This window comes from Sus scrofa, chromosome 3 (genome assembly GCF_000003025.6).
Source record: "Sus scrofa isolate TJ Tabasco breed Duroc chromosome 3, Sscrofa11.1, whole genome shotgun sequence".
NCBI lineage: Eukaryota > Metazoa > Chordata > Mammalia > Artiodactyla > Suidae > Sus > Sus scrofa.
In genome coordinates, this window is record NC_010445.4 from 108,204,376 (window position 1) to 108,492,055 (window position 287,680).

The 287,680-nt window shown below is 47.8% G+C and overlaps 1 protein-coding gene and 1 long non-coding RNA gene across 3 annotated transcripts; both read left to right on the forward strand.

The window, feature by feature from the left end:
* On the forward strand, nucleotides 3,955-7,501 carry LOC106509859. Its single transcript, XR_001307804.2, has 3 exons — nucleotides 3,955-4,347; nucleotides 6,382-6,465; nucleotides 6,582-7,501. It is a non-coding gene; the product is annotated as an uncharacterized LOC106509859 (long non-coding RNA).
* GALNT14 (polypeptide N-acetylgalactosaminyltransferase 14) lies at nucleotides 18,940-235,227 on the forward strand. Of its 2 annotated transcripts, none has more exons than XM_003481255.4 (15): nucleotides 18,940-19,771; nucleotides 154,017-154,186; nucleotides 183,395-183,493; nucleotides 191,914-191,981; nucleotides 194,258-194,323; nucleotides 194,434-194,555; nucleotides 201,488-201,575; nucleotides 202,277-202,361; nucleotides 205,090-205,193; nucleotides 216,920-217,046; nucleotides 219,242-219,334; nucleotides 223,686-223,769; nucleotides 224,716-224,860; nucleotides 233,368-233,487; nucleotides 234,655-235,227. In XM_003481255.4, the coding sequence occupies exons 1-15, from the start codon at nucleotides 19,643-19,645 to the stop codon at nucleotides 234,811-234,813; spliced, it is 1,659 nt and encodes a 552-aa protein (XP_003481303.1). In that variant the 5' UTR covers nucleotides 18,940-19,642; the 3' UTR covers nucleotides 234,814-235,227. The 2 variants fall into 2 exon arrangements, with proteins under 2 accessions (XP_003481303.1, XP_020943318.1); XM_021087659.1 differs by lacking the exons at nucleotides 233,368-233,487; nucleotides 234,655-235,227 and adding exons at nucleotides 228,384-228,531; nucleotides 229,471-231,127 and having other exon boundaries at nucleotides 19,540-19,771.

Consider the following 287,680-nt stretch of genomic DNA (forward strand, 5'->3'; position numbering starts at 1 on the left):
GGGTGAGATATTTTTGCTTTGTTTGCCATTTCTTCATCTCTGCAGGGTCTGTACCTCTGGGCCATGAATTCCAGCTGAGGTCACTGCTAGGGAGGCAGTTTATCTGCAAATCTATGACTTCACTAAATGGTAGCATGTGAATTCCTCTAGTGGCCCTTCTGGTGATTTTCGGTTCCACCTGACTCAGTTTTCCAATTTGCAAGTCAATTTTCTTCTCTCCCTGACTGCTCCCCCTGTCCTGGAGGTACCCATAGGAACGATTCCTGCTTATCTCCATTGGGAAAATCATAGTCGATCTTCATGGGGGACTTGCATCAAATGGACCAATGTCATATGGGTAGTGAGCTAATAAGAGGTGGCAGTCTGCCTCAATTTTTGACTATTATACTGAACTTAAAAAAATTATTTTGTGGAAAAGGAGATCTCATCTTTGGAACCTCTGTTTTATAACATGTGAGTTGTATCATTAGGTAAAAACTTAACACCTCCCCATCTTGGTTCCTTTATCTGTAAAATGGACATAATAATAGAAACACAGTAGTGGCGTTGGGAGGATTAAGTGGATTACTAGGAAAAATGCTTATCATATATGGGATTCCCTCCTCTGTGCCCTCACCCCATTCTCACACTTGAGAGGCACGCACACTCCTTGGTGAATCTGCTTTAAAGGAGAAGTCTGGGATCTTAGCCCAGAGAGTCAGATTCAGTTAATCTTGGGAGGAGCCTGGAGATCTGCACGTGGAGTGAGCTGCCCAGGTGACCTTGACTCAAGTGGTCTTTCGACTCTATTTGTAGAGATGTTCCGCTGGGCTGTAAAGATGGTGAGCTTGGACCATGAGTATCTTGAAGGCAGTGCCGGTGTGGTATCAGTTTGTGCATAATCGCAGTGCCTGTTGCAGAGGAGATCCCTATACACATGGTCCAATGTTAAATGTGTACTTCTGCGCTCTTTCAATATTACCTGATTTATTTTTCAGGTTTTACTCCTCACTAGGCAATTAGAATACTCTGTAAGGTGTTCCTGCTGTGGCACAGTGGGTTAATTATCCAATTGCAGCAGCTCCGGTCTCTGTGGGTCAATTCCTGGCCAGGCACAGTGGATTAAAGGGTTCGGCATTGCCACAACTGTGGCATAGGTTGCAGCTGTGGCTTGGATTCAAGCCCTGGTCCAGAAACTGCCATGTGTCGTGGGTATGGCCATGAAATTGAAAAAAAAAAAGGCTATGTAAGTTCTCTATGATGCCTTCCCTGGTTCAGGGTAACATTACCTTCCTCTTCTCTTCGTTTCATAAAATAGGTTAATTTATACAGTTATTGCATTGGCTTGCTCAGCAAATTGCATGCTCTTGAGGGTTTTCCCCCTAATAGCTCTCAAATCCATTCCCTTCTGCCATCTGGGCCACAGTTGGCCCAGTCCCAGCTCCACCATCTTGCTTGTATTTACATTAGCCTCTTCTTTGGTCTGTCCACATCTTCCTGCCCCCTTCTAAATTGTTTTCATCTTTGTAGCCACAGGGATTCTTTGAACACAGGAGTCTGATAACATCATCCCTCTGCAACCCTTACTCACCTGCCTGCCACTTAAAATCCTTTCGTGGTACTGACAAAAGCTTTGAACCTGACCTCAAAGCCTCTGGGGGGTCTAGCTGCTCCCCTTGCTTCTCCAGTTTCACTGTACATTACCATCCCCTCACCTGGGTTTTCTTGCAGTTCCTTAAATACAACATGTGGCCTCTGGCCACTGGGCCTTTGCACATGCAGTTCCCCCTTGCCTGGAGTTCTCATCTTTGCCTCTTGGTTTAAACAATTTTATTTGCAGCTCTGTTTGCAGATCTTACATCCTCAGGAAAGCCTTCAGTTGAGCCCCTCACCCCAGTTCAAATAAAATTCCTGTTATATGATCTCCTCAAACTGTTCCTTTCCCACATTGTTCTAAACTCTATTTATTTATTTATTTATTTGTCTTTTTAGGGCCACACCCATGGCATAGGGAGGTTCCCAGGCTAGGAGTCCAGTCGGAGCTGTAGTTGCCAAACTACACCATAGCCAAAGCAATACAGGATCCAAGCAGTGCCTGTGGGCTTCACCACAGCTCAAGACAATGCCGGATCCTTAACCCATTGAGTGAGGCCAGAGAGCGAACCCTCGTCCTCATGGATGGTAGTTGTGTTCGTTAACTGCTAAGCCACGATGAGAACTCCTCAACTCCTTTTATAGCCGCAAGTCAGTAGTACAGATACTTGATTGTTTGTCTCCATGAGATCACGGATGTGTCTGCATTTGTTCACCTGAGTCTCCTTCCCTTTAGGATATAAGGCTTAATACACAACGGGTGCTCGGTATATATTTGGTGAATGGACAAAGGCATTAACACATGGATGAGGAGTATGTAGGTTTTACTTTAAATGGGGCTATTGTTTTGAACTCATCCGAAAAGCATTCTTTAAGTCCTAGGAATCAGAATTAGGCATTTGGTTTCTAGAAAAGTAGTCAGAATTGAAAAAAAAAAATGTAAAAAGTGGTTTGTGACTTAGACTCAGGAACTAGGCTGATTGATTGTGTTACAACTATCTTCCTTAAGTTTTGGCTCTCAAATTCTCGAAGAAAGCGGATTTTGCTGACTAAATGACTTATGAATCAGACTGGTTAGACAGATGCCTATAGAGTACTATGTCGAGGTGAGTTTGGGAGACACGTGTTTTCAATGAAGAGAAGGTGACTGAGTAGGGAAGTGGAGCATGTGTGGGTGACAGTGGAGGTGATGATGTGGAATTTCTGGGTTGTGACCATCATATCCCGCAGACTGAATGCCATGTGGTGGTGTACCACACATGCCCTCCATCCAAACCTAGTCTAGAAGTAGCATGCAAGAGGAAATGTGGCTGTGGGTGGACAATGGGAAAGTAAAGGTCCTGGTCAGGATAAGGATGCTCCAAAGGTATAAAGAAAATGTGGAAGAACAAAAAAAAAAACAATGCTGATTGAAGGGCAGCAGTGCCCTGAAACCCAGGGAAGTAAAAAGGCTCAGAGGATTCTGATCACAGAAGCTGCGGTTGATGCAACCTGGGGTTTCTATTCCCCCCCCCAAATCGTCCTTTCTAGACAGTTGCTTCCAGCTCACATTGAGGAGGTTGGCCAAGACAGTCATGACTGTAGCATGCAAACTGCTCTCACCTCTTACTTCTCATGCAGTCGCTTGGACTAGAGCAGTTTCCTGAGCCAATCAAATCTCTCTCTTGAAATCTGGATGTGGAAGAGGGAGGGACTAAGAGAGTTATCTATCAGAACCTGAGCCCAAATTTCACACAGAGATGGGGTCAGAGCCAACTCCAAGGCAAGCCAAAGCTGAAATTGTGAGAGCAGAAACCACGAGTGAGGAAGCAGGTGTGCAGAGAGGAGAAACTAGCACACTCTGGAGAGAGGCTGAAGTGCAAGAGTATTTGTGTCAGAAGAACATAGAGAAGAGCTGCTTGGTTCCTGTGCTTTCTCATTTCTTAGAGCTTCTTTCTCAGAGGCTCAGCTGGGTCAGGTGACTGTGTGTTCTTTCCAATAGACTCTCCTTTGAGTAGGCTAGCTTGAGTGGGTCGCTCTCCATTCTTGAGCTTCAAAAAAATGTGAGAAGCAATCAGTGATTGAACGTGCAATGGAGCCAACAATTTCAACTTGAACTTGAGAGGTGCCCGGGAGGTCTTACCTTTCTTAAAGACTGGAGCCACCAGCAGAGCCTCAGAAGAAGCAAGCTGGACATAGCATGCTTGTCTGTGACTAAGCTGAAAGCTGGTTCTTGCATTTATGTAGATGGTCAGCGTTCCCAGTTACTCACACTGGGCTGAGGAAGGCTCTCCTGATTGACACTTGACCTGGCATGAGTTAGACTTATGGCCTGCTAGGATGCGAGCTCCGGGGTGGGGGTTCAATGTGGAAGGCGCTCTTTGCTATCTCAGAAGAAGGTAGTGGAAATGACAGGCACAGAAGGAACCAATCTAACTCTTCCCTCTTCCTTTTCAGTGGCAGCCTGGCCTGGCAAAGGCTTATAGTCTTTCCCCCGCTCTTCCAGATTATTTCTGAGCATTAGCACCACGTTGATGCTCTCAAAAATCACACTGGCTGCTATTCCCCTTGGACAGTGTCTCAGCCACCAACTCTAAATGCCTTCAGATGTTCAAGTCAGCAGATCAAGCACCCTCCTCATTGGCCATGGTGTTGTCAGCTCGTCAGCAAGTGTTTACGGCATGTCCCCTGGGTGCCATCTCTGCGCCAGGTGCTCTGTGCTCCTGGCTTATATGTGTGAAGAAAACAGTTAATTGACTGCTGGACGTGCTGTTCTGGAAGGGTTCTGATGCTTTGGTAAGCATTGCCAGGGTAACCAGACCAAGAGTCTGTTAATTAATTAATACTGCAGTGATCGCACCCCCTCCCCTGTAGCTAAAGAAAAAGGGAACTGCCTGGGGTGCTTTCTCCTTTGTGAGGGGCAGGTGAAGGAGAAATGCAGAGGTTCAAGTGGAGTAGAGGCTCTGTCCCAATCCAGAGCTAACTGGGACAAGACATGGAGACAGCTGATGTTGGGGGGGTTACGGATGAAAAAAGTTCAGCCCGTGACCAAGTGGGTGAGCAGAAGAAAAATAGTTTGAGGCTTTCTTAGGAGAGAAGGAAACCACAGCATAGAGGGTCTATCAGAGGAGAAGCTTAATTGCTGAGGTGGGGTTCAGGTTTCCTGCAGAGGTTAGCCTTTGATCAGGGCGCCTGAGAAGATCTACCTACAAGGGCTTTCGATTCATGAAGAAAGACACATCCATGTGGGCTTTGTTTAATTTTGCATGTGTATATGTAATCACAAAAAACAATTAGAGATTGTCCAAATTCCCCCAATAATCCATGGGGAACTTGGAAATCACTAATTGGTTTTTATGATTACATGCACACATGCTAAATTAAACAAAACAGAGACTGTGCTTGTGATTTTTATTTTTTATTTTTTTTGGCTGTGCCCATGGCCCATGGACGTTCCCAGGCCAGAAATCAATCCCAGGACACAGCAGAGACAACACTGGGTCCTTAACCCATGGAACCACCAGGGAACTCCATGTGCCTGTAATGGTTTTTGGCATAGGGATGCCAATCCTTTCTTTCCACAGCCCTGGCTGCCTTTTGGTGCTTTGAGCCCCATCTGTAACTGAAGGTCTTTGGAATTAGGGTGGATTCCAAAGGAACTCATTTGTAGGTTAGAGAGAGCCAATCAGATCCTTTCTATCTTTGAGAATTTCACTAAGAAACTAAATTAATTGATAATTAGGTGCTTGAATGAGGGGGAGTGTTCAAAGAGACCTGTGCTAGGCTGCCATGTCTTCCCTGAGCACCCAGAAGCAGAAAACAGCCCCCGAGGGGGCCAAGGAGAATTCATTCATTCATTCACTCATTCATTCATTCATTCCTCGTTCAGAGAGATTCACTGAGCATCTCCTATGCACCATAACCTCTTCTGGACATAGGTGATGCAACAGCGACTAAAACACAGTTCCTTTCCTCATGGAGTCCACATTCTAGTGAAGTAAGGGAGAGACATAGACATAAACATACACTGTATGCTCAGACCATAATGAGCACGACGAAGGAAAAAAAGGCCACTAGGGCCATAGAGATTGATGGGATTGGGAGCCGCTATTTTAGGTAAGGAGGACAGGAAAGGTGAAACGAGGGAACAATCTGTGTAGCTGTCTGTATGAGTGAAAGGGGTGGCTGAGAGGATTAGGGACAAGGCTTCAGGTGATCATAGAGAAATGGAGAGAGAGGTTCTTTTGAGCTCTGGCTGTCCTACTCTCCTTGGGATCTGTGAGACAGTCCGCTATAGAGCTAATGAATTACCCCTTTTGGCTTGAGACAGTTTGAGTAGCTTTCCTTTTCTTGCAGTTAACAGGTTTCAAAGTCATCTACAAATCTACAAGGTGAGTCTAAAGCAGTTGAAAGCTATCTGGAATTTCTGTCAAGGCTCCCTAGTCTGAGTAACTTGCAGCTCTTTATCACCACCTGCTGCCAATATCCTTAAGGTGCAGGTGCCCTAACAAGGGCAAAAACCAGTCTGTGAGCAAAAGAGAGATTATGAATGCAACTGTTTCTTATTCCAGTTTTAGCAAATTTTGAAAACGGAAGAAATAATATTTTGGAAGTATTACAATAGTATTTATTCCTACCATTTTATCATTCCAATGTATCTAGAGGACTCTGGGAAACTTGGAGATATTAGCTGTGATTTCTTTGAGCTGAGGGCCAGAGCTGGTTCCCAGCTTGGATTTGGGTCAGACAGATAACTCTAGATGGCTCTGAGTGATTCTACTTGTCACCCTGGGCTGTGGTTTTATCCCTGGCTTTCTGTTCTCCCTCTAGCTAGAGAACCAGCCAGTAAGATGGGGTCTCTCTAGAACGGTGTGGATCCCCAGACACACAAGTACTCGGATGTCCAAAAGGAATGTAAGTAATACTGAGGCTTCAGGCTATGGCGCGGCTGGACTTGTGTTTAAGGGAAATAGTATTTATTGGGCACTCTGATGTCAGATACTGAACATACGTTATCTTCTATCCCTAAGGAATTAACCTTATTCTGAAGATGGGAAAACTGAACAGCAGAGATTAAATACCTTTCTGGATCAGTCAAATTCTGGTTTGCAAGCTCAGAAGATTACTTTGGCTGATAAAGCAGAAACAGAATACTGGAAGGCTTTGGGGAAGCTCACCGAGAACCATGGCTAGGCCTCCAGAGTATGCCTGCATGTCTGCAGAACTGGTCCGAGGAGCAAAGCACCGCCACTCTTACAGAGCACTAGCTGCCAGGATCAGGACCACTGCCATTTTTGCGCAGGTACTCTTCAACTGCTCCTGCTGTTGCTGTAAGCACCACGCCTCTTTTGTGCCTGACATTCCACTTTTCAGCTGTCATGACTCCCACTACCCTCTGCCACTTCTTTCTTGTCTCATCAGCTCCCATGTAAAAATTTGGCCAAGCGGTCTGATCAGGAGAACACAAATCTGGGCGGTAGCAGCAAGGGAGGCTAAGGAAGGAAGAATTGGAATTTTCAGCTTCTCTGAGAGGCTGTTTAGCTTCCTTCTCAGGGAGGAAATTCCCCCTAAATAGGAAGGGGTTCAGATGCAGGCAGCCAAGCAAAAGTCACATGCCCTTCAGAGCTGCCAATTTGACACGGCCAGTGAAGGCTGGAGTTGGCACTCTCTTTCCAGAGCCCACTACTTCATAGCCTTTCTTTCTATCCATCAAGTGAAAGGAGATGCTTGCTTCTAAAAATTCATTGAACAAAGTATTGAATATTTTTGTCATGTCACTAAGTGATGGGGTGCCAAGGTCAAAAGACACTGTCCTTTCCCTCAAGGTGATAGCTTATCAAGCCCTCATCCTATGGTCACGGGCAGCAATGATTGATGACTAGTACATTCATTACCTTCTGTACCAGGTGCGTCGTATCTGTTTTCTCTAGTCCCTGACAACAACCCTGCAAGGAAGTATTTTTTTTTTTTGTCTTTTTTCGATTTCTTGGGCCACTCCCGCGGCATATGGAGCTTCCCAGGCTAGGGGTCGAATCGGAGCTGTAGCCACCGACCTACACCAAAGCCACAGCAACGCAGGATTCGAGCCGCGTCTGCAACCTACACCACAGCTCACGGCAACGCCGGATCGTTAGCCCACTGAGCAAGGGCAGGGACCAAACCTGCAACCTCATGGTTCCTAGTCAGATTCGTTAACCACTGCGCCACGACGGGAACTCCCGGAAGTATTCTTAATGTCATTTTTTTTTTCAGATGATGATGCTGACACTCAGAAAGGCTATAGAACATGCCCACATGACACAGTTAAGTAGCAGCAAATCCCAGATTCTAAAACCGGAGGTCTATCTGACCAATTCCAACCTGGGAACACTGGAGAACAGGATTCAGTAGCTTGTTAGAAGTCTGCTACTGATGGCAGGGGCGGGATTAGAACACAGGCCTCTGACTCTGGTACTTTTGAGCTTTGTGCTGTGCCCAACTGACTTGACCCTGGCTGGGCTCATGTTCTGCTATGTGTAGGCTGGCCTGTTCCTCTTCGCCTTCATTGTTCTGCGTGTCCTTTACACAGTCTTGAGGGGTTTTGTTGTTGTTGTTCATTTGTTTGTTTTGTCTTTTTAGGGCCACTCCTGCGGCATATGGAGGTTCCCAGGCTAGGGGTCACATCAGAGCTATAGCTGCCAACCTTCACCACAGCCACAGCAACGCCGGATCCTTAACCCACTGCATGAGGCCAGGGATTGAACCTGCATCCTCATGGATGCTAGTTGGGTTCATTAACCACGAGCCATGATGGGAACTCCAGTCTTGAGGTTTTAAAATGTGCCCTTTCCAGTTCCATCTTTTTGAGGGATGGTGACCACCTCAGTTGATTCCAGAAGAAAGAGGGTGTATCACTCAAACCAGATCACCCAGAGACCCTCTGAAGGCAGGCTGGTGAGAAACAGGGCATCGATCATCTGAGCTGGAAGGTCACCTCCCCATCTACTTTGCCTGAGGAGGGCTCATTCCTAGAGTGTGTGACTCCTTTGGGAGAGAAGCTCTAGAAGTTCACTCCCCGCCCGTGGGACTGCTGGGCTGCACGATCTCTGGACAGTCACCTGACCAATGGTGAGTTCCTTCCTGAAAGGACAAGGACAGACTGCTTTTTTAAAAGCAAAGAATTGCTGTATTAATACAAAGCATTAATATGTACGCACAAACAGTAAAGCTTAAATATCTAAGTCAGAGCAAACAGATGACATTCAACATGCGCTGCGGGCAGAACACTCAAGGGAAAAGCGCCAGACTGGACTCCCACGGTGGAGAGGCGTCTGCAGAGGTGAGGAGCCCAGGACAGCCTTCTGGTGGTGATTAACTTCCTAATGAGGCAGAGGCTTCTGGAGGAAGGAACGTGCTCAGAGCCTTGGTGGAAAAGTCGTGAGTGACGTTATGAGGACATGCCTCTCTATTGGACAGGTCTGGCAGCACCGAGGGCGAGGAGGAGAGGATATTCTTAGAGAGGTCATGGGGGCCGAGAGAAAGAGCGAGACAGAACTAGAGGAACTGGTTCTTTAAGGCTCTCTCTCTCACCTCCTACCACTGGTCCAGCTTCCATCATGGTTATGAAGCCTTGGTTTTTCTTTTGCCCCTTAAAGTGCTCATGATCTGTATATAAGTGCTTAAACATTATCGTTGTTGTTTGAGCATGACTAGACCATTTCTATTCAGTTCCTGTAAATGCGAGCCCAAACCACCTCCACCCATTCCAGCTCTCACTCTCTGTCTCTCTCTGTCTCTCTCTCTCTCTCCACACACACACACACACACACACACACACACGCACGCGCGCGCACACACACACACACGCATGCACAGACACACACATGCCAGTGAAAACCTCAAGGCCATTTGCTGCACCCTGGGGATTGCTTTGTCTTTGAGAGACCAAAAAGAACAACCCATCAGCCGTCAAGGATTTTAATTATTTATTTTTAATTACACAAGCAATGCATGAATATGTTCTGGTTGTAAAAAATTCACACAATACATATAAAATTAAAGTCTTCTCCAAGTGAAGAATTTTAAATAGCTCTGGTCCTCACTTGTCAGACCACAGCTCTGCCGTGGACCAGTTTTGGGGGAATGTTGATGAACCGAGCAGGGGCTTAAGGCAACGCGGTTCTTTGTTATACAGGGAAGGATGGTGAAGCTGGAATGACTTGTGAATAAATGGGGGGGGGTCTCTAGCTGAACCTATCCTTTCTGTTTAGAAGCAGTGGACTTTGCCAGGAGTGTGCTCTTTGATTTTTGCAGTTTCCCTTTCAAGGAGTAAGGAGGAGGAGGCCTGGCTCCTGCACCTCCATAGAGATTTGCCTTTTCTCTAGCACTTGATGCTTTAAGGCAGCCAGTGTCAGAGGCAGATGCTCAGCATCCTGGCTCACCAGCTTCTCTCCAGAGGGCCGACTCCTAATCTCAGGCAGAAGAAAGAGAAGCTTCCTCACACATCCTCTGCCCATTGCGACTTGCCCACGGAGTTTCTCAATGTTGGTTCATGCCCACCTTGAGCTTGAGGTCCTGGCAATGTTTGGCCACAGCAAGCAGGACCTGTGTCAAATATATCCCTCTCAACAACATTTTATTAGTGGGTGTTTACCTAGGACTCAATAAACCCCTGTATTCATTTGCTGCAGAACCAAAAGGAGGTGAGCAAAGGGTTTTGGAGAAGGAGTCAGAAATGCACTGAATCAAAGAGAGGAGGGATTGAAGTGAAAGGATCTTAGGGATTCAATTTAGCACTTCACCTCACCTTATAGGTAAAGACATTGATGACCAGAGAAGTTTAGTCCAATGCTCCAAGCCCCATGGGCAGGATGAGAAGCAGCGGGAGAACCAGGATTCCCGATTCTAGACTCCCAGGTCTGTGCTCTGTCCATTACCCCAGTGCTGGAATCCAAACTGTCACTGAGATCTACCTGCAGGACCTGGGCAGGTCGCAACAATTCTTGATCCCAATTGCCTCACAGCTCACATCTACCTTAGAGGAACATGGCTAAGAGCATCAGATGAAATAGTGACTTTTAAGTGCCAGGCAAATCGCCAAGCAATTTTCAAGTACAAAAGTGAACTGTCTTTCATTTTATTGGCAAGACAGGAATTCTTAATTAGTCAGCACCCATCACCTACCTGAATAAACATTTTTGGGAATCTGGTTGGGAACTTTTGCTTTTTAGTTCTGTTTTGCCCACGTTCCCTAGAAACTTGGCTATGGACTGAGTGTTGTATAATCCTAGGAAATTATTTTCAATTCAGTTAGGTGTGATCATGGTGTTATGGGTATGCCCAGGATGTCATTAATTCAGGGGACTATATTAATGTATCGTGATGTCTGTAATTTATTTTGAATGGGTTAGCAATTACAGACTCATGCTTTTGTATGCATATATGCATAGGACAAAATGTGAGTTTTTGGATCTTGATGGTCGGTTAGATGGGTGGTTGTCATATAGACTCTCATTCTATCTTTATGTTTGAAAATATTTATAATAAAATGACTGGTAACACACATTTTTCAGTTGATCCTGATTTTCTCTGATGGTCTGAGCCCATTGATGTGGAGCCCATGAGCCACTGACCAATGACAATGTGTGAGTGGAAAAGCCTTTTTAATTCCCTGCTTAGTGTCTTGTTAGAATCAGAACCATTTTTCCTCAGCAGTACTGGTGAAGTCCTACTTCCAGTTGCTTGTTTTGCATGTCTGAATCATCTCTAAGACACAAGCACTGAAGTAATAGGCCATTTCCAGGCAGACCTAGAGGTGATACTGATTCAACTTGAAGATACTGATGAGATCAGTTGTTCCCAAACTTAGGTGCCTAGAAACATCACCCAGAGAATTTCAGCAGGTTTAGGATGAGACAAAGGCATCTGATTTAACAGTCATCAGAATTAACACTAATATATATCTAGGTTTGGGACCCATCATTTGAACCATGATGACCATAAAGCCAAGTTCATAGGTTTGATTCCCAGCTGAAGCTATTTAACTTTGCATGAAGAAAAGTTCTGTTCCCTAATGAGGTCCTGCACACCTTACCTTGTTCTACGATTTTTAATAGGGGTCCTGGAGGGGAAAAAATGAGGAAAAAATAAACCAGGACAAAGAAGGTGAATGGATCAGAGTGATTTACTATTGCAAACACAGACGTGATTTTTTTCCCTCCTTCTTATGAGACTCTGCTACATTCTAGTGTAGAGGTGCTTCATTTTACTGGTGGGTGAGAAGAGGCCTTTATTCGTTGTTCTCTTCATTACCAAGTGTATCAACTATTTCAGGAATTGGGGATGAAAAGTTAAAAATATCTTGTAGTATCAGTGAATTATAATCCAAATGAACCATACCTTTAATGAAAAACACATACCTGGCAAGCCTGAAAGAAGAAATTGAACCTGAGGCAACAGGAAAATTAACACCCTGCCCTTGCCTAACTGCCTTAACTATGAACACTTTCTGGGACTTCTTATACCACCACAAAGGAAGCTGGGAGCCGGCCTTCGGTGTAGCCCTGGTTTCTGCAGAAGGAAGCAGCCGGGTCCTTCACCAGCTCGGCACAAAACAGTTCCCTGTGTTCTTATGTAATACGTCTTTGCAGCTTAAACCTTTAATTAACCAGAGATGTCATCAAGAAAAGTTTGCCAAGGAAGAGGATGCCTGGTTTAATTAAAAAGATCTTTAATAGTTATTAAGGAAATCAATTTGGAATTCAGGCCTGAGAGCAGTGACGGGGGAAGAAATCACTGGGAGGAACTCAGCCATCTCTCTGGTAATGGATTTTAACCCTTTGATCGGCATCCCTTCCAAATCCCGAGGCCGGTGGTGCAGGGGATGGAGGGGAATGCTTATTTATCACTCATCACTTTTGAATCTACCTTCCAGATCCAAGAGGCACATCCGCCTAACACACAGAGAGCCTCACCTTTCTGGAATGCAATTATCCTGGCAATTGATGGAAAGAGGAAACCATTATAAATTGAAAATCTCCTACCTCATAAGTATAAGCTATTTTTTTTTCCAGGAGATGCATTATTTTTCCCCGAGGATTTTTGCTTGGACTGTACATCAAGCGTCTTTCTATTACCGTGCAAACCCACCTTCTTCGGATCAAGCCAGAAAAAGGGATTTGGCTCTTTGGAGCACAAGAGAAATATTATTTTCACTTGTCTCATGAAAATGATGACACAAAAGGTGAAATAGCCAGAGGATGGGCAAAATAAATTGTGTGGGGGAAAGTGGCAAAAGGGAAGGAGTTTTTATTTTAAAAAACAGCATTCTGCTAAAGGGGGATGATATTAATATCCTCTGCATCAGAATGCAGCCCAGTTGAGTTCAAATGCTAAGAGCACTTTTCAAATAATCTGTGTTTAATTAATATTTGTATAGCACTTAGCAAGGGAAACTGAAGACAGGTGCAGAGTGTGGCTACAAAGATGACTTTCCCATTGCTGTGCAGCTCTTTCTCAGGTGGACCGAAATGCCTCTGCCTGGAACTCTTATCAAGACTCAGTGGAAACGCACCAGAGGGGACAGACCTTTTTTGTTGTTGTTTGTTTGTTTGTTTTACTTTTTAAGGTCACACCTGTGGCTTATGGAGGTTTCCAGGCTAGGGGTTGAATCGGAGCTGCAGCTGCCAGTCTATGCCACAGCCACAGCAATTCGGGATCTGAGCCTCATCTGAGACCTACACCACAGCTCATGGCAACACCGGATCCTTAACTCACTGAGAGAGGCCAGAGATTGAACCTGCAACCTCATGGATACTAGTGGAGTTCATAACCCACTGAGCCACAACGGGAACTCCCAGACCAGATCTTTTGATGCTCAAGCCTGCATCCTAACCACCAGCTTCTACTTTCTTGAAGAGCTGGGGTCAGTCTTATATTTACTTGTATTCCTCACAGAAAATTGTCCAGAATCTGTGCTCACAATGTCTTTGTTGATTGCTTGGCTGATTACCTTGGAAACTCCTGGCTTAGTAGCCCTCAGAACGTCTCAACTCCCTGTTTCATTGGTCTGTTGGACTTAGGGAGAGCTGTCACTTGGGAGAATTGGGGGTTCAGAGTAGATATTGTAATGCAAGCTCTACTTACTCATGATGAACTTGTTGTCTTGCTGGAAATAGCTCATGTAGCTTCTCTGAGCTCCACTTTCCTTAATTACAAAAGAAGAAGCATTGAACTAGATGGTCTCCCCTTCTGACTCTAATAGAGGCTGATTCTCCATTTTCCCTTTGTCTTGTCTGGATCTCTCTGTTCTAAGTTAGCAGACTGACGGTACACAGGAAACATTTGTGGCTGAAGTACAGGTTGTAAACTGGCAAGCAGCACACTGGATCCAGTTTGCAGACCTGTTTAGTCCACCTAAATTTTGGGGTGGGGGTGGGAATTGAATTAGTTAACAGCAGTTAAAATCTAGGATATATCACATAGTTGACTTCTGCTTCTGTTGAGAGGTTGGAAAACGCTGGTACCACTTCCTCTTCATTGGCAAGGCTCAGTTAGAACTGCGTGGGCCCCACCCTTCACACTGCAGCCTCAACAAGAAAGTTGAATGTCAGTGCCATTGTTTTCATTGTGTTTACGCTGTTGTTTCCCTGACCTCCTCCCATTTCACTCATTTATGGCCCATGGAGGTGTGTGGGTAGAGGGAGAGATGATTGGAGGAATAATCAGAGCCTGATATCAGGAACTCCTGCCCTTTGAAGCGACATCTGTGCCAGGAACCTGGCTCCTTCCTGAGATGTGTGAGCTGCCAGCAGGATAAAATGCCTTCAGTTGAGTGGAGAGGATCAGATAGCCATCAACTGATATGGGCAACACAATTATTTCCCATTTAAAGCTCGCTTGATTTGTTCACACTGTCTCTCCCTTGAACAAATGTTTTGAATATCATTCACTCAGAACAGTGCCCCACGGGAACAGTCAGGCTATCCCAAACTCGGTGCAGACACAAAAGTCCTTCAACAGCAAAGACCTTGCAGTCACCTAAGAAAATCAGTCTTCCTTTTAGCAACATCGTGGGAAGTCTTCCTGTTCATTAGAGGGGCCATCTAATCTATTGTCTAAAAGAGGAATTTCTCAAGAGTGGAAAGGGGGCACTATTAACAATTATGCCAGAAAAATAGGAATAAACCAGGATGGCCCTGAGCAAACTGGGGCGTGTGGTCGCCCTGCACAATGTGCGACATCCTCTAATGACTCGATTACAAAGTCTGCCATTGGCCGCAGCAGGTTGTCCCAGGAACCAGATCTGTCCGATTTCTGGTGCTGGGGCACGTGTGGCTCTTCTCATAGTTGAAATTCCTGCCACTGGAGAGGACTGCCCCCGCCCCCACACTCTGTTTCTGTTTCTTCCAGGATCTGAGCCGTCTTGCCCCCTCCTACTTTTCACTGATGCCTCTAAACTTGAGCTTACCAAGAAGGACTGTTTCTGATTATCAGAGACAAGGCAGGTGGCTATCAGACTTGGCCGTGTGAAATTTGGGTCCTGGGGAATAAATGACATTTGTCTTTGGATCATTCCATTTCTTCTTCTGCTCCTGCTCCCCTCTTTCAGAGACTCTGCTAGGTAATTTAGGTTAAAGAATTTTCCTCTTCTTTCCCTCAAGCTAATTGGGTCACCCCCTCATGCTGCTAGAACTTTACATTTTCTATGGGGAGAGGGGTGGTCCATGGCTCAGGTCACTGCAGGACACCACCATTGAAGATCAAACCACTTTCACAACCAGCAAGAGCATATCACTGAAGCAATAGTGAGTTTTATACTTGGCATTTGGGTGAGGAACAAAGAAAGTTTGAGGGCATTTCAAATAATGAAAGAAAGGAGCAGGCTTTTGAAATGCAAAGATATAAATCCCTTTCCAGGAAGCAAATTATACAGTGGTACATAGGGAAAAAAAAAAAAAAAAGGAGGGGTGAGGGTGGCAGGATAGTGAAAGGAGATGTTTAATGGATAGAGAAAGATCCAGAAGGTGACTCAGATCCCTTAGATAAAGCCACCCATCTACTCGGCAAAGATAAGAGGAAAAGCCAGCTGGCTTTATTCTTTTGACAAAGATGCGCCAATGTGGCAGTGAGAGGGGGTAAGAAGGTTGGTGATAGCTCATTGTCATTTACCACACAGCCTAAACTCTTCTATCACTTACTCTATGAAAAGCCTTTGCAGGAGACCTGGAACATGCAGCCTGACAGAATCTACAGTGGCGAGGAAACGAGAGAGGAACACAGAGAAAAAGGAGCTGATGTATTATTTACAGGTGGAGAACTTGAACAAAGCAGACTGTGGGAATGGGCCAAAGACATGTGTCTGTACAGCTGTGGAATAAAGACACACATCTGAATTCTTGCTGCTGCTCCTTTGCTGCTGGGGACCCCTGCCAGTGCCGGGCCAGCGTGCATGCATCTCAGCGCATCGCTGTGCTCCAATCTGCCCTGCCACCGTTAGCCTTCCCTATGGCCTGGAAGGGAGAAAGCCCTCAGAGAGAGTCGTGGGCCTCTGTGGGTGCGATCTCATTAGGCTGGACACAGAGGACATCTCACTGTGGCAGCAGGTCTAATAAGCACGCAGATGGAAGACACAGAGGCACATACACCCTCTCACTGAAGTCACGCAGTGGGCAGAGGGATGCGGGGAACAGGATCCGAAAGGAACAAAAGGCTGCAGCCTCTGCAGTGAGCTGAGTGAGAGTGACAGGAGGAGAGCTGAAGGCAACCAGAAGCAAAGTGTGAAAATCCACAGCCAAAGCCGCCAGAGAGCATATGCACTGGACTTCACAGCTTCCCCCCGTTTCCAGCTTACATTGGCTCCATATGCTGCTTTACACAGCTTTCCGGGGCCATAATGGGCTTTATTCCATAGTTTTTATACTCACACGAATGACTCACATCTGCTCCAATACCCAATTCGCTCTCTAATGTCTAAGGCTGCTGGGAGAGAACAGCTTACACAGAACTTGTCAACGACAGGAGTGGCAAAAAGGGGTCCAAATTTGGGGACGAGGAAGATTGCCGCCCTATACGTGAGAGCTGGAAGGGTCTTTGAGAGGACAGGACGCTAAGGATGGGGAGACAGACCCTGAGAAAAGACGAATTTGCTCCAGATGATCAAGACCAGAGGTAGATCCATTTTAGGCACCAGGATAGTCCTAATTCAGAATGTACTTATTTTGCTTATTTTCCCACCATGTTAAATCTTTTGCTGGGAGCCTTGCTTCCCTGTATAGGCTGTGATGAGAACAAAACTAACTTGGATGAATCACCAATGATAGCTAATCCCCCCCACTGGGATCAACTTGCTCTGCATTACCTAAGCTGGTTATTAAAATTTTTAAACATTCTTCAGAGCACGGGAGACCCCTGGATAGGCTGGAAGAGACTTAAAGGCCTGGGCCCTGCATGGAGACTCACCTGGCTTCCAGATGTTTGAAGTCCCATCTGAAAATCTATTTCAACCCTCATGGCAGCGTCTAGCGTGACAACCCAGACCAATACGCCTTTTGGCTGGATCAGGGAATGACATTTGGCAAAACTGGATTCCCTTGACAGCTCTCCTAGGCCCAGGGAATCTTCTCTACTGGACCGGAGGACAAAATAGTAATTCAAGAAGCAAGTACTTTGGAAGGTGATCCGTGCTCTCCCAGGCCACCTGGGCCCCGTATGGAGCTGCCATGGGTTATCCAGGGCCTCGGTTTCCCCAGATGCCAAACAGCACGAAGCACCTCAACAGCCTCAGCAGCAGGCAGCGTGGTGCTGCACCATCTCTAAAGCTTGGCGGTGGTGTTGTGTAACTGTCTGCCATCTGTTACTCAGAAGCAGCATCACAAAGAGCTGAGCAATGGACTACGGTGCCGCAGCTCCTGCCTGGAGCTGACAACATCTCAGCGGCTTGCCCGGGGGTTCCCTGCAGAGTGTGCCGCAGAATACTTTGCAGGCCCCAGCCTGCAGGTCCAGAGTAAGGCTCTTGGAAGAGATCCAGGAAGCTCAAGATGCTGCAGGGAGGGGTTCTCTTGCTGCTGCCCCTTCCCTCCCATAACCGTGATCTCCTGGACCTTTGCCCAGCTAAAGTGGTGGCCAGGGAGCCTACCTCAATCTTTCAGTGTATAAAGTTCCACCAGAGGCAAATCCTGGACCATCCATCCCCAGGGTTCTGTGTGTTGATCTGAGAGCTCAGTGAATCCTGAGGTGGGCTGGCAAGAGTGCTCAGCTCTTTGGGGCTGTATGATTTCCACCTTTGTTCCCAACCCCAAACTTCCTATCTACAGCCTGGCCAGGAACACTGTGGGGTCGTGAGAAAGGACTGCCCTGTGGCTGAAAGACAAGGTACCAAACACAGGGGCTTTCAGTAGATTCTTCCATTTCTGACTCCACTTCTTATTGGCTCCATCTTCCTGGAGAGTGAATTCTGGAGCCCTTTACACCTGCCTACCTTTCTTTGGGTCAGGGGCTCCTCTATGTGGAACTCTGTAGGGAGAGGCAGGGAGGATGATGACTATAATAGTAGATGCATAACTTTAACCTCCCCAAGCAACTTGATGAGATAAGCATCTCTCAACTCAGGCTACACACATAAGATGGCACTGTTCCCCAGGGAGAGCCAGGGTTCTCTCTTCCCCTCTTCGAGGGATCAGACGATCAGGTGACACCAGCCCCTTGCATTTAGCTTTCCCAACTATTCATTCACTTGTCCAAGGAGGTAGTATCTATCGTTCCCATTTTACAGATGAGGAATCTAAGGCTCAGGGAAGGTAAAGGACTTGCCCAGGATTCACACAGCTAGTGCGGCTGATGGGGGCCAGGAGCCCCTAGTCCAGTGATATCACCGTTATTGCAGCCTAGCTGAGACCCCAATGGGACTCCAATTCAGCCTGCTCTAACCTCTAGACCCAAGTAGCTTTAATTTGCAAGAGGAAGGAGGCTGCACTTCCAAAAGGCATTTGGGGAAAGGGGCTTTTGAAAGGTAACCCAGTGCCCTCCTGCCTCCTGATGGCTTTCCAAGAACCCCATGTGGTTGACCCAACTCTGGACCATCCCCACTCCCACCCCATCTTCTGCAAGCACAAAGCCCTGATCTTTACAAAGAGAGAAAACCTTTAAGAGAGATAATTGCACCTTAATTTTTAAAAGGATTTCTTTAAAGTTAAATTTAGATCAACTCAGCGTTCCATTAAGCAAAAAAAGTTGCCAGGCACCTGCAGGCAGGCAGAGAAACACCCTGGGGAGTTGGCTGAACTGGGCCTTGGCCCTGAAATTCCAGGAGCATGACTCGCGGGTGGGGCAGCAGCGCGGCCAGCATCCCAAGGTTCCAGCGCCAGCTCCCTTAGGGAGGGTGCACAGAGGGCGGGACCGGCTTTGGACGCCACGTGCAGCCCCCAGCAGTGAGCGGGAAAGTCCTCCCAGGCACAGCTCCGCCTGGCGCCGGTTGGCCGTTGGGTCCCAGCTTGCAGCTGCGGGTGGCGGGCCTCGCGGACCCACCGTTCCCGCCCCACCCCACCCCATCCCAGGTTAGCCCCGGGGCTGCGCCCGGGGCTCGGCAAGGGGGGCCTCAGAACTGCACCCGGCGCCTCGGTGTGGGGGGGACGATAGCGCCCCCCCTCCTAGCTCCGCTTGCTCCTGCCTGGGCTCCGGGTCGGTCAGTCTGTTGGTCCTCCCTCCCCTTTCGCTCCTTCCCCTCCCTCCTCCCTCGTGCTCCTCCTGGGGTGCCGGGCACAGCCTCGGATTCCTCCCTCCCCGCAGCTCGAGTCAGTTTCCCTCGCGGCGGCGGCCAAGGCGGCGGCGGCGGCGCGGGGAGCATCTCCGTGGCCACCGCGCTTTTCCGGCTGGAGCGGGCGTCCAGCTCGGCTGCTCCTCGGCCCTCCCTGCCGTGCCTCGGGGCTGTGCCCCTCGGCCCTGCCTGCTTCTCTCCAAGCAGGTGGGGCGCTTGGCAGGATCCCCCCCCCCCCCCCGCACCCCCCGGCCAGCGCTCCCCTGAGCAGGGCACTCTCGGGGACTCCTGCCCCGCCGACCCTGGCCGCCAGGGGGTGCCCCAGGGGCGTAGCGCCGAGAGGAGAAGGCAAGGGGGACCATGCGGCGCCTGCCTCGCCGCCTGGTGCTGCCGATCTTCGGAGTGCTGTGGATCACCGTGCTGCTGTTCTTCTGGGTAACCAAGAAGAAGTTGGAGGTGCCGACGGGACCTGAAGTGCAGACCCCCAAGGTACGGGGTTTGGCGGCGCAGGCGGGCGCGGGGCAGTGGTTGGCAGGAGGGCGCGCAGCTCGCGCGCGGGGTTTGCGGGCTCCCGGGAAGCCAGGGCGGGGGTCTGGGTGCTGCGAGCAGGTAACCCGGCGCCGGATATGGCTACAGTATGATATTTCTGGATTCAAAAAAAGCTTAGGGGCACCCTAGTCCTCGCGCTGTGTGTAAGTGGGAGTGGGTGTGGGTGGTGGGCGAGCGCTGGCAGGCGGATCAGGGCTCTCAACTTGGACAGCGCGCCGGGATCCGGGGTCCCGGGGTCCCGGGGCGGCGGAGGCGCTGCAGTCGAGCCGCTCAGGGGGTGGCGGTCTGTGGGCGCGGCGAGAGAGTCGCCAGTGGTGGGGTCGGGTGGCAGGGCCGGCCGGTGCACCCGCGAGAAGTCTGGCGGCTGCGCTGACCTCCTTCCTTCCCGCACTGCCAGGCCCGACTAGAGGAGGCCGGGGGTGCGCCGCGCGCGCGTGTGCTGCGCGGGCGAGCGCCCTGCAGCCTCTCGGGCGGTTGGGCGGTTGCTGCTGCCCGGGCCCACCTGGCCTGTCGCCACCCCTGCTTTATAATTGTTCTCGACCCCTTCAACTGCATTGGAAGTTGAATTGAATGTGCCCTAAACATCACTAAAGAGCCTGTAAAGAGCCTCGGTATTGGTGGGGAGTTGGGGAAATGAGAATCCAAGTGGCTTTTCCAACTCCTGCCCAGTCGACTCTTGTGAGCGAGCTCTAAGGCTCTCCCTGCAGGCTCGGGCTCACCTTTAATTCAGAGCCCCCATTCCTCAGTCTCCTCTTCCACAGACCTGGCCGTGGGACACAGAAGGAGGCCAGAAGGGGGTTTCCTGACCAGCCAGGCAACATTTATGAACCCGGCCCAGAGAGGTCCTCCAGGGAATGAGAAAACACCCTTAAGAGAAGCTTCGGGTCCCAAAGGAGAAACTGGAAAAAAAAAAAAAAAAAAAGTGGAGGAAGGGAGAGAGAAGGGAGGCTCCCAGTAAGTACCCTGCAGAGGACCTACTAGGTGCCAGGTACACAGTGGGTGTTTCTTCATAAGTAGTTGTGTGAATTGGGTGGAATTCTCCTTATTGCATAGATTAGGAAGCAGGTTCTGTCTTCAAGTACCTTGCCTCAGGACACTACTGATTTGAACTCTGACCTTTGATATTCAGCATCTTTCCACTCTGTCAAGTTGCCTCTGAGATCGCCTTTTAACTAAGTCTGGGCATTTATGTTTTGGAATCTTGCCAGCGCTCGATTGAATTCCATAAGCATTTATTGCCGGTCTGCCATGTGCCAGGCAGTGTGCTAGGTGCTGTGGGTACAGAGATGAAGAGCTTACTTATCCTCTGAGGGCAGAGGATTTGCTTAGGAATGAACCAGGACCATCCAGTGTGCTGAGGGCTAAGAGGACTCAGTGCATTGGGTGTCGTGGGAGCCTGGGGACTTCCTGGAGGAGGAGGAGGACATAATCAAACTACATTGAAAAGGATGAACAGTAGGTTTGCCAGTAGGTGTGGAGGGCATTTCAGGTAGAGGTTAACTGCACCACAAACAGTCTGAGAGGAATGACACAGCATGCTCTGTGAGTTTGGCACAGTCTGAGCGTCAAAGCGTGTGGCTGATGACAGGGGTGAGGCTGGGGAGATGTAGAAGGGTCCTGGTGGAAGGGCCTCATGGGTACGAGGGGACCTTGGAGGTGTACTAAGCCGGGGAGTGACGAGGCCAGACTGGTGACTTCCGACAGCCTTCATCATGCTGGATCAATTTTCTCCCTCATCTCAGACCTGCCGGTAGATCTGGAGAGCTTTTCTTCTTTTCCCTGGGTGGTTCTGCTCCTTGTGATGCAGATAATGATGCCTGCAGGGACAGGAACCCTCTCTGTGTGGCGTTGAACCTCATTACCTTAAGCTTACTTATTCCCAGTGTACACCAGGGAGCTGGGGCTGGAGATCTCCTCCTCCTTTGTGCACTTTGTCCTTCTTCCTTACCTGCCCCTTCTCATCCTGGCGTGCGCTGAGCACACATTTACCGAGTGCAACCCTAGGCCAGGCTCTGCGCGAGATGTGCGGGCGGCTGTGAGCAGTAGCGGAGTCCCGCCGTTTGGAGGGCTCTTCCAGTTCCCGGGTGAGGCAGAGTTACAAGCAAATGAGAAGTCGATGGCATGGGAGCGGTGGTCTAAGGTCAGAAGGACGGGCATCGTGCTGTGCAGTCGAGGAAGAGGGTATCTTCTACTTTTGAGCACTGGCTCTTTGTCTGAACATCTTATTCCTTTCCCCCCATTTTTCTGTATCCTTTATAACCATACATTCTTTAGACTTTACAAATCTTGGTACTTAGTATTGGTCACCCTTCTTTTTGTTAGTATATTTCTTCTTCCTGTTTTTCACCTGTAGTATGGCTTGTGTGTCTACCTAAATGTGTTGTGTGTATTTGTGGATGTATTTTGTGGCTGATGGGTGAGGACCTGTCTGTGTCTTAGTGTATATGTATCTGAGGGGAGGGGTGGAGAGATAAAGAGCACGGTTTTATTCCTGTGACCGATCTATACAGGAAATTTGCATGTCAGGTCCCCAAGGAGTGCAGTTGCTTTCCAAACCTGAACTACCTGGAAAGCTGGTTTAATATCCACATTTTGGAGTTTACTGCAGAGATTACGATTCTTTGGGTTTGGTAGAAGGTCCTGAACCAGTATGTCTACAAGGGCTCCCTGTGAGTCTGAAGCAGCCTATTGATGGATGGTATTTGGAGCTAGATGAAGAATACCAAGTCTGTTGATTTTTTTGTAGTTCATTTGGCCCTGTGTAAATATGGCCAATGATTTCATTCTTTCTGAGTTCCTCGTGGACCAGGCATGTGTGAGCATGTGCATTCATGTGAAATAGCAATAGCTAGCATGTGCATAGTGCTCTACAAATTCACAAACTCCACTTTCACATATATTAGTTCATATAATCTCCACAACCACCGCAAACCATAAGGCAGATCATACTTTTATGCAGATGAGATTGAGTAATGAGGTTCAACAATTGGCCCAACAATTGGCCATGATTATGTGGCAGCATCAGGACCAGAATGATATGGGATCATTCTGGGAACTGGCCACACAAGTGCTCCTTCCATGCCGCCAAGCCAGGTGGATGCCTAAGTCTTCACTATTGGGTGATGGGGGAGGTTAGGGATGTTTACAGCTGCATGATGTCCATCTATTTTCCAAGCCCTTCCATGGATCCTCCCTAAGTGCTGGCCTTTGGAGAGCCCCAGGGAAGTTGGTGTAATTTGTGGGGAACCCGTCTCAGAGTGCCATCCTGCCCTGTCCTTGGGGAAAGCCATGTGGGGCAGAGAAGGCTCCTCTGGCTAGACAGAGTGCCCCCTGGTGGATGGGTCCAATGGGAGGCTGCAGTGTCACTGTGGTGGTGGCACCAAATGGTTGCAGGTGGTTGCAGCCCCATTGATTTAGGAATCATTTGCCAGGGCAGAGTTTGTTTCCTCAACAATAGAGATTCAGGTTGGACCTTTGTCTATTGTAGGGAAAAGATTTTGGTTTTTCAGGAGAGTTCAGTATCCTAGGTTTTCTCGGCATTGCTCATGCATTGACATGGGGAGAGCTCTTGCCTTGGACAGGTTGAAGCCATGGGGAAATTTTCATCCTGCCTAGGGCTCCTCCCAGTGTGGCAAAGGGAGTCAGTGATTTTCCAAAGCAAGAGGAACAGGCTCCCTTCCTTTAAAATTATTTAGAAAAGGTGGAATGGTGGAGGGATTGGACAGCAGAGGGAAGTGGCGAGGGCTCCTGGGCTGGGACCTCCCAGTTTGTAGATTCCATGCAGCCAGTTGTCTTCACTGGAGATGGCTACAGGTTCTAACTCTGGGCTCCCAAGCCCTTTCCTCAGTGTTAGGACGCTCCCATTCACCTGGCAATGGCATCTCCAAAGGGGCCCTGATCACAAAATAAAACCTATGCCCAGTCACAACACAGGTGGTATAGAGAAGCCAGGCTGCACTCTTGATTTAAGAAAATTAATTGGATTTTCCCCCCCTTAGTTGCAAGAAGGGCTGGTTCTATTAATAGCTCAAATAAAGATTTCTTTGATTTTTTGATGTTGATTCCATTTTTATGGGGTTTCCCACCCTCGAATTCAGCCAAGCTCTAATTCCTAATTGAAAATCATGTAACAAGCTTGATGCCTTAATTTAAACCGTATTTTAGCGATAAGTATTGTACTGCTAAAAAGGACCTGAAAACGTTACCATTTCTTCTCTCCTCTATCATTTGTTTGCCATGTGGAGAATTCTGCAGTAACTGACAGAACTGAGAAACCAAACCAAACAACAACCCAGCAAATTTGTCTCTGATTTCCAAGAAACTAAATTTAGTCCGGGGGCTTAGGGCTTAGTAAAAAGCAGAAGAGTTTGAGGCCTGAGGGTACTTTTGGAGGAAGGTGTTGGCAATGTAAAGGCTTTGAAAAAAGTGCCTCAGGCCCATGTAAATGTATTTGTGCTGTACTGGAAGCATCGCAAACACCATTAGGAAAGAGCTTGTTTTCTGTAACATTTGCATATTGCAAGTGCCTTAAGTATATGACACTGTTATTTTACTCCCCATTTATTAGATACTTTCTCCCACTAAAAAGAAAATCATTAGTTTCAGAGAGAGACCCTAATAGTCTGCTGATGCTCCGTGGACACATTCTAGACTCTGTCCAGGGAATTTTGACTCAGGAACGGCCAGAAACAGCCCATTATCACATGGATGTTCATCCTTCCATTCACGCCTCTGTGTGTTGGGGCCTGGGCTGTGCTGTGTTGCCATCTAAGGCCGTTCCTGGAGCAGGTGGGGGTGGGGGTGAGCTGGTGTTGCCTCGTGGCCCAGATGTAGCTGCTGTAAGGAGCTGGGAAATAGGAGAGCAGGAGGTTGGAACCTCAGGTCTTTAAGAAACAGCGTGCCTTTGGTTTCTAGATAAAAATGAAAACAAGCCCCCTGAGCTCCCTTGTATGTCCTCTCTTGCCCTGTTCAGTCCCATCAGGCTGGTGGGAATTTCTACTTCCTGGATCGTTTTTGGCCTGCCCTGGGTTGCACCCTTGTCCCAGCTCGATTTCCCAGATGGCATTTTTTCCCTGTGCCAGGGACCCACGGATCTGTTCTAAGGGAATCTCTTTGAGTCAGCCTGGGATGCTCTCTCATTCTCTCTCCCTAAATCCTTATTCCCCTAAGTGGCCTGGTGCTTTGGGAAACAAGGACCAGGAGCTCCTTCCTGTCTCAAAATTTCCCAGAGACACAAAATGATACTTGCTCAAATCGATGAAGACAAAAGGGCAAAACCAGAAAGGAAGGGGAAATTAATGTCCCTGTCACAAGCCTCCCCAGCCTGTCTACAGACTACCCTTTTCCAAGGTTGCTCATCTGTTTGTATCATTTAAACGTGTTAATTTCCACTCATCAGAGATCATTTATTAACTGAACAGGGACAGAATGAGGCTGCTGTTGGCTGATGCCTAAGGTCCGGGGTTTCCACATGGCCAAGTTCACATGCCATCTCGTCTGCCACCTTTGCCTGCATCCTTTCTCACACCTCTCCCATCCCAATTTTCCAGACTAGTCTTACGCATTATCAGGCACCCAGGAACACATTTTGAAGTTGAAGAAGTGTGTTTCTGTGCCCTCATTTAGTTTCTAACGTTTACAGTTTTGTCACTCTTCCAGAGCACTTCAAAGTCCCCGAAGCATTTTTTTGGAAGAGAATTTGAACTAGAAAGCAGGGACGAATCCCCAGCTCCTGTCTCTGGGGGAGCCTATGAACCCTGCTGTGACTTTTGCACATTCCACCTGAGACCAGCATTATAGACCCGCCATCTGTTTGGGGAAGTGAATCTGACATGCCCTGTGCCCTCTGCAGCTGACTGCTGCCTCTTCCCACTTGCCCGCTGTGACCCTGAGCCTTCCTTCTCAGCCTCAGAGACTCTCACTGTTCACCAGGGTCCAGGGCTGGAGAGAGAGCCTGGCGCCCTCCTGGCAGCTCTGATCATGTCAGAATCAGTTTTTCTTTATCCATGTGGCAGCCTGGGAGTCTCTTTTGGCTGCTGGCCGTGCCAAGGATAACTCAGAAGGTCTCTTCCAGGCTCAGTCTCCTCAACTGTGCAATGGGAGCAGCATGCTCCAGCGCTGCCCATCTCCCACTCGCCTCGCCAGCAGTCTGAGTCGTTTGGGGTTACCAGTGAATAACTCCCGAAGTGAGCCCTCATGGCTTTAAATAATTACACCACAGATACTCTGCGTCTATTACTTATCTTTTAATTATTTTACCAGAAACGCTAGATTAACCAAGAACATAAATCAGTTTCCAAGTCCTCAGATGTTGAGCTGATTAAGAGAGAACCCCTTTGGGATACAGAGGAACACAGGCACGTACCCTGGTACCCTGGGGAATTCTGCAGAAGCTCCTGAAATTTGCTGGCTCTGATATTTTGGTATTTCAGAATAAATGGCCTGAGATGACCTTCTGCGGCCACCACCTTTGCCTTTGGCAGCAGCTGCTGCCCTCACAGGACCTAATGAACACCAGGAAGCTGATGGGGAGAGAGGAAGAGAATGCTATGGCAAGAGGAACGTACTTGCTATCCAGGGAGTCCCTTGCCTCCTGTTTTCCTTTCCAGAGCTTCCTTCCCTCTCTTCATCCCATTCTTCCTCCTTCTCTTATTCACAATCTGGAAGGCAAGGGGAGCCCAGAGTGGAGCAGCACAGGACACTTGGTCAGGAGCCCCAGGAAGAAGTCTGGCGGTGCAGGAGCCCAGCACTTCCCTGAAGGCTCCGGCCAAGGTCACGAGCTGCTTGCCTCGCTGCTGTTCTGGATGCAAAGGCAGTTCTTCCCGAAGGAGGAAAGTAGCCAGTCTGGGCCACCCTGAGCCCTTCCAGTCGGATGCCCTTGTAGTAGCATGAGGCCTCAGGACAGGAACGAAGGAGCCCAGACCACTGCCTCTGACTTGACTTCAAGTACAAAATCTCTTCTGCCTACCATTTCCCAGAGACGGGATCGGACACTTAAAAAAAAAAAAAATTCTCCTCATGTTCCTTGTCTTCTTAACTGTGAGCCCTACAGAGAGCTTTCAGGGAAATGCAGGGCGAGCAGCACCCTGCATCCAAGTGCCCAGGTGACAAGAACCGCCACCCAGCTGCCTTTTTCCCCTAATGGTCCTGTTGTTTCAACTCCATCTGCTTCTTGTTCCTGGCAGGCGGGTGTGGCTAACGTCTATGGAGGGGGTAGGACCTTCCCATCTTGACAAGCTCTCTCCAAGAGGCGATCCATCCTTTTCCTCTATCTGCACTAGGGTTGGGAAATTAGGATTTTTTTCCCCCCTAATCGTCCAGGCTGAGGATTTATGTAGCTTCTGTTGTTCCTCTGAGAACACGCTAATCGTTAATTTCCCCCGCAGCCACAGAGAGACTAAGCCAATCAATATTTATGCTCCCATCACTGGCAGCTGCAACATGCAGGCATACCAGCCTCCTTGATGGTCATTGAAAAATTAGCTGGCACCTGGGTTTCAGGCTCCTTGTTTTCTAGGATCTCCGGGAGATCGGACCATGTGGTCCATGGATTAATTAAGCCACCCAGATAATTGGCTCTTAATAGACAGGCAGTTGATAGCCGCCAGCTGAGGGCTGAATTGACTGAGGGCCTTATTGCGGTGGGCTGGTGTCTTCACCTGGAGAGGCACGGGTCCAAAGACCTGACTAATTAAGGATGAATCAGGAGCTGGGAGAAGTAGCTTCCTTCCTCCACCTCTTCCTGCGATCGGTTACAGTTTACAAAGCGTTTTTATTCCGAAATGCCTCCTTTGATTCTTCCTACCACCTGGTGAGGTAGGTGTTATGGTTATCCTTGCTTTCTAAAGTATGATGAAATTGGGATTATAAGGAGGAGACGGGCAAGCTTTCCCAAGCTGGAAGTGGCCTTGAACTTTCTCTTTTGACTGTAAAGCACACGCTGTTTGTATCATGGCTGTGCTCAACTTCTGGCTGGCGTCCTTTTCCAGGGGGAAATGACATCTATTTTCTCTATGTCTATGCTATGTATATCCTTTCATACAGACAAAAAGCTTGTGCTCTTGCTGAGAAATGACTCGTTACCTCGAATAAAACACCGTGTTGTGTTTCTGCATCCAGAAGGGAACGGAGGATTGGATTAAAGGAATTGTAGAGTCTGACTTTGGTGGGGGGGGCTCCAGGACCTTGGTTTTCCTCCAGGACAGGCCAAGATGAACTCATCCAGAGGCCGTACAGAAATGTTCCACCGGACACTACTGCTGTGGGAAATTGTTGGCCTGGAGCGGCAGACTCCTGGCCCCGGGAGAAGCAGAGAGAGGCTTTCCTACCCCTTCAGTCCTGTGGTTGGTACTGGCTCTGTCCTTGTGCCCGTGAGCCCCCAGGGCTGGCAGGGTGTGCTGGCAGGGTGTGCCGGCAGGAAGTGAGCCTCTGCTGTCATTCCAGAGGTTCCTCAATTCAGAAGTCAGCAGGATTGTGCAATTAAGACAGAAATTGTTGATTTGAATCCCTTTCATGATGAATGTGGTTCTTAAACAATCAGAACCAATTCCCCTCTGAGAGGATAATGTCATTTGAAAGAACCCAAGAAGTACTTCCTATCTGAAATGCGAGGCAGGTGTAAGGGGCTGTGACTCCAGGCAAGTGTCTTTGGAAAGTGCCGGCCATTACTCGAGAGCCTTCTGGCTCGAAGACAGAGGATGCCCTTTAGCCTTGAAAGCCCATTGATGACAGTGATGGCTTAGTTCGGCTGTGTAGACAGATTGTCAGATCTATCCGGTACATGCACGGTTCAGCCTCTTGGTGGCTGCTTTGGAGGTTGCATGTGAGTAATGTAGTTGCTGCCTATGTGTATGCTGAAAATGACGACAGCATAAAATCAGGAGGTTGCTAGTGTCTTTCTGGTATTTTGTCTGCAATTCAGGTAAGCTTAGGGAGGGCTCATGGTGATGCTTTTGTGATGTGGCCTGAGTGACAAAGTCATTCGCTATTGCGGGATCCTGAGCAGAAACATGACTTTTCCGCTGTTGTCCATTTCTGCAGAGCATGGCAGCATTAAAGGGAACTATATTTTTGAGCAGTGTGCATGGAGATAGAATGAAAAGAAGTGCAAACCTAGATAACTGATATTTTCTCTCTCCACTCAAAGGTCCTGATGGTTTTGTAATCGTTTGTTTAATTCTGGATCAGATAAACTCCCTGTAATTCTCCCTGCCCCTCTTAACACTGAGATTATGCTTCTGCTCCAGGTTTTAGCTTTTCTCTTAAAACTGAGTGTATATTTTGGAAAACGTCTCGACTGTGTCTGCCAATGCTGAACACATGTATATACCTACGACCCTGCAATTTCACTCCTAGCGGTAAACCCCGAAGAAATGCACTCTTATTTCAATGAATGCTTTGCACTCAAATTGAAGTCAGCAAACTTTTTCCGTAAAGGATCAGATATTCAGGATTTTTTTTTTTTTTAAGGTGATAAGGTTTCTGTAAGTATTCCACTCTGCTGCTATGACGTAAAAGACGACCTGTAAATGAAATGAGCCTGGTCTTGTCCCAATAAAACCTTATTTTTTATTTTAAATGATTTTTATTTTTTCCCATTATAACTGGCTTACAGTGTTCTGTCAATTTTGTACTGTACTACAAGGTGACCCAGTTGCACATACATATATACATTCTTTTTTCTCTCATTATCAAGCTCCGTTATAATTGACTAGGTATAGTTCCCAATGCTCTAAAAACTTATTTGTGGACCCTGAAATTTGAATCTCATGTAGTTTTCCCATCTTATGAAATATTATTCTTTTGGCATGATTTTCAAAGATTTATAAATGCAAAATCTAGTCCTAGTTTGTCCTAAGATGGGGCAGGCCAGATTTACCTGTGAGTTGTGGAATTCCACCATAAAATACAAGAACAGACTGAACTAATCTACAGTGTTTGAAGTCAGTTTCCTGGTGACCCTTGGTTGGCGTTGTTAGTGACTGCAGGAAGCGTAGTTAGAGAGCATTTGGAGAACTGGTACTCTGTCAGTTTCTTGATCTTGTAACTTGGGTGTGTTCATTTTGTAAAAATGCATTGAGTACCTGCTCTTTCCTGTTTGTATATTCCACCTCAATAAGACGTTCAAAAAGATGAAGTCGGTGCTGAGTGGTGACTCCCAGCTCCAGGCTTCAGTGCCTCCTTTGGGCTCAGAGCATCGCAATTTTCATTCCTTTTAGTAGCCATTGGTTTCTGTTTCTGAATAAGAGTCTGTACAGAAAGGCCTTGATAGGACTTTGTAATTTCCCAACTATGACTCCCTTTCACACACTGGGAGAATTTCACAAGTAGTATAGTACAGATACCAGCCACCCCACATACAACACCTGCTGAGAATTAACTCTTTAATTGTTGACTCATAGGAACATAAGGGGAGTGGACGGACCCTAGGGGAGAGCAGGGCAGTGGGAGGACCTTCAGAACAGTGGGAACCACCAGTGGGAATGTGGCTGGTATAGCTGCCCGTAGTGAATCCGGGCTGAAATCTACCTATGTTTATAGTGAAGAGGTGGAGGCTTAGTTACAACGAATGGAATTACATGGCACAAGCTACTGGCTTATAGGAAAGCAGCTTCTATTTTTTTTTTTTTTTTGCATCCAAGAAAAAAGCAGAGAACTAACAACCTGAGCCCCTGTAAATGCTAGGAGCTTCCTGTGTCAGACATCTACTCTTTTTTAAAAAAATTTTCATGATGATTTTTATATTTTACATTATAGTTGGATACATCTATTCTTAACAACCCTGTGTAATAGGCATTAACAGCTTTGTTTTTCAGGTGGGGACCATCAGGCTTAGAAACATTCAGTGGCAGTGGAGGAACTGTATTCCAAATCTCGATCTGTCTGGCTCCAGAGCCCATCCTCCTCCCACTTCACCACCCTCACCCCAGGTTTCTTTCTCACCTCACCCAGTCGCAGGGAATCTGGTCTCCTGAAAGTGATGATTGAATATATTTTTCCCTTAGCAACCTGCCTTTATAGCCCGCCTTTGTTCTGCTTTCTGGAATTACCCACATCTTGTTGAGACCAGAAGCTGTTGAATGAAATAGTTTTATATCAGAAACTATCTCTTCCAGAACAAGTCATTTTAAACCAATAGTCAAAGAAAACTTTACAACACGTTCAAAGAGAAATATATTGTGCTTTCAGCACTGTTTGATAGCCCTTATGAACACGTCCCCCCTACAGAAACTGGGCATGTTTCTGGTCCCAGGCTTAAACTCTCCAAGCCATCGCGTTCTTGAGGGCTTTCGGCATGCCTTAAGACTGGTGAAAGAGGGGATGGTGAGGAATTAAGAGATGCTGAAAATGCAAAGGCTGCAGTGAATAGCAAATGCCCCCCACATCACCCCTCAGAAAGGAAGAGTCCTGTATCCAGCATAATAGCACCAATTATTTGGTTGTTTGTGCTGAGGAGTTGAAAGCTATCATGTGCCGGGAAAATACTCAGCATGGAGCAGTAATTATGGATCAGCTGATAATAGAGGATGCACTGGATTGACTACTAATTAGATTATTAGCACCCCAAACAAATACCTGCTATTATCCATAAGTAAGCCACATTTATGATATTTTCTACTTCTTAACGGGTATTCCTTTTTATAATGTGCAATTTCCTTTCTCCTCTTTCTGTGCCAAGACTTCCCATTTGCCCCAGTCATAGTAAGGATAGTTGTTTGTTGAACAAGTTGCTTTTTTAAATATGATTTTTATTTTTTCCATTATAGTTGATTTACAGTGTTCTGTCAATTTCTGCTGTACAGCAAAGTGACCCAGTCATATATATATATTTTATATATATATATATATTCTTTTTTTTTTTTTTTTTTTGCTATTTCTTGGGCCGCTCCCGTGGCATATGGAGGTTCCCAGGCTAGGGGTCGAATCGGAGCTGTAGCCGCCAGCCTACGCCAGAGCCACAGCAACATGGGATCGGAGCCGCGTCTGCAACCTACACCACAGCTCACGGCAACGCCGGATCCTTAACCCACTGAGCAAGGGAAGGGACCGAACCCGCAACCTCATGGTTCCTAGTCGGATTCGTTAACCACTGCGCCACGACGGGAACTCCTATATATATATTCTTTTTCTCACATTATCCTCCATCATGTTCTATCACAAGTGACTAGATATAGTTCCCTGTGCTATGCAGCAGGATTTCATTGCTTATCCACTCCAAATGCAATAGTTTGAGCAAGTCGTTTTCTTGTTTCCTTCCAGTCTCAATAGGGCTTGAGAGTACTGACATGTATTGAATGTCACATGTCAGGTCCTATGGGAGATGTGCTATGTCTTTTCAGGGAAGCAGCCAGGGTTCCTCCAGAGCAGCAGCCAGGTCTTTTCCCCACGGGCATGGAGTCTTAATGATGGTCAGGGTTTGTAGGGTTTTCCCTGTGAAATCTGTGCTGGAGTTATTTGCCAATGAAATGACCCAGTTGCTTTTTTTTTTTTTTTTGTGGCATTTGAGGTTTGGTCCCTATTATCCTGATTTGAGGAGGGTGGGGTGGGCATTTGGGTGCTTTGGGTGTCTTTCCCCCTACTCCCCACCAAGTAGGCTATCTTCCTACAAGCGGGTTGACTGTGTGTACCCAGGAGTACCAGGTTCCCGTTGTCTTCCTGCCCAGGGTGACTACGAGTTTTCTGTGTGTAGGACCTTCTGGAAGAGGCCCTGGGGGCTCCCTGAGTTGTCTGCAGGAGAAGCTGGCTCTAGTAGGAGTCAGCGGCAACCCTGGCCATGACCTAAATAAATGGTACAGTGACTGTCAGGTGTCCTGCGGTAGTGTTGGCCATGGAACTTGTTCGTGGCTACTACTGTAGGCTTGGAGTCTAGGAAGGAGAGGACAGAGGGTAGGGAGAGGGGTGTATGGATGTCTTCCAGTAGAAACCCCAGGGGCTTTATCTGTGTTAAGTTAGTCATTCTTTACAAAGCCCACCATGAGGTAGGCGAGCTGAGCCAGTACAGTCATACCAGGTGTTTAAGGCTGACACCTTTCTGATTTTTTTTTTTTTGTCTTTTTTGTCTTTCTAGGGCTGCTCCCTCGGCATATGGAGGTTCCCAGGCTAGGGGTCTAATCGGAGCTGTGGCCCCCGGCCTATACCACAGCCACAGCAATGCCAGATCCGAGCCGCATCTGCAACCTATACCACAACTCATGGCAACACCGGATCCTTAACCCACTGAGCAAGGCCAGGGATCAAACCTGCAACTTCATGGTTCCTAGTCAGATTCATTAACCACTGCACCAAGACTGGAACTCCCACCTTTCTGATTAAACAGTGCCTGAGCCATATGGGTGGTTAAAGTGTTTTCTTATGAATATTTTCTCTGGATAATATGTTGATTACCCTTATTTTTACCAATGAAGAACCTGAAGTTCATAAACTTCCATTGAAACTTTCCTATGTCAACGGAGCTAAGAATTGGTGGAGCCTAGACAGGTCTGGGGGATGCTGGGTTGCCAGCAGGATAGTTGGCAAGTGAGAAAGGCAGTGAGCTCCTTGAAGGAATTTCTTCCTTTGAGCGCTTCCCAGTGCGGGGAGATAGGCTTAGCAAACAGGGAGGGAGTTCCCGTTGTGGTGCTGCGGAAATGAATCCAACTAATATCCATGAGGATGCACGTTTGATCCCTGGCCTCACTCAGTGGGGTAAGGATCCAGCATTGGCACAGCTGCAGATGTGGCTCAGATCCCACGTTACTGTGGCTGTGGCTGGTAGCTGTAACTCCAATTCAACCCCTAGCCTGGAAACTTCCATATGCCATAGGGGGCAGCCCTAAAAAGCAACAAAACAAAACAAAATAAAAAAAACAGAGAGCGACAATGGACCACTTCCCCTGCACCAGGCTCCTGGGTCAAGCTCATCGGTTCATCCAGCAAACCTCTACAGGCATTTCTAGGTGTGAATGGCTGTGTGGGGTGCAGGTGATGGCTGAGCCTGCTTCTGCTCTCCTTGTCCAGGTGAATTCTTAGGGAGTAGTCAAGTATGGAGGAGTGGTCCCCGCCTGGGGCCCAGCCACTTTTGTCTCTAGAACCTGTCTCCCTCTTGGACTTTAAAGTGTGTTGCTTTATTCCTGGAGAGATAGAACTGTGTCACTGGGATGGTGGCTGATTAATGGTGAAAGGGGCTTGCAAGATGGATAAGGAATCTTTTCTGTCTTTTGAGTCAGAATGGAATGTGAGGTCAAGGGCATGGAGAGAATTTTACATGGGTTCGTGGGATAAAGTTCTGAGACAATTGCTTTGGAATTTACTGGCAGTTGTTCTGCAAGGGTGAATTTCTTCCCCGGATCATGTCACTCTTCCGTTTGCTCAGAAAACTGTGGTTGAAGTTTAATCTCATCCTTAAAGCTCTTTCACTAAAACAGGAACCTGTTATTCCACAGGGCCTCTTATTAGAAGAAGAAGGATTTAGGGCTGTCTTTTTCAAGTCATTTCAGTGAGTTTTGAAGGAGTACATTTGCCAGGACCCACTTGTCCCCAAAGTGTCTGCTGTTTGAAAAGCAAAGCACCGGCAGAAGGATCACGGGGAAGAAAATCAACTTCAGGATAGAAAAGTAGGCTATCTGAGCAGCCCCTTGAATTTAATTAGTCAGGAATGCCTACTGTGGGTTCTCTCCTGTTTTAGACTGGGGTATCGGTCAAATTCAGACCACCTCCATCCTCTGTTTAGCCTGTAAGCTAAGAATTTTTTAAAAACATTTTTTAAGGGTTGGGGAAAAAAAAGAACTAGAAAGAAAATATTGTGGGACACATGAAAGTTATATGAAATTCAAATTTCAGTATCCATAAATAATATTTTACGGGGACAGTCCCACTTATTCCTTTACATATTGTCTGTCGCTGCGTTCGCACTTGCCATGGCAGAGTTGAATAGATGGAGACTAGGAGGCCCACAGACCTGAAATTTTTACTATCCTTTTAGAAAAAGTTTGCTAAGCCCCGCCTTAGACCTTTGCTTTTCAGAGGTGTGGTTCAGGGGCCAGAGATGGATGTTTGTTAGAAATGCAGATTCTCAGGCCACTCCACAGCTACTGATTTAAAATCAGCATCTTAATTAACAAGACCCGTAGGTGGTGTCTGGGCAATCAGTGTTTGAGAAGCACTGCATCAGAGCACAAGTAACTCTCGCCCACAGAAAGCTCACATGAATCGTGCTTCCCAAACTAGAGTTGGTGTCACATTTCCCTATGTATTGAATTCACTTTGATTCTGAGCTCCCATTCTCCTGGGTTGGAGTGGGGAATCCTCTTTTGCTTTCAGTGTCACAAAGATCCAGAAGGCTTCCTTCCCCATTTCCCAGTGATGCGGGATGAACCTCCAAACCTTCTGGGCATCACCGTCCTGTCTGTAATGTCATTGACTAAGCCCCCATCATTCTGCTGCTCTCAGGCTGGTGGATTTCCTGTGATGCGCTGGGAGCCCCAAGCCCAGGTTCCAGCCTCCCTAGAGCCATTCCTCTCGGACCCACCTGCCTCTTGCCCACTTTCAAGATTGGCTTTTTTAGTTGTCTTTCCAAACTGGAGGAATTTTCTTTTTCTTCTCCCTCTGGTCTACTTATTCTTTCACCCCGCCACTTATGTACCATTTTCCTTGGAGCAAGAGAGCATTGGGTATGGGTTACATGCTGAGGGTAGGGGTTGGAGCAGGGCTGGGGTGAGAGTGAGTGGGTAGAATGCAGTGAGAACCAATAAAAATGAATATTCCAATACATTATCCTACCTGCCTGGAGTGTGTTAGTCTTTTTTTGTTTTCTTCTCTTTTTTTTGCCTTTTAGGGCCACACCCAAAGCATATGGAGGTTCCCAGGCTTAGGGGTCTAACTGGAGCTCCAGTTGCCGGCCTGTGACACAGCTACAGCAATGACAGATCTGAGCTGCATCTGCAACCTACACCACAGCTTACAGCAACGGCTGATCTCCAACCCACTGAGCGAGGCCAGGGATTGAACCTGCAACCTCATGGTTACTAGTTGGATTCATTTCCACTGCGCCACAACAGGAACTCCCTAGAGTGTTGGGATGCAGTAAGGGGACGTGACCAGCACAACACAGCAGCAAATCTAGGATATCTTCCTGTAGGCAGGAAATAAGTTCTGAAGGAATTTAGAGACAGGCTGATTCTGTGGGTGGCAGGGGTGAAGAAGGTCTTCCAGAGGTAGTGGGACGCAGCCAGAGCAGCCAGAGGTCCACGCAGATCAGGAGCAACCCAGATTGTGGAAGAGTCTGAACATAAAGCTGTTTGCTTTTTTTGTCTTCAGATGTGAATGCATCTGAAAGCGAATGGATCTCTTCACTTGAGAATATTATAGTCTACTCACTGGAGACTTTGTTCAGGAAATGTTTTTGGTTTAAGGATTTTAACTGCTCATAGTATGCTAATTGCTCTTAAAGGGACAATTCTGTGAAATTTGAACATGGCACTCCCTTTCTCTTATTCCCTGGCCTAAATGAGAATTGCTGTATATGTTCTAGATCTCTTGCCAAGGCCGATTCTGGCTTTTCTTGACCACCTTTATTCTATTTTCGTCTTTAATTCATGTGGCTATTCCCAGAGAAATGCCCCTTGGAGAAGTACTCTTGTCCGTCTGCATTCTCTTGAATGAGGTCTTGGCAAGGCCGAGACCCAAAGTCACCTAGAAGAGTCTGTGTGTATTTGGTGGCAGAATCAAGAAGTGAAGATACCCTGGCTGGTGTTACCAGGAGGAGGGATTGGAATCAGGACCTGGGAGAGTTCCTTCTTCTTATGTATATGCAGTGGTCAAAGGAAGGTGGCCAGCTGATGTTCACAGAGATGTGTGGCTAATCCACCATACCTCACTCCAAGTTATTCTCTTGGGGAGCTACACTAGGAAATGACCTAACATAGTGGGCATGGAAATATATGTACCAAGTTTAAAAAAAAAAAAAAAAAAAAAAGGAGGATTCAGACTTGTGTCCCTAGTAAGATCCTATTTTGTTTAAAACAAGTTATCTATTAAACAAACTTAGAACAACAAAGTGGGTGTTTAGCATAAATGAGGATTGTCTGTGCTGTAGTTCTCTCTGCTGTCTGTTAGTTGATTGATTTATTTAGGCTTATCTTTGCCACTAACCTCACCCGCCAACTTTTAAATAAGCAACATAACACCCTGGATGTGTAAACTCTGTCTTTCTCTGTGCATCCTCTAGTCAGTATGTAAACATATATAAATATTTTCTGAGCTGTTTTGGTCATTATTTAGGAGAGAAAGAGGAGTTCCCATGGCTCAGTGGTAATAAACCTAACTAGCATCCATGAGGATGTGGATTTGATCCTTGGCCTTGCTCAGTGGATTACGGATTCGGCGTTGCTGTGAGCTGTGGTGTAGGTTGCAGATGCAGCTCAGATCTGGCATTGCCATGGCTGTGGCGTAGGCTGGCAGCTGTAGCTCCAGCTAGACCCCTAGCCTGGGAACCTCCATATGCCATGAGTATGGCCCTAAAAAGACAGAAAGAGGAGAGAGAGATTGATCATATTACATATACTTCGTGGTATATTACTTTTCATTAATCATACATCCTAGAAATCCTCAGGTCAGCAAGTACACTATTTTTAATAACTGCATAATATTCTATGGCATTGCTGCAGCTGATATTATTCAGTGACTTCCATATGACAGGTGTTTACCTTGTCTCTTATTGCTTATCACTACCCACAGTGCTGCAGTAAATACCTTTATACACATATTCTTTTTTTTTTTTTTTTTTTTTTTTGCTTTATGTACACATATTCTTTCGTATTGGTTGGTGCTTTTACTTCTATGGGATAGATTTTCAGGAGCAGGACTTCAGAGTCAAAGGGAGTCTAATCTTTATATTCATGGACATATTCAGATTGCTTTTAAAAACAGTGAAATTATCCACATTTCCCCTAGCAAAGTGAATATTCTTTCCTCAGCAGCCCCTTTAGCGTAAATGTTGTCATTTTCATTTTGCCAATCTAATGGGTATAAAATGGAATCCTGTTGTAATTTTGAATTCCTTTGACTACCAGAGAGGCTGAGTGTGTTCTCATATGTTTATGGCCCTTTAGGATCTCTTCTTCTATGACGTGTCTATTCATATCCTCTGCCTGTTTTCCACTGGGCTGTTTCGTTGTCAATAATAAGAGCTCTTGGTAAATTATAGATAGCTCTTTATTGGTCTTATGCATTACAGATTTTTTTTTTCTAGGCAGTTGTTACACTTTTAACTTTGTTTATGACGTATAACACCATGTAACTTTTTGCTTATTTTTATGTAAATGTCTTTTTAAAAGTTAATCAGTGTCCCATCTTATTAAAAAGATCTTCCTAACTACTAAATTGTATATAGAACATCCCAAATTTTCTATATTGACGTCAAAAAAACTTTATTTATTTATTTATTTTTTTGTCTTTTTGCTATTTCTTGGGCTGCTCCCGCGGCATATGGAGGTTCCCAGGCTAGGGGTCCAATCGGAGCTGTAGTCACCGGCCTACGCCAGAGCCACAGCAACGTGGGATCCGAGCCGCGTCTGCAACCTTCACCACAGCTCACGGCAACGCCGGATCGTCAACCCACTGATCAAAGCCGCAACCTCATGGTTCCTAGTCGGATTCATTAACCACTGCGCCACGACGGGAACTCCGGGAACTCCCCAAAAAAACTTTAAAATCTCAAGTCCATCTGGATTTTATTTTTATTACTAGTTTGAGGTAGGAGTTTAACTCTGTTTTCTTCCAAATGGATAGTTATTTGTGTCAGTATCATTAATTAAACAAATCATCATTTCCTCCACTGGTTGAAATACTACCTTTGACATGTATTTATTTCCTCTAAACATTGGGTTTTAGTTCTGGGAACTCCATTCTGCTCTATTGATCCATTTATCTCATACTATACCAATATTATATGTTTTACTAGAATTTTCTTATTAAACCCAGGGATTACTTCTTAATTAGTCCGTCTGGTTTTCCAGGTATAAAATCATACCATTATCAGGAGTTCCCTGGTGGCCTACTGCTGTGGCTCAGGTTCGATCCCTGACCTAGGAACTTCTGCATACTGTGGGTGCGACAAAAAAAAAAAAAAAAAAAATTGTATCATTATCAAAATGAGTTAAATTTATCTCTTCTTTTTGAATATTGATGTTGGTTTTTTTCATTATTTTGTTTTGCCACTTTCAAAATGAAATGCCAGAGTTCCTGTTGTGGCTCAGCAGTTTAGAACTCAACATAGAGTCCATGAGGATGTGGGTTCTAGCCCAGGAACTTCCACATGCCACAGATGTGGCCCTAAAAAAAAAAAAAGAAAAAAAGAAATACCATGGCAATATAGGACTCATTATTGACTTTGTTGCAAATGGCTGTAGGATTATACTATTTTTTCACATTTATGAAATATTCTATATCATATTTTAGTAGTTTCCTGTTTTACGTCAGGTTTTTTTTTTATTTAGAAATGACTTTGGATTTTCCTCATATTTCAGTTGAATCATACATTTTTTCTCTTTTATTGAGGCAGTGAATTATTTTGACTTCCTTATTTTGAACCATCCCTGCTTTCCTGGAATAAATGCTTTATAGTTATACTTTTTATGCTGCTGGATTTTATTTGTTGGCTTTTATTTGGAATTTTAACAGCCATATTCATGAATTATATTGATATATAGGGTTTTTTTTTTTTGGTACTCTATCAGGGTTTAGATTTAAGAGCACACTTCCATAAAATGAATTAGGGATATTTGTTTTTTTTAACATAAAATAGTTAAAATAATAGTTTAAATAATTTTGACGTCTCTCTCCTTTAATGGGCACATAAAAACTGAGCTCTGAAACTATTGACTTCTTCAAGTCCATAGCCCTTGACTTCCTTGAATACCTATTTTTCAATCTAATCTTAAAATGTTGGTTTTTTAATAGGAATATTCAACCTATCGTAATTAGTGACATAACTGATATATTGAATATTTACTGTTTGTTTTTCTTTCTGCTTTTTATTATTTTCACCATTTTGGCGAGTCATTATTTCAACTTCTTTTTTTTTTATTTTTTATTTTCTCACTGTACAGCAAGGGGGTCAGGTTATCCTTACATGTATACATTACAATTACAGTTTTTCCCCCCACCATTTCTTCTGTTGCAACATGAGTATCTAGACATAGTTCTCAATGCTATTCAGCGGGATCTCCTTGTAAATCTATTCTAGGTTGTGTCTGATAAGCCCAAGCTCCCGATCCCTCCCACTCCCTCCCCCTCCCATCAGGCAACCACAAGTCTCTTCTCCAAGTCCATGATTTTCTCTTCTGAGGAGATGTTCATTTGTGCTGGATATTAGATTCCAGTCATAAGTGATATCATATGGTATTTGTCCTTGTCTTTCTGGCTCATTTCACTCAGTATGAGATTCTCTAGTTCCATCCATGTTGCTGCAAATGGCATGATGTCATCCTTTTTTATGGCTGAGTAGTATTCCATTGTGTATATATACCACCTCTTCCGAATCCAATCATCTGTCGATGGACATTTGGATTGTTTCCATGTCCTGGCTATTGTGAATAGGGCTGCAATGAACATGCGGGTGCATGTGTCTCTTTTAAGTAGAGCTTTGTCCGGATAGATGCCCAAGAGTGGGATTGCAGGGTCATATGGAAGTTGTATGTATAGATTTCTAAGGTATCTCCAAACTGTTCTCCATAGTGGCTGTACCAGTTTACATTCCCACCAGCAGTGCAGGAGGGTTCCCTTTTCTCCACAGCCCCTCCAGCACTTGTTATTTGTGGATTTATTAATGATGGCCATTCTGACTGGTGTGAGGTGGTATCTCATGGTAGTTTTGATTTGCATTTCTCTTATAATCAGGGATGTTGAGCATTTTTTCATGTGTTTGCTGGCCATCTGTGTATCTTCTTTGGAGAACAGTCTATTCAGGTCTTTTGCCCATTTTTCCATTGATTGATTGGTTTTTTTGCTGTTGAGTTGTATAAGTTGCTTATATATTCTAGAGATTAAGCCCTTGTCCGTTGCATCATTTGAAACTATTTTCTCCCATTCTGTAAGTTGTCTTTTTGTTTTCTTTTGGGTTTCCTTTGCTGTGCAAAAGCTTTTCAGTTTGATGAGGTCCCATGGGTTTATTTTTGCTCTAGTTTCTATTGCTTTGGGAGACTGACCTGAGAAAATATTCATGATGTTGATGTCAGAGAGTGTTTTGCCTATGTTTTCTTCTAGGAGTTTGATGGTGTCCTGTCGTATATTTAAGTCTTTCAGCCATTTGGAGTTTATTTTTGTGCATGGTGTGAGGGTGTGTTCTAGTTTCATTGCTTTGCATGCAGCTGTCCAGGTTTCCCAGCAATGCTTGCTGAATAGACTTTCCTTTTCCCATTTTATGTTCTTGCCTCCCTTGTCAAAGATTAATTGACCATAGGTGTCAGGGTTAATTTCCGGATTCTCTATTCTGTTCCATTGGTCTGTCTGTCTGTTTTGATACCAGTACCACACTGTTTTGATGGCTGTGGCTTTGTAGTATTTCTTGAGGTCTGGGAGAGTTATGCCTCCTGCTTGGTTTTTGTTTCTCAGGATTGCTTTGGCGATTCTGGGTCTTTTGTTGTTCCATATAAATGTTTGGATTGTTTGTTCTAGTTCTGTGAAAAATGTCATGGGTAATTTGATAGGGATTGCATTGAATCTGAAGAAGTATTGAATTGAAGAAGTATTTCAACTTCTGTTTCTTTTCTTTCTTTCCCTCCCTTCTTTCCTTCCTTCCTCCCTCCCTCCCTTCCTTCCTTCCTTCCTTGCTGCACCTGCACCATATGGAAATTCCCAGGCCTGGGACTGAATCTGGACTTCAGCTGCAGCAATGCCAGATCCTTTAACCCATTGCACTGGGCCAAGGATTGAACCTGTGTCTCTGAAGTGACTCGAGCTGCTGCAGTTGAATTCTTAACCCACTGAGCCACAGTGAGAACTCCTCTGTTCTCTTTTTAAACTTAGACATCTTACTATACCATCAACACTGACCGTTACTTTCCTTTTCAGGACATTCAAATGGATACTTCTATAAAAACAAAATATGGATGAGTTTTCCCCACAGAGATGTTTTACTCACTCATTGTCAATCTAATACATTGAGCCTTTTAAGAGTACTTTTACTTCCTTACTCTTTCTTACACTGAAATCTGGCAGATCTTTAGAAGACTTTAACTCATCCCCCTTCTCCACTAATTTCCAGGTTTTGCTAAGACAATTTAACACTTCTAGATCTAAATGTCAAGTTTTTCTTTGTAGAGTGCCTCTTCTTTTTCAAGTGTTCTTGTTTGTCACTTTTGTTACATGCTTTCAGCATTTTATACTATCTGTTTAGATTCAACCGTGCAAATTGCATGGTTTATCATCACTCGCCACTGTTTTCTCTTCATCTCACTCATCTCAAGATTTCTGTTTGAATTCATTCAGTTTTTGACCTGAGTATTTTTATGATATGGGGTATGTAGGTTACATTTTCTATGAGCTGTTGCATATCTGCAAGTATTTTATAAATCAGACAGGTAGATAACTTCTGGTGTGGATGTTCATCAGTCTCTGGATGGTTTCCCATTGTCTTCTAGAATCTCGTTTTGCAGATGGCAGGTCAACTTCACGGCTAATGACTTTTCCTGTTCTTTTTTCTGGGGACCCATGTGACTTCCTCCTTACCTTTGAAACTTAGGAACACACATTGGTGTATATGTCCTTTCCTGTGACTCCTGTGAGGAGCTCAGTTCCATTTGTAGACTCAGGTTTCAAAGGGAAACCTTCTACTTTCATTTGTTTAATTCTCGTCTGATCTTTATTTGTTCCTTTTTCTCCTCGGAGATTACTCTTATTCCCAAATTAGATCTTCAGAATAAATCTGTTCTCCAAATATCTTTTTTGCCCCTGGTTTTTATTTCTTTGTATTTTTGCTCTTTTTGTGATAGTCTTTTTTCCATTTGATCTTCTGAACCACCAGTTGAGGTTGGTACTTACTCAACTCATTTGATGAGCTTTTTAGTTTGAAAATCATGATTTTTAGTTCCAGAAAGTCTTCTCTCTCTCTCTCTTTTTTGGTATTATAATTATTGAACATCATTAAAGTGCTGTTATTCTTTGTTTGTACTGCCATTTGCCTCCCCCAGCAGCTTTGTTTCATCAGCAGTCTCCCCCTTCTAAGTATTTCGCTCATCCATCTGTCCCTGCTTTGAGTCCTCTCTGTAGGCAGCTCTTTTAACTTGTCTCCTGGATGAGCTCGGGACTAGCTGTCTTAGCTCTCTGTGTGTTTTGGTAAATGCAGGAGAGAGTGGCTCCTGTATTTTGGAATGATTCCGCCTGGCAGGTAGTCAGTTCCCTGAGGTACCAGAAGAGCTGCCCTGGTTCCAGGCTAGAGGGGACTCTGCAAGGCCTGTTCAGCTTCCAGCCCTTCCTCTGGGTCACGGAGACAGGAAGTCCTCTCTGAACACTCATGCCAGCTGAGTTGCCTTCCTTCTGGGGTCCATCCCACACTGGGCCAAACTGTCCACAGGTTTTGGGAGCTCTGAGCTTGCTCTGGCCTTCTTGCCACTGTTTTCCAGGTTCTCTTTCAACCTTGTATCAGCTTATTCCATCCAACTCTACAGAACCTGAGGTCTCTCTCATCACAGACTCAGGACCACACCCGTGTGCTGGCCTCACTGGCTGCCGGGCTCAGAATAGTAGCCTGCCGTGAGTAGGATTGGCATTTGAGAGAGACAGCTCCTACTGTCAACAGGACACTGTCCAAAATTGCTTCATCAATTCCTGAATTTTCAACAATGAATTTTTGGAAACTTCTCAGCGAATTGTTTTGAAATTTAGGTTTCTTTGTAATGCAATAAATTCTAGGAAGAAAATGAGACAATAGTCTTTACATTATCTTTTTTTTAATAAGATTTTTAATTTTATATTACAGTTGCTTTATAATGTTCTGTCAATTTCTGTTGTACAGCAAAGTGACCCAGTCACACATACGTATATACATTCTTTTTCTCACATTATCCTCCATCAGGTTCCGTCACAAGTGACTAGATATAGTTCCCAGTGCTGTACAGCAGGATCTCATTGCTTATCCATTCCAAATGCAATAGTTTTCATCTCTAACCCCAAATTCCCAGTCCATCCTATTCCCTCCTCCTCCCCCTTGGCAACCACAAGTCTGCTCTCTAAGTCCATGAGTTCATTTCTTTTCTGTCGATAGGTTCATTTTTGCTGTATATTAGATTCCGGATATGTGACATCATATGGTATTTGTCTTTCTCTTTCTGACTTAATTCACTTTGTATGAGAGTCTCTAGTTTCATCCATGTTGGTGCAAATGCCATTATTTTGTTCTTTTTTTATAGCTGATAGTATTCCATTGTGTATGTATACCGCATATTAATCCATTTATCTGTCGATGGATGTTTAGGTTGTTTGCATTGGCTTTTATACCTTGCCACTGTCTAGGAGAGGGATTCTGCTTTAGTTTTGAAAGAATTTCTATGTATTGGGAAGTGTTACTATGATTTTTATAGTAGCTGCATATAATAATGCTGCCGGATAGGCCTAATTTATCTAGACTGAAGTGACTTCTTTATGGGGCGATTTAGGGGATTTTGTGTTTAATTCACTACAAAGTGAGAGTTCCAGGAGCATGTGGCACTCCAACCAGAGTAAGGAGGACTTGATGTAGCATGAGGATCAAAGGGGAGAACTTGGGGATGGCAGGAAGGAGAAAATTTGAAGTAGATTCAGGGATAGACTCAGCAGTGTCATGGACATATGAGAATGGTATGGATCTTGTGCCATAAAGTGGACAGAATGCCAAATGTACCCTGAGTCACTGCACTGGGAAATTCACCAGCCAAGATGTTCACAGATGTCCTTTCAAATGTGGAGGATTGGGATATGACCTAGGTTGTGAACTCTGCCATTTTGCCTTGAAGACTGTGACATGTCACAGAGACTAGCTCATGAAGAATTCAAGAGATCCTCATGTTTTCAGAATTTATTAACCGTCAGTTCCATACAAAAAAAATTGTGCCTGGTACTGTCCCACACATCTTGTTTGCTCTCCACCCAACTCTGTGTTAGGCGTCTTTTCTCAGTTTACATGAAGAGCAAGAATGAGAAGCTATGGGACTTGTTTGAGGTCACAGGTCAGTAAATGCCCACCATGATTTTTTTGCTGAGCAGGAGATCTCACTCCCATGTGATAGTGTGGTTGCAAAGCGAAGGTTGTTGCCCAGAATTTTCTCAGTGGTCAGAGTAAGAAAGCAACCACTGTATGTTTGCTTCCCTGTGCCCTGGGGCTGGCTCTCTGGGAGGAATGTTTTAAGGACCTTCTGCCAAATGGACAGGAGGATGACCACTGGCTGTCTCTAAGGACAGTCTTTTACAGAATTGGACTGAAGTGGGAGCTCAGCTTCCTCTGTGGAACAGGAGGGATACAAAGAAGAAAAGAGAAGAAGCAAGTACACAGAGTTATAGGGAGAGAGGGTGCCCTGCCCCATCGGTGGGGGCAGCAGCTATGTGTGGGGCTGTCCTGTTGGTAACAGTGCTTCTGGTGACCTATTTAAAAATTTTTAAAGTAAATAAGATAGGAGTTCCCACTGCGGCACAGTGGGTTAAGAATCCGAACGCAGCGGCTTGGGTTGCTGTGGAGGCATGAGATTGGTTCCCAGTCCTATGTAGTGGGTTAAAGGATCTGTTGTTGTTGCAGCTGTGGCATAGATCACAGCTGCAGCTTGGGCTCAATCCCTGGCCCAGGAACTTCCTTATGCTGTGGGTAAAGCTATACAAAATTTTTTAGAAAAAAGTAAGATATGAGAAAGAAGCAAAATAAATATGGTCAAAGGAGGGGAGGATCAAATTGAAACTCATCTTGCATAGAAAAAAATGGCAAAAGCTCAATAAGGACATTTGTCTGAAAAAAAGTTTTAAGCAAACATCTATTTCTGCATCATCTCAAGTTCAATTTTTAAAAGGAAACAAGTTCTTAAGGTGCATCTCAGGAGTCTCCAGAGTGGGAGGTTCAGGGGTGAGTTTTTTATAGTCTGTGATAGTTTGTTAGAGTTTATTTTCAGTTTGATGGGTTGTAGGTTGAAGTCCTGCATGAAAGCCACACAGAGGGTGGACAGGAATGCTGTCCTCAGTCAAACCAGCCTGGGAATCAGCAGTGAGGGGCTCTCCTGCTGTCGATTTAGTGAACAGATTAAATTCTACAAACGTTTCGGATGAATATCTGCTGTGTGTTCAGAGATGAAGCCAGCCTTGTGAGAATAAAAGCCTAAGTGAGCCCTGGTCCTTTGCCCTGGATACTTGGGAAGTCTTGGAGGGTGGCCCCCCTGGCAGGCCCCCATCCTACTGTCCCAGGGGCTCGTTATTGCAGAATTTCAGGGTCTGTATGCTAGGGAGCTCAGTGAGGGCATTTCCCCACCTGCAGCCTGAGCAGTTTCCCGGGGCTTCAGAGGGGAAGTGTGGGGAAGACATGGGTTTTCTACCTCACCCCAGCTTGCATCTTTGAGGCTCTGGAGTGCCCACTGGTTTAAATTCTCTACCTCTGCTGGGAGACCATAGGGCGAGGGACGTCTTGTCTAGCTCTGTCTTACAAATTGGCTGTGAACTCGAGGCAGGACTAAAGTTCTTGACCCCAAGTCATTCAGGGGTTTGGAGTTACAGTCTAAGTCCCCTCCTTTTTCCTTAACCCACACGAATCAGCGTGAGTCATATCTTGGAAAATCTGACTTAACAGATTTTTTTCCCCCTCATGAATCTAATACCTTTGTGTGAGTTGTAAGTCTCAGAGTCCGTTTTGGCCATTCAGAGAAAAAGACCAATCACCATTTGGCTTGAAATGAATTCCCCCCAATTTTAGAACAGACGGTTTTCTGAGTACTTAGGAAAAAAAGGTGGTGGTCGCCAGGGCTAACATATCTCCCCTAAGAACCAAGCATGTCTTCTTTCCTGTGGTCATTGTACTGGGAGGTCAGCAGAAGGACACAGCAAGGGATGGCTAACATTGAGCCCATGTGCAGTCATTCCTTCCCCAACATTCAGCCCAAGGGAGACAGCGCTGATTATCCCCTGTGTCAGCATATGGCCTGAGTTTTCATGGAATCCACACCATGCTTGGTATCTCCTATTCTGCTTTATTTTGCTCATTAAAGATTGCCTTCTGGGGAAGAGACGGGCTTCTCTTTTTATGACTTTTAAAATCTTTGGTTTGTTCAGCTTCCAAGATGCCTAGTGTTTCCTTCACTATAACTAGGCAACCTTTGACTTGATTAGCCAGTGAATCGGAGTGTCTAGAAATGGGGGCCAGGAGGAATCTGTGTGCTCCTTGCATTTGTAAGGAATAAAGGGATTGAGGAAGTAAGAAAGGGAGAAAGAAGGACTGAGTTTGGCTATTCAGGTACCTGGAATATTGTTTCAAAGAAAGGCAATGCAGAAATTAATTTTTTTAAAGAGATGGGGCTCAAAGACAAGGAAATAATGGATTTGTTTTTAACGATTTCAACTAGAATTGAGGCTGTTCCTGTGATTGTTGAAAATAAAATTGGTTAGAAAATGATGTCAGCAGAGAGTGGGACTGTGAACCAGGAAAATAAATGAGCTCTGAAATCACCTTCTATTTTATAAATATTGTTTCTGGAGCTGAGAAAATTGAGACAGATTATTCCTTTTTCTCTCTCCCAAGCTATGGGTGGAAGAAGCCCTGAGTATCCCATTTGGACCTTGTGAGGAGCATCCTGTCTTGTCCTGGCACGCTAAGTAGCTTTGTCTGCATTTAGACACACTCCATTTCCCTCTCAAGGACCACTATCAGCAGTAGCCAATTACAAACACACCTCATAACACATTATTGAGACACACTGCACGCAAATAAGCTGGAGAGATGTTTAATGATTGGACTGGACGCGACATGGTACAATCTGTCCGCACCGCCATAGGACGGAGGGGCGGTGCCTGCGTGCGAGCATCTCTTTGTGTGTGCGCTTGCGTGTATTTCATTTTCAATGTGTCCTAATTGGACATCATTCAAGCCAAACTGGTTTACACTTTCATGGAGGAAGAAAGGGCCTCATTTCATATTCTGACAGGCTCCTTTTAAGCCTGAGATTCCTAGTCTTTGGTTTTTGAAAAGTATCAACGCTATTAGCAGCCTGAATTCATCTGAGAACAAGGGATGGTGCATTTTCCAACTCCATGGGTGGCTTTCTTGTGTTATCTGTTTCTCACGGAGAAGCAAAAGGTGGGCAATTTAGAGAGATGTTACTTAGGCAGTCACTTCCTCCGCTCTTTCATCCGCGGGGTTGGTTTTGCAATAAGAGTTTGCTGAATTTTATTTCCTCTGCCATTTGCCATTGCTGTTGGTTTTGAAGTAATGACTGCGTTTTGCCACAGTAACAGCTGCATTCTGGGCCTGGGTGAAGTGGCGGCTGATTCACAAAGCATAAGGCCTTCCCTTAGGGTGCCGTGTTAGCAGTAGCAGATCTGGGAATGAGATGACAGCCAGGCTTAGGGGTGTAAGCCAGAATTCTCACTCTTTGAAACATGGAGACTTTGAGTTTATCAGCCCCACTTTCTCTTCCTACATCTGAGGATGCTGAGACGAGGGAGGGGGTACCCTCTCAAGAGAACTCAGCTGGTTGATGGTGGAACTTATCTGGAACCTGGCCTCTTATTGCCTGGTCCAAGCTCATTACATTCCTGTTGGCTGTGTTGCCCTCTGTCAAGTGCAGAGCTCAGGAGGGATATGTGAGGTGCTGACAGGAATGCTGGGGGCCTGCTGGACACTCCAGCCATCAATACCATCACATAGCATGCAATTGCAAAGGATTTTTTAAATCAAAGGATTGTTTTTAGCCTCCTTCTTTGGAAAAACGGGTTGCCCAGTGCCCAGTGCTTCTACACATATTGCCTTGCTTGAGTTCATTCCTGTAGTTCTGGACCCTCTTTGAAGGGGTAGCAGAAGGAAGAGAGAACAGACCTTTGTGTTTGCCTTTAAATCAGCCAGGAAGCTTTTCAGCTGGATAGAAAACTAGGTCGGGTCTTCTAGAGCCTGTTTGTATAGCTGAGTGGGTGACGTGTCCAGCCTCCTGAACTTGGAAAAATTTACTGTTCACACTTCATTCATATGTTCCTTAGTCCTTGGCAAGCGAATTGCTTTTGAAGAATTTATGTTTCCATCTGCCACTTCTATTAGTAAGGGGATATTTGTGGCTGATATGATGATGGCAGTGTCCTGGGGCCTCAGTGGTTTGACATTGCCCATCTGTAGCCTAAAACTTTGGGGTTCAGAGACAGGAGTCTGAGTTTGGTATTTCCCAAATCACACCACCTGGCTGAGGGAGCCTGTGTTTGCTCACAGCCAGGCTTATGGTGCCAAGTAGTGGCACATTCTACTGCTACTTTTGCAGCCAGCAAGAGAAATGAGACAGGGCAGCCAGCAAACTGGTATTTTGAAGAATCTGCTGTGTCTGTGGGTGTGAGTATGGATGGTGTTGGGGAGGTTCTGAGTGTCTACAGTCTAGTTCTAAATAACCAGCTGTTTCCTGGCTGGTAGTCTACAGAAGAGCAGGTGTTAAAGGAGAAATAGGATGAGAGGTAAAGTGATCAGCACCATGGAAAGCACCCTTCCTAATAGCTGTGATACTTGCCTTGTCTGCTTCTCCCATACTCTGCTTTGATCATCTTCAGAAGGAGCTGGGAGAAGGACAGCAGTTCCTTCCGCCCATTCTGCTAATGGGGAGACTGAGGCTCATAGAGTGACTGTTTTGAAATGTTGTGGTGACCCAGTAGAACAGGTAAACAGAACTTCCAGCATGATATGGTTGCTTCTTGCTTCCTGCTCTTAGATATTATACAAAACCACAAGGAGAATCATAATGCAAAATGTCATTTTCAGTGAAATTAGAGGATAGATATAATCTCTGGACTCTGAAGTGTGGGCATGGGCTATCCAAGCAGCTGAATTTGGGGGAGGCCACTGGCGGATGTGAAGAGGTTTAGGAGAGGGGCCTGAGGGCCTCAGGGCAGCAGATGGCAGAGAGTTGTCAGCAAGATAGGTGTCCTGGTGGTACAGGGGCATTCTATTTGCAAACAATGGGCTGAGACTGGCAGGAGAAAAAATGAAGGAAGGTGCCTCCTGGGCCTGTTTTGCTTCAGAGAAGCAGAGGAGGTGGGTTGATACAAAGAATCTTCCAGAGAGACATATTTGCAGGAACTAATGTCTGTTGTAGCAGAAAAAAGTCATTCCTTTCTTCTTATCTCCCTCCCCCACTTCCTTCCTTAACATCTTTCTTGAGGTCTAACATTAATGCAGTAAAGTGTATTAACTACTTTTTAGCTTGACAAAAATTTAAATATGTGTACACTTGTATAACTACCACCCAGGTCAAGGTCTAGAGCATTTTCAGAACCCAAGAAATCTCCTTGTGCCTCCTCCCATCCCTCGCTACAAGGTCTTTTTTTTTTTTTTTTTTTTCCTGGATAGTGAATGGCTACCCTGGGTCTTCCTTCTGTTCTGCAGGAACTTCCTGCAAAGTGTTGATCCAAGAAAGTCCACCCTATAAGGATAATAAGAGAAATGAGAAGTTGAGAGTATTGATAAAATAAAAGCAAAGATATTACAGTGGCAAGTGTCAACAGTAGCCACAAAATGTATCCCAAATAAGGAACATTCTCAGGGGATGTTCATCAGGGAGGAGATGAAAATTGCAATCAAATATTGAACAATGAATTTAAAGAACCCAACAAAGCAATCATTTCTATGAAGAAAAACTACGAAGCAGAAGCAAGGATTCTAGAAAGGATGACAAGATGGCAAGAGGTGGTGAAATGTGAGCTGTCGGTACTCAAGAAGGAAATAGGAGAAAAAAGGCAAATCTAAGAAATGAAGATTAAGTTGTAAGGATCTTGAGGGAAAATAGACACTGGAAAATTCAGTGTAGAACATAGATAATAGCAATGAACACCGTGAATAAATGCAATTGAAATAAGGGAAGTGTTCATAAAGATTAGACAGAAAATGATAGATGTAGAAGACATGGAAATGCAACATAAGCATAACTTTAGTTCCTGAAGGAAAACACACAATATTTGAATAGAACAAATATTTAAAATGTAAATTAGAAAAAACTTCATGATCTAAAAGTTAATATCTAAATGTTGAAAGAACACAAATTTGGGCTTTGGGGAAAATTACCCTATACAATGAACACCAAGATAGAGCCTTGGAAAGTTTTAGGCGTTCAAGAAAGGGAATAATCCTTTATCTTCTCCTCCTTCCTTCCCTTTCCTCTCCTTCCAGCAGGGTAGCAGGTAGGTGTGGAGGTGGCAGGCACAGGAGGTGAATGATTGGGAGATTATATATGGGGCAAATAAGTTAATCTCTTGAGCAAGTAAATTATAGAGGATTATGGGACCCCTCTTTTTCACCATTTGAGAAGAGATTTATAAACATGTAAAAACAGAAGGCTAGAAACAATCCAAGTTGCCAGATTGGAATTAGAAGTATCAATATGTGTGGGTACATACATGTATTTCCTAACTCATTCTGCTGAAACAGTCTGGAGGCAGTGGAACTGCAGGAGCAATGAGTGTGCACCAAATACTCAGATCCTGGTTTCTAACTTTTATCCTCCACTAGAAGTTACTGGAGCTTCTCAGAGAAATGGCTGATTTCAGGGATGGGCAGAGAAGTGTAAAATGAACGTGACATATTTTATTTTGCAGTAAGTCAGGAAAAGATTAGACTGTGTCAAAAGGACAGAGAAGTCAGCTTGGAGTTTTTGTAGGCCATATGGGGACAATACGAGCATCAAAGTAAATAATGAATATCAGATTACAACCTATTGCTTAAATAGGAATCCATGTTCTAAATGAATGAATGCATGAATATATATCTCTATAGATATAGACAGATAGATATAAATAGATAAATAAGTGGAAGAGAAGGAGAAACTTTCCCTTATAGTAGAATGTCAACTGAGTAATGTAAAGGGAATGATGGAAATAGATATTCATTGCTCAGCAACCATCGTAATCGTACTTGATACAGGCAAGAGTTGGCAATGGATGCTAAGTCTTGTGGGTGGAAGTTTCATAAGGATCAGTGTTATTGGCACAATATTGGAATAGCTTCCCACAAAATTATAATGAGATACAGTGGAAACATGGTGAATTGTCAGTGATGAAACCTGACAGGTGATCAAACTTGGCCAGATAATCAAAGTTAACATTCTAGTGGTGGGATGGGTTGACCTAGGATGCCCTGGATCTGGTGCACTGAGATCACAGCAGTATTTCTATTGTATTCCTACCATGAGTGCATGGCTTTTGTCTGGTCATGGGGAAGCATTGAGACATCTAAGGACTTGAGAAATAGAGAATGACTGAGGAACTGCTCCAGATTGGAGGAAACTGATAAAATGTGATGACAACTAAATGGAACACATGTTGGTGGATAGGATCCTGGACCAGGAAGGGAAAATAGACTTTGTTAAGACAGGTAGAGATATTTGAGTGGGCCTGTGGATCAGGCTATGCTGTATCAGGGTTGGTTTTTTGACAAGGAGTGTTTTATAGTGTTTATGCTTGGAAGAAGGGTCCTTGTCTTTTGGAGGCTTCTATTGGGATATTTAGTGATGATACACATCATGTCAAAAGAAAAATCTCTCTCTCTCCACAAATGGGAAAAATACAGTAAAACGTTCCCATCTAGGGAATTTGTGTAGAGAGAGTGTAAGGGTTTGTATTGTTTTTGCAACTTTTTTTAAGGTTTGAAATTGCTTAAAAATAATAAAAGAATCATGAGAAAGGCAGTTGAAAGCAAGAACAGAGGGAAGGAAGAAAGGAAAGAAAGGCAGAAAGACAGGAAAAAAGAAAGGAAAAATAATTCATTGGGAATCTGGGCCAAGAAATCAAGTTGCTTAGGAGAAAAATATCATATTGGCCCCAGTTTCCACTGTAGCAACATTAAATGCCTAGAAGGCAGTACAATATCTACAAGATAAGCAAGGGAAAAAACATGTGAGCCCAGATATGCCATGGAATGGCCAAAGAAAGACCAAAAAGAAAAAAGAAAGGAAAAAAAAAAACTGCGAACCAAAATCTACATCCATCTTAGCCATCTTTTAAGTATGAAGACAGTTTTGAACATGTAGTAACCTGGAATATTGTTCCATGATAGCTCTTCCTCATGTGTGGAGGATGGACGTCAGCCAACAAATAGAAGACTGAGGGTGAATACTGAGTAGTTCCAACTATCTTTTCTACCCTAAAACTAAGACAAATAGAAGGATTAGAGCAACAGAGGGGAATGTCCATGTTCTGTGCCCTGATGATACAGACATAACACAACCAACAAATATTGGAAGGGGAAGGAAGAAAGAGTGAGTTGTCTGAAAGCCTCATTTGATTGTAATGGGGAGTCAAAGGATGTAATTTAGAGCTGATAAATGAAGTAATATAAGCATAATTACATTTAATGATAAATGGTAAACATTAAGAAAGAGACTATTATTTGACTAAAATGAGGCGATGAAAGGGAGTGGAGGAGAGACGCAACCTAGCCTGAGTGAATGGTGCCCAGGGCCTCCAAAATGTGTTTGTCATCTCGCTCCTTGGATGCAGCTGCCACTGTGTTAAATCTCTGCATTTTTATAACTGGCATCCAGGGATGTGTGTCTCTTTCTCTCCCCACCATGCCTTTGCTGTGCCTCTCTGGAAAGGGAAGTGAAGGGGAAGAGGAGGAAATATACCAATTTTATCTTGGCTTGTTGTATAGGATTCATAAATCATGTCTAAAGACATAGATTAAGATTATTATATAATGTTGAGGTTATGAAATGTAACCACTGGAATGAAAACATGAACCTTCCCAGAAGAATCCTAGAGGAAAAACAATCACAGAAAGACTAAAAATAATGCCAAGAAACCAGGAAACATGATATAAAATGAGAAGAGGAACAAAACCATTTGTCTTATTGCTAAATATAAATGTGTTTAACTCACCTTTAAAAAAGATTTTCAGATTGGATTACAAATCACAACCCAATTCTGTATTGTTTAGAGAGACACCCCTAAAGGAAAGTTATAGAGAAAGGTTGAAACTACATGAAAAATTAGTAAAGGAACACCAGGAAATTTAAATATAGAGTAGGATAGACTGGGAGTTTGGGGATAGTAGATCCAAACTATTACATTTAGAATGGATAAACAATAAGGTCCTACTCTGTAGCACAGTGAGCTATATCCAATCTCCTGGGATAGACCATGGTGGAAAATAATATTTTAAAAAATATTTATATATGTATGACTGAGTGATTTTGTTGTACAGCAGAAATTGGCACAACATTGTAAATCAACTATACTTAAATAAAAATTAAACAAGTATAGAAATAAAAAGTAATAATCACAGGCTTGCTTCAGAAAAAGTAGAATTAATATTAAAATGCATCAGATGAGGTAAGGGAACTTCATTATGCTAAAGTGTATATTTTACAATGAAAAAAACAGCAGCAATATTGAAAAAACAGAAATTTCAAAGAGAAAGAGACCAAAGCATACTAATAACAGATCACTTTAATTTACATGTTTCAGTCTCCAGATAACTGGACGAGAATAAAAATCAATACTGAAGACCTAATTAATATAGTAATAAAGAAGATCTGATTGATAAATAGCAAACCCTATAGATTAAATGAAGAGAACGTGTCTTTCAAGGGCCCATGAAACATTCACAAGTATTGATCATCTATTAGAGGGCAAAGATGACCTCAATAAATCCCCCAAATTAGAAAAATATATAATTAGTATTCTCTGATTACAATGCAATTAAGCTAGAAAGTAATACTAAATCAGAAAATCAAAAGGCCATTCCACTAAAAGTAAAATCAAATCAAAACAAAAGCAAAAGACCCCCTCAAAGTATGATCCAAAGAGGAAAATAGAAACTGAAATTTCAGGAGTTCCCGTCATGGCTCAGTGGTTAATGAATCCGACTAGGAACCATGAGGTTGCAGGTTTGATCCCTGGCCTTGCTCAGGGAGTTAAGTATCCAATGTTGACATGAGCTGTGGTGTAGGTTGCAGACGTGGCTCGGATCCTGCATTGCTATGGCTGTGGCATAGGCTGGTGGCTACAGCTCCAATTTGACCCCTAACCTGGGAACCTCCATATGCCATGGGTGCAGCCCTAGAAAAGACAAAAAAAAAAAAAAAAAAAAAAGAAGAAGAAGAAACGGAAATTTCAGATTTTCTAGAAAACATTAATTGATAAAAGCAGTAAATATAAGAACAGAATTGCTGAAGCTAAAGGAGTATTCAGAGGAAAAATGATGCCATTAAATATTTACACAAAAGAATGATACATTAATTAATCATCTAAGTCAAGGAGTTATGACAGAATTGTAAAGATGGTAAATAAAAAGATTTTAGCAGAGGGAAAACAGAGGAAGAAATAAAATGAAAATTATTGAGTTATAAAACAAAGCAGTTGAAATAAATTTCAAAGCTGGTTTTAGAGAAAAACAACAATGAAATAGATAAACTACTATTAACCTAATCTAGAGAGTATGGGAGAAAGTGCAAACACATAAAATAAGAAATGATATGTGGGAAATAATGACATACACAGGAAATTAAAAGAATAACAAGAGACTGCTTTGCTCAGATACAGTGGATGTATGCAGATAGATTTGAAAACCTGAATGAGCTAGTTTATTTTCCAGGAAAATAAAATTTACTAAACTGAGGAATTAATCTAAAATTTCCAAGGCAGAAAAAAAAGGAAACAAAGAAAATTTTTCAAACAAGTATATTCTGGAAAAATGTCCAGATGATTTTACAGAGAAAATTTTGTCAAACTTCCAAGGAACAGACAATTCTAATATGTTTCAGAACATAGATGGACAAAAGAAATAGTACCAAAATCTGACAAAGAAGGCACAATAGATAATCAAAGACTAATTCCACTTATGCTATCAATTTAAAAACTCCTAAAAAGTTTAGCAAAATAATTTCAAAAATATATTTGAAGACTAATCACAATCAAGAGAGTCTTATTTTTAGAATGCAGATAAAGTTTTACACTAGAGAACATTAGCAGACAAATGATATGGTTATCTTCATAGATGTTGAATAGGCCTTTGAGAAAGTTTAAGGTTCATGTTTTGTTAGAAAAATACAAGAAAACGGGATTAGCTAGGTACTTTTCTCATATGCTAAAAATACATCTATCTCAGACTAAAAGTAACATTAGGGCTTCATAGTGAAATGCTAAAGGAATTCTCACTAAAGTAAAGAATAGGAATCTACACTATTATTACTATTATTCATCACTGTGCTAGTGATACTTACCAATGCAACTAGACAAGAGAAAACAATTAGAAGAGATAAATGGGGAGAAGGCAATAGTCACTATGTGAGATATTGTGGTTTCATGGCTGGAGAACATAAGAGAAATCACTGGAAAACTATTTCAGACAATAAAATAATCCCATAAAGTAACAATGTATAAAAATTAGTAAACAGAAATTAATACCAATCATATATACAAAGATCAAACAGAGTATACATCAGAAAAACCCTCAGTTACAATAACGATAGAAACTGTAGAACAATAATAAACTTAGCAAGAAGATATATAGGATGTATAGGAGGATCGAAAAACACTGCTGAAGAATACAAAAGGAGCCTTGAGCAAATGGAGAGCCATATTACATTCATCAATAGAAAAACAATAGATGTCATTCTCTTTATAAATTTAATACAATCTGAATAAAAGTACCAGTAGTTCCTTTTTTTTTAAGTTAGGTAATTTTATAAACTTAAGAATAGTCAGAAAAATTCTAAAAAAGGAAAACAATGTGTGAAGACTGATCCTAAGAGATATTAGAACTTATTATGGTGCTTCATTTATTGAAACAGTGTCAGGAGCACATGCACTAATAGTTAAAGGGAACAGAATGAATAGTTAAGAAATAGACCCAAATGCATGTGATCATTTAGTATTTGATCTCAAGTCACTGGAGGAAAAGTTTAAAAGTTTAAATAAATCTCCGTGGAAGAAAAATAAAATTGGACCTATACCTCACACTATATACATATACACATATATATGTGAAATGATAACATATAATATATATAAAATTAAATTCAAAACAAAAATAAGGTTTAAATGTAATGGCAAAACTATATAAGTGCCAGAAGAAAACACAGAGAAGGTTTTTCTAACCAAGATTTAAATCCAGAAGCATGAAACAAAAATATGATATATTTGGAGTTCCCATAGTGGCTCAGCAGAAACAAATCTGACTAGTATCCATGAGGATGCAGGTTCAATCCCTGGCATTGCTCAGTGGGTTAAGGATCCAGCATTGCCGTGAGCTGTGGTATAGGTTGCAGATGTGGCTCAGATCTGGCATGGCTGTGGCTATGGCATAGGCCAGCAGCTGCAGCTCCAATTTGATCCTAGCCTGGGAACCTTCATGTGCCGTGGGTGTGGCCCTAAAAAGAAAGAAAAAGAAAAAAATATATATATATGATATATTTGACTAGTTAAAAATTAAAAGAAAAAAAACCCAACAAAATTGCCTGGCAGTAAAAAATACTCTGCATAAAGTAAATTGAAAAGACTAATGACAAAGGGCTAATTACCTTAATAAAAATAAAGAGCTCCAAATAATAAGATAAAGAATTTCAGGGAGTTCCCGTAGTGGCGCAGTGGTTAACGAATCCGACTAGGAACCATGAGGTTGCGGGTTTAGTCCCTGCCCTTGCTCAGTGGGTTAAGGATCCGCCGTTGCCGTGAGCTGTGATGTAGGTTGCAGACGCAGCTCGTATCCCTCGTTGCTGTGGGTCTGGCGTAGGCTGGTGGCTACAGCTCCGATTGGACCCCTAGCCTGGGAACCTCCATATGCCACGGAAGCGGCCCAAGAAATAGCGAAAAAAAAAAAGAATTTCAGGGAGTTCCTGTTGTGGCTCAGCGGGTCACACACCCAACTAATATCTGTGAGGATTTGTGTTCAATCTTTAGCCTCGCCCAGTTGGGGATCTGGCATTGCTGTGATCTGTGGTGTGGGTTGCAGATGCGACTCTGGCAGATGTGTCTTGGATCCCAAGTTGCTGTGGCTGTGTCAAAGGCCAGCAGCTGCAGCTACAATTTGATCCCTAGCCTGGGAACTTCCATATGCCACAGGTACAGTCCTAAAAAGCACCCCCCCCAAAAAAAATTTCAATTCCCTAGGAAAAAATAGGTAAAGGATATAATCAGAATAGTCATAGCAAAAGAAATATGTTAAAAGATACGCTTAACCTTACTTTGAAAAAAGTCAAATTTAAAACTACATATAAACACTATATTTCACTGATCAGATTGCTAAATGAAAAAAATCAGAAGAGTGTGTATGTAGTAATAACTTTAGAATAAAAGATGATGGAGTGGGAGTGGGGCAGAATTAGAATGTGTATTTACATTTGCTTTTATATGCATGGAAATTCTGGAAGATACATAACTAACAGTGGTTTGCCTTTAGGGGTACTGATGTGAACTAGGATAGAGGTGGAAGGGGAACTTTTCATTACGTGCCCTCTTTTTCAATGATGTAAATGTGTTCATTTTAAAGGGATTTTTTCTGCTAACAAGAGTCTCACATATTCATTGATATATTTATGTCATAGGGTAATGCACACCCCCTACCTCCTACCTACAGAACAGGGTACAAATCCTTCTACTCCAACTAAATGTGATTTGTCCAAACCTTTCCCCACCTTAATAAGCCGTGAAGGATAGAGGCAGAGCTTCTCAAAGTCCACTGTGAGTTTTTCAGGTAAAATCAGCATCATCTCGAATCACTGACTTTTATTAGGCACTGGAGTGCTTGTTTGCAGAATGCAGTGCATTTGCTGAGTGTGCGGTTTGCATCTCCCCTGACGATTTGGTATGGATCTGGATCAAGTGTTAGCTGCTTGTTTTGCAACTTTTTAATGGAGATGTACGATGGTGAGTGATAGCAGCTCGAGATGACTCAGCTCCCAGCTACAATGTAAGTCTGAACAGTTCTGACCATAGAAAGCACAGGACATAAAACAGTGGGCGTGGGAGTTCCCATAGTGGCTCAGTGGTTAACGAATCCGACTAGGAACCATGAGGTTGCAGGTTCGATCCCTGGCCTTGCTCCGTGGGTTAAGGATCCGGCATTGCCCTGAGCTGTGGTGTAGGTTGCAGACGCGGCTGGGATCCTGAGTTGCTGTGGCTCTGGCATAGGCCGGCAGCTACAGCTCTGATTCAATCCCTAGCCTGGGAACCTCCATGTGCTGAGGGAGCGGCCCAAGAAATGGCAAAAAGACAAAAAAAAAAAAAAAAAATAGTGGGCGTGGAATGGACCATTGAGATTGACTCCTGAACCCCTGCCCTCCTCCCATTTCATTGGTGAGGAAACACTCTGGTCCAGGTGAAAGGTACTTGGCTAGTCAGTGCTGAGCTGGAATAAGAGCCCTGTAGTACTAAGCTGGAACCTACTAGTTCTGGGTTCTTTCCCATCCACCCATTTCCCATGATCACCAAGGTCTTGGCCTGGTCAGTATAGTGTGACTCCCTGAACAGTTTGAAGGAGGCTTAGTATTAGGGGGTGAATGCCACCCATGGTAGGACGCTTGCATGTGGACAACAGGAAACAAAAGAAGAATTAAGTTAATGTAACTGGAGAGTCCAGATACTACCCTTGGATCTCTCTTGGTAACAAAAACTCTGTTTTATTTCTCATAGCTGGTAACACTTGCAAAAAGATCTTGTTGGAGTTTTTTGCTCATGTATTTATTTTTTAGCTCCATGACGAAAGAGGCCTCATCTGGCTTGTCTATTCTTGTATCTCTGATGCCTAGAGCATGTATTAGATGCTCAATAAATATTTGTGGGAGGAATCAATTCTCCACCCTTGGTGTGGAGGATGGAGCAAAGACACAGTCTTAGACTGGGGAGAGGAATTGTCCCCAAGAAATAATGAGATGGGACAACGGATGCATAAGACCAAAAGATAGCAAATGTCTGCTGCACCTCAGAGGCTTGCAGATAATCTTCTTTAGCTCTCTCCTCCTTCCTTGTTTCCTAGAAAATGTCTTCATGTTGCTGTTTTCCCTTCTCCTGGATTTGACTCAGGAGGATGGGAAGAAGCTTCCATAACTATGATTAGTTATCCATCTCTCACAACACCTGATACTGCACAGAATCCTTGAGGCTCTCCCCCAGTCCTTCCCCAGCTAGAGGCTCCTGTCTACTTCCTCTTGATTTAGAACCAGAACCGTGCTGAATGTGTGTAGTCTCACAGCAAGATGGGAGGAGTATGGTTTTCGAAGGATACTTTGAATAGGACACAACCAGACAGAAGACAGAAATCCAAAGTGAGAGACCCACGGTCCTGAGTCATCTTTAGAGGGCAGTGTCTACGACTGCCCCAGCTCTCCGCTTAGGTCTGGTTGTGCTTTGGAAGAGCGGTGGTGCCGATGGTGGTTACCTTCTTCCCTGTGTGTATATTTCTATGGGATTCAGAACAGATTCTCACCCAGGGCATGTGTTATTAGGAGCCTCTAATTTGAAACCACAATTGCTGTCATTTGTTAGTTGTGTGACCTTGGGCAAATCCTTGAACTTCTCACACTCAGATTACACTTCTACAAACTGGGGATAACGACATTATTTTCCATATATATTTCCCAGGACTGGTGAGAGGATTAAATGAGACAGAGCACAGACAGGTGCTTTGGAAACTCATGTACAGGACAGAAGTCGTTCTTTTAATGACCTTATTTTATCTCCAGAAAGTTATATGTCTTAAAGATCTGAGACTGAAGTCCTTGATTTTAGAGGGGGAAGCCAAAGTGACATGAGGTTGGGCCAGGGTCACAGGCTTAGTTAGTTGAGGAAACCACTTCCCATCCAATCTGAGATAGGTACTGTGGTAGGTAAGATAATGTCCCCACTCCCCCCAGTGTGTCCTTGTCCTAATCCTAGAAACTGTGCATATATTAGGTTACATGTCACATTGTTTATCAGTTGACCTTAAAATAAGGAGATTATCCTGGAGTATCCAGGTGAGCCCAGAGTAAACACAAGAGTCCTTAAAAGGGAAGAAGGAGGCAGAAGGGGTCCAAGTGATTGATGTGAGAAGGACTTCACCACCCTTGCTGGCTTTGAAGGTGGAGATGGAGGAAAGCAGACAGAGCCAAGGACCATGGGTGGTCTCTAGAAGCTGGAGCAGGGAAGGAAACCCATTCTCCCCTAGAACCTCTGGAAGGACCTCGCCCGTGCTGACACCTTGATTAGCATCCTGAGACTCATGTTGAATTTCTAACCTATGGAACTGTAGGATAATACATTTACATTGTTTTATTTTTTATTTTTTATTTTTTTGCCTTTTTGTCTTTTTAGGGCCATACCCACAGCATATGGAGGTTCCCAGGCTAGGGGTCCAATCGAAGTGGTAGCTGCTGTGCTACGGCCACAGCCATGGCAATGTGGGATCTGAGCCACGTCTGTGACCTATTCCACAGCTCATAGCAATGCCAGAGCCTTAACCCGCTGAGCAAGGCCAGGGATCAAACCCATATCCTCATGGATGCTAGTCAGGTTAGCTAACCTCTGAGCCACAAAGGGAACACCATTTACATTGTTTTAAGCCACTAGTTTATGGTAATTTGTTACAGCAGCCATAGGAAAGGATTGCAGGTACCTTTCCTCACGTTTAACTAGGCACAGAAAGGTAAAGAGACTTATTTCTAAGTCATAAATGTCAGCTACTTTGGAGACTTTTTCTAGAGAAAGGAGTTGCTGTGTTGAAAATACTCAATAACTATGATGGGAAATGACTTGGAAAAGATTAGGATATTAAAGAGTTGGTTTTGGAAATAAATTTTTCTCTCTTTTTAGCTAGCCTGCATTCACTCTGTAGAGGGTCAATATATTTTTTGTTTGTTTGTTTGTTTGTTTGTTGCTTTTTAGGGCTGCACCTGTGGCATGCAGAGGTTCCCAGGCTAGGGGTAGAATCAGAACTATAGCTGCTGGTCTACACCACAGCCACAGAAACACCAGATCTGAGCCATGTCTGTGACCTACACCACAGCTCACAGCAACGCCAGATCCTTAACCCATTGAGCAAAGCCAGGCATTGAACCTGTGTACTCATGGATGCTAGTCAAATTCGTTTCTGCTGAGCCATGACAGGAACTCCAGGACAAGAGCTTTAAAATTTTTTGGTGACCTGGTGTCATCATCACTTTTCTTGACGAGCAGGCAGACTGACTTTCTCAGGACCAAAGAACATCTTAGTGCAAAGTAAAAAGTAGGAGGTTGAGACAGAGACCATTTTTGTCCAAAGGGAAGTGAAGACTTTGGCATATGCACTCTTTTTAGGATAATTTCCCCTGTGTCCAGTTCACTTCATGTAGGACCCAGGTTGTGTCAGATACTCAGCTGGCAATTGTTCTGTTGCGGGGGCTGGTGCACATTTCTTAGCACATCTGGAACAAGGTTGAAATTCCTAGATACCAAGTGCTTGCTGGGATCCTAGTAGTTTTGTTTTTTGTTTTGTGTGGGTCACATTAGGCTATGAAGGTGGCCACTCTACCAAGATTAAGTCAACTCTGGTTGTCTTCTCTGTGTTTTGCCACCTCTCTTGCTTTTTCTACTCCCACTGTTGTTTCCATGACGCTCTTCTGCTGACCATTCCTCTTAAACTCAGCACCTTGTTTGCACCCTCAGTGACTTGGCCAGAACATACTCATCTATTCCACCCAAGATTTGACCTTTGCCTGCTGGTTGTTTTATATCAGCTCCTGGCCTCTTTCTCATCTTGATCTTGATGTTCCTCCCTTGTGACTCTGATCTGGCTTCTGGTCACTGGACAGATGAGCTACTAAGAGGAGCAATGAACTGCATGGGGTCCAGTATCCCTGGGGCAGCACCAGGGCCAGAGTCCAGTTTCCTTTACTCCATTCGTTGCCCCTCATCCAGCACACTCCCTACATTGAGTCTCTGTGGGGGCATCATTACTGGACCAGATGCAGCTCGTGTCTTCCCATCTCAAGACCAGCCTCAGATTCTTTGGGAAAATTACTTAATCATGAATTTTTGTTCCCTAGATGCAAAATGGAGAGAGCAGAGAAGAGTCTGAGAGACACCTGGGGAGTAGTAAAGTTTGGCACGTGCAATAAAGAAGGATCAAGGGAGGACCAAAGACATCCCATTGCTGGAGCAAAAACTGATCAAGGGCATCTGGCCCCATGTTGCCCATGGATGCCTTCTAGGCTCTCTGATCACACAAGCAGCTTTGGCCTCCAGATGAGTCAGGTCAAAGCCTACAGCTGGAGTAGATCTTAATGCACTGAAACAAATATAAATAACTTGGATTCAGTGGTTATGTTTCCAGCCAGTCAACATAATTGGGAGGGGCTTCTCAAGTCCTGATCTGCATGGTTCAGCCCAGATCTTAGAATAACCTGGCAGGCAGCCTTACTGGTCTGCTGTTTTTCTTTATCGGAAGCTGCAAGTTTGCAAAAGTGTTTTGCATTCAACACCTGCTGGATGCTACAGAAATAAAGTGATGTATACATGATAGATAATAATAAGAAATATAACACTTGTCATTTGTTACGGTGCTATTCATTATTCTTTGCAGCAGCGTGGTATGATAGATTCATATTATCTTCTTCCTAAAGAGAAGAGATGGAGGCCTGGTGTGTGGGAATCAACATACCATGTCTGTGGTCCCTGCTCAGGACATGCAGTCTCAGACTCCCTAGGAACTGCTTCTAGAGGTAGCATGGCCTCTCCCATTGTATAGACATGCCATCCAGGAACATCCTACACTGTGGATGCTTGTGGTGGTGTTAGGAAGGTTTTTTTGCGAGATGAGTAGTCTTCTAAAAGCTGAACAGATGCTGGTCACTGATCACTGCATTTTATCCACAGTATTGTGTATTCCCTCCTTGAGAGTGAGTAGTGATGGGGGATCATTGCTGGAGGCAAGCAGGCAGCCAGCATGCTTCTTTATGTTGAGCTGAAATGGGTCTTTGGTCCTAAGTTTACTCCTCACAGCCACAGAGAAGGATCCTTATTTTTCTTCTTCATGACCGCTCTTCGGATAATTGAAGACACCTCTTAATTATCTCCCAAACCATTCTTCCTGTGACTCGTGTCTGAGTCCCAGAACATCCCTGGTTGCCTCCCTGAATGTGATCCACTTTGTCTATATCTCTATGAAAGCAGGATTCCCAGACTCAAACCCTGACTCATTCTAGATCTTTTTCTGGGAGTCACTTTGGGACAAATAGAGAGGTGGTCTATATCAGGAATTGCCAAACTTTTCTGTTGAAGAACTGATTAGTAATTAATTTGGCTTCACAGGCCATAGGGTCTCTGTTGCAGACACTTAGCTCTGCTGGTGTAGCATGAAAGAAAGTAGCCACAGGCGATATGTAAACAAGGGAGCATGGCTATGTTTCAACAAATATTTTATGGACACTGTAATTTGACTTTCGCTTAACTTTCATGTGTCACAAAATACTTTTCTTTTGACTTGTTTTCCTAAGTATTTAAAAATGCTAAAACTGTTCTTAGCTCATCTGCCATACAAAAACAGATGGTGGGTCAGTTGTGGGCAGCAGGCCATCGCTTGCTGACCTCTGGTCTGTATTCTGCACTTAAAGGCCCTGAGTACCTACCTTTCTTGGTCAAAACAAATCCAGTTCCTTTGCCCAGGCCTGAAATACCACCACTGCCAAAGGAGGGAAACACTGCCCTCCATGCGAGAGGGAAGAGAGATCAGAGCATCTGTTTAAGAGTGAAAATATTTTGGAGCGAGGGAATGCAGCCTTTACAACTTTAGTATAAATCATATTAATGACTTACCTTTGTAAAACATTTGCCATTTAAAAAATATGCATTATTTAGTTCTGTCCTCACAGAACCTGTGAGGTAGGTATTGAAATATCTTCCTACATAGAAGAGGAGAAAATCCCTTAAAGATGAGGTGACTGTCTTGGCTCTACCGTTTAGGCAGAACTGAGGCTTATCTGGGCAGCCGAGTTCCCTGCCATCTCAGTTGGCAGAATATGTCAAAGCATGTGGTAGGAAGCTACTCATGCTTGGTACATGGCTAGAGAAGGACATCCAGGTGGATAAGACACAGCCCCAGCCCCAGAGAGCTCAGAACCTCATGGAGGAGCTTCCTCATGTGTCACTGTCATTGCTTGGCTAGAAGGTAAGGTTAGGATGCTCCTGGAAGTTCAGAAGAGGGCACCCTCACCCAGCCTGGCCACAGACTGGAGGGCCTTTGGAGGGACCCTTTGCTCAGCAGAGGAGGAGAGCTGGGCTGGCCTGATGCTTCTGGCATCTGGAAGTAGTGGGAACTTGGATAGGCGGATCTGAGCCTTCTGGGGGATGGAAGGTGAGTGGCCTCACCTACTTCATGAGTTTGCCTGGGGCATCCCTGTGGCCAAGCAAGCATTCTTTGGACCAGTTGTTTTCTCCATACTTAACTGGTGGGTGTTGAAGATGGTGGTGCAGGACCTTCTGAAACGGTCAGGTTCCTTGAACAGAGACTTGAAGGTACACTATGCCACCCTGGGGCCAGCTGGGAAGGCCCAGTAGGGCGAACTCCCTCTGATCTCTTTCTGGTATATAAGTAAGATCTGCATAGTTGGGATGGACAGAGCATGCCAGCTGCTTGTTATTTCTGGGACCCCTTGCATGAAATATAGACTCCCTGACATCACCTGTCAGATCTGCTGCCTTTTGTTTCATTAAAAATAAAACAGAAAGCCCTCTAAGCAATGGCATTAAAGAACATCTGGAAAATAACCCTTCTGCTTTCCCAGGGAAGGTGTCATTATGTCTGAGGCAGGATTGATAAAGGAATTTTTAAAGCAGTCAAGAAAAACAACAACAACAGAAAAGATCAGGCTTCAGGGAAGTTGGCATAAGAAATGAGAAAAAAAATAATCCCAAACCAGAAAAACGTGTCTGTGTCCAACAACAATAGTTCTGGTGGCTAACTCTTAACAGCTGGTCTTGCTTGATTTGTTTTGGTCCGAGTCAACTATTCTAAAAGATGAAACAGTGACAGACAAAATACTTTTTCTTCTTAAGCCAGTTAACAAGTAATGATTAAGCCTTCTCAGCATGACCATCACTATGTCCCTGGTATTGTGGGGACTCCAAAGAAGCAGACAGAAGCCCACATGTCTTGTCAAGCTCAAGTTCAGCAGAAGGAAGGGGAGGCGTTGGTCTTGCCTCAGACAATGAGAAGGCTGATCAGTGTTGGACTGAGGCTGAGATCACAGATGCGGTCACACAGGGGAAGGGTCATGGTAGCCTAGGGTCCTTAGCAAAGGCTTTCAAAGAGAGAGTAGGGCTCATTAGAATTTAAATCTGTGGAGAAAATTAGACATTTAAGGAAAGGCAAATAGCAACAACAAAGCCCCCCCGCTGCCGCCCCCGCCACAAGGAAACTTCTTACAAATGACCTTACCTCATTGTTCCTTGTGAAGTTCTAGTCCATTCAATCTGAGCTCCACATCTTTCCTCGATCAGATATTTATTTATTTATTTACTTATTTATTTTTGTCTTTTTAGGGCCACACCCGCAGCATTTGGAGGTTCCCAGGCTAGGGATTGAATTGGAGCTATAGCCACTGTCCTATAGCACAGCCACAGCCATACCAGATCTGAGCTGCATCTGTGACCTACACCACAGCTCATGGCAGCACCAGATCCTTAACCCACTAAGGGAGGCCAGGGATCGAACCTGCGTCCTCATGGATGCTAGTCAGATTCGTTTCTGCTGAGCCATGACAGGAACTTCTCAACCAGATTTTTAAACCTTCTGGCATCTGCACTCACCTTTCCCCTCTAATTAAAGTGGAGGTTGGCCCACCCTCCTCTTATCTAAGGCCAACCCCCTCACCTGTCCTTCGATCTCATCCCCCCTTCCTCTTCTCATAGGTGTCACCCTTCCAAAGAGATCTCACCTCTCCCAGGCATCAAAACTCTCTTGTGTCAGTAGATCATTTTCCACGAGAATACAAACATACCCTAGATTAAAAAGAACCCTATCTGACTACATGTTCCCCCTTGTATCAGTCAGCCATATCCATAATAATGCTGCCTAACGAATAACCACAGCATCTCAGGGGCATACATAAAACAAACATTTGGTTTTTCCTTGTAGGCCTCTGATCTAAGCTGGGCTCCAAGCTGTGGGTTGTGTCCTAGTCTCTTCCACATGTCATTCATCCTCCTTCATCCAAAGCCTACCCAAGGTGTATTCTTCTCATCAAGAATGGCAGGAGCCGAAGAAGGCCAGCCCAATTAGGCAAGCACATTTCAGGCCCTTGCTTAGGGCATAGGTGCACATCTCATTGACCAGATCAGGTCCAGGTGTCTAAGCCCAACATCAGTGCGGTGGGAAAACACACTCCTCCTGCGGATGGAGGGAGAGGGAGCAAATGCTTACTGAGCTATAATCTGTTATGTTCTTTGATCTTCAGCACCATTGTTCTGTTTCTCTTGGTAGCTGGACCTCTGGAAGAGGTTGCCTCCCCATGATGTCCCCAGCTCCTCACCTCCTGTTTTGTCTCCATCTCCTCCAGAGGCGTCTGCCACAACCACCCCACTTAGGCCCCTCTGGTCAAGGTCGTAAACATCATTCACATTGTCAAGGCGAGCAGATGTGTTTCCATCCTCATCTTACTTTCTCCATCTCTCAGTGGCATTCCACATGGGAGGCCTCTCCTTCCTTCTGGAATTCCTTTCTCTTTGGGATTTCATGGCTTCACCAGGTCCTGGTTTGTCTCACCCTCCCCTGACTGCCCTCCTTATCTTTTTTTTCCTCCTCCCTCTCATCTTAGTGGTGTTTCTCAGGACTTGGTCTGGAGCCCTTCTTTTCTCTTTCTCTAAATTCCGTCACTGTTCACAGAGTTCCAGGTACCTTCTCTGTGCTGTGGCTCTTGAATGCGTGTGTCCAGCTCAGGGATCTGAGTGTTAGCCTCTTCTCTATCTTGATCTGTCTTGGTGTTTTCCTTTGGATGCCAGGCATAACCCTGGGAGTCAGTGTATCCAAATGGAATTGTTTTCCTCTATGATTTGCCCCTTCAATGAGCCCACTCTCAGCCATAAAGATGCTAAACAGACCACACTGGCATCTGCTTCAGAGCCTTTGGAAAGCCTGTTTCTTCTTTCTGGAATGCCTTTGCCCTCTTTCTCCCCACCCTACCCCTTCCCATGGCTGGCATCTTTTCATTGCCCAGGTCATCTGGGCAAATGTGACTACCCCGGAGAAGCCTTCCCTAGCAGTCCTCTCTAAAGGAGGCCTGTGCTACCTCATTTTTAATGTCAATCCTATGTCCCCCCCCCCCAGTTACCATCATTAGTCATTCTTTCATTTATTCTCTCGGATTTTTCTGTCTCCCTAAGTAGAATGTACACTTCCCGGCAAGCACTCAGTAAATATGTGTTGAACTAATGACGTTGAAAGGCCCTTGGAGACTGTCTAGTCCACTGTTTGCCACTTGCAGACTGTGGACCCCTGGGCGGGGTGGGGGTGGACTGCGGAATTATTACCCTGGGTTCGAGAGGCCATAGTGTAGCAGTAATAATAGATCTCGCTCAGCTGTGGACTACTGTTTTTCAGATAATAGTGTTGTAGTGAATAAAATACAAATTCGTTTGAAACTATTACTACATTCATAGGGTCTTTTTATCTCACCTTCTAACGTAATTGATATAACTCTGTCCTTATTGCTGTAAACACAGCTCCAGAGAGACGAAGTTACTCGCTCAAGGTCACATTCTTCAGCAGTAGAAAGGTCTGGAGGAGGTGGGAAGCAAAGATCAGGGGCCTGGGGAGCCATACAGCCTGGTGATGAAGAGCACGGCTATAAGCAGTCATGCTGAAGGTACCCATTTCAGCAGGGTGGGCCTGTGTCTGTCAGCCTGAGCTTCTGTGGGGCTAAAAGGCAGTGACTTGGAGGGCAGCAGCAGGTGTAAGGGTTGAAGAGCCCACAACTCTGTATGCCTGAAAATCAAGGTTTAGCCTGGAACAGGGTGGCCCCAGTCCAGAGATCTTGGTATGTAGTGAAGGCCTAGTGGCCAGGGTGGGAGGTGGCAGAACAAGTGTCACACATGGATAGGCACCCAGTATTGTGATTAGAGAAGCAATAAGAAGGCACAAGTGAGCTGAGGGGTCATGGCGATGCATAGGACAGAAGTGGAATGGCTTCTGATGTGCCTGTTAGAAGGTGCAGGGGAGGGATGACAGGGAGATAGAGAAAGTGTGACAGAGGGGGCAGAAGTCAGGTGGGTCTTGGGTTTTCCCGGTGAGTACATGAGTGCCCAGGCCAGGGCTGCGGAACCTGAATTCCCTGCCTCAGCAGGTGCACCTCGCACCCCATCTCCTCATCCCTTTCCTGTGGTTAAAGCTCCCTTGTTAATTCTGCTCTCTGAGTTGAACTCCTCTGCGGCTGTTCTTGGGAGCATCTTTTTCAGTCTCTGAAGGTAATATTGAGCACTGGCTCCTCCCTCTTTCTGGAAGCCCTTCTCGTTGTCGTGATCCTAGCCTACCTTTCTGGATGCCTGGAAGACCAGGAGTGAGGAATAGACTTCAGGTTCCTAGCTGGACAGGTCAGCCTGGTCTGGTTAAACGCCGCTGATGGGGGAGTACCATGGCTTCTGTTTGGCCTGTGGGCCTGGCACTCTGGCAGGTTAACAGACGTTTGCTCAGAATAATGTTCCCCCGGAATGGAGGGCTATACTCTACCCCATGCAAAGCTGAGCATGTCGCACATGCTGGGTTTTTTTTTTTTTTCTTTCTTTTTAGGGATGCACCCATGGCATATGGAGGTTCCCAGGCTAGGGGTTGAATTGGAGCTGTAGCCACTGGCCTGAGGCACAGCCACAGCTACAGCAATGCCAGATCTGAGCTGCGTCTGTGACCTATACCACAGCTCACAGCAATGCCGGATCCTTAACCCACTGAGCAAGGCCAGGGATCGAACCCGCATCCTCATGGATACGAGTAGGGTACATTACCACTGAGCCACACTGGCAACTCCTCACACATGCTGTTTTTAATGGTCACACCAGCTGTGGGTGAGCCAGATTACAGACGAGGAGACTGAGGTTCAGGGAGTTGCTTAAGATTGCTTAGTTATCAAGGAGCAGAACCATTATTCCAGTCCTAACATGTGGGGTGTATGACCCCATGCTTCTCCCTCACTGGACACCTTTGCAGTGTTTGCAAGGAAGACACTGCCCCACCCTTGGCCATCTCACCCCTAAGACCCAGACAAGCCGAGCATCATCATTTCAGGGCATCAGAACCCTGAATAAAGGTAAAGGAGCTGGTCACATCAGCCTTGGGGCTTCGGATACCATATGGGACATCTGGCCCAGAGAAGACTCTTCCTCTGGTGCCAGGTTTGCATCAGCCACCATCAGCTTGGTGCATGTTCTTAATTTCCATCCCGACCCCCATCTTCAAGTTTCCAGAGTCAACTGCTTCTTTAGCCAACATGCTGAACTCCTAAGAAAAGCTTCATTGTGTGAGCAGCTCACCTCTCTTTAGGCTCACATTCTGCCTCTCTGGGATTGTTTCTGCATCAAAAAGAAAAAAAAATGGGGGCACAGTAATGCTTATTTTGGAGTTTTTTGCTGATGATTAAACGAGGACACAATTTGAGAAAGTGCCTTGTGCGTTGGCTGCTCCCAGTGCCTGTTCAGCATGTGTTCGCTGAGGCTGAATTTGGAGGGTGATAAACATCCATGTTCTGACTGTCAATCCAGGGCACTTTCTCCCCCACTTGCTATGTATCAGCCACCTCTAGAAATCGTGTTCCTAAGGCCATCCCCCAAGCCCTCAGGGAATCAAGGGTCCCTGGCCGTTTCCATGCCCACAACAGTCTCTCATCAAACGTCCTCCAGGCGCTCCTTACTTCCACCGTTTTAAGATGCACCAGCAGCAGACGGAGTAGGGACTCAAGGTTGTGTAACGGCACTTCCCTCGGGTCACACAGGGGGTCTGATGTCAGGCTGTGGGGCAGGCCTTGGGCCTCGGCCCCTGACCCAGGAGACCAGGCCTACCCACGGACCAGGGCCTCCTGATAGTGATCCTGGGACTATCTGAAGATATGCAGCCAAGGAGGCAGCAGGTTAGAGCCCCAGCTCCACTGCTGTGCCTATTCAGATGCTGTGCTGAGTGGCCGCCACCTGCCAGGCTCCTGCAGTGATAAGGCTCTGGGGAGGCACCCACTGAAGAGTGGGGAGACCAGCTGAAACCGAGTGAGCCCAGGAGTGGCCAGAACCCGCTTCCAGCCATTCCCTTTCCACCCCCTCATTCTGTTTTCTTTAACTGGAACCGACAGGAGGAAATGATGAAACCGGGCAGCTTGTTAACGATCATCGATTCACTCTGTTCCCCTCACTAGGTGCTGTGACAGAAAATGCCAGACCATGATCCTCAAACAAAAAAAACCCCAGCTTTTCCCCCAAGAAGATGTGGTACCCAGCTCCCTGACTCTACTGGTCTCTGATGCCCAGAGCTAAAGGCACATAAGCCCACGTGCAGCTTCTGTCTGGGCACAATGCAGGGAGAGAGGACCAGCCACCCCCATTTGCCTGGTCCTTGTAGTTTTAGCACTGGATGAACCACATCTTGGGTCAGTCATCAGTCCTGGGCAAACTGGACATTTGGTTTCATTAGCAGGAAACCTTTCATCTTCTACCTCCTACTTATCAGTATAACTAATATTGGGTACTTCCCCTGTGCCAAGTTGGCCTGTGCCACACATTCTAAATCTTTAGGGAGTAGATAACCCCCTTCAGAAAACTGAGACAGTGGTCACCGTTAGTTCAGCTGGTCAACTCCTGTGTGGGTCTTTCCCCAAACCCCTAAGCCATGTTCTCAGCAGCAGGTCAGCCTCATGTGGGGGCTTCTCTAATTCTCTGGTTCCCCCAAGTTCCTGCCTTGTCCTATGGCTGAGACCCACTGAGTACTGCACTGTCCCAGGGCCCATGGTCAGCCTTGTTCTTGACTTCTGTCTTAGGATTCTACAAGAGCCTGGAGTGTTGCACTTGAACTTCTATTGCTGAGGCTTGGCCTTTACACCTGCACTTGGATCCTGCGTGGCTGCCTTGACCCATGCTTGCCTGCTCAGTCACTTAATAATTATGGTTGGTGCTTGGTTGGCCTTCCTGAAATTATCTGCACTGGTCTGGGTTTGCAGAAGGCTCTGCTCTTGCCCTGTTGGCCCGGCCTATGGAGAGCAGCCCTTTTCATTATCAGCCTGAACATCCGATAACTAGAGAGACAAATAGACCACTGGAAATAACATCATGCACTCCAAAGGCATGTACAAATGACTTTTGGAAAGGGTGGGCACGATTAAAATCAAATTGATTCAAATCATGGTTTGAATCACTAGTCAGGAAGAGTCGATTAAATCAATATTTTCCCTTCAAAAATGCATTCATTTTAGATATAATTTTAATGCACAGCCTTCACAACTCTGACAGAGATAGATGTGCTTTTCATTTTTAGAAGTTACATACCATGCATTTTTAAGCTGTGATTTATTTTGACATTTTGTTGAATCAATTTTGCAGCCACGTCTGAGTCTTGAGTGATGACTTGGTTATTTTATTTACCAAAGCTAATCAAACAAATGTGTATAATTTTCCCCACAAAATAAGCATGTGCACTTTTGAATGTTTAACTCTTTTTCTGTAAATGTAAAAATGTGTCTTTGCAGAGATGAAATTGGACTGTTTCAGGCAGATCCAACCCAAAACACTTTATTATGTTTTGGAGTTAACTCAGTTTCAACCTTCCCTTTCTGCTTACTTACATATTAGGAAAGAAAGGGTAAGCTTTTCTACTTTTTTAGTTCCCAACTGGTTTTAGAGTTCAGAGTGAGTTTGTCTTCTTTGGGAACCACTCTTGTATATGCAGAGAAGAAATAGCTGTGATCGTATAAACTTGATATTCCTCCTAACCTTTTGTTGGGAATCTGATGCTTGACTTCTGCCAGGCTTTGGTGCAATCTTCATGCAGCTTTGTCAGCATCTTTCCTGATTAATTGAGCTTTACCTTATCAGAGACAAATTCTCCTCATGGGATCAGTGGATTTTATTTTAGGAAAGGATTTTGACAACAACAAAACAGGTTAAGAATCACATTTGGCATCAGTCTTAACAGGGATGTTTATGGAAGGACTATTTTCCTCCCTTCTGTCACCCTGAGAAGGTCTGGAATGGACCCCCATACAGCATTAGAGGCCTAAATAATGTACTTGAGTTTATCTTTTTGATCCTGTTTTTGGCTTCAGCCTGTGACATCCTCTCTCAGAACATGGCCATGTGAATGCTCTGCCTGCTGGGAAGTCAACTGTCTGCTTACAGGTGACAGGATAAAGACAAGGTGACTTATATAGGCAATGGAATGTTATTTAGTCATAAAAAAGATGGAAAACCTGTCATTGGTGACAACATGGATGAACCTTGAGGACATTATGCTAAGTGAAATTAGCCAGACACAGAAAGAGAAATACTAACGATCTCATTTATAGGTGGAACCTAGAAGAGTCCCATTCATGGAAGCCAAGTGTAGAAGTAGTAGGTGGTTGTCAGGGGCTGGGGGGAACGGGAAGTGGGGAGATGTTGACAAAGGATCCAGAGTTTTAGTTATGAAGGACTGAAGACATTTGGGAGATCCCATGTACAGCATGGTGACTCTAGTTAACAGTATTGTATCACATACTTGAAATTTGCTGAGAGAGTAAACTTAATGGTTCTCTCACATACACACAAAAGGTAATTATGTATAAGGTCATGGGTTTGTTTAAAAAGAAATAAAAAACCTACAAATAAAGAAAGGATGTGCATCTTTCAAGCTGGAACAGGTGCCCTCTAGTTTTGTTTTTCTAGGACTTGGAACATGAACACATTTGTTTTCACTCTGTTCGTATAGTTCTAATTGCACAGAATCATAACATTTTAGGATTGGGAAGAAAATAGCGATTTCTTAGTCTCATCCTCAAACTAACTCTTTAATGTTAAAATGAAGTGACTTGTGCAGGTCGCAAGCCTCACAAGCCACACCTAACTCTTGTTCATTTACAACTGTCCTTTGCTGAACTTTCATAGAACTAGACTTAGAGGCCAGTTATAGAATGGACACCATATAGTTTTCTGGTAGATATTTTATTTAACATAAAAATAGAGGATACCCAGTTAAATTTGAAGTTCAGATAAACAATGAACACTTTTTAAATGTTAAGTATGTCCCAGATATCGCATAGGGCATACTTATACTAAAAATTTAACTGAGTCTCTTGTATTTTTCTGACAATCCTATTTTACCAATTCAGGGTAATGTGTTTTAGTCGGCTTCTCATGCTCTTTCGAAGGTGTCAAGTAATATACATAATCCATCTTACAGGTGGCCAGGCCAGACAGGCTTCAGTTGTATTTTCACTGCATAATCCGCTCTTCGGTATTTTGTTTCATTAAAAAAAAAAATCACTTTGCGTATAGAAAAGTAACATTTCTTTAAAAAAATTTTATTTTGGAGTATAGTTGACTTACAAAGTTGTGTTAGTTTCAGGTCTACAGCAAAGTAAATCAGTTCTACGTATACACATAGCCATTCCTTTTCACATTCTTTTCCCGTGTAGGTTATAACACAGTATTGGTTACTTTGTGCTATGCAGTAGGTCCTTGTTACCTATCCATTTTATATATAATAGTTAGTGTGCATTTGTCAATCCCAACCTCCTGTTTTATCCCTCCCCCCCCCCCATGTTTCCCCTTTGGTAACCATAAATTTGGTTTCAGTGTCTTTGAGTCTGTTTCTGTTTTGTAAGTTATTTTGTACCATTTTTCAATAGAGTCCACATGTTAGAGATATCATATGATAATCTTTCTGTCTGACTTACTTAGTAAATAATTTCTAGGTCCATCCATGCTGTATATGAATCTTGTATCCTAAGTTTACTGAATTCATTTATTCCTTTTTTAAAAATTTTTGGTGGAGACTTTAGGGTTTTTTATACATAGTATCATGTCATCTGGAAATAGTGACTGTTTTACTTCTTCCAATTTGCATGCCTTTTGTTTCTTTTTCTTGTCTGATTGCTATGGCTAGAGCTCCTAATAAATACTATGTTAAGTAGAAATGGAAAGAGTGGGCATCCTTGTCTTATTCCTGATTTTGGAGGAAAAGCTTTCAGCTTTTCACCATTGAGTGTGATGTTAGCTGTGGGTTTGTCATAAATGGGCTTTATGATATTGAGAAATATTCCCTTAATACTAATGTGGAGAGTTTTTTTTTTTATCATGAATGTGTGTTGAATTTCATCAAATGCTCTAATAGTGAGCTATCAGAAAGAGAAAGCATGAAAATAACCCTATTTACAGTCACTTCAAGTGAATAAAATACCTTGGAATAAATTTAGCCAAGGAGGTGAAAGATTTAGACTCTGAAAACTGTAAGACATTGATGAAGGATATTAAAAAAAAATCATTTGATCAGCTCTGATTTTGCCCCTTATGCTGTTTTTATTACATGCACCACTGCATCCCTTTGAGAAGGGATCCTGATGCTTGCAGAGCTCATGCTTGCCTAAGCCAACCTGTGGGGCACCAGGTTGCAGGGGGCTAGTAAAATCCAGCAGCTGGAGGCTGCAGCAATGCCCTGAGTACCCAGCCAGGTCTTCCAGGGAAAGTGTCAGGAGGGCCTGCACTCAGGGTGACCACCAGAGGGAATCAGTCACTGTGATGGACACTGAGTAATACCAACCTCACTGTGCCTAGAATGGGAGCTCTAGACCCTGCCTGATTAAGGAAGCCCGTGGAAAGCTCCTGCTCACACAGCCAATTTGCTGGTTGATGGGAACCTTACCCAGATGCCAGTTGTCCTCAAATGTGTGGCTTTCTGATTGCAGGAGCAGCTCTTCCTGGCCGTTATCTTCCCTCTGGACATGGAACCTGGGCTGTGGCTCTTGATTCAGACAAGCTGGTTTCCTATAAGGGTGGTCACCTAAGCCAAATATCATGGCATGCATTTCCACTTCTCTATGTTTTTGTGAATTAAATATCATGGCATGCATTTCCATTTCTGTATATTTTTGCAAATTAAAAATGATCGGCAGCTGAGGTCTGGGCCTATCCATCTCCGAGCCTAGCTGCAGCACCCCAGTGTAGCTCCCCTGCTGTCCCTCTAGGGCCCCGAGATGGGCTTGCACAGCATCAGACCTGCCTATGCAGCTTCCTGCTCGGTGGACCTGAAGTGTCTAAGTTTGCAGCCCTCTACTCTTCTGATCTATGAACCAACCCTACTTTGCTCTGCTCTCCAGCACCCAGGTTCTCCCAGGCCTGTATCTTGTCCCGTGCCTTGATCTAACATGCCTGTGCCTTCCCTCTTACTTATTTTGGTGGCCTCACCATGCTGTCCAGCTTCTGAACCTTCACCATCAGTGAACACTGTCCTGAGTGGGTAGTGTGGGCCCCAGGAGCCAGTATCTGAGAGCTTCTTGGTTGGCCAGCGCTGCAGGGCTGGACCCAAGAGAGCCCCCATCAGTCAAGCTCAGTGCAGGGTGAGTGGGCTGATTTGATGCAGGTCCAGGGGTTGAGAAGAGAAAACCTTGGTTGGCCACATCCTTCCTGGATTGTTGTGATGAGAAATTCTGAATTAGGCCCTTTCTTCTAGAGTCATTTAGTTGGCTTTAACTCTGGAGGCAGTTTTCTAGTAACCTTTAAAACAATAGTGTTTTCTTGGAGTTCCCATTGTGGTGCAGCAGAAACGAATCTGTTTAGCATCCGTGGAGACACAGGTTCAATCCCTGGCCTCGCTCAGTGGGGTAAGGACCTGGCATTGCCGTGAGCTGTGGTATAGGTTGCAGATGCAGCTTGTGTCTGGTGTTGCTGTGGCTGTGGTGTAGGCGTAGGCTGGCAGCTACGGCTCCTATTTGACCCCTAGCCTGGGAACTTCCATATGCCATGGGTACAACCCTAAAACAAACAAAACAAAATAAAACAAAAAAACCCCCAAACAACAACAATAAAAAAACCCCAAACAAACAAAAATGTGGCCATCGTGTTTTCTTATCAGTTTATCAATCTGTGTCATTTAATAAGGGAAGGGCTGGTTAAGACAGGAATGGGGGGCAAACTTGGTGAACTTAGGGTTGTGTAATGTTTTCATACCTAATAATTACCATGTTCAGAGACTTGCTGAAACTCGAAAGTTGGTGAGTTGTTCGTCACCATTCAAGTTTTGTCCCTCTAATGAGTCTGAACTTTCTCTGCAGTAGCTTAGCCTCATACTTTTTGATGGTTGTCCCTGTTGACTAAAGAACATAATCAGTCTTGGCATTTTTTCCAGTCTCTTTATTTTAGTCCCAGCACAGTCTCTGCTGGAGCCAGTCTTTTCTCAAGATGACCCCAGTCCCTTGACTCTTGCTCCTTTGTTGTCACCTCCGGCATGATGTAGCAATGTCCTCATCTCTGGACTTGAGCCTCTTAGCCTGCTCTGGTCTCTCCTGTACCCAGGGTGGTGCTGGACATCTCTGTTTGTGACCTGGTAACCATTTCCCCATGGATACAACATGGCAAATCTTGGGCAGGTTCCTTGGCCCGTCCACCACAGCCCTCCTGCATTAGACTAGAACTGAGATGCAGTGCCTGTGAGTGGAAAATGGGCAGTGCTGGGGGATGCCCTGCTCATAATGGGATGGAACCGAAGGTGATGAAATTGAGTGAGAAATGTGTGTATTTTGCTGGTACTCAGGGGACAGTTGGTTTAATTAAAGACAGATGAAGAGGTAAATAAAGATTTCCGGGGATGGCTCAAGGGGACTTCTGGGCATTTTCAGTGTAATTATTGGATGATATAACTGTTTATTATTTTAAATTTTATTTTACTACTTAGGCTTTCATTTGCCTTCATAAAGGAACTCTTAGACTTATCAAATAAGATTAGCAAGCGTCTTTGGAGATTTGTAACAGGAATGGAAATGGGGAAAGCAATATTTAGAGAGAAAGGAAAAGTATTTCCTGAGATAATTGAAGGGAAAAGAAGGACAGATGTTAAGTTGGGAAACAGATGTTAAAATAGAGGAAAACTGCCTGAGATGGCAGGAACTGCGCTGTGGGTGGTGAGAGAAGGCATGTATATTGGATTTCATAGCCTCCTGGAGGAATACAGGTCAGAACATACAGCTAGTAATTAAGGTAAGGCCCTTTGTATTCGGACAGAGCTGGGGTGCTCCCTTTTCTGACCATTGGGCAAACTAAAACTCCTTGTGCTCTGTTTTACTATCTGTAAGATGGCTCTAATAATGACCATCTCTTATCTTTGCTTTCTTTCTTTCTCTCTTTCTTTTTTTTTTTTTTTTTTTTTTTTGTCTTTTTAGGGCCATACCAGTGGCATATGGAGGTTCCCAGGAGGTTCCCAGGCTAGGGGTTCAACCAGTGCTGTAGCCACCGGCCTATGCCACAGCAATGCCAGATCCGAGCCATGTCTGTGACCTATACCACAGCTCATGGCAACGCCGGATCCATAACCCTCTGAGCAAGACCAGGAATTGAACCCATGTCCTCATGGATGCTAGTCAGGTTCATTAACCACGGAGCCATGATGGGAACTCCTGACCACCTTTTATCTTTGTGAGAATGAAACGAACTGATGTCTGTAATTGCTTAGCATAGTATGTGGCATCTCCAATCAATTGAAGCTGCAGTTATTCTAAGGATTGTTACTATAATAATACAAATAACCACAGAAAATCCAGTGCTGATGTCCCAAGGGATAGAGTGGCACTGTGCAGAATTCAGCACTTGTATAGGACACCTGAAAGCAGAGTCTGTGTAAGTCTGGCTGGGGGCCTGTGACCATCTAGCTACCTTAGGTGACCTTACAGCCCGGCTCACTTTGGCCAGTTCCATTTATATCTTTTGTCCCAGTGTAATTATTAGCAGTGCCTCCTCTCATCCTTTAGAGTGTTCCAGTGTGGATGACAAATCATAGCGTTATCCTCCACGTGGTTCTTACTGTCTAAATCAGTAAGACAGTATTAGTGCATTATTCATTGTTTCCTATTTTCTCAAGTAGATTATGAGTTTCTCGAGGCTGCTCTGTATATGTGTATGTGTAAATCTGTGTATATGTATACACACACACACCTAGTGCTTCTTTTATATTTGCATCAGTGCTTCAACAGTGCTCATCAGAGATGCAGAGACCTCCTCCTAAGTGGTCATCTCTCCAGGACCCTCCTCTCCCACTCTTGCTGCTCCATGGGCCCTTCCCTCGCTGTTCAAGGGGGTCATCCAAGGACGGTGAGCGAAGAGGAGAAGTGGAGATGAAATTGACTGCACTTATGACTTGAACCTAGCCAGAACCCAGTTTGGGACTTGAACCCATGTGCCAGGACTCGAACCTAGCCGAAACCCAGATTGGAACTCGAACCCACGGTTTTAAAATTAGCATCACTCACCTAGTGCCTGGACTTAGTGAAGTTTAGGTTCTTTGTGTCTCAGCATAGAAGGAATTCAGCGAGAGACAAAGGAATAGGCATAGAATAGATTTATTTAGATAAGATGCTTGTGAGAGATGCAAGGAGGCTCTGCCCGGAGGCTTAGGTAGCCTACATTTTTATAATCCAAGGGGAGTGGCGAGTGGGAAAAGACCACCTCTTCCTCTTTCTTGGAGTAGTAGCTCCTTGGTATCTAGTAAGAGAGTACTTGATCCTATAAGGTCAAACTTACAACTGTCAAGATGCTTACTCAAACCAGCAGAAGGGCCCCTTAAATTCCTGCCCTTGGTCTGAACCTGAATGCAGGCCTCACCTCATCCCCCACCCAAGGACCTGAGGCATATCTCACGCCTCCACTAGTCAAGCCAACCTTGTTCTGATGGCCATCTTGAGCAGTTATTAACTTACAGTGATCTCCCAAAGTTCCCTAGGTTTCCCTCTCTCTCTATGGTCCCTTATTGGGACTTCTGCAACGACCTGTGTAACTGTCCTACTCCATCCCTATCAGAGATGGAGGGTTCACAGGGGCAGAGCTGATTCTCAGGTTGAACTGGGGGCCGACTGTGAGTTTGCATCCTCAATATCTCCTGCGCCAGACATTGAGCCTCTTGAGTCTCCGTTTGCTCATATAAAAGAGGGTGTAACAGAATAGACCTGGAAGGCTTGTTAGAAGGATTGCATTGCCTGCTGCCTGGCCGTAGCAGGTACTCCGTAAATGGGAGACTTGGGAGGACAGCTGTGGGCAGCATCATGTCCCTGCCTGTCCCTGCCCACTCTTCCCTCCAGTTCTTCCAGCTGTTTTTCATACCCGGTGGTTTTCTGGTCCTGTGGTGACCTGGAGATGCTTGAGTGAGGACAGCTTCTGGCCAGGTCAGTGGATAGGTCCGTTCATGTGGCTGTTGGAGTTCTCTGCAGGGTGCTTTAGAAAGACTTCTCTCCCTGACTCAGGAATGCGTGCATGGAACCTGCCTGAGTTGCAGAGCCCAGGGTGGGGGAGAGGTCTTCCTATCATGGGCTTTGTACTCTGAAGTTAAATCATGTTATTCAAATGGGATATTTGTTCTTCAATAATCAATTCAACAGTGAAAGGCAAAGGAGCAGCCTGCCAGTCCTGGCAGAGTAAATCACCCGTAAGCATATGAGGAGCAGCAGCCCCTAATAGCTCTTGTAAACATGCTGTCACTCTCAGGGTTGGGCCCGGTCCAGCCAAACCTCTCTCTGATGTTCATCTCTTTTTCTCAGAAGTGCTGCGAGAGCCAGCTGTGACACACATTCTGTATCAGTCAAGAAACACTTTTCCAACCCATTTCTCCATGACCCAGAGATGGTTTCTGATTGTTTGCAGATCAATCAACAGGCCTTTTTGAAGCAGCTTCTGGGTTGGGGGGAGGGTGGAGGCTCAAAGATGCTTGAGCCAGATTTGCATGTGAAAGATGCGTGGAGACTGCGGAACCCCCTTCTGAGCCCAGTGCCTCATAGCAGAGATGCTCTATCTGTGATGCCTCTCTCCTCCACCAGCATGTAGACTCCAAGAGAGCAAAGTTTTGTTGGGTTTCTTGAGTACTATATCCCTTGTGCCTAGATCAATGCCTGCACACAATCAGCATGCCACAGATAGAGCAAGTCCCGTTTTTATAACTGACCTGTTTGGAGCGCAAGGTAATATGCCAGGCACAGGGCAAAGTTGTTTGTGTTATCTAGACCTTGTAAAAACTCCATGGAGTGAGTGCCATTAATATTCCCATTTGGCAGATGAGGAATCTGAAGCCTAGAGTGGCTAAATATTTTGTCCCAGGTCCTGTAGCTGCTTAGTGTCGGATCCAGGGCTGTTTGACTCCAGATTATTGGAGTGACCCTATTCAGGCCACCATTGGCAGCCATCACTAAGCCATTGGGAGTGGAGCTTTCAGCAGAGACTGCTTGGCCCCTGAGGTTCCTAGTGTTTCCTCTGAACCTGGCTGCTTTCCTCACCTACATCTTCCTCCATGTACCCAACACTCAGATGATTAAGTACAAAAGCCAGCTTATCTTCATCTGTCTAGAATATAAGGCTCAAAGAAGACACATAGACAATTAGCCAGACCAGAGCAGGGCAGAGGCCATGTGTGGTCATGACAGGAGCACAGGGCTGGGAGCCTGGTGGCCCGGGCCACCCCCTCATGGCACATCTCTGCCTAGGCCCCTCGTGTGCATAGCTTCCCTCACCCTCTGGCCCCGTCCCCAGAGCGGAGGGCAGGTCCCTTGGTCCATGCACTGCATGAGGGGTCCTCTTGGGGGGACGGTGTCTGTCGTGGAACTGGATGTCCTCCAGGACTCCTTCAGTTGCAGGAGTCTGAGTCTGTGGGTCTGTGAGTCCACGAAGGGAGACGCCAAGGAAGGCAGAGTTTTCCGAGCAAACCGAGAGCGGGAGCTGTGAAGCAGAATGGAGAGGAGAGGAGGAGAGAGGCCCCGGGCAGAGAGAGGACAAAGGGATGCCAGCCCCGGGGGTCAGAGGAGTGAGGGTGGGAGAGACGAAAACAATGGATGAACAACAAAATAAAGGAATGGGAACGGTAAGAGGAAAAGTATGTATTTGATGTGTGTGTGTGTGTGTGTGTGTGTGTGTGTGTGAGATAAAGTAGGTGGAGAAGGCTGTGGGCAGTGGGGGAGGGAAGGACCCCCAAGGAGGCTGTGCTTTGATTTGCACTGGGCCCTAAGCTGCAGAGCCAGTCCTGCCTCAGAGCCCAGAAGCCCACTGTCAGGGCTGAAGGAAGGGAGTGATGCTGGGATTCAGAGGAGGGTAGAGGCGAGAGCAAGGGAGGCCCCAACACACCAGGGCAGGTGAGGGGAAGAGGGGTCGGGAGTGGCTCGGAAGCTCTGGGGCAAGTTCCTGAGACCAGGTCAGCCAGGTGATTCTGTGAGGCAGGTGAGGCTGCTGGCGGCACACAGGGTCAGAAGCGGCAGGACTTCTACCCTCCACGGGGTGGGCAGGGACAGGAGCTGGAACGGCCGCAGTGAGGAAGAAGATGTCACCATGCCGGTTTCTGAATGAAGCTTCTCTGTCCACACTTGGTTTTAGATACAAGTGCTGTCCTTGAAGCCACTCGCTGTCCATTATGCACTGCCGTGCTCTGGACTTTGTTCAGGAAATAGCTGCAGAAGCCCAAGTCCAGGGAGGGTTGAGACTCACAACAGGCATCCCTGGCTGACCCCAGTTCCAGTTCCAAAAAAGGCCCTGCATCTCTCTGTCAACCAAAACGGCCCTTACTGCTCTTGCAAAGATACATTCAGCCCCTGAGTAGGGTCTGCCACTCACCATCCCTCAGACATCAAGCCCACACGTGCAAGTCTGCGTTTCTGCAATTGGGAAAGGATCTTGGATGCCTCCTCCAACTCGATGACTGGGGCATTTGCTATACACTGGAATTTGGATGCACCTGAAATAAAAATTCAGACTCCAGGATGCAGGATTTTAAATTAAAATTAGAAGCGCAGTTCATAGCATCGCTTGTTTCTGCTGCACTGGCTCATGGCTGTCAGCCGCCTCCCCTCGGGTGCTCTGATAAACTGCTGCTGAGCGTTTTTTCAGGCTTGTAGAAAATGCATGAATCACAGGGCTTTGGGAGCCTACCTGCAAGCTTGTGGGAGTTCAGTGTGAAATGGCAGGTGGAAGAAGATGGCCTTTGTGTCAGGGCTCGGCCTGGGGTACAGAAGCACCTGCTTCTGGGCAAAGGCTTGTGTGGTGCTGCCATTTCTAGGTTCCTTCTGTTTTAGGAGGGACAGAAGGACCTAAATGGTCCCCTTAACAGCCCTCAAACGGGTGTCCTAGCTTTGTTTCCGGCACCTTTCTGGACACTGGACGAGTGCTGGCTGAATTTCTGACTGGTATGTGGTGAGCCAGTGGGCGTGGGGGCAGCCCCTGGGTAACATGGGAGGGGGCTTGGATGTGGGTTGCATCCAATGTCATGGGGCTTCACTCCCGTGGTTCTTTCCTTCCCTCCCGGAGCTTCCCGGAGGATGCCTCGCGGAACTCAGCGGAGAGGGAGGTCGGGGGAGGGAGGAGTGTGGCTTGGCTGTTGGTTGGCAGATGAAGCCTCTCTCCTTTCCTTCACCTTGGTCTGGGACAGTGTTGATGGCGCTCTCTCCTGCCTGTCACAGTGCTGGCTTCTCACCGAGCAAGGCCGTTCATCACCCCATTGGATGGGGGAGACAAATGACAGCAGTAACATGAACTGAGCAGGATTTGATAAAACCTAAGAGCTATTGCACACAACAGTGGACAGTCGTTTAAAAGGAAATCCATCTCGCTGTTGCCCGAGGCCTCTCAGGAAGAAAAAGACATCTTCCTATCTTGAGGTTTTTTTTCTTTTTTTTTTTTTTGCTTTTTAGGACCTCACCTGTGGCATATGGAAGTTTCCAAGATAGGGGTCAAGTTGGAGCTACAGCTGCCAGCCTACACCACAGCCACAGCTACATAGGATCCGAGCTGCGACCTATACCACAGCTCGCGGCAATGCCAGATCCTTAACCCACTGAGCGAGGCCAGGGATTGAACCTGCAACCTTGTGGTTCCTAGTCGGATTTGTTTCTGCTGCACCACCATGGGAACTCCTAGAGTTTGGCTTTCATTGCCGGGGCTGAGCTTCCAGCAGCCCGGGTCCTGCTCCTGCAATGAGCTCTCCCAGGGTCAGGGGAAGCGGGACAGCTCAGAGACACCCTGCCTGGGTTCACACGCAGGGTCTGCTTGTCCTCAGGCAAGACAGCCTGTTTAACTTCTAAGAGAGTCTGCAGCCTCCTGTGTAGAGGACGGATAATAAGGTCATCCCTTTATAGGGCAGTTGTGAGGGATGAAGGAGAGGATACAAGGCAAGTGCTTAGGACACAACTAGGGTGCCATCAGTGATAAGTGTGATGATTGCAGTGGCTGCCGGCTGTCTAACCTGTCCAAAGACAAATACATGCTAATAAACATGGACCTTCTCATCTTCCTGAGGTGGCCTGAGGGTTAATAACCATGAGAAGGTTTAATGCTCTTCTGAGATACTGATCTTCTCCCTGATCAGGGCCCACTGACTCGATTTCTCGTATCTGTATCTGGAGAGGGGCCAGGTGTGGGGGCGCTGGCGTGGAGAAGCACCGACTGTGCAGAGGCGGCTGCCTGCCCACCTGCCACCCAGCCTCGCAGGCTGCCCTGCCTTCCGGCTCTTCACACAAACCAGTATTTGCAGCCCACCTTATCTTTCCACTGGGATTGTTGGGATGCCGATGTTTTGGCGGAGATGGAGTTCCTGTGCAGCCTGCGTCAGCGTTGCTCAGGGGCAGAGTCCTCTGAAAAAGCCTTCCCGCACTGCTTCCTCCCTGCTCGCTCAACCTGAGTGACATAAATAAGTCCCTTGTTTCTCTTGCACCAGCAAATCTAGACCTTTCAAGGTGGCTGGACGCCGCCTTCCCCAGCCCCAACCCCTTGTGGCCACTGGGCATCCAGAGCTGGGGAACAGCGGGCACTGTCCAAGCCCCAGCCTCACTCCTCTACCTTCTGACAGGCTCCTGGATGCTTTACAGCAAGGGAGGGGGTTCTGAACTCCTCCTCCATCTCCTCCCTCCAATGCTGCTGCTGCTGCTGCGGCCACCAGGATGGCCTAAAAATGGCTCAGCTGAGGTGTCAGTTGATGAGAAGCATCGTACAGTCGGCACACCCAGAGCAGAACCTCCAGGTGGATGAAAAGGAGGAAAAGGGATCCTGGGAAGGAGTCATCTGCTTGTGGTGTCCTGCTCTGGCGGAGGCATCTTGCAGCCAGGATCTCATCTCTGTCACCTAGCAACCCTGGGAAGAAGCTAAGGAAAGGTAGACTCAGAGAAGCTGAGCCACTTATCCTAAGTCACACAGCTAGGGAGAGGCTGGAGCAGGGATTTGAACTCAAAGCCAGGTCTGCCTCATGCCCTCTTCTACTACCCCTGAGCACTTGAGGCAGACTTGCTGGACCCCCTGGATTTGTTGGGCACCTAGAGAGGACGTGTAGGCAGGTTGGTTGTCATCTTTCTCAAAGCAGGAGGTCCCCAGTGCAATTGGAATGTGATTCCTTTGACACGCTTCAATTTCTACAGTGCTTTAAATCCAGTGTGGTGAGTAGGATCTGTAAATCCAAGACTCAGGAGAGGCTGTTATCAAGCTGACGGGGCTGGAAGGTGTGTTAGCAGCATTGACCCATCCATCCCAGGCCTTCCTTCTGGCCCCTTCTGGGTTCTGGCTCATCCGACCCAGCATCCTGCCGATTGTGCCAGATCCTGTCCACTGCAGTTTACCAGGCACTGAGCTGTGTGTTTTATCATGAAGATTGACTTTACCTTAATTCTTCCCACTCTTGAAAATTATTTTCCCCATTTTTCCTTTGCAGAAAATGGAGCCAGAGAGAGACAGTGGACTTGCCCAAGTTCACACAGTTTTGAAATGGCAGGGAGGGACCTGGCTTGACTCATAGCGATGCTTTCCCTATGGTCCACAGCCTTCCGTGGAGAGGGGAAGAGGGAGGCGTGAAGGCAAGAGTATAAAACATCACGTGTCATCTTTGCCCTTGAGGCCCTGGGACTTCAAGCATCCATGTAATAGTTAAAATAATAAAACAAAAGGGTGGATAATGAAGGACCAGGAGGGATGGGATGATGAGCAGACTGCTAATTCCGTGGGAGCCCAGAGCGGGGAGCATTTCGGGGCTGGTCTGGGAAGGAGGGGTTGATTCGGGGCTTGCTTCCAGCTGCTCCTCCGTCGCCCCCACTTTTCATCCCAAGGAGGAGTGTGGCCAGCCTGAGAGTGTGAGCGCTTCATCTGCCGGCAGTGAAGGGGGTGACGAATGTCTTTAACCGTGCTAACAGTTTTTCACCGCTCTCTCCCCTCTCATCTCTGTTTATTCTGGAGATCAATACAGACAAAGGAAAAGTTATTCCCCGGAGAGGACCTGGCTCTGTAGTTTTCAAAAATATCTGTGGTCCTGCCTCCCCAGTCCTGCTTGCCTTTCCCCATAGAGTTTATTCCCACAGAGCCGTTTCTGAGAATCGACACCGGATAGCCGTGTTGACCTGGCGAGCTCTAACTGCTGCAGCCTGGTCCTTGGCAGGGCCAGCAGAGCACCTGGGTGCCAGGTTCAATGAACAACGAGTACAGCTCTTTCATTATACAGGAGTGTTTACTTGCTGAGCTGGAGCCTTTGCAAGAGAGGCTGTGAAGGCAGGGAGGGGCGAGGACAAAGACCTACGTGTCCTCCTGGCTTCAGATCTTAAGGGGAGGGGTGTCTGGCAAGTTCAGCTAGGATGGTCTAAAGCCAGTAAATCCGATAGGAATCGATGTCCCCTGTGGCATATATTCTGACATGTAAACATACCATCTTGGCTATTCTATAAGCTAGTCGAATGTTGTAGGGCATTAGAATAGATGTTAACTTTCATTCGTTTCCCCCAGGGGACTCCTTTTCACTGGAATGAAATCTGTGCCAGGTCACAGAATCAACCAGATGAAGGTGGAACTCTGATTTTAGGGGAGCAGGGCTTGGGCGGACACTTGCCCCAGTCTCCTGTCTGTGCTCCTGTCGAGTCTGGGGCTCTGAGGGAGGTGGAGGCAGCACTGGAGGTTGTCTCTAGCTCCGATGATCCAGCATTTTACTCTCTTACTTTGTTCCCCTCTGTGTTGCTCGTGTGTCTAGACTCTGCAGGGAGCCAGTGAAAGCTGTGGGGGCAGAGACATTGCCTCCCATGTGATGTGTGCCTTTGCGCACAGTAGGAGCATAAAAGCAGAGGGATACTGGGTGAGTTTCAGTCTCTGTTCCCACTGAAATCAAGGGTTTACCAAAGGCTTTTTGGAGGAGCGAGCCCCTCTCCACCCGTCTGGATGTGACATTGGTTCTGTGTTCTAGTGGGGCTGGCCATCAACCCTGCCGTCTCTCCCGTCTTGCCATCTGTAAAAGAGGATTCCTTGCCCAAGAGGGATGAAAGAATGAAATCCTCATGTGGGAAGTCTCCTCCTGCAGAATTGTCTTTGCAAATCTTTTCTATCCAGGCGAGAGGATGCTCAAGTACCACCAAGGAGGAATTCGGCTCCTTTTCAAGATTTTACTGAAACCATTTGGTTCAGGCACTGCCTGAAATGCTAGAGGGAGGAATAAACTGTGATCTTGTCTTCAAGGACCCTCCGATGTGGGTGGGGGACCATAGGCACATGGGGCAGATGACAGGGTAATACGATATGGTGATGAGTACTCAGAAAAGAGACAGGATTAGAGTAGTTGCAAGACTTTTTTCTTTGTGAAAGGATGAGGGATAAAAGAAAGAACATTCCAGGTGGGGGAGTGACATGTGAGAATCCTTGCAGGCATCAATGCTGGTATTCCTAAGCTGGCACGCTCGTCTGAGGTAAATGGGGAAAGTGGTTGGAGGTGAGACTGGCCAGGAGTTTGGGTCCCAGTGGGAAAGATGGAAGGGTCTGTTCCCAGGAAATTTATGGTCATTGCTCATTTTTGGGAAAACTCTCGATGATATTTTAGCAGATGCATATTGGAGTGAGGAGGAATGATGGGAGCCCAGCGCCCGAGAGGGGAGCATTTCATTTAAAGTGGGAGAGAGCAAGGAGGCGGCTGCTGGACATGCTGGGAAGTAGAATTCATAAAGCCCTCCGTGGCTATGAGGGTGGAGGAAGAAGAATCAAGGAAGAGGCCAAATGTTGGGTTTAAGAAACTAGATAGAGAAAGGAACTTGCTGCAGAGTTTGGAGCTGGACAAAGAAAGAACACCTGGGGTGAGGGCAGTGGGGCTAAGCCGGAGCCACCAAGACTGTGAGGGTCTAGGCGAGGAAGACATGCGATGCCAGGTGATGCCAGGTAGTGAGCTGGCAGCTCAGGAGAGAGGTCTGGCGGGTTGGTGCCCTTGATGTCTGGTGATGGCTGGCGCCCGGATGTGGATGGCCATCGGGGATTGCTTGAAGCCTGCGAAGAAGAGAAGGACCAACACTTAAGAATGAACAAGAAAGGAGGAGAGAAGGGCAGGAGGAAGAGGCAGAGGAAGTCCTGCCTTCTCTGAAAAGCCCGTGATCCCTGCAGCCTGCTCCTCGGCCCTCCGTCCCGTGGCAGCAGAAGCACATGGTCGTGCTGTGCCCTGGGCCCTCCCTACCAAGGTCCCGGCTCGGAGAGCGCAGTCAAGTCACCCGCCGAGCTGGGCCAGGTGCATCTGAGCCTCGCCGCTTCCCTTGGAGAGAGGCGACCCACTGGGCCCAAACACCGAGACTAATTGGGGAGCTCTTTAAGGTAAATGTCTCCCCGGCAGTGGGCCATGTGGTGGCTAGGCCCCGGGTGTCATGCCCGCAGCTGCTGGCCCATGAAAGGTGCAGCTAGTGTGGGGAGGCACCGTTCTGAGGAGCTGCTGCTACAAATGAGCATTTCATAGCAGGACTGTCGTTAACGGTGAGCAAGCGTTTTTTGAATGGGTTCTGTGAAGGTGGATTCCATTTATTCAGAATGGATTTGCTTTCCCCTATTAAGCTCAGGAGTGTATAATCAGCTCCTTCCCTCCACTGAAGGGCTTTCTCCCTGGCAGGATGGGGCCTGTTGAACACTGGCCCTATTCAAGTTCAATAGGAGCCCCTGGCGGTAGGCGTGTGTGTCTGGGGGTCTCGTGTGGATTGTTGGCAAAGCGGAGCCTCAAGTGACTGGTGTGTGGTGGGCGGAGACAGGCAGTCTGCAACGGCTTCGTGCTCATAATCGCATCTTCCCAGCTTGATAGGAAAAACCCCAACTCTCCCCCTGCTCTGTTTCCCCTCCCAGCCACGACACTGGTTTCCTTGTCACTCTTGGGCAGGCCATTTAGCCTTTTGTGTGTGTGCTCTCCTCGTCTACAGCTAAGGACCTCTCTTGTCCCCTGGGGTGTGTTGTGGGGATTAAGGACCGTGAAGCATCTCAAGGGCTGGGGAGGGGTGAGGGCCGGGGGTGGTGTCCATGCTCAGGATTCAAGGAGAGTGTGGAATTCGCGTCGAGAGGGAGGGGGAAATACACTTTGGCGTTGCCCATGTATCATACACTCAATCGAATTTCTGATCAGATGTATTCAGGCCAAATCCCCTTTTAGCAGAGGCACAGAAAGCACTAGACAGTTTCTGTTCTGACAAGAAGGGGGCTGTGATGTCTGTTTTTAACCCAAGAAAACTACCACTGTTTTTTCCTTTGTGCCGGACAGGTGAGGAGGAGGGCTAGGCCACCAGGCAGGCTCACCTGTCCTTCATGCGAAAGTTAAGAAGATTTCGTCCCTTGGGAAATAAAGAGGTTAAGATTTTCAACTTGGGGTTCCCATTGTGGCTCAGTAGTAATGAACCCAACCAGGATCCATGAGGATGTCAGTTCGATCCCTGGCCTTGCTTAATGGCTTAAGGATCTGGCATTGCTGTGGCTGTGGCATAGGCCAGCAGCTTCAGCTCTGATTTGACCCGTAGCCTGGGAACTTCCATATGCTGTGGGTGCTGCCCTATAAAGCAAAAAAAAAGTTTCAACTCTCCAACTTTGACTTAAATGTAAGATGCTTCTTTTAACTGTACGCTTTTTTTTTTTCTGACATTATTTTCACTAAATTGCACAATTAAACCACAGCCCCTTGATGGCTAGGAGATGGATGACTGAACCTCTTCAGTGCATTTCAGGTTCTCACCGAGAGCGCCTGTCTTTCCAGCCCAAAGACTGCAGAAGGGCAGGAGTTTGGTTGAGTCATTTATGTCTGCCCTCTTAGGTCTTTCGCTTGGGAAGATTTTGAGATGAATAAAAACTTGAGAACTGGCTCTGTTTTTGGTCCTCAGTAGATGCGTGACTGTGGACAAGCCTCTTAATATTCATCAACTTTGTCTCATCCAAAAAAACAAGTGGGAGAGTTCCCATTGTGGCTCAGTGGAAATGAACACGACTGGTATCCATGAGGATGTGAGTTCGATCCCTGGCCTCGCTCAGTGGGTTAAGGATCCAGTGTTTCTGTGAGCTGTGGTGTAGGTTGCAGATGCGGCTCAGATTCCACATTGCTGTGGCTGTGGCGTAGGCCACCAGCTGTGGCTCCGACTTGACCCCTAGCCTGGGTACCTCCATATGCCTCAGTGTGGCCCTAAAAAGCTATTTTAAAAAAAATAAGTAGGATAGTGATGTCCACTTCATAATAATGTGATGCTCAAGTGGATGTTATCCATGAAAGCTCTGTGCACCTGTCAGGTGTGGGGATTTATTGCTGAAGTGGGACAGGAGAGGAAAAGTGAAGCAGAAGAGGAAAACTGTCGCCCCTAAGCCAGATGACCTCCCTTGGGCCCAGGCTGACCCACTCCTTCTCCTCAGGGGATGGCCCTCTGGTTGCTGAGTGCTTCTGTGGGGCAAGAGGCCTCTGAGCCCTTTGTGTCACCCAAAGACCTCCCCCAGAATGATTCTGGCCATTCTGGCCAAGAGATAAGCCAGGTCTGTTTACCAAGAACAAATTTCAGAGTATCCCATCCTTGGAGCTCCTTGCTGGCTCTAAAATGAAGATGACTCGCCAAAGCTGCCGTGGCCACAGCCTGCTAAACCCTCTGCAGCCCATCCCACTTCATCCTCACTGCCGCCCGTGAGGCTGGGTGTTGCAGTGCCCCCCCACCCCACCCCCGCTACATGGATTACGAGGCTCTGATTGGTGGGGTATGTTGCTCAAGGTCATGTAAGAGGACAGGGTTGTATGGGGGGCTGTCTGGCAAGACACAGCTGGCACACCGTGTGACTCAGAGGACCTTAGCGAAGAGGCTTTTTAAAGATTTGTGGGCAGGGTCCAGGGGCTGGCAGGGGGCAGAGAACACCTCAGGGACCAGCACAGGCAGGGCACAGTTGCTCCCTAGGAGAAGGCTGGTATTACTGGAGCAGGGGCCACCTTGGTGCCCAGGCAGAGGATGGCTTTGCAGCGGTCAGCGCAGCAGGGCGGGGAAGCTCAGAGGCAGGATGTCTGGGGCAAGTGCAGCATGAGGATGCAACCCTGATTCTCTGCCTCAGAAACGGGGACTTGCTAATCATCACTAAGCTGAGTGGGGGTTACATGTGCTCGCAGGTGGCATGTAGTTGTCATGTGATGACACAAAAGTGAAGTACCCTGGTGATTATTCTTGCCGGTGATTGTAAAGAGAGCTGCTGGAGCCAGACCCAGTGTCGCAGGCCTAAGCTGGCTTCTTAGCCTGGCCCTAGCTTTACACTTAGGCAGTGCAGCTGCTGCAGGTGTTTTGAAATTTGTCTTTTCCAACTTGTTACCACCTCAAGATTGCAGTTGTTCTTAGACCACTGGTAGATCTTGTTGAACGCATTAATTAAAAAAACACATATATGCTACATCAAGTTAAAAATTTTTTAAAATCATATTCGGATATAATTTATTTCCTTTGTCACACTCTGCATTGAATTTTATGCATTTATAAGCATTACTCTGAGAAGGGGTTCCCCATGGCAATACCCCCACAAAAGGTTCAGAACCCCTGGCCCCAAAATGGGCTTGACCCTACATATGTGGCTGCACCCATCAGTATTGCAACTGGACTGTGGTGGGTAATGGCTTGAAGGTCTGGGTCATAGGGCCTGGCCAGCAACTCCCCAGGTCTGGAGGTTGAGACCCTTGGACCAAGATTCAGGTGTGTCCCTGGGATGGTTCTGGCTCTTTCTGCCTCTGGACTCACTGGCCTAAACACTGATCCTTTCTCAGGGTCACACTGCTGAGACAAGCGTGCTGAGAAGGGAGGGTGGGGGCGGGGAAGCCTGGACCTCCCGCGGGGACCAGGGTAAACCAGCTTGTCGCCTTCAACTTGGTCTGCTCGTCGTGTGATCCGTTCACCCCCTGCCTATCTCAGAATCACTTGGGAAGCTTATTAAAATGTACATTTCTACCCCAGATGCAGCTGCATCAGAACTGGGACTTGGTCCTGCCCCTAAGCTGAGCTGGTCCACTAAGCTGAGCTGGTCCCCAAATCAGAATTTGGGGAGCAGGACCTGGGAATCTGCATTTGATGGGTTTCTTTGGTGACTCGGGAGCATGATGATTTTGGAGACCCAGAACCACTGCCTTTGATTGCCAGTGCCCTGGGGTTTTTTAATTTGACCTAAAGTTGAAGATTTTACTTGGGTGGTTCAAGAATACACCTGATTTCTAAGCCGAGGTCCCCTCCAGCTGGAGGAAAGCGTGCATGGAGGGAAGCACGGCTCCTCACGCTGTCCAGGTCTGTCTGGCCCTTGTCCAGTGTCACTAGAGGTCTTCTTGTCAGGCTCTTGATTGTCCCCTCTGGCTGGACCACTTTTCCTAAGAGAAATAAGGCAGTCAGTGACTCTAGTAGCAGGGCCTTGTCCCTCTGCTCTGGAAGGCAGGAGAAGTAATAGAGCCACTGGATTGTCCTTCAAGTGGTCAGCAGAGCCGCGAGCTGGCCAGTGGGGAGCCTGTGCTTTGCACCGAGCTGGTTCAAAATGTCTCATGACAACAGGAGGCCGTTCCCAGGACTCGGTGTGCTGCGGGTGGGTGGCACAGACAGTCCAGGGGCAGGGGCACACCAGGGCTCAGAGGGCAGGTGATGGCATAATGGCCCCTTTGGCCTCCAGCAGCTGGAGCCCCAGCTGACCTGGGCTGTTCCGTTTGCACCCTGAGCTTTTGCATGGCCACGGCCCGTCACTTGATCAAGTGAAATGACAGGGCAGTGGTTTATCCAGCAATCAAAAAGCGCTTCTGAGGTCAGCTTCCAAGAAATAAATGCCCGTGTCATTTATGCTTTTTAAAACATTAGAATAAATGAAAAGCAGTTTGCTGGCGCCTCACTAGTGGGTACACACTTTCCAAATTTTCATTAGGCTTTCCAAAGATTGCCAGTTTTATGTGGGTGATCCATCTGACAGCAGCCAGCCTAAAGATTCACAGTATCTGTGCTGCAAATAATATCAGCTTTCATTTAAATTACTTTTTTTTTCCAGAACATGATTGCTTTTATGAGCAATATTTTCCCCGCCAAGTCTCGTTCTCCTTTACTCTGATAGTTTAGTGGGTAGAACCCTGGCCTGGGTTTCTTACTTGTGGTTCTCAGTATGGCCTGGGGCCTCAGTCTTGCCCTCCAGACAATAGGTTCCCGTCTCCTGTTCACCACCTGATCCCTTTGGTGCTTTTTATTTTGCTCTGTGGTTTCCTGTCTTGAAAGATGTTATTCACCAAATCAACAGCTATGATGTTCTGATGCTTTTGTTTGCCCTCTTTGAATAGTCAAAATATATTTACTAATTAGAGTTTCTGATTAGCGAGGGAGCCAGTCGTACTAACTGAGTTGATATCCTTGTAGTCAAAGCAAAGAAATGTGACATTTTATTTCTCCCGTGGGGCCGTATCAAGGGTAAGCAAACAGATGATGTCTGTTAGGCTTTGGAATATATGAAAAGAGCTCACAGGGCCCTGGAGGTTGGGAATCACCAGGTGATTATTCATCCTGTTCCTTTATTTGTTCCTTGCTTTGTGCAGTAAACTGGGATGGAGGGAGCACTGTGCTGGGCGCCGGGGGTGTAGCTTCCAGGACACAGCGAGAATCTGCTGCAGGTGGAGGGCAGGTGAACAAGGGTGGAAGGGCCAGGCTGTGAGAAGTGCTATAATAACAGCGAGACAGGAGGATGGGAGTGGGGGCCGGGCTGGGGACCGCTTTAGATCAGGCAGTTGGAGAAGGTCTCTCAGAGGAGGGGACACTGAAGGTGAGCCAAGAATGACAAGAAGGAGCCAGCCCCGCCAAGGTTATCTTTGGTCACCTTGACAGAATGGCCTGAGGATGTCCACACCTATGTAAATGCGACTCCAGTCTTCCTGCCAACCATTTTTCAAAAAAACCAGAACAGCCATCAAGTAGGCAGCTCACCCCAGGGATTTGAAATATTTGTCACGCTTCTGTGAAGTCGCCCGTTTTCCTTGCCCCACCCCCACCCCCCACCCCGGCCATGTGATCTCCTTGAAGGCGGGGACCTTGACTTTCTCCTCCCTGTGTCCGCAGAGCCTGACACAGTCCCCGGCTCTGGAGGCCCTGCCTGCAGGAGACTCCACTGGTGGAGGGAAGAAAGGGAGGGAGGGAGGCACAGGCTGGTTTGCACTCTCCTTGATTTTGCGGGACTACCTTGAGGTGGGGGCTTCTTGCTAACCAGAGGCAGAGGCTCAAGGGCGGGCAGGAATTGGCACGTGAGCAGGGGTCTTCCCAGCCTTGATCTGACTTGCTGGTCCCTTCAAGAGTGTGGTCTGAAGACTGCATGCAAAGGACCGGTCTAGTCCTTAGGAAGAGATTAACGCCCTGCTATGTCTCTTATTAAGCAAGATGGCATGTGAACTGGAGATGGACGCTTGCCGTCTGCTCTGCACGGGTTCAATCATGAGCCGCCGCAGTTGCTGACGCTCAGCACCCCTGAGCAGAGCTCGGGGTGCAGATCCGGAGTGAGGCACTCTGTGATCTGGGAAAACTGGCAGCACAGATCTCCAGATTTTTAGGAGAAAATTTTATGAGCCTGGTTCTTGCATCTCTGCATATGTAGAAAAGCACGAAAATCCTTCACGGTGACGTCTGCTCCTCATGACCAGCAGTGACCTTGACGCAGGGCTGGGGGCTCTCAGGAGATGGGGAGAGGAGGGACTCAGTGCTGTGGGGGTTCCTGAGGAGTCACCCACAGCATGGACTCCCCGCCAGCTCTGTGGATGCTACTGGTTTCCTCGATGCCAGGAGAACTGCAGGCAGGACAGCCAGGAGGACCAGCCACCGGCCTCCTGGGTACTCAGTGCCCAGTGAGTGCATCGCCTTGGCAAGTGACATGTTTGTTCCCCTGGCCAAGGAGGTTTTGTCAGCCCAGGGCGCATGTGATGGTGGGAATGGGAAGTTGAGTGATGTGCTGTTATTTTCGAGTTGAAAATGAGAGGCAGTGGGGGCAGCGTCCACTAAGCCATTTCTGAAATGTTTGTCACTTCCTGTCACCTTTGAGTAAAGGGAAAGCCATCCTCTTAAGATGATCGATATGAACTCTTTATTTCAGTGGCTGAATGATGAACATCAGTGTTGGGATGTCACTGTCTCTAAACCCATAGAGAGACGTCAACAGGATGGTGAAGAGAGCAGGTGCCTCTGCCCCAGCCCCTGGTCTCCTGAACCTTCTGCTTCCCTTGCAGTAGTGAGGGTTCTGCAGAGGGGAAGAGCTGGTCTGTATGTGTCTTTCTCTCTGCGGATGTATCTCATTTATCCATCCATCCATCCATCCATCCATCCATCCATCCATCCATTTATCTGAATATCTAGAGAGATTCATTTTAAGGCATTGGCTCACATGATGGGGGGCTGGCAAATCCAAAATCTCTAGGTCTGGATATTCAGAGCTTAGGGTGCAGTCTTGAGCTTGAAATCCATAGGCAGACTAGGCAGGATGGAAACTCCAGCAGGGTTTCTGTGCTGCAGTCTTGAGGAGAGTTCCTCCTTCTCCAAGAAACCTCATTCCTTTTTTAAATTTTATTGGAGAAGAGTTGATTTACAATGCTGTGTTAGTTTCAGGTGTACAGCAAAGTGATTCAGTTATACAGGTACATATATCCATTCTTTTTTGGATTCTTTTCAATCATAGGTTATTACAGAATATTGAATAGAGTTCTGTGTGCTATACAGTGGGTCCTGTTGGTTTTCTATTTGATATATAGTAGTGTGTATATGTTAATCCCAAACTCCCAATATCCCTTCCCCCTTTTCCCCTTTGGTAACCATAAGTTTGTTTTCTAGTCTGTGAGTCTGTTTTTGTTTTGTAAATAAGTTCATTTGTATCATTTGTATTAGATTCCACATGTAGGTACTTTTGTATGATATTTGTCTTTGTCTCACTTACTCTCTAGATGCATCCATGTTGCTACAGATGACATTAGTTCTTTTTTATGGCCGAGTAATATTCCATTATATATATTTTATACACACATACACACATATATACACTTTTAGGTTGATTCCATATTTTGGCCATTGTAAATAGCGCTGCAGTGAACACTGGGGTGCATTATCTTTTCAACAGGAAACCTCACTCTTTGGCCTTAAGGCCTTCAACGATGGGATGAGGCCCACCTACATTTCAGAGGGTCATCCACTTGACTCAGAGTCTGTTGAGTAAAATGGTAATTACACTCAAAGTCTACTGATAATAATATCTAAAACATGACTTCATAGCAACACCTAGACTGGTGTGGACTAAACTGGGCCTTATAACCTCACCCAGCTGACACATGGCATTAAGATTCACAGTGGGCTTGTTCTCAGACTGGCTGAGTATGCAGAGCTGACAAGAGACTTATGAGGACTGTCAGGCACTTTCTTGAGAACATTTCTCTCCAGGAAGGGGCTGTTCCGTTGGCTTTTCGACAGGAGGTTCACAAAGATCAGAGTGTCCATGTAGATTCCCCTCCTCCTCTTCTTACTGCATCAGATCTTTTATTGCTCAAGAGAGATCAGTCTTTGTTCCCTTAAGACCTTCAACTGATTGGATGAGGCCCACCGCTTATGATGGGTTATCTGCTTGACTTGAATTTAGTTCATTGTAAATTTTTTTTTTGTCTTTTTAGGGCTGTACCTGTAGCATATGGAGGTTACCAGGCTAGGGGCCCAATCTGAGCTGTAGCTGCTGCCCTACACCACAGCCACAGCAACACCAGATCCGAGTCGTGTCTGTGACCTACACCACAGCTCACGGCAATGCCAGATCCTTAACCCACTGAGCGAGGCCAGGGATCGAACCTACAACTCATAGTTCCTAGTTGGATTCATTTCAGCTGCATCACGATGGGAACTCCGACTGTAAATTTTAATCATATCTAAGAAATACCTTCACAGCAACATCTAGACTGCTGTTCAACCAACTGGGCACCGCAGCCTAACCCAGTTGACACCTCAAATTAGTTGTTATGCTTTTCCTCTGTGCTATCCTGAGATTTGGGGGAACTCTGTTCTTGCTTTGGATGAGAAGAGAGCTGAGAAAGGATGTATTCTTCTGAGTGTGGAGAAGAAATTTGGCACAGTGGGAGTGGGCCAGGAGCTCCGTAGAGCTAGAAGAGGGAGGGTCGCACTGCGGTAATCTTAGCCACTTGATCCACCTCCCTTGCCCCCGGTGGGGGGAGGTTTGGTGGGCCTCCAGGCAGAGGCCAGCAGAGGCTGGCACAAGGGAGGAGAGACTGGAAAAGTCCAAAATCCTTCCAGCAGGTGGGAGATTGTGGCCAGCCAGAGTCCCCTCTGTGATCAGGGCTTGTGAGGAGAATTCCTACATGCCCAGCTTGGTAGAGGGGCTCTCACGCTCCACTGGAGGCAGGTTTCCAACAATAGGCTGCCTGATGCGAGCACAGCGTATTTTGCACAGCACGGGGCTCTCTGCCCAGTTCAAGTCACTGCTGCTACCCAGTAGGCTTCCCTGGCAATGAAGGGGGTTTCTTGGCAGCATCTTCCTGCCTAATGGCTTTTCTTCCTCCTCCGTCTCCTTCTTCCCCTTTGCCCTTCTCCTCTTTAGTTATCACCTGCCTGTGACTTGCGGGCTCTCTCTGGCAGGAGGTCACACTCGGGGAAGGTCCTTGACCATGTGGGTGGCCCTCAAATCCCACCACCCATGGAAAACCCTCATCTCCGAGAAGGCAGCACATTCACTTTCGTAAAAACACCAAACTTTTAGTTTAGAATAATTTTCAACTCCTAGAAGAGTTGCAGAGATAGTGCGGCATTCCTGCCTATCATGCAGCGTTAGTCTCTTAGAGCACGTGGAGTGATTGTCACCACGCAGAAGCCAGTGTGGGTGTGTTACTATTAACTCCAGACTGTGCTGGGCTTTCACTGGTTTTCCCGCCCCAAGAACCAGTCCAGGATCCCACGTTGTGCTTGGCGCTCCTTCACCCTCCAGGTCAGCTGGATCTGCTGGCCCCTCGCTCCTCATCCGCTCTCCAGTTGCACGTCTCCGCTCGAATGGTTCCTGACTGAAGCTCGTGGCGATGTCCGTGGATCTTTGTGCAAAGGCCTAACCTGGAGCTTTCTTCCCTCTTTCATGCTGGGAGGAAGGAAGCCACCCTGGCCCGTTGGTAAATATTTTACCACATCTAATGGAATCAAGTTGTTTACTCTGCAGGAAATAGAAAGGCATTCGTTACAGACAGTAACAAGCTGGCTGGTTGCTGACGCTCCAGGTTTAGTGAGAGACCCGGGAGCCTGAATGATTTCTACTTAAGAAGCTTTAGTGGTGGCCTGTAACTGGCACATCCCAGAGGTGATTGGCTTCTGCCGCTTCTGGGGGCAGGGCTCTCAGGCCGCAGGATTTGGGAGCCAGGATCCCTGTAGCTTCACTCACTAGGGGCCTTGCTGGGCTCCTGCTCAAGTCAGTCCCTGTGGTGCCTTCCCAGCCCCCAAAGCTCAGTCCCCAAAAGCTCTCCCCTTGGCCTCTTCCTCCTCAGCTTGATGGTCCCTGCCTGTATCCTTTGGGGGTGCCCCTTGGGGCTGTGGACCACATCCTGGCCTGTTGTGTCTATGTCCTACTGGGACCCCAGTGAGCAGTGCCCATCAACATGGCCCTTTGCCCATGGGCCTTGGCCTTCTGGAATATCTGGAGTGAGAGGACTGTGCTCAACACATAGCCCAGAGATGGGGTGAAAGGGACAGCTCCCCCTGGCAGGGCCCTGGCATTATTTCTGCTCCTGGCCCACCTCCCCCACCTCTTGATTCCACCTCTGCTTTTCAGCACTTTGCTTCCCAGGAGTTTCATTTCACAGAAGAGTGAGATAAAAATATTTATTATTTAAACCAGGGCACATAAAGGCTGTAGTAAATTGTTTTGATGCCATTTACAAGCTGTGCCTTATAGTAAAGTTTAATGCGAAGTCACAGGGGAATCAGTGAGCGAGGTCTGAGCAGAATCTTGAGTGAAGGGAAAACGGATCCTCCAGACACACCAGGTTGGCCATTCTGCCAGCCTCCTGGTCGGCTCTGCTCCACCCTGTGGCTTCCTCTCCCTCCTCTTAGCCTGCACCCCACCCCCATCCCCAGGCCTCCATGAGATCCCCCACATCTGCCACGTGCCTACCCATTTCAGGTTCTCCAGGGACCCCATGGGCCCAAGGGAATGAGCTGCCAGCGCAGGTCCTCAGTGCCTTGCGCTGGCCTGCTGGCCCTGGGGGGCCTGAGGGTCATGCAGCAGAGCCTGCCCGTCTCCCACCAGCTCAGAGCACTCAGGGGCCTCTGAGTGGATTTTGGAGATTTGCAAGGCAGCTGGATTATCTTTCTCAGTTGTCTTGAGTGATCATCGTTCCCACTTTGAGCATTTACCAACTGCAAGTTTGAATGTGAGGCTTGAGAACAAGCAGAAGGCACAGATCCTAACCCTGAGAGGGGGGCCCAAGACAGAGGACACGGAGGTGGGCAGAACGACAATTGCACCCGGAGAGCAGTGAACAAGTGAGCCAGTCCATGGCTCTGCGACACTGCAGAGAACTAGCTGCATGAAATATGCATCGTGGGAATGTGGGAACTGCAAGATGGCACAGAAGATTGTCATGGCCTGGGGTCCACCCCCCTCATTTGTGAGGGAAGCCTGGCCAGGCAGGGTGGGCGGAAGGGAAGGAAAGGAAGCAAGAGGGGCCTGTGGGCTGGAGGGACCATTTGTCCAGGGAAGGGGTCCTGGCAGGAATGAGTGGGTTGGGGAAAGACCCTGAATCCTGATGAGTGAGTGGGGAGGGGGCAGTTCAGCCCTCATTGCAAAGTCAGAGGGGTTCTCCTGGGGTCTGGGGCAGAGAGCTGACCTGGCCCAAGGTCAGGTGGTAGCAGTGGCATAAAGGGAAGGAGTCAGTTCAGAGTTCTCAGTACCTGGAGGGAGGGGGGAGAGATTCATACCGTGGCTCATGGTGGGAGGCTCGTGGGGGAGCAACGCAGAACTCTGTCCAAGGATGCCGGTCTAAGCGTGGGAAGGCAGGTGAGACAGTGTTGGGTGGGGAGGCTGTGCTGGAGCCTGGTCACCTCTAGCCCTCTGTCTCCCTCTTCTTCACTCTTGCTCTAAGAACCAGGTCATTCATCGCATTAGCCTCCAGAGGCTGGCGGGCAGTGATGGAGCTTCCAGGCTGGCCTTGCTGTCATGGGCCATTTACCATGAGGGCTGTCAGCCTGCAAAGTAGAGCCCCGTCCTCCCTCTGCCACTGTCCCTTATCAGGGTCCTCATGGGGGAGACGTGGCTGGCTCACGGCACATTTGGGGATTTCAGTGTCCCTCAGCCAAAAGCCGTAGAGCCAGCCTCACACCATGCCTGTAGTTTCCAATACACAGCAGGAAAAAAAGACCAGCACAGGTTTCTAGTCCTCACTCTCCCCCGTGGGGTGGGCAGCACATTCACCTAGGAGTCCTCTTTGGGGGTGACGTGGTTACCCCTGACTCTGAACTCCCCCTCTGGGCCCAGGGCATGCGGTTTTATGGCCCTCACATCTGGGCCATTTCTCCCAAAGAACTTGCGAGCTGGCTCTCTGCTGTGTGGAGGCATCCATCCCACATGCTCAACAGCTTCGGATTGAAATGTTTTAAATTCCCCTATCATGAACCATAAGCTGGAGCCCCAAGGGGCTGGTGCTTGGCGGCAAGCCAGCACTCCCCAGAATAGGCTGGACATGGACACTGACAATGAGCCTCAAGATGAAGGCAGGTGGGTCCTTGGCTGGTGAGAAGCTCACCTCCCTCAGCACAACTCCTGCTGTGTGGTCCTCTTTCTAGGCATGGCTGCTAAGAAGACTCCATCACAGCTTTGCCCCCTTAGGGCAGGAATCTTGTCTACAGAGATGGTTGGCATGCAGATTCCAGGGCCTGCTTGCTGGGTTTATCATTCAGTATGTCTGGGGCACGGCCCTGGAATCTGCATTTTGACAGATGTCCTGGGCAGTCCTAATGTGCAGCCAGATGTGGGAACCTTTGTTTGAGTCTACCCTCCTCTTCTAGAAAGAAGCCCTTCAAGGTCAGAAGTCCAGGCTCTCGTAGAGTTGGCTGTGGAAGGGAGACGGGGGAATACTGGGGCCCCCCTCTCTTTTGATTTTAGTTATACGGAGGGAAGACTCGTCACCTATAGTGCCCATCAGACCTCAGAGTACTGAGTCCTTGGGAAGCCCTGATTCTGAAGCTCTTCTGAGCCCAGGGAGTGGCTGCAGATTGGAACCTGGGCCAATGGGACACCCCGTCATATAGCAAAGGAGTGAGGTAAGGAGCAGCATGAGGAGAATGAGGGACTCTTGCCAGCAGCAGGGGAGGCAGGCCTGCAAGGGGGGCCCTTCCCTGCTTCTCTCAGCTGCCTAAGGCCCACTCTCAGCCCCCCGCTGGTCAGGTTCTGCTCTGTGTTCCCCTGGAGGAGTGCTCGCTCCCCAGCCGACAGCTGGTATCATGTACCCTCTGCACAATGGGTTCTGTTGGAAAGGGTGATGAATGCTGTGGGATTTAGCCCTGCATAAGGACGCAGGAGGCCTGGATAGAGTCTATTTCCAGCCACGCCACTTCCTAGCATCTGCACTCAGGCAAGGGACTCCCCTGCCTTAATTTCTCCATTTATGAAAGGGGAATTTGACCTCTGTCTTGCCTCCCCTATAGAAACATTTCAAAGACCAAATGTGTTGAGAGATGGGAGAATATCTTGAAATTTCAAAAGCAAAGGCCATGAACTTGATATGAGTGACAAATGAGTGAGCTGGACAGTGCGGAAGAGGCAGGAGCTGTGGAGGACTGGATGAAAGAATTAGATTCAGTTAGAAAAAGTCGAGACCATGAGTTCTGATTAACTCAAAGCTAAAACCCAAATTTGGCTTACAGGCCAACAGTTAGCCTCTACCATGAAGTGTCATTAAAAAGCCAGGAAGCTGCCATAGATTTCCATACCACATCCATCGATTGAGCTATAGAAGCCTTATAAACAATGCCCTATGAAATATTTTATGCCTGGACGTATATATGTGTGCAGGGCTCTAAAAGATGGGCTCCAGAGTCAGCCTGCTGAGATTCAAACCTGGTCTCTTGTGTACATGTTATTTCAGTTTCCTCTACTCTTTTTTTTTTTTTTTTTTTTTTTTTTTTTTTTGCTTCATGTGTAAAACTGTGGGTAATGATAGCTCCTACATTATTGGAATCCTGTAGGATTAAGTGAGATAATCCACGAAACGCTTAGCCCAGTGACTGCGTGTGACTTAACCTGTTCAAGAAAAGTTTAATATGGCAATTATTGTTGTATTATTACTATTATTCTCTGCTTTGTTGCACAAAGGATTGGAGGGCTGTAAGCAGCAGTAACCTGATGATAATACAGCATAAGAGGTGGAGATAAAGAAGGATCAGAACTTAAGAGCAGACAGAGATGACCGCAGAGGTGGGTCCCTTGGAAAGTTTGTATTTTACTTTGAGCTTCCTGTTAGCCACAGGGACTGGGGGAAATTGGCCACGTACACGCTTCTTATCAAAATGGAGGGGAGATCGTAGAAGCTTCTCCTGGATCTGTCCTTTCCTTTTGTTCAAGAAAGGAGGGGGACAAAATTTTCATCCCCAATTAAAGGACTGAGCGTACCTGGAAAACTCAGGTGTGGAGTTTGGAGACCAGTGTTTCCTCACTGCCATGTCTGAGCCCAGTGCGATACCCTGTTTGTAATTAAACCTCAACTGGTCCTTGGATGCTGGGATGTAGAAATGGCCCCCTCAGGGCTAGCGCTTCAAAGCTCCAGATTTGGACCAGTTTTCTTATCTTGCTGAATGTGCCAGTGCCTGGGTGCTGTTCAGATATTTTGGTAGCCCATCCCGGCCTGCAGCTTGCATCTAACCCTCTCTTCCCCAAATTGGTCATTCTTCTCTTGCCAACAGGTGAATGGCTCTGACATCTGCCTTCCCACCTCCCATCTTGAGGCCCTTTTTGAAGATTCTCTGGGTGGTAATTTCCTGTGAGCGTATTAGCTTGAATTTCCAATGCCTTTGATGGATCTGACACCCCATACTTCTGACTAGTCAAATGCTCCTGGGATAGTGTGTAGACAGCATGTAATTTCTAGAAGAATCCTTTCTGGTTTGTACCCTGCTGATTTGGAGCATTGAAGTATAAGTTTCTAGAGTGCACAGACCACACATCTGTTTTTCTTGCTCTGATTTATATCCTCGGTGTAGAAGGATACTTAAATCAATGTCCTGATGAAGATGGTGGTGTTGTCAGTAAATGATAATAATTGGGAATGCAGAAGGGGAAAACATTACTTGATTTGAATGCAAACCTTGAGTTTTCGGAGGAAAGCAAGCTCTGTGCAGTGTATTTATTTGAAGAGGGCAGTGTGTTGACTCTGCAAGTCATTGCTGGAGGAAATGAGCAGTGCATTATTTTATTGCTGAGTCCTTTCAAATGTTTCTGGGAACTCTGATGTGTCAGGACAAAAAGCCTTCTTTTTCAGCAATGTGTGGCTTTAAAAGGCTTCCTTATGGGAACACGAAGAAACGATTACGTGAAAACACTAATCTTTGAATGATGAAGGGGCCCTGTAATAAGATGCTGGTCCTTTGCTGTGCTGTTATAGAACACAGTGCAGGAAGTGGGCATTCAGGAACTTGACAGCATTCACAGAGGATGGGTCCTTCTGGTACTGCTTTCCAAGATGCAGGGAGGCGCCCCATAGCCTGGCAGGCCCTTTTCTTGGTTCATCCCTTACTCTTGACTTTCTCACTCCTGATTGTATCTGTGATTCCGCAGCACCTTGTATAGGTGTTGATACTCTATTACATTATAATTTTTTGTTTACTTGTTCATGTCTCTGGACTGTGAGAAGGGACCAGTGCGGTGTGATGTCTTATTAACCTCTATACATGCAAGACCTAACACGTAGCGGGCCTTCGACTTGCATTTGTTGGATAAATTAAATATTTTTGGAAAAATAACCAAAAAAAGAAAATCCCCTGGTCCATCCCTTTCTGGTAAGGTGGAGGATCCTAGAGAGTTTTGATACTTAGGCCAGGGCCCCAGAGCCAGAATGTGGCCCCCCCACAGGGACTCGATCTTTTGCTTTCTGTCTCCAAGCACAGCGTTTTTGGCGAGAGTTGTGGAGTTGTGGTTTTCCCCCTTTTTTTTACCTACATCATTTTTTCTTCTTCACCCATTCACTCACTGACTCATTTTCATGTTGTTTATTGAACAGCTACAGTGGGCCAAGTGCAAAAGAAAACAGATAAAGAGCGCTAATGGAGCTTTTGTTTTAGCAGGAGAAGAGAGCCGTGAACAATAAGTGTAATTAATAAGGCAAGTGTATCGTGTGCCGGAAGGAAAGAAGTGCCAAGGAAAGAAGGCACCAGAGAGCAGCCATGGGGGGGTTTGGAAATGCTGAGGTGGGGGGCAGGCAGAAGGTTGCAGTGTCTCATGGGGAGAGTGGGAAAGGGAGGTTAGAGCAAAGACTGGAAGGAAGCAAGGGATTTTGTCTACAGATATGTCTGGGGCAGTGTGTTTCCGGCAGAAAAAAAGAGCTAAGGCAAAGGCTCCAAGGTCAAAGTCACTTGAAGTGTCTGAAGCCAGGGGCTTGCAGCATGGAGTGGGCTGGCTGAGTGTAGGGGGAGAATTTGGAGATGAGGTGAGGCAGGTAACCAGAGCCTGATCAAGTAGGGTCTTCTAAGCTATAAACAGGACTTTGCCTTAGATTCTGAAGGACATGGAGAGGCAGTGAGGGCTGTTGAGGGAAATGAATAACATGACCTGACTTGTTTTTAAAAAGAACTGCTGCTGTATTGAAAATTGGTGTTAGCAAGGGGCAAGAGTATGAAGGTTGATATAATCCAGGCTCCAAGGCTGTGAGATAACTGAGGCTTGGATCAAGTTGGTAGCAGCAGTCAAGGTGGAGAGAAGAGGCAGATCCTGGATGTGTTTCAAAGGGAGAACCAAGAGGATTTCCTGATGGATTGGGTGCGGGGTGTGAGAGAGAGGAAGAGAGTGCAGGATAACCCAAGGTTTTCACCTCGGCTGACCTTTGGATGGAATTGCCATCCACAGAGATGGAAAGGCTGTGGGCGAAGCTGGACTCCCTATCCCCCAGCCACCCCATTGGTTCCATCCCTGGGAAGGAAAAGGAGTGGGAGGGCCATGGGTTATTACCTGTCCTGTGAGATGACAGTCCCCCCTTGGTTTTGAACCCTCAATCTTTTCTCTTCACCAATGCAGTGAGCTACCCTTTCAATCTTCCCTTTAAGATTCATCTCCTCCTTCATGACATCTGCCTTGATTAATTCCACCTGGCTGAAGTCTCCCAGTTCATCCCATATTCATACCTAGATATGCTTTACTTAACACATAGATGAGCTTTTGAAAAGAGAGGTGTAAGTCACCTTTTCAAAAAATATTAAAGCCTATTTTATATTTGCCAGAGGAGCAAACTATTTAAAGGATCCTATTATTAACGCTTTTGTAAGGTGAAGAGTCCTTTTGTTAGATGACTTTATTAGTGTTAGATTCCACTAATTTATCACTTTTGAAAGATCGGTTTGTAGATGCATAAGATTGAGTGCACACTTATATGTCTCTGTACATGAAGCACCTGTGAAGCATCTCATCGGAGGGCCCACTGGGACCTCAAGCTCAGTGCCTTCTCCCTTGAGCTCATCATTTTCCATCTAAACCCTTATCCTCCTGCACTCCCTGTTTCATTCACCTTGGCCTGAAACCTCAGAGTCCTCCCTCTTTTTAAAATTTTATTAAAGTGTGGTTGATTTACAGTGTTATGTTAATTTCTGCCATACAGCAAAGAGACTCAGTTATACATATATATTCTTTTTCATGTTCTTTTCCATTACAGGGAAGCTGTGCTATACAGTAGGACGTTGTTGTTTTCCCATTCTATTTATAATGGTTTGCTTCTGCTGATCCCAAACTCCCAATCCTTCCCTCCCCCTTGGCAACCACAAGTCTCTATCTGCGAGTCTGTTTTTGTTTCATGGATACATTGATTTGTCTTTATTTATTTATTTATTTGGCTGCACTCATGGCATGTGGCAGTTCCTGGGCCAGGGATCAAACTAGAGCCACAGCAATGATAACGCCATGTGTCGTCTTTTAGATTCCACACATGAGTGATATCATATGGTATTTCCCTTTCTGACTTACTGCACTTAAAATCATCTCTAGGTTCATCCATGTCACTGCAAATGGCATTATTTGATTCTTTTAGTGGCTCAGAGTCATCTCTTGATTCTGCCCTCATCCTTCTCTTTGTCCCCACCGCCACCCCCCAGCTCATCACTTCATACCTGTGAATTCCCTTGCATCTGCCACATTCTTACTTGACCCTCCGCCTCCATTATAGTTCAGGTGCCCAGGACATTTTAATGGACATTTTAATGGAGGTTTTAACTCTTCTCCCTGTAACTACACTATCCCTGTTCTCTAATGCATCATTCCACATGCAGTTATGCCAGCATACTGCCGAAAGCATTGTTCTTACCATGACCCTTCTCTGTTCATAGACCTGTAATCCCCCATCACCTTGTCTATTGCTTACAACTAAACACCTGAGCATGATATCCACACCCCTGTCTGTAGCGGCCCACAGACACCTTTCTGGCCTTCTCAGCACTCCTTATCCATTCATCCCTGTGCCCTGTGAGGGGCATCCGTGATGAGACATTCACTACACTCCTGCATCTCTGAGCATGAGCAGGTGTGGGCCTGCACCTTCATCACCCCAGCTTGCAGTGCCCCTCGGGCCACCTTATTCTGCTCAAATCCTTTCCATTTTCAAAGACTTCGAAGCACCCCTTCCTTTTGGAAGACGTCGGTTCTTCAGACAGAAATGACTCTCCTTCCAAAGCACATTATGCAAATTATTTTTATAGCATGTATCCTTCTAGTGTGTCATTATTCTGCTTCTCACATCTTCCTCAGCAGCCTGTATGCTTCCTGCCTGCTGGGGGGCCATCCTCATCCTCACCTTTCATGTCTTATGTGAAGTAATCCTTAGGAAGAGTTGGCTGTATGACTGTATGGCTGTCCTTCTTCTCATTCATGTTTTATTGTTGACATGTGCTGCCCACGTTAAAGTGTTAGCTTTGTGAAGTCTGAAACTGTGTTGTTTTTTTTTTAACCTCCATCCTTGCCGTACAGTCCCTGCAGATGGTGTTTATTGTGCTAAACGCTAAGTTCTCCATTAGCCCTTGTGTTTCAAGGTTGTACGACCCTAATGGTAGAAGCACAGCAAATTGGGAATTCATCCCAAGCACTCTGGCCTCTGGTTTGTTTATTCATTCATTCATTTATTTATATCCCATGTGGCAGATATGAATTTCAGGCCACAACAGTAGGGTGCCAGAAATGTCATATTTCTTTATTTCTCTAAATCAAATTTAATCAGTGCCAAGCTTCCACCTGCTGAGCTGGCAGGAAATTCAATCTATCTTTTGAGAGTCTCCCACCCCCAACCACTCCTTGAGGATTGTACCAAAGCCTCAGAGTTCTCATGAGGACTGGAGAACTGAGAAAGGGCCCTTTTGTTTGGGGTCCATCCTGGTCATGTCCTGGCTCATGTGATCTTCAGGCCACTGGCTCCTCTGCTTCTATGTGAAGAGAGCTGGGGGGCTCAGGCTGGAAGCATCAGGTCCTTTCTGAGAGGTGCCCCCCCCACCCATCCTTGTCCCTGGGCACTGTAAGGAGAAAAGCCTTCTCCTTTAACACTCAAGGTGCCTCCATAAACCAGGCTCCATCTCAACTTCAGGGGACTTTCTCCAAACTTCCTCCAGATGAGAGAAGGAAAATATCTCTTGTTCCTTTTAGCTTGTTTCAGTACTGCATATATATATATAAGAATGATTTTCCTGTCATACATTTCAATAAAGTGATTTATGCTCAGTACTCATGTTATAAATTCTTGACAGTATAGAAATAGAAATAAAGAATTCGGACCAGGGAAAGAGCCCAAAGTCCCAGTAGCTATAATTGCTACAGTTAAGCTTCACAGGTGACTCTAAGCTTTCTCCTTGTCAACGTGAAAAGGGAGTTGTGCTTTCATAACTCTGTGATCAGAAAGAGACAATTGGTTTCTCAAAAGAAGCAAGGATTTTTCTGTTACTTGGTTCTAAAGTAAATTTCTCTTGTGGAGCTTTATAAAGGGGATATCAGCTAAGCCTTCGAAGATATTGCATGCAGCTCTCTGTTACTGTAGCTTATGCCCCTTGATAAGCATGTGTGAAGAAAAGTGTGCCTGGGGCCCTGTGCATGGGAGTATTGAGCGTAGTTACTGGTTCCTGGTTTTACTTCTTTTATCTCCATTCATATTTCTAAATATGCCCAGATATTATTGATCGCAGCCCTGCACCACAGTCTAAGCAGAACAAAGACTGAAATAAATATCTGCTAAAGATCATAACTGAAGTGACAGAAAAGTATGGCCAGTCTGGCCAGGCAGGTTCTGCTCCTGATATTGCCTTTGCCTGTTCATGGCCTTGGCCATTTGTTTTCCTGCTGAAATCTCTTTGAACATTGGAGCTGGGACTCTGTCTTCATCACAGAATAGCCAAGCATGATGCCTGGCATTTAACAGCTGCTAAGTCATTGTTGGATGAATATGCTTGTTTTTTTTTTCCCTCTATTTTATACCTGCAATATAATCTTTTTTTGAATTGCAATTTTATTTTTTAAAATGATTTTTATTTTTTCCATCATAGCTGGTTTACAGTGTTCTGTCAACTTTCTACTATACAGCAAGGTGACCCAGTCACACATACATATATACATTCTTTTTTCTCACATGATCATGCTCCATCATCAGTGACTAGACATAGTTCCCAGGACTATACAGCAGGATCTCATTGCTTATCCATTCCAAAGGCAATAGTTCGCATCTATTAACCCCAAATTCCCAGTCCTTCTCCCTCCCCCACCCCCTTGGCAACCACAGAAAAGAAAATCACAGACTTATAATCTTTTAAGTTACCCTCTTGGGTTTCAGGAATAATGTGGAGCTAAGGGAGAAAAGAGTTCTTCCAAGGTGGGACTTTGCTCTACCTCATACATGACATGACAGGACTAAGGAAATAGGTCTGAGGATCCATCAGTGGTTTAAGGGATGTGTGAGAATTAGAGGAAAGTATGAGAACATTGTTTCATTATAGTAAAGAGATAGAAAATGAAATATATATATATATATAGATATATAAAAGAACCAACTAGACATTCTGGAGTTGAAAAGTATAATAAGTTTTGGGTCACTAGAGACACCCGACAGTATATTTGAGTTGGCAGAAGAAAGGACCAGGGAACTTAGAAGTAGGTCAATCAAGATTATCCAGTCTGAGGAACAGGATGAAAAAAGAATGAAGAAGAGTAGACAAAATGTAAGAGACCTGCGGGACACTGTGAAGTATACCATCACACGGGTGATAAGATCCCAGAGGAGAGAAGAGAAAGGGGCAGAAAGAATATTTGAAGAAATAATGTCCAAAAACTTCCCAAATTTATGAAGAACATTAATCTACATATCCAAGAAGTTCAGTGAATTCTAACTCACAAAAATCTCCACCTCAATACATCATAAACCATGAAAAGTTAAAGACGGAGAGAGAATCTTTAAAGGAGAGATGTGCTATATACAAGGGTTGGCAATATAACAGCTGACTTCTTTGGGAAAGCTTGGAGGCCAGAAGTCAGTGGTCTGGAATATTCAATATGCTGAAAGAGAAAGAATGTCAACCAAACAGTTTCTATTCACTAAAAACTATGCTTCAAAAGTGCAGGAGGAATTAAGACATTCTCAAATAAACGAAACTGAGTGAATTTGTTGTTAGAAGAACTGCTCTACAAGAAATACTAAAGAGAGTCTTTCAGGCTGAAATGAAAAAACACTAGATGTAACTCAAATCCACACAAAGAAATAAAGGCAGTAGTAAAAGTTACTACAGTGTAAATTTATTTTTTATTTGTTACTCTTCTTTCCCTATCTGATTTAAAAGATAACTATCAAAGCAATAATTATAAAACTGTGTTGGTAGGCTTATAATGCATAACAATGTGATTTGTATGGCAATAATAGCATAAAGTAGGGGAAAGAATAGTGCTACATCGGAGCAAAGCTTTTATATATGATTGAAAATAAGTCGGTATTAATCTGAACTAGGTCATTATAAATTAAGATGTTAATTGTAATTTCCAGGGAACTCCCTAAAAAAAGAATTCCAGAAAAGAAGAAGAAGAAGCAACAGTGGGGAATAAAAAATGGTACACCAGAAAACATCCATATAACATAAAAGAAGGCAATAATGGAGAAATAAAGGAAAAAAGATGTAATGCATATAAGAAACAAATAACAACATAGCAGACAAATCCTACCTTATCACTAATTACATTTCATTTAAATAGACTCAACACTTTAATCAAAAGTCAGAGATTGGCAAAAATGGATTTTTAGAAAACATAATCCAACTATATGCTGCCTACAAGAGACATATTTTCAATTCAAAGACACAGATTGGTTGGAAGTAAAAGAATAGTTAATAAGCAAACAGTAACCAAAAGTGGCTACACTAATATCAGACATAACAAACTTTAAAATTAAATTTTTTGGAGTTCCTGTTGTGGCGCAATGGTTAACAAATCTGACTAGGAACCATGAGGTTGTGGGTTCGATCCCTGGCCTTGCTCAGTGTAAGGATCCAGCATTGCCTTGAGCTGTGGTGTAGGTTGCAGACACGGCTCGGATCCCCCGTTGCTGTGGCTCTGGTGTAGGCTGGCGGCCACAGCTCCGATTAGACCCCCTAGCCTGGGAACCTCCATATGCCATGGGAAGCGCCCCTAGAAAAGACAAAAAAAAAAAAAAAGACAAAATAAATAAATAAATAAATAAAATTAAATTTTTACCCGAGACCAAGAACATTTACCTAACAGCAGAACCCCAACATACGTGAAGCAAAAATGGACAGAATTGAGGGAAAAAATAGGCAATTTGACAATAATATCTGGTAATTTCAATACCCCACTTCCAATAATGGATAGAAAAGTTAGCAGATGACCAACCAGGAAATAGATGGCTTGGACACTGTGAACCAACTAGACTTAACTAATATCCTTAGAACTCTCCAATAATAACAGAATAGACATTCTTCTCAAGTGCCCTTGGGACATTCTCCAGGAAAACTACATATCAAGCTATGCAATAACTCAATACGTTTAAAATTAAATCATACAAAATAGTTTCTCCAGCCACGGTAGAGTGAAATTGGAAAGCAATTACTGGGGGAAATTTATGAAGTGAACAAACATGTGGAAATTAAATAGTATACTTCTAAATAACCAGTAGATTAAAGAAAATATCACAAGAAAAGTATAAAATACTTTGAGAAGCATGAAAATGAAAACACAACATACCAAGACCTATGGATGATGCTAAATCAGTGCTTAGAGAAAAATCGATGGTGGTAAATGCCTATATTTTTTTTAAAAAAGAAAGATCTCAAATCAATAACATAAACTTCTACCTTGAGAAATTACAAAAAGCATATAAAAGAGATAGAAGGAAATTAATAAAGATTAAAGCAGAAATAAATCAAATAGAGAATAGAAAAACAATCAAAAGACTAGAAAAAGATCAAAAGTCAGTGACTGGAGTAGCCACAAAGAGCTCAAGGGAGCTTCCAGGTAAGGCCGCCAAGGATGGGTACCATATTGCAAAGGGTCCTGGTGCTGGACCAAGCACCCTATTTTGGTTTTTTGTTGTTGTTGTTCTTTTTTTAAGGCACAGTTGATTTACAATGTTATGCCAATTTCTGCTCTACAGCAAAGTGACTCAGTGATACACACATACACATGCATATGTATACACGCGCACACACACACACACACACACACACACACACACACATTCTTTTAAAATACTATTTTCCATCATGGTCTAGCCCAGGAGATTGGGTATAGTTCCCTGTAAGCACCCTGTTTTGAAGTGTGGGCTGAGAGGAGTCCTTGAACCTTTCTTCCAGAAGAGTAACAAAATGGAAAAAGTATTATAAAGGTTTATCGGGAGTCCATGTTTATTATTTGGGACCAGAGTTCAGTGCATTATAAAGGCTTAAGAATGACATCAGTAAAGTGAGTCTGGAGGCTACTGCAATAATCCAGGCAGCTAGGGAGAGAAGTCTAGAGTAGAGTTGGGGCTATGGAAGGACATATTCAGTATCAAGAGGACTAGAAAGGAAGGCAGACTTCATAGGATTTGATGGCGTCTGAATCTTTGATCTGAGAAGTAAGAAAGAAGAACTGAGTTTAGTCTTGGCTCCATTCTTTACTTGTTATTTGATTTTAGGCAATTCTTCTGAGGCCCCAGTTCCCTCATCTATGAAATGAGACTAGCAATGCTCACCTGGCCTACATCCCAGGATTTATTTGTTCTGATCGAAATGGGATAATGGGTGTAAAAGCCACTGGTGAATGTTCGAACTCTCGACAAGTGTGAGGATTTGTCTGCTATGGTCATGAGTTTCATTTCTGATGTGCATCTTCGGGGGTGAGACCATCGGAGTGGAAATGTTGAGCAGACTTTGGGAACATGGGAGGGCGTTCTGGAGAGCTGTTAATGCCAGAACCAGCATGTTCTGCCCATCTCAGGGGCAGGAGTGGAGAGAGGAGTGGGATGGGGGAGGGGTGGCCCACTCCGCCAGCAGAGAAATGGAGCTGGTTCGGGGCAGAGGCAGGCTAGGGTAGGAAGGAGACAGGGTTTCCCAGAGCCGCAGCTCTCTGCCCTTCCCTCTGAGACGTGTTAGGGAGAAGGTAAGGTGTGGGGGTGATGGCGTGTCTGCACTACACCCAGGAGTTTCCGTTGAAGATGACGGAAACGAGAGCAGCATTATCTGAATTTAGCTGGAGAGTCAAGAGTAAGGAAAGGTAGGTCACAGGATAGAATGTTCATTTAAATGACTGGCTTTGGAAGAGAGAATTGGGACAATCTCAGAGTCTTGCGTTACGTCATTGTTCTTTATTTTGAAATAGAAACTCAGCTGTGGTTCTGCTGTGTGAGGTATCAGAGTCGTGAGGCAGGTCGCTGAGAGGACAGGTGCACTGACTTTTGCAAAGAGGAGCCATGCCACATGTCCGAGAGAGGAGAGACCCCAGTCCATGGGAACAGGAAGGAAACACTTTGAATCAGAGATACCCCAAAGCCTGGAGGGCTCAGCCTCAGCACCTGGAGAAGCAGCCCCTCCCACCCCTCCCCCAGCCAGCAAGGCTCCTTTTGGAAACCTGATTCCTTGCTTGCCATCTGTCCCCTCCCCTGCAGCCAGTCCATTCCCCATCCCAAACTGTTCCTGGATTACAGGATAGCACTACCCTTGGGCTGGCTGTGACTCCGGGTCCTCCCACCTCAGGGCTGCTGTGGGAGCTGACCATCATCCCGTGATGTGATGCCCTTGGGGTGTGGGACACAGCCTTGCAGGGCTCCTTCTCTCACAGAGCCCAGCAGAGCCCAGCTGTTTTTCCGGCATGGAGCAAAGTGCAGCCCGAGGCAGGGCTTACTGGCTCTGGAGTGAAGGACGCACCTTTTGCTCTTCATAGCAGATCAGTGGGGGGTTGATATGACCTTAATGGCTCAGCAGTGCTTCTGGGCTGTGCCAGGCAGAGGCTTCCTGGGCCCGAAAGAGAGAGGATTGGGGGTGGGGGGAGGGGGGGGGCATTCTCAGCAGTTCCCTGGCAGGATGATTGCAGAAGCAAGTTGTGCACCTGCTCACAGGGACTTCTGGGCTGCTCCTGTCCTTTCACAGCCCCAGGATGCTTCTTAACATGCTGGACCTCAGAAGGCACCAGAAAAGTTAAAGCAGCAAAAGTCAAGCCCAGCTACCCTGAACCGCTAACTTCATCTGTTTCTTACAGCCTGGAAATGAAAATCGCCCTGCCTTTGGTTGCTGTTCAGGGCATTCTAGAGCCTTGCATTGCAGTCTCCCTGCCCAGCCCTTTGCTGACTTTCTCATTCCCAACCCCAGGCTCAGGCGAGGAAGAAAGTTCTGGGATGTCAGTGGCTGGAGATACCTTGAGTGGGTGAGACCTCAACCAGCCATCTTCCCCACCCCCAGTTCCCCAGGGACCATGTGCACAGAAAACTTTCTGAGGAAAATCACTCTTCAACAAGTTAGGGCTTGGGGCTTGAGCCCCTAATGGGTCACCCACCTTGGGGAGCTGACCATATCACTGTGGACCTGAAGGGTTCCTTTGAGTTCATGAGTCTGGCCTGTGGGTATTCCTCCTCCCCAGATCTCACCATGGCTTCAGCATTGCCTTCCTGAAGGACAAAGACACCTCCTTCCAAGGAAAGGAAGGTTCCTGGCAGATGAGTATGACAGCTCCTGGGAGGGACCCGGGCACAGCAATGCCAGAGACACAGGCTGCAATGGGGAAGACACTTACTGGAGAGAGAATGCCTTACCCAGGGTTGTGTCTGATCCCTGTGCTGCTCCTCCTCTTTGCAGGTGTGGGAGGAAGGGGAGCCTCTGCCCCTTTTCACGAGTCAGGATGTATAGCCAAGATCTCGCATCCAAAGCCACATTTCCTTGTGGGAGTCTAAGGATTAGACTATTTCCGAGGCCCTGGCATGGCATCCAAAGCCTTACTTTTAATCCATATGATCTTGTCTGCGTGCATCCTGATATTGAGAGGTATGCCAAAAAGCTGGGACTGGTTGGGAATGAAGAAGACACAAGCCATGCTCTCCAGCTGCTCACTGTCTGGAAGACGCACATGTGACAGCCAAGTAGGTCTGGATGACATGCTCTCACAGTGTGCTGTCAGAGCGGGTGCACTGCGGCTGCCCAGAGCAGAGAAGAACTCGCTCTTCCTGGAAAGACAGTGCGGGGTGTGAGGGGGGCGGTGTATTCATTAGGAAATGGGGTAAGCTGCTGTAACAAAGACACCCAAAATTATAGTGGTTCCCCAAGTAGATGCTTTCTCTTTTCTCTCTGAGCAATCTAGAGGTGGTCCAGCATAAGCCATGCTGTGTGGCAAGAACTCATGTGGAGAGCCGAGCTGTATCATTGCTTCTCCACCCCTTAGCATGCTGTCCTTGTCCACAGGGCTGAAACTGGTTATCACCATCACATCCACGTCCCACAGGGGAAGGGGTAGGAGAGGAGTGGGGACAGCCCACTTCCATGATAAAGGTTGTGACCTATGCCTTGTACCCGTGATTTCCACTCACCTTCCATTCATTAAGCGGTTCCCTGTGCCTGCAAGGCAGGCTGGGAAATACAACTGCTAGCTGGGTGGGTGTGCCCAGCTAAAATGAAGGGGTTCTGTGACCAAATGATGAAGGGGAAAGAGACTCAAGGAGACAGCAATCAGTCTTTGCTGGATGGCTTCATTGCAAGGGGAGGCAGGAGCTGGTGCCATCCTGTGTGAGATTGAGTTGTGTGTGGAAGCCATGTGGTCGGATGCTGGTGGCACTGATGAGGCATTTGGGGATGATGCTGGTGACAGAGGCATCTGTGACAGTGACTGTGGGGGTTCAAGGGGCAGAGTGTGTGTGAACGGGCAGCTGGCTGTTCTCAACTTTGGTTCTTTGTGTAAGAGTCACAGAGCATGTCTGACCCTGCATTGTGCAAATGAGAAGATAGATCCAGGGAGTTGAAGTGACTTGCTCAAGGTCACAGTGCTGGTGAGTTGCTGAAGAGAAATGCAGAGCTGGCCTTCTGCTCTTCTGGGCCAATACCCTTCTGCACACATTGGAATTTTCAAGGGTGGGGCAGTTTGATACATGGGGGTACAGGGAGTGCCTAGGAGAGCTGAGGGGTGTAAGAGCCTGTGAGAACTGCTACAGATGCCCTCACTCCTAGCCTGCCACCCTCATTCTGGAAAGCAGCGTGTTCCTTTTGTGGTTTTTTTTTTTTTTTTTTTTTTTTTTTTTTTTTTTTAACACAGCCAATTCTTCAACTGTAAGCTCCTCTCAGCCATTGCTACTTAGCATGTGAGCCGTCTTTTCCCCTCTCCTCACCTTCCCTTCCCTGCTAGATATCGAGGCAATGAAATACCACCTTGGCAGAGTCGGAGAATTTGTCATTTTTACATCTCCACATCCTAGTGTCTTCTGCTCCCAGTGACAAATAAATCCCTAGGCTGATGGCTGGCCCCAGCCATTCATTAAGCAAATAAAGCCCTAGCGTTCTAGCCAGAGACTCGTAAATAATCCCTGGTGTTTTATCCCCGTCTCCCGCTGCCTCCCAAGCTTTGCATATTTATAACACAGGAGCAGTATTTCTGACATCGCCTATCATGGGTGGGAGACGCGGGGGAGAAGGACAGACAGCAGAGGCGCTAACCTGGATGGAGGAGGCCCATTCGCTGGGCCTGGCTGCAGGCGGTTGGCCTCTTGGCCCTGGGTTTGCCATCCTCATCCCAGAGCCGCCCCGATCTGTGGCCGTCAAGGTGGGGAGGAGGAAGGAGACCTGGGCCAAGAGGCGGCATCCGCCCGTTCTGTCCTGGGGGCAGAGGACCACTATCTCGGAGAAGCCGCGTGGAAGTATATGGTGGCTGTACGGTGGGAGCCGTGGCCAGGTAAGTGCTGGTCCTTAAGCACACAGTTAATCATTTGCCCCTCAGAGAGGCCAAGCACCCTCACTCCTGTCTCCCCGCACAGCCTTATGGGTGAGCGGGTCAGACTTCGGCAGTAGGGAGCAGGAGGAAGATGAGGAACAGTTCATGCCGGTAAAAGTAAGAACAAGGAGAATAATCCTGAAGAAGGGGTCAAGTTCACAGGCACAGTCATGAGCATTACATGCCTCACTACATACGCCCCTGAGCAGTGGACTCAGAAACCTGTTAGCTGAGGAGAATGTCGTGATGCAGCAGCCTGCCCCTAGCATGCCAGCACCCGCGAGTGCACGCACGCATGCACGCACGCACACACACATGCGCACACACCATGGCCCTCTTAGCCTGTCATATCCCCCAGGCAGCATTTGTTGCCTAAAGCCTTCTAGAGGCAAACATTATTATTTATAGAGTGTACAGTGTACATGGGTACACAATGATGGGTGTGAATGTCATTTAGTTTCGTATTTTTAACCGCAGAGCATAGGCACATGAAATTGTGTCGAGAAATAGAAACACAACAATGGGCCACCGACACTGTATACCAGTCCTGAAAAGAAGGCCTGGGACACAGTACCATTAACTCACTGGTGGCACATACTAGGTTTCTTCCTGAAGTGGCCGAGATTGGTTGATCTCCCCCGGGACCCGTTTTGTCTGGATGTGTGCACTCTGCTGGGACCCCCAAGGTGGAAGGGGTCTGACCGGACCCTGTGACATCTCGGAATAAGAAAATGCTTGGAGCAGAGCTAGTCTTTAACCCTCTATGAGAGCGTGTGGTCCTCCCGTTTAGTGGGAGGTGGACTAGAATGTTTGTCTAATGTGCATTATGATCCATCAGTATTTTTTTCAAAGGCGCAAGGGGGAAATGAGAAAGCATTACCAGCCAAGAAGTGAGTTTCCTTCATAAAGTGTTAGTTCTCGGTGTGTCTGTAGGTGTAAGTGCTGGGTAAGTGTACTCCTCCCACAGCCTGTGGGCCAACAAGCCTGTTTTCTCACTGCCACCACCATAGGACTGTCATTTCCTACCACTCTTCTCACATGTAGCCCTGTCTTGTCATAGCCTAGGCGGTTCTGTTTAGCCTGATACCTGGATGGTGGCAGTGGCCTCTCTAGTTCACTTGTACTCTTTCTGTCTTTGTCTTCCTATGTTCATCTATCTCTACCTCCCTCTCTCTCTCTCTCTCATACCATGTGAAATGTATTTCTGACCTGGTGTTGCACCTAGAAAAGTGGGAAGGTTGGAGAGGAAAGGGCTCTGAACTTGGAGTTGAAGGTCCTGAGTTTGATTCCCGGCTGTGCCCTTGAGTTCTTCTGCACATATTACACCCCATGACTCAGGCCAGTCCCCTTTCTTTGTGCATGAGCATGACAAAGTGGCCAGGCACAATGGCACAGAGGGATGTTCCAGCCAGAAGACACCTCGGAGATTAGCCAGGTCTGTGCAGAAACTCAAGGTCAGAGATTGGAAGAGACTGGTGCACGGTCATGGAGCACATGAGTGGCCGAGGCAGGACTGAAACTCATTGTGATTCTGGCTGCAGCCCCGCTTCTGAGAAGCCATAGGCACAAGGGCCTCAGGAATCTCCTTAGAAGCAAACGTCGCCACGGAGTGGCCAGGATGACTGGCGTCACCCCGTCCTGGGCCTCATTTGTCTCTGAGCCAAGGCAGGGCAGCCACTTAAACCATCACAGTCCACACTCCAACGTCTGTCTGGGGAGAGAAGACAAGATATTCGGCATCCAATTAAAAGCAACAGGAGGGTGTGAGGGAGACAGAAAGTAATTCTCCTTCTTGGAAGCCTGCCAGGGCATCCTCGTGCCAAGATTAAGAAGGATAATAACAACAGTCATAATAGCGGGAAGGAAAAAGCTTCTACAAGGCCTCAGGGACCTGGCGAAGTAAGGAGAGAAGGGAAACGAGGATGCACTCTCTGACCTTTGCAAAAGCCAGGGGCCCTGCCCCTCCCTCACGGAGAGAAACTTCCTGCTGGAAGTGCCCTGGGGGCTCTGGCCAGCTCTGAACTCTCGGCTCTTCTGAGGACAAGCTCGCTGCACTGGTTAATGCCCTGTGTCAGCCAGGCGAGGCTCTGGGGCCCAGGAATTTGGTCCACACCAGTCTAGATGTTGCTGTGAAGATATTTTAAATACGTGCTAAACATCAAGGCAGAAGCCTTGAAGTCACATGATCCTCCGTAGTGTGGATCATGATTAAATGATCTCATCTAAGCATTTCAAAACCTCAGGAGCAAAGAGAGAGGTTTCCTGAAGAAGAAGGATTCTCCTGGAGACCCTCCCATAGAAACCCTGCAGAGTTTCCAGTCTTTGGACTCAAAATGGCAGCGTCAGCTCTTGCTGGAGCCAATGCTTAAAAATCTTTCCCTCTCTCTCCTGTGGTTCTGTTTCTCTGGAGATCCCTGGCAAATACATTGACTATCTTATCTCCATGTCTCCTCCTGTTACAGGTACCCTCAGCCTCATCCTCGCCCAGGAGAGAGCTCTCAGAGCTGACTTCATCTCTGGTCTCCTCTTCCCTCCGCCCGCAGCCTATGGGCCAACAAGCCTGTTTTCTCACTGCCACCACCGTAGGACTGTCATTTCCTACCACCCATCTCACATCTAGCCCTGTCTTGTCATAGCCTAGGCGGTTCTGTTTAGCCTGATACCTGGATGGTGGCAGTGGCCTCTCTAGCTCACTTGTACTCTTTCTGTCTTTGTCTTCTTATGTCCATCTATCTCCACTTCTCTCTCTCTCTTTCTCTCCCTCTGTCTCCTTCTCTCTCTCCCCCTCCCTCCTCTCTCTCCCTCACCTCTCTCTCCCTCCCTCTCCTCTTTCTTCCTCTCCTCTCCCACATCTCTCTCTCCCCCCATCTCTCTCCACCCCCTCTATCCCTCCCTCCCTCTCTTTCTCCCTCTCCCTCTCTCCGTATTCGAGAGTGTTAGTGGTGGGAGGGTACCTTGCATGTCATGAGATTCATCCCCCATCTCTTTGGTTCTGGAATCAGACCTCCCGCCTTGGGATCTAGGCTGGTCCACTTCCTAGCATTACTATAAATTTTTCTGCCTCAGTTTTCTTCATCTCCGAGGCAGGTGTAATAGTAATGCCTACATCTTGGAGTTATGAGAAGCATTAAGTGAGGTTATCCCCATAAAGTATTTAACTTGATATAAATACTCAAATCTGTGTTAGCTAGTTTCATTATTATCATGGAAAAAAAAATCGCTGAAGTGCCTGACCTGATGAAGAGTATCCATGGTGTAGCAGAACCACCTGTCAGGTATTTTGAATTCCGGTGTAGGACTCTATCTCTACTGTCCCCACAGCCCACCATCACTTCCCGGAAGGCTGTCCTAGAGCTGGCTGTTGTGGGATCTCTCTCCTCAGAATTTTACAGTGGCTCCGCATTGCTTCTCCAAATAAAATCCATACTTTAGGACCTGGCATTTATTCAGCAAATATTTATTGAGCAGGACCATGTGCCAGGCTCTGGAATGGGTGTGAGGGATACCCAGTGGAGTTCCTGCCCTCGTGGGGCTTACATTCTAGTGAGAAGAGATAGAAAGCAAATAGATATATAATCTATATTGTGTTGATGAATAGTAGGAAGAAAAATAGAACAAATAAGGGGAAGAGTGGTCCTTATAAGTCCTGTGAAGAGGTGAGGTAAGACTTGAACAGGAGGGAGTAAGCCATGTGGATATCTCAGAGAAAGGCATCCTGGAAGAAATAGCATGTGCAAAGGCCCTGGGGTAGGTGCTTTGCAGGTGCCGTGGAGGAACTGTCTGGAGCTCTGTATGACTGGAGTGGGGTGCATGAGGGGAGAGCAGCAGGAAATGAGAACGGGTAGGGTCTTTGGGGCACTGTTAGGACTTTATTCCTGAGCTGGTTGTGCAACCAGGAGATAGTTTGGGGATGAGGTGTGTCATGATTTGACTGACATGTTTCTAGGAAAGCTATTATTGGTTTCTGTGTGGAGAATAACCTCGAGGAAGAAAGAGAAGAAAGAGGGAGGCCAGTTAAGACTTCAGATGAGAGGTGACATCAGCTCAGGCTCTAGCGATGGTGGAAGGGCTGATCTGTCCCTTGGGATGTATTTCAGGTTTGCTGACAGTGAGAGGAGTCAAGAACGACACGTGCACTGAGGCTGGAGAAATGGAAAGGATGGATTTGCCTAGTCCTGGGCTGGGGAAGGCTTAGAGGAGCGGGTTCAGAGACGAAATCCGGTCTTGGGTTGGCCATGTATGATCAGGATATGCTAAAAGACTTGAAAGTGGAGAGGCCAGGTAATCCGTTGGAAAGGAAGAGGGAGAAAGGTTGGAGGTAAAGATCTGAATGTAGGCGTCCTCTCTGTGTAGAGATGCTTGGGGCTGGGTGACACCTTGTAGGGGTGTGGGTGAATACAGAAGAGAGGATGACTGGGTGCAGAACCTGGGGCACTTCTGTGCTTAGCAGGGAGAATGAGGCTGAGAAGGCCAGAGAGGTGGGAGGAAAACCAGGAGAGAGTGGGGTCGCAGAGGCGAAGGCAGAAAGCACCCCCGTGGAAGGGCAGGAACTTGCTGCCGTGCAGCGATGCTGCTGGATCACGCACTCTGAGGATGGACTTGTCTATTGGGTTTAACCGTATGGAAGGACGACCTTCACGTGGACCACTCATCAGTCATGGATGACTTTGATAAGGGCCATTTCAGTGGAGATGTAAGGGCCAAAGCCTGATGGCATGGGACTCAAGAGAGAAAGAGGGGAGGCAGTGAGGACGAGATTCTTTTTCCATAATAGGAAGCCAACAAGGAGGGTGATTGCTCTAGAGGGGTCTGGGGTTAAGGGAGGGTTTTTTAAATGGGGAATATGGTACTAGGTTTGTGTGTCAGCAGGAGTGATCCAGCAGCACGGGGCACCGTGATGATGTTACATGAAGAAGGTGCAATTGCAGGAGGGAATTCCTTGAGGAGGCAAGAGAGGAGGGAAGTAGCTTCCCACAAGCCCCATCCTGGAAGTGGTCCTCCTTGGCCATCTGTGCTCTCTGTCTGGGCTCTCCGAGCGCTTTGTTATCAGGCTGACTTCTTCACTAAGCAGACAGAGTGCATGCTGAGGGCAATGGCAGAGTAGGGCCACCTGTGGCTGGGGAGGGAGCGGGGGAGCTCTGCTCCTTTTGAGTTACCTAGAATTTTGGTATTGAAAGAGCTGCTAAGAACCTCTGTCCATTTCAGAGATTCTTAGGTGTACATGTGTAGGTGTACATGTAAGCTTTACTGTGCCATATTGTCTTGTTTCAAATTACATATGGGTGGCAGCATGATTTCTTCTGGTTTCAGGACCCCTAAAGATCCCTGTGGGGCCACCCTGGCCCCCTTCTTCCCCTAGGAGGCTGTGAATGCCTTGAACAACCATTCCATTCCACCTGTCTCAGGCCCCTGCAGCACCTCCTTAGCTCCAAAACTCACATTTGCCACGTGTGAAGACTCTGTTTTGCAGAAGTGTTACGTGGCAACAGGAAACCCCACGGAGGAAGATTTTCTGACTTGGCAGAGGGTAGAGTGGTGATATAGAGTGGTCTTATTCCAGAACTGGGGGAGAGCAGGCCCGCAGGGCTGAGGCTGGGGTCACGATCCATTTACTCAGCCCAAGGGGAGGCTGACCCAATCCAGGTGTTACAGTGGGTCCTGCACCCTACCATCCCCCACTGAGGGAGCCCCCGGAGGCTTCATGGCCATGTTTTGAGTGTGCCGGTGTCCTTATTAAAAGAGAAGCAGACTTGGTCTGCCTGCTTATCCATGTTTCACCTGGATGGCCAGTACCAGCTCCCCCTTCTTCCCACCCCTCCTCCCCTTTCTCAACCACGCCTCCCGTCTGTCCATGCACTATTTGCAGCACACATGCAGGGTCTCTGAAAACATCCTAGCCCATGAAGAATAGCCTGCAGACTAATATTTCAGAGCCACAGGGGAAGAAAGAACCTCTCTTCTATTTAGTTCCTTATTGATGCGTCTGCCTTCCAGGCCTTCACGGCATACACAGTTTAGCTCATTTTTACTAATTAAGACAGCACCCTGTAAAGTAGTGGTTACAGCCCCATTTTATAGATGAGAAAATCTGATCTGTGGAGCAGTGAGGAAACCTCTGCAAGGCACACAGCCAAGACAGGACAGAGCACATGTGAATCTCTGGTCTCCTGGCCCCCAGGATGCAATCCAGTGCTCTTTCTACTGCACCAGGAGTCAGCAAGCTTTTCCTCTGAAGGCCAGACAGTAAGTATTTCAGGCTTTGTGGGCCATAGGGTGTCAGCGCTGCCCTTGTAGCAAATGAGTGGATGTGGCTGTGAATCCATAAAACTTTCTTTATGGGGACAGGTATGGGCTGGATTTGGCCCATGGGTCCGAGAGGGAGGACCCCAGACCTCCTCCAGAGCTGCACCTTCCCTTCACGCCCTTTTGTGACCACAGCTTCACAAGGCTCTTGGAGAGTCCCTTCCTCGCCTGCACACTGGCCCCACATGTGCAGTGCCTGCTGGCTTTTCCAGCTCTTGCGTGGGTCTCTCTTGGCTCCAGGGCAGGCATTTCTGCTCCTGCCTTCCCTCCAGGCCCATTGGCAGGTGATTAAGAGCCCAGCTCTACATTTCTGACAGCAGTGGCTGGCAGAAGGGACCGCGTGGCTGAGATAAGCGAGCGTGTGCTAGGGAAGGGGGCTGGCCACGTGGGACGAGGTTTCATTCCTGGAGAGGAGTAATAAGCATGTAATTGGCTTTTCAGAATTGTGCAGGCTGCTAGAAAGCCTGCTTCTCCCCAATACCAGGCTCTATTCAGAGCTGCCGGGGCTGGCTCACCCAGAGCGGGGATGAGCTAGGTGAATTCTGGATCAGCAGGCGGGGGCCGCCCTGTCCTCAATGATCACTGTAAGCTCTATGATGTTTGGGAGCCAAGAGGCAGGTTAGGACAAGACAGAAGGTAGGTTTTTCCCACCAGCAACACATCCCGTGCCAGGGGGCAGGAGACGTGGGTCTGGGATGATCATTTCTAGACCTGGCATGACTTTTGAGGAGAAGAGAATTAACTAGCTTCCCCAGGATGCCAGTGTGTATAGATTAGACCATCTCTAAGTGACCCTGAGTCCACCTTGAACTTGAGGCACAGGTGGGAACTGCCCATCCCTCAGCTCTGTGCTCCCCACAGAGGGTGCTCTAACGGTATTTGATAGTGGGGAGAGGACAGGCTACTTGAGGTCCCTGCTTCTTTCTAAACCGCTCTGTCCCCTAGGGTGTCATGGACTCACATGAAGGTATTAAAAACTGCAGCCGTGTTGTTGATGGAAACATTTTACAAAATCCGCTTTCACCACGGGTTGACTTTTGTTCGTTAAAATGAAAGCAATTAAAATGTTCAGTTCTATAGAAGGAATCTATTTTCCTGTCTCGGATAATGATCCAGCTCTGCTTTGCATGTTACAGCAGCAAAACACATCCATCTCACATGTTTGTTTTCCAATCCCTGATCAATTAGCCCTTGTCCAACCAGCAGAGCTGCTGTTCGCAGGGCAGACCAAGCACCTCTCGCTTCTACTCTAGTGCAATTCTGTCTTTAGATTCTGACACCAGAATGATGTCTTATATTTGTAGAGAGCTGTTAGGTTGTTCAGCCACTTTGACTTGCATCTTTTTACTTACTTCCCATGTGACCCTGTGAGCGAGGCAGAGGACTAATGGAGGCTCCAAGCTTGGACTTTTGAGGTGACACGAGGACTAAGTCCTTGCCTCTGGAAAGAAGGCAAAAGCTGTTTAACATCAAGGTGAAACACTTGCATCCTGCAGGCCTGCCCTGTCATAACCCTCAAGACCTTGTGTTGTGGCCTATTGGCTCCTGGCACAGGTTGTGTGGTCGTGTGGTGGTGTGGTGCTGTGGTTGTGTGGTGCACCCACCCAACAGCCTGCCTCCTGGTCCGGGCCCTATAGGGCTCAGAGTCTCAATGATTGGTCATTGAATGGGTGAATGAAGGAGTGACACTGGGCCCCTCTCAAATGACAAGTTAGCTGTCATACTCTAGGCTCTTCAATTCCAGAAGGGTTCTTTACAAATAGAAATTAAAGCAACACCCACTCAAAATGAGCTCTGATGTCAACACATTCTCAACCCAAGTCTGATTCTGAATTGAGACGGCACTGATTCTGCTGACCTAGAGTCTCAGCTGGAGGACCAGCCCTTTCTCAGAAGGTTCTGGCCCTCAAGGCTTCTGTCCCTGCCACCCCGGAGGCACCGGATGGGGATTTAGGACATCCTGCATTTGCAGCCTGACTGGCCTCTCCCAGCCTGTATGTAGCCTTGGGGACATGACTTAATCTTAACTACTCCATGGCGTTGTTCTGAGGATTATAAATTCCCCCATACACCTAACTGGCCTGTCATGAGCCTCTGTCACCCTGTCATTTGTGAGGGGCCCAGGGACTCTGTTTATTCACCCATTTAACAACCACTCACTTAGAATCTGTCTGCTCCATGGGCCTGGGACAGACAGCAGCCCACAGGGGGTCCACTATACAACCACCAAGCCTGTAGGTATAGTGAAAGGCCAAGCGGTCCCAAGGGCTCCATGCTGAGTAAAACTGTGCGTTTTATTGTCACCACCCCTGACGTCATGCTCTCACATCCCTAAGAACTTGCACAAATTTCCTTACTCCTCACTGTCCATCCCCAGAGGCCCTCACTGTTCCAGACGTCATGTGCCTCAAATACCTTTAAAACAAACAAAAAAAGAGTCCCCTCCTCTAGACTCTTTAGCAACAATGAACAATAAGTGGCGATTAGTCCTTCAAAGCTGAAGCTGCCTGGTGCCCAAGTCAGGTGACCTCCTTTCCACTGAAGAGGCCGCCTGGAGGCCCTGGTGCCCTGCTGGAGTGACCCTCGCCCTCTGGCCACTCGCTCTCCCAGCCTTTCTCCCTTTCTTCTCAGGAAAATTGCCTCTCAGGGGCTGGGAGGCCGCTGAATTGTTGACTCTGACCCGAGTCAGGATGTAAGCGAGAACTGCCTCCAGGGCCTGCGGGAGGGTAGTGTCACTCTTGTCACTATAGCTACAGATGCCCTTATTACTCACGCAGACGGCTCACCCTTGTTTAACAACATATTAAACCATTAGTCTCCGTGCCAGTGGGTTCAGTTAGTTCACAGTGGCAAAAGCTGATCATTAAATCCCCCTTTCCCTGCTTAATCTCTTTTAAATTGGTTGCCTTTTAATTTCATCAAGTGCCCTCTTTCTCAACTGTTCCGTCACCCAGTGCAGCAGCACTGCCATCTTCCTAGGTGAGAGGGGCTGCTGGGCTTTCTGGGTCTTTCCTGGTGGTCTCTGTGGACTTCAAGGTCATGGGGCAGAGGCTAAATGGGACCCTCTCCCTGAAGACCCCCGCCCCCACCGTGGGTCCCTGCTCTGGGCGCCGTGAAAGAGTTTTTACAGGTTTTACTCTCCTCTCCTTCACCTCTGACTCAGAATCTTCTGGGGCAGAAGATGCCAGGCTTGAAATCTTGTGCTTCATCAGTCTGTCTAAGAACCTGGGTCTGCTCTAGGTGAAAATAAAAGCTCTATGTTTTCTTAGAAGGAAATCGAAATATTTCTAAAAATGGATAGTGTGTTACTGTGTGTATATTACTTACAGTAAATTCAAACATCATTAAGGTTGTAATGGAGTGAGAAGAATTCATATTGCTAGGGCCTGTCAGAAACGCTTGCAGTGGGTGGGGGAAGGGAGATGGGAGGGGGAGCTGCTGAGGGTCCACTGTCCCTCCTGGCAAGTGCCATGATCCACAAGAGGATAATCCAAGAGAGCAAGGTACCAGGGTCAGCCATCTGTGCTGAGGGCCCTGGGGATGGAGGGAGATTAGAGTCTTAGGAACTGTTATGAAAATGGGGAGACAGAACTGGTGTGTGAAACAAATGGCACTAAGAGAATAACTGTCTGGCCGGATCGATTGATGCTCAAAGGAGAAGTCTGCTAATTTGAACAGTTTGCTTTGATGCCTTTGCTCATCTATGAAGTAGTCATGATATTATTCACAAGGCAGGGATGAGAGTTGAATGCCGAATCTGACACTTTGTAAGGCCGATGTTGCTAAAGCCCACTGAACAGTTACTGTACACCAGGTTCTGTGCTGAACTTGGCAGGTGTTACCCTGTGTCTTAGGTCAGGATCCCTAGAAGTAGAGCCTGGTGATGCAATTGAGAATACTCTCAGGAGAAGGGGGGCAGAGAAGCACAAGAAGGCGGAGGAAGACCACCTGAGGCTGGGGTCTCAGAGATGGGTTTTGGCCATCCCACAGGGAGCCCTGGAGAAAGACTGGCCCTTGGCACTGGCCACCTGGGGCTGGGGATGTAACCTCCCAGGAGGCAGGTCCCACTCAGTGGAGGGCAGTTCTCTGGAGCAGAGGGTGGCTGAGAGGGTGACAGCTGGGGGAGGGGTGCACAGGTGCCATGAAAGGGTGGGGCCATGATGGCATCTAACATATTCCACCACTCACCCGGTTCAGTCTCCTTCCACATACAGCTTCATGGGAATTCTGGTTGGTCAGTTTCTTGAGAAAATTATAAGGGAAGGGCCTGTAGAACAAAGTAGAGCTGCTACTGCTACTGCTGCCCTTCTTCCTAGGACCCTTTGTCTCCCTCTCTGCCACCCATTGTGGGCTTCCCCTCCACCCGCACCTGTGCTGAGGTCTGGTCTAGGTGGTTAGCCTGACGGGGTGCTCCAGACCCTTGTCCCTGAGGCCATGGTTACTAGTCCCCTGTTGATCAGTGGCTGCAGTAGCTGCCTAGTTACTGCTGAGCCTGGGTGCACCCGGAGGCAGCAGCCCCATCGCACCTGTCACTCTCCCTTCTCAGGCAATGCTGCTCTGTGTGTCTGCTGGGCTACTGAAGGGAAATCGAGACTGAGGTGAAATCAAGATTGAGGTGACGGCAGCCATAGCTTTAAGTTTAAGAGGACCCTGTCCGCTTAAGTGGGACTGAGAAGTAGAAGTGTCCCCTCTCTGGGAATCTGGACCCAGAGCCTCAGTGGTGGTGAAAAGTACAAATGCTCTATGTGTGGAAATGAGCCCACTCCTACTTCTTCTCCCTGGTTCCCAGATCTGACTGAATTCTACGTGTAAAATATAAAGCCATATCCTGGCCATGAGTGCATGGTGGCATCCTGTCCACTCAGGGCACCACCTCTGTGTTGGTGCCTCAGCTGTGCTCTGATAGGCTCGAGGTTTTTGGATGGCACAATATGTTTTAGGATCAGTGGATCTCTCCCACTGCTTCACCCCCTTTGACATAAAGCGGGTATAAGACAGTGTCATTATGGTGAATCCTCTGCAGATCCGTCCATCTTTCTGTGAGTCCTCGGCAGTGGTACCAGCTAGGAAATTCAAACATGTACCTGGATCATGTGCTCATCTGTGAAGAATGGATCTCTTGCTGCCTTTCCCATTATGGAGGGCCCAATGTACTGTTCATTCCCGAACAACACTGGGGAACATCTGAGTCTAACTTATAGGCAACCCTCTGTATCCACAGTTCCTCTGCATCCAGAGATTCCACCAGACCATGGAGTACTGTTTTATTTACTATTGAAAATATCCAAGTATACGTGGACCCATGCCATTCAAACCCTCCTTGTTCAAGGATCAACTATAATCACCTTGCAACCAATGGCTGTTGGGCTTCCTCAGTGGATGGTGCTATGTTGGATTTAGCAGTGGCCTCTCTTGTTGCCAGGTTGGATATGTGGCTGTGGCAGTAGCCATATCAGACTTGGTGAGAGGGAGCCCAAGCCACCCGGCCCACGCATTCCCTCTAGCTTTGTCTCCATGGCCACTACTTCCTTCCTGATCCAATTGTGAAAGCGCTAAGGTGGCTGAGTTCAGAGGCTGACTGACTGTTGTTGCCATGGATGTTCTCGGTGGGCATGACGTGTGACACAAAGGTCCTCACATGTGCCATCTTCCATAAGGCCATCCTGTGCTTCTACCCATGGAGATTTCCTTGTCTCTAAGCCTTTAATCTTGCTCCTACCAGGCCCTTGACCAAGCAGCTCAGCTGTCGACCACTGCTCATTAGGCCGAGCACGTCCTTTCCCTGGGCCACTCCACACAAGGTGCATGACTAGGCACCTTGTCTGAAGCTTTACCGACTGGGAGGATTTTCCCTCAGCACCTGCCAAAGTCACATTGGGGTATGGCTAATGCAACAGAAGTCTAGCTGTGATTTAGACCCATTTATGGATCCAACTAACCCATGAACAAAGTTCGGATGTACCCCCTTATCTTCATAAGAAAGCCCAACCCCCTTCTCACAAGGCTGATTTGGTGAGCTGGGTGAGCAGTGTATGTATAGTCATTGTGAAGACACACTGAGTCACAAGGTGTCATAACAAATTAGAGAGAGTCTGGGCCACCTGTTTGCCCAGCCTTCTTGTGCTTTCCAGATGTGCTCAAGCCCAATTCTGGACATTCCCATTCTGTTGTTATGATGGCTTCTCCCAGGCCACTCACCCTTGACTTGGTAGGTCCCACAGGATCCAGTTCATTGTGAGTAGTTTTGGCTTCATGTTCCATGGTTGGATTTTTTTTTTTTTTAATGCTCTTCTTTTATTTGACATCCCAGGGTTAGAGGTGTGGGTGTTTTAATATCCTGCTTCTGCCAGGGCCCAGTAGCATGTCTTAGCATATAGTTCTCTGCCTCAAATGGTGTCTATAACCTTGCTACATAGCCCTACGGTTCTAGGTTGCAACTCCCCTTTGGGAGCCTGTCCAGAAGCTACATACAGCATTTTTTCTGCACCCCAGAGACCTCTAGGGCTGCAGGACCTGGCAAGTTGTATGCCCTTCGTGTCAGAGCTGCCTGACCTGTAGCCTTGGCCTACCATGGAGCCCATTTTTGTTCTGGTTTATTTTTCAACTAGCGGACTTTGAAGTTACCTGATAAATGGGTACCAGTGGTCTTCCCGGGTATGGAGTATGCTGATTGCAAAATCTGAGGATACCTACCAAATGCTTTGCTTCTCTTTTAGTGGAGAAGGTACAAAGTGCAATTGCATTTTTTTTCTCTTTGAAAGGGCTATCCCTCCCCTCCCCAGATCATGGGATCCCTAAAACTTCAACCACAGGTCAAGCCTTTGAATCATCATAGGGCAGATCGCCCACCTTTTGCTGCACATAAATCTTGTCAAGACTTCCAAGATACCTGCTAGTTCTACTCATCTAGCTTGATTAACATGATGCCATCAGTATGATGGACCAGTGTGATGTTCTGAGGTATGTCTAGACAGTCCGGATCATTTTGGATGATATTGTGAGAGAGTTCACGTAGCCCTGGATCTAGCCTGTGAATGTATATTGTCCATTCCATATGAAAGCAAACCACTGGTCTTCCTTCTTGATGGGTATTGAAAAAAAAACATTCACCAGGTCAGTAGCTGTGGATCACCTACCCAAGGCTGTGACAGTCTGTTCTAGCAAAGATACCACATCTGGCACAGCTGCTTCACTTGTGCAGGCTTGTGGTAGTTTATTATATCATATGCTGTCATCCATCTGGTTTTTGTCTTGGCCAGGGTGGTGATTTAAATGATCATTGATCGGCATTACTACCTTGGCATTTCTTAAAGCTCTGTGGGTGGCACTAAACCCCAGGGAGGATGGGATCGATTTCAGGGTCTTCCACTTGTCCTTTCCTATTGCGGTGGCTCTTACACTGCAGGTTGAAGAAGCAATGTGGTATTCCTAATGATGTCCTTTCCAGTTTTACATTGAAGAACCAGGGGAATGACCACCAAGTATATGTGTGGATCCAGTCAACCCACTGTGAAACTCATTTGGGCCAGGCCTCCATTTCTTAGCTGACCCCTCTTTGCCCCTCATCCAGCAGGGGACCACAATGGCACATTGGGTCACAAGGTGTCAGTAACTGATACTGTAATTAATAGTCCTCCAAAGATCTGGCTGTGGTTACCCTTTTGAAAGAGGACTTTTTTTCTCCACCTAATTCCATGGTACCGTCTCCCTGGAACTTCTCAAAAACTGGTTGCCTTGCACTAGCCAGGGCATGCATGCCCTTTCACTGTACCCCGTCCAGCCCAACAGGGGGATATTAGAAATAGTGCTGCCACAGCCTGTTCCACCCACAGACAGTGCTGGGGTCCTTATTGCCAGCCAACCAGCATGTTAGCTACCTCCTTAGAGTCTGATCCTGTAAGCAGAGTCTGAGACAGAGATCCTTGTGAATGTGGCTTATTTGGGGCATGCTTCCAGGAGGAGGGGCCTCAGGGAACCAGAATGGGGCAGGGATGTTGTCTCCACAGCAGACTCACTTTAACCTGGTCCCACAAGGAGCTCTGGATTATGAAATGCTTCAGAGCTGGTCCCACTTTCATGTAAGAAGTCTGGCCTTTGGTGCCCTGTGTCAGTTGGTCATTGACTTCTGGGTTACTCCCAGGAGGGGACCCTACCAGAGTCCTTCTTCATGGGGTGCATCCTCTGGAGAAGGAAACAGCTTTGAGCCATTAGGTCATTAGCAGCAAAGAATCAGCTGAGGGACAGGGTGCCCTGAGCTCGGGGAAAATATCAAGGTGAGATACTAATAGCATCTTGTACCCTCTCTGTGGGCATGGTTTTCTAGTCTCATTTTACCAGTAAGGAAACTCAGGCATAAAGAGGTTAGGTAATTTTTCAAGGATCACCCCGCAAGGGCATGTCCAAGCTGGGCTTTGAACCCACACAGACTTCATGACCTGTGCACATCTTGGTCATGCTTCACTGTTTTGTAGCCGGCTGACTAAGGCCTACATCGCACACACAGACACACACACACACACACACACACACACACACACACACACACTGCTGCCCTGGTCTGGGCACAGCAGGGGCACAAGTGACTGGCAGTGGTGGAATGGACTTATGTAGGGGGTAGGAGGTAGTTTTAGAGAGCTCAGTGGTCTGTGGGTTTGGACAGATGCATGCTTCTTTTAAAAAATAACTTTTTATTTAAAATGCTTTTAGATTTATAGAAAAATTGCAAAGATAGTCTGGAAAATCCTCCTATACCCTTCACCCAGCTTTTCCTAACATCGTGTATAACCATAGTATAATTATCAAACTCAGGAAATTAACACAGGTATGCTGTTATTAACTAAACTACAGGCCCACTATGAACTAAACTGCAGTTTTTCACTTTTCCAGTTTTTCTACTAATGGCCTTTGTCTCTTGCGGGCTCCAGTTCCGGATTGCACATTGCCTTCAATTGTTTTGCCCCCTCCATCTCTTCCGATCTGTGATGGTTCCTCTCTTTCCAGGTCTTCAGTGCCCTTGACACGTTGAGGAGTACCAGTCAGTTATTTTGTAGAATGTCTCTCAATTGGGTTTGTCTGATGTTTTCTCCTGATTAGATTGAGTTTCTAGGCTTTGGATGAGGATGGTACAGAGGTCACATTGAGTCCTTCTCAGAGCATCATTTCAGGGGAGACATGCTATTGATGTGTCTTATTAGTGTGATCTTAACCTTGACCCCTTCTCTAAGGTGGTGCCTGCTGGAGAACTATTCTAAAGTACCAATTTTTTCCCTTTGTAGTTAATTTAAATCTTTGAGGGCTATGATTTGAAACTGTACAAATAGCCTCTTTGGACTCAGGTTTTAGGATAGGTGAATGCAGTTTTTATGCTGTTTTCTGGACACTTTTTATAAGATGGAGTTGACTTTTTTTTTTTTTGGCCACCCCGAGGCATGTGGAGTTCCTCAGGCCCGGGATTAGCTCTGAGCTGCAGTTGCGACCTGCAGCTGGGGATCGAACCTGCGTCCTAGTGCTCCAGAGACACCACTGATCCCATTGCACCAAGGTGGAAGCTCCCAGCAGGTCTCACATCAAGAGTGGAATTTGGGGTATTCTGCACAGGTTGCAGGCAGCTACCTCCCAGCCTTCTCTGCAGGCAGTGAGCTGACACGGCTGTGTGGCTGCCGGTCCTGGTTGGTCTTTTCACAGGCTCCAGAACTTTATTAGCCTTCCCTGCTTCCTTTCCTGATCATTTACATGCCAGTCTCCTGTTTCCTTGGCCTTTGTCTCTCCTTCCTTCGGTGTGCTTGTTGAATCAATTGTGGCCACAAAGATGTCATGTGTTGGATGCAGCCTACTGGGAACTCTGCGCTCTCTGCACACAGTAAACCAGAGCACTTCAAGATCAATGACTCCCACCCTCTTACTTCAGGGATGAGGACAGAGACACACAGGTGGAGAGGAGGAAGCGGGTGCCTGTGCCAGCTCTAGAGCTCAGCTTCCTGACCTCCATGTGCCGTGTTCCCCAAGGTGGCCCATCCCTCGGGTCTGATCCTGGCCTCAGGCAATGAGGCAGAGGTACCTGCAGGCTGGCACATGGGAACCAACCACCTCGCACCCTGCTCCTCACCTGCGGGCAAGTCCTGCCTCCCTTTCAGTCTTCTGAGGCAAGGGGGCTGTTTTGTGCCTGGTTGGACAGTGGGGACCCCACACCTCTCTTGTTGTCATGCCCTGACTTAGAGCGCTGGCATGGGGACCTTTGTGAAGGGCCAGAGTTTCCTGTGAGTATCCAGACCCAGAGCAGTGGTTCCTGCTCTTGCCTTTGGAGCGGGGGAGGGTTGGTGTAGGGGTGCCCACCCTTATTCCTGTTTTCATCTTATCTTTGGTCTCCTTCACCCCTCAGTGAATAGTTATTATGGGCAAGTCACTGCTTTTTTTCTCCACTTTCATTTAATTCTTAAACCCTGAGATAGACATGATGCTCCCCATTTGGCAGGTGAGAGAACTGAGGCTCAAACAGGTTAGGTAACTTCCTCCAACCACACAAATAGTGAGTGGTAGAGCTGGCATCGGAGCCCAGGTATCAAGAAAACAGGTCTATTTTTGTTCCTTATTAGCAGCTTTCATATAAACTTACAGAGTTAGAAGCCTAAAGCCACGTTATTATTATTTTCAGATTGTCATAAATCTGTGACATTTTCACAGTATCATATGACCATTCCCATAGCTGTTTCATTTTAATTTCATACTGAAATAGACGCAATATGCTGCTGGTTCCTATACTCCGTAACTGGGCTTTTCATTTTGAACCATCTCTTCATTGGCTGGATGTTGTCACTTAGTAGATTCTTCAAAATGGGCTCAGAGTTGCTGTGATCGCTGAGTTCTCTGATGGTGGGAAGGTCCATCTCTCACCTTCCACGCTTGAACAGGTTAAGATGCTCTCAGGTCACACCTGGAAGTAGCCTTTGTGGGTTTTCCTTCACTGTCATCTGACGATGAATCCTTCACTGGGGAAGTTTGAAGTCTGCAAACGTTTTCCCTTTTGTAGATGAGAAGATCACTTGTTAGTTCCCCCTGGATGCTTGATGATTTTTCTCCCCCCCCCTTTTTTTTTGGTCTTTTTGCCATTTCTTGGGCCACTCCTGCGGCATATGGAGGTTCCCAGGCTAGGGGTCTAATCAGAGCTGTAGCTGCTGGCCTACACCACAGCCACAGCAGCACCAGATCGGAGCTGTGTCTGCAACCTACACCATAGGTCACGGCAACGCCGGATTGTTAACCCACTGAGCAAGGGCAAGGATCGAACCCGCCACCTCATGGTTCCTAGTCGGATTCGTTAACCACTGCTCCACGACGGGAACTCTTATTTTTCTCTTAATAGTCCAAGTTCAATACCTAAACCAGGAACTGTCTCTGGGTCAATTGTCTTGTGTCAATTTTTTGTGGAACGTGGCATGCTCTTTTGTTGTGTAAATTCCATTCTTTATTCATTTCAGGGGCTTAAAATAAAAAGATAAATACCTTTTTGAGTGTTCCCCTTGTGTCTTGGCTTCAGGTTCACCGGTTTTCTGATGCTGGGTCACCTTTGCTTTTCTGCATGGTTTTTCTCTCCTCTAGTTGCTTCAATAACTTGAGCAGTTCTCCTCTGCCATCACAGGGACTTGTCTGAAGACCCACTGCTAGTGGGTGGCAGACGGGGATGGGACCCGTTAGTTGGTGTCAGAAATTAGGTTTTCTGCTGTGTCTTTGCTTCTTGGAATTTCTGCATTTCTCTGTTGGTTCTTCAAAAGCATTTAGTAGTTCTTGATTTTATAATCCTTCATTTCATTTCTTTGTTTTATCATCTAATCTTTAGTTCTTGTTTTACTTAATTCGTGTTTTTAAGTTATAACATGAAGCATGTTTGTATAATTTCTTTCTGTTCCTTAGCTTACGTTTTCTTTCAGACTGGAGATTTTGGTTTCTGTGTGTGCACAGTGGGGTTTTTAATTTTTTCTTCATACCATGCTCAATTTCTTTGTTTTTGCTCCCCTCCCAGTGACATGTGCATCATTGCCCTGTGGTATGTTTTCAATTTCCTATTTGCTACTGACTCTGATTCACCTCTTGACCCCTTTCTCAGCATGTTTGAGCCTTTTCATTTTCTCCATCAAATGTAGTTTGAGGGCTGGGGGCTCTGTGTTCTGTTCACTTTTCTGCAGCCTGGGAGCCTTGGCCAGGGCGAGGGTGGGGAGGGAGAGCTGGTCTGAGGCTGCGAATGGCCTTTGTCAGGACACCCAGCCTCTCCCACATGCAGGGAGTCAGAGAGAAAACTCTTGTTCCTGCGTCTAAGGCATATGCAGTTTGGGAGAAGACCCAATAACAGGTGATTATAATAAGTGCCATGACGTAAGAGAAGGGGACAGCTTCAGATCGCAGGGACCAGATTTTCCCAACTTTCTTTCAGTGCTGTTGGTGGCAGTTTAGTGTGAGGCTACCTGTTGCAGGGACCGAGATCGAGCCACGTGAGGCCTGATGTCCAGCAAAGGACTCACAGGCCATGGGAAGGAACTCAGCCTTTATTGTTGATAGGATCCAAATGTATTTTAGACAAGTCACTCCAGCAACAGTGCGAAAATTAAATACAGATCTAAAGACTTACATCCTCAGAACATATCTATTAGTCAGCTCGGCTAAGAGGCCAAGGAAATATCTTTTGTACTCAGAGCTGGGGTACCAGGGAGTAGAGAGATTCCTGAAACAGGCTGACACCCCCACCCTTCTTTGTCCCTGCCCCGTTTTCAGACACCCTCAGCTTCTGGGCAGCACCGAAGGACACCTAGCTTTTCCTCCCAGTGCTATTCCCTTGTGGACCTCTAGAGATGTTTTCTAGAACCATCCAGATGGCAGGGGCTACACATCTGGCTAATATATCTCAAGGTTGTTATCTTTTCCCAGCATGGCACAGAGCAGGGACCAATTATGGGGTCCCTCTGCACAGCATGTCTCATTACTGTGCTCAGCACGGGATGGGCGGAGGCTGGCAGAGCTGGGGAACCGGCTTCCCCACCACAGGCTACCTTAGGAGGGGAAGGAGCACATCATCCATCTCTTCCCTGACAGGCAGGTGTGCCCACGTGAGCTCATCTTTTTAGGGAGGCACCCACCCTTCTATACCGGACTTGAAAGCCAGGTGCCTTCTGGAGCTCCGGGATGCCACTGGGTCCTTGATACTGTAAGCAGAAATTCACATCTGTGTCTGCAAAGATATTCCTCTGGGGAGAAGAACTTCCATCCCATTGAAAAGGGAGCCATCTGTCCTCACAAGAGTTAAGAATGCCTTCTCTCTCTAATGCCTACATTTGGCAGGTGGGGAAAGTAGCCAGTGAGTAGAAGTGATTGACCCAAGGATACAAGGTGGCAGGATCTAAAAGCCTGATCTCCTGGATCATTCTGAGAATCCTCTTTGCCTCCCTGGCGAGGTCACTTCCTGCCCATGGACACAGCATGCTGTCTTCCCTTTACTAATGAATGAAGCTGCAGCCACCATTCACTGAGCTTGTGTGTGCACAGCACAGAAGAGCTCAGTGCTTTACTTGGTCTGTTTGTTTACACAACAGCATCATGGTTTTACAGAATAGGTGGCTGAGGCCCACTCAGTAGAGGAGGAGGAGTGAATCGCTCTCCCAAGGTCACAGGGACAGTAACTGGGGGAGGGGGAAGGCGCACTCAGTCCTGGGGGCCTCCACTCCATCCCTCCCTCATGTCTCAGTCCCATCCATACCTCCAGGCCTAAGCCAGGACTTGCCCCCTCCCTGGCTGGTGATCCCTTCCCAGGATAGGCAGGACCGCTGTGAGGTTTTTTTTTTACAGGCATATGGTTCTGCTCAGCTTCCCGTCCTGCTGCTTCCCTGATGGCTGCCCTTGGGCATGTGTACCTCTCTGCTCCCAGCTCTGCTTGTATATGACATGGGAATAATAATAGCGAAATCTTGGGGATTTTAAGAGGATTAAATGAGATAATTAACATCCACTGAGTCATGTATTCAACAAATGTTGCAGAATGTATAGCAGGTGCTGTGCAATAACGCCAACTGTGGTGAGCAAAACAAATGCGGTCCCTGCTCTCGAAGAGGGATGTGGCCGGGCTGGAGAGGCAGGCCTGAAATGTATATAATTAGATAATGTAGCTCTGTACAGACTGGGACTCCCAGGTCCTATCAAAGGGATGTTTGAGGTTCTAGGAGAGTATAGGAGGGAATTTTTTCAGCCTCTAGTTTCTTGGAAGCCCCCTTTAACGATATAACACTTAATCTTCGAGTCTGTTTCTGTTTTGTGAGTTCTGTTGTATCATTTCTATTAGATTCCACATATTAGTGATCTCGGATGATATTTGTCTTTCTCTGTCTGATTTACTTCACTTAGTATAATGATTTCTAGGAACTAAACTTATGTTTACCAAAGTGGGGGATTAAATTAGGGGGTTGGGATTGATATATACACACTACTATATAGATAGAATAGACAGGAAACAGGGGCCTACTGAACAGCATGGGGAATTTTTTTTTTTTCTCTTTTTAGGGCTGGACCTGTGGCATAGGGAAGTTCCCAGTCTAGGGGTCGAACGGGAGCTACAGCTGCCAGCGTACACCACAGCCACAGCCATGCCAGATCCGAGCCACATCTGCGGCCTACACCACAGCTCACGGCAACTCCAGATGCTTAACCCACTGAGCAAGGCCAGGGATCGAACCCACATCCTCATGGATCCCAGTCTGGTCTGTTAACTGCCGAGCCACAACGGGACCGCCAAAACTTATTTTAAAAATAATAAAAGAATTTTAACAAAAGCATTTTTTTAAGTAATAAAGTAACATTTTTTTAAAATGAAGAATCAAAACAAGAAAAGATACAACACTTAGTTGAGAGCTGACGGGTGAATAGGAGTTGCTGGGATAAAGAATATTCAGGGCAGAGTGTACAGCAAGCATGGAGGCCTGAGCTGGTGGATTAGTTAGCAGAACAGCCATCGCAAGATACTGCAGACTGGGTATTCTGGCTTAAGCTACAGACGTTTATTTTCTCAACGTTCTGGAGGCCTGCCATCTAAGATCAAGGCGTCGACAGTGCTAGTTTCTTCTGAGGTCTCTCTCCTTGGCTTGCAGATGGTCACCTTCTCATTATAGTCTTTTCTCTGTAGGAGGGCACCCCTGGTGTCCCTACCTCTTTTTAAAAGGACACCAGTCCTAGGGGATTAGGGCTCCACTCTGATGGCCTCATTTGAACTTTATCACCTCTTTGAAGGCCCTGTCTCCAAATGCAGTCATGTGGATTAGGGCCCATCCGTGTAACCTCATTTAACCTTAATTCCCCTCCAAAGGCCCTATCTCCAAACACGGTTACACTCTGAGAGACTGGAGATTTCAGCAGATGAATTCTGGGGAGCCAATATTCAGGTGGGAAAGATCTCGACTTGTTTCGCCAGCTGCAGACAGGCCAGTATGACTGGAGCAGAATAAACAGAGAGGGGAACAGAGAATGGGATGAGGCTAGGGAATTTGAGGGGCCAGATCAGGCAGGGCCTGGACAGACTGTGGATGGTGTTCTGAGTGCAGTGGGGAACCACTGGAGAGGTTCTGAGCCAGGATGGAAGACAGAGGATCAGTCATATTAAGAAGATTGTTGGGGCCAAAATTAGAAATATGGAGTAGGAGTTCCTGTCATGGTGCAGCGGAAAGGAATCTAACTAGGAACCGTGAGGTTGCAGGTTCGATCCCTGGCCTCACTCAGTGGGTTAAGGATCTGGTGTTGCTGTGAGCTGTGCCGTAGGTCACAGATGCAGCTCGGATCCCGTGTTGCTGTGCCTGTGGCGTAGGCCAATTGCTGTCGCTCCAATTAGACCCCTGGCCTGGGAACCTCCATATGCTACAGGTGTGGCCCTAAAAAGCAACAAAATAATAATATGGAGTTGAGGCCTGTTACAGTCAGTATTCCAGAAAGGAGTCAGTGGTGGTGGTTGTAGAGATGGGGGCGGTCAGGGGATGGATAGAGATTTGCTTTGGAGGTAGAATCAGGAGGCCGTGGTGATGGGTTAGCTGTGTGTGTGTTGGGGGGGGGTGGAGGGGTCCAGGTGGTCGGGGGAAGATGAGGGCCAAAGAAGGGCGTGTGGAGGATGACTCGGATTCCTGGTTGAGCAGCTGCGTGGATGATGGCGAGGTTCCCTCACGTGCAACAGACTGGACGAGGCGCTGGTTGTGACGGGAAGGTCGGGAGCCGCATTTGGGACCTACTCAGGGAGACATGTGTATGAGACACCCAACTGGTCATGGGTGGTGGGCATCTGTTTAACCCAGACGTGAGCTCAGAAAAGAGATCCAGGTTGGAAAGACAGATTGGGAATCACCCACCTATAAAAGGCTTTGAAGTCACAGAAACAGAAAAAGTCACCTGTGCTGAGCATAAAGAAAGGTGGTGGGGTGGGAGTGGGGAGTGGACCAGGCTTAAATCCACAGGCAATTCCAACATTTAGAAGCCAGGGAGGAGGAGAAGGCAGCAAAGGAGATGGGGAAGAGGCTAGAGGATGAGGAGAAACCCAAGGGAGAGGGTTTCTGGAAGCCTAAGGGCAAGAGCCCCGGAAGAGGGCTTCCCCAGTCTGGTGGAGGTGGCTGAGGGAACGAGAGAGAGGAATGTGCCAGATCCTGGCTCAGTGCCGGGCACCCAGTGGCACCTGGTCAACGTGGGATCCTTGGCCTTGCCGCTCCCTCCTTCTTAATTTGTTTCCATTGTTCTGAACATCTGTCACCTTTTCCTTTAGATTGCAATAGAGCCCAAGAAATAAGGAATAAACAAATGAAGCGAATGCCAAGGGCAGCCGTGATGGGTGGTCCCCTCATCTCCCTCCTGCTGCCCCGGGCACTGCTTTCATCCAAGGCCTAGGCTGGGTGCACGTTTCCTGGAAACAGATGGCTCCTGTTTCAAACAGGGCCCTCTGGGGAGCCACTTCTCACGCTCATCAGGCATCCTGGCCTGAGCAGGACTGAGCCCATCCCTGTGGCTGCTGGTACAGGGAGCCGCCTCCCCCAGCAGGTCGCCGGAGTCCCCGTCGCCTCTCCTCCCAGAGCAGTGTCGACAGCACTGTAATCACACAATTATGATGCCATTAAAATGTCACATTTGGAGAAATCCATATAAACAAAGCATTAACAACTGCTCGAAAATTGTAGTCTTTGCCACTAATGACCTACTTTCTCCACACACCCCGCCCTCCTGCCGCCCCCACTCGGCTGCTGCTTTCCCAGCCCGGCTTTCAGAGGCAGACCAGAAGGTACGGTCCTCTCTGCTGCCTGGAAAGTCTTAATGTTTAATATGCTGGGAGAGGCTCTTTCATGAGGCCGAAGACGGTCAAGCCAGGGGGCGCCTGGCACTGAGCCACCTAGGGAAGGAGGCAAGAGGATGCCACCTCTGCAGATTGAAGATCCTGAGGCTGGAAGAGCCCACAGAGAGAATCCTTGGGAAACTGAAGAAAGAGGATGGTGTTGAAACATGTCAGGGTTGGAGTCATGCCATTGGCATTGACTCCCTTCTTTTGGGAAGAAACTGAACCCGAGACTTAACGTAAGGCATTGCAGGAGGAAAGAGGGCGGGTCAGCGGGCTGGGATCCCTGCTTCTGCAAGTCCAAGCTGAGAACGTTGGTGGATGGAGAGGCTCTGGGCAACGGGGCTTTGATGGTTTCTCCCTCCTTCCCAGAATAGTGCTCAGCAAAAGTTGAGATGCTGAATTTTCTCGGTCACCAACCGGAGTCTAATTTTAATGCGCTAAGGAAATGGATTACTTCAAGGGATCTTGGAGTGAGTGTTCTTATGAAATAAAATGTAAACCAAAACAGCTCTAGCCAAGTGATTAATCTCTTCCTGAGGTATCAGAATTGTAAATCTGGATTCCCACAGAGTCCCATGTGTGGTTAAAGGGAGAGTACGTCTTACTCTGAAGAAGGCTTTGAAAGAGAAAATCACTGGGGGTTAAAAGAGGTTGAATTAAAGTGCGAGAGATGCTGGCACTTTAAATCCCTCTCGCGGTTTGGGATTAACCTGCAGAAGGGATCAGGCCATGGGTGGAATGGACAAGACTGGCGGGTGAGGAGCATGGCATTTGGGGAGCCCTTATTAATGCTTCCTGAGAGGAATGGCCCTGTGTGTATTGTTTACATAAGCAAGTGCTTTAGAAATCCCTTCTTCATAGTTCGTGCCACGGGCGAGATTCCTGCTGGGCTGTAGAGATGGTCAGTATTTAGGACAGCCTCCTAAGGGTTTCTCTCACTTTTTTCCACTCACTGGCCTTAGCACTTGCTGTGTCACCTGCAGTGCTAATTTTGCCCTTGGTGGAGGCAGGCATCCCTCCCCTCCCCAGGTTCAGCAGCCCTAATGCCCAGTCTCTGGGTCTGCTTTTGACATAAAAGGGCCCCTTGCACTGAAAGCCAGCCAGCGGCCCCCATGGCATCCTGGGAGATAAAGTCCCTTCAAAGTTCTCCATGCCAACCCTGCACCTACATATTCAGTAGCTGACCCAGATTTGAGGGAGCTGGAGGGTATCTGGATGTCACCTTATTTGCAGAGCATATAGAAAATGTGCTAAGCCCTGGGCCCTCATGCACACGAGGGGGAGATCTAGCCCACACCTCGGAGGAGCCGTAGAAGACAGAGGAAAAGTTCTTCTCAGCCAAGAGCTCCAAGCGTCTTGCTAATGTCACCTTTGGGGAAATGAATGACAGGGCTTAGGGGCACGACTCTGAAACTCTCTTTTCAGCCAGAAGGTCTAGTTTAACTCCTTTGGACCTGCGGATGAGGGTAGGTGTTTCCAGGATAGCCTTGGAGGAAAGCATATGGTGGGGCTTCTGGCGGGAGCCTCCTCCCCGTCCCTCCCTCTTCTTAGCAGGGGCTGGCTTTGGAAACCTCCCTCCGTGAACAGCCCTCTGACACTGCAGGTCCTGGTCAGGACGTGACGGAGCCCACCTGCCTGGGCTTAATCCCAGCACCTCTAGTTGTATGACCTTGGCTGAGTCCCTTGAGCTTCCCACATCTCCGTTTCGCCTTCAATAAAATAGGGTTCATTATAGCACCTGCTTCAGGTTTGTTCTGGGGATGCAAGGAATGATGTCTTTAGGACAGAGCCTAGCACACAGTAAATGCCACAAAACGCTTAGTTGTGGTTGCTGTTCTGAGTGACTAGGTCCAGTGAGCGAGATAATCGCCAATCTCCGTTTCAAGTGGGTCCCTTGCCTCGGCTTCCCGCAACCATCTCCATCCTGACTTCTCCAAGGTCCCCTTTGCCTGAGAAGAATGTCGAGGGTGATTTGGTGAAGCTGCCAATCTTGCTGAACACGTTCCTCCAGAAGGGCTGGCCCTTCTAGCCAAGTCCCAGGGGGCCTGGAGAAGACCCTTTGGGGCCAATGCATCCAGAGCAGGAGGGGGACCAGCGGTCAAGCAGGGAGCCCTGATGTCCAGGGCTCCTTGGCCTCATGGGAGCCTTGGGGTCTCAAGCAGGTTCAGGTTTCTGACCTCACCCCTGAGATCCCCAAGTCTCCCCATCCAGAATCACCCAGCACAGCTTCCGTACCTGCCCCAGGCCCCACCTCCACACACGTAAAAAAGTCAATTAGCACAGGGGCCACGAAGAGCTCAATTTCTAGCCTTCCCAGCTAGAAATTACGTGTTTTAAAAGCAGTTTTCTGGTAGTGTCGTTTTCATGGCACACATATGCTCAAACCCATATCTGAGTTGGGGCTTTTGGATGAATGAGCCCACCTGAGCCCCAGGAAACTTCGGCATTGACAATGACCTTTGGCTTCCATCCCAGCCAGACAGTAAGGGGGTGCATCCAGTCACCTGAGGATGTAGCCAGAGACCCCATTTCTGCCACAGGGAAGGAAGAAGCTAAGGGCAGAATTAGCTGACTGGCTTGTAAAATTGTAAATTTCTCTCTGTTAGCATTCAGTCCCCCAAAGAAATAATAGTAACCACAGCAGCGTTGACAGTAATAATATGTTACATTTGCATTTTGTTTTGCCATGCAGTTTCTCCTGTCTTATCTCATTTTTGAGACCTAATCCAGGCCTGTAAAATTATGTAGGGTAGAGGTTAGTATTGCCCTTGGGATGGAGGAAGAAGCCAACCGCAGGCACAGAGCGGAGCCAGGTTGGGACCGGCTTTCCCGATTCCTGTCCTCTTGTGGCATCGACAGGACCATGGAAAGGAATTATAGGATCATCTCTGGGGCTGTGCCTCCCCTTCTCTGCCATCTCCACCTTCCCACACACCAGCTCTCTTGTCGCCGCTGCGTTTCTGCCCAGATGAAGGGCCCTTGAAGAAGTCACAAAAGCCTAACATTTACAATGAGCACTTGTCCCCTTCATTTCATCCTTTCCTCCTTTATCTTTCTTTACCCTCCTCCAGGACCCACCCTGGGTCATGTCACGAATGTGATGTCGTGAACATGACATGTCATGAACATATTCTGTGACTGACCCTGGGTCACGGTTATGTAGCCTGTAGGCCAGACTTACCCCATGGGCATATTTCGTTTCACCTTAAGGGGAAGTTTAAGGCAGTGTCACTAGGCAGGTATTATGTGGCACCTGCAAGGTCTTCGCTCACATTTGTGTTCCCAGTGACCCTGAAGGCAGGTTCATTTGTGACCCTTGCTGCACACCGTGGTCCAGTTAGGCCCCTGAATATTGCTTGCCTGCCCAGCTATTCCTTGAGGCCAGTGAGGTTTCTGATAATGCCTTAGGATATTTCCTGGCCCTGTGCAGGTGAAGAGGGATTTCTTCTGTCACTGGGAAATCCAGATCTTGTTTTTAGTGTTTTGTTTTTGTCCTGCTCCTTGTGAGTGAGCCTCTGACCATGGTGCCCATCTCTGTCGTGCTGGAGGCCACTCTGGCCATGCTACTGGACCACCTAGGAGGAGCTGGCCTCTTCTTTTGCACCCCTGCCCTGGGAGATGGCTGCCGCGTCACCCTAGCAGACCTGCCCTCAGCCCAATGGGTGTCCCTGTGCCCAAGATGACTCAGCTGTCCACACCAGAGACAATGCATTTCAGTGTCCAGTTCTCTTTAGCTGGAGGCCTCCCTTCCTGCACCCACTTCCAGCTTCCTCTCCCTCAGCCCAGGGCTTCTCCTTGGTCTCCCCTGAGCACTGCTTCTGTCTCTTCAGGCCTGTGTCCTCCAGCATCAGCCTCTGTTACTTACAGGCAAAAGCACCCTCCCTGCACCACGATGCAGTTCACCAAATCCTCTTCCTCCTGAGCCACGTGTGGTTACTGGGCTCCCTCCCCACTTGAGCTCTTGCTTCCTGGATTTCAGAGCTGGAAGGGACAGAGGCTTCCTTTGTTCCCATGCTCTGTTTACTGCTCCCGTCTTAGAACACAACAAGGATGCAGAAATCAGTGATGGGAATGGGATGACTCTCCCTCCATCTTCATACCCACCAACAGCTGGGAGGTGTTCTGCCAGCAAACAACAGATCATATCAGGAGTCCATCTCCATAAAGGAGCTCTGGGTTTGGTCTTTGGTGGTAGAATGTATAGGACGTTGGGGAGGCAGGGAGTTGACATGGAACATTAGAGCTCTGGCACGTGCAGGAGGACCAGACCTTCCTGCCCAGTCACGCGCATTTATACTTTCCATGGCACCTCCCCTTTATGCTAATTAGCAAGCAAATTCAGCTCCATATAAGGCCCAAATTGCATGAGATTCTTTTTTTTTTTTCCCATTCCAGAAACAAAAGCTGGGCTTCTGTCCATTCTGTTAATCACATTATATTTCACAGTTGGAGTTTTCAGGCAATTAGAATAATTCTCAGAACTTTTCTTCTTCCAGAAAGCTCAAAGCATCCCCCAAAGCTGTATTTGCCTCTGATGCACAATTGGAAAAGAGGTGATGAGTGTGTACATGGGGGTGGTTGCAGGAGGAGAGAGCTCGGTGGTGGCTCTTGTCAGAAACTGAATGAGATTAAAAGCAGCAATGCAGAGAGGTCCAGCTATCAGCCCCCTCTCCCTGCAGCGGCCCTGGAAAGCCACAGCAGACCCAGTTTCTCAGCACCTGGCTCTTGAAGGAGCAGAGGTGAGAAAGAAAATGGGGAAAAGAGCCAGAAAGAGGTAGAAGAGAAAAGTAAACTCATCCCTGCTGAATTATCTGCTACCTCATTTGGTCTGAGAAATAGCCCTTTCCTCCTCTATTATATGTCCATTCCATCTATCAAATTCTTTAAAGAGTGACTTTCATATAATTAATACTAACCATTAAACTACAACATTGAAGGAGCAATTGCCTAATTCTGAGGAAAATTTAAATTTATCACCAGCACCCGAGATAAAATGAATACTAAAGAGAAGGAGAGAAAATCGTGCAGAAGATAAATAGAAAGCCAAGTGGGATATTGACTTGATCCTTCTCCAGTGCAGGGTAATTTGGCTTCTAAAGTGAGTTAGATCATAATAAATTAAATTTAGATTTCTGCACATCAGTTAAATAACTCCCAAGACAGAATTCCAGTGAGAGGAAGGGGTGATAATACATGGTGGAAATATTAAAATGGAGATCTTATCTAATAATCCATAATTGATGTGCTGTCCCTGGATGAAGGAAGATTTCACAGCTCTTTCCTTTGTCATGAGCCCAGGTGGGTGAGCAAAGGGCTGGCTCACCCCTCCTTTGTTTGAGTGGTTCCTGTACATGGTGGGGAGTCTCTTAGCTGCAGCCACTCCTCTCCCAAACCGTTCACACTAGGTGGGACTTCTAGAGCAGTGCTAGCATAATGAGAGATTATGCTGTCCTCTCCCCTGCCTTGACTGGCCGTGGGAGACATAACATCACTCCCCAGCTGGGTGGATGGCAGAGCAGTGGAGAGGCCAGCAGATCCTTCTCATCTTGTGACTTCCCAGCAGGGGGAGCAAGGGAGCCCTGGGGATGCGTGAAATATCCGGTGATGGGGAAAGAACACAAGCTTCGAGGTCAGAAGGCCTGAGTTAGGATCTGAGAAGTGAACTCACTATCTAAATGGTCTTGAGCCAGCTCTTTTGCTTTCCTGAGCCTCAATTTTCCATTCTGCAAAATGGGAGCAACCTGACTGGCCTGCTGACTGCATAGGGGTAATACAAATGATTCGTTCCAGTGAAAATGCTTTGAAGATTGTAAACATTTCTCTTTGGCTCTCAATCATTATTATATATATATATATATATATATATATATATTTTTGCCTCTAAAAATTCTGCTTGGTTCTTTTTCAAAGAACTTTTGTTCTTAAGTTTTTAACTCCACATTACAACCTATATATAATTTATTTTTTACCTGTAATTGCTGTGTCCGATTTTCACGGAGGATCAGTGTAGGTTGTTTAGCCTTTCTACTGACTCTCCCTTATAGTGACTTGTTTCCTTGTGGGTCTGATCATTTTTTCTTGTGATTTCATCTTTTGTTGAGCTCTGCGGGAATTCTGGGGGTTCTACCTTGGAGATGTTCTCCTCCAGTTAGGATGTATATTTGCTTCTGCTGGGAGGCAGGTTACAACTGACCTGGGACCATTAAGTCCACCTTCTTAGCCTTAACTATGGGAGACTCGGTTTCAGCTTATCTACCTTTTAGGACCAGGCTTTACTTTCTTCATGACCTTTGCCCTCAGGGCAGCCTCACTTGTCATCACTTACCGTTCCACTATCCCCACTCTGACTTCAGCATCAGTGGCTTTCCCCTGGCTTTGCCCCTCCTCTCGTATTGAAGATTCTCCTTCTAGGAGTTCCCGTCCTAGCATAGCGGAAACGAATCCGACTAGGAACCATGAGGTTGCAGGTTCGATCCCTGGCCTTGCTCAGTGGGTTAAGGATCCGGCATTGCTGTAAGCTGTGGGTCGCAGATGCGGCTCGGCTCTGATGTTGCTGTGGCTATGGTGTAGGCCGTCAACTACAGATCAAATTCGACCCATAGCCTGGGAACCTCCATATGCCGCAGGTATAGCCCTAAAAAAAAAAAAAAAAAAAAAAAAAAAAAAAAAAAAAAAAAGAGAGAGAGATTTTCCTTCTAGAAAACCCAGCAATGTAGCAAAAACCACATTTGTTGTTATTTATGTAGGATCTATCTGTAATTTAGCATGAAGGTCCTCGCAAGTATCTGGTCTGATATGGGGCTAAGAGCAGAGGCCTCCAGCAGGTAGGAGGCAGAGGCGGTGCTGGGAAGCCAGAGGCTGTGGTCCTGAACCAGCCTGGACCCATGGAGATGAGATGTTCAGGCCACACAGCTGGCATAAGAACTGGGTCTGCGGGCTTTGAGACACACTTCTCAGTGGTGTGAACTTGAGCAAAGTATTTATCCACCCTGTGCCTCTGTTTCCTCATTTTGAGATTTGAGGATGCAATTTTCGGTTGTATATTAACTTTGTAAGACATCATTTGGGGGACCTCCTCCCTCGCTACTTCCCTCTGAGGTTCTGACAGGGAGCTATAATGGGTGATTTTGTGTGCCCACGAAGTATCAGGCATTATCTGGGCACAACAATTCCGCCGAGCAGCTTCTGTCTTGGAAACCTGGGTATAAATGTCAGACTTATCGTGGGCAGTGTCGCTTCTGTTCCATGCCTACAGAAGTGTTTCAAGGCTGTCTGAATTCCTTGATGTAACCCACCTGACTTCACTTAATCTTGTTCATCCTTGATCGTTGGGTAGAGGTTTTGTACTCCTCTGTGTCGTTTTTTCCGGGTTGCAGGTTTGATGGGATGGAACCGAAGGGTGGGAGCTGGATGACCCTGGGGGACTCAATAGTTGCCACTAAATATCTGAAGGGTATGAAAAAAGTCAGATATCCCCAGGGGTAAAACCAGGCCCCAAAGGGAGATAGTACCAGGAGACAGATTCCGGTTCAATATTAGAAGAAAACATCTAGAAATTACAGTCCCTTGAGGCTTGGGGTGAGCTACTTGGGACCTCTGTGTGCCTGACCGAACCCAGGAGGGAAATCCACTGGGCTGTGGAATGTTCCACTGGCGTTTCTAACCTTGGATGGAAAGATAAATTGTAGCATCTTTAATCAGGTATATTATTTGTTTAAATTACTTAATGAATTTTATTATATTTATAGGTGTACAACAATCATCACAAACAAATTTTAAGGCATTTCTACCCCAAACCCTCAGTGCATTCCCCCCACCCCACAACCTGTCTCATTTGGAAACCAAAAGTTTTTCAGTCTGTGAGTCAGTATCTCTTCTGCAAAGAAGTTCAGTCTGTCCTTTTTTTAGATTCCACATGCAAGTGATAGCATTTGATGTTGGTGTCTCATTGTCTGACTGACTTCACTTTGCATGATTTCTAGGTCCATCCATGTTGCTACAATTGCTGGTATTTCTTTCCTTTTAATGGCTGAGTTATATATATATATATATATACCACATCTTCTTGATCCACTCCTCTGTCAATGGACATTTAGGTTGTTTCCATGTCTTGGCTATTGCAAATAGTGCTGCAGTGAACACTGGAGTACATGTGTCTTTGCAAGTCGTGGTTTTCTCTCGGTAGATGCCTAGGAGTGGGATTGCTGGATCAAATGGTAGTTCTATGTTTAGTTTTCTGAGGAATCTCCATACTGCTTTCCACAGTGGTTGCACCAATTTACAATCCCACCAACAGTGTACTAGGGTACCTTTTTCTCCACACCCTTTCCAGCACTTCTTGTTTGGATGACGGCCATTCTGGGTGGTGTAAGGGGTACCTCATAGTGGTTTTGATTTGCACTTCTCTAATAATGAGTGATGCTGAACATCTTTTCATGTGTTTTTTGGCCATCTGTATGTCTTCTTTGGAGAACTGTCTGTTTAGATCTTCTGCCCATTTTTTCATGACCTTTTCTCGTGTTAGTCTGTCACATTCTCTTCTTACTGAAGGTATCTGCCTGCTGAGGGTCCCCCTTTCCTTGCCCTGACTCTCAGGATCCAGCCCACTGCTGGGAGGAGAATGACTGCCCAGAAAGGGGGTGTGAAGAGCAGGGGGGGAGATAGTGAAAAGCGGTACAGACATCCTTACCTGGAGGAACATCTCTAAGCAAAGAAAGAACTGGACTGAGAAAAATGGTGGGAGACATGTAGAGAGCCTGTGAAGAAGACCAGGAAAATGGCAGTGAGGCTGTGATAAGGCAGAGTCACTTAATGGGTGAATGCACGTGAGCCAACCCTAGGCCCCCTGGGCTTAAAGCCTGGCTCTAGGACTTACATCCATGTAACATTGGGCAAGTTCCTCTAGCTTTCTGCCTCGGTTTCCCCTGTTATAATGGGGATGATTGTATTGGTATCAATGATAATTAGGGTTAAATGTAAATACTTATGGGGAGTTCCTGTCATGGCGCCGTGGAAACGAATCCCACTAGGAAACCACAAGATTTCGGGTTTGATCCCTGGCCTCACTCAGTGGGTTAAGGACCTGGCATTGCCAAGAGCTGTGGTGTAGGTTGTAGATGAGGCTCAGATCTGGCATTGCTGGTGGCTCTGGTGTAGGCTGGCGGCTACAGCTCCAATTAGACCCCTAGCCTGGGAACCTCCATGTGCCGCAGGTGCAGCCCTAAAGAGCAAAAATAAAAAATAAAAAATGTAAGTACTTATGGCACATATAGGTGCCCCCCCCCCCCCCGGTGTTAGCTCTTTATTACAGGGTGAGTCTGAGACGTTCTCTTAAGGGTCAGGTGCAGTTCTGAGCAGGATGGAAGCCTTAGCAAGGGCTGGAGATTTTCTCATTTAAATTAGAATGATATCAATAAGAGGGAATTAGTAGTACCAAGCTGGGGGAGAAGGGGAGAGATACAAAAATATTAGTGGGAAATAGAGGCAGCTTCCTAACAGAAGGGCAGGCTACACTCTTGATTCCTGCGCCAAATAATCAGCCTGAAATCAGAGTGAGAGGAAACAGACCAGGGAAGGTGGGAGGAGAGGGGATTCAAGATTCTGTGCTGGGTAGGTGGTGGGAGGAAAGAGATGAAGCAGCTTAACAGATGTGCTTTTGGGCTTTCGCTTTTGGTGCCAAATTGTTTAAGCGCTGGCTTGGCCCTGGGAGGGGCGGGGGTGGCTGATTTCATCAGATATTTTCTATTTAAAAGATTGTTTGTGGTCTTTTGAAACACACCCACTCTTGATTGAATAAATTCCAGTTTGAAAGTCAAGTGGAAGCAGCTGGGAGGGGCCAGGTAGGTGCTGGCCCAGCTCTGGGGAGGGCCCTTATGGGGGTTCCTGGGTGTGTGTTCTTGTTTTGGAAAAGAGTTTCACTTCCTGTGCTGGGAGGTTTGTAAAGGTGAAAATTCCCCTCCAGAAGCTTTCTTGATGTCCACCTGAGCTGGAAGGCGAGGACCCCAAGGCAGTGGCCGGACACGAGGACTTATGAATTGAAGAGCTTGGAAACCAAGTCCAGATTATGACTGGACATATCTGGCCAAGTCAGTGCCCCTTCAGAAATCCCGGGAGGACCAAGTCTGTTCTGGGGCAAGCAGGGCAAGAGGGGCTGGCCCTTCCTGCAGGAGTGGCCCCCACTCCACTCCTCGGGGAGTGGGGGGGTCTTTCTCTGCCCATGCACCCTTAGGAGAGAGGACACTCCTTGTTCTGTGGTCGATAGATCAGACCATGATGCTGGGAGGTTCTGGGGAGAGCCAGCTTGGGGTCGTGTCTACTGGCTGTCCAGCACGGATGAGCCACCTCACCTCTCCGAGCCGACCCCGCCCCGTCCCGGTGGAGGTTGCGTGAGGATTCCGTGGCAGTCCCTGCAAGCTGCTTTGTAAATAGAAACTGCTCTTCCTTTGGTAGGGTTATTTTAAGCACAGCCTCACCATTATTTAGTACATCAGATATCATTCTAGGAACACCAAGCTCCCCAGTATAGGGAGACACCCCTCCCCCCACCATGGATCTAGTGCAGCAAACTGTTCAGTTTCTCTTGCCAGGCTGGCTGCTGCTCTAGCTCTGGGCTTTCTGGAAGCCAGCTGAGTTCTCATGGCACCATGTCCAAGGATGCCAGGGAGGCTTAGCTGCCCTTAGGGTGGTGATTGCCAAGCAGAGGAAACCACCCGGCCTTGTGCCTTCTTGGCCCTGAGCCTGGTCTGGTGTGAAGAGAGAATAGAGGTTGGGAGGCAGCCAAGAGGCTGGTGGAGTGCCCTCTCTCCAGCCCCTATGCCTTCCATGGCACTGGCCCTGCCACCTGCTTCTCCAGCTGATGGATGGAACTGTCTACCTGGGCTCCAGCAAGCTCCCCTGCCCCACCAGCTCAGAGGACTGAGGTCACCTCCTGAGTGGTCTCCCTATGGTGTGCTCCTCCCTCCACCTCATCCTACACATGTGGCCAGAGACACTTTGCCCCCGACTGTTTCATACGAGACCAGCTGTGTTCTAGAATTTTCTTTCACTCCTGATTTCCTTGCAGTCCACACTCTGGCCTCCTTATGCCTGAGGTGGCCATTCCCTGAGCAGATGCTCCTCCTCTGAGCCATCCTGTCTTTTATCTGGATTTTTACTGCACACATAATTCCCTTCTCCATCTCCCCTTAAGCAGAACAACATCCCTGCTCATCCTTCAAGTCCTGACTCATTTGATGCTTCTTCTGGGAAGCTGTTCCCATTTCCCTCCCTGCTCTGTTCTCCGTGTCCTTGTGCAAGTCTCTCTGGGACACCGCAACCCGCTGGATGGCCAGGGCCTTCCATCCCCACATCTCCCCTCCCTGGCACACAGGGGCCTCATAATTTACTTCGAGATTTGCTGTGGACTTAAATCGGTCATAAGACTGTCGGAGCCCCATGGCCCTACCCCGCAAGAATAGGAAGTCAGGGTCGCCCTAAGGTCATGTTCCAAGCACAGGTGACAGCTGTCAGGCTGTGGCATGGCACAGCACAGGCTGGGGGGTTCATACACCCCTGGAATGCCTCCATGTAGTAGCAGTATCACAGGACATTAATAAAATCAATTATTGGATAAAAATCACTGGTTTCCGATGCTTCATTTTGTGCTATTAGCAGGAGAATGCTGTTCCAAAAGGAGATAACAGAGAGAGAGAGAGAGAGAGAGAAAGAGAGAGAGAGAGAGAGAGAGATCAATTACCAGATAAGATGGAGTGGAGCCTGAGATGAAGTGCACGTGGGCCAGCCGCCCCCCCTTACCTGCCAAATGTGGGCTGGGCACCTGCACCGCTGTCTGCGGCGCCTGCCCTGAGCCCACTTGTTATGAGCCCCAAGTGCAAAAGGACATCCTTGTCAATGATGGGATGGGTGGTACCCGGACAGCTTCAGATACTTGCACAGACACAGGGGTCAGTAACCCATGAATGAACATCTCATCCTTGGTGACAAGGCCAGCCCCAGGGCTCCAGCCCTCATGGTCCAGGTCCGAGCCTGGTCAGCAGGTTCTTCCAGATTCAGTATTCTTTGCGCTTTGATAAACCCGAAAGGTCTTTGTTGATCCAGACTGGCTCTCCCCCAGTGGAGGCAGCACTGCCATCCACTGGGCAGTGGCTGTCAAGGGAAGGAGCCAGCTTGCCAAGCCTCTGGAGCCCACAGCTCCTGTGGCCTATGCGGAGTCTCTGTTGGCTGCAGAGCAGTGGAGGAAGCCCGGGCTCTGGGCAGGAGCCGTCCCCTACGTTTGTGAATCCCCTCGTCTCCTCCGAGCTGGAGGGCTCAGGATAGCCGGAGAGAGAACCCTGCTTTGGGCTCTGCCACAGTCCAGCTGGACACCGCCAGACAAGCCAGTTGCCTTTCTGAAACCTGTCTTCCCTACTCTGCAGAGGGTCTTGGGGAAAGTGAAACAAGATTCTGAATGTGGAAACCACCTCCTACTTCCAAAAGTGCCATCTCCTCGTACGGTGAGGGAGAGGACTTGCTCCCCCATGGAGGCTTGTTAAAAATAATCACAGATTCCTGGGATGCAGGAAGAAAAGGACACACAGAGTGTCTGCCCAGTGAGTAGCACACCTTTATAGACGGATCGCCTACTTCTCATCACTGCCTTCCTTTGGCAGAGGAAGGAATGACCGTCAGTGTGCCCCTGCTGTGTGCCAGCCTCTGCGCTTTTCACCAGGTGTCTCTGGTTTCCCTGGAGAAGTGGCCTCTGGGGTTGGTGTTCTAGAATCCCAGTCCCAGCCCTGCTGCTTCTTAACTGTGGGATTTTTTTTTGGGGGGGGGGTCTTTTTTAGGGCCACATCCATGGCATATGGAAGTTCCCTAGCTAGGGGTCCAATTGGAGCCGCAGCTGCCGGCCTACGCCATAGCCTCAGCAATGACAGATCTGAGCTGCATCTGCAGCCTACACCACAGCTCAGAGCTACGCTGGATCCTTGACCCACTGAGCGAGGCCGGGGATTGAACCCACATGATGCTAGTTGGGTTTGTTACCATGGAGCCACAACAGGAACTCCTTAACTGTGGGATCTTGAGCAAGGTACTTGGACTGTCAGCCTACTTCCTTGTCTGTGTTGTGGGCATATGAGCAACACCCATCTCCTAGAACTGCTATGAGGTTTACAAGAGATGATGTGAACACAGGTCCTAGCACAGTGCCTGGTATGTGAGCACAACGCTCATGACATGGAAGCTGCCTCTGTCATCATCATTCTTTCTGTTGCTGATGGTTTTATTAACGTCTTTGAGCTAAACCTCGCCTGCATGGACCTGGTCTCTGTGGCCGGGTGCTGACAGACAGAGGGGCCTGGGAGGGTGGGGAGCCATTCTCACGGACTTCCCTTTCATGTCACACAGGTTTCGGATACTGACTGGGATGACCTGTGGGACCAGTTTGATGAGCGGCGATACCTGAATGCCAAGAAGTGGCGTGTCGGGGACGATCCCTATAAGCTGTATGCTTTCAACCAGCGGGAGAGTGAGCGGGTCGCCAGCAACCGGGTGGTCCCGGACACTCGCCTTTTCAGGTACTTCCTCCCAACCCCTCCCCACAGTCATGCCAGCCCCACAGCAGGCTTGATGTGTGCGGTGCCCAGGGCCAGGAAGGGGAGCTGGTAAGCCACTGGTTACCACTTGGATATAAGGGGTCTGTGATGTGGTCCTGCACCCTGTCTGTGCTGCTCATGGCCACGAGCCATCCCGAAGCACCCCATGGAGAGGTGAGGCCTCCCTCACCTGCACCTCCCCGCCACCCAGGCACACCTGCCGTGAAGTCACGGAGCACTAAACACCCTGCAGCCAGGGCCCATTTTCCCTTGGCAGCTTCCCAGAGCCTGGCCTGGCGTTTACCCTGGGGGAAGGCAGGATGGGCATACCCCTGGGAAGTCAGGCTGGTGGCCTCTTCCATCGCTCGGAGAGGTCCTTCTTCTGACAGCTTGACATTTTTCACGTGAGAAGAGAAGCTGGAAGGGCCTCTTCCCTTGCCACTGGGTCCCCCTCTGCTTGGAGCAGCCCTTTCATGCAGCCTCCGCTCCTCTGTCCCCTTGGTCAGGCTACCCCTTCAAATGGGTTACAGAGATCAGGCCTGGAACAATGTGGAAAGCTCTGCTTTCCAGCAAAAAGAGGCTTTGAGATGGCACTTCGCCTCATTACCAGTCCTTATAGCGTCCGGCTAGCCCTTTGCTTCCTGGGGAGGCCTGAGGAAGCAGGCCAGTCTCAGCCACCACCTCCCTCCTAGCCTCCAAGCGGAGGCCCAGTGATGCCAAAGACCCATGAGGCCGTGTTTCCTGTCTGCCACAGGAACTGACTTTGCACCCCAAAAAGCAGGCGGGCAGACTTGGGGTAGAGGGGCTTGAAGGCAGTGCCAAGTCGAGAGGCTGGAGGATTGGTGTTAGCTTCTTGGCTTTCCGTGTTTGTTTGAGCCTGTGGGTACCGAAGGTGGACACTGGGGTTTAGGAGCAGGGCAGTAAGAATCTTCATGCCTAATGAGGCTGGTCCACCAGGTGGTGTGTAGACTGACAATAGGGGAAGGCGAGGGGACTCGGTCACCCCCACGAGGCTGCACAACTCAGAAACTGTGTCTTGTCCAGCTTGTGTCCTGGGGAGGGGCTCCACCAGACCTGCTGAATCATCGTCATTCCTAAGAGGAGCTGGACTCCTGGGTTCCCCATGAATAAAGCCAGGGGGCTGAATGGGGATGTGACCTGTGGCTTCTTCTAACTCGGAGTCTGCGACCTTAACTCTCTCCTAAGTCCCTTATAACCAAAGAGCCAGGGGATGGGCTTTACCCGCAACACTCCTACTGCTCACCGGAAAGCTGCTTAGGTCAGAGTCTTGTATTATTCCTATTAAAGTTCTCTAGCACTTAACCCAGTCCTTGGCACCTGATAGGATTTTATTTAACTAGGAAATTCCCCTTGTGGCTCAGCAGGTTATGAACCCAACTAGTATCCATGAGGATGCAGCTTCGATCCCTGGCCTCACTCAGTGGGTTAAGGATCTGGTGTTGCCGTGAGCTGCGGTGTAGCTTGCACTTGTGGCTTGGATCCCGTGTTGCTGTGGTTGTGGCGTAGGCTGGCAGCTGCGGGTCACATTTGACCCCTAGCCTGGGAACTTCCAGATGCCATAGCTGTGGCCCTAAAAATTTTTTTAAAAAGGAACTTTATTTAAATATCAGGTTATTTTATTTGGCTGAGCAGAGAGTAGCCAATAAGAGAAAAGGAAAGAGGGAGGAGGCAGAAGGCTGAGAAATTCCACTGGAGCTCAAGTGGATTGTACTTCCCTTGTCTTGAGTCCAGATGCCAGGCCCTCCAGAGGGACCAAGGAACACCTCCTGGCCAGGAAAGGCATCTGTGCGTTTGGGTGAGAGCTGTTGGAGCCGCCTCTGAAAGCTTCTGCCTGCAGCAGGGAGGCGTCAGGCATTCCCTGAGCAGGCAGATTCTCGAGAATCCCTGAGCAGGATTGAGATCTGCATTCAGCTGTGCCATGATCCAAGAGGCAGAAATGAAAGTGTTTCACAAGGGCTGGACACAGTGGTAGTTGTGAGTGAAGAACCCAGCCTGTCCCCAAGGATATAAGTCCCCCATGTCCGGTTCCAGGCTCCACGCATGACCCAGTGTGTTTCTGCTGTTCAGTAAGTGTGATCTTCTGGGATTGTAGCAAGAAGGAAGAGAGGATTTAGACAGAGTACAGACAAGCCTTTGGGAAGACAAAGAGGAAAAGCGTATCAGCCATATGTCTGCCTCAGGATGCCGACCTTGCTCTGTGGGAGCTGAGATTGTGTTACTCAGAGAATTTCAGATTTATGGACCCTAATCTGAAGGTGCAGGAAGGGGAGAGGACAGGGCATCGGGAATGAGGCCAAGGTCATGGTGGCAGGGGTATTGGGCACCTACCGTGTGCTCAGCCCCAAGCAAGCCCTGGGAGAAGCCACCAATTGGTTAGCCATCTCCAGGCCAAATTTGGTACAGCACTGACCCCAGGTCTGGATCACCCTTGTGGTGATGGGAGTTCCAGAGACTGGCAGAGCCCAGTGCTCCTCCCTCACATGGGTCCTGTTGGGTGGTCCCACTTCCAATCCTTATCTCTCAGGGAGCCTGTGTCCATGAGGTTGAAGTCACCAGCAAAGTCCCTTAATCCTGTGATTCCAGGCCCCTGGCTGTATCGTGACTTCATCCTGGGGCAGCCCTGGGGCTTGCCCGCCTGAGCTGACAGAGCCCTGGGACCCATTCTTGAGCCCTGCATGTCCAAGCTCAGACCAGCTGTGGCTGCTGGTGACCCGCATCCACTTGCCTAGGAATTCTCAGTGATGACTGACACTTAGGGCGGGATAACTATGTGTTGTGGCAGGCACGGCTTGTGCCCTGTAGGATGTTTAGCAGCATCTCTGGCCTTTACCCACTAGATGCCAATAACATCCCTTAAATCGTGACATCCAAGAATGTCTCCAGACATTTCCAGATGTCCCCTGGGAGCAAAATTGCAATGAAAACCCCTGCCATAAAGCCATCCCTGCTTGGTTACCTGATTTATCAAGAATCAAATGTGAATGTGCCTTTTCAGCCGCAGCAAAAGGATGAGGCCATGTCTTCCCCATAAGGCAGAGTCAAGCAGAAGGCAGTACAGCTCCAAGGTTAGCGACACAGACTCTGGGATCCCATCATCCTGTTTCCAGGCCTGCCTGTGCTGCTGACCAGCTGAGCAAACTCTCCATTGCCTGGCTTCTCTGGTCCACATTTTCCTCTTTTGGAAAATAGGGCTAAAAATAACAATGATACCTACCTCATGCATTTTTAAAATAAGGATCAACTAATCTAGTATTTACATACTCTTTAGTAAATAACCAAAAATCTTCCATTGTTATTATTACAGGGTAATAACGTGGGCAGGCTGGCTCTGCAGGGTCCAGAGTGGAAGGGAAGGTAGGGTTCTCCAGAGAAAACCGAAGATGTTCAGGCAAGAGATGCAGCCAGAGTACGAGGAGGGCACCTGGGGAAGATCACTAGGTTGTTAGGAGTGGTGGAGGGCAGGGAGGAACAGCCAGGCGTCCCAAGGTTAAGGTCAAGGCTGGCGAAATGGGCCAGAGTATTGGTCATGAGCAGGAGGCCCAGCAGTTCTCAATACAGGAATCTCATAAGAATCACTTAGGGAGCTTTTAAAAAATGCTGTCACCCAGCCCCCAACCAGCTGAAGTGTCTCTTTTCTGAGCTCCCCAAGTGATTCTGGTTGGAAGCCAGCAGCCGTGAAGAACTGCTGCTCCAAGTTAAGTGTTTCTCAAATTTAAATCATCTGAGGCTCTCGTCAAAACTCTGATTCAGCGGGTCTGCCTGAGAATCTGCATTCCTAACCAGCTCCCCGGTGCTACCTGAGCTCCTGGTCCAAGGATCACACTTTAAATAGCAAAGGCTTAGAACAATGGTTCTCAAAGCGTGGTTTCCCAAACCAGGGGACCGGCAGCATTGGCATTCCCTGGAGACTTGTTAGAAACACATATTCTGGAGTTCCCATTATGGCTCAGCGGTATCAAACCTGACTACTATCCATAAGATTCGATCCCTGGCCCTGCTCAGTGGGTTAAGGATCCAGCATTGCCATGGGCTGTGGTGTAGGTCACAGACGAGGCTTGGATCTGGTGTCGCTGTGGCATAGGCTGGCAGCTGTAGCTCCAATTCGATCTGCTAGGGAACTTCCATTTGCCATGGGTGTGACTTGAAAAAAGGAAGGAAGGAAGGAGAGAGGAGGGGAGGGGAGAGAGAGAGAGACAGACAGACAGACAGACAGAAAGAAAGAGAAAGGAAGGAAGGAAGGAAGGACGGAAGGAAGGAAGGAAGGAAGGAAGGAAGGAAGGAAGAAAAAGAAAGAAAAGGGAAGGGAAGAAAAGAATATTCTTACACTTCCCACCAGAACTCCTGAGTGAGGTATTCTGGGGTGGAGCCTGGCAATCTCTGTCTCAACAAGCACCACCAGTGATGCTGATGCCCCTCCCCCTAGCAAACCACATAGCAGAGGCTGGCACAGCAGCTTCCTTTTGTGGAGCAGATGAAGTCCATGGGTGCATTGGGCCAGTCAAAAGGCCCAGCATCGAGTAGAAAGTAGAGACCCTCAAATAAGTCTGCCTCCATGCCCACATGCTGCAGCCCTCTCCCTCTGTCCAGGTGATGGAATTCTGTCTCAACCCCTATGGCGACCTCTGGTTTCTCTGGTTCCTTCCTGCCCCTTCCTCTTCTCCCAGTTTCTTCAACCACAGGATCTATATGCTGACATCGCTTGGAAGTTGCCAACACCAAGAATCTCCTACTGCAGCCATTGGCCTACCCTGGAGTCCTGGCTTCTTTGTGGAACCCCACCCCAAGGACACAGCTTTGCTTTCCCTGTCCATGTTCCCATCATGCCTTGTAGCTAAGGTTTTACTAGTTATGACACCAGTTGCCCTCCAGGGGGAGAAGTCTTTGATGTGTGATAGGAATTCAATAAGTGTTGAACAAATGAAAGGGAGAGTAACCCTGGAAGAAAACTGCCTCCTCTCTTTGCATCTGCCTTATGAGCAAATAGGACAAGAGGAGCTAGAGGAAGCCCTCTCTTCCATACCCTTCCATCCTCAGGGGTTTAAGATAAGGGATCAGGAGACTAGCTTCCTTTAAAGGAAAAAGGCCCTTTTCCTTAAAGAGTTCTCATTACTGAAAAGAGTGAAGAAACAGCCTGCAAGAAGGGTCTGAGCTTATTAAATTTGCTTCCAATTTTCCTACCCGAGTAATTGGATTGTGATTTATAGGATGCGTTTGGACAGTGTCTGAAACAGAGGGCTATTAGCTGAGCATTAGCGTGGGTGCTGCTGAGAGGGCAGGCCCTGGGGAGAATGGCTTAGGAATCCGAAGATGCAGCAGGTGGAGTGAGGAGGGGAGAGAGGAGGAAGGCTGTGGCGAGTTTTCACCCAACAGCTCACTCTGCTGATTGCAAAGTGAGAGCACTGGAGGTGTGGAACCCCTGACAAATAAGTCATGGTGGGGCATCATGTGACAGAGGAGGCCCAGAGGGGTTGGGGGCTTTATTCCCTAAATGGAATGGGACAGTCACCATTTTTCCCTTGGTCCTTAGCCCTGTGGAGTCCATGGTATTTTGCAGGAGGCAACAGGGTTCACCTGGAGCCTAGGATGACCAAGGGGAGAAGTAGAAGATCAGACTGGCTTTAAATGCTCCATTCCAGGGTTTCCAGGGATGCCCACACACAGGGTGGTCTTAGGAATGAGTGTCTGTAGTTTTCCATGGATCTACTCATTCACCTGGTGGGGTTGGCAGCCTTCTCATGCCCCCTCCCCCTCACCCCTTATGTAACACTTGACATTTACACAACGTTGAGATGGAAACCTGCTGTCTGGAGTCTTTAGACATCTCTTTGCTGTGGCTCAGTCTCCCCATCCCCCATTCAGGTCCTGTGAGGGCAGTGGGGGCATGGTGACCAGCAGTGCCCTTCCGCCCCTCCCTGCCCCTCCCTTGGCTTTGTTTTCTCATCTGTAGTTGGACTCAGTGGGCCTTATCATTCCTTGGGTGCCACATGATTGTAGATGAATTCGTTCTTCCCTGGCTGGCCTTCTCTTTCCAGATAGAAACAGATACATACACCCTGCTCTCCCACCCGCCTGGTGTGAACATAACACGGGGTATATCATCAGGGCATCTTAGTTCCGAATTTTCCCCCTGAGGCCCATAATTCTGTTAACATGGATGAGAGCCTTAATTGCCAGGGCATGACCTAAGTCCTGCAGGGTCACAAGGATGAGCAGATGTAGCTGCCTGCAATGGGAGGTAGTGCTGGTGGTGTGCCATAAATAGCTATTGCAAAAATGTGAGGAAGAGATAACACTAGCTGGGGTGAGTCTGAGAAGATTTCCCAGGGGAGCTCTGCTGTTTATAAAGCATTGGCTGGTCAACAAAGAGTCCTCGTTTTCCAGTCCTGCCACCCCCACCCCTGTCACCACTTTCTGGTGACAAAGCTGGATTTGCCATCATCCAAGTAGCACATAAAACGCCTGGCAGACAGAAGCCATTAAATGGAGGTACACCCCTCAAGAAGGGGAGAAATATTTTGATAAAGCACATATCTATGTTCGCTGTTGCCTAGCAATGCTTATTATGGGGTTGCTTTGATTGCAGGGGAGCAGGTGGCAGGGTGGATGCACCCGTGAGCTGAGGGCTGGGAGGAGTGAGGGCTGGGAAGCCTCATTAGGTCACACCCCCCCACCCTAGCCAGGCTGGGTTTGATTATTCCCCTGGGCATATCTTCCAGGGCTCTGTCCAGTGTGGTGCTAAATGGTTCGAACAGTGGGATGCCCATTGCTTGCCTGGAGGGAAAATTCCACACTTCGATACATCTCACCAGGAAGACATTTCTCCTTTGCTCCTTTTCATTCTGGGAAATGAAGGGGCCGTGGCCGGGTCTGGGATTGCATTTCTCCCTCCGTGTATTTACTCGGTTGGAGTGGCTGCCAAAGATCATCATCATTTCTCTCCTTGTACTCGTCACTTAGCGGTAATAGGATAAAAATCTTTATGGCTGGAATGGCTAAGCATAAAAAATGTTCATATTCCCTCATAGTCAAGGCTATTCCACTAGCTCAGCATAGAGTTGGTGATTCCACTTCAAGGTGGAGGGGAAGGGAGGGGAAACCCATCACAGACGCTTAGCTTTGCAAACAAGCTCTCCCATCTGCTGCATTCTGGTCCCTCCTGTGCGCCATTTTTCAGTACCGGAGTTGGTGAGCCCATTGACAGTGGCTCTGAGAGTGCCCCACTCCAGAGCAGCTCAGAGTTTCAGGGAGCTTTGGAAGGGAAGAGCAGGGGTGAGTTTCCCAACAACCTGCAATGTCTCAGCAGAACCATGTTTGCTGCGTGGGGACCACTGTTTGCAGGACCACCTGTAGGGTCTGGGGAATGGGTTCTCACCAGGGTGCCAGGAAGAAAGACCACAGAGGCTGGGGGGGGGCGGGAAGGCACCTCTGGGCTAGGATTCTTTCCACGTTGGCCCCCTGTGAGCCCCTCCCCCCAGCCTACCCTGTGAGTTTCAGACAGATTTCCTAAAAGGGCAACTCTTCAGCCTTTGAAAGGAGGGACCAGTCAGTAAAAGCTACTGATGAGAACTCATCTGGACAAAGTGCCTGAGCTAATGTCTCCTCACACCTTGTTTCCTAGTTAATTCCAATTTCCTAGTTATTGCGCCATGTGTCTCACTCATTCACTCCTTTCCCCCTTGATCCGCCCATTCATCCTCTCAGCACATTTAGCGAGCACTAAAGCACGTGCCAAGCTCTGTGCTAGGAATTGGCCCCCACTCTCCAGGAGTTCATGGTCTAGTGAGAGAAACGCACAGGGACTGATTCCTGATGCTCAAATGTGGATTCCCCTGAGGCCATGTCCTTAATTCTGGAGTTAATGCCCAGCCTCCTGCCCTTGATTTCCAAACTCCCATCTTCTGCCCTGTCTCTGGTTAGATGGAGCTATTTCTGTCTTGGCCATGGAACAAAACACAGGAGATAGGAGCTTTCCTGCAGGAAATAGGTGAAATAGGCTGGCATATGGAGGAGAAGGAATTTACATGGGGGTGGGAAGCAGAGGCTTTGGGTAGGAGGTGGCATCTGGACTGGAACTGGGGCGACAGGTAGACTTTTGCAGGTGGTAGGCATTGCAGGTTGAGAGAAGAATGTACCAAAGGCAGGGAGGTGGGGGAGCCACCGTGTTTTGTGGAAGTCAGTCCAGTTTCCTTGGAGAGTAGGATAATGGGGAGAGGAGTGGGAAGGGTAATTCTGGAAGGGCTACTTGGATGCATGTTGGCAAAGCCTTGAATACAGGTAAGGACCTTAGAGTTAATTCAGTAGATGTTGGAGTGTTTTCCCTTTCATATTGGCACTGCCTCATTGCCACAGCAACTCTGAGAGATGCCCTAAGCAGCACATCCCTGGCCAGCAGTACATTCTGCCGGGGGAGGAGGGGACCAAGTAGGACTCAGTAGAACTGTGCCAAGCAGCAGTGATGCACACCCCCTTCCTCCAGGGAAGGGCGGACAAAAGTACAAACCAAGAGGGCAGACCCAAGGGGGTGGAACACACTGTGGGATCTTGGCTGTGAAGCTGTGGCATCCTCCAGGTGGGGGTGCTGGCTCTTACACCTGGGAGTTTACGCTGAGTTGAGGTGGGCGGGATGAGAAACCGGAACTGGTCCTGCAGGAAAAGATGCTGGTGAGGACCTGGGAAAGGGAGTCTGTCCTTCACCCCCCAGTTATTAACTGATGGATTTCAGGAGGGAGAACCAGTACCGGCTGAAGAGATTTGGGCAGAAGAGCAGCCCTCCCCACATACCTGGGTAAGGAGATCCAGGCTTGGAGAGGTTATTGGACTTGTCCAGGGTCACACAGCCAGTCAATGCTTAGCTGAAACTCTAGATCAAGTTTTTATTTCAAGAGTTCATGGGTTTTTTTAGGGGCAGGGGGCATACCTGTGGCATGCAAAAGTTCCTGGGCCAGGGATCAAACCTTACTGCAGTTGGAACCTGCACCACGGCTGCAGCAACACTGGATCCTTAACCTGCTGAGCCACAACGGAACTTCCAAAATTGAGTTTTTAGATTCTAGGGGTATGTGTGTGTGTGTGTGTGTGTGTGTGTATGTGTATGTGTGTGTGTGTACATATACATCCTGTCATAAACATAAAACCTTTATTATATCCAGGTTCACTGAGTGTGTGTGTGTGTGTGTGTGTGCGCGTGTGCGTGTGCATGTGTGTGTGTGTGAGCACATTTGACTTGTGCTTGTAGTACAAGCAGAAGAGATGATGCATGAGGATTTGGGGCTTTCCAATTAAGATAGTTTGATCTTTCTACTTTAGTTTTGCTTGGAGGAATGGAAATAACATATTTCAATTGGCTAATGGAATCAGTAGTTTATTCTAGTATTCCATCACTGAGGCCAAAAATCTCTATTTTTTTTTTTTGTCTTTTTAGAGCCTCACCCTCGACACATGGAGGTTCCCAGGCTAGGGGTCAAATCAAAGTTACAGCTGCTGGCCTGGACCACAGCCACAGTAATGCGGGATCCAAGCCACATCTTCGACCTACACCACAGCTCAAGGCAACACTGGATCCTTAAGGCCCCTGGGCAAGGCCAGGGACAGAACCTGCATCCTCATAGATGCTAGTTGGATTCATTAACTGCTGAGCCATGATGGGAACTCCTGGGCCAAATTCTAATGGGCAGGTACCTCAAGGAAAATGCTGTGTGGCTTGAAAGGTATTAAGTGGCCTTATTTCTGGGGGACAAATGTCCCTTCATTCTCCCTGAGTTTGCCTCCTTTGTGACACGATGCCCGAGGAGTGAGGCAATGAAAACAGATGGAGAAGTGTGTCCAGTGCCCAGAACAGAAAGCTGATTTGGAATTACTGTTTGCCGTGAAAAAAATCATTCTTCCATACTTATTACTTCTACTTTTTGAGTATAAGGCTCGTAGAGACATATCAGGAAACGAGCAGCCCTAGCACTTGCTCCCGTGGAACTGAGATTCTCCAAGTGAGTGAATCTCTCACTGGGTAACTGGGAACTGCCTTAGTGCTCCCACAGGCCACCAGCTCCTTCTTCCCTGAGAGTCACTCCCTGTGGGAAGAACTGTCCCTTGAAACTAGGTGTGCCTCTCAGGGCAGTGACACCAAGGGGAGGCAGTGTCATTTCTCTCTCCTCTAAATTATCTTTTTTTTTTTTTGGAAAATTTGGTTTGGAGTGTAAACTTTTAAAGGTCAAAGGCAGAAGGCTGAGGGGACCCTGGATTTGCACTCTGCGTTCTGGGGTGTTCTCTCTAGCATTATGAAGAGCACCAGAATGAGAAGGGGTGAAGGCATTGATGAGTTTTCTGCCTGTTTCAATTCAGCCCTTGTTGATTTCATGGGATGTATTTTGAATCCTTCCAGTTCCACCGCTTTTGAAATATTCCTGCAAGACCAAAATATGCCCCAGGACAAGGATCTCTCTTCATCTTAAGTAAATTTTCTATCAGAGGGTCACATACACACAGAAAAGTTCACACTTTGCACATGCAAAGCTTGAAGAACTTTTCCTAAGAGAAGTCTCCCAGGGTCCTGCATCAAAGACAAGACCTTCAGCTTGCCAGAAGCCACCTTTGTTCCCCACCCTCCTCCCCACCGTGAGCAACACCCTCTGGACTTCAGACACCATAGACTAGCTTTGCTTGTTCTTGAACGGTTCGTAAATGGAATTACACAGTCTGCACTCTGTGTCTCTGGCTTCCCCAAAAGTGTATTGTGAAATCCAGCCACATTTTGCAAGACAGCTTGTTCATTCTCATTGCCGTATAGTATTCCTTTGTAGGAATAGATTTCAGTTTATAAATCTATTCACTGTTAGTGCTCATTTGGGGGTTTTTCCAGTGTGGGATTCTTCTGAATAGCGCTCTGATGAGTAGCCTCATATCTGTCTTCTGGCAAACACGCAACTGTCTTTCTGTAGGGTGAATCCCCGACTGCTTTTCTAGATATTGTTAAACATCTCAGGAAGCAGTTTTATCATTTTACCCCCACCAGTGGTGTGAGAGTTCCGGTGGCTTCACGTCCTTGTGGCCTTTCACTTGCTATTGTCTGGCTTTTTCATTTTAGCCTTTCTGGAAGCTGAGTAGTGGTGTCTTGTAATCTGCCTTTCACTATCAATCAGTGAGGTGGAGCACCTTTGCCTAAGTGTATCAGCTGCTTGAATCCCTGGTCAAGGGTCTTGCCCCTTCCCCAGTCATCTTTCTGTGCCTTTGCCCAAGAACCAAGCACTAAGCCTGGCTCTTGGTTGGTCCTCAATGATCTGCTTCTCTTTTCATTCATTTTTGGCATTTTGTCTCCCATCTTGGCAGCAGGATCAAACGGAGGGAAAACAGTGGGAGAGGATCTGGGTCTCATCTAAGACACTCCGCAGCTCTTCAGCTATCTGGGTGTCCATTTCTTTGCCTGTTAAGAAGAGAGAGGGAGCTCAGAGATCGCTGTTAAGGTCACTTCTAGCTCTGTTGCTGGTGGAGAATACTCTGCCAGTAGGAACGTGGGGAACATGACTTAGGAACTGACTCAGATTGGAGGCTATTTGCAGACACAGGGCTCCCTCCAGCTCAGCAGCAGCTCCCCCCACCCAGGGCCCTAGATTAATCATTCTCTTCACCACTTCCCTTCCTCATGGGACCTGAGGGCCCACCAAACCAGTCGGCTGTCCTTTTTTATTGCTGCCACAGCCTGGCGTGTTCCCTGGCGTGGCTTCCCTGCCCCCTTGTGCCTTCCCCTTGGTGGAGGTCACCAGACTCCCTCCCGGCTGGAGATCCAAATGGAAGCTGGTTTGACACCATCTTCGCACTTATCCAAAGATCTTGGGATCTATTAAACACAAAGACAACAAAACCATCTGCCCTGCAGTTGACACTTCACGTGGGTGGCAGCTTGTCTGCAAACTGGTGACCTGAGCACGTTTTTCAGTCCAGAATAAGGAGTCGGAACATATGGGCTTTTTCCCTTTAAAACCCAGAACACTGTCATGTTCAATTACTATTTCCCCCCGCCCCAGCACTTTGGAGAACTCTTCGTGTGGTGTGATGCTCCTAACCCCAGAAGGATACAGGGCGAGGCAGGCAGACTTGACGAGGCCAAGGAGCCTCAGAGCATCTGTGGCAATTCCTCAGTGGGAGGTCAAACCTTGCGCCGAGTCCCTAGAATAAGAATAACCCACTTTACATTTGCAGGCGACTTTCCAAAGTGCTCTCACATCTCTTCCTGTGATGTCCCCTGTCGCCCTCTGGGTGGAGGGGTCATTGTCATTTCACATCAGGGAAATCTGAGACCCAGGGAAGGCAACTAAGAGGCAGGGTAGTTCTTCTTGCCCATGTGAGCTTGAAGAGAAGACCTCTCTGCGACTTCCTGGCTGGTCCTTGGGTGAGTTGCTCAAACTCCTGAACCTGTTTCCTCATCTTTAGAATGGGAATAATAATGGCACCCCAGGTGGCTGTGAAGGTGAGCAAATCTATAATCCATGTCAGACTGAGCCAGCCTTTCACGCCTAGTAAGCACTCAGGGTCTGTTAGCCATGGTCAGGAGCAGTCCGGCTGGTCTTAGCACGAGGCCCAGCATTAGCACTCAGCCCCGTAGTCTTGTCACTGCTCCAGGTCTGAGAGGCAGGACAGAGAGGGTGTCAGCCCCCAGTAAGGACAAAGGGGTGATGTGAATAAGTTTGGGAGGTCCTGGCTTGGCACCCAGTCCCCCACCTCTGAGTTGGGGTGGGCTCCAAGGTGGGCCGGGGTAGCAGGAGTGGGCAGGGAAGTTTTGCAGAGATCCTGCCTCAGCCTGGGCTCTCAGTGCCAAACACTTGTCACATTTACTTTAAAACCTGGAATGCAAAATAAGCTATGAGGCAATTGCGATGCCGCATCTAGTGAAGTTTGCACTTTTCAGATACTGGGGATAGATGCCAAGGCCAGCAGAGGGAATGATGTAAGGGCTGGGGGCCAGGAAGTACCAAATGTGTTTGACAAGAGATGAAAAGAGCAGAGAGGAGATGACAGCTGTGGGTGGGAGAAGCTGTGGGAAGCAGGCCGCCCGAGCGGCCATGGTGACAGACGGTGGGATGGAGCCATGTGAGCCCAGGGGGCTGAGGACAGTGGGAAAACTCAGAGGAATGTGTCCTGTGACAGAAGAAGTGCTCTGCTGGGGGACCCGCAAGTCGTAGAGCAGCCGGGCTTCCATCTGCGCTGGCAAGGGACAGGGTTGGCAAAGGCCCCTTGTGGTGCCCTTGGTGTCCTGGGTGCAGTAATTGGAGTCACTAATGCTGGATTGAAGCTTATCCTACTGACACCTCTCACCTCCTGCCCTCACCTGACCCTCCTAGTGACCCTGAAGCCACCTGACCCACCAGGCATCGTTACCTCCTTTCTCCAATTTCCACACTTTTCCCTGTCTCTCCTTGACTCATCCTACAGACACATCATTATTCACAGACCCCAGGTCTCACTGCACCTGCCTCGGCTCAGACATCAAGTACCCACTGTGCTCTCATATCATCTGCTCCATCTCAGGACAGGCCCACCATTCACCCTGTGACCTGAGCCCAAATTTTTGGCATTCCCTTCTTCTTTCATACTCACTTTGCTAAGTCTGCCTCCTTACATACCTTTTGATCCCTGACCTTGCTCCCTACTTGAGGCTTTCTCCTCTACCTGGGTGACTACAGCAACTCCCTGCCATCCTCTCCCTGGGCTCTGGCCCCACACCAGTCTACCCTCTACCCGTCTTCCATGGAAAGCATCTCAAATGCAGAGGCATTGCTCCCCATCCTAAACACTGCTATGCTGCCAGCTCACCCCTCCCATGAAGGCTGTTCCACCCCAGCCAGTCCTGAGCCTGAATATGCTTGACTCTGCACAACACCCTTGCCCTCTTCCCAGCTTTCCACTCAGGAGGCTCTTTCACCTTGCAGGAATCTGGGTTGGTGGAGTCCCTGCTCTAGGAAGATGTTTTGCCCCTCAGGCTAAGTAGGGCAGCACCTCCTGCTCCTGTGCTCACCCCTGGGCAGTACCCATCACCTGGGTTGCAAGCTTTCCCACTCCCTTCCTTCAGCACCATGGACAGGGATGCTGGCTTATCCTTGCACCTCCCCCCAGAGCCCCACACAGTGCCTGCCACTCAGACTCTTCATCAGTATCAGCTGACGACTCATGGACTCAAAGACCCCACTGGATTCATTGTCAAACTATCTACTGAAAACATCAGGGTTTGCCAGTGCAGGCATGAGAATGAATCTTCAGAACAGAAGGAGAAAATCAAATCACGGGAAATTTAAAACCACCTTCACTCAAGAAAGAATTCTCTGTGTTAGCACATAAATCCAGGACCATAATCAGCCAACATTTATTGATCAAACTATTCCCCTGACACGTGGTAGGCACCTTATATATGTTCTCTCAGTTAAGCTGCACAACTTTGCTGTGATGCTGGGTTTAGAGATGAGGGAAGTGACTGTAGTCGGTTCAGTAACTTGCCCATGGGAACATCAAGAAGTAGAAATGTGGCCATTACTTGCAGAGAAGATAGCATACCCCTGCAGAAAGGGGAGGCAGGCCAGGGAGCCCATGGGAGGTGCAGAGGAGGAGGCTCAGCATTGCCAACAGTTACACCGAGGTGGTCCTAGAAAGGATGGTATGGTGGCTGGGCGGGGAGGTGTGTGGAGGTCATGGCTCCAGTATGACCGGGAAGGAGTCGACTGGTTAGCAGGGTCGGAAGGCTCAGGCAAGAGAACTGTGGGGCAGGCTGGAGGGTTAACGTGATGGTGGGGCCTTGGGATGCAGCCAAGGTGCAGCTTAGGTAAGTAACGAAGGTAGGGAGAGATATGTGTGTGAACAAGGGTGTTGGGAGGATTAATGTAGGGGGAGGCAGGGAGAAATGAGATGAGCAGCAGTCAGAAGGCCATGGCAGTCCCACAGACCAAGAGCGTGGGCCAGGCTTAGGCAGGTGGAAGTGACAATAAGAGGAGGGGACGGAGGCAGAATTTAGTGCAGGGCCGACTTGGGTTGGGCAGGCTGTCTACAAGGGTGCAGGAGGCATGGGACATCTTGGCTTTTTACCTCCCCAGCTCAGACCTTCCTCAGGGGCCCACCATCATGAGTCCCCTGGAGAAGAAGAGATGTTGGACACTTCAACCAGACCATTCCTGAGCTCAGTATGCTCAGTCTGGCCACATCCCTGGAGTCACTAGGCTGCAAGTCTTATCTCTTCAGTTTGAGGAATATTTCCCCCTTCAGGTAAAGGGAAGGAATGACTCTTCTCCAGTCTCTTAGCTGGAAAGTCTGAAAAATATCAGGAAATAGCCCAGGGAAGATCAAGGGGAGACATCCTCCCTTAGCAGGCAAGGGACAGCCCAGACTTGTGATTTTCCATCCTTCCAGAACCTTCCAGCATGTAGATTTCAAGAGCAAATACAGAAAGGTCAGATGAAATAAGGTTTGCAAGCTGGTGAGCTGATGGACCATCAAGGGGCATTCTAGTGGAGCAAAAGAGCACAGAGTTGGGAGCCAGACCATCTGGTGTGACATGGAGGCTGGGCGGCTTACTGACTGCAACCTCACAGTCTCCTCCACCATGGCAGAGAGCTTCCACTGCACCTGCCTCAAGGGATGGTTGTGCAGATTTAAAGCTCTCTGAAGAAGACCTCAGACATAGCAAGGGTTCAGTAAATGTTATCTATTATTACTATTGTGTAATGTGATTCAAGCAGAGCTAAAATAAGACTTGGAGGAGCCCTAGTCCCAGACACTGAGGAATCTTTTTCAGGAAACACTTCAAAAATAAGCCTTGGCCCACCTCCACACTTCCTGGTCCCGGCTAGACTCCACACTTGCCTTTCGAGAACACTCCTCCCTGCACACACACGTGCACACACACAGGCACACAGCTGCCATCTGGCTGGTGCTTGGTACCAGCTAACACAGGTCCTGGCAGCATCCCAGGAGAAGCCTCTTTGCAGCTCCCCAAGAGTAGCTCCTCCAGCTTCTCGGAGAAAAGGCACTGCCACTTCTTTCCCTCAAACCTCAGCCTTCTACTCACTTTGAAAGAGCTGGTCAACAAAAGGCCCAAATTTGTCATCTGCATTCGTCAGGTCAGGTGTGAATTCTGAGCCCAGATTGCACATGACAGCTTGGGTAGCAAAAGTGCGTGAGGAGAGAAATTGGGGCCAGAGATTGGAAAAACCGTATCTGTTCGTTAGCATCTGCAGCACCAAGAACAGAGCTGGGGTTGCTGGTTCCAGAACAAAGTGTGGAGATGTCCTTTCTTCCATGTTTAATATCCATGCTGTCTGTAAAGAGTGGTCAGACACAGGCCCATGGCAATTTAGTGGGACAAACCTTGAACTGTACTTTCAGATGTATTTGCTGAATTAGTGCAGATCTGATCTGTGGAATTGGGGAAAAGGAGAGATGTAGATGGAGATTTTTTTAAAGCCTAATTTTATAATTTATAATGCTATTAATTATTCTGAGATTGTGGCCTTTTCTAGTGTTTAAACACTCTTCCTTTCATAAAATAACAATGATGCTAAATGAGAGAGTTTTAAAATATAGTTTTGCTGCAAAAGAATGTCGCAAACCTAATAATAGTCTCTATCATTTTTTAAAATTTTATTTGACTTATATGAGAGAACCCAATCTCTAAAAACTATTGTCTGACACTAATGTTGAATTCCTAAACTGGATTATATACAAGCTAGGTTTAATAATGACTTAGGACAATGATGTCTAATAGAAATAGACATTAAGCTGTGTATGTAATTTAAAATTTTTTAATGGTTACATTTTTAAAAGTAAAATTTTTAAAGTGAAATTAATTTTAATGCTATGTATTATTTAACACAATATACCCCAGATTATCGTTTTGACATACAATCAGTGTAAAACAAGTATATGGATGCGATATCATATTCTTTGTCAAAGTCTTTGAATTCTCAACATGTGTATTTCACACTCACAGAACATCTCCATTCTGGTCAGCTCAAATGCTCAGTAGCCCCATGTGACTAGCGGCTACCATATTGGATGGCGCAGGTCTTTGAGAAGAGAGTGTCTGAGCCATAGTCTGGCAGCCTTATGGGATAGGATTCAGTCTCTTCCCTCCCATGTGAAGAAGCATTGTCCATCCCTGGGGCTTTGGGAAACAAGGGGAACACCCTAGCTTTTTAAACACAGCTGAGTATTTTTAGTGCAACAGAGAATGCATCAGAGCTGTCCATGGGCACCAGATGACTGTCCAGATGTCTCCCAGGACAGCCTGAGCCCAAATTCCCCTCTTCTCCCCACATGACACCATACTTAGATTTGGTGACTTGTTTGGTCTCCTCTGTGACTGAGCTTGGCGCCTCACCCATCTACAGCTTAGCAACTTACAGCTCTGCAGCTCCCTTGAGCTTGTGTCTCTTGTCCTTTGCCAAGGGAGATTTTCTTCTCTGGCTTTGCCCCCATGGAAGCATCATCTCCTTCCTCCCCCACTTACCATCCACTCAATATTCAGACATTTATTGTATGTCTCCTGTGTTTGGCCACCATGCCAGGTACTGAGGTTATAACTATGAAGTAGTCCTTGCGTTCTTTGCAGCTGATATCAGTAGAAGGGAAAAAAAAGAGTTCACAAAGCTGGGGAATAAACTACAGTGATGGGGTGAGGGAAGGGTCCTAGGAGAGCACATTAGAGAAGCCTTGGGACATCAAGAAATGCTGCCCAGGGGAAGTACCTTCCAAGCCAGGATTAGAAGAGGAGAAAATAAGCAGACCTTGGAATAGAGGAGAGTGTCTTTCAGACACATGGGAGGGAGGCAGTGCCTGCAGAAGTCCGAGGGAGAAAGAGCAGGTCAGACAGAATGTGGCTGGAACTAGGAAGACGTGAAGGGAGGAGTCAGAAGTGGTGCTGGGTCACTGAGGATGGTAAGTGGTGATTAGGAGTTTCAGCTTTATTTTGTGAGCAATTGGTCAGTGTTGAAACATCTTAAAGATTTGCAGCTTGGAATGATCATTCTAGCTGCAGGGTTCAGGGTAGATTGGAAGGGATAAAGCCAGCTAGGAAGTGGCTGCAGTAATCCAGTGAAGGCATGATGGGAATATAGAGAAACAGCCAGGTAGAGAAATAAGTAAGAAGAACGACAGGACTAGTTTTGGTGAGACAGGGTATCAGGAGGGGGAATCAGGATTCGAGATGATCTCTTGGGTTTGGGCACAGCGAGGTGGGGAACACAGAAGGGTCAGCAGGTGTGGCCAGGTGCGGGAGGCAGAGAGGTGAGTGAAGAGGTCATGTCTTGGGGACACCAAGAGAAGATGTTCGTTAGGTGTGGGTTGTGGTCCTTAGCAAACAGATGGGAAATTGAAAGCTTGGAAACAAGTAAAATAACCTAAAGAGAAGGATGATTGAAAAGAGGATGGCTTGGGAAAGAACAGGCGGGGAACACCAACATTTCCGAGGAGAGAAAGAAAAGGAAAACCAAGAAGAAACAGCCTAGGAAAGGAGAGCCATGCTAGGGTGATTTCACCGAAGCCAAGGGCAAAGAACCAAACATTTAATGAAATGTACACCCTCACCAGTAACTACTACAGAGATGAAAAGCAAGATAAAGGCTGAAAAGTTGCATTAGATTTAGCAACATAGAGAAATGCTAGGGTGGGAATATTTTGAGGGAAGAGGGTGGCGAAAGGGCAGTGGGAAGCCGAGGCGCCAGTAACCCTGTGTGGACCACGGTTTGGGCCTCTTTAAAATGTGTGATGTGCCCCACCACCACCAAGCATGAGTGCTTCAAGGAAACAACTTCAATAGCCAAGAACTAGGAAATCTTAGCTTAGCCACAAACTAGCAGGGCGACCCTGGCTGTTCCATTCACTACTGTTCTGAGCTTCAGTTTGTGCATCTGTCAAAAAAGGAGAGAACTGGAAGCAATGTTTTAAAAACCTGTTTCTACAAAATTCTGATGTTAAGTGGCAGGCTTGAGTCAATATATATCCCGTAATATTTGAGTTCCTGTTTTATGCCAGGGATTGTAGGGCAGGGTTTGCCCTCAGAGTTTGGTAAACGGCTAGCAGAAATCTCAGAACCTTTAACCTATTAATGTGCCAAAAATTTTGGTACAAAACCTGTTTTGTACCAAACAATACCTAGTATTTTTTCATGTGCCAGTATGTCTCCTATACCAAACTTACTTGACTGTTGTACACAGTATTCACAAAGCATGCAAAGACTTCTAGATGTGGTCCAGCAGCTCACAGCGGAGGGACTGACTATGCAGAGGCTCTCCATGGTCCCTTCCAGTCCAGTGTTGAAGCATCAATGAGGGAAAGGTCTGCCAGCTACTCTGGACTGCAAAATAGAGGCAGAGACTGAGCCTCTGGAGCACTCCAGATCACATGGTCCCTTACATCATAGTATCCCCCTGCTTCCTTGGTTAGCTTCCTAGTTTGTTAGCAAAGACCCCTTGGGGCATTCTCACATTGCCAGGAAGATGAGCTTGCAGCACTGACTTCTGAGATCCCCATTCTGATCTACAGCCTGCAATTAATAGTGATAATGGAAGTGCCCTAGAATTGTCAAGATGTTTGTCTTCTCAGAAATCTGATGCTGTTGGAAGTAGATGGCAAAGAAATCCAGAGGGTTCCCCAAGGAGCAAGAAGTGAACTGCAGAATCTGAGCTGACCTGACAGACTCAACCAAGACCATGATGGTGGTTGGTACCAGGGAAGGTATTTGTTGACCTAAATAGGCCCACCCTAAAACCTAGTGCTCTGCCAGCTGGCCTTGTGTTCATGGATTGGAGGAGTGTCTGTGATACTGTCTAGGTCAGCCTTTCCTAAGTGGACTTCTGCAAATGCATCAAGCCTTAAAGCCCTATGACATCCATTGTATGAAATGAATTAACTTCCCCTCTAAACATGGGGAAGGGTACCAGTTATATACCATCCATGGGGGACATAAGAAGAGAGTCCCTCAGTTTTCTGTGCACTGTGCTTCATATAAAGAAGCCATAAGGGAACTGAATCTATTAAGATTGGAACAGCCCACAAAGGTACTCCTGAAGAACTTGCACCTAGAAATATCTTGATGCCAACAGAGTGTGAGTGAATGGTCCAGTGGGGTCTCTGGAGCTCTGTGTTGGAAGAATTGTGATGCCTTTGCTCTTCCACCAGGTACCCAACAGAATTTATCTTTGGCCCTGGGAGAGTGAGAAACCGTGGTGGATTTGTTTTTTTAGGAGCTCCGGATACTGGTATTCATTGTCTGTTGCTGCGTAACAAATTACCACAAAACTTAGTGGCTTAGAATAATGTGTATTATCCCGCAGTTTCTGTGGGTCAGGAATTCAGGAATGGTCTAGGTGGGTCCTCTCCCTCAGCATCTCCCATAGGCAATGTTCAGGGTGTCCTCTGGGGCGGCAGGCATCCTGGGACACATTTGCGAGAGGACCTTCTTCCAAGTTCACTGACATGGCTGCTGGCAGGATTCAGTCCCTCTGAATCCAGAGGCCACTCCAGTTCCTTGCCATGGGGGGCTCCCCAACATAGCAGCTTGCTTCGGCAAAGCATACAAGCCAAAAAGACTGAAGTCACCGTCTTTGGGGACCTAATCACAAAAGCGATATCCCATCACTTGAGCTATCATCCGTTCCTTAGAAGCAATTCACAGGATTCAGCCCACACTCAAGGGGAGGAGATGACACAAGGGGGTGGGGACTGGGGGCTGTCAGGTGCCCACCACAGAGTCCAGCCAAGTCCCTAAGCAGTTTATGTCCCTGCCCTGCCCCCACTTATTCCCTTTCCAGGACACTCGGATTTAATAATACGTTTAGCAAATCAAAATATAGCAGTGTCATAGAGCAGCAGATCGTGCTGTTATTTCAAGTGTCTTTGACGAGGTGCAGGATTTCTATAATACTGAGTGAGGGCGGTGGTTGAGGCAAGAAGTAGGAGCAATACATGTTTCTGCGGATGAACAAATTAATCTGCATGTGAAATCCCAGGGAAATTGACATGAAATATAAATTTCATGCCTCCCAGTGTATCAGTGTTGCCCATGAAATGAGATTAAAGTAAATTTCTGGTTTTACAGCTGTCATACTTTTTACACTGCTTGTGTTTTTTTCTCTTCTAAAGAGTCGAGTTTGAACTAGAGGCCAGTCACAGATTTGACATTTTCTAGTTTTCCGTCATCTTCCTTTTCCTTGTAGCCAAGAATGGGCTTCCTTACATAGAACTGAGCTGGGAATGCGTTAGGTGTTCTCAGCTCTAAAAACGAAATCTGTGATTCTAAATGCCGGCAACAAGTTCATGGTCCCTGTCCTGAGGGAGCTGACATTCTGGAAAGGTCACTGGGCTGAGAGCATCTCTCTTGTTCTTTTATCCTCACACAGGTGGCAGGGGAAATGGGGAGGAGGCGTGGTCCCCCCGGATTCTGTTCTGGGCTGGAAGGGAGGACAGTGGACAGAGATGGAGGTTGGGAGGGAGGGAAGGCAGTGCTCCCACCCCCACCTGCATGGGAATCCAGATTGTCATTCCCTTGGGGACAGTGTTCTCCCAGGAAACTAGCCTCGCCCCCACTTTACATCTTATGTCTATTTCCCTTGGCCTTGGCAGCCGTAGAGTTCAGGCAAATGGTTCAAGTGGAGAATATAACCTATTTGTTTCCTATGCCTGGATCTGGCCTCTGGAGTGGGAATTGGAGGGACAAAATGCAGCAGCTTACTGTTTAGAAACAGGTTCATGAACTGCGCCTCCCAGGGTCCCGCCGTAGGCACCCTGCACACACCCTCTCAGGCTCCATCTGGGGAGTAAGTGGGAGTCCCTGTTTAGGATGTTCCTGTGATGGCTCAGCCAGCAGTGTCCCTGTCTTTCTGTAGCTACTGTTGCCGAAATCTCGGCTGCCTCTGTACACTGATGCCAAATAGAAATGAAGAGACGGAGCAGGAGGAAACAGGAAGAGTAGCTTTAATTGCAGGGCAAAGAAGGGAACACGGCAGACTGGGGCCTCAAGGTCTGTGCCCCCACCCCTTAGAGGGGGTAGTGAGGAGTCTTGCTGTGTTCAAGGAGCAGGGCGTGATCAGCTCGTGGACATTTTCCTGTTGGTGGGTGGTGAGGTCATTGGGAGTCAGCGTCATCAACCTTCTGGTTCCAACCAGTCTGGGTCTACGTGCTCAGGGGCAGCAAGCAGTGGACTTCTTCCACCTGGTGGGGGCTTCAGCACCTGGCAAACAGCTCGGAGGACATGGCTCAGAATATTATCTATAGTCTTTGAAGAACTACCCAAAAGTCCTTGACTTTGTTGAGTGGCTAAACTATCATTATTCTGTCTTGCTTGACTGTCTTCCTTTTTCTTTGTATTTTCTCACTTCTCTGACTAAATCGATTCTTTCACTGAAGTTTTTCTATAGATTAAAAGGCAGAGGGAGGACATGAGTGGCGGTCCACTCTGGCAAGGCCTCACATGGTCCTACTTGGTTACACTACCCAGAAACAGCAAGAAACCTATCCCCTGTCCCTCCCCTCTGGGCTGGCCACTGCAACGATTGGGCTCTAGAGCTCGGTAGAAACTGCTTCTTGGGGCGGTGATCAAGGCGGGGTCCACATGGCCCGCAGGGCACAGAGTGAACCTTGGGACAGCTGGCAACTTATGGATACCCTGATGCTTGGAATAGTGCTGACGCGGAGGGGTGGTGACATGGTGACAAGGACGTGTGGCAGGGCCTGGGTTCATTAGCTGCACTGAGTGACTTAACCTCCCCATGCCTCCATTTCCTCCTCAGTGAATCCATTAAACAGGCACCCTCCTCCGCCTGCCAAAGGGCTACTGTGAGCGTTAAATACTCAAGGTGCTCAGGACAGGGCTTGGCAGCAGGGTCCCTAAGGAGTCCTTTAAAAACCTTCCCTGAGGTGGATAATTTCATCACTGAAGTCACCGCCCAGCTCCTGAGTGACAAAGGTTTGGCCCAGGGTGACCTACCCCAAGCCTGTTTGATTTCCTCTATATCGTGCTGAGTATTCCATGGCCTTTCCCCTTTCTTTAACTGCCCCGGCCTCCCATCTGGGAAGCCAGAGCCCCCTCTTCAAGAGTTTGCCTTCTGGGAGTTCCCGTCATGGCTCAGCAAATCTGACTAGCATCTGTGAGGATGCAGGTTCGCTCCCTGGCCTTACTGTGTGGGTTAAGGATCGGGTGTTGCTGTGGCTGTGCTGTAGGCTGGCAGCTATAGCTCTGATTAGACCCCCAGCCTGGGAACCTCCATATGCCACAGGAGCAGCCCTTAAAAAAAAAAAAAAAGTTTGCCTTCTGGACCCTGAGCCGTGGTCAGAGTATATTATTATACTAGCAATAATAATTACGCTCTCCTCTCTACTTCAGAGTTACCGGGCTGTCTCTCTGTCACTCCCTCCTATTTTTACACATGAGAGGAAAATCCTGAATGTTTATGATTTATGACCATGTCTTTTCTTCCATAACGGCAGCATGCCGCAGGAGAGGACCGTAGGTCCAGGAGGCAGAGGACCCGGTCGTAACCCCAGCAGGCACACCTGCAGGAGCACTGCTGCCCACTGATAAAATGGGGGCGATGAACCACCATCCTAACACACTGGTTATGGGGCTGCTGCCAGTGTAATGAGCTTGTGCCATGAAATAAAAGGCATATGCACAGCATTACATTTCTGTGCTGACAGTCACCCTCGCTTGGTGCATTTCTAACCTGCCCGCCTTGGCACCTGTTCAGGAGCAGGGGTGGGGTGGCAGGATGGCATCTTGCTGGGGGACAGACAGAAAGCCATGGAAGCAGAAGCCCAGATCCTGTGCCAGGGGTCAGCATCTCAGAACACCTCTCTGGAAGCATCCTCGACCAGTAAATGACAGTGAACACGCAAGAAACTGGTGGTTAGGAAGCACTGTGAGACCCACCTGAACTTGGGGAAATTAAGTCTTCGTTGAACCTTTCTTGGAAAAAAGAAAGAAACTACCTGTGGAGAAGCCATGCAGAGGAGCTGCATTATTCAGGAGCCGCTGAGGCAATCAGGATGGCGCCTGAGCTGGCATCTGTCTCTGCTCCCATTGGTGGTCTAGCCCTTCCTTCTGCTCCCACCCCCACCCCCCACCCATCTTTCCTGCTCACTAGCTCTTCTCTCCAGTAAAACCCTTGAATCTTTAATAAATTATAAACATGCTTTCTTGTCTGTCCACCGGCGCCAGATCTCAGTGTTGGCAGCCTTTCCCATTCCCCTGGTGCCCCTAATAGATCTTGCTGTTTGATTAATCTTTTAGACCCTCTCACAGAAAAGCCCACGCATGGTCTGAGCCGACTCTCCACATGACAGCCTGTTTTAAGGATTTTTCCCAGCCCCCTGGTCTTGTTGCTGCCAATGGCCAGGGCTCGTCCCTAAGTGGGGCTGTGGCCTCCCTGGGCTTGAAGGGGAGATGGCCCATGCCCTGGGCTGGGCCTGGCAGGGGGGCCCTTCCCAGCACCAGCCCCCACTGTGGGCTCCTGTGCCCTAGCCACAGTGAGGTCACAGTGGGGCACCAAGGACAAATACCATGTTAGAAGCCATGCAACCTGGACGTAGCTCGTCTCAGCCACTTGCCAGGCGTGTGACCCTGAGCAGGACTCTGAGCCTCAGTTATTTTCATCTGTGAAGTGAAGATTCTCATGAGCTGTTGTGAGGGTCCAAGGAGACAAAAGATGAGTCAGGGCACCACAGGCTCTGGGAAGGGTAGGAAGGAAGATGCCTTGAAGAGCTGGGAGTGGGGATGCCTCTGCCTCCGAGCTATGCGGTACCTCCTTCCTGTGCATGTGGGAGTGGCTTGTGGGACTTCTGCCCCACAAGGGAGAGCCCGCATCCTTTATCCTCCAGGCACAGGAGGCTGGAGGGGGCTCCCAGGATGCCTTTTATGCCACCAAGTTCTGCCCAGTTTGGGAGGTTGGACTGGGTTGTCTTGAAGCCCCTTCCTTTCCTGAACTCTGAGTTTGTAGTTCAGTCCTAAGCACTGGGCGTTGCTGGAGGCTGGGTCACTGCATAGTCATCATAATAATAATTCTCACCACCACTTCCTCGGCAGCTGTGAAACGCCAAGGGTTTTACCTGCCTTCCCTGCTGTCCTCATGAGCCTGAAAAGAAAGCGTTTGTTTCTCCTTTTAAAGGTGACAGTATTGAGGCTCAGAGAGGATAAAGGGCATGCCCAAGGGCACATAGCCAGTTTGCAGCAGATCCAGGACTCTCATCGGGTCCTTTCTCCCATACCGATGCTCCATTCTTGGCTCTATTCTCCTCCTCTTGCCACCCCGTACCCCTCACCTGCTATCAGATGGCACAGGACCACTCACCAACAATGCCTTTCCAACCCGTGGAAGATCTGACTTGAGTCAGCGTGAGGAAGAGCCTGCCGATCTGAACACAATATGAAAAATAATGGTAGTTAATATTTGCCAAGCATCTATTATGACCTAACATAGTAATAATCTACAGGTTCAAAATTGTTGTCTCCACTTTCTAGATGAAGAAACTGAGGCTTAGAAAAGTAAATTTGGGTGTCCAGCCACCCAGGTGAGCCTCAGCTGCAGAATAGTCTTTGCAACATTCCATTCACATCAACCACGCTTATTGGATGTCAGCTACAATCAGAGCTTCTGATTACTGATGCCCTGGGAACCTTTAGCAGGAAAGCCTTGGGCTCAAACCCTGTTTTACAGCTGGGCAGACAGCAGCTGGGGGAGGCGGGTGGTTTGCCCCCTTCTCATAGTTGGTCCAGATGCCCAGGCCGATATTTTGTGAACTGCCTCACTTAGCACCCAGCCTGCGGGTCCAGAACCACGTCAGGACGGGGATGCTGTACCCCATTTCTGTCCATCCATCCCTGCGTCACCCTGTGAATCCAGTACCTCCTCCTCCATCTTCACCCCCCCCCCCGCGGAGTTCTGCCTCCCTCTGCTCCCCCAGCTGGATGCCTCCAAGACACAAAAAGTGGCCTCCATCCCCCAAACCTCTCTACGTAGATAATTCCCAGTATCTGCTATACCAACTTGCCCCCAAATAACTTGCCTCACAAAAGCTGGGGTTTGGGATCCCATCACCTCCCAGGGTGAGGAATGGGATGCTGTCTCCAGTGCCCGGCCCGGGCCTGACCCTCAGTGCAGCCCTGGCAGTGCGGCCTCCCCAGTCTTCTCGTATGTCTTCTCTCCTCATCTCTGATGGAGACAGGAAGGTTCTGCTAAGCTCTCTGCTTTATCATTGTCCCACAAAGAGACATATGATTACGTTTCTGCTCCCCGACACCCCCCTCATTCCTTCTGAGGCTGACCATGCCTCTCCTCCTGGGTTTCTCCAAGCCCCTTCTTGCCTCCACCCCGCCACCATGGACCCTGTGGCAAAAGGATTGAGCCCCACCACCACCAAGTCCATCTTGATCAGCCACCTGCCATCTTCCTTCCCCACTGCTCCCAACTTAAGTCTGTATCCGAAGATTGGCAAGTCTAAGGCCTCTTCTTGCTGGTGACCATTTCAAGGCACTTTCCTTCCCCCTTTATAATTATTATTTAATGTACCACAACTCATTGCCAAACCTTAGTGGCTTAAAACAACAGAAATCATTGATTATCTTCACAATCTCTGTGGGTCAGAGTTCAGAGCATCTTGGTGGGGTGGTTCTGGCTTGGAGCCACTGGAGCTGCTGTCATCTGAAGGCTTGACTGGAGCTGGTGGACTCACTTCCAAGGTGGCTCATTCCTGTGGCTGGCAAGTTGGTGATGGCTGTGGGCAGAAGGCCTCAGTTCTTCCATACGTTGGCGTCTCTCCCCAGGGCTGCTTGAGCATCCTCATGGCCTGGCAGCTGGCTGCCCTCCAAGTGGTCAAGGCAAAGCCTGCTGTGCTTTTATGACTTAGCCGTAGAAGTCACACTCTGTCACTTCCATCATATTCTATCGGTCACATAAGGTAGCCCTAATTTAGTGAAGGGCAGAACTATACAAGGCATGGGGACCAGTAGGTGAGAATCACTGGGGCCATCTGGGAGACTGGCCACCACACCTTTTATAGCCATAAAAGGCTAAATCATCAGTGGACTGAAGAATGCATTTCCTGAACTTCTTTCTCTCTTTCTCCATGAATGGGAATCTAGTATACTTAACTCTTGTTCTAGGACATGGAGATGGACAAGGGTCCTTCCCCAGAGGACTCTTAGTCCATCTTGCACAATGCCAGAAGAGAGATGTGTACAGATTTTGGGAACAAGGGACAGGTCATTACCTATCTTGGGGCGTATGGAACACCTTCACAGCAGAAGGGATATTTGCTCTGGGTCTTGAAGGATGAGTAGGAGTTCATCAGGTAGAGAAAAGAAGTAATAGAGCAGTGGCAGAAAGTTATGGTAGCATATGAAGCTACAGTTTTGGAAGGTCTTGAACATTCTCATGGGGAGTTTGGTCTTTCTACATTAGGAGCCACTGAGGGCTTTGAGCCAGAGGAAGGCCTGGGCAGAGCTATGTGGTAGATGAGATGTGACTGGTAGGGGCAAGGGATGGAGGCAGGAGGACTCATCAGAGGCTACTGCAGGGATCCCCCAGAGGAGTAAAGCTGCTCTGACCTGGGCCCATGAGGACAAGAGAGGACCGGTGGATTCAAGGAGGTATATTGGTAGGTGGAGCTGACCTGATATAGTGAGAAGCCATCTCTGTGTGGGGAGCACAGGAAGTCCTGAAGGTCATGACATACCTTTGCGCTGTCTCTTACCCTGGGCCATCTTTAATTAGGGCCATCTTTTCCTAATTCTTAGTTCCTCATGGCTGACCCAACCCAGCCTGTATTCAGGCCCTGAGCACAACAGCCCTGCTCACTCTGCCTGAGTTCTATTACTCAGTGTTGCTTTTGCAGGAAAAAGTGTTCCGAATTATCAGGGAAGCCAAAGGGACATCAGACCTATTGGCCTAGGATTGAGGTTCTTAAGCGTTTCAGGCCACAGCCTTCATTGAGAATCTACTGAAACCCATGAACCATCTTCCCAGAAAAACAACAACAGATTTGCATACACCAGTTTGCAAATGATTTCAGAGGGCTCCCTGTCCCCTGGAAGTCCACTCTGGGGTCTCTGTACCCCATATTTAAAAGCTTCAAGCCTAGGAAGGTGTTAGAAAATGAAGAGGGGAGGAGTTCCCTTCGTGGCTCAGGGGTTAATGAATCCGACTAGGAACCATGAGGTTGTGGGTTCGATCCCTGGCCTTGCTCAGTGGGTTAAGGATCTGGCGTTGCTGTGAGCTGTGGTGTAGGTCACAGACGTGGCTCAGATCCCACGTTGCTGTGGTTGTGGCAGAGGCCGGCAGCTAAGCTCCGATTTGACCCCTATCGTGGGAACCTCCATATGCCATGGATGCAGCCCTAGACAAGCCAAAAAGCCAAAAAAAAAAAAAATTAATTAGAAAAAAGAAAATGAAGAAGGGAAAAGCTGGACTCACCAAACATCTGTTATTTACTTCGTCACTTAATACCCCTGAAAGAGCGAGAAACAGGAGGAAGCCTTTACCCAGGGATTGCCCCTGGTCGCATCAGCCTCACTTGGTGGGTTTATTTCCATTATTACAGTAATTTTCATGCTGCGGGCTACAATTTTCACTTGCAGTGAGGTATTAAATTGAAATTACCTCAGATGTAATTGTCATACAAAATGATCCTGGGCCGGGGAAATGCATGCTTTCTCAAGATGGGGTTGCATGGCCTCTGCCGGGTTTTAGGGCTCTGTCTCTTTCAACAGGCCAGATTTCGGTGTCTGGCAGGGTCAGGGGTCAGCATGATGTGGTGGGCTGGAGCCTCTGGCCCAGACTACGGTGAGGCTTCCGCAGGCTGGGATGGACACAGATGGAGCCACAGAGCCCAAGACTTGGGGGGCGGGCTTGTGGGGCTCCTAGGAACCGCTGTGCCATAACACATTTATGTTCACTATATCCACTTAATTTGGTTCCATGCCCAATTTCCCCCAAGATATTGGGAGATCCCCCTCTAATCATTCTGGAAGCTTCCTTACCAGCTTCGAGCCAGGTGAGGCCCTGGGGTCTTACCCAGGGCTGTGCCACTGGCCTGGCCCCACCAGGCACCAGGCCTCTGTCCACCTCGGTGATGCCCTTGGTTCCAGCCCCGCAGATCTGCTTTGTCTCTAAAGGTCTTCTCGTCCTGTGGCCTCTCCTTCCCCAGATGCACCCTGCTGGTGTACTGCGCAGACCTTCCTCCCACGAGCATCATCATCACCTTCCACAACGAGGCCCGCTCCACCCTGCTGAGAACCGTCCGCAGGTAAGAGCCTTCCTGCCCGTCAGCCCTCTGGTCCAGCGCTTGGCAAGCGTGTGTCTGCACGCAGGCTGACCAGTTCACGTGTTTCAAAGTACCTGCCAAGTGCTGTTCAGCACGCTCCACATGCAGCCACTGGTCATCCCTCCTCACACTCCTGTGAAGGTGCCTGTTATCCCATTTTGTAGGAGGAAAGATAGAGGCCCGAGGCACCAGGTTCCTTGTAGAAGGGCACTGAGAGGACTGGGTCCCAGAGCCCTTGCCCTTAACCACGGCACAGAGTGCCTCTAGAACCTGAGTTCTCATTTTCACAGCTAATGAGGGAGCGGGGGGGCCCTGAGGGGCTGAATGCATCCTCCATCCCCAGCATCAGGCCAGGATTAGAACTCAGGGCAGCCAAGGGCTGTCTATTCCAGCCTCTCACCACTTATCATACTTCCCACTGGCGCCCCTGGTGCAAATCAGGAATGGCCGGCGTTAGTTCATGTCCTCGCCCATGACCTGTGTTCCAGCCCCGCTCCCCCTCGGGCCTCTCCATCCGCCCTCAGCTCCAAGTCAGCACCATGCCCTTGCTCTGGTAGCTGCATCCTTGCTCTGTGTGGTTCTGCAGCCTGAATGGGTTTTTCAATATGAAGCGCCAGCCCTCAGCAGAGCTTGCCCTAGAACATAGGCAGGGCCCTGGAGTCTTGGCCTAGAAAGCCTCACCCCCTTCCCAGAGGAGCCCAGTTATTTTGGCTCCCGTTCCCCATGCTGTGCCCCTTCCTCTCCTCTGGAGCCCCTCTCCCTGTGGCTACCCTCCCTCTGACATCACCTGGCCCACCCCTCCTCACTCAGGTTCGCAGCAGCACCAGCATCTTCGGTGGTGGTGGTGGCATCCAGCAGTCACTAAGCCCGCTGGCGTGCAGATGCGCCTCAACTTATGCCCTTAGCCAGAGAGGTGGGAGGCCACCGCTGTGCCCACTGTGCAGCTGAGGAAATGGAGACTTAGGGATACAAAATCAAGGCCCACTGTTGCTCCACTTACAGTGGTGAAGCAGGGTTCCCACCCTTGTTCGCTGACCTCAGAGTTCTCAGCATCCCAAGGTTAGTCTAAGGTTAGTCCCAAGGTGGCCATCTGCATTCCTTGAGCAGGGCTTGGACCAGGATGTACTCAGTCATGCCCCCAGCAGAAGGTAGCACTGGTTCTGGGATGAAGTGCCAGAAGTCCCCCCACGTCCTGGGACACACAGCCTGTTAGAACATGTCTGGATCAGGTGGTTGCCTGATTTTGCAGAGAACTAGGATTAAATGTGGGGGGGCAAGAGAGTACAACCAAGTAGGGCAAAACCTCTCATCACTTTCATCAACAGGCCACGCCTTCCTCTGTCATTCCTGCAGGGGCATGGCTGTAGGCAGGTGGGGACAGTCCAGGTGATGGGAGGGCCTCAGTGGGCTTCCCTGGAGAGTGGGCACAAGTCAGTGGTGCCACTTGCCACTCATGATGACTGTCCATTGTGCAGGATCAGGGTGTCCCTTAGAAATGTGGGGAGAGGAGTTCCCGTCGTGGCGCAGTGGTTAACGAATCCGACAGGAACCATGAGGTTGCGGGTTCGGTCCCTGCCCTTGCTCAGTGGGTTAACGATCCGGCGTTGCCATGAGCTGTGGTGTAGATTGCAGACGTGGCTCGGATCCCGCGTTGCTGTGGCTCTGGAGTAGGCCAGTGGCTACAGCTCCTATTGGACCCCTAGCCTGGGAACCTCCATATGCCATGGGAGCGGCCCAAGAAATAGCAAAAAGACAAAAAAAAAAAAAAAAAGAAAAGAAATGTGGGGAGAGACCAGCAGCCCAAACATGCAGTCTTCAGCCTGGCATTTCCTGCATCCTTGGGGTGGCTATCCACTGTCCAGGTGTCCTTGGCTGGCTGGCTTCCTTCTGCCAGCTGCTTGCCATGGCTGCCCTGCTTTCTGCATTCACCCCACAAGCTGCCTGATTTAAATTTGATTTCCCAACAAGCCTTCAGCTCTTGACAAGAAAGTGTCCTGCGTCACTGTCAGGCATCACCCTGAGTCTCCATGTGGACTAATAAAAGTGCCTTTCGGATTTGTAAACCGGTACAGGTGTGTGGAGGAGGTACAGGGCTCTGGCGTGGTTTGATTTATGATGTCCCTGGGTCTTCTCTGGTGAAAGGAGAAGGGAAGTTTTGGACCTGGCCGGCAAAGCAGGCAGACATGGAACAAAGGGAACTGAGGCTGAGGCCCCAGAACACAGCCCTGCCCTGCCATACAAGGTCACATGTGCGTGTCTGCCAGATGCTTCTGTGAGGACACTAGAGCATCCAAGAGAGACTCCTTGCCTTCCAGGCTGGCCTCTCCTCCTCCTTCAAGGAGTCTGCTGATGCCCTGCACCTCCAATTCTCCCAACTCCCTGCATACACACACACACACACACACACTCACTCCATCGGAGCCTTCCTCTGGGCTCCTTCTCTGCACATCTGTACTCTAGCACCTAATGCACTTCTCCCAGATGTAATTCGTGATGGACTTCTACCCGTTAAGACCTGTCTCTTACTCATGGCTTCCCTAACCTCCCTATGGCATAATAACCAGTCCCATGGCACAGAGCTCCTTTGGTTAATTCAGGTAAAGGACTGAGAACTGTGTTGGCCCAGAGCAGCCCTCCTCGAATCTGCCCAGCGAGCGAGAAAAGAGGTACTTAAAAGGGCACCGCACCAGGAGTCTGAAGACCTGGGTCAAGGCCCCACCCGACCCGACTGCTTCCCAGCCTCGTGACCTTGGACAGGTCATTAGCCACATCTGTAAAGACAGTGATAAAAATCATGTTACAAGTTCTGTCGCACATCCCACCAGAAGACATGACCCTGGGACATTTCGGGACATTCTAATATGGGGACCTCGGGCCCCCCAAGCTCTCCTTGCACTCTATTGATATTCTCAGGGGCACTTCAGCTGCTGCCCTCAGACGCATCCCTTTCAGCTCTAGGACGTATTTCTCCTCTCTTCCTGCTGTTTCTCCATCGCTTTATAACAGGAATAATGATACATTATAATAACATTAACATGTTAAATGTATGCTGAGCTTTATGGTCCATGGAACACATTCCATCTCGCACTTGAGTTGGTGCTCCATTGGAGCCTGTGATGTCAGGGTGCCCTCATGAATGGAGGCCAAGGCCATGGAGTGGGCAGCACAGGAGCCAGGACTGGAGTTTCGGACATCCTGGGTGGGAGTGGGGGGCAGTGGGGGGGGAGCCCAGCACCTCTGTCCACTGAGGCCCTAAGGCCCTGCACTCTGGAAGGGGGCTTGGGCCCATCAACATCACACTTTTCAGAAGACCCCCATGAAGTGCGGGCCTGTACCCCAAACTCTGAAGGATGCTTTCCTGGGAGAGCCTGGGCCCATTTTCCTGCCTCTTAGGAACTTAAGTGTGAGCCATGCCCCTCTCAGACTCAAGCGTGATCCATGAAAACAGCAGAATGAGGGCCCCAAGAGCCAGGTGTGACCAGATGGGTGTTAACACCAGCAGCGGGCAGCGTGAAAGTGACTTTTAGGGGTGGAGGCAAGGAAGACTACTTCTAGGAACTTCCATGGCCAAGTGTCAGGTGCCTTGGGGATCCAAATTTTCCTTCCACTCCCTATCCTATGGCACGAATATATAAATTACTATCCACTGAGAGGAAATTGAATGAAGAGCACTTCCTATCCCCCCTTTGTCCGTGATGAAAGGATCTTTTCTAAGATGTCTTTCATTTTTTTTTTTTTTTTTTTTTTTTGGCTGCCCTGAGGCACATGGAGTTCCTGGGCCAGGGATCAGAGATGCATTTGTGAACTATGTCGCAGCTGTGGCAACACTGGATTCCTAACCCACTGTGCTGGGCTGGGGATCGAACCTGCGTCCCTGCGCTCCAGAGACGCCTCCAATCCCATTGTGCCACAGCAAGAACTCTGTCTTTCGTCTTTAACTTTCTAGGATTCTGATGGCTTTGCTCTCAGGCTCTGGCAGGGGAAAGATGCCAGAGGAACAAGGAAGGGCAGAGTCCTCCCTCCCACCCAGTGCCTGGCCAGGCTGAGCCCCTGCCCAAGCTCCTAGGTTACAGGGGGCATGGGGCCCTCAGAGCCAGGCAGAGGCACAGTGGGGCCGGTGATGGGGGAGGGAGAGAAGGTCACAGCCTGGATGAGTTAGGGGGCTTTTCTCACTTCAGGACAGAGAAAAGCCCTGAAGGATGTTTCTCTTGACTGGTGTTGCCGGTCCCCATGTACACGTGTCACCTAGGGCCACCCCTTCCTTTTGGAGCCCCCTCTGGCCCCAGGGGCCTCCTGTGGGGGCTCTGGAGCAGGCAAAGCTGACCAGTTTATATCTCGAGTCCCCTTGCCATGACTTTTTGTAATCATTTAGATTTAAAGGAGCAGTTTGTCAGGTTAAAGTGGTAAAAAATTAGACCCTGGGGTCAGATTTGCCTGGTCCGCCCTTTCCCAGCTGTGTGACCCCAGGTACCTCCTTCCTCTCTGCCTCAGCTTCCTTTTCTGAAAAACAAGGAATCCAGGTAATAACTTCCTCACATGATTGTGAGAGGCGGGAATGATTTCAGGTAGGTAAAGGCCTTGGGACAGGTGACAGCAGGTGCCATGAGGCACCTCCAGCTTCGGTGGGAAGCAGGGATCTAAAGCTGTGGCTCTCAAGCTTGTGCAGACCCCAGAATCACCTGGAGAGCTTGTTCAAACCTGGTTTCTTGGGTCCCATCCCCAGATATTCCAACTCTGTAGGTTAGAGTGGAACCCAAGAACTTGCATTTCTAACAAGTCCCCAGGTGACACTGATGCTGCTGGCTCCGGGATCCCACTTTTAAGAACCAGTCTCATCACGATTATCGATCCCCAGATTCTGGGAGCAGCAGCTATGCGCCCAGCATGATGCTAAGCTCCTTTCCTGAGGCTCAGGAAGCTGCTCAGGGCTTCCTGAAACTCTCCGGCTAGCAAAGAGTGGATACACAGATAACAGCCTTGAACCCAAGTCCATGTGACTCTAGAACAACTAAACCGTACTGTCATCTGGCCTCAGGTCTTCATTCAACTGGTATTTATGGAGCGTCTGATAAGCGCTTCCTGCATGTAGCTCCGTGCAGTTCACAAAGCAATTTCAAATACGTTTCCTCATTTCATACACACAAAAGCCTGTGAAGTAGGTCAAGTATTAATATCGCTTGCCTTTACAAGGAAAATGTAATTACAGATGGAAATGAAGCCTGGGAGCTGCCCTGGCATCTTGTTCGGGATTGCACAGTAGTAGATGGTGGAGGCCACTGGGCCTCCCGCGCTGCTGTACCTGCTCCCTCCGGGGGCCTGGGGGGGGCCCAGGGCTAGGGAGAAGGTGTAGACAGGCAGAAGGTGTAGACACTGCTGGCAGCCGCCCTCTGGCAGAGAGCAAGCCGTGGATGGGAGACTCGGTTCTAGGATCATTCCCAGGGCGAGTGTGACCTGATGTGCCCACGAGGCTCGAGCTCACGCCCCTGAGAGGCTGTGAAGGGAAAGGGCGTGGAACAGCCACTGCGGGGGTGGGGCACGATGCAAGGGAAGATTGGGCCCTAGAGGAAAGGGGGGGCTGTCTCTGCTGTGGAGGGGCTGGTGAGGTGTCCTGCCAGGAGCACTGGTGAGAGCAAAGGAGGGCGATGCCAACAGCCAGGGTCTGGGCAGCAGGGATGGGGGTGGGACATGCAGAGGCCAGGACCTGGGGTGCGGTGGCGGGGGGGACCATCTCCGCCAAGCCAGGTCCTCTGGGCTGGGCTTGACCTTCCTCCTTCTCTGGCCACCCCAGGTGTCCAGAGTACCCGCCCATCTCAGGCCCTCCTGGCCCCCAGCCACTTTTTCGGAGCCCCTGCCATCACTCCAATTGCTCTGTTTAGAGAAGCAAAAACCAGCCAGGTGTTACCAGGAAATGGTCTAATTACCACTTACTGCTGACGATTTCGCTCTTTTTTTTTTTTCCTTTTTTAAACCCTGGACATTTTTTATTCGCTAATCATCTCTCAGTTCAACCGGCGCAGAGCTGCACGCGATTTACCTTTTGATGTTCACAGAAGAGAACTCTTGAATTTCAAAGAGCCGACAAGGATTTCAGGGAATCGTGTGCAGAAGCTACAGCCGTAATCAAACCTCATTAGAGGGTATTCTTCCAGCAAGTTTTCCCTCTCTTTCTGCCTCCCTCGCCCCCTCCCTCCCTGATTGGAAGGCTGGTTGTTGTGTTTGGTGTGTTTTCTTTTGGATGATTGTGGCAAGGGTCCCCTCCCGCCACCTCCTGCCCTCCTTGTCCCACTTTCCAACAGCGGGCTCAGGGCCTGGGGTCGGGGTTCCTCTCTCCAGCTCATGCTAGTTGCCATGGTGAGAATTAAGGCTTCATAAATAAAGGTAGCTGCAGGCAAAGTTCTCCTGGAATGTCTCTGCATCCTGCTTAGAAAGGGCGACCCACCAGAAACAGGGCTCAGGTGCACGCCTCTGACAGCACCCATCTAACCCCCCTTCCCCACACGTGTGGGACTCTGAGTGTTCCACGGTGGGTGGTGTGGCTCAGGAATGTTTCTGAGGAACCACGTGGTTTGGGGTGTTCAGGAGAAGCGGGATCCAGCCATCTCAATCAAGCCCGAGACCCAGAATGAACACAAACTTAACCCTGCTCCATGGGAACAGATCCATAGCATAGGAGGAGAAAAGAAGCCAATTCAAAAGTCACTGCTAGAATTCCCACTGTGATGCAATGGGACTGGCGGCCTCTCTGCAGCACTAGGGCAAGGACACAGGTTGGATCCCCTGCCTGGCACAGTGGATTAAAGGATCCAGTGTTGCCATAGCTGTGGCTTAGGGCACAGCTGCAACTTGGATCTGATCCCTGGCGCAGGAATTCCATATACCGTGGGGTGGCCAAAAATGAAAGAAAAAAAATTCACTGCTGATGCACAAATCAGTAATAATTGGTATAACTTCTTATCACTTTTATCAGGAGACACAGTGCTAAATGCTTTAGAAGCATTTAATTCTTCTCTAATTCTCCTGGTGGCCCTGAGAAGAAAGTACTACTATTATTATCCCCGTTTTACAGATGGGAATATTTTATTGCACAAAGCAGTAAATACTTAAATACTTAACCTGCCCAAGAATTCACAACTTGTAGTAAGTAGCTCCTAGACCATGAATTTCTGGAAGGCAGAGCTCACCTCTCCCGCATTCCTCATCTCCCCAGGACCCAGCACATAGTGGGTGTGCTCTAAACATCCCTGGAAGGAATGGTCATGGGGCCAAGGCACAGGTGGACTCGGGCAATACAGAGAGTAACTTGAGGAGCGCCCCCCTCCAGCCCCCGCCCCGGGAGGCGGCCATCTAGAGGGCAGCAAAACCAGCCCTTGGAGCCGAGAGAGCCCTAGGAAGCTTCAGATACAGACAGCTGGGGGAATCCCAGAGGAGGGAGCAATTCATTCTCACCAAGCAGATTGGAAACCTATTAGAGAAGAAGTGGCATTGGAACTGCTCCTGGGGCAAAGGAGATGCATTTCATTTTGAAACGTCTGTTGTACCAAGTAGGATGTCTCCAGATAATGGGAAATGGGGGCTGGCTCCAGATCGGGAGAGGCCTAGAGGAGCCTGAGGAGGGCTTGGGTATGGAGAGGTGGTGAGGAGCCTTTTGTGTGGAAAGTCAGGCAATGAGAGATCAGAAACCTCACTCGGGGAGTTCCTGTGGTGGCTTAGCAAGTTAAGAACCCAATACAGTGTCTGTGAGGATGCAGGTTCAATCCCTGGCCTCGCTGAGTGGGTTTAGGATCTGGCGTTGTCATGAGCTGGGGTTTAGGTCATAGATGCCACTCAGATCCAGTGTTACTGTGTCTGTGGTGTAGGCCGGCAGCTGCAGCTCTGATTCGACCTCTAGCCTGGGAACCTCCATAAGTCTCAGGTGTGGCCCTAAAAAGCAAAAAAAAAAAAAAAAAAAAAAAAAAAAAAAAAAAAAAACTCACTCTGGAAGTTATAGGAGGACAGACTGGCAGGTCAAGCTACTGCAAAAAAAAAAAAAAAAAAAGCAAAAAACCAGGCAGAAGAGGATGAACCAGGATGGAGGTTTAAGAGGTAAAGATGCTTTGAGTGTTATTCTCCAGGAGAACCAGCATGTCTTGGTTATTGATGTGACGTGGGGTTTTGAGGAGAAGGGGGTCGTTGAGGATGGCTTCTGGATCTCTGTCTGCATGCTAGGTGGGTGGTGGCAGCGTTCACTAAGACAAAACCAAGTTCTATCCTAGAGGCCCACAGGTGAGCCGTGTGATGAGACAAGCTTCTTGGTTGCCCAGAGGTTTTGTTCTTCAAATGCAATGGTGTCCGGCTAAACCTTGAGGTGATACATATATTTGCCACTAGAAGTCATAGTGATCTTTGCTCTCTCCATCTCACAGCATATTAAACCGCACCCCTATGAATCTGATCCAGGAAATCATATTGGTGGATGACTTCAGCAATGACCGTAAGTGCTCTTGCCGTCCTGCACTGTGGACATGAAGGTCTGTTCCCAGCCCCCGTTTAACTGGCAGAGGCGAGCCCACGGGTTCTCTGGGGATGGAGGAAAGCCTAGATTTATAATAGGTAGGGGAGACAGTGAGTGCCCATGGGGGGCTCAAGAAGTCCATAAACTTTACATTTGAAAAACAATATCTTGGGGAGTTACCATTGTGGCTTATTGGTAATGAACCCTACCAGTATCCATGAGGACATGAATTTGATCCCTGGCCTTGCTCAGTGGGTTAAGAACCTGGCATTGCTGTGAGCTGTGGTGTAGGTCACAGACGCAGCTCTGATTTGACCCGTAGCCTGGGAACTTCCATGTGCCTCGGGTGGGGCCCTTGTTAGAAAAGATAAGAAAAAAACACAACATCTTGGGTTCTCTGTTGTGAGGATCTAACCAGGTCAATTTAGTAGATTCTTAATGGAGTCGGTGTGTGTGTGTGTGTGTGTGTGTGTGTGTGTGTGTGTGTGTATTTGTGTCACCGCCCCCAAGATATGTCCTTAGACACGAGAAGAGACCTCGCACTTTCAAAGGATGGACGCTGGGACCCCAAGCCCTGAAGCAGTGCCCATGACTAGAGATTCCTGACTCATATGCTCTGACCATCCACCAGCCTGAGCTAAGGCCACCTTCCTTCTTCCTTTCATTCCCACAGTGGGACTGGCGGGGGCAAGGAGAGGGCTCTGTCTTTAGGACATCCCGTTACCTGGCCGTGACACACTGAGCAGCTGCCTTCCAGTCTTCCACCGCTGGTCATGACTGTCTCCTAGGTGTCCCGTCCAAGAGCCTGAGTCCCACCCAAATTCACACTCCAAGTCCACTTTCCCTGAGAAAAACATGCAGGTGTTTTCAGACACCTGTGTGTTCCGTTTGACAGGTACAATCATCGTAGAAGCATTGTTACATTTCAGGTATTGGGTATTGGCTCCTCTTCTGAGAGCCGACATCCCAGCCTGGGTGCTGTTCTGGGCGGTCAGCTACATCCAGGCAGAACTGCCTTCTTCCAGTGATGAACCAGGGGAAGCAGGTGATGGCCAATGGGGACAGCTCCAAGTCCCAGGAGGGTGGAATCGATCCCCACCAGCCCAGCCTTGATGCTGGAAGCTAAGCATAGGAGCCACTTACCACCCTGGGGTCTGCTCTAGGGTGGCCAGGAACACATACCCCTGACACAGCCTCCAGCCTTGGGTGTATTGCATAGGCAGGTTGTGCACCAGATCCAAGGTCATCAGCTCTGACCTGAGTCTGAACCTCAGTGACCTGTCTCCCTTCCCTGGAGAGGAAAGGTTTGGGGGTGGCCTGGCCCTGAGGCTGGAGAAGGAAGTGCTGCTGGGTTCACTTAGAAGCAGAATGTCTCAGTGGTGAGAGCATGGCCTGGAGCCAACTGCCTGGCTTCCCATCCTAGACCTGGCACTTGCTAGCTATGTGCCTTGGGCAAATTATTAACCTCTATGGGCATCAGTTTCTTTGCCTATAAGATGGCAATGACAATAGCATATGTGGCTTCTATAAGGACTGAAATGTGTTAATACCCCTGAAGTGCTTAGAACAGTACCTGGCTCAGAGGAAGCCCCTGTGAGTCTTTGTGGTCACCCTGTAGAGTCCAGAGCCAAACAGAGAGGCTAAGGTTGATAAACCAGGGAAGCAAAATCAAAACTTATGGAGTTCAGAGTCAAGAATTGGTGAGCCAAAGGAGCGATGGGTCAGCAGGTGAGAGGACAGCAAGGTCCTTGCCCATCCTGTCACATTTCCCTGCCTTTGGAGAGTGGAACCACCCCTGTGTGATGGGATACACTGCGCGGGTCCCCTAGCCAAAAGGGGGAACTGAAACTCCGAAATCTATCCCATCCATTCTCTGGCCTCCCAGCAGCTCTTTCCTAAACCTGCTAGGGAACAGGACTCCTATCTCCTGTTTTGAATGATCTATAGAAAAGGAGAAATGTCCCCAGGTGACCACGCCAAGACTTCCCTTCTGGAAGCCTTCCAACAAGGACGCATGTGCACTGTGTGACTGAACTGCTCCAAAGAGGGCCCTTGGAGGCCACTTTGTATGACTGGGCCACTTGGTATACTGATAGCCGTGGTCACCCAGCCCCTTCCAAAGCCCATGCACACTCTGGCGTCAGGACAGGGCGCTGCGGGTAGGGGCGGGGATGGGAGGCGGGGCTGCCTCACCTACTGTGCTGGTGCACCTCCATCCTCGGGCGCTCAATCCATGTGACCTTTTGTCTTTGCAGCTGAGGACTGCAAACAACTCATCAAGCTGCCCAAGGTGAAATGCTTACGCAATAATGAGCGGCAAGGTAGGTCTGTGCTGCTGGGCGGGCCCAGGGGTGTGGGTATGTGCTGGGGGGTGTGTCATCGGTCAGTGGACCAACAGGGGCACCCACTTGGCCGGTTGTCCCTACTGCAGGTCTGGTCCGGTCCCGGATCCGGGGTGCTGACGCTGCCCAGGGGACCACCCTGACTTTCCTTGACAGCCACTGTGAGGTGAACAGGGACTGGCTCCAGCCTCTCCTGCACAGGGTCAAAGAGGTGAGTGAGGCAGAGTCCGTGCCCCCCACTTTCTCAAGCTCATGCCTCACAGGCCCACAGTCCCTTGGGAGGTGGTTGGCGCAGACTGATGTCCCTTTTATAGATGAAGAAACTGAGGTGGGGGGCCCACCCACGGTCACACAGCAGGCAGTGTTGGACAAAACCCAGGATCTGTTCTTTGCATCACACTGTCACTGACAGCAGGCCTGCAGGTGGGCTGCCAACGGCTGATACGTGACACATGCAACTTCCTGGGCAAGAGAACTGCCCAGAACAATTTCACCCAGGCACTAGAAGATTCCAGAAAGGGAGCCCTGATGAGTGCCTTTGTGAAAACGAGGCAGCAGAATTAACCAGGCTCTGTCTTATCTCCAGCCATGTGTTACCTGCACCCAAAGGCCAAGGCAGGGGTCTAGATGCTAAGAGGCCTGAATTCCTTGCCTCTGTCTGCCTTTCAATTACTCTAGAATTCTGTCTATTTCTCCTCTCCGTGTCTCAGTTATTCCTCTTAAAAGTGAAAAAGAATTAAATTTTCCCATCAGTATGTTATAGTCCACAAAATCCACCTCCCCCCACCCCGATCTGCAGAAGATGTGTTTAGATGCCAGTGACTGTGATTCGTATTTATGCTGTTCATTTTCCCCACGCGTTGCTGACTCCTGCAGCTGCTCTGTGAAGGGGTATGTTTTTAACATACCCATTTCACAGATAGGAACACATTCTCAGAGAGAATTCTGTCACTTGGGCTGATCCTCCCTAGCTGGTACCGCCCACACCTCAGTGTTGCCTTGACAACATCTTCCCTGCGCTGTGGTTATTTCCTCCTCTCCCTTTGAGGCGGCTCCTTGACTCCTACCTGCAAAACGTCAGTGTTCAGAGGATGAGAGAATTGAGGTGTGTGAACTGCTTAGAGTGCTAAGAAACCCTTGCCAGCTTTCTTCATCCTATGAACCTCGGTGGGCGTACAGAATTCTGACACACGAGCCTCGATGTTCAAACCCATCACGCAGCCATTTTCCCTGAGGTTGGAGGACTCCTCTGAGGGTCCGACGTAACCAGGTGAGGGTCTACATTGAGAAATCATAGGTTTTGAGCAGACTGTCCCATTGAGGGGCTGCCCCTGGCACTGGTGGCGCCCCCACACCCTTCCCTCCTTTGTGCTCCACCTGCACACAGAGCAAGCCTTCCCAGACTAAGGCTCTAACTGGGCATCCCCACTGCTTCATTGCCCACCAAGCCCTTCCTGGCCCTGGAGGCCCTTCCCCTCCTCGCCACAAGCCCCTTGCCCTTTAGGGCCTCACCCACATGTCTCCTCCTCCTGGAAGCCTTTCCTGACTGCATGTCTGGCTTGGGATCACTCCCAGCAAGAATTGCCCATTTGGCCCCACAGTTTCCTTTTCTGGGTTTAGTTTTATGTCTCCCCTAATAGATTACATACCCAAGGGGGGCACCCATCACCTCCTTGTGGTTGTAAAGTAAGGCACTCAGTGTCTGCGAACAATAAAAGAAGAAACTAAATGCAGTGAGGACAGGATAAGGCTGGAATAGGAAAAAAAAAAAAATGCGTTCATTTCCTGCCTCTAAGTTAAGTAACAGACATTTATCCAGAACCTATGTGGGGCAGAGTTTGGAGGGAGAGTTAGAATGGACCATGTAAAATGAATCTACACCCTGCTTTGTTCCCTACTCTAGAAGATCGTCCAACCCTATTGTTTAGGGGTTTGATGGAAGCTTCTTTACATAGGCATGGTTGATTAAATCATTGCCATTGGTGGTTGGGCTCAATCTCCAGGGTCTCTCCTCTCCTTGGGGTTGAGGGGCAAGTGGGAAGGAGACATAAGGGGGTTGGAGGTGGAGCTGAAGTTTCCAACCCTTTAATCACACAGTTGGTTCCTCTGGAAACTGGCCCCTTCCTTCAAGAATCACCTGATTCGTATAAACTCAGATAGAGTGAAAGAGGCTTATTCGGAGAAACAAAAGATGCTCCTGTCACCCCAATCACTCAGGAAACTCTGAGGGTTTCAGGAGGAACAAAGGACAAATATATATTTCTTATTATATCACAGCATCACAGTATATACCTCATTTTGTTCATCCACTCCTACACGCATGGACATTTGGGTTGTTTCTGCCTTTTTACTGTCGTGAATAATGATGTTGCAAACATTTGTGTACAAGGCTTCCTCTGAGTACCTGCTTTCCTTTCCGCGGGGTATTTACCAAGGAGTGGAATGGCTGGGTCCTGCGGTCATTTGGTGTTTGAGCTCTGGGAACCTCCAGGCTGACGGGTCCCTACAAGAAGTGTTAGAGGGTCTTGCATTCCTCAGGCAGTCTTGTTGAGCCCAGAGGCCCGTTCCATCCCCGTGTCTCTGAGTCCATCTCAGAAACCCTCATGGAAACACGCTCTCTTGTGCATCCCTGGCCAGCTTCGCCTCCACGGCCCTGGGAGTCAGGTAGCCCCAAGATTGAGCTCAGCCGCCAGAGGCAGCTCCCAATCCCCAACACTGTCTGACCTAAAGCTTTAGTAGCAGCAGATTGTGGAGACCAGCCCTGACTGTGGTCCCGCTCTGCCCCTGCAGAGTTTTCACCAGATTCCTGATGAAGACACAGTTCTGCTGAGACATCCCCTTCGGGACAGGGCGTGTGGGCGTGTGTCAGCCTGTGTTTCCATGTGTCTTTGTATGTGTCTCGTCTCAGAGGAACGCGTGATTTGATCTTCTGAGTGGAAGTGGAAATTTTAAGCTGTAATTGGAGTTTGGGATTTTCAAAAATAGAAAGAGATAAGAAAGAAGTTGGGCTCGGGCTGTCAGAAGCGTCCTCAGCTGGTGTTTTCCACACGGAAAATCACCTCGATTTCCCTTCCTTCCCTTCAATTATGGGATGAGACTTGAAAGAAGTACTACGTTGTTGGGTTTTTTTTTAACAGAGGCTTCTCTCCCACCCCCCCACCTTATCTACATATTCCTTTAGTAGGAATAAAGATTTTAAGAAATTTCAATCCCTGTAGCATTTGGCAAATTGGTATAAATAATGGCTTACATTTGCTTCAAAGCCCTTTCACATGTTTTCCTCTCTTGTTCCTTCCAGAAGCCCTCTTAGGAAGGCAAGATCGCTTTGCAAATAATAATCCATCCTTGCTTCATAGATGAAGAAACAGAATCCCTCAGAATGTGCTGATTTGCTTAAGATCAGACATATTCTAGACGGCAGGATCAGAACAGGAACTCAGGTCTCTGCCCCTCCTGCTCCCCCTTCCCTCCCTCCAGGCCAACAGAGGTCCCACACTGTGGTCCTCTGTTCTCCTGTCCACCACCGCTCCTAGACATCAAAGTCTTAGTCATCTCTGTACCAACCACAGCCCCTAAACCATAGTAGGTGTTCCTTAATGCTGGTGGATGCAATGAGTGAATGCTTGGTCATCTCTAGGAGTTTTTTGTTTGTTTGTTTTGTTTTTTGTCTTTTGTCTTTTTAGGACTGCACCTGCGGCATATGGAGGTTCCTAGGCTAGGGGTCTAATTGGAGCTGCAGCTGCCGGCCTACACCACAACCACAGCAATGCCAGATCCGAGCCGCGGCTTCGACCTATACCACAGCTCACAGCAATGCCAGATCCTTAACCCACTGAGCGAGGTGAGGGATCAAACCCAAAAACCTCATGGTTCCTAGTTGGATTTGTTTCCACTGCACAATGCTGGGAACTCCTCTAGGAGTTTTTTGATGGCCCCTTCACAGGGTCATTTTAGTTATATGAATTGGTGGAGAAAGAAAGAGGTATGGCTGGAGGGGTGATTGATGGCCATTGGCTCTCAGCAGGGGGCAGGGCTTCGTCTTGGATTTGGGAGGTGGGGCTGGGGTGTTATTCTGGATCTGCCGGGGATTCCACCAGCTGCCTGTTTGAACTTACCTGTGGACCAAGCCTTAAAGATAGAGCCACTGGGGGACACAGTCGGGGACCTGCGGTGGGTCTGGGCATCTTTATGGAGTTTATCTATCCCTGAGGCTACAGGAGGAAAGGCCGTCTTGCTCAGCTATAATCGATCCACCTGCTTTGCCTCCAGCCATTGACAGTGTCCTCAGAGGGAGTTAATAGCTGGCTTCTTTTAACCAACTGACCACCTGCAGGCCAGCAGGCTCCAGCCTGGGGCTGATGGATATAAAAGTGGAGCAGATATGACTCCAAGGGACACTCAGAGAGGTTTGTGTCCTGTCTTTGATGGGTCACATCTAAAGTCTCCTGCAGCCCCTTATTACAGTCTTGGCTCCACGTGGCACTTCCCCAAACAGCCCTCGCTCCCTCCTCCCTATCTGGCATCCATGACTCTGAGCCAAGCATCTGTTTCTGTCACAGAAGGACAGAAACCCTCATAACTTACAGGAGGGTACCCAGAGCCTCTCACGGCCCTGGAGGCAGAGCCCCCAGGGGCTTCTGGGGAGGCCTGTGGCCAAGGTAAGCCATCAGCATTTTGCTTTGCATATCAGTTTCCAAATATTGAGGAGATATTTTTTAAAAAGGATTGCAGTTTGGGGTTCCGAAGGCCACCCTTGGGTTCAATAATTCATAGAAGGACCCAGCACTTAGCAAAGATGCTACATGCATAGTTACCGTTAATTACCACAAAAGGATCTGGATTAAAATGCACAGTAGGGGGAGGTTATGTGGGGAGAGTTCCAGGCACAATCATCCAATTATCCCCTGCCAGGGCTGGTGTGCAGACAGTGCCTGCTTCCTCCAGCCAGGACAGGTGGCAACGTGCACAGAGTATTGCCAAACAGGAAGGCCCAGCCAGGCCTTGATGTCCAGGGATTTTAGTGGAGGTCAGTCGCATAGACCTGGGCTGACCACCACCATGGACTCCATGCCCCTCCAGAGGGCAAGTCGAATTGGTACCACATGGCCCAAGGCCCTCACCATGAATTTCATTGACTACCTGGTGTAGCCCCAGATTCCCAGGGAAACAGAGACACTTTTGTAGGCGGAACATGCCCAGGGCTTAGAAGGTACATCCCAGGAGTTGGAGGATGACCAGACATATCTTTGGGCAAGGGTTAATCCTTTACAGAGGTCTATGGCTGGACTTAGCGAAGCAGCAGAGGCCCCTAAGCTCAGCAAACAAAAGCAAAAAGACGTCCTCAGACTTGCAGAAGGTCAGGCCCTGAACATCTGAGGACATTGCAGAGTTCAAGTCAGGAGACTGTTCTGGTGTGTGTCTGTGTAGGTACTTGTGTGCATGCCGGGTGGCTGGTGTGGCTGGTGTGGACAGTGCGCATTCAGTGTGTGCACAGACACGGACCCGTGATGCATATGGCCCCAGAGCACTGTGGCAGCTGGGCAGGGGCTGCACTGACTGAGCAGGAAGCATCTGTGCACCTCCCAGAGGGAGAAGCAACGCATTGAAAATGAGCATCTCCTTCCAATTGGCTTCAGAGGCACCTTGTCACTGGCAGGATGAGTCACGTGCAGAGGCTGGGGGCCAAATTAAGTCTGTGAACGTAAAGGCGGGCACTCGGTGAATCTGAGCTTAAAATAAGAAGACAGCCTCATTTAGGGGAGACATTGAACCAGGAAATTAGATGGCTGCAATGAGAAACAGAAGTTCCTGCCTGTATTGACCAGGGGTGGTAGGTGCGGGGCCCTGGAAAAGTGGTCCTGCCTGGTTGGGCCAGGCCTGTTGGCGCTCCTTGGCTGCTGGATTCCCATTCGTTACCGAGTCTCCATGTTCGCAGCTCATTTATACAGCCCAGTTTCCCTTCCTGCATGCCGGTACAGGAGTGTTCACTCAGAATTAAAGAACATTTTAAAAAATATATGCCATGTCTTGACGTCCCCTCAGAACTGGGGAACTTCTCTTGCTAATGTTGAAACTCTCCCCTGGATGGCATTGATGCTTATAGAGCGAGTAGCCTGGGGGAGGCTGGGAAGCTAGATACAGGCTAGATGGTGGTCTTGGATGGCAGGCCTAGGAGTCTGGGCCTTATCTTCAAAGCGATTCAGGTTTTTAGCTGTGGACCTGCAGAGTAAGACTTGAAAGACAACTCTGTCAGCCACCTGTAGGACAAAAGGAAAAGGGGGGAGCAGGGGGTGGGGAGGTGCTGGGAGTCCATCACGGTGTATGCCAGGGGTGAGGGGTTAAAGGAAAGATGGGGTCCTTTCAGAAGAGCAGTTTTCATTAAACTTGGCAGGACTGATCCAGTTGATGGGGCAGAAGCGAAGCTTCTTAAGTTAGTGCTGGGGAGGAAAAGGATTGTGTGATGGTTCTGTGGACAGAAATAGGGACCAAAGGAAAGAAGCATGTCTGGGGAGAAGACGGTGATGCCCTGATGAAAGGGCATGTGATGTCCATGTGGAGGTGGCCGGTGGCATGGTGGATCCATCTGAGTCTGGAAGGGAGGAGTGGAGTCAGGGCCCAAGGTATAGATTTGAGTATCAGAGGAGACAGTGGAAGTTAGTTATCAACTTGCCCATGAACCATAGGCATCCAAAGAAACTATCGGGAAATTCCAAGAGGTTCCCACTCTCAGGATGTGGCTTTGCTTTCTGGAGCTGCAGGCTTGAGGCCACCTCCCTGGCTGACCGTGTCCTCTGTCCTGAGAGACCCATGACGGTGAAGGCCAACGGGAGCCCCCTTCTTCTTGATCTCCCTTGGCTCAATGCCCAGCCCACTCCAGCCAGCCTCCCCGTGTCCCCACCATGCCTGGATGGCCATCAAGAGGCGCCCAGGAGTAAAGGAAAGACTCTAAACCTTGTAGGCATCGTAGCTAGAGAGGTCAGTGTCCCATGCCCCCTTTTATAGCCAAGACTATTCTGATTCAGAGAGGAAAGTTCTAGGTCAAGCACTGAAAGCAGTCTCCCAGGGTGGGGCCCTACCCAGGCCCCCAGCTCCCAGCCTGGCCCCCCGACACCACCTCTGAGCATGCAGCCCCTTGTCTTATAGGACTACACGCGGGTCGTATGCCCTGTGATCGACATCATCCACCTGGACACCTTCGACTACATCGAGTCGGCCACGGAGCTCAGAGGGGGTGAGTGGGGCAGACCCTGGGGCCCAATAAGACCTCGTTTTCTCCTTGGCTGCTGCCAAGTGGGAAAGAAGTAAGGAAAAGTCTCTTAGTGGCTTGTCTGGAATATCCAGCCCTGCATCCTGTAATGTCATAGCCACTGTGGCCCTCATCACAGGGACCAAATGGAAGGGCCAGGGAGGGGGAAGGTCACTCCCAGCCCACAGGGCTCACTCTAGGGCCTGAGGATGTGGAAGAAGCAAGGCCCCCCGACCCTCCGGCTGTATGGGGCTCCAGCCTCTCCTCCAGCCCCACTGAAGTGCTGTCCCGGAGCCGAGTGCTGGCTCCCCAAGACCGATTTGGGGGGCTTCAGCCCCTCAAAGACCCCTGCTTTCTCCTCCTGAGACTCCTGGCCAAGGGCTACACTCCATGACTGCCCATCTTGTCCCCCTGGGTCCTACTGTTGGGCTGTCCGCTCTGACTGTTTATCCTCTGCCCTGTATTCCCCGCTCTACCAGCAGAGAAGCCTCAGGAAGGCAGTGGGGGTGGAGAAGGAGGAGGAAGCTGAGGAAGGGCAATTGCTGATCAGCCTGGGTGAGTCCTGTTATCCTGGGACCACCTGGGGACCTGGGTACGTTCTTGAGCTTCTAGTAAAGGGACAGGATGAACAAGCTCTGTGGGTCCCTCGGAGAGACCGCATCAACCACGTGGATACTGTGTTGTAGGCTTTGACTGGAGCCTCCACTTCCAATGGGAGCAGCTCACGCCAGAGCAGAAGGCTCGGCGCCTGGACCCCACTGAGCCCATTCGGTGAGTCAGGGAAAGGGTGGGTGGGCAGATTCGTTACCACTTGGTCCTTCCTGCTGTCACGTGGTGCAGGGAAGCAGTCCATGTTAGATGCTCACAGATTGGGCAGAAACCAAGAGGACCCTTTGCCAGGCCAGTGCCATTTTGGCCCTGATTTTAGGAGGTTTTGTCCTCGCGGAGACTTCTGCTGAAGGGATGGGGCCTGGGGGAGGCCTGCGCTGAGGACTTGCCACCCACACATGTACCTTGATGTCCTTATGCTTCCTGCTAAACACTGGAGGGTCCTGGATGGGCTTATTTGAGCCTCTGACAAGAGAAAAGATGGTCCCTTAGCCCCCAGGTCCTAGATGTCAGGATTCAGCCCAGGAAGGTCGAGTCAGCCAGGGCTTTAAGTGGAGACTGGTGTCAAGGCATGGCCACTGCTATGTCCTACCAAACATGACTTCTGTGTCCCGTGCGAGAACACAACAGGGATGTCAGGTCTGGGCTGCTTGTGCAGTGCTATGATGGCTCTGTCCTGACCTACATTCTTTTTTTTTTTTTTTTTTTTTTTTTTGTCTCTTGTCCTTTTAGGGCTGCACCCATGGCATATGGAGGTTCTCAGGCTAGGGATTGAATCAGAACTACAGCCGCCGGCCTACACCACAGCCACAGCAACTTGGGATCCAGGCCACATCTGCCACCTACACCATAGCTCATGGCAACACCAGATCCTTAACCCACTGATCGAGGCCAGGGATCGAACCTGCATCCTCATGGTTCCTAGTTGGATTCGTTTCCACTGCCCCATGATGGAAACTTCCCCTGACCTACATTCTTGCTCCCAGCCCCTACCTGACCCACAGCACAGTGGCCAGATGGCCAGCTGGGGTTCAGGTCTATCTGAGCGGTTGGCGGAGAGGAGAGCGCAGAGGTCCACCAGAAGACTCAGTATCACCACATGTGTGGCCTCAATGTTCCTACCTAAGACTGGAGGCTACACAGGTCCCAGACCTGGTGGGAATTTCCAAGCTAGAGCTGGTACACCTCTGGTGGAGCATCAGGAAGCCAGGAAGTGGAGAGAAGACTACCAGACTGAGGTTACCCCCATTGGGTATGCAATAATGCCCTGGCCTGTTCAGCAGCACCTGTGCATCAGGGGCCTGCCATGGAGTAAATGTTTGATCTTTTCATTGACCTAACTCAAGTCAAACTGAGACCCAGAGGGCCCTGAAGAGCTGAGGGGTGACCCTCAGACAGCCGTGGGGCTTGGGAGCCCTCTGCCCTAGGACCTCTGTCATGTCTCCCACCAGCCCCTCCTCTCTCCTCCACCCTTCATGATCTGGAGTGATACTGAGAGGGAACCTGGAGCCCATAACACCCCATGGAGTGCCCTTCATTTCTCCAGGGAAGGCAGAGCCTTCTCCCCTCCCCTCAAGGGGCCATGCTGCACCCACCAGCGGCCTGCCAAGGGAGTGCACCGAGTCACGGAAGGAGGTTGTGGTGCTGCAGTGGCCTCTGGCTTTCCCTCCTCTGTCCTGGGGTGGAGTTCTCAGGTTCCACCTGTGGGAATATCTCTGCTCCGAGGACAAGTGATTCCCAGATTGGGCCAGTTCTCAGGGGACAGTAGGGAGACCGAACTTCTGATCTTCCCTGCATCTACTAACTGCATGACATAGAAGAAAATCCTCTTTGCCCTCTGGACCCACTAAATGAGGGGCCAGGTCCTCGAGAGTCCCCACACCCCCACCCCTACCCCAGCCATTGATTCTTACAGACACACCTACTTATGCTTATCTGGTGGCCTGGCTGGATGGTGCAGTGCTTTCCTTTTCAAGTGGCTTCTCTGGAATCTTTCTCAGCAGTCAAGGGGAGGGGAGTTTGGAATGGGACTCCCCTCCACAAAAAAAAAGGGGGGGAATGGAGATGAGGGTGTGTCCATTTACTAGGGCTGCTGCAACATAGCACCAGAGGCTGCGTGGCCTAAGCCACAGAGATGTGCCATCTCCAGCCCTGGAGGCTGGAAGTCCAAGATCAAGGTGTTGGCAGGGTTGGTTCTTCCTGAGGGCTGTACCACACCCCTCTCCTTGGTTTGCAGAGGGTCATCTCCTGGCATCTTCTCTTTCTGCATGGTTGTTTCTGTGACTAAATGTCCGCTTTTTATAAGGACACCAGTCCTATGACAAGGACCCACTCTAATGACCTCATTTTAGCCTGATCACCTCGGTAAAGACCTTCCTCCAAATACGGTCACATTCTGAGGTACTAGGGGTTAGGACCCCAACATATTTTTCAGGGGCCGTAACTCAGTCTGTAACAGAGGGGGAGAGAGGGGCAAAGGGAGAAGGAGGCCCGTCTCAAGAAAGGGATGTGCTGTTCACAGGTGCCGCCTCAGCCCCTCTTCTCTACTGGGTCAGTGGTCCATTGTCCTACTCCCCAGTGGTGGGGCTCCCAGGAAAGCCCCGCAAGGCAGGGCCTGGGGAGAGGTGGGGGGAGGGTCCCCAGGCCGGCAGAACAGCTGGGGTTCTGGGTAGAGAGGTGTGCAATGAGCAGATTAGCCTGTGAGCCAGGTCAGGAGACTCACACTCAAAGGGAGAAGCCCTGGAGCACGTTCCTATTTGAGGTAAGCGAGCAATGTATGAACAGAAGTGGGAAGAATGTGGCCTTGAGGTCAGGACCACCAGGGCACAAGAACATGAGAGGGGTCCCCCTCCTGGGACTGACCCTCCCTGTTTTCCTTCCAAATGCACAGGACTCCAATCATAGCTGGAGGGCTCTTTGTGATGGACAAATCCTGGTTTGACTACCTGGGGAAATACGACACGGACATGGACATCTGGGGTGGAGAGAACTTTGGTGAGTTGCTGGGGCTGGGGTCGGGGGTCTCCATGTCCTTGGACCACATGTGCCTGGGATGAAGGCAGAGAGTTGGGGGGCAGGTCACTTTTTTGGGGGAAGGCCACGTGGAGCGCCAGAGGAGTGGTTGCTGGGAGGGCCGAGGTAAGGAGAGGATTTCTCCATGGGACCGCATGGATGCTGAGGACCAGAGAAGCAAGCCCAGATGGACTGTTAGGGAAGGGAGCTGCAAAATCCAGAAAGACCAAGGAGGAGCGCCAAGTCCAGGGGCTGGAGACAGGCTTGAGCTAGCAGGATGGAACTTGGGAATTTGGAGTTGGAAGGAAATTGGGGATAAAAAGGAGGAGGAGGAGAAGGATGGATAGCAACACCATTAACATCTGGATCCCATCTGTTGGCTGTGCTAGGTGTATAGCCCTCAGCACTGGGTTAAGGAGGAGGGTCTGGGTGACTGCTCCAGAAACCCTGGGGGTGTCTTGCCCTTATCTCTTAGTGCAGAGAAAACAGTGGGGATGGGCAGGCTGGGTTACAGCCTGAAGATCTGTGCCAGCAGACAGCCAGGTGTGGTCAGGGAGTGTAGGGCTGCCATGTGCAGATACAGGAGAAAGTACAGAGACCCAATCCAGCTAGCTGATGACACTGACCCTTCAGTTTCCCCATGTGTTCAAAGTGTAAAACAGCAATGCTTCTTGAGGTTGTTGTGGAAATCTGCTCAGGTAAGTCTAAAAGTTCAGGCACCATATGGGCACAATCAGTGTTAGTGACCTTTTCTCCCCTCCAGCAGGTGGGACCTAGGAGATGATTAGCATATAAACCGTACCGCGAAGGCAGGGGTTTGGTCTGTTTGTTCACATCTGTCTCCCATGCCCAATGTGGTGCCTTCCTCAAAGGAGGCTTCAGTAACGATTTGTTGAATAACCCCCAGGGGAGGAAGAGGAGGAGAGCAGAGTGCCGGAGCCCCTTCCCCTCTCTGGACACCGGGGAGTGTGTTTGGCACGGGCTGCCCCAGCAGCTGTGCAGGCCAGGAGAATGATCCATGGGGCTCGTCCTGGCATTTAGCAGTAATCCTGCACATTGTCCTCTGCCATTGTTTTCTCCTGTCCCTGCCTCCAGGATGTTTTATGGCTTTCTTCCTCAGTCACTAAGAGTTATTTCTTGGAAATTTATGGCTGTTGGCCTGACCCACAGCATCTGTTCTCCTAAACTGGGCAGTGTAGAGAAATCCATCACAAAAGCCCGTCTCCTGCCATATGGGGGCCAGATTGGAAGCTCAGCAAACAAAGCAGAGAAGCTTACTGCCCATAAACCAAACCAAATCCCCTACCTGGGACTCAGTCCTGGGATGCAATGGGGGCCTTTGGGGTGGGGTTTTCGGTGACAAAATTGTGTTAATCAACTGTAAAAATTTTAAAAAGTGAGTGAGGAATATTGGAGGGTCCCATGATGAAGATGAGGGGTTTGGTGACTAACACAGATAGAGTTGCCTTTGATGTATATGTTCTCTCTGCAACAGCCCAGGAGAACTTGGAGCCAGGTACACCCTAGTATTCTCAATGGGAATGGATCTCTCTCTTCCTGGGAAGAATCCATCATATGTCCTGATGATCACACTGATTCTCATGATTCTTCATGATGTGCACTAGCCTTTCCTCCTGTCCGTTGAATCCCTTCTGCAGCCCTTTTGATAGACAGCCAATTTCTGCCCGAATGCTACCTATGATGATGCGTTTGCTGCTTCACAGTTCGGCACGTTCTGTTGTTGAGAATTTTTGTGGCTAACTGTTAGAAAATTCTTCTATTCGAAGCCCAGCTTCCATCTCGCTGGCCTCTTGACCCACACAAAGTGCGTATGAGCCTCCTTCCCCATGGCAGCCACGTGCAGATACAGGCAGCACGTTTTTGATGATGTCGCATTCTGGTCCAGCTTACTGATCCTTCTCTTTATGGCCACGTCTGATCACATCAAGGGTTGATCTCCTCTGGTCGGCTTCCCAGTCGTTTGACATTAACAAATGCTGGTTGGGACAGGGGAGTGGGGAGGGGCTTCTGGGGAGGTGTGGGAGAGACATTTTACAATCCGTCATGAAATGTTTTAAACTACAAAAAAACCCCACTGCAGACAGCTGTCACAGGAAACACTCTTTTCTCCACTTTCAACATTCCATCATGCTATAGCCAGCTCCCAGCACTTAGCCATTTCTGGATTTTTTTTCCCCAGCAGTTTTATATGCCAGAAAATGCAGTGCTTTCTTAAATAATCAAGATATACTTGATTTACAATGTCATGTTAGTTTCAGATGTATAGCAAAGTGATTCTGTTACATATGTGTGTGTGTTCTTTTTCAGATTACTTTCTATTATAGGTTGTTATAAGCTATTGAACGTATGTCCCTGTGTTACATATAATAGGTCCTTGTTGGTCATCTATTTTATATATAGTAGTATGTATCTATTAATCCAAAACTCCTAATTTATCCCTCCACCCCCCACTTTCCCCTTTGGTAACCATAAGTTTGTTTTTTATGTCTGTGAGTCTGTTTTATAAATAAGTTCATTTGTATAAAATTTTTAGATTCCACATGTAAGTGATATCATGTATTTATCTTTCTGTGTCTGACTTCTCTTAGTATGAGAATCTCTAAGTCCATCCATGTTTCCGCAAATGGCATTATTTCATTCTTCTTTATAGCTAAGTAATACTCTATTGTATATATGTATCACATCTCCATCCATTCATCTTTCACTGGAAATTTAGGTTGCTTCCATGTCTTGACTATTGCAAATAGTGCTGCTGTGAATATTGGGGTGCATGTATCTTTTCAAATTAGAGTTTTTGTCTTTTCCAGATAGATGCCCAGGAGTGGGATTGCTGGACCGTAACTCTATTTTTATTTTTTTAAGGAACCTCTGTACTGTTTTCCATAGTGGCTGCACCAATAGTGTAGGAGGGTTCCCTTTTCTCCACACCCTATCCAGCATTTATAGACTGGAGACTTTTTGTAGACTTTCTGATGACGGTCATTTTGACTGGTCTGAGGGGATGTCTCACTGTAATTTGTTTTTTTGTTTTTTGTTTTCTTTTTTTGGCTGTCCTGTGGCATATGGAGTTCCTGGGCCAGGGATAAGATCTGAGCCACAGTCATGACCTAAGCCTCAGCTGTGGCAACACTGCATCCTTAACCCTTTGTGCAGGCTGGGGATCAAACCTTCATCCCAGCTTTCCCAAGACAGTGCCAAACCTGTTGTGCCACAGTAGGAACTCCTCTCACTGTAGTTTTGATTTGTGTTTCTCTAATAGTTATCAGTGTTGAACATCTTTTCATGTGCCTATTGGCCATCTATATGTCTTCTTGAAGAAATATCTATTTAGGTCTTCTTCCCATTTTGTTGATTAGATCGTTTGCTTTTTTTGATATTGAGCTGTATGAGTTGTTTGTCTATTTTGGAAATTAAGCCCTTGTTGGTTGAATCATTTGAAAATGTTTTCTTCTTTTCCACAGGTTGTATTTTCATATTGGTTATGGTTGCCTTTGCTGTGCAAAAGCTTCTAGGTTTATTTAGTTCCCTTTGTTTGTGTTCGCTTTTATTTATTTTGCCTTGGGATACTGACCTAGGAAAACATTGCTACGATTTATGCAAGAGAAGTCTTCATCTGTGTTCTCTTCTAAGAGTTAATGTCTTATGTTTAAGTCTTTAAGACATTTTGAGTTTATTTTTGTGTATAATGTGAGGGTGTGTTCTAACTTCATTGATTTACATGCAGTGGTCCAGTTTTCCCAGCACCACTTGCTGAAGAGACTGTCTTTTTGCCATTGTATATTCTTGCCTCCTTTGTTGAAGATTAACTCATTGTAGGTATCTGGGTTTATTTCTAGGCTTTCTATTCTGCTCCATTGATTTTCATGTCTGTTTTTGTGCCAATACCACACTGTTTTAATTACTGTGGTTTTATAGTATCGTCTGAAGTCTGGGAAGGTTATGCCTCCAGCTTTGTTCTTTTTCCCCAGAATTGCTGCAATTCTGGGTCTTTTGTGGTTGCATATAAATTTTAGGATTATTTGTTCTAGTTCTGTGAAAAATGTCATGGGCAATTTGCTAGTGATCACATTAAATCTATAGACTGCTTTGGGTGGTATGGCCATTTTAGCAATATTAATTCTTCCAATCAAAGAGCATGGAATATCTTTCCATTTTTTTTTAATCATCTTCAGTTTCTTTTATTAGCGTTCTGTAGTTCTTAGTGGACACCTTTCACCTCCTTGGTCAGGCTTATTCCTAGGCATTTTATTTTGCAGTGTTTTGTCAGTGGCTCTATCATGTGGACAGTGTCAGTTCTGCGAGGGAGGTTCACTAAGGACCTGGGTACATGAAGGTGGGCATTTGGAAAATACCACATGGATGATGATTGGGGCTTTGGAGAATGATGTTTCAGCTGCAAAGGACAGGTGGTGCTGAGTGGGGAAGGAAATTTCAGAGGAACGGATTCCTGGCTCCAGGGTATGGCAAGAGGGACCCTTGTTCCAAGTCCTGAAGACCCTCTCCCCTCAGCATCACTCAAGAAGTCCCCCTCTTACTCTTCTAGATGGTTCTCACCTCTTCTCTGCTCCTCTCAAATCCATCCTCCAGGCTCCTGCCGAAGTGCTCTCTGAAATGTAAATCTCTCCCACCTTCCTGGTGCTAGCAACCCCCATGGCTCCTTCTTGACCTAAGGATGAGGCCCACATGCCTCAGCTGGGCCCCTCTTTGGCCTCGCCATGTCCCCAGCCTTCAGTCCAGAGGCACTGACAGACCTTCCTACACTGCCTGGATGTGCACAGCCATCTGAAAAGACCTAGCCTCCATTATCAGCTGAGCACTGAATGGCTGCAGATCACAGCTCTAGGCCTGCCTCGCCTCCCCCAGGACTAGAACACCCTTCATGCCCACCCTCTGCCCTCTCCCCTCAGCGCCACCCCCCACCCCTGGCTCAGGGCTCTCTGGTGTGCTTGTCTGATTTTGCTTCCATGCCCGCTACCCCAAGCAAGCCAAGAACATTCATCCAACTTCTCAACCTCGAGGCCTGGACCAGTGGACACTGCTGGCTGTATGCGTATTCAAAGTGGGATACTGACTGGGAAGGGGGTTCAGGGAGGCAAGGACCCCAAGTACACAATCTCTGGGGCTCTGTTTAAAATCACTCTCCATGCATTAAATGGGGAATAACAACAGCAAGTACAGACGTATTTCCTTTCCCAGGACATGGGATTGCTGTGTGCTCAGATGTGGTTGCCTTTGCTGCGTTGACTTTATTTCACAGCCACAAGGCCATGAGGATATTGGAGGAGGCTCTGGCCAGGTGACCGGAACCATCCTCAGCAGGGTGCTGCCCCTCCTACCCTATCTCACTTTCATCTGCTGACAGAGAAAGCCCACCACACTCTGGCGCAGCCCCACCCTGGTGCCATCACTCCCACAAAGTGTTTCTAAGAGGAGCTGAATGGTGTTGATAATTATATCTGCAGTTTAGCATAGGAGCAGGCTTTAGAGAAATGTGGCTTTTAGCCTTTTATTTTCCACAAGTCATTTTGCATTAAAATTAGATGTTTAAACTCCAATTTCCATAACATAGGATACATGGAATATATCTAATACATCTACTCACTATAGCTTTTGGTCTTTAGACATGAAAGGAACCTATTAAGAAGTAAGTGTGTGTGTGTGTGTGTGTGTGTGTGTGTGTGTGTGCGCGCGCGCACGTGCGTGCACAGGTGGTTGGGTAACGACTGTGTATTTCCAAAATAGAAGTCTTAGCACATATATGAAGGGTGGTTATGCTGGTTTTAAAATGGGGGTTTCCAAAGCATAGCAGGCACAAAAGACAATGTTGAGAGAAGAGAGTTGAGGTGGTCCCCGAGCAGAGCCACCACCTCCATCTCTCATCCCCAGCACATAGTCAGGGACATCGGGCTGTGTCAGGAGTGGTAGACACACATATGTGTGTCAACAGGGGCTGTAGAACCAGATAGACCTACTACCAGTTCATCACTGGCTGTGTGTCCTTGAGAAAGTGACTTTACCTCACCAAGCCTGTTTCTAAGTCACTAGAGTGGAGACAGTGATTTCATGTTAGGGGAAGGACCTCCCCCCAAATATATCAACACCCTAAACCCTGTGTTAAAGAAAACAGTTTTCTGTGCTCACTTCAGCAGCATATATACTAAAAAGTAGAATGATACAGAGAAGATGAGCATGGCCCCTGAACATGGATGACACGCAAATGTGTGAAGTGTTCTAAATTTTAAAAAAGAGAGTGTGGGAGTTCCCTTCGTGGCTCAGTGATTAACAAATCCGACTAGGTACCATGAGGTTGCAGGTTCCATCCCTGGCCTTCCTCAGTGGGTTAAGGATCCACCATTGCCGTGAGCTGTGGTGTAGGTTGCAGACGCAGCTCGGATCCCGCATTGCTGTGGCTGTGGTGTAGGCTGGCAGAAACAGCTTCGATTAGACCCCTAGCCTGGGAACCTTCATATGCTGCTGGTGCAGCCCTAAAAAAAAAGACAAACAAAAAAAAAAAAAAGGAGAGAGAGGAAAAGAAAAAAATCAAATGACACTTGTTAAAATGGTAAGAAAGACTTTCTCAGGATTGTCACAATAGGCATCAAGACTATCACAATGGTGGGGGATGGGACTCAGCTCCAAATACAACAAGAACAAGTGGGGATTTTGAACCAAGAGCAGGTGGGAGTTTGTGGATGGAAATCACTAAGAGGGGACCTCAAGACTGGGGGATCTTGTGACACTGACCAAAGTGTTCTCACCAAGGTGACCAGATACCAGGGCTGGGGGATTCTCTCTAAACCGGCTTAGCAGGATTCTTGCTAAAAACTGGGGATGCAGGCCTGACAAGGGCAGGGGTCAAGGTGCAGGCCTGGTCAGGAGCAGAGCCAGAGGAGCCTGAGTAAAGTTTGGTCACAGAGAGCATCTTGTCACCTAGAACCTATCAGGAGGTGACCTTACCTGGCACAAAGGACTTTGCAGATGTAAAGCTACTGAATGTGAAGCTGGGAGAGTAACCTGCATTATCCAGATGGGCCCAGTCTAATCATGTGGGCCCTTGACAGCAGAGAACTTTCTCCAGCTGGAGTCAGAAGGGATGGAGCAGAAGTCAGAGATTCACAGCCTGGGGGTGGTGGGAGGGGACGGGACTGGTGGCTGCTGGTTTGGAGATGCAGAAGGGGCAGCATGGAAGTAGCAGGAAGGCTCCTGACACACAGATGGCCAGGAAAAGGGAACATCAGCTGGACACTGCAAAGAACTGGGTTCTGCAAACAACCAGAATGAACTTAAAAGTTTCAGCACCTCTAGAAAGGAAACTGATTCTGCTGACATCTTGATTATGGCTTTGGGAGACCCTCAACAGAGGACTCAACCAAACCCACCACACCCCTGGTGGGTGTGGTCATTTGTTATGCTGCAGTAGAAACACTCCCACCCCAGGGCTGCTGTGAAGATGCATGAGGCTCAGGCAGTGGTTCTGCCTCCCCTTCAGGCTGCATGCGAGCAGGTTTGTCAGAGGAGCACTGTGTTGGATCCCCAGGAACAGTGGATCCCTCCTGCTTTCTCTTTCGGCCTCATCCTTTCCAGGTTCAGAGGCTCAAGAGGAGAGATGTGGCCTTATCTGGGAAGAGCATCCAAGCCTGATGAACAGTCATCTTTTCACTGCAGGCGGAGCCTGTGGTTACTCCCTATTTGGAAGGCGGGGGCCTGGATGCAGCCTTGATTGGCCCAGACGGTGTGACGCACAGGTTCCTCACTGGTTTACTCTGCCTGTGGGTCAGTACGATTGTCTTTAATCAAGTCCACGTACTCATTAAAAAAAATAATACAGAGCTTTCTGGCTCAGGAGACCCTGAGAACATAAAGGTTATTGAAAGCAAAGGGCCCTGTCTCCCCATTTTCACGTGTGGACTTAGGAGTAACCCTAGCCGGGTGAGTGGCTGTCTCTGCCCGTCACTGTCCACACCCATCCCTTTGTCTTCAGTAGATCTCACCTTGGCCAGAGGTAGAGTGGATGATGCTGTGTAGACAAACATTAGATATAGGTGTCTATTTACAGTCCATGAGGCTCATTTGAAACAGGCCTGCTGCCTTCACTGGAGTCCATGTCTAATGCTCTCTTTGCTTTCCAACCTTGACCTGTGTGGCCAAGGAGGGGACTGTGAATAGCTGTGACTTTTTTGTGGTGGGGAAGCTGTCCTTTCTCCCCTGAATTCCTGTCCACCATCAGGACTTGTCATGTAGACATTGGTTCTGCTGAAGGTTGAGGGCTTATGAGCCCAGGTAGATGGGATGATGAGGAGACGGAAGGAAAGAGTAGTTCGATCCCTAGCCCGGGAACGTCCTTAGGCCACAAGTGCAGCTGTAAAAAAAAAAAGAAAGGAAGAAAGAAAAAAAGAAAGAAAGAAATGCTGAGATAGAGTGCAGAGGGGCATTTTATTCCCAAATATTAATCTAAAATTTGAAGAAAATCAGGATGGAAACAGCACCCCCAATGAGGCAGAATAATTACACATCTCCCGGCCTGGAATTCACAGCACACTTGGGTCTGCGCAACATTGATCATGAGGAAGATTGCGGGGGCACTGACTCAGTGAGAACCCCCCACAGACGCCCCTCCTCCCCCTTTTGCTCCTTCACTTCAGAAAGTGATGACTTTGCAGGAGCTGCAGAAGGTCTGGGCTGTCCCTGGAGGGCCTAGTGCCTCCCACTGCCCCAGGGGCCTTGGGATCACAAGACATCCCCAGAGGCCTCAGCACCAATCTGTGCATCACTGGGCCTGGCTCGCAGTCCTGGGAGGATACAGGTCATTATTCCAAAGTCAGTGGGGTGGCTAAAGGTAGGACAACTGTATTGGTTTTAAATATTGTGCACTATGGTACCTGGAAGTCATGACGCTGATCTGAACACTCCGGGCTTCCTCGCCAGGTGACCTCGACTCTGGCTACAGAACAGCAGGGCACATGTCTCAGAGCATTTTGGTTACAAAGATACAGACTCTAGAACAGAGAAGCTGTTCCTGCCTCTCAGGCTGCAGGGCAGCATCGGCTGGCCGGAGGGAGAGCTGAGGCACAGTTGTCTGGAGTGGATAAAGGAGTAGGTGGGACGGCGATGTGACTGCTGGTTATGGCTTTGTCTCTCTTGTTAGGCTGTGAGTGCCCTGAAGTCAGTATCTTTGCCTCCACAGCCTTATTACCTTATGGTGGGTGTTCAGCACGGGGGATGGGGGTGTTGGCGGGGGGAATCAGGGCAAGGCAGGAGTTCTGGAGCTGGGGAGATGTACTTCCGATCCCAGCTACCTGCTCTCCCTTGTCCTCTCCTGGCTACTTCTGCATCAGCTGATAACATCCATGACCATGAGCGGGGTTGTTAGCATGGCTAATATGCCCGAGAGAGGCCAAAAGAAAGCCCAGCCCAGTCAATGAACGGAGATCCTCTGAAACTTTAAAGCACAGATGCAGGGACTCGAGAAAAGGCTGGTTTTAGAGGCGGAGGAGAGGAGGCAGGCTGCTGAGGGCTGTGAGAGCTGATCACGAAGATGTACTGCCTCGGAGGGATCCAGGGCTCCTCCGCAGAGCATCAGGCAGCCAGGAGGTTGGTGGTGGAGCCCAGAGTCGAGCTGGGCTGGCGGGATGGGGGTGAGCCCTCCGCATCAAGTGAATGCTGGGTTCAGGTGAGGAAGCAGTGTCAGCAAGACTCTCGGAGACAGAGCCTGGGGGTGAAAAAGGTTGGGACCCCAGAAGGGAGGTGGAGAAGGACCAGGGTTGGGGACAGGACTTTCCGAGGTGCTGTCTGTGCATGACGGTGGCAGAGGGGAGGGGGCCAATAGGTTCAGAGAGAATCAAGAGGCTGGGTGAAGGAGGCACAGGGAGGGAAACAGGTTTAAGGAGCTGTGGCGGGGAGGGGACACTGAGGCACAGGTTGAAGGGACTGGCTTTGCCAGTGAGGAGGGACATATGTCTCATTTGAATACATACAAGGAAGAGACCAGAGCCGAAACACGCATCCATTTGGGAGAAAGCTGGCACAAAATTCATAGGTTATAGCCAGGAAGCAAAGCCTCCATTTCTAGTTTTAAGGGATGAGGGGTTTTCCTTTTGGGGAACTAGAGCGAACCCTCTTTCCAGAGAGGAGTTGATTGGAGCACAGCGGACCTTAACCCTGGAGACTAAATTCACCTGTGTGTTTCTCATTAACTCCCTGTACCGAGGCCTTCCGCCCCCAGTGCACCCCCACCGGGGAGAGAGCTGGATGTTGGCGGTCAGCTAAGCTCCCGCATTGTCTCCTGCAAACCCAGCCAAACACCAGCTTGTCATGTGTCATAGACTTTCGTGGAGAGTCAGACTCTCAGATGTCAAGTCCACAAACATCCAGTGCCTCCTGTGGCAGAGGCAGGAAGCTGTAAATCATCTAGGAAGTTGGAAGTGGGCACAGGTGGGCGATGCCATTGGCATCGTGTCTTACAGAGACTGGCTTCAGAGGAACATCTCAAAACTGTCACTGAGCTTGCCATCCGCTTTAGAGTTTTCACAGTCGTTTGGAACTCTATTTCATTTGATGTCACTTGCAATCCTGTGGAGTATTTTGATGATTTTCATTTGACAGTGTTTAGCAATTCCAAACAATGGCAGTGACAAGATACCGCCCCACCACCTTAGTGTTCCACGCTTCCTTCTGAGGCAGAACCACAGCTCCAAGCCTGCAGGAAGCAGCCCCAGGGGAGAAATGCACACGCCAGCCGAGTCCCGGCTGCTTCTGCTAACGCCACCTCACCCACCTCCTGGAGGTCTCTGCAGCAGCAGCCAACCAGGGAAAAATGGGTTTGTGTGCAAAATCCCCACTCGGGAAGCACCCCCAACAATAGCTTTGAGGCTTCCAGCACCGTCTATGGCTACTGTCAGCTCTCAGCTCCGGCTCAGGCTACCGCTCAGACTTCCTTCTCCAGGCAATGATTCAGGTGCCCTTGCAGGAGATAGAATTACAGCCTGGTGGTGGGAGGCACTGTCCGGGACACCTTGTCCAGGTGCCTCCTGGGAACGGGTCCTCTCTGCCACATCCTGACCATGTGGCCTGCAAGCCTGTCGGAGTGGGAAATGCAGGAACTCTATGACAGCCCTTCTGCTTGGACCTTGACCATCAGAAAATTCTCCCATGGTCTCAAGTAGAAACTCTTTCTCCTCGGTCCTGGTTCTAACCCTTTGGGCTCATACAAGCAAGTCTGATCCATTTTTCCCACTGAAACATGCTCAAAAGCAGCTCCCTCATTGCCCCCACCAGGCTGGCCCCTGAGTGCACGTTTTTCTTTTCCAGGCTAAAGCATCACAGCAGAGGCCCCCACCGTGCTGGCCCCTGAGTGCATCCCAGAGGCACAAGCCTGGCCTTCCCCGAAGGCAGGACCAGAGCTTGATTTAGATGTGGTTTCCTCTGTGCCGGCCACTGATGCCCTAGTAACACAAACCATCTTCCAGGTGTAGGCTATTACCGTCCCATGGAGAGCGGGGGAGCCTGGGCTGCCCAGCCAAGGTGCATGCAGCCTGGCTGTGGAGTCAGCTCCTAAGCCCCGCGGCCCAGGCTGCGTGCAGCCAGCCCTCCCGACCTGGCATTTCTGGCGACCATGTCTCAAAGCTGCCAACCTGTGTCCCCTCCTTGGGAAGGCAGAGCAGTGACTAGAGGGCGTGGCTGTCTTGCAGAAATCTCCTTCAGAGTATGGATGTGCGGGGGCAGTCTGGAGATCGTTCCCTGCAGCCGCGTGGGCCATGTCTTCCGCAAGAAGCACCCGTATGTCTTCCCGGATGGAAACGCCAACACGTATATAAAGTAAGCTTGCATCCGAGTGGCTCCGTGGGGGCGGCAGTGGCTGAGGGCTTTTCTGGTGATGGGTTGTGTTCCAGGTTCTCTGGCAGATTGCCTGAGTTTTCTGGATGGACAGGAGCTGCAGGTCAGGGGCACTGGGCCGCTGCCCAGGTAGGAGACATCAGGCCTGCCTATCCAGCTTTAGGCTGTAGACCAGGCTCGTCTCTTCTCCACTGTTGACTCCCCCCAGGCTTGTCAAGGCCCCGTGGGCTCTTGGGACCTTCAGGTCACTGGCAGTGCAGGGCTCAGGGCTCTGGGAATTTGGGGTTGTTTGGTGTGGGGAAGGGCAGCTGCTTTGCCCCTGAGTTCTAGAAGAACTGCCTCTCCCACCTTCAGGCTCGGTCACCAGGGGAAAGGCCTTGAGAAGATTCGGGAATGCTGAGGCACAAGTGGATGCAACCCCTGTGCAAGCACCAGGGCCCTGCAGGTGCTCAGAAGGAGCCAACCTGGGGTGGGCTCTATGGCCCTGAGCTCCTTTCCTGGGGCTTGTCATCTCCCGCCCAGGGACAGGACGAAGATCCCGGGGTCTCAGTGACCGGGTGGTGCGCACTCGCCTATTCCCGCTCCCTCCTTCCACACGCCTTCTCCTTTGCAAGCTTTCTTCTCCTTCAAACTTTCTGCTCTCTTTTTGAATGAATTCCTTCCCTCCCTCATCTTTTTCTCCAGCTTCTTCTCCCCTTCTCCTGAATGCTCTTGTCTTTTATCATCCAACAGCTTCACTCACCCATTTACTCTCCTTTTGCCTCTTTTCTTCTCTCATTTGGTACATTTTGTGTGTGTATGTGGGGGGAGCCAAGCAACTCTTTGGGCATTTTGCTTCCTCTAGCTGTGTTCTCATCTGGGCTCTTTCATCCTCAGTTTCTCACACGGATGGACAGGTGTGGGCTGGACAGGTGTGGGGATGGACAGGTGTGGGGTGGACAGGTGTGGGAGAGCCCTGGGCAGGGTGAGGCAGCAAGAACCCAGCCAAGAGGGACGGGGAACAAAATTGGAGCTGCCTGGGCTCAGGGTTTTTAAAGGGACAGGTGACACCTGGGATAGGAAAGCAGTGGAGCTGTGATGTGGAATGGGGCCAGCCTGGGGGTGGGAGGGGCAGAGGCTGGGGCTCCAGAACATTCCTTGTTTTGGAGACTCGGCTCTGGCAGCCAGCCGGCATGCTGCATTCCACTGGGGGTCATTCAGAGAGGAAGGAAGCATGGGGCAGTGCCTCCTCAGCAACTTCTGGCTTGCTGATGGTTAGGCCAGTGGGAGGAGCCGGCAGGGCCCCACTGGCCGCCTTCTGTGCCCCAAGAACTGGGCTGTGTGTGCATAACTGATTCTAGGCCCAGTGGTTTGAAAGGCAGCCAGCAGGGACGGGGAACAAAGGTAGAGCTGCCTGGGCTCTGGGTTTTTCAATGCCTCTGCTCCACACTGAAATCTGGAGGAGTGCGCCCTCCAGAGGGGCGGGCACTGGGGTCTCAACAGGTGCTGCTCCCCCTTGCTCCTGGCCTCTGATTATTTCCCACGGCTTCTCGCCAGGCTTTCCTAGCACCCTGACCTTTAGGGTCAGACTCTGAGCAAATAGCTGATTTTTTTTTTTTTTTAACTTAAAGAGTCATTGCAAACGTCTGTCTGACCGAGCTGGCTTGATCCCTTAATTCTTTACACCTGCCCCAAGCTATTCACACGACCTCTGGGAAGCCATGTGTGGGTGACTGGCTTTGCCTTTAGGAGCTGGGCCCTGGCTAAAGGGAAAGAGCCCTGGAGTAGCAGCCCTCAGGCGGCCGGAGGAGAGACGTAACATTCTTTCCTCTTGAATGGGCACCAAAGAGCTGCACCAGGTTTTCCTGGCCCCTTTCCCCTGTGTTCTCTTGAGAGCCATTGAAGCTCAGATTCTGGTGTAATTTCTCTGGTCTGCACCTTTTGGAAATTGTATGTCGTGACTACTAAAGTCCTGGGTCTTGGGGTAAAGGCCCCTTGGGAGATGGGTGGGTGATGCAGGGCTCAGCACCCGGGGTGGGGGGAGAGCACTGTTACTGGACCACAGTGGCCCCTACCTGGGTGACACTGCCCGCTTGCCATCTGTGTGTGTGTGTGTGTGTGTGTGTGTGTGTGTATTTACCTGAATATGCCCCAGGTCCTCTCAGACGGCCCCTCCCTGACACTCCCTGTCTCTCTAGGAACACCAAGCGGACAGCCGAAGTGTGGATGGACGAATACAAGCAGTACTATTATGCTTCCCGGCCATTTGCCCTGGAGAGGCCCTTTGGAAAGTAAGTGGCCTTCCTGGTTGATCTGTGCAGAGTCAACTTCATAGGCCAGGTGTGAGCGGACTCCGACAGGCCTGTGTGCTCAGCTGGTCGCCAGGCTGGGGCTGTTCTCCTCTTGTGTCCCTTCTTGCTCCAGGCCACTTCCAGGCACAGGGCCTTGGGCCACTCTTGCGGGATGACCATCTGGTCCCCTGGATCACCTCCTCAGTAGGCCGAGCTATGCATTGTGCTGTGACTTTTACAGAGAGGTGGGATGCTGAGCTACCAGCCCTGCTCCCTCACGGTTGGAGCTCCTTCCTCCTCATTCTCAGCCACCCAGGTCTAAACTCTCCTCCTTCCCAGGAGGAGCAGCCCCTCAGATCACCCCATGAGCAGAGCTCCAGCTTCCTGTGGGTAGAGGAGGACAGGGAGAGGAATTAAGTGCCAGACTTCATTCCAGAAGACAGCTAGTTCCTCCTCCGCAAACTGAGAAATGGGTATAAATTTTTTTTCCTGTCCCCTTGCCATCTCTAGGGCTGCTCCCACGGCATATGGAGGTCCCCAGGCTAGGGGTCTAATCGGAGCTGTAGCTGCCGGCCCACGCCGCAGCCACAGCCACGCAGGATCCGAGCCGCGTCTGCAACCCACACCACAGCTCACAGCAACGCCCCATCCTTAACCCACCGAGCAGAGCCAGGGATCGAACCCTCAACCTCATGGTTCCCAGTCAGATTCATCAACCACTGAGCCATGATGGGAAGTCCAGAAATGGGTATAATTACCCCTGCTTTACAGCTGAGGAGACTGAGGCTTCTACAGGTTAAGGTGCTTGTCCCAGATCACGCCATTAGAGGAGGAGGCAGAGACTCAAACCACACCTGTCTGGTTCCAAAATTCTCTGATGGTGCCTTTTCCTACTCAGCTGATTTGAGTAGAGAATAGTGGCAACCTCATTGATGCTATCATTCGTCTTTTCTTTTGGTGGGGGCAACTCATGGCTTTTTGTCATCCGATGTCCCTCAGTCATGCTGAAGCTGTTGAGCAGATTGGATTTTTGCAGCCTACACCCCATGGGTCGAGCCCCTCACTGCTCTGGAGGATGAAATCAGATCCCGCCAAAGTGATCCGCATTTCTGAAACCATAGACCCACCCTGTCCCTCCATCTCTACTCAAGCCTCCCGAGGCCTTTATTCTGAGTCCTCAGCTAACTTCCGGTCCATTGGCTCCTCCTTCCTTTGCTGCCTTCCCTCTCCAGGGCGGGGTCCTCTGTCTTGCTGAAAAGATGTGGTGCTCAGGTCTCTTGTCCTGTCGGGCATCTGTCAATACTCCCAGGCAGAGTTCTCTCAGCCCTGGATGAACCTGACTTTGTACCTTTTCCGCCTCTGCACACAGGCTGCTGAGTGGTTCTGAGACGCCCAGCCCGTGCTGCTAACACTCCGTGACCATCAGTCTCAGGGAGTTCCTCCGGAGGCCTCTTGTCCTGCCACCTTGTCTGGCCAGCACTGTCCCTCAGTCTCCATGTGTACCTTTTCTACCCCCCTAGTCACTGAGTCCACCCCCTCTTTCACCTGTGTTATAGGTGAAAAAGCACCAGCTTCCCAAGACAAACCAACCTGTGTCTGCACCATCCTTGTGTCTCTTTCAATCGATGGGCAAGGCACACCTCCCGCAGTGTCAGGCCAGCCCTCTGCCTTTTCTCCAGATGCACCCTTCACTCCTACATTCATTCATAAATCAACATTTATCGAGTTCTTACTGCCTGGACTCATCTCCTCCTGCCTCTTGGCTTCTCAAACTTTAATGTGCACACAGATCTCCTGGGCATCTTGTGAAAGTGTAGATGCTGGTTCAGTAGGTCTGCCTTTCTATTAAGCTCCCAGGTGATGCTAGGCTGCTGGGCTGAGGACCTTAACTCCAGGAGCAAGATCCAGGGTGCTGGTTCCCAAACTGTCTGCACATCAAAATATCCTGGGGGAGCTTCAAAAATGACTGTGCCTCTGCTCCACCCCCAGAGCGTGGATTTAGTTTGGGCTGTGGCCTGGGCTGTAGGATTTGTTCAAAGTGCCCCCCCAACCCAGCAGGTGATTCTAATGTGCAGATGGTGTGGGAGCTACTATTCTGAGGGGCTTTGCCCCCCATGTGCCTTCACTCTCCCCGATCACCTCCCCCATTCTCATTGCATGGCTCTCATTAGCATTTAAATGTATTATTCAGTGCCTTACATATTTTTTTAAGTAAAAAAGGAAGAGAAGGAAGGAAAACAAACTACAGAATTCTCCCTCAATCCAGCATTGCTCATCACCACACCTGCCTTCTGCTCCTTCAGAGCCACACTTCAGGAAGAACCGCCTGCAGTGCTGTCTGCACCCACCCCACTCTTCTGACTGTGATCTGAGGCTATGCCCCCCATCCCCTGTGATCACTCCCACCTCCCCCCCCAAGACCTCCTGGGACCCTTGACCTTCCTCCGTGTTACCCTGTTGAAGTTGGTCTTCTCCCACCCGGCCCCCTTCAGGTGCATTTCTGACCTCAGTTTCCAGAGCTGCAGTCTGGGCTCTTGTCCTGCAGTGCAGGCTGCACCCACTCAGCCCCCTTTGCAGGCTCAGGCTCCTTGCCCCACCCCTTACATGTTGTTCTTCCATAAAGATCTGTCCTAAGCCTCTTCTTAGACCACATTCTCCTTGGCCACACGGTGTCACCAGCCCTCACATCTCCATCCCTATCCTGCATCTCCTTTGAGCTCATCCCTCTGTCCCTCTGGGCATCTCTGCCCGGATGCCTCCTAGGCTCCTCCAGCTCAACAAGTCATAACTGAACTCATCTTCTTTGCTCTAAGCTTGCTCTTAATGCCATTTTCCCCAGGCAAGCAATGCCCGTCCTTGCATCTTGTTGTCCGAGCCAGAATGTGAGTGTCAACCTTGACCTTTCCCCCCGTCTCCTCCCACATCTAAGCAGTCACCAAGTCCCGGAGATCCTGCCTCATCCATGCGCTGAACATCTGGGTCCTTGCAAATACTGACCATTTAGCCTCTCTCAAATGACATCATTCCTATCCTCATATTGCTTAGTGCTGATGAAGATATGGGGTGAGTGCTATACAAGAAGCCCCAGTGCCGTGAGCGCTCCATCCAGTCTTTGGGATGGAGGGAGGCAGGGCTGGACAGAACAGGGCCAGTTCTGTGTGGCCACCCAGGAAGGACCAGGTATAAATGGAACTTGGGCAGTGCTGGTGGTTCAGTGGGGAAAAGTGGAGGGACTTGAGCCTGTCCCTTCTCTCTTCCAACCCCCACTTCCCTGCCAGGAAGCGTGATCAGCATCTGGTTTCTACAGCTGCCTCCTAACTTCTCTCCCAGCTTTGCCGTCAGACCCATTCAGCATCAGTAACATGTTCTTAAAGGGCTTGCGCTGCCATACTCTGCTCTGCTTAGAACCCACCCAAGGCATCCCATTGCCCTTAAAGTCAAAGCCCCTTCCCAGCATTTCCCAAGACCTTTCGTGGTCTGCAGCTTCATCTCTCCTCCCACCCACCACCCTTCTCCCATCCCCCACATCCATACATTCGCACACATATTCTAGCTCCTGCCACAGAACCTTCTGCCTCATAGACTCATCCCTCTTTGCTATTCCCTTGCCACTTCCAGGGGCCCCTCTTCACCCGCTTTCTGGTTTGTCTAGACAACATCTACTTTCCATGCAGACACCAGCTTCCACTTTATCACTGGACCACCACCGGCCTGACAAGCAAGAGACCGACCACCTCTGAGGGCTCCCACGGCCCCCGCGGGCCCTCCCCGCATCCGCATCAGGTTGTCAGCACCTGGTTCATCCCCCATCCCTCTTGCTCAAAAGCTCACCATCACGTCCGACCCTGGGCTCCGTGCCTGGTGGATCGTAGGTACTCAGTACATAGGTGATGAACGTGCCCGAAGCCCCAGAACCGGCTAAGGAAGAGGATTCTTTGAGGCGGCAGTGGTCAGGGGCGGGGGTGGTATTTCAACAGCAGAATCCAGAGAGAGATTCCTAAGTAGACCCAGAGCCCTGGCGGTGAATTATTAACAACACGCTGAATGTTCTTGTAGCCTTGTTTTTAATGAAAAGTAAAAACACCCTCAAATTCTATTTTCAAGTAAAAGCACAAATCTTCGGTGTCATTACCGCACCATTGTGAGGTATTGCTAAGTGTTTTCATAGCTCTGTCTGGCGCTCCTGAAAGCTCTCTCAGTTAATCTCTCCAGCACCCTCTGGAGAGACGTGGGCGCAGAGCGTGGGCACAGGCTGTGCTTTGCACCTCCCAGCCTGAGCCCTGCTGCTGGTACCTGTCTCTGACACAGCTGTGTTTTGTCTTTGTGTCTCCCTGCCCCCCATCGCCCCCAGCATCGAGAGCAGATTGGACCTGAGGAGGAACCTGCAGTGCCAGAGCTTCAAGTGGTACCTGGAGAATGTCTATCCAGAACTCAGGTACCTGAGCCTTTGCTACCTTCAGGGAGAGGCCCTTGACTATCTGAGTCTGGAGCAGGGACTGGCTGTGGCCATCCGGTTAGGGGTTTTTAAGGACATGGCTATCTTAAAAGAACAGCCATGGGGAGTTCCTGTCGTGGTGCAGTGGTTAACGAATCCAACTAGGAACCATGAGGTTGGGTTCGGTCCCTGCCCTTGCTTAGTGGGTTAACGATCCGGCGTTGCCGTGAGCTGTGGTGTAGGTTGCAGACGCAGCTGGATCCCGCATTGCTGTGGCTCTGGCGTAGGCCTGTGGCTACAGCTCCGATTTGACCCCTAGCCTGGGAACCTCCATATGCCAAGGGAGTGGCCCAAAGAAATAGCAAAAAGACCAAAAAAAAAACAAAAAAAAAAAAAAAACAGCCATGGAAAGCACAGGGTTACAAGACTATCAGGATTCTGCAGTGTCCCCAGACCTAGAGGGAAGTTACGAGATGGATGTGCTTTAACGCATCCACCAGGCCAAGCGTTCTAGAGGTCGAGTCAGTCTGGGAATTGCAGTGACTTTTAAAAGAGGCTCTATCCCCAAATGGAAAAAATAAAGATCTTAACAAAAAAAAGTAAAAAATTAAAAAAAAAAATAAAAAGAGGGCTCCCTTTTCAGTGAAACCAGAAGAAGATCACATCAGTAGCATAAGGCTTCCCATAGCTGGGCTTCTCAGCTGCTGGGGTTTGTGCTCTGGGGTGTGTCCTCAGGGCGTGGACACGCTGATTCGTCTCCAGGCTCTTGGGTCTTTCTTGCAGCCCTGTTTCTGGTGGCACCTCCCATAGGCCCAGAGCAGTACCAGTCAACGTAACATAGCCCAGGCCCCAAGGCCCCTGCCATTCTCCACTCACTGCCTGAGCTCTCAAGCTGCTGGTGTTACCAGAGCAGAGGGTTCTCATCCCCGCTGTGGCTTTTTTCTAGAATACCCAAGGACTCCTCCATCCAGAAGGGCAACATCCGACAGAGGCAGAAGTGCCTGGAGTCTCAAAAGCAAAAGGACCAAGAGATCTCCAACCTCAGGTTAAGCCCCTGTGTCAAGATCGAAGGCAAGGATGCAAAGTCCCAGGTAAAGTAAATGCCTGGGAATACTTGAATGTGTGCGTGCCTGTGGCCTCTTGTCCTGCTTGCACGTGACATCAGGTGTCTAGATATACCCAGAGCTCAACAGCAGGGTAGAAGCTCGGTCCCCTTACTCTGGGACTGGGTTCACTCCACTAGGTTTCCAAATGCATGGATTTGCTCCGAAAGATGCCTCACCAGGCAACTTAGCACCTATAGGAGATGACCATTAAATTAGCAGGAAGTTAACGAGTACATCATCAGTGTCCAAGCTGCCAGTAGTAAATACGGGCTGGATCAGGCAGGGTAGGTAGCACAGCTACCTCGAGAACATGCGATGCCAACAGAAAAGCACGCTGCTGAACGACGCTGCCTCCAGGATGGGGTGCCTGTTGAGAGTCTCCGAGCTGATTTAGCCCAGACTTGGAGGTCGTCACATCAGATGTGGAACCGCCTTCCCCACGATCCGCCGTCCCCAGCTCTGGGCAGGGCCCTCGATCATCCCCAATCTGCCCTCAGGAGACCTGTGGCTCCACCTCTGCCATCTCCTGCTTCCCCCAGGTCTGGAGGGACTATCATCCCCCTCTTTCCAGAAAGATTTCCTTGTTGCTTTAGTTGATTCATCAACACCAAGGGTCAGTTTCTCACCTCTGGGGATAGGCCTCTTTTTATTTTTTAAAATTTAAAAATTTTTTTTTGTTAAGATTTTTATTTTTTCCACTTGTGGATAGAGCCTCTTTTAAAAGTCACTGCCAAATTCCCAGACTGACTCGACCTCTAGAACGCTTGGCCTGGTGGATGCGTTAAAGCACATCCATCTCGTAACTTCCCTCCTAGATCTGGGGACACTGCAGAATCCTGTTAGTCTTGTAACCCTGTGCTTTCCACACATTTTTTTTTTCTTTGTGACTCCTCTCCTCCACTGTCATACTCTTATGGAGAACATTCACCAAGATTCTCAGTTCACTGTTCTTTTCTCCATGCTTCCAGCTTGGAGATTTTAATCCATGGAGATTTTATCCATGCTTCCAGCTTTGGCCACCTCCTCTGTTTCATTGCTTCACAAATTCCGTAGCTTCATCCATCCATGAATTTGGTCATTCAGTCTTTCAACAAACATCGATGTTCTTTGCTGACTGTGGAGATGCACAGATGCAAGGCTAGGTTGCAGGCCTCCGGAGGTGGCCCCTTGAAGTATACACAAAGAAGCAAGTCAGCAGCCATTGTGATATTATCTCTGTCCTGGATAGAGTTTGGCCCACAGTGCTAGAGAAGTGCATAGAGATGGTATCCAGCTTAGGTACAAGGATTGGGGAAGCCTTCCCCGGGGACCTGAATGGGAGCTATGTCCTGAGATGAGTGGGAATGGGCCAGGTGTGGAAGGGGAGAAACAGCAGGCTGGGAAATCCAATGTGCACTGAGGCCTGGGGCCGGGAGGCAGGATGCCTTTAAAAGGCTGCAGGGAAACTGGTCAGAGGCGTGAAGTGGCGAGGGAGCAGCGAAGGCGAGGCTGGAGAGGAAGGAAGAGGCACATTGTGGCTGAGGAGGTTATTCTAGCCTCAGGGGTTGGAGGCTCTGAGACCCCAGGACACGGCTCCAGGATGGCAGGTTGACACCTAGACATCCCTCCCAGACTCTCCCTCTCAAACACTGGGTGATCAAGCGAGTCCACAGTCACGACAAAGGCTTCTGAAACTCCAGCCAAGTGAGCTCTGAGCACCTGCTGGGCGCCCGGGGCCATCTCGCCATTCCATTGATTCCCTCCAGGGGGCGCCTTCTCCTAATCTCCGGGGTTTTAAGGCCTGTCCCTCTCCCAGGGCTCCTCTTTTTCCAGCATCCCCCATTCCCGCAAGCCACATCCCTTCTGCCCTCAGAATAGCTGTTCTTGGCACCAGCATTCACTTCTTCACTCCAGATGAGCGGTCCTCAGGCTCGGCACTACTGGCCTCTGGGGCTGGATCACTTTTTGTGCTGGGGCCTGTCCAGCGGCACCCCTGGTGATGCAGCACTCCTGGTATCACCAGCTTCCAGGAGCACCCCCTCCATCCAGTCATGCCAAGCGAGCCTGTGGGCTTTACCAAATGCCCCTGAGGGACAAAACTGCCCTGCTTGGGAACCTCTGTGTTAGATGACAGCCGCGGCCTCAGTGACGTGCAATCAGCAAACTGCTGTTCCCCACCTCCACACAGCCTTCGATGGCTCCCTATTGTCTTCCCCGGGAACACACACTCTTAGCCCGGCGTATGAGACATTGCACCACCGGCCTCCAGCTTCCTGGGACTTTTCCAAGAAGGGTCTCTGTTCCAGCCAGACATGGGAGGGGCTGCCTGAGCTGGGTGGGCAAAGGGAAAAGACGCACAGGTGTCAGTTCTGCTTCGGGCGTGCAGCCTGGCTGCAAAGGACACCATTTTCTCGGGTGGCATTTTATGAAATGTTTGAGTGGATAATACACACCCTTCTCTGAATCTGTGTGGGGGCCCTGCTTGTGAAGAATGGCAAACAGCCAGAAGGCTGTTGTCCCCCTTTCCCTGGGATAGGAGTTTGCCTCCTCTGTTTCTAGCAAAGCAGGGTTTTTTCTGGACTTGATGTAAGAGGGGGGAGCCACGGAACCTCTGGGTCTCAGGGAGGGGCCCCCAGTAGCCTGGCCCGGGGAGAGGTTGCCCGACTTTTATTTGACTGGGGGCATGGGTAATGGTATCTATTGCAGCTGACATGCCAGTCGAGTGAGAAAGGGGAGGGGGAAAAAGCCGTCTTCTGTAGGAAACTCAGGTTTATCACTCACAGTCTTCAAGTGAGCAAAGAGTTCTTTTCTAGAAGATAGTGCCAAGCTGTCACTCGTCTCTGCTTTGGAGAGAACAGTTGGGTCTTTGTGGCAGCTGTGTGCACTGGGGACGTGGGAAGAGCACTCTGAGATGGGAAGAGAGTCAATTCCCTTCAACAGATGGTGCCTACTGGGTGTCCACGGAGCCCCAGGCACCAGGCTGCGTCCTGGGTGCGAGGTGGGGTTATGCGGGGCTAGACACCGCCCTCTCCTGCAGGGGCCCATGGCCAGCAGCAGGCCTGGGACGCCTGTTCAAGTGTTCTGAACCCACTGATAGAAATCCACAGAGCCTTTCCAGCTAGAATCATCCTCCAAGTGCATGCATGTGTGTGTATGCGTGCGTGTGCATGTGGAGTACACACCCTTGCAGGAGTGACTGTCTCACCTCTCTCCCCCGCCGTGTCTGCTCCGCTTTCCTGTATGAACTGCCTGCCCTGCCTTCCTGCTTCCCAGCCTCTCCTGCCAATGTGTTCTGGCCATGAAGGGTTCTCTCCTCTTAACCCCACTCAGCCTCTTCTCCCCGCGGGGTCTCCCCGCTCATCCAGGTTTTGGCCCATCCAGAGGGGTCGCTCCCACCTCTCAGACCTCTTCGTGTGAATCCCTCACCTTGTCTCCTGCCCTCACGTCTCTGCCTCTGAGAGGCCATATCAAGGCCGTGACATAAAAGCCCAATTAAGTAGGTGTTACTATTATCCTCATTTTGGAGAAGATGGAACGGAGGCCTGCAGAGATTGTTCCAGGTCAGATGCTCGTCAGTGAGGAACGCAAGATCTGCAAAATCTGGCCACCACACCACAGCTCTGCTGAGGCTGCCGCTGCTGCTGGATCCTGGCTGGTTCCAGGGCCCTTTTATTGAGGTATAACAGCGGGAGAAGGTGTCTCTCGGAGACCCCTCTCCCAGGGTGTAAATACTAAGATGATACATCACCTCCATCTCGACGGGAGAGAGCTGGCAAGAGAGTCTTCCTCTTGCCAGCCCTCAGGAGAAGGAAGACTGAAGTCCCACCTCCTGTCAGGGGCTGGGGAGGGGGCGGACCAGGGAAGAGGCCCCTCCCCTGACACTCATGGGAATGGGGTACAGGGCTGGGGGTGGGGTGGGGAGCAAGAGCGTGAAGGGTGGTGCATACTGCCCAGACCCCACCCCACACCAGGGGACACAGCTTGGGGCTGCCCCCTTTTCCTCCCACCCCTCCTCTGTCCCCACTCTGAAATCCCAGCTTGCATCTCCTGCTTGGTTGCTCCCATCTAAACGGTCCCCTCACGGACCTGTGCATCCTGAGTGTGTGCTGCTTTCTACTTCCAAGCTCTTAAAACAAGGCTAGGGCTTCTCAGTCTTGGTGCTATTGGCATTATTACTGGATAATTCTTTGTTGTGAGGACCGCCCTGTGCCTCGTGGGGTGTGTAGCAGCATTCCTGGCCCCACCCACTAGGCACCAATAACACCCCCAACCTAGTGAGAATAGTCAAAAGATGGGAGTTCCCACAGTGGCACAATGGGTTGGGAATCTGACTGCAGCAGCTAGGGTCACTGTGGAGGTGCAGGTTCGATCCCTGGCCTGACACAGTGGGTTGAAGGATCCAGCATGGCCGCAGCTGTGGCATAGGTCACAGTTGCAGCTTGAATGCAGTACCCGGCCTGGGAACTTGCATATGCTGTGAGTGCAGCCATTAAAAAAATTCTCTTTAAATAGTCAAAAGATGTCTCCAGACACTGCCAAAGGGCCCCTGGGTGGCTAGGGGCAAAAGCACCCCAGCCGAGAAGTATAACCCTAAGCTGAGTGCTTCTGACCTACAGGAGGTGGCTCTGGACCATTCTAAGATCAGTGCCTGTGCTTGGGCACCAACTTAGCTCCATGCCTGCTGCCTTCAGTGCTTTCGCTCCTTCAGTTGTCTGCATCTTTCCTGTCTGCTTGTCCATCCAGCACAGGGTAGAAGCCCCACGCTGAGTGCTGTAGCCAGATGGGCATTTGCTCGGGAAAAGTCAACCACCCCACTGACAGCCCATCCTGGTCCCCACCCGCCCAGGCATCTCCCGAGGCCTCCTCTAAGCTCAGAAGGCCTTAAGACTGCCCGGCCTGGCCCATCCCTTCCCCATCATCAATACTGCTTTTCCAGGGCAGGAGCCATAGGGCTGGAGGGCCAGAAATGGACCCCTTGCCCTCCTCAGCCCCTTACCAGCCTATCCCAGAAGGGGCCAGGCTGCCCACACTGCCTCCAGGATGGCCCCTGGCTGACCTTCCAGGGGTGTGGCCATGTCTGTGTGCATTGGGAGTGGGGGCTATTCTCTGCCAGTCCCTCCAGTGGAGCCATCCGTGCTCACCAGTCGAGGCCAGGCCAGCCTGAGCCACCAGAGCTGCCTTCTTGAATTCAGTTCTGACTCCAAGAATCATTTAATGAACCCATTCATCACTGGCCATTCTCAGAAGCCTGACAGGCCGCAGAATGGGAATCGGAAAACCTCTCCCTGCTTCCTGCCCCACCTGCTCCTGTGTTCTGCTCCCCACTCCTCTCGTCTCCTGCAGATGTAGCCATGGAGCTGTGTTCCTCTGGGGGAACTGTGAGGCTGAATTATTTCAATGCCAGTAAAACAGCAGCTAACGGCAAGTCTGCTCTGTGAAAGGACTTCGATCCCTGTCTGTGCTTGTGCATATTCTCCTTGGGGTGGAGGTGGGGGTGTTTCTCTATGTGGCTTCCTAAGCCCCCAGCCCCTGGGTACCATATGCATTCCTTCCCAGAAAGCACTTGTGGATGGGGTATCTCAGAGTCAAAAGGACCACTACCCATCCACCCACCCACTCCCACACCATCCCCAGTATTTCTGGTCTTTGAAGCCCCTAGGACAGCCAGAAAGAAATGCCCAAATGGGAAATTCCAGAAATTGTGGTATATTTCTAAGTTTTTATGTTTTATCAGTTAATGCCTTTAACATAAAAAACACAAAGCCAGTGTATTGTTGTGATCATAAGATAATTACAGGGCTTATTTTTACAATGCTAATTCATGGTTCACTGCAAGCTGTGTGGTTGGGTAATAGGACAGAAGGATGAGCCTTATCTTTCGGTGACTGTGTGTTGAGCCTCATTTCTAGGCAATTCAGAGGTTTAATGTGGAGCCCGGGGCAAATGGCACCTAGGCAGCCCTGCCCTTGAACCTGGGCCCTTCTCTCCCCTCCCCAAGGAATTTTCTGGGCCCATGCCCAGGACCTGCAACCACCTTCTATGTCACACTTTAAATGTGATGGACCCAGAACCAACCACCCAAATGACCCGAGTCTGATTTCAGGGCCTGCATGGATCTCTCTCTCTTTCCTGGGTCTGTTTCAGGGGGTGGACCATGTGCCAAGCGTAGACAGTTGGGCTCTCAGGGGCCCATTTCCTGAGGAGTGACCAAGCGGGAGACGCAGGTTGGGAGCTCACAGCGGAGACAGAGGTGGGGTGGAAAGAAAAGAGGGGCAGCCCCAGGCTGGAAGCCAGTGCCCCGTGAGTCCCTGGTCTGGGGTGGGATCCACGTTCCCATCAGTGTCGGGGGAGGGGGCCTCCTCTCTGGTCTGCCCCCTCTCCAGCCCCCGACAGGGGTATGACCTTGGTCTTCCTTTTCCTCGGGGCTGGCATTGGAAGACTCTCTTGCCAGCTCTCTCCTGTTAAGGTGGAGGTGATGTATCGTTTTAATATTTACATCCTGGGAGAGGGGGCTCGGAGACGGACACCTTCTCCTGCGATTATACCTCAATAAAAGGGCCCCGGAACCAGCTGAGATTCCCGCAGCAACGGCAGCCAAGGCGGAGCTGATGGAGAGAGTGCACAGGGGTCGCTTACAGGACCTGACTTAGGATAACCTCTTCAAGTCTCACCTTCGTCATCTGGGAAAGGGGATAATAACAATACCTACTTAATTGGAGTCTTGTGACGGTTATGGTAACGTGTGTGAAGCTCCCAGAACGGCGTCTGGCACATGGTCCCTGCTGAGGAAATGGGAGCTGCCATTAGCTGTATCATCACAGTTCTCGAGTCACCCCTGTGCACACGGGCACCTTCCCCTTTCAGCTTTCGCTGGAGGAAGGCAAATGGTCTGTGTAGGATGCTGGTGTTCAGAAGCCAGAAGAGTACTTTCCCTAACATCATAAAAGTTTTGAATAGATATAGAAATAGAACTTGGTGGAAAAGTATGAAGAACCCCTGTGTACCAATCCCCAGGCTTCAAAAATTCTCAACCTGCGGTCAGTCTTTTTTTTTTTTTTTCTCTATTTCTATCTATTCCCAAATATTTTCTGGTCCAGGTCCTCTCCTGATTTGAAAAGGAACAGCAGAATCCATAGGCAGGACTGAGCCTTGGGGACCATGGCTCCCACTGGGCCAGTGGCCCCATCCAGGTGTGAGGGACCAGGGAGGGTCCCGGATGAGAAGAGGCAGTGGTCAGCATCCAGGGGGTCCGGTGGGGACAGCAGAAGGGCCCGAGCCTGTGGGAGAAGAGGAGGGACATCCCAAGTACAGAAGGACCTTGGAGGTGTCGGCAGACGAGGAGAGGGGGGACCTGGGGCTGGGAGGTAGCTGCCAGGGGCTGGGGAAGGTGCAGTACCAGGGCCAGGTGGACACCACATCCCCTTACAGGGCACCTGGTCCTGGGTCAGGGGGTGGCTAGCTGAGGGGCCCTCATTTTGTTTCTGGGCCAAGGAGAAGCCTCTGCTCAGCAGCCTGGTGGGTCAGCTGGACAGTCAGGCGTCGTGAAAGCAGAGGGGCACAGCTCTTAACACGGTCCTCTATGCATCTCTCCCAGGGGCATCTGACTCACAAATCTTCTTCGCCCCATGATGAAGGCAAAGGACAGGTGATATCCCTGTCCCCTTGGAACCTCTTGGAGGTTCACATGGGACATCTATTCTGCCAGCACATCCGCCCTCTGATCTAAGAGCAGGGCAGTGGCCCAGGCTGCTTCAGCCATTGGTTGTACTGTGGTCTGTGGCACTTGGAGGCAGCATTCTTCATAACGAACCTCACAGACACCCCTTTCCTTTTGCTTGTCCCTCCATCAGAACTCCACTTGTCCATCTACTTTCTCAGCTTCTCTCTCTGCAGGAGCTCCCGGGCCAAGCCATCTGTTCTCCTGGAGCGCAGGCGTGTACGCGCCCTCTGCAGTGATTTCGTGTCTGACAGCTTCCCTCTTGCTCTCGGCTCCTCTTCCACCTCCTCCCTCGGACCCTTCCTCCTTCCCTTTGTCCCTCCGTCTTCCTCTTGTCATAATGCACCTGTTCTCAGGACACTCATTTAGACTCCTTTTCAAAGAAGGGACATTCTAAAGACAGCTGGGGGGTGACCTGCCAGGTAGCTGCTTGAAAAGTCAAGTGTGGGGAACAGACACCCGTCCAAACAGAGAAACTGGAGACCATGCATCTCGGTCAGGGAGTCAGTCCCACACCCAAGGCTCAGAAGTATTCCTCGCCTCCCAGAGGCGGCGTAGCGCCCCAGGCTGTCCCCTTTACAGGGCATGGGGACAGAGACTTCACTGCGGGGTGTGACCTAAGAGTCCCTGGCTCTTGAGTAACATTTTCCAAGGTGACCTGTTGATAGTCAGTTCCTGCCAGGACCCCCCAGTGCTTTGCACCAGGCTGTGCTAATTGTCTCCTGTGGGCACTGGCATATCCAGGGGTGGCTTCCAGGCATCCTGACATGACCCCTCCTGGCCTCTTCCTCTCCAGATCTGGGCCTTCACGTACACCCAGCAGATCCTCCAGGAGGAGCTCTGCCTGTCAGTTATTACCCTGTTCCCCGGCGCCCCAGTGGTTCTTGTGCTTTGCAAGAACGGAGATGACAGACAGGTAAGTGCTCAGCGCATCCATACCGGGACAAAGCCACCTGCGTGGCTCTATGTCTCGTGGGCAGGAAAAAAAGAGAAGCTGTAGAAGAGGTAGGTAGATAAGGAAGAGGTCCTTCTTAGGAGAGGGAGGGAGGGGCCTCTGACCCCACCTGCAGGGCCCACCACAGTGATCACCTGCCACCTGTTGACCTTGGCAGACCTCAGCTTGCATGAGTATCTTGTATTGCCCCTCCTTGCTCTGATGCCACCCCAGATCCCAGAGCAGGAGGGAGAGTACGGGGACAGAACTTTCAGGACCACAAGGATGAGTAGGACTCGAACCTCTGCCTTTGGGGATCTTGGGTTCTGGTAAGATGTCCAGCAAAGTCTAGTTCCTCTGATGGCAAGGTGTTGACACCACCAGTTTCCTGCCAACTGGGTCCTGGTGTTAGACCAAAATTCAGATACCCATTTTATGGTTCGCTGGCTGTGTGACCCTGGGCAGGTTATTGGACCTCTCTGAGCTCTGGTTTCCTCCTCTGTGAAATGAGGTAGATGATGCCCATCACACAGGGTAGCTGTCTGAGAGCAATTAACTGAGATGGCCCATGGTAGCCTGCTCAGTGATGGCTCCCTAATACGCGTCCACCCCCTCCCTCCTTGTCCCGCGAGGCGAGGTCTGGGAAGCAGCAGTGTGTTACCCCCTCTCTGCTCGGGCCCCTCATGGGCTGAAAAACTTCAGAGGAGCCTAGGCTCGCGTACCTGGTGCCACCCAGGAGCTCCCCCACCCCTCCTGTGTGGCCCCCTCCCAGCCTCTCTCCCGCTTCTTCCTGACGGTGCAGATGCCAGGCGTGGGTCATTTCTTTAGCTGCCCCATGACTAAATCAGTTCACATTTTCTGGTCTGTTGCTTGGAAAGTTATGGCCTTCTAATGAGTTTTCCTAACAAACATATTGATTTTGCCTTTAATTCTTTTATCCAATAAAAAAAAAACAAAAACACCAATACCTGACAAAGCAGTTAGTTGCAGTTTTCTTCTTCCACCAGACCATGAAGTCAAGTCTCTGAATGACCCTAACTGTGTGGTGTAAACATTTCTGATTATGCTGGAATTCCCGATATTGTTGCTAAGACCCGGGGCCTCAGCCAGGGAATTCTGGTTCACCCTCTCCCCTCTCCATCTTCCCAGCAATGGACCAAGGCTGGTTCCCGAATCGAGCACGTGGCATCCCACCTCTGCCTAGACACAGACATGTTCGGGGATGGCACCGAGAATGGCAGGGAAATTGTTGTCAACCCGTGCGAGTCCTCACTCATGAGCCAGCACTGGGACATGGTGAGCTCTTGAAGATGCGTGTCGGAACCAGCGGGGGCCGTGGCATGGAGCGTCCCCCATTGAGAAGCAGACTGAGTATCTGGCTCCATGCAGCCTGCAACCACTCCAGATGCCCTGAAGCGGGAGGTGGAGCCGGAGCCCCCCAGGGCAGGAGCGGCTGTCTCAGGGAGGATCAGGAGGAGACTGCAAGCCAAGAGGACTCAGAGATCCCACGCGTTGTCAGTGCTGTTAAGTTCCAGTCCTGGCCCCGTCTGCCCCCAAATGGTATCTGGAGACAGGGATCTGATGGGAAGGTTGATGTTCGTTGTTCCCTTTCTGACAAAAGAGGCCAGAGAGAAAAGCCTTCCTCGTTACTAGGCCAGGACTCAGTTGAGAGATGGAGAATGGAGGTAGTTTTCAAAACAAATAAAGGAACCTTTGACGTTTTGTCTGTTTCTCTCTCTCCCTCTCTCTCTCTCTTTCTCTCTCTCTTTTTCTTTTTAAGGCCACACCTGCGGCATATGGAGGTTCCCAGGCTAAGGGTCAAAATGGAGCTGCAGCTTCCAGCCTACACCATAGCTCATGGCAACACCATATCCGAGCCACATCTGCAACCTGCACCACAGCTCACGGCAACGCTGGATCCTTAACCCACTGAGTGAGGCCAGGGGTCAAACATGCATCCTCATGGATACTAATCGGGTTCATTACTGCTGAGCCACAGTGGGAACTCCCATTGTCTTTGTATCGCTTAGTTTCCACATGTGAGTCTAATTTCTCCTTTGAGTTGGGGTGTGGTGGTGGGGTCTTGCGGCAGGTTGACAAAGAGGAGGACAGGGAGATGAGAACCTGTGCTCTGATCCTGTGCTGCCACTGACAGGTTGTGTGACCTTCAAAAAGACTTGTAACCTCTCTGACCTTTCATTTCCTGTTGTATCAGGTCGGGAAGCCGGAACCCAACGAGCAGTGGTTTTTACCCAGGATCACACTGTCTGTCTCATCTGGGGAAACAGTAGCTGTTCAGAAGCCCCAGGCACCACCTGTGGAGATCCCACTGCAGAAGGACCAGGCTAGGGCCCCAGCTCCTCTCTGGTTGGAAGCACAGCCCTCGACATCGCTGTAGGGCCTGGTGGCTTTATAGTCTGCAGCCACTGGTGCAGGAGTTTCTTACTTTTAACAAATCCCCAGAATGCTCTGGGAATCGGGTACTATGCTTGCCCATTTTTAGTAACTAAGGTTTAAGATCATATAGTGTAAAATTCCCAAACTATTCTTGGCCGAGGTAAGTTTGCCACAAGCTGATTAGCGATGGTCTTAGCTGCCTATTGCTGAGTAACCAATGACCCAAAAGCTTAGCAGCCTAGAGCAACATGCATTTACAATCTCACGGTTTCTACGGGGCACAGCCTCCGTGGGTGCCCTGCTTCAGGGTGACTTTAAAAGCTGCCCTCGGGGCTGCCGTGGTTGTTGGGAGGATTTGTGGCCTCGAAGGCGGTTGGCCAGAAGCTGCGCTCCGTTCCTTGCCACACAGGCCTCTCCAGCCTAGCATCCTGCTTCACCAGAGCAAGCGAGCCAGGAAGGCGAGCCAGGTGCCAGCCAGACGGGACCACAGTCCTTTCAGCCTGTCTCACGAGTTACCTCCCAGCACTGTTGCCACAGTCTATGCAAGAGAAGCAAGGCGCTGGGTACAGACGCCCTCAAGGGGAGAGCCGGTGCCAGGAGGTGGGGAATTGGGAGCCACTTTGGAGTCTCTCTCCCATCTTCTACCCTAAGCAGGTGTACGTCTCCCCTTCTTCCAGAAAGCCTTCAGTGATGGGCCTTTGTGCAAGCTCATCATCATAAAGCCCATCCATGCGGACCACAACAGACATGGAAAGCGAGGGCCCGGGTGTACAGAGCCAGCCTCTCCTCTGGTGGTTGGATTGGTTTATGCAATCCTCCTTTTGTCTTCTTTAGGTATGATTTGGCTCTTTGGGGGACCGTTTCCCTCCCCACCCTGTCAAAGGAGAGGAGGCCAGAAGGCAGATAAGACATCTATGAAGATGTTCTGTTGGCTCCTCAAGCTGAATGTCCATGGGGTCGAAACCAGCCTTGCAGCTGGAACAGTGTTGCGCCAGCACCCTCTCCCCTAAGGCGCAGAAACAGATACCTCACTGAAATAACTGAAGGAGGTGCTCCTCATCTGTGTCCTTGTCCCCCCCCCCCCGTTTCTGTCCCCCTCTGGGCATTCCCTGGTGGTGGGCAAGCTGGCCTGTGCCTGGCATTAACCCATGCACCAGGCCAGCTGCATCAAGCTCTCAGTGAAAGCTTGACTAAATGGGTGATTGGAAAAACTCTTCCCTGTCCAAGAAGTGACATCACCTACATTTTACCACCCCTCTAAAGTCACAGCGTAGGTGGCCTGAGCTCTCTCCTGAACACCCAAGGAAATGGAGAAACAGGAATGGAGGCCTCTGCCCCAGAAGGACACACTTTTTTTTCTTTTTTCTTTTTTTATGTCAGCCGCTTTGATGTGGCAGAAAAGCTAAGGCTCGGTTACTAGTGAGCCTGACCTCCGTCTTATTCGTGAAAGACCTTGGGGCAGTAACGCAGACTCTGTGAGGGATGCGGGGGTCCTCTGCTAATGGAGATAACGAAGGTTCACGTATGAGCAGCAGGGAGTGCGCCTTGAAGCCTTCTTAGTAGAAAACAAGTCAAAACTGATGCAAACAAGTCAAAATAGGGGTCACTGTAACTGTAGGATTATTCAGTCACCCTCTCCTTGCTAAGTTGATGACGAGGAAGCCCAAGCAAGAGTCAATTGGGATTTAAAAGCAAGACCAGCAGCTGGCCCAAAGCTCCATGGATTTGAGACAAAGCTGAAAATACCCGGATAGGACAGCGCCCTGCTCCCCTGGGAACCCTATGTCCTGCAGTTGTGCTGCAGGACAAGTGTGGTCCAGCTTGGTCTGGCAGTCAGGTCTTTCGGTGGATGCTGAATTAGAGCCTTTGATCTACTCTGATCATTGAGTTTGAGCGCCAGGTGTCAGCTCGCTCTATAGGCCACCGGTAGTTGTGGGTGAAAGTGCGAGTTTCTCAATGACATCAGCGTCTGAGACCAAAAAAGACCTACATCTTCCTATTTTACAGGCTCACAGGACTGAGACTCCAAACTGGGCTTGGAGAGTCATCCCCCTGGAGCCATCTCATCACACTGCCAGGTGAGGAGGTGGCCAGGTGTGGCAGAAACCCCCTCAACCAGGGGTCACCTCTGGCTGGTGGGAACAAGATGTGAATAATACAGCCTCCCAAGTGTCTAAATGGTGTGATGGGCCAGTTCAAGGGAATTTATACATGCATTCTGTACATTTGTAAACCGGAAGGAAGAGAGGCAGGGGCTTCGGGCACACTTTAGTGCCTGGATTAGAGTGGGAGGGATGATGGTATTGTGTGGATGGGCAGAAAGGGAAATTTTTTTGGTTCTTCTGAGGTCAGCATAGGTGACCAAAGCTGGTTTCCCTGTTGAATCTGAGACGCACTCTCTTGACAGTTTCTTATGTGCTGTGTAATTTCTCTGTGTGAACTCATCTTTGGTGGGAGTTATTTCCTCTGGGCGTTGGAGGTTCAGGCTTGGGAAAGGTTCAGGCTCGCCTCTGTTGGGTTCCATTGAGGTCAAACCAGTTTGTACCCTGATTTTTCCACTTGTTGACACACGGTGAGACTAATGTGAATTTGAACGTCGCGTCTATGCTTGGCACAAGCTTGGGTTTTGAATCTTTGCAGATTAGCTCTTCTCTACCCAAGTTGTTCAGCTCCCAGGACATCACTGATTACCCAGCTGGTAGGAAGGGGTTGTTTAGCCCTTCTGAGCATCCCGCCCCTCATGAGGTTCTACCTCCACTTAGGTGTTCGATCCTTTGCTTTTCTCTACCCAAAACTGTTCAGCTCCCAGGACATTACCGATTACCCAGCTGGTAGGAGGGGGTTGTCTATCCCTTCTGGCCCCCACCCCTCATGAGGTTCTACCTCCACTTAGGTGTCCAGACTGCATAGCTCTCCAGCATCAGTCGCCCTCCACCTTCTCCTTCACTGCGCTGGCTTTGCATCCCCACTCATTTTTGGAATCTGGAGTTTCTCCTTTCTTCCTTCCCAATGCAACTGTGATTTCAAATTGTTTTATTGAATAATATCCAATATTTATATGAGTTTGTGGGAGGGGCCTTCCTGTGTCAGCTTCGACCAGAATTCCTCAGTGCTATAATTAGCTGTCACCACTGTCTTTCCCACTGGCTCTGGGACCATATCTTAGTGTCAACACTCAATAAATTTTGGTGAGTAAGGGAGAGAATAAGCCTGTGATTCTTCAGGACTACTTCCTAATTACCTCCTGGCTCGGGCTCCCAGACATTAGAGTTTTAAAAAGACAGCAAAGGCAGAAATGGAGGATGGAGAAGACAAATTTATAACTATGAAATCTCGTTATAATACACATAGATTTAGGGATCGTGCATATTTTACCTCATAATGACAGAGTTTAATACTGAAAGTGCTAACTGGAAAAGGACTATCAGTAATGGAAATCTTTAATACTGCAGTAGAACGTGGCAAAAAAAAAGACCTTCTCATAAACCCTGGGGCTTAGCAATGGGAACAGGGGTGGATGAAGAGCGCTCGCATCTCCTCTGCAAGTATCTCAGGCATACTCACCGGGCATCTGGCAACCTGAGTCCCGGCTCACCTTTTACCTACACTCCAGTCCACCTGCAGTGGGGTTAAGCCTCCTCCCTTCTCTCACGCCACTACTCAGCCTCCCGGAGAGACTGTGCCCTGACCTCGCCAGTCCCTTAGCATGTGATAACACCCCTGGGGCAGCATCTGGCACACAGAGGAGCATGACAAGGGGTTGCATGAGAGGTCTGGCAGCCGTGCACACGAGGTGGCCTCTGGGGCATCGCCCATGGTGGGTGGGTAGGAGCTTCTTCTCCCCAGCATGCAGAGCCATCCTCCCAAGCTCCCCAGTGGTCTACGGTCTCAGGCAGCTGGATCCGGATAAGCAAATGCCAAAGCTCCAAGGGCTTTTCCATTTGCCATGGAGCCGCCTAATTTAATGAAGCCGTCACAGAGCAAACCTCAGGGCTTATTGGAAAAGGACTCGAGCACGACATTATTTCACAGCAGTAGATTGCATCATTTTCATTTCACAGCTTTCCAATGGGAAATAATAAAACAAAATTACAAACATAATGAAGAAAGAAAGGAGACGAGAAAAAACCTTGGGTGAGAGATGCATCCTCGGTGCTGTGACAGGGCTGGTTACCTTATTCATTGGAGCCAGTAAATCTTACCTGGCTTTGCTGGCAGGAAGGAGAGCGAGCGGTCCAGGATGCCTCCACCTGCTGCCAAAGATAACAGGCTGCAGTAACTCATTGCCCAGCGCAGCAAGGAGCCCCGAGCACCCCTGCAGAAGCCTGGCCCTGGACAGCCCGCTGAGAAATTCCAGTTTCCAGGAGCACTGCCCTTCCTGGGCCCAGCTCTGCACTGGGGTGAAGGGCTGTCATTGACAATGGCCGGACAAGCTGTCGGGGTGATGGCATCTCCCTTCCCTCCAAGAGGAAGTGGCGTCACCTGTGGGGTCTCCTTCATCCTCAGGAAGAAGAAAGAATAAGTCCCTTTCTGCTTCTGAGCCGAAAGCCAGGGGCTAAGTAGGAGAGAGACAAAGCGCTTTCTAAAGGCGTTCTTGCTTACAGCTCAAGGTGTAAGACTAAGGGAGGCAGCTCAGCTGGGCCTTTCTTTCCACGCTGCAGGCCTGGCCTGGGCTGGAGGAGATGCCCCAGGCCTGCCGCACAGGAGGAGACCAGGCTCCTGTCATTCCACCCAGGCCCCAGTTTCTCCCCTGCCTCGTACCAAAAACAACTTTCTCCTCCCCAGTTAGTGGAGGGGTTTGAGGTCTTGTGGTATCAACTCCCTCCTCTTTCCCCCAGGAGTCCCCCCACTCCTTCCCCCTCCCCCAGCTTCCCTTCTCCTTTCTTCTCCCCTCCTTCCCCTCCTGTCCTACCTCCCTCCTCCTCCTCCCCACCCTCCCCTCCCCCTTTCCTTCTTTTCCCCCGCCTCCCCCTCCCCTGTCTCCCCCTCCCCTGCATCCCCCTCCTCCCCCTCCCCTGCCTCCCCTTCCTCCCCCTCCCCTGCCTGCCCCTCCTCCCCCTCCCCCACCCCCTCCCCTGCCTCCCCCTCCCCTGCTTCCGCCTCCCCTGCTTCCCCCTCCTCCTCTCCCTCTTCCTGCTTCCCTTCCCCCTCTCCCTCCCCTCCCCCTCCTTCCCCCCTCCCCCCCCGCTTTCCCTCCCCCTCTCCTTCCTCCTCCCCCCCTTCCTCCCCTTTCTCCTCCCTTCTCGCCTCTACAGTGATGCTTCCCCCTCTGCTACCCCCACCCCATTAACTGAATAGTGTCCCACTTTCCCCTGTCCTGATATAAAGAAAAAAGCCTTCTCTTGAGCCTGGTCTCCCTTTTTCCTTTGGCCACCATGCTCCTCTACAGCACAGTAGCTGGTCCCATGGACTTAGGTTCAAGTCACAGCTCTTCCAGTTCCTAGCTGTGTGACTAGAGGCAAATTACTTAACTTCTCTGAACTCACTTTTCTCATCTCCGAATGGGGCAAGTTGTCATACCTATCTCATATGTTTATCGTGAAATTAGTTGGAATGACTCTAGTGATGTTCTCAGCACAGAGTCAGGCATGTATTACGTCTAAAAATGTTGGTCCTTGTTATAGTTTTGCTGTGAGGCTTAAACATCAGTTTGCAGTGCAGAGGGCAGGGCCTGCGAGTGGTGAGGGCCGACCCTCAACCCTCAGAGGTCACTTAGAGGTCACACCGGGGCCTGATTCTCCTTGTGAGGTTGCCAGGCTAGTGGAAGACCTAAATCCCCTGCATCCCTGCTCTTTGGTTCCAAATTGGTGATGGGCCAGGAGGGGAAGGAAGCAGAGAGGAGCAGTGAGGAAACGGCGGTCCCCCAAGTTGGTCTTGGCCCTTGTCACCCACAGTTCTCTACCATTCGCCTTACCTGGTGCTTCCTCAGCTTGTGTGGACCATCCTTCATGCCTGCACTCTGATGGGGTCTGTCACCCGTGTGCGGAGCACAGTATCAGTGGTGTCATAGACGAGAACAAGGGACAGGCACATGAGTGACAGAGGCCTGGCAGAGAAGTCCAGCTAGGCCCCCCACTCCCAAGAGCCCCCCTCCTCCCTCGTGGGGTGGCCACACCACACCCCAACACCCAGGAAGCATCTCCAGCTCTGCTTCCAATCTACTGTTTTCATCTCTGTCTAATCTAGGAGTTCAGCCCTCACACCTGAATTCTGCTTCTCATCCCTCAGCCTGGCACCTGCTTGATTTTCAGTCTTGATGCTGTCAGATACTGTGTCCAGCTTGGGTGCCCTCACCCAGTGTCCCACCCCTCTGCCTGCCTTCCAGTGGGTCCCCTAACCAGCTTTCTAGGACATGGTCCTGAGCAAGAGGTTGGGATATGAAGGGCCCAAAGCAGTCTCAGAAAAAAAAAAGGTTCAGATAAAGAACTGTGTTGTTCCAAGGAAGAAAAGCCCTCATGTGAGATAAACTTGAAACATACATGAGACCTCAAAGTATGGAGACAGGAATGCATGTCAGACCATAAGAACAGCCCAAGCAAAAGCACAGAAGCCAGAAAGGATGGGCCTTTTTCAGAGAACGTGGAGCGGGCCAACCAACCTGAACTGAGGCATAGCAGATACGAAAGAGAGTGGAGGGTCAGGTAAGGCAGAGACGGGGACCTGAATGCCAGGCAGAGATGCTGAACTTAACTGGGTAAATGGCTGTGAGCTACTGAAGGTGCTGGAGCCAGTGAGTTGCACCACCCAAGGTGTAAGAGGAGGAAGATGGATGGAGTAGCAGGGAGTAAGATGGTTTGAAGGTGAGATCCTGTGAAGAGGGGCTGATAGAGACTCTAGAATAGTCCAAGAGAGAAGAGGAGGCCTGAACTATGTCCCCATAGAGTGGAAAGTAGACAGTGGTTATGGGAGAGGGAGGCGGTAGATGTGGGAGCCGGGGGAGGAGGAGGAGAGGAGATGGAGCAAGGCGGGGGAGAAGAGCCTTCATGCCAGATGGATTCTGCACTGCTTGCTGAGCGAGTGCTTCATGGGCTCACATTTAATTGAGTATCTGATAACCAGGCTTAATTATTTAATTATAAAACATTGCAGATGCATAGAAGAGGACTAGTAGCATAGCAACTACTGGCACAGTGCTTCCGCTGTGCTTGGCGTCATTCTAAGAGCTTTAAAGAATTTAGTCAACCCTCCTGAAAACAGTAGTGAGAGAATAATAGCTATTACTGTCGCCCTCTTACAAGTGTGTAACTTGAGAGCCAAGGAAGTTAATAAGTCACTTGCCTGAGGTCAAGCAACTGGTCGCAGAGGTGAGATTCAGGCCCAAGAAGCCCACTCCAGAACCCCGGGGCTGTGCTGCTTCCCAAACAGAAGACAGAGTAACAGATACATGTGTCCTCGCCAAAAAGAAAAGGCCACAGATGCAGGGAGGTCCCCCGTGCACAGCTCCCTGGGGGACTCCTTTTTAAAATGAAGTAGGTCTGCGACTTTAACAGATGGCTAGCCACAGAGATGCGCGGATTCATCCATCCATCATCCATCCTCCCTGAGGTAGGAAGAGCGAAGGGGGCTAGCATGTAGGGAGCTATAGTTATGTGCCAACTGTATGCTTACAGGCTCTGCATCACTGTTGTGTGGAATGCTGGCAGCATGCCATGATTGTGGATTATCCTCTGGATTTTAGCAGATGAGGAACTTGAGTCTCAGAGAAGTGAAGAACCAGTCAAGGTTGCGCACCTGACACGTGGTGGAGCTGTCTGCCTCTTCTCAGTGACCGTGATGCCTCGTGAGCATATGGTGGTTCAGCCCCCAAATGCCTATGTAAATTAGTAAGTGATAAATATGTACTAGGCAGCTGTCACATGATAGAGACATGCCAGGAGCTGGCCACCCAACCTTGCCTTCAAGAGCAACAAGTGGACGAGAGAAACAGTTTTTATTGGGGGGGGGGTGCTCCATGGGACCACAACTGGCAGAGGTTGCTTGCCTACAAAGCACGAAGAGGGGGGAATGGGAGGGCTTCGCAGAGGATGGGATGGCTGAGTTGTAAGCTGTAGGGCTGGAGGAAAAGAAGGTGCATTCCAGACACAGGAACCCAAGTGTGCTTCTCCACGCTGTCTTGGAGCCCCTGGCTCAGCCCTGGCCGGGATACAACAGAGGCATCATCTTTTTGGACTTGGGAGGATTTATTTAGAGGTTGGGGAAAGACAACGGACCAAACGAAGGCTGAGCCATCTCCTAGGCACCCCTGTCTGGACCCCCCAGCAGGGAGGCTAGGTGTCCCCTCTGTGTCCCCGTGGTACCCTGTGTCCTCAAAGAAGGCTCTGCGTCTTCATCTCCATGGCCCTCTGCGGGAACAGCACCTGTGCACAGCTGACAAATCTCTTCCTCCATGGCCTGCACCTCCTCTGCTCAAGTGTCTGCCCCCTTCCATTTTCTTGTACGCTTCTCACAGAAAGGGACCCCAGCCTACGCCTGCATCTGGCAGCATCTGGCCCTCAGAGGGTGCTTGTTGAACAGAACCATGCTTCATGGACCCAACCAGGTTTTCCAGATGAGCTGCTCCCTCATTTGCTCCCAGGTCTTACCAGCCAGGGCAGGGTCGCAGACACACTTCTTGGTCCAGAAAAGTGTAATGAAGACAGTGTAATGAAGGCCCTTGCAACTCAGGCAGCACAAATAGGTCGTAGTTCATTCTAACTGCCAGGATTTCTTTCTGTTGGATCATAAAGCCAATGAAAATCTCTTGAACCTGGCCTCTGCTGATGGACAGGCAGGGGTTTCTCTCCCGTGGCCAGAGGAGGGACAATACAAACTTAACAGGGACTTCATAACGTTCAGAACTGCCTGGAGGGAGTTCCCGCTGTCCTCGGGCTACTTGGCTGCCCTGAGCGGGACTGGCCCTTCTGAGAATAGCAGGGCAGTGGGCCAAGATCCCAGAGGAGTGACCACGGCCAAGAGCCCAGAGGGGCAACTCCCCCGCCGCAGTTGGCTTTGGGACATCCAGACTGAGTCAGCTTCAGGGTAAATGCCCACCTGTGAAGGGGTCCCTGGGGAGGGGAAACTGGAGGAAGACAAGGGGGGCACCAGCTTCTGTGTTCCCACCACAGGATGTAGTTCATTTTCTAGAACCAGGAGCTCCAGTGTGGAAGCATCTGCCGGGAAGCCCCACGGCCCCACATGGATTCCCCAGTATGAAGCAAAATCCTTCCTGGGAAAACAGGTGGGATTGCCTCTGCCTCTTCTCTACCCAGTCTCTCTAGTGGCAACAATCTAACTGTGTTGCCTTGAACTCTGTATTCCTATGGTAGAATGAAAGAAAAATCTAGAATAGTGAGCACAAACAGAACTTTGAAACAGCATTTCTAGTTCAACTTCAGCTTCCTGGCAGGCCTGTCCTCAAATCGTAGCAGCCATATGACTCTACTTTTATTTTATTGTTTATTTGTTTGTTTGTTTGTCTTTTTAGGGCGGCACCCTTGGCATATGGAGGTTCCCAGGCTAGGGGTCAAATCGGAGCTATAGCTGTTGGCCTACACCACAGCCACAGCAACACCAGATCCAAGCCGTATTTTCAACATACCGCACAGCTCAGGGCAACACTGGATCCTTAACCCACTGAGCAAGGCCAGGGAGTGCACCTGCATCCTCATGGATGCTAGTCAGATTTGTTTCCACTGATCCATGCCAGGAACTCTGTGCTTCTATTTTTGAATGCCTTTAGAAATCATTCTTAATTTGCTTAAATCAAATCACTGCTTAGTGACACCTATTCCACGCAAGTGACCAGCGTCAATGGAGGCTACAGTGATATGACATGCCTTTGCCTCGCTTGTCACTGCCCTGTGAGGCAGGTGGTATTTGCTTCTCTGCAGAGCAGGAAACTGTGTTTCAGAGCAGTACAGTAACTTCTCCAAGGACACACAGCAAGTAAGGGGGTCGGGTGAGGGGCAGGCAGGTCTGGAACCCACTTCTTTCGGCTCCAGATCCCAAGCCCCTGTCCTCTTTCCTTTTTTTCAAGGGAGTTTAACTTTAAAAATCTAATCAAGACGAACATGAAAGTGATATTATGTAGAGAGTTTCACAAAGGAGTTCAAAACGTAGCACATTTTTTAAATTGTCTTTTTCATTCTTGATGAGGAAAGCTGAGGTTTAATGACTAGGCTGTTTTACTTGTAAAAAAAGATCCAGCCCGCTAAAAGCCTCTGCCAGAAGTCTATGGCATTTATTTATTTATTTATTTATTTATTTATTTATTTATTTATTTATTTCTTAGGGCCACACCCACGGCACATGGAATTTCCCAGGTTAGGAGTCAAATCAGAGCTACCTCTGCCAGCCTATGCCATAGCCACAGCCACAGCCACAGCCACATGGAATCTGAGCCACATCTTTGACCTACACCACAGCTCACGGCAATCCTGGATCCTTAACCCACTGAGTGAGGCCAGGGATTGAACCGGCATCCTCATGGATGCTAGTCGGGTTCATTAACTGCTGAGCCACGAAGGGAACTCCTGTCTATGACATTTTTAAAAACTCAAATTTATATGTGTTAATTATTTTTATCAAAGCAATGCTTCTTTGAAGTAAAGTTTATGTATAGAAGCCCCATGCCACACACGCTCCCTCCCCCAAGAGAGAACATCCCTCAAATTCCAGGGCTGCCCCCAGCATTTACCTCTGTCATTTAAAACTACACTGCTATTTCTTAAAATATCAATTTTAGACATTATCTATTGACTCTGGGCCATGGTAGATAAGGACTTCGTTTTTCCACACCACTGCCTGCTTTTCTTTCCTTTTATCCCTGTGGCATATTTATAAAATAATTTTTAGCAAAAATCAATAATCAACACTTACACATCGAGCCAGAGGTAAACTCCAACCAAACCTCCTTTCTCCTATAATCTTTTGTTTTTCCTAGAATTCATAATTGCCTCATTTTTTTTCATTTTAACCTGGCTTTCTGTGAATCTTTCACACTTTTCTCCAAATTTTTATGTATGTCATGATAATACTTTCTAGAATTGCAAACCAATTCTCATTTCCTTTTGTTTTGTTTTGTTTTCCTTATGAGTCCTCACTCAAGGGAGTTCATGTCGTGGCTCAGTGGAAACAAATCCTACTAGTATCCATGAGGATGCGGGTTTGATCCCTGGTCTTGCTCAGTGGGTCAGGGATCCAGCGTTGTCGTGAGCTGTGGTGTAGGTCTCAGACACAGGCCCAGATCCCACATTGCTGTGGCTATGGTGTAGGCCAGCAGCTGTAGCTGCAATTCTACCCCTAGTCTGGGAACTTCCATATGCCAGGGGTGTGGCCCTGAAATAAAAGGTGGGGGGGGACAGCCTCTTAAGAGGCTGTCTGTTCAAATGTCCCATTGTGCCAGTGTTATCAGCTGCTTTCAGGGCATGCTGCATAGCAGACACACTGGGAACTCTCTCCTCCATTCTCTGGTTTTTGGTCCCTCATCCTTGGCTCACATATCTTCTTATATCTTGATTTATTTCATTTTTTGCTAGATAACATCCCAGAGTGCATTCCTAAGAATGGGTACATCGTGTTTTTTGAATTTGAATTTGTAAAGGCAAAATTTTTGAATTGTAAAAATATCTTTGTTCCACTTCACATTTGGCTTTTACTTTGGTTGTGTATGGTATCCTAAGGTGAAAGTCATTTTCCTTTGGAATTCTGAAGGCACAGCTGTCCAGAACTCTCAAGGGTCACGTTCTATCCTCCTTGCAAGCTAGCTAGCCAGCTGTCAGTTTCATGGAGGCAGAAGACATGAGGTTCCTGGGTCAGAGACAAAGGATAGCTTATTACTCACAGCAGAATGTCAGCATTTTTGGCACATATTCCCCTAACCCCAATTCTCATAGGAAGCCTAAAGAGGACCGAATGAGAGCTGCACATGCACAATAGGTTGTGTTACAAGAGAGGAACCCTGAGCTTAGGGAACCCCAATCTTTTATAATAGGCATGCCTACCTTTTGCTCTGGAGAGATACTGTAGCTGTCTTCCAAAGCTGTTCACTCTACATACATACTTGAAAATGGATTCCATTCAAAAGAAGTGGCAGTCAGGGCCTCTCTCATAAGACATTTGGAAAGGCAAGAGACACATGGCAGATGGTCTGCCAAAAACTATCTCCTCCCCCACTGCTCCTGAGCTTCCCCTGATGTCAGTGCTCTCATTTTCTGTAGCTGGTTGCCTTTTGCCTCCCTGGAAGCCTTTGAACCACCTCTTTCTACCTGGTCTTCTGAAATTTCCAATATCAATTTAGAGACTTACATCCTCCATCTCTAGAGATTTTTTTCTTACACGGTTTCTTTGATAATTAGATGGACTCTTTCTCCCTTGTACCCCCTTATGGAATGCTCTCATTTTCTTTGTTTGTTTGCTCTGTGTTTCAGGTTGGAGGATTTTCCTTAGGTTCCTGTTAGCTATGGATGTCTTTAAGAGTGTATTTAAAAATAAGAGACTAGGGAGTTCCCATCGTGGCTCAGCAGTAACAAATCTGACCAGTATCCATGTGGATGCAGGCTCAATCCCTGGCCTCGCTCAGTAGGTTAAGGATCCAGTGTTGCCATGTGCTGTGGTGTAGGTTGCAGATGCAGCCCAGATCTCGTGTTGCTGTGGATGGAGTGTAGGCTGGCAGCTACAGCTCCAATTCAACCCCTAGCCTGGAAACTTCCATATGCCATGGGTGTGGCCCTAAAAAGCCAAAAAAAAAAAAAAAAAGAGTTCCTATTGTGGCTCAGTGGTTAACGAATCCGACTAGGAACCATGGGGTTGCAGGTTCTATCCCTGGCCTTGCTCAGTGGGTTAAGGATCCACATTGCTGTGGCTATGGCTGTGGCTGTGGCCAGTGGCTGTAGATCTAATTAGACCCCTAGCCTGGGAACCTCCATATGCCACAGGTGTGGCTCTAGAAAAAGACAAAAAAAAAAAAGTGAGAGACTAAAACAGCTGGAAATCCAGTGTGTGTGGCCAGGGCATGCCACCTGGTTAGCTGAACCATAGGGTGATCAAAGGTGATTTGATCTTTTCTGTGTGTGTGTGTGTGTGTGTGTGTCTGTGTGTGTGTGTGTGTGTGTGTGTGTGTGTGTGTTTGTGTGTATGTTGGGGGAAGGGGTCCAAGTTGTCAAAATCAGTAGGTATTCACTCTTGACTCTAATTTCTCTAGAGAGCAGTTTATTGGTTTCCCATTGGGAGGTGTATACTTGGCCTGGCTTTCTGAAAATAAGGCAAGGGAAGGCAGCTGAGCCTACCATAGTTCAGCAGGCATGTTTTAGGAAGGAGAAGAAATAAATGCATTTGGTTAACCAATGCACTTGACCCTCCTGTCCTCATGGTGGTCCTGTTCTCATCCCCAGCCTCTGAGGGGTTGGGCCTTAGCTTACAGCCTGAGACTTCTCTTCTCATGGAGAAGAAATGACCTAGACATTGACCTATCATTTGAATATATGATTCAGATACCACTTGGTTCTCACTGTGCTCTCTCATGCAGACACTGTCATTCTCTCTGTGTCTGTTTGAGGGGGCATGATGGACCCAGGATGTACTGAAAAGAGAACCTGGGGTCCCATGATGATATTTCCTCCTAGAACATTCTTCAGAAAATAACTGCTTTCCTTTTTCTCTTAATGTAATTTGACCTTGGCTTCTTGGGACCCTTCTTTTTAAACATTTTTACAAAGGAGTTTGTAAGTTCATTGTACTTTCTGAGCTCCTGGTTCACATGCCTTGAAGACCTCTGGCCTCTTGGTTAGCCTTCATTAAGTCTAAGTTTCAAGATCGCGGCTTTGAAGGGCTTCTTTAGTCATCATGGGTAAACTCAGCACTCCCAGAGCAGGAAAGCCTGTCATCCCTTCTGACAGTGTATCTGATTTACTCTACCAGAATCTCAGTGGCTAGAGCCTGGGAATCTGTATTTTGAGAAAACCCCCTAAGTGATTCTGGTTTACTTTCTAGTTGCCCCTGTCTGTCAACCCTAGCCTCTCATGACTAATGCCCTGCATTTGGAGCTCTGCTGTCCTAGGCCTCGTGTCCCTGGGTCAGACTACCTTCCCATTCCAACCTCTGCCAACCCACTGCCCTGGCCAGACAGAGCCGAAACCCCAGACCTTGAATTTGCATCCCCACTCAGCTAAGATCCTCCCACCTAGCTCCTCTCTGTCCTCACACTGGCCTCTGGGACTCAGGAGGGCTCCTTATCCCTAGCGAGAACTCATGTCCTCCCTCCTCCCTCCCCCACTACTCATCACCCTTCCCCCACCAACACACACAAGTCCAATATCTTGCCTCATTCTGTTCTGCACCATCCAGATCTGCCTGTGCTGCAGGTCCAGTAAATAGAAAGGATGCTCTTGGGTGTTGTGATGTTTGGTCTAATGAGTGATGCAGACAAAGAACACTGAGGAGGAAGTGATGACCTCAGGCTGGTCTCTCAGTTCGTGTCACACTGAAACGGGGTTTCAGCTGGACTCTTAGTGGAGGAATATTTTTGTATATTCATAGAAGAGGGTGCAGTCAAATCTAGGAAATACTTACTGAAAGCCTCTGTTATTACAATACAATTACAATTACTGCTGCTATTGCTTGTCCTACTTACAGTCATCATTGAATCCCTACTCTAGGATAAGCCCTGCATATGTGGGTGTGTTTATAAGTTTTATTATTTGAGACTTTCCACAACCCTACAAGGGAGGCATGGTTGTCCCCATGTTAGTGATGTAGAAAGTGAGGCTCAGAGAAGAGTTGCTCTCTCAAGACCTCAAGAATGCTAAGTGCTAAGAGGAAGACTGGCAGCCCGGTCTGCTAACTGGTTTCTGTTCTCCTTGCAGTTGGCTCCTACTGCTTCCCTGTAATTAAAGAAAGCAGCTCTACCCCCGGGAGCGGCAGCTTCCTCTATGTCTTCCCAGGGAGACAGCTGCAAATAAAACTCCAATCAAATCCCACTGTGTCTCCCCCCAGCATGGAGACTGGCAGGCTCCTCCCTCGCGGGCGTCCATTAATCTGATAGGTCAAGTGTGGCTAATCGCCATTTTGGTGATTCCGCGGCTCTGAGAGTCTGCCAGGCAAAGTGACCTGGCCAGGCTGCGGGCCCTGTTCACTTGACACCCTTTTTTTCATTCCCTGTAGCTTTCTGAGACGTTTACTCAGAGACTAAAAACATCCATGGTTCAGTGCAACCCCAGATCTGAATGACTTTGTGAAACTTAAGTGCTTTCAGACTTAGGCAAGCAAGAAAATATTGGGCTTTTGTCCTAATGAAAGCACTTTTTAGCACTTAAAACATAGAGGAGTTCTCATCGTGGCTCAGCGGTTAACAAACCTGACTAAGATCCATGAGGACATGCATTTGATCCCTGGCCTTGCTCAGTGGGTTAAGGATCTGGCGTTGCTGTGAGCTGTGGTGCAGCTTGCAGATGCAGCTCTAATTTGGTGTGGCTATGGATGTGGTGTAGGCTGGCAGCTGTAGCTCCAATTCAATCCCTAGTCTGGAAACTTGCATATGCTGCAGGTGTAGTCCTATAAAGAAAATACATATATTTATATATTTATGTATTTATGTAACCACAATTTTGCATTTCTGACACCAGCATTTGCCAGCATGTGTGTGTAAGGACACAATACATGAAAATCTAGGTTTACAGGAAAGTTAAACCAGAAGAGATTAGTTATTTGTTTATAAGGTCTTTGGATGGGAATTCCAATAATTTGAAAACCTTAATCCTAGGTCAAGCCCTACCACTTGCTGGCATAGCCTCTCTGCACCTCAGGGTTCATTTCTGTAAAATGAAGAGATGTCAGATTAAGCAGTTACAGCTGTATCACAAGGCTGTCATGAGAACTTGTGGGATACAGATGCAAACGGAGCTGGGCTATAGAAAGGCAAGGCCCCATTGATGAGACAAATAGAAGGCTGGGCGAGGAGAGAAGGCAGTCTGTCCAGGGATGGTCCCCCAGGTTTTTGGGGGACCAGCCTCTCACCCTGATCAGCTTGTGAACAGGCTACCCTCAGTTGCCACCACAGAGTATGAACCATCCCACGTGCCATATCCCCCACATCCCCACCCCATGGTTCTGCCATTCAGTTAAACACTGCAGCTCCTGAGCACATTTTAATTTCTGATCATTAGTTACGAGATTTTCTTGTTAATTCTGATTCAGCAGATTTTGCTGAAACAGCTCTATTTTCCCCTTCTTATTTTGGTCGCGCTGCACACAGCCTGTTCATACAGACAATAAATCCGGTGGCCAACCTCCCTCCCGAGGGCAAATCATGGGCAGCTCTGGAAGGGATGCAGTGATGGAGGTGGCGACAGGGAGGGGGCCCCCTCCCAGGCTTCTTTACAGGTGACTTGGGGGCACCTTGGTGATTCTGGCCACAGGACACAGACCTGCCAGTGGTGATTACATCAGATATAACAGGATTACCCCAGAGCTCAGTAGCAGGCAAATCAGGGGGAAAAAAATAGAATGACCCACAACAACTCGGCGAAATCAGTTCTTGCTTTCTGCTGCATTTATTAGATCACAGACATCATGCGGCCGAATTTGCTTTATCTAACTTGGAAGCACTGACAGAATTTTGCAACTGGCAAGATTGGCTTGGGGTCCTGCACCTCCTCCTCCTTTCCTTCCCTCCTCATATCTAGTTGCTCACCCTGGCCTTTGGCATGAGCAGGTGTATAGTTTTCCTTGATGGGCTAGGTAACCCCTTCCAAACTTGAACCTAGGAAAAGGATGAGTTCAGACAAACTTAAATGTTGCTCTGGTCAGTTGTAATATCCTTCCTAGGGACCAGCAGTGTTTTCAAATGTTCTTAAGAAGAGCCAACACTCATAGGGGATTTACTGTATGCTGGGCACACTTTTTACCCCTTTTTATGTATTAACTCTCTTAACTGTCACATCAACTCTGTGAAGCAGGTGTCATAATTATCCTCATTTTGCAGATGAAAGAACCAAGGCAGAAAAAGGGTAAACAGCTCTCTATAGTCACCCATGTAGTAAGTGGCAGGGCTGGGATTGGGTTCTTAGTTCCAGAGTCCATGCCCTTAGCAATTGCACTTTATTGATGCACCTTGATTTTGTCACAAGATATGGCTGGAGTGGCTTGATGCAATAGCAAGATAGGTCAGTCTCAGGGGAGAGACAGGGATGGGCTGGAGCTGGAGGAACAGGACAGACCTACCTGGTCGGCTGAGAGGAAGTCCTAGCTAATTGAATCCAATCCAAGGCAAGAAGTAACAGTCCAGACTCAGCAACACACCTCACGGAAACTGACACAGGATGGAATGTGTCCCAGACCAACACAAAATTTAGGGCAAGAAACGCTCAGCAGGGCAGGCATTGGGGCAACTGCCAATAGGCTACAGGAGCCAGGTCATATAAAAAAATTAACTAAAAATGAATCGGGAGTTCCCTTTGTGGCTCAGTGGTTAATGAACCCTACTAGGATCCATGAGGATGTAGGTTCAATCCCTGGCCTTGCTCAGTGGTTTAAGGATCTGGCATTGCCATGAGCTGCGGTGTGGGCTGGCAGCTGTAGCTCTGATTTGACCCCTAGCCTGGGAACTTCCACATGCCGTGGGTGCAGCCCTAGAAAAAAAAAAAAAGAATCAATGACTTAAATATAAGAGCTAAAACCATAAAACTCTTACAAGAAAACATAGGGGTAATTCTTCATGACTTCAGACTGGCAATGATTTCTTGAATATGACACCCAAGCACAGGCAACACAAGAAAAAATAAGTAGTACTTCATCAGAATTAAAAACTTTTGTGCATCAAAGGCCATTATCAGCAAATGAAAAGATAGCCTATAGAATGGAAGAAAAATACTTGAAAATCATGTATCTCTTAGGAGTCTAATATCCAGAATATATAAAGAACTCCTGCAATGCAACAATAAAAGGACAAACAACCTAACTAAGAAATGGATGAAAGAATAAAATAGACGTTACTTCAAAGGAGACATATAAGTGGCCAAAAAGCACATGAAAAGATGCTCAACGTCATTAGTCATTAGAAACTGCAAATCAAGACCACAGTGAATTACCACTTAATACCCACTGGGGTGGCTATAATAACAGTCATACAAAACAACCTGAGTGTGTACATGAATGGGAGAAATTGGAACCGTTGTATGTTGCTGGGAGAAATATAGATGGTTCAGCCACTGTGGAAAATAGGTTGGTGGTTCCCGGAAAAGTTAAGCATAGAGTTTATCACATGAACCAGCCATTCCACTCCTAAATATATACCCCAAAGAAAGGAAAACAGCTACTCAAACAAATACATGCACATGCATATTCATAGCAGCATTATTCACAATTGCCCAAAATGGAAACAATACAAATGTTCGCCAACTGCCGAATGGATAAACAAATTGTGGTGTCTACATACAATGAGGTAGTATCCCCGCATAGAAAGGAATGAAGTACCAATACATGCTACGGTGTGGATGAACCTCCAAAACGTGATGCTAAGTAAAAGAACCAGACACAAAAGCTCTCATATTACGTGATTCTATTTACGTGAAATATGGAGAATAAGTAAAATCCATAGAGACAGCAGATTGGTGGTTTCCAGGGACTGAGTGGGAGAAGAAAATGAAACATACCTGCTTAATGGCTCTGAGTGGGGTTTTTTGCAGGGGGAGGGATGAAAATGTTTTGAAACAAGGTAGTGATGGTGGTACTACATTACGAATGAATGTACAATGCCACTGAATTGCTCACTTTAAAATGGTGAATTTTGTGTGGTGTGAATTTATCCTCAATGTAAAAAAAAAGTTAGGACCTTAACAACCTACCGTGGCATCAGGCAGGAACCCAGACAGGTTCCCGGGTACTTGATCAGAGGTATCAGTGATATGGGCCAAGTCTCCGGTACCAGGGAGCAGCCCAGTTATTAGGGGTCTGGTGCTAAGCCTCAATATATAGGGCCAGGGCTCCCCAGGCACATGTAGCCCTGGAGGAGGGTCAGGGCCAGAGCCAGCGGGGGAGATGGACCGTGTCTACCTGGCCACAGAGGAACCTGGGATCCTCTTTCCAGGGGTGGGAGGTTTTTAGCAAGGAGAGACAAAAGCCAGTAACCACGGATCACAAGTCAGCTCCCGTGATTCTGACCTCCCTCCCTCCACTTGTGCAAGCCTGGAGTGGTGGACGAATGCATTTGGCTGATAATGGATCCCAGACGCGGGAGGGGTAGAGGCGGAGGGAATGTTGTTGCTCAGAAAATGAACAAAACAGCTGGAGGTAAAGCTTTTGTTACAAGCTGCCATCTCTGATTCATGTGTCTTTATAATTCCGACTCCAGTTTGAGTGAGCCGCGCAGAGCGGGAGAGCCATCATTACCTCCCATGCTGCACCCGCCAGCATGGGGTTTATTAGAAGCCAGCCATTAGCAATGTCAGAGTGGGCTCATCCTTAAGCAGAACAGGCCACTACCTGCCAGCCTCACTCAGATGCCAAGGCGGTGGGTTCTGAAAGCCCAGGGCCCGGCAGAGGAACTCCGGGGCTTACTTGAACCCCAGCTGCTAGCGTGAAACATGCCTGGAGACCTCAGCCCAGACCAAGCAGAGCCCAGCTTTACAGGCTGTGAGCTGAGGTCTTCCGACCTCGCTCTCTGCCTTCAGCTGGGAGTAGCAGGAAAGGAAAGGAATTAGTAAAAAGGAGTAAGAGGCCTTTGACACTCCCACCCTCCTTTTCGTTCCTGCCGCCTCTTCCTTCCTAGGCTGCTGCTTCTTGTTTTCCCATAGGCTGCCTTTTGCCCATGAAGCATCCTGACTGTCAATGTCTTCCTTACCTAAACGCTATGGCCAGGGCCAGGCTGAATGACTGCTGTGAGACTCCTGCCCCCTCTTCCTGGGACATCTTCTGCTCCCTCTGTGTGTCTGTCCCTACCTCCAGCCCCACCTGTTGCCCCCTCACCCTGCCAGGAAGGCTAGTTTACATGGTCTCTATTTGGAGGTCTTTTGATGCCCTCCCTACCTCTAAACAAAGCAGGACCTGTCTGCCTCTCTTCAAGACATATCCTATTCTGTTTCAAATCATGGTTATTTCTGGGCTTGTCTAGGCCCCCTTACCAGGCTTTATGGGTTTACTTCTGAACCATCTCACACCAGCACAAGGCTGAGCACAGATAAAATGTTGTGTGTTTGCTGAACGAATGAATGAATGAATTAGTGAACTTTTCCAACCTGAGTCATGTAGACCAGTCTCCAGGACACTGCTTAGCCATCCAGGAATCTCTGTGCCACCAACAGACTTATCATGCACAAAGCCCATCTCAGCCCATGTTGCTGAGAAAGCGTGCAAAAAGGAAGAGGGCCGATGGTCTGAGACCAGCCCCTCTACCTCTCTGCGAGGGGCCCTGGCCTTCTGCTATCTTATCAAAGGGACCAGACCTAGAAAGCAAAATCAAAGAGAAGTCCCCTTTTATCAAAACTGAGACCAACTCAGTCCTAGGCAAGCTGAGACTTCAGGAACATAAGCCACTAGGGAAGGGGAGAGAGCCAGGACCAGGTGGAGAAGGGGGCAGGTGTCAGGGGTGCTGGGCATGCAGTGTTCCGGTTCTGCTATATTCCATGCTGGCAGGAGAATGCCAGGTAGGACTGGCAGTCCAGTGGGCAGGATTTACAGGGTTCCAGGGCCCCAGCCAGGTGAGCTGGGCCCCTTTGTGGGGGCTCCCTCTCAGCCCAGGACATAAAGCAGCTGCTCATCTACCTGGTGAACTGAACGACCCCAATAGGCCAAGGGGGGCCAGACCCCAAACAGACGGGTCCCAGGCATGGCATGGGATCTGCCCTGAGCCCAGGCAGACACCTGATAAGGGTGGGCCTGCCAATTGCTGACCCTGGGGAGCTGGAGGCTGCTGGGGTAGGTATGCTAGGCTGGGAGCCTAGACTAGCTCAGAAGGCCTGCAGGTCTGTGGGGCTGCCAATGCAGGGGCGGTCCCCAGCACCCACCCCCAAGACTTCTCTTCCCTGGCTGTTCTCCCACCCTGGATTCCAGGAAAAAAGGCAGGCAAGGAGAGAAGGAAATGAACAAAGAAGGAGGAGGGGACTGATAGAGTACCAGGGACAGATGTAGTTTTCAGGGACCTTATAGCATACAATTTGGGGGGCTTTCTTAAAAAATGAAAATGCAACATTGGGTATTGGAAGCAATCGTGCCAGAAAGTGGCCCTCAGCCTAAGTTTCATCTTCCAGGGGAGTAAGCCTCTGCTCAGTCCTGAGCAATCGTGTACACGAGGGTAGGGATGGGGTGCAGGACAAAAATGCCCCATGGAAGTACAGGCATTCTCTCCTCCCACCCTGGCTATTGCTCTCCCTCATGCCTCACCAGCAAACCTGGCTGGGTTGCCCAAGCTGCCTCCCTCTCACCCCCCAACCCCCATCCCAATTAAAAAATCTATTCTGTATTTCCTCTGTGCCGCACCCTTAATATTAGGTCTGAAAACAATTTGCAATCAGTTGCACTAATTAATCTAATTGAATTTAATTTCCCTTTCTTGGTGTTAGGGGTGAGTGAACTCCATATGCTGACTTATGTAAAGCAATATGCAAATTTGTATCTTGAGCCCAGAGCCCTGCAAATGTTTCTGATTACAAAGAAAAAAAAAAAAAAAAAAAAAAAAGCTATGCTGAAGCCCCAGGGTAACATACCACTCCATTTTCTGGCTTGACATCCCTCTCTTCTAGTGGCCTGAACATGATATCCCTTTGCTCTGCTGTTGATGGCTTGGTCACCCTTGTTCCTGCCCCAAACTATACTCTTGGTTCCCTGCAAGGGGTCCCTAGGAACCTAATAGCATCTTTTCTATCTTATCTGGGTTCCTTCCCTTTGTTATGCTGCTGCTCCTTCTCCTCAGCCCCTCATTAAGCTCAGAAGTGGATTCTAACTTTTATCTAGAAATCTGATGAGCACCCTGTTGGTGAAGCACTTGGGGAGGTGAAGGGTGGCGCCTTGCTGGCTGCCCTAGAACTGTCCAGCAGGGGGCGATGCTTAGAGGACTTGAGCGGGAACCTGGCCACAGGGCTGGGAATCCAGACCTGTGGTCCCAAGGATTTCTCTCAGCTCCCACAGAGATGAAGTGATGTCACCCATGGATGACAGTGAAGTGGAGGGTCATGAGCCTTGATTAGCCATGACTGAGTCCCAGAGTCCCTGGTACATCTGTTTCCTCAGGAGCTGCCTCATGGGCACCAAGACTGACTTACCAAAGGGCTTAGTGCCCCTGGTGCTTCTGCTGTATTAAAACACAATTTTTAGATTCGCTTCCAAATAACCCAGGGAGGGGAGAGAGGGACATTGCAGGGAGTAGCAAAGAAACAAAATTGGCTGTGAGCTAAAAATGATTGAAGGTGATAATGCTTCATTGGGATTTATTATGTATATAATATATTTACCATATATATTTGAAATTTCCAATCTTAGTTCTGAAGCTGGATCCAAGACCTTGCTTTCTGCTGCCCATTGAGTGGGAGCATCCAGAGAGAATGAGAAGAATCACAGGAAGATTTATTGTCTGCTCCAGCCATGCCTGGGCCAGTGTGGATGAAGGCCACACACAACCTCATCCCCCTGCTCCAGGCAGGGTAAGGGAGGGGCACAGGGGTGCAGGGCAGCATTGTCCCAGCCACCTGCCAGTCCTGTGGCTCCCTGAGTCCACAAACTTGTCCAGGAGAAGGACAGCGACCCTAGCAGTAGGTTCCAGATAGTAAAACAGCAATGAAATGGGCCAGGGTGTGGAGGACAGATTGCAAAAGAAGGAGGCTAAAGGGCGGAAGACCCATTTGGAGGGGTTGTGATTTTTTTTTTCTTGGTCTTTTTGCCTTTCTAGGGCCACTCCCGTGGCATATGGAGGTTCCCAGGCTAGGGGTCTAATAGGAGCTGTAGCTGCCAGCCAACGTCAGAGCCGTAGCAACGCAGGATCTGAGCTGCATCTGCAACCTACACCACAGCTCATGGCAATGCCGGATCCTTAACCCACTGAGCAAGGCCAGGGATCAAACCTGCAACCTCATGGTTCCCAGTCGGATTCGTTAACTACTGAGCCATGATGGGAACTCCAGGTTTATGATGTTTTTGCAGGAGAGAAAAAAAGGTGAGGGTTTGACTGGAGCAGGACTAATGGGTATGGAGAGGAAGGCCTAATGCATAGCATTTACGTTTATCTGTATGTGAGATGAACGGGCAGGAAGCTTGGAAGGTTGTTCTGACATGCCTAAACAGATGGTGAAATCTTAATGGAGACAAAGAATATAGCTCAGGGAGGAGGTTTGGTGGGGAGAGGAAGGGCAAATGGGTTTTTTTCTCAGACAAATAATTTCAGGCACAAATGGCATTAGGCAAGGAGGCTGGGGATTTGAACCCAAAGCCCCAGGATGAGGTGAGATCTGGAGGGAAAGATATGGAAGTCATTGGCATGTAAGTGACAGAGTGCATGAGGGTCTCAAGGTCAACCTGGGAGAGAAGCCCAGAGAATTCCAATGTGTGAGGGGCAGGAAGAGGGAATAGACACGGCAAAGACTGCAAGGGAAAATGAAAGGAGACATAATCACAGAAACCAGGAGGGGAGAGAATTCCAGGGAGAGCATGTAACAATGCCACATGCTGCAGAGGGGACTCAAAAAATCAGCAGCACAATCTTACCCACTGAATATCCCACACAGTCGTTGCTGCTGACCATGGCAAGAGTTTAAGGAATGCGTGCGAATGCATATCCCTTGCATTCAAAATTTACATAATGCTTAAGAAATCATTTTTTTTAATAAGAGCAATTTCCAAGCCTGCGTCTTTATGCCTGAAATCCATATTCTTCCCTAAATCCAACCTTCCCACCAGTGTATTAAATATATCTGAGACATTATTCAAAGTTCTTCAAGAACAATGAAGAATGTTCCAGTTTAGCCTCTGATGGGAGGAAGGATTTATTAGTAAGAATAAATCCAGTTGAGAAGGCAGAGAGTAGAGGACAAGTATTGATGAGATAAGGACAATTTAAAGGGACCCCAGGGTGTTTTCAGCCCCTCCCTTCCTGGCATAGGACTTCTTATCACCATTGATGATTTCTTTTTTTTTAATCTTCTGGATCATTCATTTTGTTCAACCAAAAGTTATTAAGGGTATACTATGTGCCATGCACAGACCACATGCTACAGATGAGGTTTTCAGAACTGATGAAGACAGATTCCAGCTATTGAGGATTCAGTGTCCAGGAGGGAATTAGAAAGTCCTTATAGGGGATTTTATCACAGAGGCTCAGAGGTATGAAAGCAGGTGTGGTCAAGCAGGTTACACAGAACTGAGTCCCAATCCCCTCACCCATCTGAGGCTCCTCCCACAAGGCCTTGGCTGCCTCCCACAGCCTCAAATATAGGCTCAGATTTCACAGGGCATCTTACTTAGCCCAGCATCAGGAAGTGTGCCAGGGCTTCAGAGGAAGCCAATAAAGGCATCAAAATCTGTGCCTGGTTCTCATGCCTGTAGCTACCTTGCCTAGAGTGAAGAGCTTGCCAAAGGCCTTCATTTAAATTTTTCATTGTTCTCTGCTGTCAGTTCCTTTATGTCTTCCAGGTAGAAAGCAAGCCTCCCTTTAAGACAAGGGGCATTTCAGTGAGATTCTTTGGGTCCACAAAGCGGAGCTCTGCTGCCAAGTGTCTGAGAGTCTGTCTGCTTTGAAGCCTTCCTTGGTTACCAGTTTCTGAGGATGGCTGAAGTTTTTCCAACTCCCCTGCATTTGAGAAAGATTAGATGGTGGAGAAGAGCCAGGTCTCTCTGCTCACATGTTAAACATGCCAGAAAAAGGTGCAGGGGTGGAGGTGGGAGGTGTTAAAATCCTTGGCAGGAAAATAAAAGCTGAGCTAACTTCCTTCCCTTTGAGCTGCCTCTGAAGGAAGAGGGTAAGGGCCTAGGAAGCAGTGCTGCAAGTGGGGTGACAAGAATGAGTCAATCCCCTCAGGCACAGAATTTCAGGGTGTGCCAAGAATCCAGTAATCCAGATAAATCACATTTTCATACATTATCATAAAAAAAACAAAACTAATCCAAAAATTTACAATGCACAAAAGGTCAAAACTTAGATAGTAGCAATGGAATCAATCAGGTAGCAGAGTTGCCCCAAAGTCAATGGGAAGTGCTTATGTTTTTCCCAGGAATGCACCTCTTTCTAACCCTAAAATCTTGTTGAGTTTCCTCTCCCTGCTTAAAAAACTTCCTCTGTTCCCCAAGGCAGCTCTTTACCATGTGGGGAAAGCCTCTTCTATTTCCTAGCATATTAGCCATAGTAATCTCCTTCTGTTCACAGGGTATGTGATCTCTTTCCTACCCCAGGACCTTTGCACTTGCTGATTCCTCCATCTGGATCTTCTATCAGTTCTTCCTGTTAGGTCATTCTTCAAGTCTTAGCTCAAGTGCCACCTTCCCAGATACTTCCCCACCCATTGGGTTTAAAATAGGTTTCCACCATACCTGGACCATCACAGCACCCTCTTTAACTCTTCCATAGCATGTTTCAACATCTGTAATTATCTTGTTTACCCATTCATATCTCCACAGCTGCAGTGTAAGCTCCACAAAGGCAGGAACCTTGACTATCATCCTTGCTTAACTGCAGACCCTAACACAATACCTGACACATGGTAGGAACTCACTAAATATTTGTGAGCTGAATGGTTGAATGAATCCTTTTCAGACTTTCCCTCCTCTGTGAAGGCTCCCATTATACACATCCTTACCGTCGCCACCGTGGAAGTCACTGCTTCATTCTCTGGATCCTCAGAGCCCTTGGTGTACTTTTATGTTACCACACTCCAGCCCGCTGTGCATGCAGCCAGCTCCTCCAGGAAACACTGATCTCCTGAATGTCAGGGACTGAGTCCTGTTCACCTCAGTATCCTTGAGCCTAGCACAATGGCCAGCACAGTGCCTGACAATAGATACTCAAATAAATATGAGCAAATGACATTTACAGCAAACCAAGGTAGCCAGGGGCAGCATAAATGTGTACTGGAAAAGTTAGGGTCGGAGTAAAATTTTGCAAATCAAATAGTACTTTAATGGTGATAGAGGAGCTCACTGCTTCAAGGAGCCCTACAGGGATTCCTACAGTAGAGAGAGAATCACCCCCATGACTTATCATTTAATTTTTAACCTTGGATTTTCATAAATTATGTTGGTCCCAAGCCTGTGCACTTTTTTCAGCACTCTCTGATGCAAGGTGTCCTCAGCCCCACACATGTTATTACCAGACCCAGAGGAATTTGGTCCTCACCCTATTTGTATATTTCTGGGGATCCTCAAGATTCTTTGCCTAAGAAAACAAACTTATGGACATGCTCTGGTTCATGGTAAGGCCTTATCTGAGTGCCACTCAGAAGCAAGAGTTGGCATCGTGGAGCGAACTGACTACCTATGGTGTCTGAACTGACTGCCCCAGTGCCAGGGTGCTCTAGGACACAGATGGCCAAAGAATGGGGCTGGGGGTGCGGGGAGGGTGTAACTAAACAAAACCACTCCTGCAAAGTCTTTACATTCAATGTGAAATAGTACTATATTTAATTCCTGTGAGAAATTAAAGATTCCATTGTAATCCCTGGAAAATGAAGGTACAGGTGAAAAATCAATAGAGAAATGAAAATGAAATAGTAAGAAATATTCAGTTAACCCAAAAGCAGACAGGAAAGAGGAAACGGGCAAACAAAAAACTGACCGAACCAACAGAAAATAAATATCTAAAGGGTAGTCTATATTCCACAATCAATTTTTATGTTAAAATTATATAATTTAACACTTAAGTTAAAAGGAAGAGGTTGTAAGAATGGATAAAAATCAACACCCAGTTATATGCTGTCTGCCAAGGGACACATTTTAAATACAAAGAGACAGTTGAAAGTATAAGTCCAGAAAAAGATACAGCATGCAAATACTAATACACTGAAGTGGTTCTATTAATGTTATACAAAGTGAGTTCAGGATATTGTTTCATAATGATAAATGGATTAATTCATCAAGAAAACATAACAATAAATTTGTGTACACAAATACAGACCTTTTTTTATGATTACAGACCTTCAAAGTATATGGAACAAAAATACAATGTATCAAAATTAAAGGGGGAACCAGATAAATTCAATATCACCCTCTTTGTAATTGACGGGACAAAAATCAGCAAGGACACAGAGATCTTAACAACACTATAAACCACTTGGATCAACTGACATTTATAGAATCCTATACTCAGCAATGACAACATATATGTTCTTTTCAAGTTCCCAAGATAAAACCTAGGCTGGGCCACAAATACATCTCAATATATGTCTACAGCTTATTCGGGGAGCTTTTTCAGTCGAAGCCTAGTGGGTCATGGAGCAGTCATTGGTTAATTATTTGAGATTGCAGGGAAAATGCTCCAAACACATGTTCTCCAGCTGAAGCGTTTCCCTTCTCTAAAAACTGGAGAGATTTGGTATGGTAAAATTCCATGTGAAAGATGAGTCTGGTCAGAAACATTGCTCATTGGTCCAAGTACTTTCCAGGAACCACTATGGACAGTGAGACCTTTAACCGAAATTTAAAATGTGCATGTCCGCCAATCCAGAATGTCTGCTTCTAGGTTTCTAGCCCACAGAAGCAGTAGTATGTACAAGGATGATCATCGCAGCCATATCTGTAATGGAGAAAAACTGGAGAAAAATTACATTCTAACAATAGAAGATTGGTTAAGATTATGGAATCCTATGTAGCCAATAGAATGGATGAAGTTGATCTGAATGCAAAGACATGAAAATATCCATAACATAGTTTTTTATTTTAAAAAGAGCAAGTTGATATATAATATAGTACAAACACACTTTTATTAAATAAAGCTATTCAGGAGTTCCCGTTGTGGCTCAGCAGGTTAAGAACCCAACATAGTGTCAGTGAGGATGTGGGTTCAATCCCTGGCCCCACTCAGTGGGTTAAGGATCCGGCATTGCCACAAGCTGCAGTAAGCTGCAGGTACAGCTTGGATCTGGTGTTGCCGTGGCTGGGGTGTAGCCCTCGGCTGCAGCACCAATTCAGTCCCTAGCCCAGGAACACCCATATGCCGCAGGTTTGGCTGTAAAAAGAAAAAACAAACGAACACACAAATAACTCTATTCATTTAAAATTAACATAGAAAGCAAATGCCAGAAAGGACATATACTAAAATGGTGATCGTATCTAGCTTTGGATGGTGGTATACGGGTGATTTTAATTTTCTTTATACTCTATTTTCAAATGCATCTGCTAGAATAATTTTTTTTTAATGTGAGCCACCAATTGTGCAAAAAGGGTGCAATGACTCCCCTTACTGGGAGGTGGGGGGAGTGGTTCCCTTAGAAGTCCAGCTGTGTGGCCATAACAAGATGAGTTTTTATCTCATCTCCAATGAGAATGGTAATAATACTTTCTGCACAGTGGAATTGTAAGTATTTTTAAGCCCTTCTGTGCTGATATACATATTCTTATATGGGTCCCAGGAAGTCTTATGTGTTGATTAGTAAAGTAGGCAGAGTTTGAAGCATCACAAACACCACCCCATGCCCCTTGCATTCCCATCCAGTACTAATAATAATTGAGCATCTCCCGGGGAATGAGTCTTGGGCTGGGTGCTTTATATGTATTATTTCTAATCCTCCACAAAGCCCTGAGAAACAGGCATAATTCAGCACTCACTTTATTTAGTACATATTTACTGATCATCTACTAGATGCCAAGCACTTTTCTAGATGCTGAGGATTCAGCGTTGAATAAAAATGACAAAAATCCCTGCACCATTTGTAGTCAAACATGCTTGTGAGAAGAGACAGGCAATAAAAGTAATGAATACTGATAATCTAAGGTGTTAACAGTAAGTATCTAGTATGGTTGAAGGTGGTATATACTAAAGAAGAGTTCCGTTGTGGTCCAACAGTTTAAGGATCCAGCATTGTGACTGCAACCGCTTGGATCACTGCTATGGAACAGGTTCAATCCCTGGCCCAGAAACTTCCACATGCCACGGGCACAGCCAAAACAAGAAGGAAGGAAGGAAAAAAGGAAGAGGGAGGGTGGAAGGAAGGAAGAAGGAAGGAAGGAAAGGAAGAAGGGAGGAAGGAAGAAAGAATGATACAGTGAGATAAGATGAATTGGGAGAGTCAGAGGGGGTTGAGCTTTCAATTTTAAAAAAGAAAAGATAGCTTTCTTTAAGAAACAAATTTGAGCAAACATTTGAAGAAGATGAGGCAGTGAGTTGGACAAATAGCTGGGCAAAGAGTTTTCCAGGTAGAGGGAACAGCCAGTTCAAAGGCGCTGAGCTGCAGGGAGGGGTCAAGGAGGCTGCATGGAATAAGTAGAGTAGGATGAGGTGGGAGAGGGAACAGGGGACCTGATCCTGGGAGTCCTTTTAGGTCACGGTAGAGACTGTGGGTTTTACTCTCTATGAATGGGAAGCCATAACCATAGGAGGGTGAAGTACAAGGAGTGTCATGATCTGACCCACATTTTAAGGCAGATGGCAGAGAGGTTCAGGGGAAAGCAGAGGGCCATTTAGGAGGATAGGGCAATAGTCCAGGCTTGGGTGAGGTCATCATCCCATTTTAAAATCAGGAAATTGAAAGCCTCCAGCACTGTCTGGCTCATAACGATGCAAGTAATGAGTGGCTGAGCAGGGACTGGAACCTAAAGCCGTATGCCCTCAAGCCCAGTGTCCTTTTGCCCAGAAATAAAAACCAGGCTTTGTGTTTTGGTGAGAGTTACATCATGGCCGATGTCCTCTGACCTGGGGGGCTGTCACCTCCTGTCCTGTTTCACATGGTTCTTCCAACATCTCTCTTTCCACCCCTCCTACCCCCTATAAAAACAGAGCTGGTATAGGTACTTCGCCAGTGCTGAAAAGGCCAATTGACATCCTGGTATTAGTTTGAAATGTTCCTCAAACACCTAAAACAACCTGGGATGGCCAGGGACAACCACGACAGTAGAGTCTGGAGAAAGAGGAGCCGTCAGATCAGGACAGCGCCTCAAAGTCACAGAGCAGTTTGGAGATGGAGATGGCTCCTTTCCTCCCTGTCGCTCATTTAGCATCTCCTGCCCCCTGACCTGGGCTCTGGTGTTAAACTGAGGCTGCTCCTGGTCCCCAGCAGCTCCATCCCAACAGGGTGCCTGCGCCCCCTTCGCAAGGCTGGGTGCACAGCAATCCAACAAAGCTGGGGTGAGTAATTGTTATTTTCTCACACAGCATCCATCAGGAGGCAAGCCCTGGCATTTATCTAGCAGCAAGTGATCGTTATCTGGTAGCAATGTTCCCACTGACAGTATCTTCTAAATAAGGGTCAGCCATCCAGGGGTCTGTCTGCCGCTGATTTCTTCCTGCGGGATGAACCACATTCAAACCAAGGCAGCAGCATGGGTGCTGGGGTGGGGGCAGGGAGGGAGAAGCTGATCAAGGATGGGAGTAGTTCCACAGCTGAGCCAGAGAAGCTCGCTTGAGCTTTGATTCTGACCAGCGTTTGGGAGGAGACGGAAGATGGTACCAGGGAGAACCCTCATTTCCACTTCAGCAAACCTTCATACATAAATGTGACTGACCGTCCAGTAAGTTCCCTGGACGGTGACATGCTGGGTATGAAGAAAGTGGAAAGACAAGGCTCTCATAGCTTCTGGATCGCTGTTGCTTGTCTTCCTGTCATCAGAGGGGAATCTGGAATGGGTTTTGATTGAGGAGATCAGGATAAACTGCCATCAACTGGCAGGCCCCTGTATCAGAGGACTGAGGTTCAAATCCAGACCCCACTGATTCCAGGGTGCTGGGCCTCTGGCAAGTCCCTAAACTTCCAGGAGTCTTGATGTGCTCATCTGCCTAATCGAAATGGGAGTGACCTCTTGCTCTCGGGGCTGTTGTGAGGCTTGGGGAAGCTAATAGTCGCGTATCTCAGAAATGCTGTGCCGACCGTGGGGTGCCCTTCACAGGTGAGTTACCTTTGTTCCCGTGCAGGTCTAGGGTGTTGTTGAGGTTGTCGAGGCTGTTTGTCCTGCACTGATCCCCGATCCCATCCTGCTGACTTAGAGACTGGCCTTCTTTGTATTACTTTACCTCTTTTGGTCTTAGGTTGAGCGCTACCATCCAAGAAATGAGGTTTGTCAACCAACAGTGGGTCTGGTATGGCCAAGGCTGTGCTAGCCTATGGGACTGGAGAGTAATATGTGCTTTGGTCTGTGTACACTTGTGGCATTTATTAAGGTTCATTCACTTTTGGACAAAATGAGCCTGATAGAAACCAAGGCATCATCACGAACCACTCCGTAGGTGGATCCTATTTATTAAGGGCTTGACACGTGCTAACTGGTGCCAGGAGTTTCCCATCGTTATACCGTTTAACAGTCTATAATCATTCTGAGAGGATGGCATCTTCATTTTGCAGATGAATACCTGATATTTTCAGAGGTCGAATGACCAACCCAAAGACAGGATAGTGACAGGGCCATATCTGTTTATTCTCAAGTCAGGGCTCTCTCCCCTCCCCCACCCAACCAGAGTGTAATCTGGTGCTTTAACCTGTCTCTTTTGGAGAAGTGAAAACTCCTGGCTTACATCCCCAGCAGCTGAGCCTCTGGGAGCTCCCTATGTGTTGGTTCTGGTTGCTTCTGATGCCGAGGCCTTGCTACCATTGGGTACTAAGACAGGTAAGGTCCTCTTGAGGGACTTGGCTATTTAAGGGAGAAATGCACATCAAAACCACATGAGATGCCACTTCACACCCATTAGGATGGTTATTATTTTTTTTAATGGAGAATGAAAAGTGTAGGTGAGAATATGGACAAATTAGGACTTTTGTGCATTGCTGGTGGGAATGCAAAATGATGTATATACCATGTTCATAGTAGTGTTCTTCACAATAGCTAAGAGATGGAAGCCATCTGAGTGTCCCCTGGTGGATGAATGGATAAACAAAAGCTGGTATATACCTACAATGGAATATTATGTGGCCTTGAAAAGGAAGGAAATTTGATGAACTCAGAGGACATTATGCTAAGTAAAACAAGCCAGACACAAGAGGACATATACTGTATGATTCCATATGAAGTACTTAGAGCAGCCAAATTCATAGACAGAAAGCAGAATGCAGATTATCAGGGACTGAGGGGGACGGTGGGGAATGAGAGTTACTGTTTCATGGATACAGAGTTTCACTTTGGGACAGTAAAAAAAGTTCTAGAATTGATACTGGCGATGGTTGTACAATTTTAAGAATACACTTAATGCCTTTGAATTGTACACTTAAAATGGTAAATCCTATGTTACAATAAAAAAGCCCTCAGGGAGAAATCCTTCACTTAAAGAAAGGGAATGTTATGCTCCCACAGTTCCTTTCACGAGTAAGTCCAGGACTGTAATGTTTGTTTAGAAATCATTAACTGCTCATCAAAGAAGGGCAGCCAAAGAGACTCTAGAGATGACGGGAAGAGAAACAGCCTTGCCATGTTAATGTAACTCAATAGTACATGAGGATTCGACTTAACTAAAACTCAAACTTTTTACGTAACTTTCTTCAGAGCCCACCTATTGTCCAACACAAACAAACTGCATCAGTATTCAACAGAGCTACAAGAAAACCCAGTGGAATTTGACCACAGGTCCCTTTAAGTCATTCAACGATGAACATTTATGCCACATGTTTCTTGGGCTTTTAAAAGGCAATGTTCTGTGCCGATGGTCCCCCCGGCTGTATAGATAATTGTAAAACAAACTCCATATTCCACTGACACCCTTTCTAATTACATCTCACCTTCATTAGGCTATTAAAGTGATAGATGGTAGCAATTACACTGAACCCCACTGAAAACTCTCTATCTGTGACGCGCAGTGACGAGAACATGAGTTATTTACCCAGAAGCTGGGAAGAACGTGGCTGCCTCAGCCAAACTGAGCAAAGAGAAACCCCAGGCAACCACTAGCTGCACTTGGATTCCTGGGGCCATGGCAGGAGGCAGTGTGGCAGAGTATAAAATTGGTGCTCACTTTTCTACTGGCCTCCCAGATGCCTAGATGTGGAAAACCAGAATTGGTATCAGGTGTTATAGTCACTGAAAACAACGTGAATGTTCTCAGACGAGAGCCTCCAAAAGGCTGAATTACTCCCAGCCATCCTCTATGCGGAGTGGTTGAAGGAACCAAAGAGGTTGAACCTGGAGAAAAGAAAGGAAGGAAAAGAAAAGGCGGCACCGAAGAAGTGGAACCTGGAGAAAATGCCTAGGGCATTTGCTAGTTGTATAACTGGAAGTCCAGAGGTAGATGGGCTTCAGGACCGGCTGACTCAAGGGCTCAGCAACATAATCTAGGTCTCATGTTCCTTCTGTTTTTCCACTCTGCTGTCCACTTTGTCAGCCTTACTAAACTGGGAAGGTGGGGAGGCAGCCTGAGATTAATGCCTCAGTCAGATGTACAGCATCTGTATCCCTGCTCTATCTTTTCTCTAAACCCTTTCAGCTTGAAGATATGTGAAAAGACCAGCAAAATGTGAAGAGAGAAACTGAAAGGAGTTCTTTGTAAAGACCACTGTACCTCAGTGGTTTCCAGCAGCACAGTTGGCACACTGAGCCCTCCTCTGTGTCAGGCCCACTGAAAGGCACTCTATGCACCTTATCTGGGCAGTTCTTACTGGCAGGGCTGGGACATACCAGTGTTTCAATCCATTCTGAGGGGTTGCTTCTAGAAATGCAACAAAACCTGGCTTCATGTTCACAGTCAGAAGCACAGTGTCTGACTTAGTAGATATTAAGAAAATAATTCACTGACAAACTAAATGTGTGCTTAAACCCATTTCATAGATAGGTCAACCAAGGCCAGTGATCCCTAGTTGATAGACCAAGGCTACATAGGAGTTATGGCAGAGCAGGGACTGAACTAGGCCTTCTGCCTCCCAGTCTGTTTCTGGTTCAGGACTAGACGATCTCTAATACCCTCTATGCTCTCCAATAGCTGAACATGTGGATTCTGGATCAGCAAATTAGACTGTAGGGCAGTGCTAGGTAGCAGAACTTACTACAGTGACAGAAATGCTCTATACATGTCTTATAGAGGAGCCACTTGCCATGTGTGGCCATGGAACACTTGGAATGTGGCTAGTGTGACTGAGGAATGGAGTTTTTGATTTTGGTGGCTAGTGGCTACCATATTGGACAGCACAGAAGTAGAATTTTCCCTTCCCTGAAGGCCCAGCATCACAACGTCTGCCAAATCTTGATGCTGGGAAGGTTTGCCATTGGCAGTGGCACTTGGAGAAACTTTCCTATATCCTTGGCAAAACACACCAATCTCCCCAGATGCACTGGTTATTCTTCAGGAGCTGTGCTTCTTTCTCCAGAAGGGAGATGAAAACAAAATTGGAAGAGTTGAAGCAGAAAGACTATTGATTTTTAAACCTTTTTTATCATCCAAGAATTTCAAGGTGTATTCCTCATGTCATGCTATCCCTCCCCTGGGACCGGGGAGGCCTGACCTGTAAGGCCTGTACGGCATCAAGCAATGTGAACTGAACACACTTTAAAGCAAACTTCTCTAGTCAACATTATTTTTTTCTCAGAGAAATGTTTGGATCTTACTATTACTTTCCTCTGGCTTCTTGCCAGGAGAGGATTTTTTTAAAAATAGATTAAACCATGAATCCATTAACCAGTGATTTAATTTCTAAGCCCTTATTTTTCTAAATTATTTTCTCAGCGCATAAGAGAACCATGGCACATCTGAGCTGGAAAACAGTTGGGGAAACCTCCAGGCTTCATTTGATGGGATGAGATGAAACAGTTACTAGTTTTCCAAGCTTGGGCAACCACTGGGCTGTGTTCTCTCCACCATAAGTGATGAGAGTATGTAAAATTCTCCCCATCTTACAGATGGAAAGTAGCCACGCTCGAATTTATATAAAGGTCTATCTGACTTTGGGGCTGGAACTCTTCCAATGTATTTTAAGATTTCCCATCATTTCATGGATAAGGAAACAGAGACCTAGAGTCGTAAGAACTCCAGCAGTCAGGGCCTGAGCCGATGTCTTTGGGCTCTGTTCAATTCTACCTTTCAACCTGATTTACATCTCACACTCAGTTTATATGTGTCACACTCTTTTCCTCCTTAGAAGTACCCTTTTCCCATTAAAAAAAAAAAAGTCAAAATACCTTCATTTGCCATCCAAACCCTTCCACAATTTGGAGCCAATTTTCCATGCACTATGCCCCATCCTCACTCATTCAAGTAAGGTGTACAAGCAAAGCCTGATGTGGGCATTACACACAAAACACACACACACACACACACACACACACACACACACTACATACCTATATATGCTGCCAAAGACATTTTGGCACGAAACACAAAGATGCTTATTATAGCAATATACATGACGATAAGAAGTTAAAACAATGTAGTTGGTCAACTATAACAGAAATGTAAAGAACAAAATATTTCTATTCTGTAGATTAGTATGAAGCCACTGAAAATGGAAGTGGGAGCCCACGACAAGGGAGCATTGGGCTCCCCACAATGGACAGAGTAAAGGAGGAGGGGTTCTATCTCCCTGAGGTGTCCTGGACAAGTATAGCATTAAGCAAAACTGGAAAAGGCAGGATGGGATCCCAGGATAATCGTAACAACAAAAGCAATGGTAATGCGGGTTAATCAAGCTTTGCAGTCGTTACCAAGTTAAAGTTTCCAGCACTCACCAGCTCTGCCTTGAAGCAGTTCCTGAGGGTAGCTGGGAGAATAAAAGCCATAATGCACTCAGAGTCAGAAACCATTCGTTCAAAGCCTGGCTGTGTCCCTGAGACTTTGGGGTGCCTGTCTGTGCAATGGGCGGATTGTATCTACTGTAGGTGCTGTGTTGAGCACAACTGGTAGCTGGTCCCACCCCCAGGAGCACGTCTCCCCAGGGTTCCATCACTTAGGGCTTTCTCCAAGCACAGGCAAAGCGAGGACAGCTTCAGCACAGACCCTGACAGAAGAGGGGGCCAACCACTGCTGTTTGGACTTGCTGGCCCACCAGGCTCTGCCTTCACCTGAATCGAGTTGATGTGCAGCTGTCTGTCCACACGGTGGCAGGCAGTGAGAGGCAAGGACCCGCCATGGCTCCTCCTGGAGTCCTGCTGCATTTGTGGGTTCTGCTGAACCGGGATGTTAGAACTGTGCTTAATGGCAATGATGGTAATAGCCACACATACCTTCGGGGCTTCTCATGCTTTAGTAACCATTTAGAAGACCATTTCCAGACCCTGGTCAATGCACAAGGCAATTACCACTATGTATTTCCACAGAAGATTATTGTCATCAAATGTTCTTACAAATTGTTTGGTTCAACTGGGTGTGCTAATGGAAGCCATGGTTGAATGATTTCAGCTCTGTACTGTTATGCTTAAGCACTCAACCTGGAATCTGTCCTCCAGGGCCACATAGGGTGGGAGCTGTCTCCTTATCTGGTTTGCTTTTTAAGCCCCTAACTCAGAATCACATGAGATGGCTAAGAACAGTGACTTTCAAAATTTCTAAGCAGTAGATAGCTTTTCTCTCCAAAGAAATCTCATCTGGAACTTGTGTGTTTATTTTACAATTTAAAATTAATAATACTTTTTTCAAAGTCAATCAGTGATAATAATGAGGTTGTTTTGATTAACAAGTAAGATTAAATCAGGAACCATGGATGACAGTTGCATTTTTTTAATATCAGCTTCAGCCTCTGGTTTATATCTGTATTTTATTTTGGTTGTATCAATAATGCATAATAACTAATACTTCAGCACTGCTCTGAGTGCTTCAAACATTTGAATTCGTTTAAGCCTCAGAACTCTAACAGATTATATTATCATTCCCAGGGGAGGACATGGAGGTCCAGAGACCTAGTTAAGTGGCCCCAAGATGACACAGCTGGGGAGTGGCCAGAGCTGGAGTTGAAACCCAGGCAGCCTAGCTCCATAGTCCAGGATTGCAATAACTATCTACTGCTCCTGGTGAAAAGCCTAATACATACCAAATATGTAGTTGTAAAGAATAACTTTTTAATTGCCTTCCCTGCAAACTTAGGCTATTCTTTAATTAAAGAGAGGAGGCAGAGAAATCTTATTCCGTGTTCGAACAAAAAATAAATAAACAACCTAACCCCTGAAGCACACCCCCCCCATTAGGATTTGGGGAAGAGTTTGAAATTCCTGATCTAGAGCACCAGGGACCTATTGAAGGAACAATCAGTCTGTGAAAACACCGTGCTGAGGACCCTCAGGGTATAGTAGAGACAAAGACACTGGCTGGCATTTCACCAAATGGAAATCTCTAGTCTCTGGCACTACCAATATTCCCCATTACAAATCTTCCAGCTGGTAAACAGAATGATGCCACTGACATTTAATTGAAATGTCAGCACATTTAGAAAGAGCCCTGATGAAACTGCCAAGTTAAAGTTATCGCTGATGACTTAAGCTAAATGGAAACAGAAAATCACCACCAACACCCACCCCTCCCCACACGCACACACACACACACACACACACACACACATACACAGACTGTAATATTAGATGGAGAGAAAGCAGAGAGCTTCAGCTGTCCAAGAAAAATTTATGGGTAGTTTTTAAATGGAGTTTTATTCTGGCTATGAAAAACTATGGGGCAATTGGAAAAACTTGTGGAAGTAATCAGGTCCAAGACAGGCCAATGGCCATGTAAATCAATTCAACAAACACACACTGATTAAATTGCGTTTGGATAGTAATATTACCTTACATTTATTTGCATAGCTTTCAATTTATAAAAGCCGTGGTAGATGACAAAAAAAAAAAAATGGCCCCAATTCTTCACCACTCCCTCCATCCTCATCTCGTGCCTTTGCGAATTTGTGTGTTGGCCAATGGGTTGCTTTGGCTCACAGGTTGTCAGAAGATGTGACATGAGCCAAGGCTTGTGTGTTTCCATTCATCCTTGCCCTGTGCCATCGCCTTTGGAAGAACGTGCCCATGGAACAGAGCCAAGGCTTCTCAATTGTCCCAAGCCCATCCTAGATCAGCAGTAGCTAGCCAACTCCCAGGAATGTGAATGAGACCAGCCCATTCAATGTCAGCAGAGCCATTCAGCTGTGAGCTGCAGCCGACCACAGTCACACGAGCAAGCAGAGTCAGGAGCGGCCAAGCCCAGATCAACTGGAGCCCACAGACTCATGACCTAATTCAGTGTTTCCTGTCAAGTGCTGCTTTTGTGGTTTTGAAGGTTTTGTTCAGCATCCCAAAATTGGCAACAGATATCTGATAAGACTTGCCTTGTATGAATTCCTGTGTTCTCACCTCAGAAAGCAATGAGGGATGGGGTACAGCCCCCATTTACAGATGAGGACACTGTGATGCATAGAGGCTAAGTGGATGGCCTTTATTCCATAGCACTTTTTCCGATGTCTGGTTCCTCATTCATGCTTAAGTCATGTAGTATCTCCAAAATACTTAGCCAACAGCATTAACCTAGAGGCTGAATCCATTTTTTCCTTTAGATCAAAGAGGCAGTTTTTATAGGTTGAAAGCACAGAGAGAGAGCAGATATTTCAGAAGTTCTTGGGCCCCAAAGGCAGAAACTGCACAAGCATTTGGCTTTGTGGACCCCCTCCCACTCTCTCACCCCGGGATATGTCCCTCCTCCCCAAAGTTCCACTTTGCTTTGAAGAGATATGTGATGCAGCCCATGTCAGATGTGTGTTGCTCTTGCCATCTCTCTGTGGCTAATTTCACTCACAGGCATTCTTCAAATGCTTCACAGAAATCCCTGCCAGATAGGAAAACCACCAGGGAGTTAGGAAGAAGTGCTCAAAAATAATTTTTTTGACCTTGCAACACTCACTGTAAAAATCTACTCTAGCTCCCAGTTTCCCCCAGCTAAAGCCCAAACTCATGGAAGATCCTTTATACTCTGGACCAACCTACAATTTGAACATCACCACTTTCTCCCCTACCCCCGCCCTGCAAATTTCTCTCTGTTTCAGAATCAGAACTGCCCTTGTCTCTCTGGATAAGTGGCTCAAGACCGCATTGCTAGGGGGTGGCAGAGCTCAGGTTCAAAGCCAGGCAGGCTAGCTCTATAGTCCAAGATCTGTGACTCAAAAAGCATTGTGAACTTTTGCCTCATTTCATACGCTTGCATCTATTCAGAATTCTCATCTTTTTTTTTCCCCCTTTCATCTGATGAACCTCTATTCTTTCCTAGAAGATCACACTCACTTCTTTAGAAACACTTTAAAGACCCACTCACTTTATTGTTTGCTCACACATTGGTATTGTCTGCCCGAGGGTGGGAAGCGTCTGAAGAACGTGTTGGCAAAACCTCATGGCAGCCTAGTTCATGAAGAGCCCTAGGAAATTGTGGGGAAATGGTAGACTTTGTTCTACTTTGGTTTGCTACCAAATTAGCAATGAAACATGATGGGTCCCAAGGAGGTAGCCCTTTACATGAAGGATGACAGGATTGTTCCCTTTTAGAAACAGCTAAGTCTAAATAGAGCCATTTATGTTAAGTGGATTAACACCTGCTCCCTAGAAACTTTCTCAGGCAGTGGAATAAAGCCCAAATTCCTCCAGCCAGTAAAGGTACTAACATTGATTTTAAATGCCTCTTTTACCGGCCTGATCCATACTCCCCCATTTGCTGTGAGCTCATCAAAAGCAGATACCTGTTTTGTTCACCTTCATGTTTCCATATCTCTCCTCCAACTTCCTCACCTCCAACTCTGGGAACCTACTATAATGCCCAGCATGTATTAGAAGCTCAGTCATTGTCGGCAGAAAAGTGAAAACCCAAACAAACTCTTGGGGCATTAGACTCCCAAGGGTTCCTCTGAGAAGTAAAGGTACTTCCTCAGAGCCTTTGGTGCATTCTCCTAAAAAGCTGAGAGTGCAAGAGAAGTAGTATGTGCTCTAGAGTCAGATATTAAGAAACGACTTAGGAGTTCCTGTCATGGTGCAGTGGGAACGAATCCAACTAGGAACTGTGAGGTTGTGGGTTCCATCCCTGGCCTCACTCGGTGGGTTAAGGATCCAGCATTGCCATGAGCTGTGGTGTAGGTTGAAGACATGGCTCAGATCTGGCATTGCTGTGGCTGTGGTGCAGGTTGGCAGCTACAGCTCCAATTAGACCCCTAGCCTGGGAACCTCCATATGCCACAGGTACAACCCTAAAAAGACAAAAGACAAACAAACAGACAAAAAACCCGACTTAATCTCATTGGTCCTTAGTTTCCTAACTTGCCAAATGGAGATAGTGTATAGTACCACCTTAATACTGTCATTTTTTAAAAAAAAGAGCCTATTTTTTAAGAACCCATAACACATGGGGGAGAGGAGCAGTATGGGGAGTGGAAGGTATGTGTATTTTAAAAACCTTTCCCATAGCATTCTGATATGCTAACCCAGCCCAACACGAGAGCCTCCAGTCAAGGTTTGAAGACAAGAGAATTGGGTTGGAATGCAGGAGAACGTGGCATTCGGGGAGAACTCCGAAGCTCGAGATAGTGAAAAAAAAGGGAGTAGAGGTGACTCAGGAGAATGAAGACAAAACATGCAGAGAGCAGGGAAGAGGTCAAGGAAGGTCACAGCTGGATGTCTTTGCTATTCGTATAGATCTAGGATAAATCTAGGAAAAGGCCGTTAGGATATCATCTTGGATGTCTTGTTGTTGACTGTGTGCATTTTGGGGGGCGATTCCATGGTCCAAGTTCACAGAGTGTATCAGAAGATTAGGAAGGCATGCTTAGTACCATGAGGGGAAGAGGTGGGGGCAGGAAGAAGCTGTGAAGAAGCTTTCATTTGCACTGGCCTTGTGGGGGGAAAAAAAAAATCTTAACTCAGAGGAATGAGTGATGGCCACGGAACAGGAACCCATGTGTCTTGCAGGAGAAAAGGCAAGCAGCAACTCCAATATCCAAAAAACAGCCCCAGAGAGGATGTCCTGGAAGAACTTTCACGACATTCTCTATCCCCTGGGCTCTGACATTGATTTGGTCAAAGCCTTCATCATGTCTTTCATGGACTATTGCAGGACATGTCTCTAAATCATCCATTTCTGCTTCCTTTCAAGTATCTTCCTCACTAGTACAACCAAAGTGATCCTCCCCCTCTGTTTTTATACGTAGATTAAAAGTATAATCTATTTGGATTTATGTATTTAACATATACATATATAAAAATATTGTTCTTTGTAATTATTTTATTAAAAGAAGATTTATTGTATTATACACAGCCTCTTATACCTTTCTTTTCTCATCCAGTAAAACCCATAGATTTCATCTAATTCTTCTGCTAGTTCTCCAATTCATACTTTTTTGTGTTATATAACATTCCACAGTATAGATATACCAGTCTATTCAGTTTGGGGCTGCTATAAACCATCAACAACCAGTTCAGCAAATATATATGTTTCTATCTGTGTCTGTGTCCTTAGAAACTATTATTTTTATTTATATAGGCTAGATTCATGGAAGTGGGACTGCTAAGTCAAAGGATATATGAACTTCGAATAATAATGATTATTGCGCTCTATTTTCCAAAATAACTACATCACTATCCTACCCAGCAATGTATGAGAACACTCTGTCTTCCACATCCCTGCCAGCAATAGATATGACAGTTATTTTTTAATTTTTGCCAGTCTGATGGTGCAAAAAGATATCTCATTATTTTATTTTATTTTAAAAATATTTTTACTAGAGTTGATTTACAGTGTTGTGTCAATTTCTTTTGTACAGCATAGTGAACCAGTCATACATATATATTATATACATTATTTCCCCCATATAATCTTCCATCATGTTCTATCCCAAGAGTTTAGATATAGCTCCCTGTGCTATACAGTAGGACCTTATTTTTTTTATTACTTAGTGAATTTTATTACATTCATAGATGTACAACAATCTTCACAAGCCAATTTTATAGCATTATCATCCCAAACCCCCAGCATAACCCCTCAGCCCGCAACCTGTCTCCTTTGGAAACCATAAGTTTTTCATTGTCTGTGAGTCAGCATCTGTTCTGCAAAGAAGTTCACTGTGTCATTTTTTTAGATTCCACATGTAAGTGACAGCATTTGATGTTGGTGTCTCATTGTCTGATTGACTTCACTTAGAATGATAATTTCTAGGTCCATCCATGCTGCTACAATTGCCGGTATTTTGTTCCTTGTAATGGCTGAGTAATGTTCCATTGTGGATATCTACCACATCTTCTGGATCCACTCCTCTGTCGATGGACATTTAGGTTGTTTCCATGTTTTGGTTATTGAAAATGGTGCTGCAATGAACATTGGAGTACATGTGTCTTTGCAGGTCATGATTTTCTCTGGGTAGATGCCCAGGAGTGGGATTGCTGGATCAAATGGTAGTTCTATGTTTAGTTTTCTGAGGAATCTCCATACTGTTTTCTACAATGGTTGCACCAATGTACATTCCCACCAACAGTGTAAGAGCGTTCCCTTTCACCACACCCTCTCCAGCACTTATTGTTTGTAGACTCTTTGATGATGGCCATTCTGGCTGGTGTAAGGTGGTACCTCATAGTGGTTTTGATTTGCATTTCTTTAATAATGAGTGATGTTGAACATCTTTTCATGTGTTTCTCGGCCATCTGTATGTCTTCTTTGGAGAACTGTCTGTTTAGATCTTCTGCCCATTTTTTGATGGGGTTGTTTGTTTTTTTGGTATTGAGCTGCAGAAAGTGTTTATAAATTTTGGAGATTAATCCCTTGTCAGTCGATTCATTTGCAGAGATTTTCTCCCATTCTGTGGGTTGTCTTTTCATTTTGTTTAGGGTTTCTTTGATGTGAAGAAACTTTTAAGTTTAATTAAGTCCCATTTGTTTATTTTTGTTTTTACTCTCATTACTCTAAGAGGTGGACCTGAGAAGATGTGGCTGTCATTTATGTTGGAGAGTGTTTGCCCTATGTTTTCCTCTAAGAGTTTTATAGTGTCTGGTCTCATATCTAGGTCTTTAATCCATTTGGAGTTTATGTTTGAGTATGGTGTTAGGGAGTGTTCTAATTTCATTCTTTTTCATGTGGCTGTCCAGTTTTCCCAGAACCACTTATTGAACAGGCTGTCTTTTCTCCATTGTATATTCTTGCCTCCTTGGTCATAGATTAGTTGGCTGTAGGTGTGTGGGTTTAATTCTGGGCTTTCTATCCTGTTCCACTGATCTATATTTCTGTCTTTGTGCCAGTACCATGCGGTTCTGATGATTATTGCTTTGTGGTATAGTCTGAAGTCCGGGAGCCTGATTTCTCCAGCTCCGTTTTTCTTTTTCAGGATGTCTTTGGCTATTCTGGGTCTGCTGTGCTTCCAAACAAACTTTAAAATATTTTGTTCAAGTTCTGCAAAAAATGTCCTTGGTAATTTGATAGGGATTGCATTGAATCTGTAGATTGCCTTAGGTAGTATAGTCATTTGATAATATTGACTCCTCCTGTCCAAGAGCATGGTATTTCTTTCCATCTATTTGTGTCATCTTTGATTCCTTTCATCAGTGGCTTATAGTTTTCAGAGTACAGGGCTTTTGTCTCTTTAGGTAGGTTTACTCCTAGGTATTTTATTCTTTTGGATGTGATGGTAAATGGGATTGCGTCCCTGATTTCTCTTTCTGATTTTTCATTGTTAGTGTATAGAAATTCCATCGATTTCTGTGTATTAATTTTGTATCCTGTGACTTTGTCAAATTCGTGGATGAGCTCTAACAACTTTCTGGTAGAGTCTTTAGGATTCTCTAGGTATAGTATCATATCATCTGCAAATAGCGATAGTTTTACTTCTTCCTTTCCAATTTGGATTCCTTTTATCTCTTTTACTTCTCTGATTGCTGTGGCTAGGATTTCTAAAACCATGTTGAAGAGTAGTGGCGAGAGTGGACATCCTTGTCTTGTTCCTGATCTCAGCGGGAATTCTTTTAGATTTTCACCATCGAGAATGAGGTTCACTGTGGGTTTGCCATATATGGCCTTTATCACGTTGAGGTAGGTTCCCGTTATGCGGACTTTCTGAAGGGTTTTTTTCAGAAATGGGTGTTGGATTTTGTCAAAGTCTTTTTCCGCGTCTTTTGAGGGGATCATATGGTTTTTATTCTTCAGGTTGTTAATGTGGTATATCACACTGATGGATTTGTGAATATTGAAGAACGCTTGCATCTCTGGGATAAATCCCACTTGATCATGATGTATAATCCTTTTAATGTATTGTTGGATGTGGTTTGCCAGTATTTTGTTGAGGATATTTGCATCGATGTTCAACAGTGAAATTGGCCTATAATTTTATTTTTTTGTCTGGTTTTGGTACCAGGGTGACAGTGGCCTCATAGAATGAGTTTGTGAGTGTTCCTTCCTCTGCAATTTTTTGAAATAGTTTCAGAAGGATAGGTGTTAGCTCTTCTCTAAATGTTTGATAGAATTTGCCTGTGAAGCCATCTGGTCCTAGATTTTTGTTTGTTGGAAGTTTTTTAATCACAGTTTCAATTTCAGTTCTTGTAATTGGTCCATTCATCTTTTCTATTTCATCTTGGTTTAGTCTTGGAAGATTGTACTTTTCTAAGAATGTGTCCATTTCTTCTACGTTTTCCATTTTATTGGCATATAGTTGCATGTAGTAGTCTCTTATGATCCTTTGTATTTCTGTGATGTCCATTGTTACTTCTCCTTTTTCATGTCTAATTTTATTGATTTGAGTCCTCTCTCTTTTTTGCTTGATAAGTCTGGCTAGGGGGTTATCAATTTTTTTGATCTTTTCAAAGAACCAGCTTTTTGTTTCATTGATCTTTTCTATGGTTTTCTTTGTTTCTACTTCATTGATTTCTGCTCTGATCTTTATGATTTCTTTCCTTCTACTAACTTTAGGTCTTGTCTGTTCTTCTCTCTTGAGCTGCTTTAGATGTAAAGTTAGCTTGTTTATTTGGGGTTTTTCTTGTTTTCTGAGGTGGGCTTGTATTGCTCTAAACTTTCCTCTTAGAACGGTTTTTGCTGCATCTCATAGGTTTTGGAGTGTCGTGTCTTCATTGTCATTTGCTGCCAGGTATTTTTTAATTTCCTCTTTGATTTCTTCAGTGATCCATTGGTTGTTCAGTAGCATATTGTTTAGTCTCCACATGTTTGTGTTTTTTGAAGTTTTTTTCTTGTTGTGGATGTCCAGTTGCATATCACTGTGGTTGGAAAAGATGCTTGATATGATTTCAATTTTCTTAAAGTTACCAAGGCTTGATTTGTAGCCCAGGATATGATCAATCTTAGAGAATGTTCCATGTACACTTGAGAAGAATATGTATTATGTTGCTTTTGGATGAAATGTCCTATAAATATCTATTAAGTCCATCTGGTCTAATGCTTCATTCAGGGCCTGTGTTTCCTTATTGACTTTCTGTCTGGTTGATCTGTCCATTGCTGTAAGTGGGGTGTTAAAGTCCCCCACTATGATTGTGTTATTGTTGATTTCTCCTTTTAAGGTTGTTAGCAGTTGCCTTATATATTGTGGTGAACCTGTGTTGAGTGCGTAGATATTTAAAATTGTTTTATCATCTTCTTGGATTGATCCTTTGATCATTATGTAATGTCCTTCTTTGTCCCTTAAAATAATCTTCATTTTAAAGCCTATTTTGTCTGATATGAGTATTGCTACTCCAGCTTTCTTTTGATCTCCATTTGCATGAAATATTTTCTTCCATCCTCCCACTTTCAATTTGTATGTGTCCCTAGAAGTGAAGTGGGTCTCTTAAAGACAGCATATATATGGATCTTCTTTTTGTATCCATTCAGCCAGTCTATGTCTTTTGGTTGGGGCCTTTAGTCCATTAACATTTAAGGTAATTATTGATATGTATGTTCTTATTGCCATTTTATTAATTACTTTGGATTTGTTTTTGCTGCTCTTTTTTCTTTCCTTCTTCTCTTGTTCTTTTCTGCCTATAGAAGTTCCTTTCGTATTTGTTGTAAGGCTGGTTTACTGTTGCTGAATTCTCTCAACTTTTGCTTATCTGTGAAGATTTTGATTTCTCCTTCAAATCTGAACGAGAGCCTTGCTTGGTAGAGTAATCTTGGTTGGAGGTTTTTTCTTTCATCACATTAAGTATATCATGCCACTCCCTTCTGGCCTGCAGAGTTTCTGCTGAAAAATCTGCCAATAACCTTATTGGGGTTCCTTTGTATGTTATTTGTTTCTTTTTCCTAGCTGCTTTCAAGATTTTCTCTTTGTCTTTAATTTTGGTCAGTTTGATTAGTATGCGTCTCAGAGTGTTCCTCCTTGGGTTTATTTTATGTGGTACTCATTGTGCTTCCTGGATTTGAGTGAGTGATTCCTTCCCCATGTTAGGGAAGTTTTTGGCTATTATCTCTTGGAATATTTTTTCTGTCCCCTTCTCTCTCTCTTCTCCTTCTGGCACCCCTATAATACAGATGTTGGTGCATTTCACATTGTCCCAGAGTTCTCTGAGACTCTCTTCATTTGTTTTCAGTCTTTATTCTCTTTTCTGTTCTGCATCCGTAATTTCCACTAGTCTGTCCTCCACCTCACTTATTTGTTTTTCTGCCTCCTGTATTCTGCTGTTAGCTGCTTCTAGTGAATTTTTTATTTCTGTTATTGTATTTTGTATCTTTTCTTGTTTAAGTTTTATATCTTGTATCTCTTTTGATCAGTGTTTCCTGTAAGTTATCCATCTTTCTCTCCAGCTTATTTCCAATGTCTTGCATCATCTTCAGCATCAACAGTCTAAAGTCTTTTTCCTGGAGGCTAAGAATCTCCTCCTTGCTCAGCTGTTTTTCCGGGGTTTTTCCTTTCTCCCTCATCTGAGTTATAGTTCTCTGTTTTTTCATTTTTATAGGTTTTTGGTGTGGTGACCTTCTTACAGATAATAGCGTTGTAGCCTCTCTTACTTCTGGGGTCTGCCCCCCCCTTGTGGCTGAAGTCAGTATGGGGGCTTGCTGTAGGTTTCCTGGTGGGAAGGACTGTTGCCTGCCACCTGCTAGGTGGAGCTATTTCAATCCCTCTGGTGGGTGTGGCTTAGTCTCTGGATGGGATTAGAGGCAGCTGTGTGCCTGAGGGGTCTTTAGGTAGCCTGTTTACTGAGTGGTGGGGCTGTGATCCCACCTGTAGTGTTCTTTGCCCTGGGGCTCCTCAGCAGCTGTCTGACAGGTGGGGTCAGATTTTCCCAAAATGGCCCCCTCCAGAGAAAGGCACTGCTGCTGAATATCCCGAGAGCTTCACTTTCAATTTCCTTCCCTCACAACAAGCCACGTTCACCCCTGTTTTCCCAGGATGTCCTCCAAGAACTGGGGTCAGATTTGACCCAGATTCCCATGGAGACTTTGCTTTGCCCTGGGACCCAGTGCACGTGAAAGTCTGTGTGAGCCTTTTAAGAATGGGGTCTCCATTTCCCCCAGTCCTGTGGAGCTCCTGTGCACAAGCCCCACTGGCCTTCAATGCCAGATGCTCCAGGGCTCTTTCTTCCCGTGTCAGATCCTCACATGTGAGAGTCTGATGTGTGGCTCAGAATTCTCACTCCTGTAGGTGAGTCTCTGTAAACCAGTTAGTTTCCAGTCTGTGTAGCTTCCCACCAAGGAGGTATGTGGTTGTTTATATTGTGAAATCACCCATCCTACCTCTTGATGTGTCCTCTTTTTCTTCTGGAGTAGATATCTTTTTAAGGTTTCCAGTCCATTTGGGTGAAGAGTGCTCAGTCTTTAGTTGTGAATTTTGTTGTTTTTAGGAGAGAAGTTGAGCTCCAGTCCTTCTATTGTGCCATCTTAATCCCGTATCTCTGAAGTAAAGTACTGTTGAAGCATGAAGTGTGTTGGGCAGTGCCAAGTGATGGGGCTAAAAAGGCAAATAGGTACTAGATCATAAATGGCTTTAGGTGCCATGCTCTAGGCTAAGAAGCTGGTATTCACCTTTTAGGCGGAGATAAAAAATACAAGTAAGGAAGACTTGGGGTTGAAACATCTCTTTGATTTTAACTTTTCTCTTTATTGATTCTTTCTGTTTCTTGTTTTTTTTTTCCATTTATTTCACTCATAGAACCTTGGTTACTTTATTTTTCAGTGTCCTTTTTTAATAATTAAGTACTCCTTTTACAGTGTCTTGTATTATTTTTATATGAAGTGTTCTATTTTTCATTGGTATATAGGTAGTAATTTCTCTTAATTTACTCTTTGAAATCAGTGAAGTGGAAATTTTAAAAATAAAAATGGTGAATAATTCCAAAATCTGAATATTTTGAGAAAACTGACAAACAGATATACCTCTTGCAAGACTCATAAAAGAGAAAAAAAGAGAGCATAAATATGCATAAGACTGGAAATGAAAAAGGAGACATGCCACTGTTATATGCTTGAATTGCATACCAGAAAATTTAAATATCAGAAAAAATGTATTACTTCTAGATAAAACATTCCCTCTTAGAATTGATTTAAGATGAAATGAAAACCTTGATTCGATCAATTACTAGAGAAGAACTAGACAAACTGATTAGTGAGTTATCATTGAAAAAGTTATCAGGCCTATAAGCTGAGATTTTACATAACGTAAGAATAGGTAATTTCTGGAGTTCCTGTCATGGTGCAGTGGAAATGAATCTGACTAGGAACCATGAGGTTGCAGGTTCAATCCCTGGCCTTGCTCATTGTGTTAAGGATCTGGCGTTGCCGTGAGCTGTGGTGTAGGTCACAGTCGTGGCTTGAATCCCGAGTTGCTGTGGCTCTGGCGTAGGCTAGCAGGTGTAGCTCTGATTAGACCCCTAGCCTGGGAACCTCCATATGCTGTGGGTGTGGCCCTAAAAATACCAAAAAAAAAAAGAATAAGTAATTTCCATTTAAATGTTCCAGATGAAAGAAACTTGACAAAGACAACAAAGAAGGAAAACTATATCCTAATGTCACTTATAAGCACAGATAAAAAATTCAAATTGAAATATTAGCAAATAGAGTCTGGCAATGATAAAAAATATATTGTCATTAAGCAGATTTTATATTAAGGGTGCTTCAATAAGAGAATACCTATTAAGGCAATCCATTATATAATTATATATCATTATATCAATAACTTGAATATGTATGTGTTTGTACATGTGTGTTTATACACAAATATGATTATATTTTGGTATATATCATTTATATACATATATATGGCATTTATATATAACTATATTAACTTAGAAGACTATAATCTAAGGTTGAGGAGACTCTACTAATGAACAGTGGACACCCAGAATGAATAAAATAAAGCAGAGTCATTGGTTTATTTTTGTTCTTATTTCTATTGCCTTGGGAGACTGATCTAAGAAAACGTTTGTATGGTTGATGTCAGAGAATGTTTTTCCTATGTTCTTTTCTAGGAATTTTATGGTGTCCTGTCTTATGCTTAACTCTGTAAGCAATTTTGAGTTTATTTTTTGCATGGTGTGAGGGTGTGTTCTAATTTCACTGATTTACATGCAGCTGTCCAGTTCTGCCAGCACCACTTACTAAAGAGACTGTCTTTTTCCTATTTTATATTATTGCCTCCTTTGTCAAAGGTTAATTGACTGTAGGTGTCTGGGTTTATTTCTTGGTTCTGTATTCTGTTCCATTGGTCTGCTATGTCTGTTGCATCTGTTTTGGTACAAGTATCACACTGTCCTGATTACTGTAGCTTTGCAATATTGTCTGAAGTCTGGGAGAGTTATTCCTCCTGCTTGGTTTTGTTTCTTAGGATTGCTTTGGCAATCCTGGGTCTTTTATGATGCCATAAAATTTTTGGATTGTTTGTTTTAGTTCTGTGAAAAATGTCATGGGTAATTTGATAGGGATTGCTTTGTATCTGTAAATTGCTTTGGGTAGTATGGCCATTTTAACAATATTAATTCTTCTAATCCAGGCTCATGGAACACCTTTCCATTTCTGTGAATCCTCTTTAATTTCCTTGATTAACATTTTATTGTTCTCAGCATATAAGTATTTCACCTCCTTAGTCAGGTATTTAATTTTGGGGGGTATGATTTTCAAAGGTATTGTATTTTTGTATTCCTTTTCTAATGTTTCATTGTTAGTATACAGAAATGCAACTAATTTTTGAATGTTAACCTTGTATCCTGCTTCTTTGCTGAATTTGTTGATCAGATCAGTAGTTTTTGTGTGGAGTCCTTAGGGTTTTCTATATATAGTATCACGTCATCTTCATAGAGTGACAATTTTACCTCTACTCTTCCACTTTGGATACCTTTTATTTCTTCTGTTTGTCTGATTGCTGTGGCTAGGACTTTCAGTACTACGTTGAGTAAAAGTGGTGAGAATGGGCATCCTTGTCTTGTTCCAGATTTTAGCAGGAAGGCTTTCTGCTTCTCTCCATTGAGTATTATATTGGCTGTGGGTTTGTCATAAATGGCTTTTTATTATGTTGAGATATGTTCCCTCTATACTGACTTTGGTAAGAGTTTTTATCATGAATGGATGTTGGGTTTTGTCAAATGCTTTTTCCACATCTATCGAGATGATCATGCGGTTTTTGACTTTAATTAATGTAGTGTATGACATTGATTGATTTGCATATGTCAAACTGTCCTTGTGAACCTGGGATGAATACCACTTGGTCGTGGTGTATGATCTTTTTTATATATTGTTGGATTCAACTGAATAAACTTTAGTTGGCTAAAGTTTTGTGGAGAATTTTTGCATCTATATTCATCATATATTGGCCTATAATTTTCTTTTCTGGTAGTATCTTTGGCTTTGGTATTAGGGTGACTGTGGCTTCCCAGAATGTCTTTGTGAGTGTTCCTTCTTCTTCAATCTTTTGGAAAAGTTTAGGAAGGATGGGTATAAGTTCTTGTGTATTTTGTATAATTTTCCTGTGAAGCCATCTAGTCCGGGACTTTTCTTTGTAGGTAGTGTTTTTATTACATATTCAATTTCATTTCTAGTGATTGGTCTGTTCAATTGGTTTATTTCTTCTTAATTCAGTTTTGGCAGACTGTATGTCTCTAGAAAGTTCTCCATTTCTTCTAGGTTGTCAAATTTGTTGGCAGATAATTGCCTACAGTATTCTCTTATAGGTTTTTGTATTTCTACATTGTCTGTTGAGATTTCTCCTTTTTCATTTCTTATTTTGTTTGAGTTCTTTCTCTCCTCTTCATGGTGAGTCTAACCAAAGGTTTATAAATTTTGTTTACCCTTTCAAAGAATCAGCTCTTGGTTTTATTGATTTTTTTATTGTTTTTTGAATCTCTATTTTACTGATTTCCTCTCTGATCTTTATGATTTCCTTCCTTCTAAAATATACAAATAACCTAAACAACTCAACAGCAAAACAAAACGAAACAAAAAAACAATTGAAAAAAGGGCAGAAGACTTGAATAGATGTTTCTCTAAGGAAGATATACAGGTGGCCATCAGGCACATGAAAAAATACAAAACATCACTAATTATTAGAGAAATGAAAATCAAAACCACAATGAGATACCACCTCACACTGGTCAGAATGGCCATCATTAACAAGTCAACAAATAACAAATGCCAGAGAAGGTGTGGAGAAAAGGGTATCCTCCTGCACTGTTGGTGGGGATGGAAATTAGTACAACCACTATGGAAAACAGTATGGAGGTACCTCAGAAAACTACATACAGAGCTACAATATGACCCAGCAATTCCACTCTTGGGCATTTATCCAGACAAAACTTTCCTTGAAAAAGATACATGTACCTGTATGTTCACTGCAGCACTATTCACAATAGCCAAGACATGGAAACAACCTAAATG

What these genes read in the sequence shown, in the direction of transcription:
- GALNT14 (XM_003481255.4), top strand. Translation starts at nt 19,643, where the DNA reads ATGCGGCGCCTGCCTCGCCGCCTGGTGCTGCCGATCTTCGGAGTGCTG. An exon ending in GGATGACTTCAGCAATGACC is followed by an intron (nt 191,982 to 194,257) that starts GTAAGTGCTCTT and finishes TTGTCTTTGCAG; the next exon opens with CTGAGGACTGCAAACAACTC. An exon ending in CTGGGGTGGAGAGAACTTTG is followed by an intron (nt 205,194 to 216,919) that starts GTGAGTTGCTGG and finishes GCTGTCTTGCAG; the next exon opens with AAATCTCCTTCAGAGTATGG.